This window comes from Molossus molossus, unplaced genomic scaffold (assembly GCF_014108415.1).
Source record: "Molossus molossus isolate mMolMol1 unplaced genomic scaffold, mMolMol1.p scaffold_m16_p_4, whole genome shotgun sequence".
In the NCBI taxonomy this organism is placed as follows: Eukaryota; Metazoa; Chordata; class Mammalia; order Chiroptera; family Molossidae; genus Molossus; species Molossus molossus.
In genome coordinates, this window is record NW_023425377.1 from 114,155,894 (window position 1) to 114,444,251 (window position 288,358).

Consider the following 288,358-nt stretch of genomic DNA (forward strand, 5'->3'; position numbering starts at 1 on the left):
TTGATGTGTCTCTCTCACATTGATGTCTCTCTCTCTTCCTCCCGCTCTATCTGAAGATAAATGCAAAAATGTCCTTGGGTGAGGGTAAAAAAATTAAAAACAAAAAAGAATTTGTGTGTGTGTGTGTGTGTGCGCGTGTATTCAAAACACATTAGCTTCAATATAAGATTACAAACAGATGATACAGTACATAGAGAACCCTAAGGATTCCACCAAAAAACTACCAGACTTGGTAAACAAATTCAGTAAAGTATCAGGATACAAAATATTCATAAATTAGTTGCATTCTTTTTTTTATCCTCACCCAAGGACATTTTTTCATTTTTTGTTCAGAAAGAGTGTGGGGGGGACGACGACAGACAGACAGACATCGACATGAAAGGGACACATCGAGTGGTTGCCACCTGCACACAACCCAACCAGGGCCGGGGACAAACTGTAATCAAGGTATGTGCCCTTAGCGGAAACCGAACCCAGGTCTCTCTGGACCGCAGGCTGATGCTCTAACCGCTGAGCCAAACCAGCCAGGGCTCAGTTGCATTCTTATACACAAATAATGAACTATCAGAAGGAAACTAAGAAAACAATTCAATCTACAACTGTATCCAAAGAAAGTAAAATACCTAGGAATAAATTTAACCAAGGATGTGAAAGACCTGTCCTCGGAAATAGTAAGACACTGAAGAAAAAAACTGAAGATACAAATAAGTGAAAGCATATAACCGTGTTGATGAATTGGAAGAATCAACATCATTAAAATGTCCATACTGCCTGGCCAGTGTGGCTCAGTGTTGACTCAAGCACCAAGAGGTAGTCAGTTCAATTCCTCGTCAGGGCACATGCCCAGTTGTGGGCCCGATCCCCAGTGGGGGGGCATGCAGGAGGCGGCCAATTGATTTTCTCTCTTATCGATGTTTCTATCCCCCTCTCCCTTCCTCTCTCTCTCAAATCAATAAGGAAAAAAAATATTTTTTTAATGTCCATACTGCCCAAGGCAATCTACAGATTCAACACAATTTCTATCAAGATACCAATGGCATATTTCACAGAACTAGAACAAATATTTCAAAAATCACAAAAGAACCTGAATAGCCACAGAAATATTAGAAAAAAGAACAAAGTTGGAGCAGTCACACTTCCTGATATCAAACGATATCACAAGGCCATAGTAATCAAAACAGTATGGTACTATTCATTAAAACAGACATATAGATCAATAGAACAGAACAGAAAGCCCAGAAATAAACCCACACCCTTACAGTCAATTAATATTTGACAAAGGAGGCAAGAACATACAATGGGGTAAAGATAGTCTATTCAATAAGTAATGGTGGGAAAATTGGACAAGTATGTGCAAAACAATGAAAGCCCTCAATGGATAGCTCAGTTGGTCAGAGCATCGTCGTCCCCATACACCAAGGTTGTGGGTTCAATCTCTGGTTAGGGCACATACAAGAAGAAATCAATAAATGCATAAAAAAGTGGAACAACAAATCCATGTGCCTCTCTCTCTCTCTCAAAATCAGTAAGTATAATTAAAAAATAGTAAAACTAGACCACCTTCTTATATTATACACAAGAATGAACTCAATATGAATTATTAAAGACTTAATTGTTAGACTCAAAACCATAAAAATCCTACAAGAAAACATATGTAGTAAAATCTCATAACAGTATTTTTTTCTGATATATCTCCTCAATCAAGGGAAACCAAAGAAAAAATAAATAATGGGACTACATCAAACTAAAGTTTTTGCACAGCAAAGGAAACCATCAACAAAATAAAAAGACAACCCACAGAGTGGGAAAACATATTCACCAATGCTACATCTGATTAAGAGTTTATATCCAAAAATTATAAAGAACTCAAACTCAACACCAAAAAAACAAACAATCCAAATAAAAAATGAGCAAAGAACCTGAATAGATACTTCTCCAAAGAGGACATACAGATGGCCAATAAACATATGAAAAGATGCTCAACATCATTAATCATCAGAGAAATGCAAATTAAAACCACAATGAGATATCACCTTACACCTGTCAGAATGGTTAACATCAATAAGTCGACAGACAAGGAGTGTTGGAGAGGATGTGGAGAAAAAGGAACCTTTGCGCATTGTTGGTGGGAAGGCAGATGGATGTAGCCACTATAGAAAACAGTATGAAGTTACCTCAAAAAATTAAAAATGAAACTGCCTTATGACCCAGTGATTCTACTTCTGGAAACATATCCGAAAAAAAGCCCAAAAAACTAATTTAAAAGAATATATGCACCCCTATGTTCAATGGCAGTTTTATTTATAATAGCCAAGATTTGGAAGCGGCCCAAGTGTCCATCAGTACATGAATGGATAAAACAGCTGGGGTGCATTTACACAATGGACTACTACTTGGTCATAAAAAAAGAAGGAAGTCTTACCTTTTGCAACTGCATGGATGGACCTGGAGAGTATTATGTTAAATTAAATAAGCCAGTCAGAGAAAGGCAAGTACCATATGATTTCACTTATATGTGGTATCTAAATAGAAACAGACTCATAGATACAGAGAACAGACTGAAAACTATCATAAGAGGGGTGTTTCAGGGTTGGGTGAAAAAGGTGAAGGGATTAAGTAAAACAAAAACAAACAAAACCTCATAAACAACAGTATGGGGGTGGTGGTGGGTAGAAGAGGGTAATGGGGGATAAATGACCTGAGATAGTGAACATACAATATAATATACAGATGATGTATTACAGAACTATACACCTGAAACCTATATTTTATTAACCAATGTCACCCCAATAAATTCAATTAAAAAATAAGATTACAATTTCCCCAGTAGGTTTTAGTAGAAATTTCCAATTATGTCAACTGAAAATGTGTTCTTGTTTTATTAACCAAAAATCTCAGTGGAATAGAGCATATCAAGTAACAAAAACATTAACCTCTCATTCATTTATTTCTACAGTACAATTTTTAATTTACTTTTAAATAGCCAAAAAATATTGCTTTTATTAAATAAAACTTTTAAAGTGTTTTGATTCCAGATTAAATAGTGAACAATATAATTCATAGTGTACCTAAAAGGGAAAATCCATATGCAACAAGTTAAATTAGTCTTTTTTAAGTTACAACTTAAATATGGGTTCACACAGTATGCATCACAAAATAATGCAAATATACCAGGGAAATTCCCCAAAGTCAAGAATACAACCACAGCATAAAATTCCTCCCCTCCACACCCTAATGTTTATACTAAGAACCATCATTCTTTTAAACCTCTTCATTTGCTCTTCTTGCCATCAGCATTCTTCTCAAACTAATTTTCACTAGGAATCTGAAGTTTTTCTCTTTTCAATATGGTTATTATTGCCTATAAATAAGGAGCAAAGTTGTATGTATTTAGATGTAAAGAATGATGTTTGGCTAGGCTCATTTATGGTTAAATAGCTTGCTCTGAAACCCCAGCTTCCAGCATGCCTTTCTGTATTCCAAGAATTCAACTTGGTTTTTTAATTTTCTGAAAATGACTCCCAAAGAATGCTAACCTAAAAAAAATTCCCCTTCTAACATATTGTACTCATAATAGCAGAGGTCCTCACCCCTGACATTGTGTCAGGATCAGTAGCAGAGCTTCATGAAACTACAGATGACTGAGCCTTGCTATCTGATTCAGCAAGCTCCTAACTCCACCATTTAATCCAGATGCCATTTTTTTCCAATTCTAAAACAAAACAAAAAATCAAATTTCCTATTATGCTCTTGTGATGGGGAGAAAAGCCATGTAAACAAACTAATACTATGATTCATTCATAAAAGAAACATCCAAGTTCTTACCAGGTAATACAGGTTCTACCTGATATCCTACAATTACCTCATTTAGCAATGTACTACAAAGCCAAGGACTAGTTTAACTCCCTTATACAAAAATCTCTATGCAGGCACATAACCCAAAGCTCTTTCTTTATTGCACTGTAGTCATTGGTTTAACACTCATTTCATGCAACAAATATTTCTTAAATATCTATTATGGTACATTATTCTACCAAAGAGGGTACAGCAATGAACAGAACAAAGTCCTTATCTTCATAAAACCTATGTTTTAATTGTGCAAGACGTGATAAATAACTTGTCACATGGTGATATGTGATATGGAGAAAAAAGAAAGAAAACAAGAAAGTTGATTGAGGAAGACTTCTCCTGGTCAAGGAAGACCTCTATATAACATTTAGATGACATCTGAGCAGAATTCTAAAATAAATAAGAGAAGAAATGAGCCATACAGGTATCTGGAGAGAAAATTCTGAACAAATGGTTCTTTGCGTATTATCCCTTTTATGGCCTAGTTTTTTTTATGTCCAAAAATACTTTTATGAATGAAGAAGGCATATTTGAATCAATGCTCTGAAAGAACCGCATTATCAGAAGCAGAATTCTTAAAAGAAATAAGAATGTGCCCTGCCGGTGTGGCTCACTGGTTGAGCAATGACCCATGCACCAAAAGTTCTGGTTTGATTCCTGGCCATGGCACATGCCCAGTTTGGGACATGCAAGGCGGCCAATAGATGTTCTCTCTCATCAACGTTTCCATCTCTCTCTCCCTCTTCCTCTCTAAAATCAATAAAGAAAAAATATTAAAAAAAAGAATGCACACTAAGCAAAGAGATCCCTTCAGTTGAGGCCAGTTGGCCAGTAGCTCTCCAGCCCTCCAATCGTACAGGGCAACATGCCTGCCCCTGTGGAAACCATCTTTTAACTGTCCAAAATGATAACCTTTCACATGTGGCTATCTGAATTTAAATTAAAATGAAAAATTCGGTTCCTCAATCCCTCTAGCTGTATTTCAAATGTACAATAGCCACATGTGGCTAATGGCTATCATACTGGACAGAGCAAATATAGAACATTTTTCCATCACCACAGAAAGTTGTATTCTGTAGTACAAATTATAAGTTTTCAGCCCTGGCCGGTTTGGCTCAGCGGTTAGAGCTTCGGTCTGCGGTCCAGAGAGACCTGGGTGCAGTTCCCGCTAAGGGCATGTACCTCGGTTGCAGTTTGTCCCTGGCCCTGGTTGGTTGTGCGGGTGGCGACCACTTGATGTGTCCCTTTCACATCGATGTTTCTCTCTCTCTCTGTTCCTCTCTCTCTCTCCCACTCTACCTGAACAAAAAATGGAAAAATGTCCTCAGGTGAGGATGATAAAAATATATATATATAAGTTTTCAGTAAATCAAAGATATTATCACCATGCTATGGTAACTAACTTCTCTTGCCACTTTTCTAAGAAAGGAAAAGTCTGTCCTTTAGACTTTTGACTAACAATATAAATCATTCAGGCGAAAGTCCAAAAATAGATTAATGATGTATAATATTTTAAGTACTCCTAACTTAGATGTTTATCTTACAGCTCACATTAACATCGAAAGAGAGAAGAGAGAAGAAAGCAGCAACAGTCACTGACCTAGCAACACTTGACTGCAAGGCAAGACAGTATGTCCAACTTTTCCAAGTGGGCTAAAATCTACAAAGGTGTGGATTTTGTTCTGCCCTGACAACCTCATTTCTCCTACCCTTCCTTCACCTATATCCTAAGAAAGTGGTGCAAAAATCTGGTAATGCCTCTCAAACCATTTAGCTAAACAAATAGCATCAAGAGAAGGCAAAGCCATAATTTTTTAATGACTTAGTTTTTCAAATTGTCAAAATAGTGTGTAATTCCAACAACAAAACCCACTTCTGGCAAACACAAATATCACTTCTTTAAACTAAACAAACTCCTAATGTGTAATATATATCACATTAAATTCATCCCCTGGCCTTTCGCTAGACAAACTATAAACAAAACACATTTTGCAGAAATTTTGACCAATTTATGACAATATTTTATAGTGGGAAAAAAGATGGGTCAAATATGCAACAAAATTAAATTTCAGATATCAAGTAGACTCAAACAAGCCAGGCAAATCCACTACAGAAATTGAAATATTTTGCAAACTGATGTGTAAACCAGATTCCGTTTGAAAAATTAAGGCAAAAACATACTTCATTATTTTGAAATTTAACTGTCAAATTTTTTAAAATACAAACTAATTTCATTTCCTACACAGTTTACTACAAATAAGTATGGTACAACTAACATAGTAGTAGCTCAAAAACTGAATGTTGCTTAAATGATTTAAGTTACCAACCTAGCAGTACTTGATTACAAGGCTTTAGAGTATGCCCAACTCCTTTATCCAAGGGGGGTGGGGGGGCAGCGTATAGTGAAAAAAGCTAACTACAATAACAATGGCGGAAGCAAAAGCAATTTTGAAAACACAAATACTAACTATACTTTTGGTTAGTAATATTTTCTTCATTCTCAATGTAGGAGAATAAGGACATCATATCCCCTTTTCTTTCATTTAGTGATTTTCACTTTTCTTCTGCATGCACCTTATCCCAATAAATCCTTTAGCACTTTGACTTTGACAATGAACTTAAATGTTCTGTCCCAGCATCACCACCAAAAAAACGGTTTATGATGTTTAATCAAAAACTGTTATTCTATTAAATAGTTAAATTGTGCTATATACATTTCATAGAATTGTACTCAGCAATCACAAAGAACAAACTATTGCGCCCTGGCCGGTTTGGCTCAGCGGTTAGAGTGTTGGCCTGCGGTCCTGAGAGACCCGGGTTCGGTTCCCGCTAAGGGCGCGTACCTCGGTTGCAGTTTGTCCACGGCCCTGGTTGGTTGTGCGGGTGGCAGTCACTCGATGTGTCCCTTTCACATCGATGTTTCTCTCTCTCTCTCTCTGTTCCTCTCCCTCCCTCCCACTCTACCTGAACAAAAAATGGAAAAATGTCCTCGGGTGAGGATAAACTATTGCTACACCTAACAACTTGGATGAATCTCAAGGAATTATGTTGCATAAAAAAGGCCAATCCTAAAAAGTTATGTACTTTTTAGCAAACATTCTTGAAATGACAAAATTACAGAAATAGAGAACAAATTACAATGGTTGCCAAAGTTTGAGTAGAGAGGATAGGAGAGAGGTGGGTGTGGTTCTTATGGAACTGTTCTGTATATTGACTGTTGTAATTATATAATCTACACATGATAACATTGCATTGAGCTAAATACACAAATTATTACAAGTAAAATGGAAAAATATAAATAAGATTGGTAGATTATATCAATGTTATATACTGAACTACAGTTTTACAGGGCAGTAGCACTGGGGAAACTGGGTAATGGGGACGAGGTATCTTGACGTATTATTTGTTAAAACTACATGTGACCCTATAGTTATCTCCAAAAGAAAAGTTTGGCCCAGGTGGTGTGGCTCAGTGGATTGATCATCTTCCCATGGACTGAGAGATCCCGGTTGGGTCTCAGTCAGGGCACAGCCGGGTCTTCAGCTCCACCCCAGTGGGGGACATGCAGGAGGCAGTCCATAGATAGTTCTCTCTCACACTAATATTTCTCTCTCTAAACAAAAAATCAATAAAATATATTTTTTTTAAAGTTTGACTTTTTAAAAAAGTGCTACCCTAACCAGTTGGGAGAAACTGAATATGAACTGGATATTAAGCAGTATTAGGGAATGACTGATAATGATATTATGGTTTTATAAAACAGTGGCCATATTCTTAGGAGATGCTTGCTGAAGCATTTAGCAATAAAGTATTATCTGCAACTTACTTTTAACTCTTTTATATGTATGAGCAGAGGGAAAGCAAATCTAGCAAAATGTTAAATGTTAAATCTAGGTAAAGGGATGCCTATCTGGTGTGGCTCAGTGGTTGAGCATCAACCCATGCAACCAAGAAGTTGCAGGTTCAATACCCAGATTGTGGGCCCGATCCCCAGTGGGGGGCATGCAGGAGGCAGCCAAGTGATGTTCTCTCTCATCAATGTTTCTCTCTAAAATTAATAAAGAAAAGTTATTTAAAAAACAAAAACAAAAAATATGCCCTGGCCAGTTTGGTTCAGCGGTTAGCGCATGGGCCTGCGGTGCAGAGAGACCCAGGTTCAGTTCCCACTAAGGGCAGGTGACTCAGTTGCAGTTTGTCCCTGGCCCCGGTCTTGTGCGTGGCATGTGTCTCTCTCACATCGATGTTTCTCTCTCTCTCTCTCTCCCTCCCGCTCTGTCTGAAGATGAATGCAAAGAATGTCCTCTGGTGAGGATAAAAAGAACAAAAACAAAAACAAAAAATAAATCTAGGTAAAGGATTTATGAGTGCTCCTTGTACTCCTCTCTCAACTTTTCAGCTTGAATTTTTTCAAAATAAAGAACTAGGGGAGATTAAAGATAAATTGCTCATCTAAAACTGTATTATAATCAAACTTACACATCAATTAGTCTTTTGAAAGGTTTAAAAATAAACTGTTCTGGCAAACTATACTATAGTCCCACCGACACTCCATTTAGTCTTAAAACAAAAAAAAATGGCAGTGAGAGTTTCAAGGAAACTAAAAATTATATGGTATTGGATGTAACTTTCTGATGTTTTTCAACATGAATCGACTAAACCTGTAGATCATGAATATTTTTGCAAAATCAAAGTTAGTTCAACATGGATTATTCTTTATTTCTAAAAAACTGGATCCCTAGAGTTATTCTACTTTTCAATCAAGTGAAATAAATGTGAATTGCAAGAGAAAAAGCTAACACTTTGATACACCCCAAACTTTAAAGTCTAGTCTGGCAAATACAGTTAATACTTTCAAAAAGAATCCTTTGCTTGAAAGTGGCAACCTACACACTAAATGCCAAACAACAACAAAAAAAAGTGCTACAATGTGTTAATTATAGCTCCAAGGCGACAACACACATTTTACAATGTAAACAGTCCCTCGATGCACTTATGGTACTAAATTAAAAAAAGCAAACAGCACACATTGTAAATGTAGGAAATAAGTAAATTTGAGCTAGTGTCAAAGGATTCATCTCAAAAGTTCTTATATTCTCTTTTCTCTGCTGCTAAATTTTTCCATCGGTGTTAATGCACTTTAGTGTATAACAAAGTCCTTGTCTAGAACGCCTCAACTAAAAGAAAAACTCTTAACTTCTCACTTCCTACCGGACTGCCCCCACGCGACGCGCCCCACCTCCCGAGGAGAGTGATGGGGTGGGGCTGTTTCCCGCCCAGAAACTAAGAAATAAACGTCCCTTCCCTACTCTAGAAAGGAGGAAAAGAGAGACCGAGAAGCTGAAAACTCAAGTATGCAACTGACTGCAAGAAGGTAGTCGTTAAGAAAGTGTCCTTGTCTCTTCTGAACTCCATCCTTCCTTCCCACCTCTCAGGTCATTCGGTGACTCCGGGCCGGGCGGAGACAGGTGAATCCCAACAGGAAAGGAAGAGGGAGGGACAGACGATGGAGGGAGAGCCGCGCTCGGGCAATGAATGAGCTTGCCGCATCCGCACCACCTGTTCCTTCCAAGGGTACCACCCCGATCCGCCGGCAAGGTTCCCGCACAACCCGGGCCGAGGCTCCAGCCCTATTGCCCCCTTCCCTCTTAAAGGCCGGGCCTCTCCTCCCTTCGCTCGGTGGGCAATATGAAAACCGGCAAACCAGAAGCTGGGAGAACAGGGCCTAGTCCGGGACCACGGCCTCCGAAGCGACGGTACGGGAGGAGGAAGCCTCAGGTCCCGGGCGCACGGGCCGAAGTGGGAACCACAGAGATGGGACGAGAGAGTTCTTTCGGCCTGACCAGAAGTACGAAGGCGGGGTCCCCGGCGAGGGTGGCTCGGTGCCCGTCGGGCCGAGGTTACGGGTGACAGGCCCGTGTACCGGCTGAATCTTTCCCACTGCTTGCCCGGAGCTCCACACTTACCAAGATCCGCTTGAACAGCGCGTTCTCCTTGGGCGGGAGGCTCACGGCCGGCATCGTTCCGGCTCCTCCCGCTGCTCCCGCCACCGCCCGGCTCGGTCAGTGTGTTTGTCCGACCGCCGCCGCCGTTCCCTGGCTGCTTCAGCCTTGATTGCCCCGATCCACCGCCGCGACCAGGCCTCGGTGTCACCGCGTCGCCCAACCCCGACACCCCCGTCCCCCTCGTTGTCTTTTTTCCCTTCTCACTTAACGCTGCCGCCGCCTCCCCCCACCCACCACGGGTCTCCGTCGGCGGTTCACGTGGTAACTGAACAGACCGACAGAGGCAGCCAAAATGGCGGACGCGAAGGGCTTTCCCACCCGGGTCACACCTCCTAGTACGCAAGCGCGATGACCTCCTTTCCCCACCTCCTCTGTCCTGGAGCTTGCTGGGAAACTTGGAGGAGGGCAGGCAGGCCTGAGCAGAGAGGGTCGCAGCAGGCCCCGCCCACCCTCTGGATGTTGAGGGTTTTCGAGGCGCTGAGGGGGCGAGGACCGTGGTCCTCTCCGGTTGCGACAGCCTCTGCATTAAAAATAGTCTTTCTACTGCTGGACGGGCCTTTCATTCATTGGATCGACTCTCCCAGACTGATCATAGCTTGAACCTTAAGTGCTGAAAGGCAGGTGTTCAAGATCGTGGACGAGGTGCCGAATTAAGTAGCAGAGGCGGAGAGAAAAGGAAGGCTTCACGCCAGCGTGGCTTGTAAACAGACACGGAGACAAGGGGGCTTAATGAAGTCTAAAAACTGAAAGAGCTTGAGTAATTAAATGGGCTTGGCCGGGGTACCGGTGATTTAGTTTACTCCTTCATACGAACCTAGAAAGGTAGTCAGCCAGATCCCAAGTGTCATTTTGCACTGCCAATGAAGAACCCGAACTTTAAAGTGAGTGTTTTTATGTCATGGGTGAGGCCATACAATGCAGGGTTGACGACTATCTGAGTCACTTTGAGGTAGGGGAATTAGGGACACTGACTCCCCTGGAGCTGCCCTCAAGCTAGTGGTTGACACTATGACTCATTGAACTCCCCATCACCAGAAATCCTCAAGTCTTAGAAGCCTGTGAGTATCTGGCAAGAATACTAGAATACTACTGCAGTAGACAAGGTCAGACTAGATACTTACTAGGGCCTCTTCCACATATATGTCATTTCATTAACAATCACATTAAGCCCTGGCCAGTTTGGCTCAGCGGTTAGAGCGTTGGCCTGCGGTCCAGAGAGACCCGGGTTCGGTTCCCGCTAAGGGCACGTACTTCGGTTGCAGTTTGTCCCCGGCCTTGGTTGGTCGTGCGGGTGGCAGCCACTCGATGTGTCCCTTCACGTCGATGTTTCTCTCTCTCTCTCCCTTCCTCTCTCTCCCTCCCACTCTATCTGTACAAAAAAATGGAAAAAATATCCTCGAGTGAGGATTAAAAAAAACAAAAAACAAAAAGCAATCACATTAAAACTAAGTTTTAAAAGTGGCATTCCATCAATAATCTATAGTTTTTCATATCATTTGAGCCATTTGTACCCATATTATGATTATCTCTCTCCAGATCCTGAATTCCATCCATAGCATTATTGCATCATGAATCTTTAAATAATATGTGCAGTAACTTTGCTCTTTTAAATTATTTACCCAGATATTTTACTGTTTTCAGCTTCCTCTTCCTTAACTTCTCGAAGGTGTGAGTTAAGTAAGATGTTTCCCAGTGGAAAAATCTGGGACTAATGCTTGGGTTTTCTGCTATCTTGAATGCCTTCTCCTTTTGCCTGGGTCATAAATAAGGTTTTAGTAGTCAAATCATGGGATCTCCTCAATTTCTGTGATCTCTCTTCAAAAGTTTCATTAAGAAAATTGTATCTAGCCCTGGCTGCCTTTGCTCAGTGGTTAGAGCGTTGGCCTGCGGTCCAGAGAGACCTGGGTTCCGTTCCCGCTAAGGGCATGTATCTGGGTTGCAGTTTGTCCCTGGCCCTGGTTGGGTCATATGGGTGGCAGCCACTCGATGTGTCCCCTTCACGTCAATGTTTCTCTCTCTCTCTCCCCCCTCCCACTCTATCTGAACAAAAAAATGGAAAAATGTCCTTGAGTGAGGATAAAAAAAAGAAAGAAAGAAAGAAAATTGTATCTACAGGAAACCGAGTTTGAGTTTTGGAATGTGGCCAGTTTTGTGTTGTTTTTGGTTATTGTTAATCCTGACAGGAGGATACTTTTCCATCAACTTTTTAGAGAGTGGAAGGGAGGCAGGGAGAGAGAGAAACGGATGTGAGAGACACACATCCAAATCGATTGGCTGCTTCCCACAGGACCTGGACCTGGATGGGGATCGAACTTGAACCCAGGTACCTGCCCTCAGGCAGCGCTCTAACCATTGGGCAACACTGGTCGGGGCTGGAATATGGCCAGTTTTCAATCTTTTTTAGAACCAAGAACAGCCCTGGCCGGTTTGGCTCAGCGGTTAGAGCGTCAGCCTGCGGTCTGAGAGACCCGGGTTCGGTTCCCGCTAAGGGCATGTACCTCGGTTGCAGTTTGTCCCCGGCCCTGGTTGGGTTGTGCGGGTGGCAGCCGCTCGCTGTGTCCCTTTCGCGTAGATGTTTCTCTCTCTCTCTCTCCCTCTCCCACTCTATCTGAACAAAAATATGGAAAAATGTCCTCGGGTGAGGATAAACACACACACACACACACACACACACACACACACACACAAAAACCAAGTACAAACTTAGAATTTATAAAAACAGTTGTAAATTTGTAATAACATTTGAACTTCATTGTCCCTTTTGAAAGGTCTTTCTTTTGACTATCTGAACTATAAAAAGATAGAAAAATTGCCTAACTTCAGGTTTAAGGTTTTCTTTAAGGTTAGAATTAGAGTTAGAGTTAGGTTTAGTGTTAGGGTTAGAATTACATTTAGGATTAAAGTTAGGTTTATGGTTACTGGTAGGTATTAGGTTTAGGGTGTGGTAGAGTTAGGTTTAGGGTTATGGTTAGGGTTTGGTGTAGGGTTAGAGTTAGATTACTTTTAGGGTTACGGTTAGATTTAGGTTTACAGTTATGTTTAGGTTTAGGGTTAGGTTTATATTTAGAGTTAGGGATGGCTTCATAGCCAAACGACCCTATAGCAATATTTTTTGCTATAGTTTTCTAAATTTCTTCTGTAAATAATATACTGTTTTCCCCTTAGGTGAAGAAAATTTCCTGTGCTTTGAAACAAACAGTAGTTTCCACCAGAAGCTAAGCATCTAAATAGATGAGAGAAATGTGCTTATACTTGATCACTCTCCCAAAATATACACCAGTAAAAGGATCCAGGGGCCAAAAAAACAAAACTGCCTTTTCCAGTAGCAGTACCGAAACTGGCAATTTGCTTACTGGCTCTGTGTGCTCTGACTAAATCAGGCTTCTGTTCCAACTTGTTGGATACAAGCAAAAGCTGTGTCAGGACAAGCTTACAAGGGATGGTGTAGAAAGGATATACAACTGACAGGTTGCTGAGTGGACAAGAAGAGAAGAAGTTGAGACCCAACAACTGAGTCAGCATATTAGCTGCGTGGTTTGCTTACTTGAGCCTGGGTCCAGGAGGCTCAAACTAGGTTACAAACTATAAAGTAACTCACAATTTAGCAGTCTATTTAGCTATCAATTACATGTGAAAATGAACCAGAAAGCATAATACAATTATTTCACTCTTTAGTTAATAATTTTGGGTTAAAATGTTTTTCAATTACACAGCTAAAGAAAATATAGAAGGAAAAGAGATTTGCTAACATTTATTTTGCTTTTAAAATGAATCTAAATGGCATACTGTATAAAGGATTAGAGTTAAATTATTAAAATTTATTATCTCTTTTACCTATACATGTTTTTACTAAGTCTTTACACATCAGATCAAATTGAGAATTGACTGCACAAAAATCTGGTTCAACTGTGAAAGACAAAACCTACTGAATGATGTCTTTCACAGGCAAAACCAAGTTGTTTACAAACTATGTGTCCCAAGGACCCTATAGGATAGGTTTTTAAAAATTGTTTTTATTCATTTTTTTTTTTAAAGAGAGAGAGAGGAAGGGAGAGAGAAAAACATCAATGTGAGAAACACTGATTGGCTGCCTCCTGCATGTCCCTTACTGGGGCTCCAGCGCACAACCCAGGCATGTGCCCTGACCGGGAATCTAACCAGGACCTCAGTCGATGGGACTGTGCTCAGTCCACTGAGCCACACTGGTGGAGCTCTATAGGACAAGTTGGTTTTATGTTGCAGATGTAAAACAGGCATAGAGAGGTTAAGTAATTTGCCTAAAATTCAAGCAGCTAAAGAGGTGTGAACAGGAATGGCACTTTGAACCCCGCCCTTCATCTCATGGCCCCAGGGGACTGTTAGGTGGGCTAAGGAGGATCTCTTAAAGAAAAAAAAAAAAAAAGGATCACCAAAATCTAAGATCAGAAGACCTTAATCTGAATCCCACCTCCCCCAGTTGTGTGATCTTGAGTGGATCAGGGCACTTATTTTCAAATTCAAGGATTCTCTTTTCCTCACTGGGTTGTCAGGCTTTCCTATGATAGCGCGAGTAAACAGGCTTTAGGAACTGTCAGAGGTCTTTCCAAATATAAGGTATAACATATCTTGGATGAATAGCTTATCTTCTTTGAGCTTCACAGTAAATTGAAGATAAAAATCACAGCATGTCATGCGGTCATGCGGTGAAGATGAAAAGAGACAATGCATATAAACTACATGATGCATTAATGCACAGTGCCTGGAACACAGAATTCAACCAACATGCCAGCTATTTTTCAACACACTTCACTTTCAGTGTTCTGGCTCCTGGCGTAGATTTTAGTAAATCTCTTGATAGGTGTCACGGGGGAGGGGCCTGAAATAAACTCTCAGAGGACAGAGAAGAGGATAAACTGCCTCTTCCTCCCTCCTCCCTGCCCCACCACACACACCTTGAACCATTTCCTGCCGAACCCCATTTTACAGACGGGAGACAGAGACCGGAGTTAGAGTACCTGCTGTAACCGACTCTCAGTCAATGCCTCGGGGCGGCCGGCCGCGGCGCCGGCGAGTCCCCGGCCTCCTCCGCCAGGGGACGCTCGGCCCGCGGCGCCTGCGAGAGATCCGGCCGGAGGGGGCGGAGCCGGCCCGGCAAGATGGCGCCGTCCGCGTGGGTGCGCTCCTTCTCCAGGCTGCTGGCCCCGGCCCGGCTCCCGAGCGGCTGTGAGTGTCCCTCCGCGTGCAGGCCCCCCCGCCTGCCCAGCCTGCCCAGCCTGCCCTTCCCCGGGAGGACCCAGCTCGCGGGGGCGAGGGGTGGCCGCCGCCCGGGCTCGTCCTGCAGTGACCTTCGCCGCCCTGTGTCCCGGAGCCCACGCCTGGCTCCACCCCTGACTCCCGGTTCCCCATCACCGCCGACCCTCTTCCAAGTACCTCCCGACCTCTCTGGGTCTGTGCGAATGGACCTTGGGTTCCCCCTCCCCCCTCTTTGCCAGAGGGAAGACCCTCCTGGGGGCCCTTCCTACCCGCCCACTCCCGAGTCTTTGAAGGCGTCTGGGGGGCAGGGGCGACCGGTCGGGCTCTGCCGGTGGCCCAGGGCGAGTTACTTGACCTCTCTGAACCTCTGTTTCCTTGGCCGTTTAAAGGGGAGGGGGTTGAAGGGAGAATTAAATGTGATAATGCACATGCTTTTTCCAACAAGGAGACAAGTTACAGATTTACAGACTCCCTGTCCCCTTTCAGCGGCCGCGCGGTCAAAGTTCTATGTTCGGGAGCCGCTACACGACAAGCCCGACTGGCTGAAAGTTGGGTTGACCTTGGGCACTTCCGTCTTCTTGTGGATCTGTGTAAGTCTTGACCCCCTTCTGTCGTGTGACCCCCCGCCCCGGACACAGTGGGGAGGAGAAACACGTGTGAGATGGAAGGCTGTGAGCAAATCTCTCACGCAGTAGGATAGTTATATAATCGCTGACAACATACTTCTCTGGAAATCCCAAGGACTCACAGTAAGATTTCAGTGGCATGAGAAAACAGGATGAAGCTGAAATTTCTGTCATTCGTTGCTACTTAGCATGGTTTTGTTATGAATGGCAGTTTTACTACATATTAGCCTTTATTTTATTTATTTTTATTTTTATCCTCACCCGAGGACATTTTTCGATTGATTTTTAGAGTGGAAGGGAGAGGGGGAGGGGGAGAGGGAGAGGGACAGGGGAGGGAGAAACATTGATGGGAGAGAGACACATGGATGGGTTGCCGCCCACACGACCCTGACCAGGGGTAGGATCCAGCCTGCAACCCAGGTACCTGCCCTGGACAGAGAATGGAACCAGGAGACCTTCGGTGGGAGGGCTGATGCTCTAACTGCTAGGTCAAATAGGCCGGGGCTATTTTAGTTTTTAATGAGGATGGAGGCTGGTTGGGGTTTTATGAAGGCACTTTTCTCCGATGCTATAGAGACAAACCATCAGTGAACAATCTATATAAATTAAATCCTGTTAGACTTCCAAAACATAAGAGTTTAATCATTGGTTTGTATAAATACATTGTTGGAAATTGTACTTAGTGGGTAGCACCTTTTGTTGGAAATTGTACTTAGTGGGGGGGGGGGGGTCCTTTACAATATGCCAAATGCTTTATATATAAAAACTTATTTAATATTCTCAACTACACAATGTGGTAGGTATTATTATTGTGGTAGGTACTGTTATTGGGGTAGGTCCTATTATCCATTGACCTTTAACAGATGAGGAAAACACTTGGAGAAATTAGTTTGCTGAACTAATTTCTAACTTCTAACTCTCTAACTTCAGAGCTAGTTACACTATAGAGCACTCTGAAATATTGGCTCCCTATAGATAACTTTTTAAAAAGTTGACTCAAAGTATCTGTGCTACATTAATATTTAAAATTTTTGTTTTGTACCTAATGGGTTTGGGACTTCTCCACTGCCCCCAGCTCCAACTCTGGATCTCTTATTTTGGATTTTCCGCATTAAAGTGGTTCAGCTTGCTCAACTGGTGTGGCTCAGTGGTTGAGCATCATCGACTCATGGATCAAGAGGTCACAGGTTCAATTCCCAGTCAGGGCACATGCCCAGGTTTCAGGCTCAATCCACAGTAGGGGGCTTGCAGGAGGCAGCCATTCAATGTTCTTCTCTCATCGATGTTTCTCCCTCTCCCTTCCCTATCTCTAAAAATAAATAAAAACATATTAAAAATAAATAAGTAAATACAGTGGTTCAGCTCTTTCAAATGGGAAGGAGCAAGAGATGTTGAAAGTCACAACCTAACAACAATAACTAATCCTTTTTAAAATAATGTTATAATGACCCTAGCCAGGTAGCTCAGATGGTTGGAGCGTCCTCCCTATATGCCAAGGTAGCAGGTGTGATTCCTAGTCAGGGCACATCCAAGAATCAACCAGTGAATGCATAGATAAGTGGAATAGCAAATCGATGTTTCTCTCTCTCTCATCAGTAAAAAAAAATAATGTTATAATGAAATTTTATACATTCTTAAAGTTTGCCTAAAAAGGAGCTTGATTGCTGCTGAGAGCTGTCATTGAAATTAAATCTTTGATTGCAGTGAATGTCACCCTATATCAACCATTATTCTACTTAGGTATTGTCAGACAGTGGTTCTAAGAAAGTAGCTGTCCTCCATGACATCTAATTCACATATAGTTGGGGGTGGGGTTGTTTATTCACTCACAGTATCAAATTTGTAAGGTTAAAATTATAATACATACCCACCAACCAGCCCAAACCCCATTTAATAACCAAGTCCTGCTTTGTTGTGTTGGTTTAGCTCCTCTGTGGTAAGGCATTTCATTAACTACCTACTGAATGAAGTAATTTAGTTGGCAAGAGTTGAATTTAAACTTTTAAGTGTTGCCTTCTCAAATTGAGTATGTCAGATTGTGATGAACAGGCACATACTTTACAATTTTTGGACTTTTGCATCTTTTACTTAGCCTTTTATTTCTAACTAGAATAGTTGTAATTCTTTTAATCTATCCTCATTCCTTTGCAAAATATAAATATTAGTTAGCTTCCTCCTCTTTAATTTGCCAGGATGATAACATTTCTAATTTTAACTCTTACCTCCTTCTAGCTCATCAGACAACATAATGAAGATGTTTTAGAGTATAAAAGAAGAAATGGGTTGGAATAAACTTTTTAAATACTAATACAGTAAGTATGCAGTTTTCTAGGATGAATAGATTATGCTAGTTAATTTGAACTTTTTAAATAATGTATTTGGTTGTTTTTTTAAAATTAGGTTTATGCTTTTTAGCACCTAAATTTCTGTCTTTGACAAATCTATGAATTTTTAATACCTTGACCAAGCATCAGTTAGCAAAATCATTTTTAACCATTATGCTCTGCCTGTGTTCAAAGAGTTATGTTTAAGAATGAAACCAAAATCATTTTATTTTATTAAATCTAATAGGGCTATACACAGTGCCTTCATAGCACTTATGATAAGTTGTCATTATTAGTATATATATTTTTTAATATCTGTTTGTCATATCCCACATTTGAATGTAAATTCCATGAGAACAGGAACCCTGTCTATTTTATGAATCATCATGTACGCAACAACTTGCTCAGTGCCTGATCCAACTAGGAGTTTTATATTTGTTGGATAGACAAATGTATAAGGGCAGGCAGTAGATTGTTAAGTTTTACGGCATGACCGTTTCATTATGATTGTTACTATAACTAACACCCAATTGTACAATTCCTGGTAAAACATAGCTGTGAACAAGGTAGCAAGCATACTCTATATGGTCTGTGATTCTGTGACTTAAAGAAAGAATGAGCCCTGGCCGGTTCGGCTCAGCGGTTGGAGTGTCGGCCTGTGGTACAGAGAGATCTGGGTTCGGTTCCCGCTAAGGGCACGTACCTCAGTTGCAGTTTGTCCCCGGCCCTGGTTGGTTGTGCGGGTGGCAGCCACTCGATGTGTCCCTTCACATCGATGTTTCTCTCTCTCTCTCTCTCTCTTCCTCTGTCTCCCTCCCGCTCTATCTGAACAAAAAATGGAAAAATGTCCTCGAGTGAGGATAAAAAATAAATAAATAAATAAATAAAAAGAAAGAAAGAATGAGTTTATATATATTATATATACAGATAGAGAGAGAGAGAGAGAGATTAGGTTGATTAAAGTAGACAACTTATTTCTGCTGAGTATAATAGTAACCACTAATGTATACTTTCTCTCCCATATTTAACTCTCAAACTCAGCTCTTTAGGATTTGATTATCCAAATTTTTTGCCTTTTAAAAAAAAATTAATATCACCTTGCCTATATCACTACTTCAGTTAACCAGTCAAGAGATAAAAATGAGCCCTGGCCGGTTTTGCTCAGTGGTTAGAGCGTTGGCCTGCGTTCCAGAGAGACCTGAGTTCGGTTCCCACTAAGGGCATGTACCTCGGTTCAGTCTGTCCCCAGCCCTGGTTGGGTTGTGCGGGTGGCAGCCACTCAATGTGTCCCTTTCACATTGATGTTTTTCTCTTTCTCTCTCTCTCTCCCTCCCCCTCCCTCCCTCCCTCTCACTCTATCTGAACAAAAAATGGAAAAAATGTCCTCAGGTGAGTATAAAAAAAAGAGAAAGAGATAAAAATGAAATAGATATTTACATCAAAACCAGGTGCTTTCGCTACTTTTATGTAGTTCAATTAAAATATTTTTTGCTAACACTTGAAATGAAAGGTTAGGGTTAGGGATTTGTTACCTAGACTTTCCTTGGTGCTCTAAGGTGAATTATTCAAGACAGTCTAATTTTAATATTTCTGCTGGTTAGTGCTATAATTTAATTTTTTTTCCTCTTCCTTGTAGGTATGCTCCAAATAGCGATTAAAGCATTTCCAATCTGTTGAGTTGGAAACGTAAGAGAAAAGTTATATGTGAATGTATGTTGTCAGCATTTGTGTTTTGCATCATTAAATGAAAAAATAAAAATAAATCTGTATTGTTCAGATTGTATATATTGTGCCTGTGTAGAAAATGTCAATTCTAAGGTATATTATTAGAAGTATTATCAAGGTACCATATGATAACAGGGTCAGTGGTAATTAAGGGCCCATTGGTAGGAAAACTTAAGGAGATAGATTAAAAAATCACTAAGAAAGGATTTACTCTTTATATTAACTTTTCATTTCTAATCAAAACACATGTTCATTAGTGCATCAGGGTGATGGAACTACTTTATTACTCAAAATACAAAAGAGCCCAAATACTCTTTTCTTCTAAAGGAGTCATTTTGGTTAACTCAGAAGTAAAGTTAAATTCTATTATCAGAGTTTCTTCTCACTCCATTTCTTTGAATTTGAGTGATTTTTCACTTGGATGACTGGTTATGGCAACACGAAGTTTGTTGTCCCTTTTCTGCTAATGATACTTTCATCCAGTGGTTAGCAAACTCCTGACTGTTTTTCCTCATCACAACTTTCTTGTGAATCAGTTAAAACGTATTTATATGCCACTTTGTTAACTTGTAATTTAAACACTTAGTATACCACACATTAAAAAAATTATGTGTCTTCATTCTGATGTTAAGTGGAAAGGTTTATTGCCTTATAATTGGCTTTATGTGTGTTTGGGGCCCTGGCCAGCACTTATTGTGGGAGATTCATGACAATGCCTTGGTAAGTCACTTCTGAATATAAATTTAAAGTTACTTTATTTTGGAATAATTATTTAATCCAAATTCAGTGAAAGACCAAATGAGCCCTGCTAATTTGCATTAACTATTAATTAGCATTAACTATTAACTGTTGTCAATTTGGAGTCCTAGTTAATAGAGTTGAAAGGACCTTAGGGGTCATCCAGACTAAGCTCATAATTTTACAAATGCAAAACTAGAGGTGAACATCAATTGGCTGCCTCCTACATGCCAACCACTGGTTTGCCCAATATCACTGTGGTAGGTAGAATAATGGACCCCCAAAGATGACCATGTCCTACTCCCTGGAATCTGTGTACAGGTTAGGTTACATGGCAAAGGGGAATTAAGGCTGTAGATGCAATTAAGTTTGCTAATCAGCTGGCATTGAGATGGGGAGATTATCCTGGATTAGCTGGTTGGGCCCCTTGTAATCACAAGGGTCCATCAGTAGAAGATGGGTGCATGATTGTGTGTGAAAGTGAAGTGATGTAAGACTCAGCTGGCCATTGCTACCTTTGAAGATGAAAGGGGGCCAAGAGCCAAAGATTGGAAAAGTCAAAGTCACACAACCTGTTGTCACCTTGATTTTATAACTTTTGTTTCTTTTTATAGATTTTAGGGGTGGGGTGGGGAAGAGCAATGGAAATATCGATGAAAGAGCACATTGATTGGCCCGGCCAGTGTGCCTCAGTGGTTGAGTGTTGACCCATGTACCAAGAGGTCATCGGTTCAATTCCCAGTCAGAGCACATGCCCAGGTTGTGAGCCAGATCCCTAGTGGGGAGCATGCAGGAGGCGGCCAATTGATGTTCTCTCTCATCGATGTTTCTATCTCTCTCTCCCTCTCCCTAAAATTAATAAAGAAAAAAATTTTTTTTAAATCAATAAAGGAAAAAAAAATAGAACATCAATTGGCTGCCTCCTACATGCCCTCCACTGGGGATTTGTCCCACAGCCTGGGCATGTGCCTTGACTGGGAATCAAACCGGTGGCCTCTTGGTGCATGGATTGATGCTCAACCACTGAGCCACACCGGCTGGCTGTTGTCACCTTGATTTTAGACCACTGAGACCTATGTCAGATTTCTCACCTACAAAACTGAAAGACAATAAATCTTTTCTGTGTTTTTTTTAATCCTCACCCAGATATTTTTCATCAGATAAGAGTGGGAGGGAGGGAGAGAGGGAAAATCATCGATGCAAGAAAGACTGGTTGCCTCCTGTACAACCCAACCAGGGCTGGGACGAATGAACCACAACTGAGGTATGTGCCCTCCCTTGACCGGCATCGAACCTGTGATGTATTTGTCTGTGAGCCAATGCTCTAACTACTGAACCAAACCGGCCAGGGTGAATCTTGTCTGTTTTAACATTGAGCTTGTGGTAGCAGCAGTAGGAAACTACTTTTGTCACATGGCAACAGAGACCAAAAAGTCCGGTATCAACTCCCAATTCAAGGCACTTTCCAATAAAACACTTAAAAATTCATTTTCCTAAAGGAAACAGAAAACTCTAAGACACTTGAAATTCTGGACACTGAATTTAATTGAAAATAAAATATAACTGCAATAGACCAATGTCTACTGTATGTCTGGCCTTGAGAATAGCAACCCTGTGTGGACTTTTTTCTTGATTGTGCCTGTATAACTCCAGGGGGAGCCATTGGTGAAGACCAGGGCTGTCCGAGACCGGTCCGCAGTGATGGAAATGTTCTGTCTGTGGTCCAGTGTAGCAGCCACTACTCCCGTGTGGCCACTGAGCATTTGGAATGTGATTAATGTGGCTGAATTTATCATATTTAATTATAGTTAAGTAGCCACAAGGGGCAGGTAGCACAGATGTAGATTGTGCTATGAGTAAATACTTTCTAGAGTTGTGCTACATAATATTGCTGGTAAAAAACAAAACAAAAAACTTTCTAAATTAAATATTGAAACTTAATTCAAACTATGTTAAGTTAGAAGAAGATTATGAGGATATAGAGTGACTCATAGACCCCAAGAGTAGAAATATACCTGGCCTCAGAAATAATTGGGGCCTGGGACTCAAATGTCATCAAGATTTTTGCTCTTGGCTCTGCTGTCTGTGTATCTGCTGTGAAGCCTCTGCATGCAGACCTCTTCCCCAATCCACATTGTAAAGAGATGGCCACAGTCCTAAGTTCCTGGGTTTACATTTCAGTTCAAGGGAGTAACTGGACTGAACAAAAATCATTCTGATTCTATTTATTTTTTCTTTATTTATATTTAAATTTTTAAATCCTCACCCAAGGATATTTTTCTGTTTATCTTCAGATAGAGTGCGAAGGAGAGAGAGAGAGAGAGAACATCGACGTGAGAGGGACACATTGACTGGTTGCCTCCCCCACAACCCTGACCAGAGCCCGGGACAAACCGCAACCGAGGAATGTGCCCTTGTCTGGAATCGAAACCAACTCATTGGTCCATGGGCCAACGTTCTACCGCTGAGTCAAACTGGCCTAGGCCTTTATTTATTTTTAGAGAGGAAGGTAAGATAGAGATAGAAACATTGATGAGAGAGAACATTGACCATATCTTGCATGCCCCCCACTGGGCACGTGCCCTGACCAGGAATTGAATTGGTGACCTCTTGGTGCATGGGTCTATGCTCAACCACTGAGCCACACCAGCTGGGTTCATTCTGATTCCAAATTCCCAAGAGGAACTGTGGTCAAATGATGGTTCCTTTAGAAATCTTGTGAGACTTCCCATGAAAAAGAGGATGCAAACAAAATGTAGTTGTATGTCAAATACAGTCAAGTTTTTTATTAGATCAAAATCAGGTAGTACTTTTTTCAGATTTAGTGTTTGTGAGATAGCAACTTCTTTTCTTAAGTTGCTATGGGAAAAAACAGGCTATATAAATTTCAACTATAAGTGGTTATGGGTTGAATTATGGCCCCCCAAAAGATATGTTGAAGTCCTAATCCCCAGCATCTCAGAATGTGATCTAATTTGGAAGTAAGGTCATTGCAGATGTAATTTGTTAAGGTGAGTTCATACTGGAGTAGGGTGGGTCCTTAATCCAGGATGACTGATATATTTATAAGAAGTGAAAAGACAGCCCTGGCCGGTTTGGCTCAGCGGTTAGAGCGTCCGCCTGCGGTCTGGAGAGGCCCGGGTTCGGTTCCCGCTAAGGGCATGTACCTCGGTTGCAGTTTGTCCCCGGCCCTGGTTGGTCGTGCGGGTGGCAGCCACTCGATGTGTCCCTTTCACATTGATGTTTCCCTCTCTCTCTCTCTTCCTCTCTCTCCCTCCCACTCTGTCTGTACAAAAAATGGAAAAATGTCCTCTGATGAGTATTAAAAAAATAAATAAATAAAAATGTTTTAAAAAAAAAAAAAAAAAAAAAAAAAAAAAAGAAGTGAAAAGACAGAGATGACACAGGGAGAAGACAACTATGTAATGATGGAGGCAGAGATTGAAATGATGCATCTATAACCCAAGGATTACCAGCAAACATCAGAAACTAGAAGAGGCAAGGAAGGATTCTCCCATACAGTTTCAGAGAGGGCATGGCTCTGCCAACACCTTGATTTCAGAGTCCTAGCCTCTAGCACTGTGAGAGAATAAATTTCTACTTTAAGCCATCCAAGTGTGTAGTAATTTGTTATGGTAGCCTTAGGAAAATAATACAGAAGTATTCAGAATATCATGTTTATTTTGCTACAGAAGAGAAAGTGAGTAGATGGGGGAGGAGGGAGAGTACTCAGTGACCTCCAAGAATAGTTTTAGAATTACCGTCTTGATTACCCTCTCCCCTTCATTTTATCTAAATATTTTAGGCTATCAGGACTTTCTTAGGCGCTTGCTAATTTGTCTTCCTAGATACTCTTCTAAATTGTTTCACTTTAGCCCTTTCCAGGTTGCTTGGTTGGAGCGTCATCCCATACACCAAAAGGTATCAGGTTTGATTCCTGGTCAGGGCACATCCCAGGTTGTGGGTTTGACACCTGGTCTGGATACGTACCAGAAACAACCAATTGATGTTTCTCTCTCTGCCTCTCTCCCTTCCTCTCTCTCTAAAAATCAATAAAAACATATTCTCGGGTGAGGATTAAAAATTATTTTAAAATAAATTGTTTCACTTTATATCCATATTGGTCTGTTGAAAGTGTACGGTCATAACCTAGGAATTTAGTGCTAAAGAAAAAAAGCTATTTCTAGGTTTTTTTGAAGTTTAGGAAATCACTCAGTCTTTGAAAATTGCTTTTAATTATATAGCACTTAAGCCTTGAGTAAGTATGATTCATATTGTCAGTAGAGGACCTCACAGTGTTTTTAAAACTAGTTTCTCTGTCAATAGTCACAATTAGGTAGAGGTCATCTTAGATAAGCCAAGTTATCTCTGACCCTAGATTCTTGTTTTTCCAAGACCAAAAAAAAATGTCAAGGATGTGCTCAAGGGCAGCATTGTAAACAGTGTGACTAACAGTTGGGGAACTTGCTCAAGCTGCAGAGTCTTCTACAGCAAAGACTTGATTGTAAAATTCTCTCGGGTTTGGGAGAAACAGCTTGCCACTGAGTGAGTCTGACAACCCAGAAGCGTCTCCTCTCTTGAGAAATGTTTCAAGATGTGGAGAGTTTGCCATCAAACAGGAAGGCCAAATATCTTCCAGGAGCAGTAGTGTAGGTAGCAAATTCCCTTTCATCCAAGAGGCATGAGCTTTTAACTAAGATGAAAAGAGATCTGGAGAAGTGTCACTATTTCAGGCTTTGCTTTTCCCCGCTGGGATGGCCACATCTAATCTAGAGGACTTGATAAACTCCCCGCTAGACGTGACCATCTGTCAGATAAGGTGGTGGAACACAGCGGTTGCTGTCATGTGTACACTGCAAGGCAGCAGGACGCAGAGAGGGAGCCTCGAGCTTCATCTTAGCTGGAGGTAGAATCTTACACTGCCCCCACCAACTAGCTGAGCGTTTCACACCCAACATGCTTTAGCGCTCACAACAACCCTGTGAATACAGTAATTATGCACATTTTACTCATACCAGTAAATCAGACCTGGTATTTGACTCCCAAACTCAGGCTCTTATCCACACTGTTATACTACCTTGATTTTTTTCATATGTAACAGTGATAATCAACATTCCCCCCCACCTCTTTAAGAGTGTTAAGAAGATGAAGTAGAAAAATAGGTGTGACAACACTTTGGGAAAAGTTTTTAAAGCCCTATATAACGTGTTATTTTTGCATTGTTTAAACCAGTTCGGTTGTAACCAAAAGCCTTAGATTACATTTACTATTGATATCTGGCCAGAGATTTCTTTGTGATCATTGACCCCACTGACAATGGGCTTGGTTCAGTGTCTCTTTAACCTCTGTGAGTGACAGCAGAATTCATATCTTGCTCATTAAAGAATGCCCTGGAGCAGTGCCTAACATTATTCTCAATAAATGTTTGTGAAATAAATTATAACCAATCCCCAGCATCTAGCACAGGCCCTAGCATATTGTAGGCATTTTGACAGATATTTATAGACAATCTGATGGAACCTAGGGCTAATCCAGAAGAACTCAGATTACACCCAGACCCCAAGTTTACACTAGTTCTAAAGGGGAGCCTAAAATAGTGTCCTGGGAGCCATCACCATTTACAAATGTTCATTCAGAAAGAATTATTTTTAGGAAAGCTTCCAACACATTAAATACCTATAATGCATGCAGTATAAATGCATTTACTACCTTTGACTATTCTCCCTGGCAACCAAATAAAAATTCAGCCCTAAAGAAGGAAAGAATGAGCTGTAGTGGTAGACATACTTGTTTTCTTTCTTTCTTTTTTTTTTGTTAATCCTCATCTGAGAATATTTTTCCACTGATTTTTTGAGATAGAGTGGAAGGGAGGGAGGGAAGGAGAGAGAGAAACATCGATGTGAGAGAGACACATCAATTGGTTGTCTCCCTGAACAACCCCTACCTGGGCCAGGGATTGAACCTGCAACCCAAGTATGTGCCCTTAACTGGGAATCAAACCCATGACCCTTCGTTCCTGGGGCCCAGGCTCTAATGCTGAGCCAAGCTGGCAAGGGCTGTTCTTTTGTTTTTAAATTTTAAATTGGGTCACACTGAACCGGGGTGGTTAAGAGTGCTCTGGACAGATTTGGTTTTATTGGTCAATCTGTCCAAGTTGCTAGCAGTTCATTAAACATTCTACACCACCAGTGAGATAGATAATCATGTATACCTGATGCTGGTCAAAGGTAGCAAGTGTACTAATCTTCATTTTGTTACTTTCAGGACTACCTAACTTCTTGGTAGAGGCCTGGGGTCTAGTCCCTTCCTCTGCTGCTTCAAGCCTACATTTGACTGTCTTTAACTGCTGATTACCTAATTGCTCTTGTTAAGTGTTTGATCCCTAGGAATAGCTAGCTACTGCGAATAAAAAAAAAAAAAAGTCGCTCTGACCATTGGTTTGTACTCTTCAAATGACTATGTTAAATGTTATTAGAACTGTGTTCAAAACTAGAGTCTCCAAAGAATGTTTAGTTATTAAGTAGCAAATGAGCAAATATGTTGTCTGTAACATGCCTTGGAGAGAATTTGGAACTAGAAAAATGATGTTCATGTCCTTTTTTTTTTTGTTAAATGACTATTAGTCCCTAAACATCCCTCCCCACCACCCTGTCATTTGCTAAAGGCAATAATTCAATAATTGCCACCTTCCTTAGAAAGTTGAAATGAGAATTAAAGGAAATAAAATTTGAAAGTGCTTTATAAACTGTCAAGTGTCAAACACACCCAAGGGGTTCTAGTAGGACATGGTCCCTACCAAACATTAATCATTTAGAAAATGTTATAAACATAAATGATTGGTTTTCATATTCAAACAAATTATTGAAATGGGGGGGATGAATTCAGCATTTTTATTTGATGTGCAAATGCTAGTCTCATATTTCATAGAAAAATATACAGTATTTGGAGTTTATATTTAAAGTCATTTTGGCCCCTGCTGGGTAGCTCAATTGCTTACAGGGTTCTCATAAGCCAAGGTTGCAGTTTCATCACAGGTCAGGGAACATACAAGAAGCATAAATAAGTGGAACAACAAATCTCTCTCTCTCAAATCAAATTAAAATAAAGTCAATGTAACAGTGAATTGCTTAGAGTCAGGCATTGCCTGGGAATTTTACGATTCTGAACATCAGCGCACTGAGGGGAGGCCGAGGCTACCCCTCTCCCCACCCCCTTTCCACTCCTAGGGAGAGTTAAGAGGGTATGTGAGATAAGGTGAGTTCATATTTCACCCGGAATGTAACCAAAGTGTATGTCTTATTCCGGATGCGAACCCCGAAACACTTCCAACGTTCACTGAGGAATTCCATTTAGCGCAATAGTGCCGGCAAGCAGGTGACAGCGACGTCTCTGGGTTCCCTATCCTTTTTCTGAGATGCCTCCATCAGCTTCTTGGACTTCGGAAAAAGCAAAAGAGCTTCGAGGAGGGTCGAGGGAGGATGGGGCAGACGACTCACCCCCCCCCTCCCCGCAGAGCCTCCGGGGCAGAGCTGGGTAGGGGTCCGCGCCCCTCCCCGGGGCGGGGCTGGCTTGGGCTCACCGCGCCCTGCAGCCAGGGTGCAGGCGGCAGAGGTTGCAGCGCAGGGCTCAGCGGGCGCGATGTATCTCCGAAGAGCGGTCTCCAAGACCCTGGCGCTGCCGCTGAGGGCGCCCCCCAGCCCCGCGCCACTCCGGAAGGACGGTGAGTGCCAGGCGCTGGCTCTGTCCAAGCAGAAGAGGACAGGAGCTTCGCGCCCGGATCCTGCGGGCGCCCCTGTACCTGTCTGCCCCCAGTGGGCCAAACCCGCCCCGGAGCAGCATAAGCCTGGGGTGGGGGTGGGGATGGGGGATGGAGCAAAATGAGGAAGGGTCGCGGGAAGATACGCCGAAGTTCTTGGGAGACTTTAAAAGTAGAGAAACTTTCCAGCGCGGCTTCTGATTCCGAACTCGTCTTCCTGAGTTCAAATCTTGGTGTTGGGCAAGTGCTTTAACCTAGTTTCTTCCTTTTTTAAAAATGGGGACTATTACGGTTGAGTTTTAATGGGTTGATGTGTAGTTGACGCACTTAGAAAAGTGGCCGGTTAACACACGCTTGGCTTACCACTTTTATTGCTGTAGGGGCCAGTGTGTTCCCCACGTTCAAGGGGAAGCAGAGGCATGGGGTGGAGGGGAAGGTCGGCACTGCCCAGAGAGCCCGGCAGGGTGCGGGACAGGGTGCCGGCCCAGTGGAAGTTCGTTAAGGCTCTTGAGTAAATAAACTCAAGACTTGGCCAGGTCGCGGCAGCCTCGACCCACGAGCCTGGGCCCTGGGCATCCGCCGGCGAGGAAGCGGCCTTCAAAGCACTTTCTTGGTGGCTGCAAATAGACCTGGAGCTGTCCAGCCGTTTGCCTCGATCGTCCGTGTATCTATCGCCTTTCGATGTGCGAATTCATGGGAAAAGAAAGCGTATTCAGAAATTTCCTACAGGGGAAGTTGTACTGCGAGCTGGAAGCTTATTAATTGACAGGTACGCAAGCACCTAGCACGGTGCCTGGGACACTGTAGGTACTTCGGTGAGAGCGTGGGAGTATCTGTCAATCGCACCCGGTTCGCACGCTCGCTTGCGGTTCTGCCCCAGCCGGCTCTTTCCGAGTCCTCATCGGCCTCCCCTCCCTTTTCCGTGTCCTAATTGGGGGGCTGCAGCTAGAGCACTTTGTGGAAAATCTCAGTTCTCCCTTCGCGTCTCCTCTCTTCCTAAGGCTTGTCAGGCAGCTTTAGCCCAGTTTGTGCATCTGAGCTCAAGAGAGAGAAAAGACTCGCGTAAAATTCTATGTTCACTTCGATTAGGCCTGTGCAGGTGGTGGTGGTGGGAGGGAAGGAAGGTCTGTCCAGCTAGCTTTATTTTCCTCTTAAAATGCTGATGGGAAGAAGCTGTCTTACAAGTAACAGAAATAAGGCTTCTTCGTTTTCCTTGATCTTTATACCAAATGAAACAGAGCAAATTTTTTTCACGGATGAAATAGAAGCTATTCATATTAAACTTTTGAAGGTAAAGGGCTCTTGTGATACGGGGGATGGGGAGAAAGATGAGACCGAAGACCTGGCCTTTTTTCGAATTACCTGTCTGCATCTGTCATCACGCACCTTTTTTTTTTTGTAGCTGCACATGCTTCAAGTAATTTCCTCTCCAACGCGGGGCAAAAGAAAATGGATTTAAAATTTCTAAATAGGTAGTTAGCAATACTGGTTGTAGCAGTGCTGGTCTTTTTCAAACGTTCACCTAATTACTTTTTGTAGCACTGATTTGCTTGTGTATTTGAAGAACTATTATTGAGTGGATATTTGACTTCAGTCATGGACATCAATTAACCTTTCATTGATTCTTTCCACTTTGACGAAAAATAAAATTGTTTCAGTTTTATTGAAGGATAAAATGTAATTGCCTCATCAAATTTTGGTTTTGGTTTTTCCTTTTAAAATGTAACTTTTTAATGAATAAATAAATAATTTTAGGTTTATAATAGAGCATTGGAAAAAAACACAGAAATGCAAAATAGAAGTCACCTGTAATCCTATTACTCGGTGAATACCATTATTTACACTTTAGTATATACAGTGGTCCAGACTTTTTTCCCCTCATGCATTTTTTCCTTATGCAGATTGCTTTTACAAATCTGGATAGTCCTACAGAGATTAATGTTTCACTTAATATATTGTACATATTTTCTCAAGTAAATATTCTTTTGGAAAAATTATATCTATTTGTTTCCCATTGTATGAATATGCTAAAATTTGTCTAATTTATCCATATTGAATATTTTTTCCCATTTCACTGCTCTTTTAAATAACTTTGCCATAATTGTATTTGTATTTAAGTCTTTACTTAACTCTCTAATAATTTTATTTATTCCTATTTTTAAAATCTTTTTGACATTTATGTCTGGTTGACAACTATAAAACTTACATATTCCCTATGTGATAACAGATGTATTTTTAAACTAACAAAAGCCCCACTACAAATCAATACTATAACCTCTTATCATAGCCTACTGGGGCACATTTACGGGGAAAATATTTTTTTCTATGAGATGGTCATTTATATTCAAACTAAGAACATATATGTGAATTTTTTTTTCTAATTTTACTGCTACAAAGATTCGTAATCAGTGCAAATTTCTTAAGACATGCCCTCTGCAAATCATAAGTTCTTACTAGTCCCCACACCCATACCCTTTATGTCAGGCCACATTAAACTCCTTTATCCTTTTCCTGTTACACAACTCAGGCCACATGTTGCGCCTTCTGCCTCCAGTGCAGTTTTCCCTTCCTTTAGTTATCTGACAAACTCCTACTTCCTTCAAAACTCAGATAAGGTCTTTTTAGTAGTGACAGCTGCCTTGAGCCAACTAGCTGAGCTTTTCCACTGCATTTTCAGGCTGTTGTTACAGCTTCTACTTCCATCTATGAGAGCATTTGTCATACTGCATTGAAAGTATCGTCTACAATTATGTGCCTGGACACCTGTTCCTTTTTTCTAGACTGAGCTACTTGAGGCTAGGAATCTTGTGTGTCTTGTTTACAGTTATAGCCTAATGTTTCTAAGAATGCCAAACACATAATAGGTGCTCAACTGTATTTGTCAAAGGATAAAAAATGTCTCTACATTTTTATCTGTAAAATAAATAATTTGAGCTATGAACTTTAAGCTCCTTCTAGCTTTGATTCTATTGTAAAAATTCAATGCCAGGGAATATGGTATATAGAAATTCTAGCACTACAGAGTAAATATATTTAAATATAAGAATACAGCACTTTTATCTATTTCTATTAGTTTGTACAGAATTGTAATTCTATTTAGATATGATCTTGTTGCAACATTTGTCCTAGAAAAGCTCCTCACTGTCCACTTTAAAGGCTTTATATGAGAAATACAGATCTACATTTGTATTATAGATTTATAGAAGTGTGTTAGATTCCGGTATATGTGTTTTTTAACATATACATTTTAAGTACAAATATATTTAATTCATTTTTAAAAAAATAATCCTTTCCATTAAATCTTGTGGTAGAGTGTACATAGTAAATGGATTTCTTCTGCTTATATGCATCTTGTTTGACAGTTAAAATTGTTTTGTGCTTTTGTCATTTCTCCTTACCCATGCCTGAACTCCTTCCAAGAAAAGTATGGTGCTAAGCATCAGAATGACAGGTTTCATAAGTACTTGTCAAATTAGACTGGGAAAATGTCAAGTGGAATCATTACCATACCTCATAATACTACATTCCCTTAAACTAAAGTCACTTGATGTTAATAGATTCTAGGTTCACTGAGTAGAAAATTTTTAAAAAACATAATTATTTAAAATAGTTTTGCTTAAATGGTGGAACTCACTGTGTTTTTTAAACTTGTTGTTCTAGCATCTCTTCGCTGGGTGTCGTCTAACAAGTTCCCTGGATCATCTGGATCAAATATGATCTACTATCTGGTTGTAGGTGTCACGGTCAGTGCTGGTGGATACTATGTAAGTGTTTAACCATAGTGTTTAGGAATTCACATCTTTTACAACGTGTGGTAAAACTCAAAGCAATGTTAAGGTCAGGACATGGGACTAAATAACAATATTATGAAGCTTTTTCAGGTATAAAATCAATATTTCTTAGTACTACTAACTATGGGTGACTTTCAATAAAAACAATGTTATTATAAATTCTAATAATAGTAGCTAACATTTGAGTGTCATGTGACAATCAGGGCTCATTTACTAATTACAACAATTCTATAAGATAGATACTATTATTAATATTTAATGGGAACTGTTTTGAAGGATTAACTTTTTAAAAAATTAATAGACCTTTCCCTGGCCAGTTTGGCTCAGCGGTTAGAGAATCAGCCCTCACACCAAAGGGTCACAGGTTCGATTCCTGCTCCACATTGATGTTTCTCTCTCCTCCCACCCCCTTCTACTCTATCTAAAAATCAATGGAAAAATATCCTTGGGTGATAATTTTAAAAAATTTAATAGACTTTATTTTTTAGAGCAGTTGTAGGTTTACAGAAAAATGAACAGAAAGTTCCCATGTACTTCCTCTCGTCCCTGTCCCCATTTTTCCCTACCAACAATCTTGCTTTAGTGTGGTATGTTTGTTTCTACTGATCAGTCAATGTCGATACATTACTACTAACTGAAGTCCATAGCTTACACTGGGTTTCACTCTTTGTGTTGTTCATTATATGGGTTTTGACAAATGGGTAATGACATGTCTCCACCATGACAGTATCATCCAGAGTATTTCTACTACCCTAAAAATCCCTTGTGCTCCTTAGTCATTCTTCCCTCCCCAATATTTTTACTGTCTCCATAGTTTTCTTATTAGTTTTATATCTTTATATGCTCTTATTATTTTTAAAAGTAATGTTTATAGTTTTTAAAAAATTCAAAATAGACATATATAAAATTAAAACAATGTTTTCCTCCCTAGTCCCCATATCCACCCCACTCCCAGATAATCACTGCAAAACAAAGCTTTTAGTAATATGATTTTAGAACTAAAACAATGAAACATTTGTGATTAAATAAGATAAGCCTATTGAATCATTCCCCATTCTGTCATAAACTTTCTAAATTGAGATCTACTCTTCATTATGAATAAAAGTAAATTCTTTAGAAACCACTAGAATACACAATCACTACGTTTTGGTTTGACTGCATAAAGGGATTTTTAGTCATACCTAGGAGCAGTTTGTAGGACTACATAGATGGCCAAATCTAAATACATATTCTAACCTTCAGGATTTTGAGAGCCTCAAGAAGCCAGGAAACTTCAAACATGTCACTTATCCTCCACTAACCTACCAGCTTTCACTCATACCCAGATTCCTTTGCTTCTACTATCATTCTACTGCTTAATGTTGACTTCACTACCCACAGCTACTACAGTTGGATAACGCCACTGGAAAAATAGATATTGGACTAGGCCTTATGATTATGTGGGAAGTGGAAGACTTACCTTCATCTGGGTATCACTATACCCCTAATTATGTTTACTAGTGAGAGACACGAACCTCTCCTGTCTGCTAAATCTTTCTTTGCAAAAGCTATCTTAAACTAGAAAGTTATAAACTGGCTACTCCTGGGAGCCCTTTCTAGCTTGGCTGTCTCACAATGGGAGTGAAGTTGGACAGGTGATGATTTCTGTGTCCCCTTCCACCTCTAAGATTATGTAGTTTTAATCTTAAATGTTGGAAACCTGAATTCCTAAGAATCTTAGGCTACTTTCAGAAAGACATACCAAAAGTGAGGTACTCGGAAACCTGTATGCTAGTCTTCCCCTCCCCTTCCTTGTCCTTACTACAATACGTTCTGTATTAGATTTGTCTGAACTGAATCCATAGATGCTCAGTAGCTAAGAGCAGTTTTTCATTTCCAAGTAAAATCTACTAGGGCCTCTTCGAATCTGAGGAAGGCTCACATCATTTCAACTATTTGAGGGTCTAGGTATTTTAAAAAACATAATGCCAGACTGCTTTATGAACGTTGTGGTATATTTTGTATGTTTTTATTGATTTTTTTTTTTTTTTTTGCATTTATTTTCAGATAGAGCAGGAGGAGAGAGGGAGTAAGAGAGAGAGAGAGAAACATCGATGCGAGAGAGACCCACCTAGTGGTTGCCACCCACACGATCCCAACCAGGGCCGGGGACAAACTGCAACCCAGGTACATGCCATTAGTGGGAACCAAACCTGGGACTCTCTGGTCAAACTGACCAGGGCTTTATTGATTTTTTAGAGAGAGAGAAAGGGAGAGAGAGATAGAAACATCAGTCGGCTCCCTCCTGCATGCCCCCCACTGGGGATGGAGCCCGCAACCCCGGGCAGGTGCCCTGACCGGGAATCGAACTTGGACCTCTCAGTCCATGGGGTGGTGTTCAATCCCATTGTGGTATATTAAATACTTAAGTTTAATAAAGAAATAATATAATTTGGAAATTACTTCCAAAGTCTAAATTTGAGGGCCTCTCTGCTAACAGGCCTTTCTTCTACTCTGTGCCTGACCGTTAGTTTTGGAAAAGCTAGGTTCTCTAGGCCACACGAGTGTGAATTATTCTAATATCACCATCTCGTCTACTCTGCTTAAAGTAGTTTTTTCTCACTCTGTGTTCTAGCCCATGAGCAGTAAGACAAATGCCCCTTGAACAATAAGACTGACTAGCTCCTGAGATGCAATTCAGGGATGTCCTTCTACACAGGTCCAGTCAGCACTGGTGCAGCTTACTGGCCCTATAAGCTGTCTTTGTCTTTTGTATACTGTGCATGTTTTCCGTTATCCTTGACCCTTGTCAAGGATAGAGCATTTGCGTCTTTCCTTCTTTATGGATTCTACTTAATGAAAAAGGTTTCCAAAAAGGAAATAAAAGAGTAGATGATATGCATTGATTTCTTTTCTTTGAATTGTATATACCTTTGAATTTGGTATGATGAATATAATACATGACAAAAAATGCTCAAGAAATAAACTTAAGCACACATTTGCTTTCAGACTTACAGGACAATAACATCAGAGCAAGTCAAACATACTGAACATAAAACAAATTTGAAAGAAAAGGCCACAACAGAGTTACAGTCACTTCAAGGTAAGGTGAATTTATTATTATTATTATTATTATTTTCCTTAAGGCTCTGATTTTCATTATCTTAGCCTTGCTTTTGGCTTCTTTACTAACTTAATCCAGAATGGCTCTGGGTAGGAGTTCATTCAAAAAGGAAAAGCCCAATGAAAACCTAGAGGATATTATTAAATGTTTTGAATAAGTGCATTTAATAAACCAGCAGTTTTGACTCTGTGTGGTAATATTACTTTTTCCCTACTCAGGCTCCCGTTCATGCAGGCATAATTTTAGTATCTGCCTCTTAGCAGCTTGACATTTTATTTTCCGCATTATTTTTTTTAATCATAAAACTAATTTTTGTTTCGGTTTTGGCTAAGACCATCCGGTGTCTTTGCCCAAAGTACACTTGGCATCAGTCCTGTCTGTTGAGTCCCTCAGTTGATCTGATGAATAAAATGGCAACCACAGGAACAAAAACTTTATATTTTCACCCAAGTAAATATTTGTTGCCTTAAACTGTTTGCTTAAATCATACTGTCTTCCATTTCAGCTATAATATTATTATCAATTACTATGATCACTGTTTGGTGACAGAGATAACCGCTGCTCATGGACCAGTTTTAACCTTTCAGTCATGACAACAATAAGAAACAGAATGTTGTTAGTAAATATTATTGAATGTAATCATAAGAAAGCTGATTGTAATAGTAACAAAATGCAGCATTTTCATAGCATTTCAGTGGATTTAAACCCCTTTTTACACACAGTGTTTTAATCAATCCTCACAATAGTTATGTGAAATGGATATCATTAATATCCCCAATTTAAGGATGACAAAACTGAGATTGGGAATAAATTAGTGACTCCTCAGAGTCAATGGCTGGTAAGTTGGGTACATTTCCATGATTTCTCATGATGGGTTGGCTGATTTATTTTCCTGTTCTTTGTATTTGAATAAATAATATATGTAAATTATTTGTTGTTGTTTTTGTTTGTTTTTATCTTCACCTGAGGACATTTTTGCATTTATTCTCAGATAGAGCAGGAGGGAGAGAGGGGGGAAGAGAGAGAGAGAGAAATATGATGTGAGAGAGACACATCAATGGTTGCCACCCACACAATCCCAACCGGCTGGGGACAAACTGCAACCAAGGTATGTGCCCCTTAGTGGGGAACCGAACCCGGACTCTGGTTCTTGGGCTGACACTCTAACCGATGAGCCAAACTGGCCAGGGCTGTAAATTATTTTTTTTAAGTTCAACATGTTCAAAGGGTTTGCAGAAAAGCAGATCCCCTATTTTCTTTCCCCAGAGGCAACCAATAATACCAATTTCTCTAAAACCCCTTGAAGAGAGTCTTTGCAAATATAGCCATCTAGGTATATAAGTTACCCTCCTTCTGTCCTAATACAAATAGTACCAAACTGTATACCTTGCTCTTTCCCTTACTTTTTCCCCTTAGTCTACCTTGAAGACCATTACATATCAGTACATATAGATCTGTCTCATTTATTTTTAGGTGACTGCACAGTGTTCCACTGTCTTCCTATGCTCTCTCGATTAATACTTTGCTGAATGGACTGCATTTTACAGGTGCAGAGGAGAACCTTGCAGGAGCAGAGAAAGCAAGTGCAGAAGCCCCTGAAGTGTCTTCGGCGGAGGCTCGGGTGGTCGATGCGGGAGAAATCTCCGAGGCTACCGCTGCAGTGGGGGCAGTGGCTCCGGCCTGTCCAGAGGCTGCGGGGGCCGCTCAGGGGGGGACCACCGCAGTGGGCGCCGAAACCCGCCCAGAGGTCCCAAATGCGGCCGCCGAGGAAAGCGCCCAAGTCAGTGCCCAAACGACCTCGGAGGTCACCAGTGCAGCTCCGGATGAAGCCGTTGCCATCAGGAATGAAGAAGGTACGACCGAGAACCAAGGCGTTGCCATCAGTGACGACGAAGGTACAACAGAGAAGGAAAGCGTTGCCCTCAGTGACGGCGAAGGTACAACAGAGAAGGAAAGCTTTGGTGAAGGTGCTGCGCTGGAAGGACACCCTCCTGTGGGGTCAGAATCCTCTGCTGGGGATGTTGTAGAGGGAGAAGCCCGTGTTGGTGCTGAGGCCACAGCTCAGGGCTAATTATACAGAGCGACACCAAAACGCTAGAGGGATTCTGGGAGCTGCTTTTGTAGTTTTAGTCAGTTTAGCTTTTTTTTTTTAAGCCTTCTTTTCTAGAAAATTTGAATGTGCCTCAAAGATTTTTGCCATCTACTGATAGGTTTCAGGAATGATTTAAGACTTTACGTGTCTGAAGTGTTCTAGTCTCTGGGGTCTAAATATGACATTGCAGTACAGAGTTTCATCTTTGGATTTAAGTTTTTTTGTCATAGGAATTGAGCTCTCTGCACAACCTGCCTTCATTTTAATTTTACTGTTCCTTCACCTTACTGTAATGTATGTAAATCTAGATTCTCAAGTTTTGATTTAAACTCGTTTAAATAAAATTGAAAATCTTTAGTGCCTCTATTTTTATTCACTCATATTTATGTATATAAATAATACAATGAACATACACGCATATAACATCACATGAACACTGCAATATTATCCAAGAAATCATGTAATCTAAGGACTCTGCATATAGCAACATGTGTCCTTTCTCCTGTCTATATAGCATGGGGGCTGTGCTCCTATTCTCCATTTCACTTTAGGTCAGTTTAATCATTGTTTATTAAGGACTTCCACTTTATGCCAGGAGTCATTCATTCATCTACAAATATTAACTGACCACCTGTAACCTACCAGTTTTAAGAGTTGAGAATTTTTAGAATGATAAAAGTCCTGCCTTTCCCAGTTTATATTCTAGAGTATGATCAAACAATAAACAGATCAAACAATAAACAAGATAAATAAGAAAACCTCATAGTGGATTAGATACTGATACGTGTTTAAAAAGAAAATAATGAAAGTGAAAGGGTTATACGTGTTGGTTAGGGATTGTCAATTTAGACGGGGCAGCCAGAGACAGCCTTACTTAGAAGCTGTCTTGTGAGTAAAACCTGAAGGATGTATAAGGGACTAAGTCATGAGGTCATGGGGGGGTGGGCAGAGGAGAATCATTCCAGATGTCGCAAGGTGGCCAGAGTGGCTAAAGTGGAGCGAAAAAGAGGGACAATAGTTGGAGATGCTTTCAGAGAGAAAGAGAACAGTTGTGCAGGGTGGGCTAGATCATGCAGGGTCTGGTAAGTTTGGGCTGTACTTGGAGTAAGTTGGGGAGTTGTACTAGATGCTGTGGGAGCTCTGTCTAGAGCCCCTTAAATGGGCCAGTACATTTACTCTCAGCTGCTGTGTTACACACACCTCTCGTTGCAGGCAGCTCACAACTGACTGCCATAGTGCTACGTACTACAGAGAGGGCCAAGTCTGTGGGGCAACTCATGCTCCAGAGCTCCCCCGGGGCTCCAGCAGAAGCTGGTTTCTAACTGACATTACATCCTTTTTATTTTTTTAGTATATATATTGATTTATTATTATTAATTAATTAATTTTTGTTACAGATGTTTCTCCTATTTCCACCATTGACACTCTTCTTCCGATCCCACCCCCCCAGCATTGTTGCCTATGTCCGTTGGTTATGTATATATGCATATAAATTCTTTAGTTTATCTCTTCCTTCCCCCTGCCCCTCTCTTCTGAGGTTTGTCAGTCTGTACCCTACTTCTATGTTTATTTTGTTCATCAGCTTATTTTGTTCATTACATTCCACAAATAAGTGAGATCATGTCATATTTGTCTTTCTCTGATTGGCTTATTTAACTTAGCATAATACTTTCCAGGATCCTCTATGTCGTCTCAAAGAATAAGAGATCTTTCTTTCTTATAGCTGCATAGTATTCCATTGTGTATATGTATCACAGCTTTTTTATCCACTCATCTATTGATGAACACTTGGGCTGTTTCCAAACCTTAGCAATTGTAAATAGTGCTGCTATAAACATAGGGGTACATATATTCTTTCTGATTGGTGTCTCAGGCTTCTTAGGATATACTCCTAGAAGGATCACTGGATCAAATGGCAGTTCAATGTTTAATTTTTTGAGGTAACACCATATTGTTTTCCATAGTGGCTGCACCAGTCTGCATTCCCACCAGCAGTGTACTAGAGTCCCTTTTCTCCACACCCTCGCCAGCACTTGTTTGATGATTTGTTGATGGCGGCCATTCTGACAGGTGTGAGGTGATACCTCATTGTTGTTTAAATTTGCATCTCTCTGATAAATAGTGATGTTGAGCATTTTTTCATATGTCTCTTGGTCATTTGTATGTCCTGTTTGGAGAGGTGTCTATTTAGGTCCTCTGCCCATTAAAAAAATTTTTTTTCTTTATTGATTTTAGAGAGAGAGGGTAAGAGATAGAAACATCAAGGAGAAAGAACATCGATTGGTCGCCTCCTATATGTCCCCCACTAGGGATCAGGCCCACAACCTGGGCATGTGCCCTGACCGGGAATTGAACCAGTGACCTCTTGGTACATGGGTCAATGCTCAACCACTGAGCCACCCCAGCTGGGCCTCTGCCCATTTTAAAATTGGATTCTTTGTCTTTCTTTTGTTGAGTTGTGTGAGTACTCTATATATTTTGGGAATTAACCCCTTATCCGATGTATTGTTGGCAATTATGCTGTCCCATATAGTAGTGGGTTCTCTTTCCATTTTGATGCTTTGTTTCTTTTGCTGTGTAGAAGTTTTTTAGTTTGATGTAGTCCCACTTACTAATTTTTTCCTTTGTTTCTCTTGCCTTAGGCATTGTATCAGTAAAAATTCTGCCCCGTGTGATGTCTGAAATTTTGTTGCCTACATTTTGTTCTAGGATTTTTATGGATTCATGAGTCACATTTAAGTCTTCTATCCATTTTGAGTTTATTCTTGTGTACAGTGTAAGTTGATGATCTAGTTTCATTTTTTTGCATGTAGTTGTCTAATTTTCCCAGCACCATTTATTAAAGAGGCTGTCTTTACTCCATTATATGATCTTGCCACCTTTATCAAATATTAATTGAGCATAATGACATTATATCCTTGCTTAGCTTTCTCCCTTGTTTTATCTGGCTTTCCTCCTATTCTCCTGAGAGCACCCCTTCAGTAAGTCTCTTGCAAATAACAGAAGCCAACTCAGAATGGATCAAAAAACAGAGAGATAATTATTACTATGTAACTAGCTATCCAGAGGTCAGGCAGACCCAGAGTTGGCTTATTCTGTGGCTCACTTGTCAAGAACCAGGCTGTTTCTATTATCCTGTTCTGCCTTCAAGAATGTTTGGTAGGCTTTCCTCATAATAACAGGATGAGTCACCACAATCCTAGGTATTTTATTGAGCCACAATGATGTCCAGTAGGAAGTCTTTCAAAGAGAAGAATTTCCTTATGTTAAAAAACATAACTTAAGCTCTGGCTGGTTCGGCTCAGCGGTTAGAGCATCAGCCTGTGGTCCAGAGAGACCCAGGTTCGGTTCCCACTAAGGGCATGTACCTCGGTTGCAGTTTGTCCTCGGCCCTGGTTGGGTGGTGTGGGTGGCAACCACTCGATGTGTCCCTTTCACGTCGATGTTTCTCTCTCTCTCCCCCTCCCACTCTATCTGAACAAAATATCGGAAAAAAAAAAATGTCCTCGGGTAAGGATTAAAAAACAAAACAAAACATAACTTAAATACATTATTTTTCTTTTTAATGTTTCATCGTGGAAAATTTCAGACAAAAGTAGAAAGAACAGCTTAAAGAATCTTCATGGGCCCTACATGCAGATTTACTAATGACCTCACCTCTTGACACCTGGAATTCGTAGTCCCACCCACTTATCTTCCACCACCGCCACTGCCTGTATGTAAAATAACAATAATAAAAACAACAACAACAATTTTCTAGTACTACTAATTTCTGGTCAGTAATCACATTTCCGCAACTGCTTCATAAGGGTTCCCCCTGCTTCAGTTTGTTTCTTAAGTCAGAATCTAATTGAAGTCCTCAAATTGCAATTGGTCAATATATTCTTAAGTCCCTTTTTCTATAGGTTTCTCCTCCATCTCCCTTTTACAATTTATTTATTTTTAATATACTGGGTCATTTGATTTGTAGGATTTTTCACAGTCTGGGTTTTGGTTATTACAACATGTATTTTTTGTTTCACTTTTGTTCCTGTCCCCTGTACTGCCTATAAGTTGGTACAGTATTAAGATCTAGAGGTTTAATCAGAGTTAGGTTTATTGTTTTGGCAGGAATACTTCATAGGTGGTTTTCTTACTTTCAACAGTATGTATGACTGTTTTTTTCTCTTTGTGATGTTAGAAGTTATTTATCCATTATTTCATCAGCAGTTGTAAAATGGTGATGTTGTAATTTTATCATTATTTATGTATTAATAGGACTAATTATTTAAAGAGGAACTTCTTTTACCGACTATTTGGTTACACTGAGGTACAGTTCATAGAGGAAAGATGGAATAAATACGTTCTTTTTATTTCCAGTTTTCAAAAAAGTAAGATGGCTCCCTAGTATTCATTCTTCATAAGTGGCCAATTATTTTTAGCATCATTAGTAACTCACCAATTTAAACATAATTTATGCGCTTTAATCAACTGTAGTTATTATCCTTATTAATGCTCAAATTTCCTACCTTTGCCCTGGCCAGTTTGGCTCAGCGGTTAGAGCGTTGGCCTGCAGTCCAGAGAAACCCAGGTTTGGTTCCCGCTAAGGGCACGTAACTTGGTTGCAGTTTGTCCCCGGCCCTGGTTAGTCGTGCAGGTGGCAGCGATTCGATGTGTCCCTTTCACGTCGATGTTTCTCTCTCTCTCTCTCTCTCTCTCTCTCTCTCTCTCTCTCTCTCTCTCCCCCCTCCCTCCCACTCTATCTGAAGAAAAAATGGAAAAATGTCCTCGGGTGAGGATAAAAAAAAAAAAAGAAACAAAAGTTTGCATCTCAAAGGCACCAACGTAATTACTCCCAAGTGATTTATCCCACAACACAAACTGTGGTCCCAAAATAACAAATGCTTCATGTGAGAGAGAAACATCCATCAGCTGCCTCCTGCACACCCCCTACTGGGGATCGAGCCTGCAACCTGAGCATGTGCCCTGGCCTGGAATCAAACTGAGAATTGAACCAGGACCTCTCAGTCCAGTCCAATCCACTCAATCCACTGAGGCACACTGGACAGGCAATTCTTGGAGTACTTTTCATCCTTGGTGTATATACAGTGATATACACCAAGTCACATGCAACAGTTCCTCTCTGTGCAGTTTTGTTGCCATAACTTAAATCACAGTTTCATATTGCTTTTGAGGGGTTGCCTTTTAAGACTATTTTAAATTTCTTAATAATGATGTAAAGTCCTTACTTGGTTCTAAAGTCAAACCTATGAAACAAGATACACCTTTTCTCTTTATTCCTTCCATCTGGTTCCTTCCACTTTGTGGATGTTCTTTATTCTTCCCTATTTTGGTATAAGGTATATACCTTATTACCCTTCCTTGTTAGATAAACAGTAGTATACTATACACACAGTTATCCACCTTTTTTAAAAAAACTATGCACCTGGAGATGACTGTTGTAGTACACAGAGCTAGTCCTCACTTTTCACAAGTTGCATAGAACTTCATGTGTGAGTGGCCTTGTTTACTCATCAGTCTCCTACTGCTGAACATTTAAGTTGTTTACAGTAGTTGCTATTACAGATATTGCTGCAATAAATAGCTTCATGCAGATGGGTTTTGTGGTTTTTGTTTTGATTTTGTTTCTTCATTTTTACCCGTGTATCATAGGGACAGATTCTGAAAGAGGGACTGCTAGGTCAAATACAGATGTAACTTTGCTCGCTATTGCAACCGTATTTCCAGAGGAGCCAATATTGGAACTCTCAGAATAGCAATATATGTGAGTACCTATTTCCTGTCAGAGTGTATTGTTAAGCACTTGGATTTTTGCTCACGTGATAGACAAAAAATGATATCTTAGTGTAGTTTTAATTTGCGTTTCCTTTATTAAGAGTGAGGCTGAATATCTTTTCATTTGGCTAAGGTCCGTGTACTTTTCTTTTTCTGCAACTACTTGTTCATATCGCTAGTGAATTTTTTAGTGTAGTCAGTACTTTCCTAGTCGCTTTCTTAGAAACTCTTTATGTTCTAGAGACAGTAAAATTTTGTCTATGATGTAAATTATAAATATTTTTCCAATTGTCATTCATCTTCTTATGATATTATATTGCAAGAGTTTTTTAAAGTTTTAGATCATGGAGTTTCTGTGTTGTTTCTGAATTTTGAGCCATTGTTAGTGTAATGAATTGGCAGGGGGGTGGGGGTGGTAGCCACAAATTCTTCTCCTGTATACACAGCTTTGTGAAGTGTGACTTTGTATCTCTTCCCATCAAGAGAGGAGACTGTTTTTCCATCCCCTTGAATTTGGCTTGCCTTGTACTCTGACAGAATGCTGTGAAAAGTCTTTGTGGGAGATTTCATACTCTTGGAATCCTGAGACCACCATGTGAAGAATTCTGGGCTTGCCTCCATGAGAACAAGAGACCAGATGGAGAGAGAGGCCCCACCTACAACTAGCATTAACCCCAGATATATGAGTGAGGCTGCCTAGGCCATCCAGCTCCCGCCTGATGCCAGACGACTGCAAATGTCTGAGTGAGCCCAGGCAAGATCCGATAAGAACCACCCAGCTGAACACAGACCAAACTGCTGATCCACATAATTGTGAGCAAATAAGACGGCTGTGTATTGAGCCGTGAAGATAGAGGAGTTTAAGCAGTGATATGTAGTTAAGACAGAAAATAAAACTTAACTTTGAATTCGGTGCAGACCTGCTTTCATGTTGTTGTATTTTACATTCCTCGACAGGGATGAAGAAAGAACTAGCTGTGCCCAGCAGATCTGGAATTTGTCTGAATTAACTTCTGGGCCAATTGTTGCCTTTTCTGAAAAGTTTTTTTAGAACTACTTAATGCCGCCCTGGCCGGTTTGGCTCAGTGGTTAGAGTGTTGGCCTGTGAACCAAAGGGTCTCAGGTTCGATTCCGGCCAAGGGCACATGCCTCAGCTGTGGTTTGCCCCTGGCCCTGGTCAGGTTCATGTGAGGAGCAGCCAATCCACGTGTCTCTCTCACATCGATGTCTCTCTCTCTCTCTCTCTCTCTCTTTTCCTTCCTCTCTCCCTCTCACTCTATCTAAAGATAAATGGAAAAATATCCTTGGGTGAGGATTTAAAAATATTAATAGAACTGCTAAATGCCAAATGTGACTGCATTCCTTCCAAAGGTGTTTTTTTTCCCCCTTTTAAAATTCAATACTTATTGAAAACCATCCTTTGAAGCAGCAGCTATCAAGTCCAAAAGCAACTTATATTTTATGGACCCTTTTTGACTTTAACAAGCAATGAATGTAATGCAAGTTTAACAACAGTATTCCATAGGCAGCACTTTTATTATCAGACCATGGACTGATTTCAATAAAATAAAAAATACATGGTAAAAAATCAAAGTAGAATAGAGTGTGGAGCCCAGAATGGAAAACCCACTGTAAAAGCTAAACACTGGCAGCAGACTCAGATAACCCTGTTATTCTCTTCAATGAAGACAGAGATATAAAAGAAGATGAAGTTTAGAAAAACATAACACATTCTAATGAGACAATGACATTTAAAATTAAATTATTACTTCAAATTTAAATTATTTTCATTGTTGAAAGAAATGTATGGCACAGTCATGAACAATGGATCTGAGATAACTATCGTGTCCATTTTTTTTTTTTTTTTTAATCTGAATTTTCTATTACAAAGACAGTGTATTTCAAGCCTGCTTTTGAAAGTTGCATCTGGATTCAGGAAAGATTAGTTTCTGAATGTGTTAGTAATTTCTGTGCCAAGTATTTGTCCTGTCAGATAGCATCCATCTGCTGACCAGAAGCAACACTGTCTATTATAATCAAGCACGTTACATAATGTTTTCCTAGTTAAATATGCCTCTAAAATTTTTTCTAGAAAAAAATATTTATTTTATTTATCTTTTTGGCTAAGTTTTTACTGATTAAGTTGGAGGAATTTGGAAAGTTAAATATTAGTATTTGAATTTTTCACATGGATATATAATTTTAAGTAATCATTACCCACATTCATGATTACACTAATATAAAAACTTAACTTTTATTTTCTGAGATTATTTCTTATGGACTTCTGGGATGGAGGAAAAAAATGAAGAGAAAATTAGTTTTTTTCCTTTCATCACATGACATGAAGATGAGAAGATGGTGGGCATTATTACTCCTCCTTTAAGAACAAGAATCTCATCCTGCAGGAGTGGCTCAGTCGGCTGAGTCCCATCCTGTGCATCCTAAGCAACTGGTGTGATTCACCGTGAAGGCAACCGATCAATGTTCTCTCTCTCTCTCTCTCTCTGAGCAAGTCCTCGGGTAAAGATTAAAAAAAAAAAAAAAAAAAAAGTGATTAGAGCGTCAGCCCGTGGACCAAAGAGACCCAGGTTTGGTTCCAGCCAAGGACACGTACCTCGGTTGCATTTGTTCCACGGCCCCGGTTGGGGTAGTACCAATGGCAACCAATCAATGGGTCTCTCTCACTTCGATGTTTTTTTTTTTTTCTCTCTCTCTCTCTCTCTGGCCTCACTCTGTCTGAAGATAAATGTAAAAATATTCTCGGATGAGGATTAAAAAAAAAAAGAACAAGAATCTCTCCTCACATATCAGAAATGCTTTCATTCAAAACTAGGGAAAGAATCCCCTTCGGAGAGAAAGATCCTACATAGACTGTGGTTATATCTATTATGCCTCAAGCAGAAATGAAACAGAATGACCAATTAGGCTGATTTTTTTTTTTTTTTTTTCCTCACCCGAGGACATTTTTCCATTTTTTGTTCAGGTAGAGTAGGAGGGGGAGAGAGGAACAGAGAGAGAGAAACATCGACATGAAGGGACACATCGAGTGGCTGCCACCCGCACGACTGACCAGAGCCGGGGACAAACTGCAACCGAGGTACATGCCCTTAGCGGGAACCGAACCCGGGTCTCTCGGGACCGCAGGCCGACGCTCTAACCGCTGAGCCAAACCGGCCAGGGCTAGGCTGATTTTTTAAATTAATCTTTAGATTAGATTCAATAATTGAACTTATCATGCAGTGATTTTATTCTATTGTTAAGAGATTTAGAATAACAGGTTTCACAAAGCCACAAACCAGTTATTTTAGTCACATAGAAGCTTCAATAAGGGAAACAGTACATTTTTAAAAATATCTCAAATAGCAGCAAAACATTCTGAAATCAAACTCTTTTGAATTTACTCCCATAACATCTCTCCCTCCTCCCAGTCCTTGGCCTCTCCAGACTGTCTCCATCTGTTACCTTGGTTCAGTTCCTCATATCCATAGCCGCTTAGCAGACTTCCAACTATTCAAGTCATGGTTATCCTTCTAAAATCGTGAGTTGATCCTGTTATCTCCTAGTGTAAAATTTGTCACCAGCCCACCAACATCCGATTGAGGACATTTAAATTTATTACTTTACAGTCAACATTCTTATTCTATAGTATGGCATTCAGGGCCCTCCACAAAACACACCTGTCTGATCTCTCCCCAATCTTATTTTCTGCCTTTACTCCTATTTTCCTGCAGCCTCCAGCCATCCTCCCTTCCCCATGATCCAGACAGCCTACATGATTTAACATTATTTGACCTTGTCGTCCTGTTCGTTTTATGCCTCAAGGACCTTGTACATTTTGTTCACTCTGCCTGGAAAGACACTCCCAACCCCTCAACTGGCTCAACTTCTAAGTACTCAGCTCAAACAACATCTGCTTTGCAACACCTTTCCTCACCTAACTGAACCGATCTATCACACCTTCCTTTGTGTCATTCTATACCTTTCTCTATTATTGCATTTATCATTCTGTCTTGCAATTATTTGCTTATATTTTCGACTTTCTGGATAGAATGGGAATAGCCTGAGAAGAAAAACCATATTAGGACCTTCAATAAATGTTTGCTGAATGAAATCATAAGGCTCGGGGAATTATAGCCTGTTTTATAGAGTTTACCTCTATGCAACTGCTGATGTGCAGCCCTTCTTTCTTTTTTTTAATCCTCATTGGAGGATATTTTTAAATTTATCCTCAGATAGATTGGGAGGGAGGGAGTGAAAGGGAGAGAGAGAAACATCGATGTGAGAGGGACACATCGGCTGGTTGCCTCCCACACGACCCCAACCAGGCAACTGAGGTGCGTGCCCTTGGCTGGAATCAAACCTGCGACTCATTGGTCCATGAGCCAATGCTCTTCCACTGAGCCAAACTGGCCAGGGCCTGATGTGCAGCCTTTCTGACTTACAGAAATATCAGTCCCACAGGATTCAACTAAATACATCCCAAGAAGTAAATCTTGAGAAGAGTTCAGATTAACTTCACTAAAATAATTATAACTTCTAAGGTGAACCCAGAGTTTTTTTCAGATTGTATGGAAATTCAGCTGAAGAAATTCCTAAATACAAATGTGTTTTATTTTCCATAAAGAAATCAGCCTATAGTTTTTCTTTCTCTTAGTACAAAGCCCACCAGTTATTCTGAATAGAATTTTCATCTGTCACTTGATTGCCTTACAATTAATATGGAAAGAGCTTCCAGCTCCATTTTGAGGTTGCCGAGGTGACAGGACAAAACCTCCCCCATGATGACTTTCTGTAGTTTTTTTTTAAAGAAAGCATACATTTATAGATATCTTGCTCAGGTCTCTATCTGGACGCTCTCCCTTCATATCTTCGTGAAGAGTCTAGAAAGGACAAGCACGGGTTTTGCTTCACCAGTGCTCTGGGAAGCCTTTTCAGCTTCAGCACAACACCACCACACTAATCAACTTCCATGAGAACTGTCGCTGCAGGCAGATTCCAGTGCAATCACACGTGCCACCTCGCATTACTGTAGCCTCACGGTTCCGAAGAGCTCGCTTCCCCAGTGTTTACATGATGTTTCATAACAGGGGCTGCTTTTCTCCTAAGCTGAATCTCTTCATGTTATTTTTCAAAACTCAAGTCAACATAATAAAACCGATATGAGAGCTTATATAAGTTCTTGTAAAGACATTTCTGGTCTGACAATAACTCCGAAAGATTTACCCATGAAAGCAGCGGTAATGAAGCAGGGTTCTGTCTTCACTCTGTTGGACCTATTGGCTATTTTGGTTATAGTAATATTTTTTGCTTCTCCCTGAAAGTCAATTTCCTGTTTCCTCATAACTCAGTATGAACTGAAAACAGAATTCTCATATTCTTGTCAGCGTATGCAGTTGGCCAACATCTGGACTGTGTGGAATAGCTTTGTGTGGTTGAGTTTTGAGTTGTCTAGTCAAGGCCCCATAGTTTGCAATCTAATATAAATATCTGGCTAAAAATATATACTTAAAAAATGAAGGAAGATGTGTGTGTGGGGGGAACTACCCTACTAGATATGAAGACATAAAGATCTAGAGATTAAGATAGTTGGTATAGGTGGATGTATAAACAAACAGCCAATGGAAAAGGGCCTTATGACTGATCAGAAATCACAGAAAACGATGAACTTAGTAAGTGCCACAGGGACTATTGGGTATCCACATGAAAAAATAAATAAAATGAGCCCCTTACCTCACAATATATACACACACACAAATTCCAAATAGATTAACAATTTAAAAGTGAGGATAAAACTTCTGAAGTTTTTGGAAGAAAAGACTTCTTTGACTTCAAGAAAGGGCAGGACCCCTCCACCACACAAGGACACAAAATGCCCATTAGCCTGGACCACAGCATACAGGCAGTGCCGGGACACGTGTGCACCCCCGGCCCACACAGCATACAGGCAGTGCCGGGACACGTGTGCACCCCCGGCCCACAGCATGCAGGCAGTGCCGGGACACGTGTGCACCCCCGGCCCACAGCATGCAGGCAGTGCCGGGACACGTGTGCACCCCCCGGCCCACAGCATACAGGCAGTGCCAGGACATGTGTGCACTCCAAGTCAGTGGTGATTAAGGAAATGCAGTTTTACATTTGTCATTTCCTTATAATATTTAACCTTTCTGGACTTCAAAAGGTATTTACAGGTATTTACAGTAATCTGCAATAAGTCACATCCACACTCTGTGAACTCATATAAGGAAATGTGAGAACAGGCAGAAAGAAGAGGCAATGATTATAGATGCATGCATAATTTATTAAATATAAGCTCTCCTAGCACCTTAAACCTTCCACTCAAAGTTAACCACCTATTACACTGACTTCAGTTGTAATTTTAGTTTTAAAGGAGCATGAATATTATATTTCCTTGCCATGGAAGAGAAATACAGTTATGCAAATTCATTCCAGTACAATGAGAATGAGTCCTACTTACTACCTCTCGAAATCTTAGGAATAAGAATCTCTCCTCACATCAGAAATGCTTTCATTCAGAACTAGGGAAAGAATCCCCTTTGGAGAGGAAGATTCTATGTACTGTGGTTATATCAATTATGTTCCAGAGAACGCTGTAGAAAACCCAGAAAATACAAATAAATAGGAAGGCATTTCTGGTTCCCTATTGCAGCCTCCACACTAAGAAAAGATAAAACCAGCTAGGCACTACCCCAGTCCCTGCAGACTTGGACACAGAGCTACAGATGACAGCCCAAGTGTCCTCCATGGCCAGAAAACACAGACAAGGAGCTCCTAGCTCCCTCCTTTGGCCTGCTGGGACATAGGAGGACAGAGAGTGTCCCGGGGTATTTCTAGATACAAATGATATATAACTCAGTAAGAGGAGTGTCTAATTATGTTGGCATAGATAGAGGGATAACAGTTGTTTTTTTCCTCTTTGGAATTTTAAGAGTTAGATATTACTTGCTTTTTTCCCCTTTGGCAAGTTTTTTTTTGTTTTGTTTTGTTTTTTTTTAATCCTCACCTGAGGATATTTTTGCAATGATTTAGTGTTTTAGATAGAGTTGGAGAGAGAGAGAGAGAAACCTTAATGTAAGAGAGACACATTGACTGCCTGCCTCCCATATGACCCTGATGAGGGCGGGGGATCGAACCAGCAACTGAGGTGTGTGTCCCTGACCGGGAATCAAACCCGAGACTCTCTGGTCCTCAGGCTGATGCTCTAACCACTGAGCAAAATTGGCCAGAGCAGCAAGTTTTAATTTTAAAAATTCCTTTTCTCTGAATGGTTTTTAAATATTTGATTTTCTTCCAGGCATTTTCTTGAAGTAATTTCCTGCTTTACTTTTAAAAAAAGTTAAATGAGGGATGTGGATAAAGAAAGATCTACTAGACTTTAAGACAAATAACCCTTATATAAGGCCAAAGCTAAAGTATCCCAAGAGAAGTATAGCCTTGCCATATTTCATAATTGGTTAATAAAGATAAGACTAAAAACATAAAAATCTGTCACTCGATTGCCTTGCAATTAGTATGGAAAAAACTCCCAGCTCCACTTTGAGGTTGCCGGGCTACAGGATGAAAACTCTCCTGCGATTCCTTTCTGGTGTCTGTTACAGGTTCTGTGATTGGCTGAGTGATCAAAGACCGGTGGTTCCGCTGGGCTGCATCTGTATTTCTCTGTCTAATGGTCATTTAAGAACAATTTTTCTCCTTAGCCATAGGTGTTGCAGATTTGAGACCAGATTCTCATAGTTTTGTGGTCAAGAGGGAATTGGGAATACTGAACTTGGAAGAGAAGGAAAGGGCCCAGGTTCTCCAGAATAGTACCTGGTTATAACTTCCCTTGCCATACAGTAAAAACCATTCCAGAAAACGGAAGGAAAGGTGATTATCCTCATTCTTCGGTTTTTCTGAGCATGAAAAGAGAACCAAAGTGATTTCTTAGTGTCCTCTCAGAGAGAAGAAACTAAAGAAAACTAAACTGTGTTTCTCAATTTTGTTTTTAAATGACCCCTGAAAAACTTTGCATCATCAAGTCTTGCTAATAGAATTCTTTAAATATCTTCTTTTATTTGGTCAAGTCAATTCACTACTTTTCACAACTCTGAATAACATTTAAAAAAATATTTTTCATTGATTTTTAGAGAGAGGGGAAGGGACAGGGAGAGAGAGAGAGATTGAAAGCTCAATGTGAGAGCAAAACATCAATCAGCTACCTCCTGCATGACCCCTATTGGGGATCGAGCCCCAAATCCAGGCATGTGCCCTGACAGGGAATCGAACTAGCAACTTCAGTGCACAGGACAACCACCAACCAACTGAGCCTCATTGGCCAGAACTGAACAACATTTATTAATAGACATTTATTGAATGGCCTCCTATGGTACTGACATTGTACTAGTGTGGACAGACTGAGAAGCTTACATTTTAGTGTGGAGAAAGAAAACAAAAAAATGCTATGAAATATGTTGGGACGAAGAAATGTGAAAGTAGCTATGGAACCTCTAGGAGGAGAGGGGAGTGAGTCATGGTCACAGAGGGCTTCCCGATGGAGATAATTTCTCACCTGAGTTTTGACGGATGGGTAGGGTTAGCCAGATGTAGAAGTGGGAACTTAGGTCAGTGGTCATTCCAGGTAAAGGGAGGAATCAGGCTGACCATTCAGAGCCTAGATGGTTGGGGTCTGCAGGTGAATTTGGTAGACTCTGCTACTGCTCTAAGTAGAGTGTGTGCCCCCATGTATGCCGGATGAGTCCCAGTGCTACCTGGAGCTCTAACATTTGGAATAGAACCCTAATGATCAGAGTAGGCACGTGTTTGGACAGGACCGTTGCCTTTCTCGTCCTTTCACACAATTCCTGTTGTCTGCATGCCTAAAACATTTCCATGCTTTCACATGAACGAATTAAAAAAAAAAAAAAGAAGTAGATGTTATATAATCAGAATGCCAATACCTAGAGGGAATTGTTTTTGCCATTAGTCAAGTATTTTATTGACTATTCTGTCTCAGCTCACCCATCTGGATTGCACTGCCTTACTTTTCAATCATGAAAAGGTTCCCTGGTTTAAAAAAACAAACATACATTTTTAAATGTTTTTATTGATATTTTAGAGAGAGAGGAAGAGAGAGAACATCGATGTGAGAAACATTAATGGGCTGCCTCCTGCATGCCCCCTACTGGGGATCGAACCTGCAGCCAAGGCATGTGCCCTGAGGGAATCGGTTCTCCTCAGTCAGGGGGAGTACATTCAATCCACTGAGCCACATCAGACCCACAGTCCCACAGTGCCCTCCATCCCCACCCCACCCCACCCCACCCCCCTTTTTTAAAACGCAATAAAACATTAAAACAATTATGACGTTGTTTGGTATTTTCTTGGTTCAGAAGACAGAAATATATAATAAGGTATTTTTCTAGACTTTTTGAATTTAAGCCTTCATTTTTCAGGAAGAATAATACATACATCTACAGCCTAACCATTAAATTCTAAATATGACCCATTTAAAAGACAAAAATTTTAAAATATTATTATTTTAGAGAATATTTCCTGACATCCTTCCTACCTCCCCACCCTGCAAAGAACAAACAAATTTTAAAAAGCCCCAAAACTCTACACACGTTTACAGCTGCATTTCTGGACCACACACCATGATCATTTATTTCTGTTCTGAAATTTGGCAGATCTCTGTCTAGAACCCCGTCTGTGTTGTATGCTGAAAGGTCGTGATGCCAGTCACAGCTCCCAGAGGCACAGGTGACCAGGGAGGCTCAGCTATACCACTCTGGTCACCAAGGGGATGACAGCACCCTTACTCTCCATTTTCCAGAGAACTTGAAATGGCCTCCTTTTACATGCAAATCATGCTTAACTCCATGATCGCTGGCTCCTAGACCTCCTCTGCCCTTCCCGGGGGGACGCCAGGGCCTTTGCCCCCCACCCAGGACCGCTGTTGTGCTGCTCAAACTGAGACAGCGCCACAGGCCAAGGCCTGGCTCCCACTCATGCCTTCATTCCTTCCTTCCCTTATTCCAGGAGTGGGTGTGGAGTGCCGGCTACACGTTAGGCACTGCAGACACCCAGACAGACAAAAATCCTAGTCTTCAAGAGCTGCTTCTTCTTCTGAAATAATTTTTAATATTTATATATATATATATATATATATATATATATATATATATATATATATATATATTTTCTTTACAAATACACCAATCATGTAATGCTTCCAGCATTGGACGCAGTCCTGGGTCTCAAATCTGCACACTCCTTTGCAACTGGTCCTGTGATGGCAGAACCTTCCGCCTTGCCTTCATTGTTCACTATGACCCCCGCATTATCTTCAAGGTCAAGAAACAAACCATCTTTTCTCCGGTAGGGCTTTCACGCCGAATCACCGCGGCACGTACCTTCTTGCGAACTCTGGTTTGCTTTTTCTGCCTATGGCCGTCATCGTGTCTCCGGCACCAGCCGCAGGAAGTCTGTTTAATGGCCGCTTGATCCCCATCACAGGGAATACAGATTTTTGGCTCCTGTTTTCATAAGCACAGTTGATCATGGCTCCCACCAGAAGACTCAGAAAAATCTGGAATTTCGCACTGGAGGTCCCACCACGGGCTCTCTTCAATACCTTGATGCCGGGAAAGGCTCACGTTCTAGGGTACATTTATTGCTGTAGCCTGATGCCCTGCTCTCTGTATTCAAGGCTTCGTATACAGGTCTCGGCTTGTGTGGCTGGGGCTGTGTTTCTTCCAGGTACTTTGCTCCAGTGTCACTTTTTGAAGGGGCCTTCTCAGCACAGCTCTTCCAGTTCACTGCACCAGAAGTTTTTTCAGGGCATCCGGTAGTACCTAGGTAGGGAGAAATTCCTGCCTCCACTATACACTGTGCCCTAAGTCAATATCTGCAAGGATGCAGGTCCTGCAGAAAGGTCTGGGGGACATCAGTGCAGCCTTTCCCCCTCTGTAGTAAATTTCCTCTGAAGGATTTTTCTCTCCCTTTGTCATTCATTTTTTAAAGATCCTTACCCGAGGACATTTTCCCATTTTTGTTTTGTGGGAGAGAGAGGAAGAGAGATAGAGATAGAGATAGAGATAGAGATAGAGATAGAGATAGAGATAGAGATAGAGATAGAGAGAGATAGAGAGAGAGAGAGAGAGAGAGAGAGAGAGAGAGAGAGAGAAACATCCACGTGAAAGGGACACATCAAGTGGCTGCCTCCCGCATGGGGACAAACTGCAACCGAGTTAGGCATCCTTACGGGAACCGAACCCCAGCCTCTCTGAACCGCGGGCTGCGCACTCTAACTACTGACCAAAACCTGCCAGGGCTCTCCGTCTGTCATTTTAACCATCTGATTACTACCAGGATTTCTACAGTCATCTTTGCTATCAGACACGAACTAGTAAATGGGAGCCTTTCAAAAAGGGATCTGTATCCCAGTTTCTAATACTACAAAGGTTTTTTTCTCCCATCCCTATAGAAATGTGTAGATGCACAATCCCCATCAAAATACCAATGACATATTTCACAGAACTAGAACAAATACTTCAAAAGTTCATATGGAACCAAAAAAGACCCCAAATAGCCACAGCAATCTTGAAAAAGAAGGACAGAGTAGGTGGGATCCCAGTACCAGATATCAGGTTATACTACAAAGCGACTGTAATCAAAACAGCCTGGTACTGGCACAAGAACAGGCATATAGACCAGTGGAACAGAATAGAGAACCTAGAAATGAACCCAAGACACTATGCTCAATTAATATTTGACAAAGGAGGCAAGAGCATACAATGGAGTAAAGACAGCCTCTTTAATAAATGGTGCTGGGAAAATTGGACAGCTACATGCAAAAAAAATGAAAGTAGACCATCAACTTACACCCTACACAAGAATAAACTCAAAATGGATAAAAGACTTAAATGTGACCTGTGAATCCATAAAAATTCCAGAAGAAAATGTAGGCAACAAAATTTCAGACATCATACGCAGCAGAATTTTCACTGATACATCACCTAAGGCAACAGAAACAAAGGAGAAAATGAACACATGGGACTACATCAAACTCAAAAGCTTCTGCACAGCAAAAGAAACAACCATCAAAGTGGAAAGGCAACCCACTGTATAGGAGAACATCATTGCCAATGATACATCAGATAAGGGGTTAATTTCCAAAATATATAGAGTGCTCATACAACTCAACAAAAGGAAGACAAAGAACCCAATTAAAAAATGGGCAGAGGAGCTGAATGGACACCTCTCCAAACAGGACATACAAATGGCCAAGAGACATATGAAGAAATGCTCAACATCACTAATCATCAGAGAGATGCAAAGTAAAACAACAATGAGGTATCACCTCACATCTGTCAGAATGGCCGCCATCAACAAATTATCAAACAAGTGTTGGCAAGGGTGTGGAGAAAAGAGGAATCTAGTACACAGCTGGTGGGAATGCAGACTGGTGCAGCCACTATGGAAAACAATATGGTGTTACCTCAAAGAATTAAAAATTGAACTTCCATTTGACCCAGTGATCCCACTTCTAGGAATATACCCTAAGAAGCCTGAAACACCAATCAGAAAGAATATATGTACCCCCATGCTCATAACAGCACTATTTACAATAGCTAAGATCTGGAAACAGCTCAAGTGTCCATCAGTAGATGAATGGATAAAAAAGCAGTGGTACATATACACAATGGAGTACTATGCAGCTGTAAGAAAGAAAGATCTCTTATCCTTTGAGACGACATGGAGGGACCTGGAAAGTACTATCCTAAGTGAAACAAGCCAAGCAGAAAAAGACAAATACCACATGATCTCACTTATTTGTGGAATATAATGAACATAACAGTCTGGAGAATAGGGTAGACCCAGAAACATGGAAGTAGGGTACAGACTGACAACCCTCAGAAGAGGGGATGGTGGGGGGAGGGAAGAGATAAACCACAGAACTTATATGCATGTATGCATAACCAATGGACATGGACAACAAAGCTGGGGGGAGGGGAGGTGTCAATGGGATAAAAAAGGAGAAACATCTGTAACAAAAAGAAAAAAAAAGAAGAAATGTGTAGATGCAAGTAAAAGTGAGGACAGAATACCTTTCAGCTTCACTAGATAGCACCCAGGCTGGAATGCCAATGAATGGTTACCTCTTTTTATGTAAATGTCTGAGCCCCAGGTCCCTGTTGAGCTAAAAAATATGCTGTTATACATGAAATTCATTGTGCTAAAGGTGAGTTTTTAAATTTGAACATTTCCTGGGTTTTAATTTTAAATGAAGCCCTTTCCAGTTTTTATTGTAAAAAGTAATATATATTCATTTTTAAAATTAGAAAATAAACATAGAAAGACAAAAATATAAGCAATATTCCACTATTCCAAGGTAATGATACCTATAATTCCATTGCATTTTATACAGTTTAACTTCCAATCTCTCAAAATCATTTTAATTATATTGCCCTCAGAAATTCATACAAAAAGAGAGTATAAAAACATTCCTGCCCTGGCCAGTTTGTCTCAGTGGTTGAGTGTCGACCTGCGGACCAGAGAGTCCTGGGCTTGGTTCCCGCTAGGGGCACGTACCACACACACACACACACAAAGTTCCCAGTTTTCTCCTACAATAGCATATGTGAGAGTTAATCACTGGTAATAGTGACTATCTTCCTAGACATTTTTTTTTTTGCATACAGAAACTTCTATTTTCAATCTTTTTTAATCCATAGGGGATATTTTGGTTTGATTTATAAAATGTTACATTTTATTTTTTTCAAAACTTGGAGGCATATTTTACGTATTGCATAATTCACTCATTTCAAGGGTACAACTCAATAATTTTTAGTTTAGTGTTTTGTTTTTACTATTTTTACATGGGCAACTAGCACCATATACGAATTTTTGAATTTTTTCATCATTCAGCAAGATCCCTCATGCACATTTACTGCCACGCCCATCCCCTGAGCCCTTACCCAGGGCAAGTACTATCTGCTTTCTGTGATTAGAGCTTTGCCTTTTCTAGATGTTTCATATAAATGGCATCATGCACTATGTGGTCTCTGTGTCTATTTTCATTTAGCTTAATTTATTTTTAGAAAGTACATAAAAATGTTTATGGATGCTTAGTGAGTTTTATTTGAAAAAAAAAATCCCTCACAAGTGAAAAATACAAAAGTTTTAAAGTACTGCTAATGTTAGGGAAAAAACTCACAGCAGTTATCAGCCACTGAGAATCTGGAAGATGTCTAAGTGTTTTGACATTCCGCTCTTCCCTCTAGCGGCCAGGACGGAAAAGGAAGTGTGCTTGTTAGTCTGAACGCACCCCAGATTCTTCACATGCTCCAAAATGAGAGGCATATTACATTTGGAAATTTCAGATGAGAGATGTTTCCTTTTTGTTTATTGGACGCTCTTTATAAAGCAAATTTCATGGGAGGTATACTTTATCATTTTCTGCAATTCTTCCCACCATCAAATCTACCAGCGTCCTCATGTGGAGGGATTTAGTATGGTGTTAAAAGTTCAAGGCGTGTGCCCAGCTGCCCAAGTTCAAGTCTGCCAGCTGCCCAAGCTCAAATCTCCACTCTGCCACTTGCTAGTTATGGGAGCTGAGGCAAGTTACCCACTCAGTGTCTGAGTTTCATCTTCTGTAAGTTGAGGAGGATGCTAAGACCTGTCTCATGGAGTTCTTAACGGGAATGAGAGAACTAAGGTGCATGGATCTCCTTAGAACAGTCCTGGTACATAGTAGGAGTTGAATGACTCTTACATATCCTCTGTTCCACGTGGTCTGCCTTCATTCCTAGTACAGTAAACACCCAAGCCAGCCCTTCCCTGATTCACTGTTTTCCCCTCCCTTCCTCCTAAGGATTTTGCTGTGGTAATTTTCTCATCTTTCTCTCATTATAATTTCCTCTACTCTACTCTACCAGATCATCCCACTCACTTCCACCTCCAGTATCGCCTCTCTAGCTCAAGACAGCACTGTGCGCTGGTCGCAACGGAGACCACGGTTACGGTCTTCTGACCAGTCACCCTGCTTCAACCCTTGCAGCATCCTGTCACTCGGCAACCCGAGTATTTAAAAATATTTGCATTTTAAAAACACAAACCAGAATTTATTTGTTTCTGCTCAAAAGTAATGTTTTATAGCTCTGGCCGGGCACGCCCCGCCTGCCAGATTAGACCTCCTTGGTTAGAGCATGGTCCTGATAAGCCAAGGTTGCAAGTTTGACCCCCAGTCAGGGCACATACAAGAATCAACCAATGACTGCATAGGTAAGTGGAACAGCAAATCGATGTTTCTCTCTCTCTCAAATTAATAAATAAAAAAAAGGAAAAAGAAACTTTAAAAATAGTGACGTTTTGTAGAAGTGGGAAAGCTGAATGCTGTACGTGATGGGTGCTGCAAGGTGTCCTCGTCAAAACAGCCTCTCCCCGCCAGCTCCTGAAGCCTGACAGTTCCTGCTTCTCCAGGCTCAGTGCTGTAACCATGGACTTCCCAGTTCTGGAGACTGTCCTGACCAAGACAGGTGATACATCTGGAGCCTACTTTCACCCACAGATGGTGTCTGGGATGAACTCTACTGTCATCAGTCCTGTAGTCCTGCCACTGCCACACTGCCTCAGTGAGCTCCGGGGCTCTAGTACTTACCTCTGAGCTGCACCCTTCCCAACCCCGCTGTGCTTGCCCAGGGTGTGTGGGTCTACACTTCTGCGCTGTCAGCTGTAGACACAGGACCCTCTGCCAGAAGTGGACTCTTTCCTGACGACTAACTTATTGAAGCTGGATACTCAAGTATGCTTAGGTTTTGTCATTTTTCTTTCCAAAGGGTCAGACTGGGCCTCCATCCCCTACAGCTTATGTGGGGTCCTGCTGGAGGCCACGTGGATCACTTAACACTGCTCTGAATGACATCTCTCCCATCCGAGGCTCCTGCTGACTTGCCCTGACCGCCAGAGTAGAACTCCAGGGATGTTGTGGGGGTTGGGAATGCTTATGCCCCACTCAGTGCTGACATATGTGAATGGCCAAGTTCCACACAGTAGATTTTATTTATTTCTTCAAAAATGCAAGGACTAGGTTCATTCTCTCTCTTAGCCCAGTCCAAAAGCATTTCTACGTGACCAGGAGAGCCTTCATCCACCATCCCTTGCCCAGCAGGGCTGCAACATAGCACAAGAATTGAAATGGAGGCCCACACACCATATGTCTGCATATGTAGAGATTGTAAATCCATCCTCCAACCTTGTGAAACATACCTTTGGAATAATAAAATTAAAATATGTGTAAAGTTTTATCTTTTTAATATGACTAAAATTAATAAAATATTACAGATAAATGAATTTAATTATTAGTGCATGTCTGAGTGGTCTATTGATGAGTATACATACAATAAAGACAATCATAATTAATAAATGTTAACATATTTCTTTCTTTGGTCTTCATTTCAAAGCACCAAATTGTGCTGTTATAATCAAGATTTTTTTTTTGGTACATGCCTCTAGCAGGAACTGAACCCGGGACTCTGGTCCACAGGCCGACGCTCCAACCACGGAGCCAAACCGGCCAGGGCATATAATCAATATTTTCACAATGATTAGCCTTGACACTCACTGTTGCATGCTATTTGGGGGATGGAGAAACCGCCTTTGCTCTGGCTCCCTGTCTAACACACCTCTCTCTGCTCCCTTCACTTTCTGGTCCTCATATGAAGAGGGAGGAATCTGAATGGAGAGTTTGGAAGAAGAAGCTGAACACGTTCAAGTTCTTCCTCCTTGTTTTCTTGTTGACTTTTGACTGCCCACAGGGCACACACCGCTGCTCCATTTTCCGTGTGGTTGTCCAACACTACCTATAGTCCGGTAGGTAAGTTTAATTCAGGGTGAAATACTAGGAAACCCACTTGGTTAACACACCTAATCCACATCTTCAACTGCCTTTAATAGCAATAAAGTGATATTTTTGCTTTCCTGCCGCCTTACTTTTTCATCTCTCTCTCTCAATTGGTTCCACGTTTGGGCAGGAAACAGAGGTATCATGATTGGCCCTCTACTTCTGACATACAGGGTGTACAGTCTGGATATTGTGCTTCTTTCACAGATTTGCAAAAATGTGGGCACAACTTTTAACTTATTCTCCATAACACAACTTCAGCCGTGGTCTTACCGGAGGCCCACAGAGAGAGTGCAGCACAGGAAATAACACAGCTCAGCTCCATCCTGGATTCCTGCCTGGCTCCTGCAATACAGTAATTGATCTGGGACAGCTCGCTCTCCCGCCAAGCCTGCTTCACCCCTCTGATCTCCATACCACTGCCTCAGGACCCAGACCCAATGAACCCCAGCCCCTGCTGAGTCCCAGGAGAGGAGGAAGACCTTCTCTCCGCTGAGTCACAGCCCACCTCTTTAAGTCCTCAGCTTCTTTTTCTGTCTCTGAACCAACTTTTTCCCAAGTTGGGTGAGAGTGGGAACATAGTTTCTCAAAAAAAATCTGTCAGAGAAAAAGTTACTCCCATATACAGGTGTGAATTCTGGTCCTAGGTTCTTCCAGTGCAGCTCAAGAGGACATTTTCCAAAACCTGGGTTACATAGTGTCGAATGCTATTATGGGTGGTAAACCCATCGATTACACCGTTCTCAGTGAGCTACATCCAGCCTAGGCTAGTTCTTTCCATAGCCGTTCCTTCTGCCTGAACATCAGTTCTACACTCTTCGCCCTCCGAGTCCTGCGTCTCCAAACACCTGCTCCCAAACAAGGTGCAGGACTCCCGGAAGTATGGGAGAGTCTGCTTGCCTGTGTCCTGAGGAAACTTAGTGGGACAGTTAGTGACTTATGGCTTAGCAGTTGTGACCTTTGTGGAGATGATGTCACAGTGGATCAGATAGGCCTAGCCTCATTAGCAGGGTCCGGAGGAAAGCAGACAGTGAGACAGACCAGGAGATTTACTGGTGATGAAAACCTCTGAAAGAGAAAGGGGCGGGTACAGGGCTGGGCAGAGATAGCATCAGACCATGATGCGGATCTGACACGCGGAAAAGGAAAAGGAGGAGGAAGCAGGATGGGGCCACCACAGATCTGATAAAGTCTCCGCCAACCCATTCAGAGCAGATTGCCTGCGAGGGGTCCCGCTTGGGGCAGAAATGACCAGACCAAGATCAGCCATGTAAGGCACTGGCTGGGGCTGCCCAGGAAGAACGGGGCCTAAGCCTCAAAGCCCAGGTGAATACTTTCTTGCAGCTGAACAGTGTGTTCCTTCAAAAAAGATCTAAGCATGCACCTCCTTGGCTTCCACAGCAGGGACCTTTGTATTTTTCAGCCAATTTTCTCCATCCTGTGATAGGACCGAGTGAACCCTCAAAAATGTTTTGCTCATCACTTTAGCAAGACCTAATTTTCTAACTATGCTTTTCCTCTTTTACTTCTTTCCATCACTACTGCCCCATTCCAAGCCATTATTTCTTGCTAGGACTATTGCAACAATCTCTCTGGTCTTTCCATACCCACTCTTCTACCTTCTACACTGTTCTTCCCGCTGCAGATCGAGTGACTGAAATGATCCAGTGACTGAAATGAAGTCAGCCATTTCAAGTAGAGGTCTGGGCCGCGGGCAAACTGCAACCGAGGTACATGCCCTTAGCGGGAACCGAACCGGGCCTCTCTGGTCCGTGGGATGATGCTCTAACCCCTGAGCCAAACCAGCCAGGGCCTTGCTTCTTTCTTTCCCAGGGCTCTTGTATATGCAAATCCTTCTCCCTGGAATGCTGCTTTTATTTATGTATTTTAAATTCTCACCCCGGGGATTTTTCCATTTATCTTCAGACAGAGTGGGAGGAAGGGAGAGAGGGACAGAGAAACACTGATGTGAAAGAGACACATTGATTGGTTGCCTCCCGCACGACCCCAACCAGGGCCCTGGACCGAGCCACAACTGAGGTACGTGCCCTTGACAGGAATCGAACCTGCGACTCTTTGGTCTGAGGGCCGAGGCTCTAACCACTGAGTAAAACTGGCCAGGGCTGGAATTCTTCTTGAATCCTTTCCTTGTCTGAGAAATACAGCATGATGCGATTTGGTGTCTGTTTACTTTTTCCCTGTTCAGCATACCCCACATTTGTTTTGTTTTTTTGTTTTTGTTTTTTTTGTTTTTTTTTATCCTCACCCGAGGACATTTTTCCATTTTTTGTTCAGGTAGAGTGGGAGGGAGAGAGAGGAACAGAGAGAGAGAGAGAAACATCGATGTGAAAGGAACACATCGAGTGGCCGCCACCCGCACAACCGACCAGGGCCGGGGACAAACTGCAACCGAGGTACGTGCCCTTAGCGGGAACCGAACCCAGGTCTCTCAGGACCGCAGGCCGACGCTCTAACCGCTGAGCCAAACCGGCCAGGGCTGTTTTTAAAAATTAAGCAAAATGTAGGTCACGGGGCAGAATTTTCATAAAAATTAAATATATAGAGAAAGTATAAATAGACATGTAAAATACTGAGGACACTATTACCACCCAAATCACATGTAGAAAAAGCTTAATACCATTATTGTTTTTGAAGAAATAATTTATTAATTATTTTAATTATGTTTCAGATTACTATAAGGAATAGGTCTGCAGCCAATTATTTCTGTGGAACCATGAAGAAATTAGGCCCTGGCTGGTTTTCTCAGCAGTTAGAGCGTCGGCCTGCAGTCCAGAGAGACCCGGGTTCGGTTCCCGCTAAGGGTGCGTACCTTGGTTGCAGTTTGTCCTCGGCCCTGGTTGGGTCGTGCGCGAGGCAGCCACTTGATGTGTCCCTTTCACGTTGATGTCTCTCTCTCTCCCTCCCACTCTATCTGAACAAAAAAAGAAAAGAAAAAGAAAGTAGGTAGTGTTCTGAGAAAAGAATGAAATTAGTAAATGTAGGGCTTCCATTTCTGGCAGTACAGCCAACCGGAAAACCCGAAAGACTTCTTCTAGCCATATAATATCTAGACATTTTGGATAAAACATAATTAATGTTCTTTTAAACACGTATTTTGGAACTATCTCTAAGGGAAAGAGGGAGAGAGAAGATATTAACAATTTATAAAGTTAGGTGAAGTTTATAGAGGTGCTCTCCGAGCTTTCCCCCCCCCCCCCACATTTCTGCATGCAAATTAAAATAATAAAGTAAAGCCCTGGCTAGTTTGGCTCAGCGGTTAGAGCGTCAGCCGGCAGACCAGAGTCTTGGGTTCAATTCCGTTCAAGGGCACGTACCTCGGTTGCGGTTCATCCCCGGCTCTGGTTGGGTCATGCAGAGGAGGCAACTAGTTGATGTGTCTCTCTCACATCGATGTTTCTGTGTGTGTGTGTGTGTGTGTGTGTGTGTGTGTGTATAAAATATATCTCCCTCCCTCCCACTTCTATTAATTTGAAGATAAATAGAAAAAAATATCCTTGGGTGAGGATTTAAATAATAAATGAATAAATAAAATAAAGCAATAACAAAAATAGTGACAATATAGGCCCCAAATTCTGAACACAATATCATATGAGACAGTAAAGAAGATGAGGAGGTGATCAAAATTAAAGCATTTCCAGATTCTTTTATTCTACAGGAGGGTAGAGATAACTGCTTTCTGCCTCAGGGTAACAAATGGTGATAAACCAACTCAAAAATCTCTTGAGAAATATAAATTCGAACTGTACCAAAGAGAAGGAGCGTCTTCTTAGCTAAGATCGCTGCCATGAATGAATCAAGCTCTGATTCTAGTGGGACCTTTCACATAGTCCCCCTGAAGCAGGAGCAGCTGCAGGAGGCGGTCTGCAGAGCCACCTCCCTTCCTGTACCCCCAGTTCCCACATATCCCTGTAACACATCTTATCATTGGAGGTGATCTGTGCGTATTCCTTTGATCTTCAACAAACTAGCTAGTTAACATTCATTTTCGCAACCTTAAAGTTTATATTTTGGTAAAAATTACAATTTCATGAGGAAGTCGGTTTATCTCAACCATGAGCATCACATCAGGAATTGCCACTTTTGGGACCATGAGATATAACCAACACACCTGGTTCCACTGGTGGCTACGTGATATCATTGCGGTCAAGGTCAAGGACACTTTGCAAACTCAAACCTCTGTAAAGTTATGGCTAATTTACTCTCACTTCTCACTGTGCAGAATGTTAGTTCTGGGCGTCTGGGACTAGGCTTTGCCCGTTTGAGTCTGGGTCATAGAGCACAGGAGCGAAGTCGAAGTTCATGTTGGGGAAGGAACCCTCAGTGGTCCTTCACAGGGTGGCCTTTATGGTATTCCCATTGTCCATTCTCTGAGCGTCTCTGTTTCAAATACTTCCGAACTGACATTTTTTTCCTTCCACCCAGTCATAATGAGATTAGAATAGAGAATGCTGTCCTCTGTCCCCCTCCATCCCTCCAGCAGGTAAAAGAGGTGATGGGACTGTCATCAGGGGCATAGTTTTGCCAGAACAACTTTTAAAAACTGTAGCATTCATGTTATAAAATATGTAACATATCCCGTCTAAAGAGAAAGCAACCAAACTTAGTTTTGTTGACTTATACAAGAGTGTCGATGTTCACTAAATCAGAAAGGTTGAGAATTTATTTATTTATTTATTTGAGAGTTTTTATGCGTTCACTTGAGCCAAACTGACAACACGTGCGGGGAAGCAAGATCTCCAATGCTTCCAGAAATGTTGGGAATTAAAAGGTATTAGGCATAGTTTAGAAAAGGAAAGTGGGACAAATCTAATTTTCATATATCCTTTTGAATTTCTTTGTTCCCCCCACATTTCTAAGAAACTTGCATTTACACAATTTTTGTCCTGTGTGCAAACGTACCAGGTTTGCTCCCGACAGTTTCAAGCTCTTTCAGGCTGCTTGAGAACAAATGCCTGGATGTGCACCGACAGTTTTGAACAGAAGAGGGCGCTAAGTCAGAGTGTCAAACACCACTCTCACCAGAGTGAAGAGGGATGGAGAGGGAGAGAGTGCGCAGGTGTTTCTTTCCGGGCAAATTATTCTCAGAAACTGAAATTGGCTTTGCCAATAATTTATTTAACACAAATTCAATGCTGGAATTATAATTTATAATTAATAATATTTCACAAACCAAAAGCATACAGGATAATGTCTCTTCATAAGCCAATAAAGAAATACATAATTCAGCCCAGCTGGTGTGGCTCAGTGGTAGAGCATTAACCCATGCACCAGGAGGTCACTGGTTCAATTCCTGGTCAGGGCACATGCCCAGGTTGTGGTTCAAATCCCCAGTGAGGGGCATGCAGGAGGTGGCCAATTGATGTTCTTTCTCATTGATGTTTCTATCTCTCTCTCCTTCTCCCTTCCTCTCTCTAAAAAATCAATAAAAAATATTTTTTTAAAAAGAAAAAGAAATACATACTCCAAACCATGAGAGATGAATTACACTGTTATTCCAAGCAAAGGAGAGTAGAATGAAAGAAATTCCAAATTTAGTTGAGGTGGACCTTTCTAAGAGTTGGTTCGGTGGAGTGAGCCCGATGCAAGGGCTAACAAGCAAACGGTCTAAGGAAGAGACAGCCTTATCACAAGAGACAGAGGATCCAGAGCTGAGAAGCCTCTATAAACAAACCCCTGTGAATTTTACTGATTCACTGCCTTACACTTCCATTCTGCTTCAATTCCTTACTGACTACATACTCCCAAACCTAAGCTCCTTTGTCTTATCACATCCCAAACAAATCAAAACATTTAAGGTTTCTTTATGTAAAGGATATATAAATGAACTGTTCCACTTCTCTCACGAAGAATTATCCTTTTAATTCTCTCGTGTAGATGTAACAAACTTTTCTCCTGTTATTCTGCCCTGTATCGATTTTGAGTAGCCACAAGAACTCAAGAAGGACATTCCCTTTCCCTGACAGCCTGAAGGTCACAATCAATGTCTCCTGCAGCCAGCTGGCTTCAGAGAGTAAATCCAAACTGCCAAGAGAAGCAGAGAAGAAAGATGGAGAGGGAACTTCTTGAAAATGAGTGGCTTTGTCACAATTGTCCTTGCCTGTCCCATGGTTTGGATATGTGAGCCAATAATTTATCATCATATTTGACTAAGCTGGCTCAAGTTAGTTTTTGTCATGTGCCATCAAGAGTCCTGATAATTCAGTGGATGAAGTCCAAAGTTCTTCTTTTCTTCTTTTTTTCTGGAGACAATGACAATTCTATAACCCTCAGCATTAATTTGCTCTCAGCATATGCTATTTATACCAGGGATACTACTAAAAATGATTTTTGCATTTCAGGGGGGCTACAGACCAATTTACTTTATAATTTTAAAAGGTATGGATTTTACTCTCTCATATCTTAAAACATTTCTCCAAAATGGCCATTTGCTACTTTTTTTTGTTTGTTTGTTTTTATTTTTATTTTTTTAAGAGAGAGAGGAAGGGAGTAGGAGAGATAGAAACATCGATGAGAGAGAGATCGAAGCATCGACATTGATCGGCTGCCTCCTGCACCCCCCTTTGGGGAGGTCGAGCACGCAACCCCAGCATGTGCCCTGGCTGGGAAAATTGATCCAGCAACCTCTTGGTGCAAAGGTAGACGCTCAGCCACTGAGCCACACCACACCAGCCTGGCTTTGTGCTTTTTTTTTTTTTTTTTTTTGGTATGTGCCCCTAGCGGGAACCGAACTTGAGACTCTCTGGTCCGCAGGCCGATGCTCCAACTGCTGAGCCACACCCGCCAGAGCTGTGCTACTTTATAAGTAAGAAAAAAGGCCAACCTTATTCTAAAAATAAGTATGGTGATTAGAAATAAATCTTCAGATTCGAAAGGATAAAATTCATATTTGTTTGAAGGCCTTTAAGATACTTTCCCACATTTTGCTCAAAATTGTTAACAGCAGGAAAGTTTCCTCCTTATGATTTATTTCTGCTTTGATAGTGAAAGTGGTCTGCCTGGTTCTGAAAGCAAAATGCTTTACTGTTTAAAAATGTTTATTTCTTATTTTCCCCCATTCATTTAAATATTCATAATCTTGACAATAAGCTACCTTCACCCTAATACTACTAGTAATGTAAACCAGATGGAACTGGGACCTCCCCACCCTTCAGAGATTTAAGAAAACTTGGTGCCAGCACCTATTTAATTTATGGACTATGCGAGTCCAGGTCCTGCTTTGAGATTTCTGAGAATTCCTCGAGGTTAGTTTCCTCGGGACACCCCGTGTTTCTGCCTCAGGCCGAGAGGGACATTGGATGCACACGATCTCTTCACAGCTTCCCACCGGAGTTCCACACCCGCCAAGCACTTTGTGAGGCTAAGATCTTTCCCAAGGACTTGTGGGATTGCTGGACGGATGCATCTCACGGGGCACAGCCAGCTTTCTATCATCTCAGTGGCTGCCCTGCTACCCTTGCCTCTCCAGGGCAATCAACACATTCCTCTCCTTATTCTGGGTGGGCCAGTTCTTCACACTAGGTCCCAGCTTCTAAGCAGGCTAATCACAGAATTTCCCAACAAAGGTGGGTTTCATTCCTAAGAGAAATGATCACACCAGTTGCTGGAAGAATTACATTTCTGGGTTTGTTCAACAAAGACAAAGGAGTATTTGCCACCTACCTGGGTTAACGGAGCTCCGTCTGGCTGACAACTCTGTCATCCCGCTGATCAGAAAAGTTGCTGGGTGGTGCTGAGAGTTTCCCGGTCTCTATCTCTCCATGTGGCCCATTCGGAAAATGTGAGCTGTGAAACAGGAAAGCCTTCCTAAATAAGCATACGCAGGGAAAAAGTGTCATCTCTGACGATGGAATCTTTTAACTGATAGACTGTAGTCATATTAACGTCCTAGGAATTGTGTCGACTATTTGTCACCAAATTTTTGAGCTTACTTGGTGTTATTCATTTAAAAGTTGGATACAAAATTGTTGCAGTCAGTTACAAATCTAGGATTACATATTTCTTGGTGTCCTGGCATTATTTCCAAGGTACCTTCAAACCACAGATCGTGAATTACTACTTTTAAAGACCAGTTTCTATAAAAATGTCCCTAGTAAAACTCAGGGAAGCCAACCAAAGTCAACATTAATCCTCAAATAATTAACAGTCCAACTCTGGTACGTGAATAACTCTTTATTCAGGAAGTTATTCGGTGTCACCTGGGGGAGTTCTTACAATGAAGAATTTTGCAGAAAAAGGTAAAGACAGCTTTAGAGGGTAGGAAAGTTATTGAGGTATTCATGAATGTACATTTCTTTTGATTGAACTTTATGAATTTATAAAAATTAAAATCAATGTAGTTCAATATTTTGGGGAGAAACATCTGAATTTATGGTTATTTTTTGAGTGAATCATATGTACCAGCACTATTTGAGTCACTGCAAGGATAGAGTTGTGTATCCCTGTCCCTGTCCCCAAGAAACTTGTAACAGGGTAGACACAACAGTGGAATAATAATAGCCAACCCTCATAGAGTACTTTATTTTATAGGCACTATTCTAAGAGCCTCTCATTTAATGCTTTACAGGCATATGAAGAAAGTGAGACAGAGAGACTACAGTTAATATTTACTGAATACTAATACATGCCAGAACACTATTTTAAGTGCTTTATATATATTAGATGATTTAATTTTCACTGAAAGCCTAGAAGGTATATAATATTATTTTACAGATTAAATACATTAATCCTTACAAGCTTATTAATTAGGCCCTATTAGCATTCCTTTTTGCAGATGTAAACTGAGGTGTAGAGAAAATAAGTGATTAAATAACTTGGCCAAGATTACACATTGAGTAAGTGATGGAGCCAGGGACCAAACATACCTAGTCTAATGCCAGCGTCTGTATTTTAACTACTCTTAAATTACTTTCCCTACTCTGCAATTCCATTATATGTGCATTTAATTTACATGAATTCAATCATATGCATTGAGAGAACTTAAATGGGTAAGGCAGGTCCTCTGCTCATTCTCCTCAGTTGGCACATGCTTTGGAGAGAATGCATTATGGGGTATGAACTGTCCTGCATGGTTCTGTGACTCTCAGAGTGTGGATATTTCATCCAGCGGAGAGTGACTGTAGCTTTGACGACTCTGTAGTGCTTATAATGTGGGCCAGTTCACTTTGTCTGGGGTGCCACGTGATGTCTTTAATGCTGGAGGACAGTGCAGCTGATCTGGGAAGATTTTTGTGTTGCTCTCTAAATTGGTGCCTTCTTGCCTGGCTGGTGTGGCTCAGTGGATTGAGCATCGTCCCATGGACTGAGAGGTTGCGGTTAGGTTTCAGTCAGGACACATGACCGGGTTGCAGGCTCCATCAGTCCCCAGTGTGGGGCGTGCAGGAGGCAGCCAATTGATGTTTCTCTTTCATATCGATGTTTCTATTTCTTCCTTCCCCTCTCTCTAAAAAAATCAATAAAAACATATTTAAATTAGTGCCTTAAGAAATTTCCAGAAATTTTTTGGAATCGAACTTTTTCTTTTCTTACTTGCTCACTGACTTTGGGGCCTAACCCGTGTAAGATGTAAGGCTGCTGTATACAATGATCATAACTGAGGGCAAAAGATAGTGTCATTCGCAAAGTAAGAACAAAAAGCTTTGATGAGTCAAAGGAGTGCAAAAATCACTTAGTGTGGCGGATGGGAGGTTCTTTGGGAAGTCAGGAGAAACTTCATGGAGGAGGCTATTTGACATAGTCTCTATAATTATTATTATTATTATTATTATTATTTTTAAATCCTCACCTGAGGATACTTTTTCCATTTTTCTTCAGATAGAGTGGGTGGGGGGAGAAAGAAACATCAATGTGAGAGAGATGACACATCAATTGGCTGCCTCCTGCATGACCCCGACCAGGGCCAGGGACAAACCTAACTGAGGTACGTGCCCTTGGCTGGAATCGAACCCGGGACTCGTTGGTCTGCGGAACCACGCTCTAACTGCTGAGCCAAAGCGGCCAGGGATGACATAAGCTCTAAAGGACAGTAGCCCTGACAGCCGGAGAGTGGCACTGTGAGCAGGGAGGGACGCAGGGTGGGAAAGCTCAGGGGGTGGTCGGCGAGGAGCCAGCTGTGGCTGGAGCCAGGACTCCCTGGAGAAAAGCGGTGGGAAGTAGGCCCGGCAGGAGGTGGCGGGCCACTGTACATGGGCCTTGTCGGGGCGGAAACGGTTTTCCTCGGCCCTCTTAGGGTGCCTGGCTAGGTCTGAAAGGTAAATTGACAAAGAAAGATTAACGGGAGAAAAGCATACAGATGTATTTAGTATAAATTGTGCATGACAATGGGAGCCCTAGTAAGGAAAAGAAGACCCAAAACACAGACCTGAGTATTTTGTGCTGGTTTGAGGAAGGGTGGACAGCCGTGGGGGAATACGATAGGCTGCGGAGCAGAAGGCTTGTCAGGACCCTTCCTGGTGTCCATTTGTCTTCGGATGAGATATTCCTTTCCTCCGGGTACAGAGAGAGCACCCCTCATACGAGGGTTTTACGGCCTGTGTCAGGGAAGATGGGGTGTGTGGGAGGAAGAGGCCAGAGTGACCTTCCTGTTTCTGCTGTTTTATCAAACTCCTTCAGTTTAAAATATTCAATATGCCAAGGCGCCATATACTGGGGTGATGTGCCCTGAATCCCATTACCTTCAAAGCCAAGTTGATGAGTTTCTACTCAGAGGTTCAGAGTAAAGACTTCAATTGAGCTCTGCTTTAGGAAGATTAATCTGGCAGGGAGGTATAAAAGCAGTTGAAAGCAGGGTCGTGTTAAGCATATCAGTTACAGGTCTAATGCAGTTATCTGGGGAACATATAATGGAGTCTTGTATGAGACACCTTGGTTTGCAAAAAATGGGAACCATCTTGATGTAGCCTAAGATGAAAGGGAGAGCATATTATAAAGGAACTGAGGTGATTCAGGTGGGCACTGGGCCCCAGGTTAATGAGATGTAACTTCAGGGCCTCTTACTTAGACTGACTGCTATCGAGAACCTGGGTTAGGCCCTAGCAATATACACTCACACTGTCAAGCGTTTTTGTAAGATTTGTAAAAGTCAGTCATTTTAATGACAGCTGACTGAGATCACTCACTGTATCTCTACTTACTCACTCCTGGAGCCTGTCCCAGCCACTACGGGCTATTTTTTCTCTTGGGACAGGGCTGGAAGCAAGGAAAGCTGACTCCACAGTACCTGAAGTCGGGTATGACTTCAGTCTTTTGTTTTCTTTTTAGGTTCATGTCTTAGAGAGACTAACCATTTCTAATCCTTAGATGGAACATTGAAACACTTGCCAACTTGGATCTCTCTTTAGGATCTACATATAACAAGCCTTTGCATTGTGGGCACAATGACAAGCTGAGGATTTCAAAATACATTTTTTGAAGATTCAGAAAGAAAACTTATATACAAACAAGACATAAAATATTCATTAAAAAAGGTGATAAAGCTTGAGTGCATTTTAGCTGTAATTTGAATAGATACTTTGGAACATTTCAAGAAAATAAGACTAGATTCCTGATTTGAATGGATATAGAGGGTACCTCCTTTTATCATTTAAAAGTTTATCTACTGCCTGTCTGGTATAGCTCAGTGGTTGAGCACTGACCCATGCACCAAGAGGTTGCTGGTTCGATTCCCATTTGGGGTACATGCCTTGGTTGTGGACTTGAACCCCAGCAGGGGGTGTGCAGGAGACAACTAATCAATGTAGATGTTTCTCTCTCTTCAATGTTTTGATCTCTCTCTCCCTCTCTCTGCCTCCTCTCTAAAAACCAATAAACAAAAAACATTAAAAAATAAAATAAAAGCTTATCTACTGAATTTATATATATGTATACTTAGATAATTAAAGAAACAAAAATGATAAAATGATGGTCATAACAAAAATTATAATTCAAGATCATAATTTCAGATCATGCCAAAAGCAAAAAGATAAATTTGAAAATGAGTAATCGCTGGATTATTTCATACCACAATTAACAAAGAAGAGTGAATTATATGAACACATTAGCAAAAGATGTGGCTGATTTGACATTAAATAGTGACATCATAGAGATGCCATGATACTCATAATGACTACTCACTGACCATTCAATAGCAAACTAATTGATGAATGTTTTCGATTCAAAGAATATTTAAGATTGGTCACTGCATAAGAACATCGGAGTGTGCTGACATGCTGCTTCTACATGAGAGACAAAATGAGGGAAGTTCCCTTAAATTGAAAACAATCCTAATAACTTATATGAAATTAACCAATAACAGGGTGTGAGGCTGATAGATACTATTCTAAATTATCCATAGTAAGAAAACTTTAATTTTCTAAGCTAGAAGAAAATTTTAATTATCTTTCTATTCTCTCCATAGAAAATAATATTGCAAAGTCGTCACATTAAGAAATAATGTGCCCTGGCCGGTTTGGCTCAGCAGTTAGAGCGTTGGCCTGAGGTCCAGAGAGACCCGGGTTGAATTCTCGCTAAGGGCACGTACCTTAATTGCAGTTTGTCCCCAGCCCTGGTTGGGTCGTGTGGGTGGTAACCACTCGATGTGTCCCTTTCACATCGATGCTTCTCTCTCTCTCTCTCCCTCCTACTCTACCTGAACAAGAAATGGAAAAATGTCCTTGGGTGAGGATAAAAATAAAAAAAAAGAAATAATGTGATAGTATGTGTCCAATAAATCTAGGAAAATTATTTTAGAGGTATGTCAGACAGTTGCTTAATAAAAAAGTATAGTACATTTTATTTTTCTGGGTTTTATAATATTTGAGGTAATGATCAGTTTTTAAACATCTATAATTTTTGTGATTTCCCATTCTAAATAAATATGCATATTCATATCTAATTCTGTATCAATAATCCTCACCTGAGGATATTTTTCCATTTATCTTCAGATAGAGTGGGAGGGAGAGAGAGAGAAACATCGATGTGCCCCTTCTCATATCCATTGGTTGCCTCCCGCATGACCCCAACCAGGACTGGGAACTGAACCACAACTAAGTACGTGCCCTTGACCGGAATCAAACCCGAGACTCTTTGGTCCTCAGGCTGATGCTCTAACCACGGAGAAAACCAGCCAGGGCAATAATTCTCTATTTTTTAAATAGAGGGTCCTTGCATTGTATAAGCGTCAGGTCCTGTGAACGTTTTGAATGGATTGGATCCAGAGGGCTACCAGGAACCCACACATTTCTCCTTTGCTCTCTATTTTCTGCTCCTCCCTGGGCGTGAGCCACAGCTGAGAGCTTTCCCTGCTCTGTTTACATATGGCAGCTATGGCTCCCTCACGACAGGCAGCACAGACAGGTTCCAGGCACATGAAGAGGCTATGGATGGCCTGTTGGTCCCAATTCCAAATTCCCGAGAGAACAACTGTGATAGGCCCAGTTTAGATGAGGTGCACCTTGCTGGTGCAATCAGTCAGTGAGAGCCAAAGAGAACAAAGTCACATGGCGTCAGCACGGTGCTGGGGCAGGACCAGTCAGTGCCTGGTGGCAGAGAACAGGGTTGGCTCCCACTGAGGTTGAACTGGAGGGGTGCTGAGTAGGAATGTAAGTATATGAGAACAGAAGGAAAAGCTAGAGAGCTCCACAGCTGATGAAGTTCGAGTTGGGAGGAAAAGAAGAATGTTCACTCAGTATGACTCAGTTCACCCTTTATGACTCAGTATGGGGGTGGGAGTGATAATCAAAGTGTGAGTCACAGGGAAAGACTAAAATCTCAGAGCTATAGCAGGTAAATCAGTTGCCCCTCCTAATCGGGAAATTCTCTTTCTTGGGCTAATCCTTGAAGGCTTTGATATATTTGAATAAGGGAGGTTATATTCCCTTATAATATTTCAAAGTTCATTTGTTATCTGTGAGGATATTTATTTATATTTATTTTTTAATTGTTTGTCTGAAGGAGACTGGCAGCATTCTGATTTAGTTATACTGCTAATTAACCTTCAACTATTTGTCTAACACATAAGAAATAACGCTGCTCACATATTCTGTAAGGATATATACATATGTATTTGTTAATCCTCACCCGAACATATTTTTTCCATTGATTTTTAGAGAGAGGGGGAGGGAAGTGGGGGGGGATCTATGTGACACACATTGATCAGTTGCACACGCCCTTGACCGGGAATCAACCAGCAACTCTTTGGTCCTTAGGCTGACACTCTAACCACTGAGGTACACTTGCCAGGGCCTGTAAGAATATTTTTAAAGAAACATTTTATTTCTTTATAGCTCATCAAGAAGACTTTTCAGCCCTGGCCGGTTTTGCTCAGTGGTTAGAGTGTCAGCCCGCAGACCAGAGAGACCCGGGCTCGGTTCCTGCTAGGGGCACGTACCTCGGTTGCAGTTTGCCCCTGGCCCTGGTTGGGGCCGTGTGGGTGGCAGCCACTCGATGTGTCCCTTTCACATCGATGTTTCTCTCTCTTTCTTCCTCCCTCTCTCCCTCCCGCTCTATCTGAAGATAAATGCAAAAATGTCCTCGGGTGAGGATAAAAAAAAAAAGATTTTTCATATGCTACCTTCTTAATACTATTATTTCAGACTGATGTTAACTTTATAAGTTCTAAAATTTAAAAAGAAAGTTTGTTACCTAGCATACTAAATGACCTTAGGCCCTGGTAAATATATGTATATTTACTGAAACTGCCTTGCCTTTTTTTGAAAATCAGATCTTTGAAATATTTTTGCCACAAGAACAGCTAGCACACCTGGAGTAGACAAAAGACTCTTGCTTTCTTATCTTACTTTCTCATTCCTTTTATCCCATTCACTTAAGTCATCCCCAAAACCTGCTACTGGAAAACAGGATCTCGGCTAAGATATTTCTGTGGGTAGAGAGTTCCGCAAAGTCAGTCACATACACTACACTCCTGTAGATTAGTCATTAATCTCCTTTCAAGATAGTTAGACCGTTTATAGAAAAACCTACTGTTGCCATTTGAAATTTTGCACTCTAAAAGACTTAGTGCTAGCCCCACCGGTGTGGCTTCGTGGACTGAGTGTTGTCCCAGGGACTGAGAGGTCCCTGTTGGGGTCTCGGTCGGGGCACACGCTCAGGTTTTGGGCTCGGTCCCCAGTGGGAGCATGCAGGAAGCAGCTGATCAGTGTTTCTCTCTTACATCGATGTTTCTATCTCTTTCTCCCTTCCTCTCTCTCTAAAAAAATCAATAAAAACATATTAAAAAAAAAATACTCAATGCTACCCAGTTGGGCTGATAACCAGAAGTGCATCTTTAACACAGACCTGTCCCGTGCTCTTCTCAACATGCTGCCATTGGAAAGTTTAGGGCTTCATGCCTTTGCTCTAGCATCTAGGTCCTGCCTCACTGCACAAGTATTACCTTAATGATGGAAGGGCTCTCTGGGCCACTAGCAAATAAAAATATTAAAGACTGCCCTGGCCGGTTTGGCTCAACGGTTAGAACATTGGCCCGTGGACCAATGAGTCCACGGTTCAATTCTGGTCAAGGGTGTGAACTTCACTTGCAGTTCGTCCCCCGCCCAGGGTAGGGTAGTGCGGGAGGCAACTAGTAGATGTGTTTCTCTCACATTGATGTTTCTCTTTCTCTCCCTCTCTCTCCTTCCCACTCTATCTGAACAAAAATGGAAAAAATATCCTTGGGTGAGGATTAAAAAAAAAAAAAATATATATATATATATATATATATATATATATATATTAAAGACTGAAAACTTCAATAGAATAACATAAAAATAGTTGTTATCCATCACACAAGTGTTGGAAAAATACCCAAATTGGCTTATAATAAACGTAAATCACCTTATAAAAATATATAGCACATTCAAAGGAAAAACTGAAAACCAAAATAATCTCGAACATAGGGTTATGGTTAGCTACAGATAAAACTGTCAAGTCTCTGCCTGAGTCCACAGTTTGCCTAACCAATTTTAGCTCTTTCCTATGATTTGCCTAAGCTCCCTGATTTCCCTACTCTGTTCCTGCTCACTAGGTACAGGCCTGTTTCTGTCATTCTGGACCTGGCTTCTTGCCCTCCAGCTCATTCAGTCCTTCCCTCTCCAGCAGGGGCCCTATCTAGTCAATTAAAGGGAGTTTGTTGTTGCTAAACTCCTTCCACTAGACTAAAGGGCATCAAATTTTCCAAAGACCTTCCTCTTCTCCAGTTCTTATCTCAGTGACCTCAAAAAGGGAGTTTGTAAAAATAAGAAAACCTGTGGATTCAAATTCCAACTCGGTTTAGTCATATTAACAAAAGCAAGTTACTTTTTAGGCCTCAGTGTCCTCAACTGTAGGATAATCAGGTTAGAGTAAATATATAATATTCCTGACAGCTCTAAGAGACTAAAGGCTAAAGATTGGGGACTCCAACCTTGCTTCTCCCATCTGTGGAAGCTTACTTCTCTTGTTTGCACTGGTCACAAAATGACCCAGTCTCCACTCAGTCACACTGGGTGGTAACAAAATTAATCCTTGTTAACATATTCATTTTATTTCTCCACCCATGTAACCAAATAAAAATGCACTTTGTAAGTGGGCTCTGAAATTCTCTACTAGCAGAATAGAAGCCACTTTCAGGCTTGTTGAGTTGTGACTAGACTCCTTCAGGGACCTCAAATCACATGTCAAAGGCATTGGCCCAATCATAAGGAGAGCACAGGACAGGGAGAAGCTGGCCTGGGCACGCTCTCAACCCTGGAGGCCACAATGAGGAGGAGGAGCAGGTGGAAGCTGAGCAGCCTGTGAAGAGCACAGAGTCTGGAGCCAGCAAAGATAATAATACCTTCCTAACTGGGTTGTTCTGAGAATTAAAAGATAAAAAAAAGTACACATTCAGTCAACACTGTTTAAGATGTTTAAATTTTAAAAGCATGTTGTGGGAACTTAGGCCTCTGACCACATGTAATATAAGTACAGATATTATCAATTACTATACCTATTCATGGACTCTTGAATATTAACTTTAACCATGAAACTATTTTTATGTCCCTCTCTCCTTCGCATTAGGGAAGTGGACAGTCTTTCATGTAGATTTACAGTATTTTAAAACTCTCAACTCCTCTTCCCATTTATTCCATCCTTTTCTGTCTGGTATTCACATTTTAATTATGGTCTTCCTGTGACTTTATTACTGTCCATATTGATTGACTTCTTATCTTGGCCTTAAATTTATCTCTCTTTGCTTAGCAGTCTGTCATCAGTAGATACGGTGCAGCAGACGGGAAGAACGGGATGCAGGAGCCACAGGCTGGAGTGGGGGGAATATGTTGATAACCAGCGGAGAAGGGAAGGTCTGGAAAGAGGGAGATAGGGAACATGGCCAGAAACACTCAGCCATCTGCTATGCTGCCTGCTCTGCGGGCAGAACAGGGATGCCAAACAGAGGTGAGTAGGGTTGCAAGGTGGCAGTAGTGTCCTATGGATTTGGGGGACTAGAACCTGAGGCTGGTGTCAAAGCTGATGCAGAAAGCAATACTTTTCATCCCTGATGTTTGGACAAGAACAGTTAAAACAAGGCTGTATCTTAAAAGTAGTAGTGGTTAAGAGCAGAGGCTCTGAAAAAGGATTCAACCTTCAACTCTGCTGTCTGTCTACTGTGTAACTTGGAACAAGTGGCTTGTCTCTTACCTTCAACATGAACTTCAATGTGAAGATGAAGATAATTATATGGAACCCATAAGATTAATGAACAGAGAGTATATAGTAGTATGCTGATACTGGCCAATATTAGTGTTTTTATGGCTGTTATTATTTACTATAACTGAAATAATGCCCCCCACTCTGATTAGCTTGCCAATAGGAAAAACCTCCAGAGAAGAAAGCAAATAAATAATGGGGAAAATAAGGCTTTGTTTTGTTTTCCTAATCTTTAAGGTGACCTGGGAAATAAATTTTAAAAATTCTGTTAACTCATTTTAACTTAGTAGCCTGCGAGAAACAGAGCTAAATGCCCTTGAAAACTAGTCAAATTACAAATATGGAAATTTATTTCAGATCTTTCCCCATGAAAGACATTTATCTTTGTGTTTTAATTAACTACTGTAGCACTCATCCTGAATTTTATTAAGAAATAAATTTTATTCAGAAACTTTAAAGATTAATATGATCTTAAATCACTAATAAAATGTCTTAAGGTATATTTTATTTGGAATTTTAATTTTATAATAAAGGAGGCAAAGTCTGCTTACACGAACTGGTTTTAACATTGAAAATATTACAAATTCTAATTAGAATAAAATGTAAACCATCTTAAATACTTTATAAAGCAATAATATGTTCTTTAATTTACCTGTGGATAGAATTACTAAAATGCTTCCAACTAAAGTACTAGTTTATTTTTTACTTTTAAAATATGTTTTTATTAATTTCTTAGAGAGAGTGGAAGAAAGAGAGAGCTAGAAACATCAGTGTGAGAGAGAAACAGGGATCGGCTGCCTCCTACATGCTCCCCACTGGGGAATGGAGCCCAAAACCAAAATGGGGCATGTGCTCTGACCAGGAATCGGACTGCGACCTCAGTCCATGGGAGGATGCTCAATCCACTAAGACACATTGGCCGGGCTACAGTACTATTTTATTTATTTACTTATTTATTTATTTAATCCTCACCCGAGGACATTTTTCCATTTTTTTGTTCTGATAAGAGTGGAAAGGAAAAAGAGGAAGAGAGAGAGAGAGAGAGAGAGAGAGAGAGAGAGAGAGAGAGAGAGAGAGAGAGAGAGACATCGACAGGAAATGTACACATCGAGTGGCTACTACACACACGACCCAACCAGGGCCGGGGACAAACTGCAACTGAGATAGGTGCCCTTAGCGGGAACTGAACCCAGGTCTTTCTGGACCGCAGGCTGACCTCTAATCGCTGAGCCAAACCAGCCAGGGCTACAGTACTATTTTAAAGACAAGGTTGCTTTAAAAATACATCAAGAACTAAAATTATGACATGACTTGAAGTTATTTATTTTCCTAGAAATATAACATGGTAAAGTTACACAAGCAACTCATGAGGATTCAATTTCCCTTCTATATTCAAAACTTAATATTTTCTGCTTATTTTACCTGGTTGCGTTTGATGGCACAAATGCCATTCTTAAGAATTGCTTCACTGGATTCTGAAAACTTAATGTGTCCTCCCAAATTATTTTGGTTTTGGTCATTCTTTAAGGCAAGTTCATCATAGCTTGCTTAATATACAATGTTAAGAGATTCTGATTCATGAAAGGCAATACGATACCTAAAACCAAAGTGAGTTTGGAGACTAGGTTCCTTTGCAGACCCAGAGTATGGGAGAGTTATGAACAATCATCTTTATAGAAGTCCAGAAAGGGGTGGTGGGAGGGATGAAGTGGCTTACAAATAAGGTCAGTTTATACCAGAATATGACTGGACAGTTGCCCAGAACCACAAATTACTTAAGGGGGCAAACGATGACATTTTTCTTGCTGTTCTTGCAAAATCGACACAGTTGTTGGTAACCTGGGGATTTGCTCATCTGTAATAAGGGAATCCAACGAATTTAGATTGTGTCAGTCACTCAAAATTCACTATGTCGGGTGCCAGTTCACTATGTTGGTGGCCAGTTTCCAACACGGTTCTCAATGATCTGCATCTCCTGGTATTTATGTCCTTGTGTAGTGTGGCCTCTCACTGATTTGGGACTGATTTGTATGATCACTAGAATATGGATAGTGATGGCTGTCTCCAGAGGCTAGGTCAGAAAAGGTAGCACAGCCTCCCCTTGTTCTCTTGGACTATTCACTTTGAGAACTTCCAAGAATTAGCCCAAAAAAGAGCATTTCCAGTTTGGGAGGGGCAAATGATTCCCTGGTTACCACTCAAAGAATTTAGTCTTCTGTGTTCCTCGTGTTGATTATCATTCCCATCCCTCAACTGGGCCCTGAGGGTCCTCTTCTCATTTAACATAACATATACAAAACATATGATATAAAAGCAGGAAAACCTCTTCCCTCCTTTAGCCTATCTTATTGAAGACAGGCTGGAATTTTTAAAAGGTTGTCTTAGATAAAGAAAACAAACGGGAAATAAGCAGAGAAAAGAAGTACAAAAGCATTCTGCCTAATACAGTTATATAATCTCATTTATATTTAATCCTTATAAATGTATGTAAATGTATATAAATGCACAGCAAAAAGTCTGGAAGCTTAAGTGCTCATCTATCATTTATGGTTACCTGTGGAAGAGTAGAGGTATGATATGGCTGGGTATGTGTGGAGGGTGAAGAGTAGAAACGGAAGTAGAGAAGGAGACTTGGTTTTTTAAAAACCCTATTTTGTATTATTTGAAAATTGCTAATGCGAGTATACTATTGAACTAGTGTATAAGTAAAAATAAACTGTACAAGCCCTGGCCAGTGTGCTCAGTGATTAGAGCATTGGCCCATGCACTGAAGAGTTGCAGGTTGGATTTCTGGTCAAGGGCACATACGTGGGTTGCAGGTTTGGTCCCCACCCCCCCCCAGTTAGGGTGTGTTCAGGAGGCAATCAACTGATGGGTCTCTCTCACATTAACCTCTCTTTCTCTCTCTTTCCCCCTCTTTCCTTTCCTTCTACTCTCTCTAAAAAAATCAATGAAAAAAATATCTTCGGGTGAGGATTAAAAACAACTGTACAATATGTGTGTGTGTGTGTGTGTGTGTGTATAAACAGAAGTAAAAGCAACCTAGTTGCAACATAGACATTTCCTATTCTATGAGCATGTTTTTAGGGCTGCTAGCCACGTCAGCCCTTTCCTCCTGAACCTGAGCTCTTTATAATGCAATGCTGCAAATTTTCTGGGTTTCTTACTTGGCCTTCTGCCTTAAGAGATGTGTCTTTCCAAGACCCACTATCAAAGAGCTGCCTTGAAGATACCAAGTTTGGTACCTTCAAAGCCAATACCCAGAGAGCAGATTCCTCTGTCTCCTATTGTGTCAGTCAACGACTGCAACACAAATTTGGGGTAGCAAACCACCTCAAAACACACTGCTTAAAAACAACAATCCCCTTTTTTTTTTCTTTTTTCTGTAGGTCACTGGCTCTAAGTTGGGGGATGGTTCCAAAACTGCTCCTCTCTCATTTTTCTTGGGCCAGCAGATTACCCAGGCATGTTCTTCACATTGTGAAAGGGAGGTGTGGGGAGAGGCAAGCAGAAACATGCAATACCTATTAAGGTCAGGCTCAGGACTGTCACACTGTCACTTCTATGCATATTCCTTTGGCCAAAAGCAAGTGGAATCACCTTTAAGTGCACATCAGTGCGGTAGAGAAACATTCTATCCCAAACGTGAGGAACTATAAAGCCACATTTCAAATGGCATGCATGCCTGGAAGAGTGAATTGTGAAGAATAATATTATCTACCAAGGTTATCCACGTTGGGACCTTTCAGCTTACTTACAATTGGCAGTAGGGGAGATATATTTTTTCCAATGGTAGCTGACAACAGGAATGATTTGACTCTGCAGATGGGATCTGCTCCTAACTCTAGGAATCAGACTTTGTCCTTGCATGCTCCTTAATATGTCATGTTTTTGTTTTGGAGATGCAGTACTATTGATTATTAATTCCTTCAAATATCAAAGTGAACAATGGTTCCCACAAGTGATAGGTTATTTTACAGGAAATAGGGGATTAGAAATACTGTATTGTGCTTGTAGTATGCTGTTTACTATGTATTGACGGTTTGCATGTTAAAAGGCTTTACAAAGTCTTTAGTTCAAAAGGGTGCCAAGACTTGTCATGTTTTAGAACTCAGGAATCCATAAAACTTCATTACGGTTAAGAGGATCCTTCTGACGAACCCTCCTTGCTATCCGGGTTTCCTCTTTGTTTAAAAGTAAAAGTCTCTTAATTAAGAAAAAGTCCTTGGAGTTGCTTTTTAAGATAGGAAAGGATGAATCACCCCCTTTCCTCCAATAAGTGAAGAGGAATTAATAGCTTTAAAAAAGAAAGAGAAGACCATTAAATTCTTATGTTCTTCAGGGACTTAAATCGGTAGGGCCTCCTGTGGTTCTGTGACATTTGAGCTCTATTCTAGGGTTATTTCCATGGTTCCCACGTTACTTTCAAGAACAGCTACCAGTTACATTCTTCAGGGTTTCTTCTTCACTCAAGACTGGTTGTGGAGCAGCAAAAAGAGTAAAGCTGGTGTCCAGAAACGAACCTGGTGAGGACCGTGCCAGGTCCCTTCGAGTGCGGCTGCAGGGGCCTGCGGGGAGCAGCATCAGTACCCACGCGCACGGGGCAGTCACTGCTCTTTGTTAAAGAAACAAATACTGTACCAGAAAAATGCGGTGGCGGGGAAGAGTGGTGGTGGTGGAGAATAGATTAGGCGTTTGTATGCATAACTGTGCGTAAGAAAGGTCATTAATGAGGCGCTTCAAAAGCAGGACAACGCAGGGCACCGTGTCTTTGGCTTTGTGCACTTGAAGGCGCGTGAGTGCCTTACTCAGAGGTTCCCCTTTGTGTGAAAGTGGGGAAACCAAAAGCGTGCAGCTCCTGCTGGCTTTTCATTTTCGAATTATAGGCGCTTGGACCAAAATCCTCCCGCACCAATACACTCCCGCATTCTCGCGCCAACAATACTCGTACTTGAGTTACTTCTCCGCCGCTGACCGAGCGAGGAGCGACAATGGCTCGGTGCGGGCGCCCGCAGCTCCGGGAGCCGCGCCAAGGGGCCGTCCGCCTCGCTCCGCAGCTGCGCGCTGAGCCCCGCCGCCCGACCGTCAGCAAACGCGGGCACCAACCGCCGCGCCGCCCGGCCGTTGGGCGGGTGGTAATTTCTGGGAACGGGGCGGGGTCCGCGGGTGTACGAGGCCGGGCAAGGAGGAGGAGCAGGCGGCGCCGAGGGGCGCGCGGCGGGCTGGGCGGTGCGCCACGAGCGTCAGCGGCCAGGGCGGGGCCGGGGCCGAGCGGGTGGCTGGCTGCTACCCGCCCGCGCCCCCACCTTTCACTCAGCCCGGCTGAGAAGTGGAGACGGGAGGGACGCGGGCTAGGAGTCTTCTAAGCCTGGCCCCCAGTAACTGTCAGACTGCCCAAGTGAGGGGCCGTTCTGGAGAAGGGCGGGAGTCCAGGGCCGGGGATGGGGTGCCAGCCGGGCCCGCGAGGGCGCTCAAAGAGTGGAGAGGGTGTGCGTGCGGACCCGGCCGGCGGGGAGGAGCGGCGGGCGCTGCAGGTGCACGCGCGGCCTCGTCGCTCCTGCACCAGTAGGGAAGCGGAATGGGGGAGCTCCGAGCTGGGCGCGGGACAAGTGGGGAGAGTCATTACCTGAGAAGGCGGGTTTGGGAGAAGTTGAGGGATCAGGGGTAGGCGAGATCCGAGAGAGCCTCGGAGGCTGGTTTGGGCGGGCTGCTGGGGGCCGAGGGCGGCGGGCCTCGCGGGGTATAAATAGCCAGCCCCGCTTTGACAGGCGCTGCGGTGACTGGCGGTGCCGCACCCCCCCTCGCCGCGTGGGGAGGGGAGGAGCGCTCGGAGCGGGCGGGGTGGGGGAGGCGGACTCGAGTGTCCTGGTGGCGGCGGCAGGAGGCCGAGGGGGAGGAGCCGAGCGGGGGGTGGAGAGAGGGGAGCGGGGCGGGGGCCACCATTGCTCCCAGCGCCGGGCTCTGTGTCGCCGCCGTCGCCTCGGCGGTTGGGGGTCGGTGGGGCGGCGCGGGCGGGGGGCGCTGCGCGGGGCGGCGCGCGCTGTTTTGTCTCTTCCTCTCCCAGTGGAGCGGTCGGGCTGCCGGGGAGGCCCGGCTCCCTCCGGACGCCCGGCCAACGGCGGCGGCGGCGAGTCCGCGGCCCTGCCGGGAGGGAAAGCGACGCCGTGGTCTTCCCGGGCGACGCGGAAAGCAGGTAAGAGCGCAGGCAGCCGAGGCTGTGGGAGGGAGCGCGGAGGGCGCGGCGATGAAGCCTCGCTGTCCCGAGTGCCGCCGCCTCCCTCCGCGTCCCCCGCCCCGCGCCTGTGTTGTTTGCTCCGGGGTTTGCGGAGGGGTTTTCCGGAGGCTGTGGCCGTGACACCCGCCGGGAGCGGGGGAAGGGGGCTGGTGCCCTCGGACAACGGTCGGGGAGCGGGACTCGGAGAAAGGGGAAGGCGCGCTGCGCGCCGGCCCGCGGGGAGTGCGGGGCGCGTGGTCGGGCTGGGGAAGAGGGTACGGACCCCGGCGGGGGGGGCGGGGGGGGATGGGCTGCGCGCAGCTGGGCTCCCAGTGTTTACATCTCCGCGCGAGTCACCTCTGCCGAGAAGCGGACTGAACTGACCCGCCTTCTCCCGCGGGGAGGCCAGGGCGGGGGTCCGGCTCCGGAGGAAGCGCGTCCTGGGAGGGTCCGGTAGGGCGGGAGGCTGCGGCCGGCGCCGGGGCAGGGCGGCCAGCTCGGGGCGGGACCTGGGAGCTCGAGCCACTAGGGGTGGCGTGGAGGGCTGGAGAGCAGTTCCCTTCCCCGCGGGCCTGACCGCCGCCTCTTACCTTTCCTTCCCTGGCTGCCAGCTTGCACGGCAGGTTGTACTCGGTCATTCTTTTATTCTCGCACTCCGCGCCGACCCCCTGCTGCCACTTCGCCTGCTCCCCGGGGGTAGAGCGGCTTAGCACGGTTAGGAATCTGTTTTTAAACAAAACAAAAAACGGGCTCTGTAACACGCGCGCCTAGTGACCGCCTTCTGGATCCTCTCTTAGCGAAGCTGGCCCTTGGGGACTGTGCTACGGTCTGTTTTGCGGGGCGCGGGAGGAGCACGGGAAGGATTCTGCTGGGGCTGCCCCAGCAGCTTTGCGTGCAGGGCGGCCGAGCTCCTCTCTTGCTGCTCTTGGGCATTTTTATTCCATGTCAGTCAAGGACGGAAAAAATGTTCTAAAACACCAAGAGTAATCCAGATTGCATAGTTTCTGATGTTTCTCATGGGCCGGCATCCTGGGCTCTCTTTTTCTAGATTCACTGCAGAATAGCCTTTAAGTTGTTAGTACTTTATTAAATGAATGAGGGGACGCTTCATTGTAAAACTGTAGAATTTTCCTCTCGTGTGTTCATGAACATTTACTTCAGCTGTGTGGTTTAAATTTTAATCCGGTGATGAGAGAACAGTAATCGTGTGTTTGGTAATCAGATTTACTTTCCTTTTTATCTGTGAGTCTCTATCGAGAGGTAAATTAAGCACTTTCTCTAGTGCCATAATCACGGAAGAGTGCCAGAATCGCAGGAGAATGTATGTACCCTTTACTAAGATAGGATTGGATGTTTTTGTTTCAGAGTTTTTTCCTTTCCTCAAAAGGTAGAATGACTTTATGTAAGAATGGAAGCTATTACATTTAAATGAATTTAGGAATAATTAAGATTTATATACAGTGCAACACAGTTTATACAGGGCCTTCATATGAGTGTTATTGAAGTATGTACTAGTAGACACATGAAATAGAAAATTTAAATATCTTGGGCATCTGATATTTGAATAGTTGATGTCAACCTGTTTTTAAGCTTAGTGACAACTAATTGACTAATCATTGCTTCTCATTTTAGACATATATACTTTAAAAAATCAGAGCTTCATTAGAAAGAATTTGTAACTTTTTGAGATTTTTCTATCCTAAGTTAATAGATTGGTAACTGGCTGTGGTAGGCCTACCAGTGTTGATGGACTTTATCCGCTCACAGATTGTACACCAAGTGTGTGTGTGTGTGTTTTGGTAACAACTTTATTGAGATATAATTCACATACCATCCATTTCACCAATTTAAGTGTACAGTTCAGTGTTGTTGTTTTTTTAAATCCTCACCTGAGGATATGATTTACTGATGTCAGAGAGAGGGAAAGGGAAAGAGAAGAAGAGCGAAACATCGATTGGTTGATTCTTGTTCTCACCCAGACCAGGGATCAAACCTGAAACCTACCTAGGTATGTGCCTTAATGGGGACTCGGACCTGAAACTTTTTGGTGTATGGGATGATGATGCTCCAACCTACTTAACCACCTGGCTAGGGAATTTCAGTGGTTTTTAATATATTCACAAAATAGTGCCAACTGTCACCATAATCAATTTTAGGACATTTTATTGCCACAGAAAGGAACCACATACCCTTTAGCAGTCACTTCCCCCCCCCCAACACCTCCAAGCCTAGGCACCGCTGGGCTACTTTCTGTCTATAGATTTGCTGATTCTGGGCATTTTATATACATGGATCATATAATATGTGATCTTTTGTGACTGATTTCTTTCACTTGGCATAATGTTTTCAAAGTGCATCCATGTTGTAGCATGTGTCATTATTTCATTTCTTTTTATTGCTGAGTAATAGTCCATTGTATGGATATACCACATTATTAATTAGTTGATGGACACTTGAATTTCCACTTTTTAGCTGTTATGAATCATGCTGCTGTGAATAGTTGTGTACAAATTTTTGCGTGGACATGTTTTCATTTATCTTAGATATGTGTATTTTTAAAAAATCAATTTTTTTAGTTATTTCATACCAAAAATTAATCTTCTAGTGCACAATTCAATGTTTTTAGTAAATATATAGAAGTATTAAACTATTACCACAAGCCAGTTACACAACATTTCTGTTGCCTCCAATATTTCCCTCTAGCCTGTTTGTAGTTAACCCTTATTTTAACCCCTAGCCAACCACTGATTTGTGCTTTGTTTCTATAGATTTTCCTTTTCTGAATATTTTATATAAATGGAATCATACCATATGTAGTCTTTTGCATCTTGCTTCTTTCACTTATAATATTTTTGGAGTTTATCCCTATTGTAGCATGTATCAGTATTTAGTTCTTTTGTTCTTTTTTATTGCTGAATATGTATGGATATACATTTTGTTTATCTGTTGACCAGTTGATGTGCGATGTGCATTGTAATTGTTTCCGTTTTTTTTTTTTTTTAAGATTGTTAGTTGATTTTTAGAGAGAGAGGAAGGGAAAGGGAGGGAGAGAGAAAAACAGTACACCCTCTACCAGGGATGGAGCCCACAACCCAGGCATTGGGTGCCTCTGAACTGGCAACTCCTCGGTGCACCATCCATTGCCCAACCAAATGAACCAGGTGGGCCAGGGCTGTTTCAGTTTTTGACCGTTGGAAATAATGCTGCTTGAACATTTGAGTAAAAGTCTTTATGTAGACATATGGTCTCATTCTCGGGGGTAGATACCTAGAAATAGAAATACCGGGTCATCTGTTCAAATTTTTAAGATACTGCTATCCTGTTTTCTAAAGTGGCTGTACATTTTACATTCATACATTTAACAACAATGTATGAGAGAGTTCTAGCTTCTTCACATTCTTGTCAACATTTGTTACTGTCTTTTTTTATTATTGCCATTGGTTAACTCATTGTGGTGGTTTTAACTTGCATTTTCTTAAAGACTCAAGGTGTTGAACATTTTCTCTTATTATTAGCCATTTATGTATATTATTTAATGAAAATAGATACTCAAAACTTTTGTGAGTTTTTTATTTGTCTTATTATTGAGTTGTAGCAGTTTTTTTTTTTTTATCTTCACCCGAGGACATTTTTTGATATTTTTTTCAGGTAGAGTGGGAGGGAGAGAGAGAGAAACATCGATGTCAAAGGGACACATTGAGTGGCTGCCACCTGCACGACCAATCAGGGCCGGGGACATACTGCAACCGAGGTAGGTGCCCTTAACGGGAACCGAACCCAGGTCTCTCTGGACCGCAGACCGACGCTCTAACTGCTGAGCCAAATCGGCTAGGGCTATTGGAATCTTTTTTTTATTTTTTATTATCCTCACCCGAGGACATTTTTTCATTTTTTGTTCAGATAGAGTGTGGGAGGGAGAAAGAGAGAGAGAAACATCGACGTGAAAGGGACACATCGAGGGGCTGCCACCCACACGACCCAACCAGGGCCGGGGACAAACTGCAACCGAGGTATGTGCCCTGAGCGGGAACCGAACCCGGGCCTCTCAGGACCGCAGGCCGACGCTCTAACCGCTGAGCCAAACTGGCCAGGGCTATTGGAATCTTTCGAAGCACAAAAGTTTTAATTTCTTTCGGCAAAAGTTTACAGTTCGAGAGAGTTTAATTTTTCAATTTTTTCCTTTATAGATTAATCTTTTGTTGTTATAGAATTCTCTGCCAATTTAAGGTCTTGAGGATTTTCTCCTTTGTTTTCTTCTAGATGTTTCATAGTTCTTGCTCTTATATTTAGATTTATGATCTATTTTGAGTTAATTTTTGTGTATGATGTGAACTCAGGTTCTAAATCCATCCATTGCATGTGGATTGTCTTAGTACCATTTGTTTAAAGAATAGTCATTTCTTCACTGATGTAAATGTAAAGATTTATTTCTACACTCTCAATTATTTTCCATGATCTATATATCTGTCCTTATGCCAGTACAGCCCTGTCTTGGTTAATGGGCTTTATGCTAACTTGTGAGATCAGCTAGGGTTAGCCCTCGAATTTTGTTCTTGCTTTTAAAAATGGTGGCTGTTCTGGGTCGTATATAACAGGGATTGGCTTGTCATTGTCTGCAAAAAAATCTTGGAATTTTGATGGGGAATGCATTGAATTTATAGATTAGTTAGGGAAGAATTGCCACCTTACAACATTGAGTTTTCTTATACTTAAAAGCTATTTTATTGTGGTAAGAACACTTAACATGAGATCTACCCCCTATTTAAGTGTCCAATACAGTATTGTTAAGTATAGGCACAATGTTTTATAGCAGATCTCTATGTTTGGCAGAGGGTTTCTTTTTATCCTAGTTCGTTCAGAGTTTTTATCATGTATGGGCATTGGACTTTGTCAAATACTTTATCTGCATTTGTCAGTGTGACTAACTGTCACAGTTTGCCCAGGACTCTCCTGTTTTTAGCACTGAAAGTCCTGCACCTTGGGAAAACCCTCAGTTCTGGACAAACCAGTATGGTTGGTCATACTAGTATCTGTGGTCATTATGTGGTTTCTGTCTTTTATTACATTAATATGGTGTATTATATTAATTGATTTTGAGATAAACCACCCTTATATTCTTGAGATAAATCTCTCTTGGTCGTGGTATATAATGTTATATTGGGTTTTAGTTTGCTAATGTTCAGTTGAACATTTTTGTTTCTATATTTATGAGAGCTACTGGTCTGTAGTTTTTTTTTTTCTTGTGATGTCTTTGGATTTTGTAACGGTAATCCTAGCCTCATAGAATGAATTGAGAATTGTTCCTTCTACTTTCTCTGTAAGAGTTTCTGAACGATTGGTATTATTATGTCCTTGAATATATTTGATAGAATTCACCAGTGAAAGCATCTGAGCCTGGTTTTTTCTCTTTGTGAAAATTTTTAACTACTGATTTCTTTACTTGTTATAGGTCTATCCATATTTTCTGCTAAATTTTGAGTTAGTTTTAGTAATTGTTTTTCTATGGATTTGTCTGTTTCATTTAAGCTATGTAATATTTGACATATAGTTCATAATAATTGTATATATGTTTTTAATTCTTCCAGTGTAGGTAGTGATGTCTTTAATTTATAATATTGGTAAGCATGCGTCTTTTCTCTTTTTTATTTGGTCATTCTAGCTAAAGTCAATTTTGTTGTTTTTCTCAAATAAACAAGTTTTGGTTTAATTGATTTTTTCGCCCAGTTTTTCTATTTCAGTGATTTCCATATTAATCTTTATAATATCTTTCCTTCTGCTTGCTTTGGGTTTAGTTTCTTTTTAGTATCTTAGGGTAGAAGCCTAGGTTATTGATTTGAGAGCATCTTTTCTTACCTAGTCATTTAAAGTTACAAATTTTTCTCCAAACACTTAGCTGAACCCCATACATTTTTATAGTTCTGCATTTTAACATTTTTGTTTAGTTCTAAATATTTTTTAATTTCCTTTGTGATTATTTATTTGACCCATGGGTTATTTAGAAATGTATTGTTTAATTTTTCAGTTATTTAGGGATTCTCCAGATTTCATTGTTGTTGATTTTTAATTTAATTTCCCTGTAGTAGGAAAACATGCTTTGTATGATTTTTCTTATTTTTAATTTATTGAGACATTTTCATGGCTTAGTATGTAATCTATTTTGAGGAGTATTCTATCTGTGCTAGAAAAGAATATATATTCTGCTATTGTTGGTCTGTATGTTCTGTAGGTATCAGGTCAAGTTGGTTGATAGTTTTGAAGCCTTCTGTGTCTGTGCTAATTTTCTGTCTAGCTGTTCTAACAATTATTGAGAGTGAGATATTAAAATATATTGACGTGTCTATTTTTCCTTTCAGTTCTGTAAACTTTTGCTTCGTGTTTTTGGGGTACTGGTAATAAGTATGGTAGACATATATAATTCTTAAAAAATTTTTTTCTTTATTGTTTAAGAGAGAGGAAGGGAGAGGGAGCGAGAGATGGAAACATCGATGAGAGAGAACATGGATTGGCCACCTCCTGCATGCCCCCCAGTGGGGATTGGGCCCACAACCTGGGCATGTGCCCTGACCGGAATTGAACTGGCGACCTCTTGGTGCATGGGTCAATGCTCAACCACTGAGCCACACCAGCCGGGCTAATTTTTTTTATCTTTTACTGATAAATTGACTTTTTCATCATTACGAAAGATCCCTATTCATCGATAGCAGTATTTTGTCTGGTATAAGTATAACCATTGTAGCTCTCTTATGCTTACTGTTTGCATTGCACATCTTTTTTATCCTTTTACTTTCAACCTATTTGTTTTTTTAATTTAAAATGTGTCTTATGGACCACATGTAGTTGCAATGCTTTCTTAAAAAGGTCTGACCATATATGCTTTTTGACTGGAGAATTTAATTTGTTCACATTTAATGTAATCATTGATAGTCAGATTTATGTCTACAATTTTGCTAGTTATTTTCCATATATCTCATTTCTTTTTTGTTTCTTTGTTCATCCTCTGTTATCTCTTCTACAGTTAATAGATATTTTCCAGGGTTTTGCATTCCTTTGTTAGTTTTTTAACTAGATTTTTTGAGTTATTTTCTTAGGTTGCTCTAGGAATTACAATATGTGTCTTAAAATGTTTTTTAAAAATATGTTTCAAAAATTGATTTTAGAGAGAGAGAAAGGGAGAGGGAGAGATCTGTCTATATCTTGCCTTTATTTTTCAGTAGTAGTTTTGCTGGATATAGAATTCTTTTCTTTCCTTTCTTTCTTTTTTTTTTCTTTATTGAGTTTAGAGAGAGGGAAAGGATGAGGGAGAAAGAAAGACGTCAGTGAGAAAGAACATGGATTGGCCACCTCCTGCACGCCCCGCACTGGGGATCGGGCCCACCACCTGGTCATGTGCTCTGCCCGGGAATCGAGCTGGCGACCTCTTGGTGCAGGGGTCGACGCTCAGCCACTGAGCCACACCATCCTGGATATAGAAATCTTTGTCACTGATTTTTGTCTTTCAGCACCTTGAATATGTCTCTCCTGCTTTCTGGTCTCTTTTTTCTGGTTATTTGTTTTTCTCTGTGCTTTCAAGATTTTCCCTTTGATTTTCAACAGTTTTACTATGATGTGTCTAGGTGTGGATCTCTTTGGGTTTATTATATTTTAGAATAATTAAGCTGAAATCTATATATTAATATTTTCCAACAGTTTGGGCCATAATTTCTTTAAATATTTTTTCTGGTCCCGGCCGGTTTGGCTCAGCAGTTAGAGCATCGGCTGCTGACCAGAGAGTCCCGGGTGCAGTTCCTGCTAAGGGCACATACCTCGTACCTCGCTGCAGTTTGTCCCGGCCCTGGTTGGGGTTGTGTGGGTTGCAACCACTCGATGTGTCTCTCATACATAAATGTTGCTATTTCTCTTTTCCTCCCTCTCTCCCTCCCGCTCTATCCCAAGATAAGTGCAAAAATGTCCTCGGGTGAGGATAAAAAAAATATTTTTTCTGCCCTGGCATTTTTGGCTCGGCGGTTGGAGCATTGGCCTGCGGACCAGAGAGTCCCGGGTTCGGTTCCTGCTAGGGGCACGTACCAAAAAAAAGAAAAAAAAAATTTGTTTTTCTGTCCTTTTTTCTCCTCTCCTTTTCTTCTGGGACTCTCATTGCATGTATTTTGGTATGTTTGATGGTATCACATATGTCTCTGAGGCTCTATTAGTTTTTTTACAGTTATTTATTCTTTTATATTCTTAAGAATTGGTCATTTCTATTGATATATCTTCAAGTTCACCAACTCTTTTCTGTCATCTCATATACACTATGGAAGCTGCCCAGCATGTTAGGCCATACCACCTGAACATGCCTGATCTCAAGTGTGCTATTGAGCTGTGCTAGTGAATTTTAAATTTTGGTTGTTATACTTTTTTTAACTCTAGAATTGTTGTAGCTTTCAAGTCCAGAATTTTCATTTTATTCTTTTTTGGATAATATTTGTATTTTTATTGCAATTGCCTGTTTTATGAGTTGAGTTGTTATGCTGTCCTTTAATTCTTTAAACATGGTTTCTTTATTTGGAAATAAGATTTAATTTTAGATAGAATATGATATCCAAACTATTCATTAGATCCTAAAGTGATGTTTGTTTTATTTCTAAATTCAATATTTTTCATCTTTATTTCATGATATACATGAAAGTACATTAATCTTTTTTTTTATCCTCAGCTGAGGACATGTTTCCATTTTTTGTTCAGATAGAGTGGGAGGGAGAAAGAGAGAGAGAGAGAGAAACATTGACGTGAAAGGGACACATTGAGTGGCTGCCACCCGCACAACCCAACCAGGGCCGGGGACAAACCGCAACTGAGGCACGCAACCCCAGCGGGAACCGAACCCGAGTCTCTCTGAACCTCAGGCCGATGCTCTGACCGCTAAGCCAAACTGGCCAGGGCAAAGTACACTACTCTTAAGTGTTAAATTTTATCTGATAGTTTTTATTTAAACATAATTAACAATTTACTTATAATTACTAATGCTTATTGATAATGTAGGATAGGTGTACAATTGGAAAGACATGCCATTAATTCTGAAACCTTAGGTCAGTCTCTGAAATGATCATGTAGTATAACATCTATTTGTTCATATTTCTTGTTGTTAACTAATTCTCTAATGATAGGTAGGGGAAAAAAGAACCAGAAGAAGCCTAAGAGAGCAATATAATGTTTTAGAATGGTTACATAATATCAAAATCTTCATAATCAGCCTGCACATTTAATAGTATAGTATTTCTTCATTTGAGGTCCTTGAAAGACTGCAGTAAACAAGGTAAAGTTAGTACCTGTTCTCATTAAGCTTACATTCTGATAGAGGAGACAGACATTAAACATATAAACAAACAAGACAGTTTTAGAGAGTGATAAATATAATGAAGAAATTAAATTGGGTAATGTGATATCAAATAGAGAATGGTGGGGCAGCTACATGGAAATGGAATAGAACTTTGGGGAGGGAGCCAGAAGGGAAATGTCTCTCTGAGGGGTGGTATTTGAGGTGAGATCTGCATGATGGACGAGGAGGATTCTGTCTGATGGTCTGGAAGAGGCTTGTATCCTAGAGAACAGGAGGGTCAGAAGAAGCTCGGTGTGCTGTAGGGATAGGGCCAGTGTGGCAGGAGCTCAGTAGGCCAGTGAAGGAGAGAGGAGGGATGAATGAGGTCAGAGAAGTTGGGTGGGCCAGCTCTGGGTTGATCTTTATATAGACCATATTAAAGAAATTTTTTCTAAGTGGTGGTGGGAATCCACTGGAAAAATATTGCATTGACCTTGACTCTTGACTAAAAGTTTATTTATAGCTCAGTAGTCAATTTTTTTTAACAGTTTCTGAGTGTGAGTAAATGTATATAGGGTTTTTTTTTTTCTGGATTGCGGGCCGATGCTCTAACCGCTGAGCAAACCGGCCAGGGCTGTATATAGGATTTTTTAATAAATGATTTTAGCCCTGGTCGGTTTGGCTCAGTGGTTAGAGCGTCGACCTGTGGTCCAGAGAGACCTGGGTTCAGTTCCCGCTAAGGGCACGTACCTCGGTTGCAGTTTGTCCCCGGCCCTGGTTGGTCGTGCGGGTGGCAGCCACTCGATGTGTCCCTTTCGCATCGATGTTTCTCTCTCTCTCTCTGTTCCTCTCTCTCCCTCCCACTCTACCTGAACAAAAAATGGTAAAATGTCCTCGGGTGAGGGTAAAAAATAAATAAATAAAATAAATGATTTTAGCTTTATAAAGAGTATCAGGGAAAATAACTTCTGGATATTTTTTTCTTTGAAATTTAAGAATACAATAAAATACCAATATGTATATATGTATAAAACTTTAAATTTGTAGTACAGTTATAACTGGCAAAGATTCTTGTGGTAATTTTAGCCAGTTTATATTAGTATTATAGAAATATACTTTCAACAATAAGTATGGCTTAAAATATACAGAAAACCTCAAGTAGTTGTATGATGACTGACTTTCTAAATAATTTGGCATGTAAACATTTTTTTCTTTCACTATTTTACTAGAAAAAACTCAATTATTTTTATTTGGCTAACTAATATTTACATAAAATTATAACTTTAAATTACTTCAGTTTACACAGTGTGGAATAGTCTTTCAAAGTTTTATGTGAATAAAATTTTGCCGATAAACTACCCTTTCAAAGTACCACTGTTGGTTATTAAAAACTAAAATCTATGGTTTTTATAACATGAATTTTTTTTTTTTTAATCCTCACCAGAGGACGTTTTTGCATTCATCTTCAGATTGAAAGGGAGAAAGAGAGACCGAGAAACATCAATGTGAGAGGAACACATCAAGTAGCCACCACCCACACGACCCCAACCAGGGCTGGGGACAAACTGCACCGGAGGTACGTGCCCTTAGTGGGAATCTCACCCGGGACTCTGGTCTGCGGGCCGGTGTTCCTAACCGTTGAGCCATACCGGACAGGGCTTTGTAACATGAATTGTAAGTGCGAATATTTCCTTTTACAATGTCCCACATGTTTTTAATATTTAAAATACACCTTTCTGGTCCAGCCGGTGTGACTCAGTGTTTGAGCATTGACTCATGCACCAAGAGGGCACGCTGATTTGATTCCCGGTCAGGGCACATGCCCAGGTTGTGGGCTTGATCCCCAGTAGGGGACGTGCAGGAGGCAGCTAATCGATGTTTCTCTCGCGTCAGTGTTTCTATCTTTCTCTTCCTCTCCCTTCCTCTCTCTCTAAAAATCAATAAAAATATATTTAAAAAAATAGCTTTCTATAGGGAAACTGAATATGATTCAGATATAAACCAGATAGAGCAAATCAACCCGGATACAAACAACTCTTGAACAACATGGGTTTGAAATGTGCAGGTCCACTTACATGCAGATTTTTTTTTCAATAAATACATACAGTGATGTAAATATATGATCTGTTATGATTTTTCAAATATTTTGTTTGCCTAGCTTACTTTATTATAAGAATACAGTATATAATACATATACATACAAAATACATGTTAATTAACTTTTTGCTACTGGTACAGCTTCCAGTCAACAGTAGGGAGTCAAAAGTTGTATGCAGATTTTTAATTATGTGGGGGTCCACACCCCTTAACCCCTTAATTGTTCAAGGATCATCTGTATACCATAATTTGGAATGACTCCAGTTCTTGCCCTGACCAGGTTTGGTCGACGCTCTACCCGCTGAGCCAAACTGGCCAGGGAGGTTTGTAATTCTTAACACTATCAACATCATGAAACTTTCAGGATTATTGACCATGATAGCAATTAATTTCCAATCTCTGTCACCCTGATCAATAAGAGCCAAAATTCCAAGGATCTTCACATGAATAACCTCTCCACAGAAAGATCCTTTGAACCTATTTCACAATCATCAATAGGATCATCATCTCCACGGCAGTCTGTACTATCTTTTCCATGGGATCTTCCCAAATCTGAGGGAGGGCACCGTAATTAAGGGTAATCCCGTAAACCCTTGTGAGGAAGGATGTTCATCACATGGTGTAGCTTACCATCCTTCATGTCTTGTTTAACGGGATTCATTAGCTCCTCCATCACAATCTCTGTTTTTAGCATTTGTCCACTGAGGTCCTTCGACAACCACATTAAACAAATTCTCATATTCATCATTTCATGCTCTCTTTGTAGGAGTGCCATTTTTCTCTATAGAGTCCACCTTCAGAAGAATATCGTGAAAGGGGGAAATGTAGTGACCAGCTTCATTCTTGAAGAGGAGGCCATAATTGGCGAGTGGGGCTGGCTGTGCTCCGTGTGGTGCAGGGTTGTGGTGTGTGTGGAGTGGCCCGGCTTTGTGCTCACTCCTCCGGCTGATTCTATGTTAGTATTTATTTATGATATGTATATGAGTAAATTTCTTGCCCCTTTATCAACTGGACATTTATTCTGATTATATTCAGTGTTGTGTCTATGGTTAAAAGATGCTTACTTTCCCCCCCCCCCAAATTAATTTAAAGTGGCTTAACAAAGGACACACACAGGCATCTTGTTTTATTGCACTCCACAGGTGTTGTGTTTTTTACAAATTGGTGGCAAGACCACCACGAGCAAAAAGATTAGGAATGTCTTTATTGTGTTACTCAATTTATTGCGGTGGTCTGGAATCAAACCTGCAATATCTCTGGGGTATGCCTGTATATATTAGAGATAATAAAATAGAAGAAGGAAACCAGGGACAAGAGTAAGTTGAGCCAGGGGTTACACTTGTCTATTTTGTGCCAAACGCTATTTTGAGAGGTGTATATGCAGTGGTGATTAAAATAGCTGTGGACCAGCTCTAATGAAGCCTATATTCTAGTTGTTTTGGTGGGATGGGTAGAAAGATTTGCAGTTAGTATATGCGGTAGTCTCCACTTTATCTGTGGTTTCGCTTTCCATGGTTTCAGCTACCCATGGTTTACTGTGGTTCAAAATGATTAAATGGAAAATTACATAAAGAAAACAGTTCATAAGTTTAAATTGTGTGCTGTTCTGACTAGTGTGATGAAATCTTGGGCCTTCCTGCTCCACCCAGCCTGGGATGTGAATCATCCCTCTGTCCAGCATATCCACACTGTATGAGCTCCTTGTCCCTTACTCACTGAGTAGCCCTCTTGGTTATCAGATCTGCTGTCAAGGTATCACAGTGCTTGTGTTCAAATAACCCTTGTTTTTCAGTAATATCACTGGTTTCAGGCATCTGTTGGGGGTTTCAGAATGTGTCCCCCTGTGGATAAGTAGGAAACTACTATAAATAAAAATCTCACCTTTTATTTTATTACAGAGGAATGACAAAAAGGTGATAAAATTGAGGCAGTTAAAAAAATATTGTTTATTGCTTGAAATATTTACTATCCATGATATGACTCATTTAAAATAAGTTAAAGCTGCCCTGGCTGGGTAGCTCAGTTGGTTAGAATGTCATCCCCATATACCAAGGTTGCGGGTTCAATCCCCAGTCAGGGCATATACAAGAATCAACTAATGAATGCGTAAATAAGTGGAGGAACAAATCGATGTTTCTCTCCCTCTCCCTCTTCCCCCTCTCAAAAAAAAAATTGTAACAAAAATAAATAAATTAATTAATTAAAAAAAAAATCCCTAACCAAAAGCTAATCTGTTTTGGTTTCTAAATTAGCATATATTAATTTGCTTTATTGGATTATAGATGTGGCCAAAGAACAAAACCAAAAACTTCTCTAATCTGGTAATTTGTATGGTGTATATAGGTTCCTACTCAGCCATAATCAATGAAAATGAAGACACTTAGAGGAGTGTTGTGGTAGGTTGGTTATAGGGCTAAGCTTTATAAATAATTTAAGAAAAAGGTCACTTTCATGTATTGGGGATATGGCAAGCAAATAATATAGTGATTGCAGAATATTAAATTCTGAACCTTTTGGGTTCTTATCTATACTCAAAGGCCAAAGTCCCAATATTTTCATGAGTAACCCTGTCAAATTTTGAGTAACTTTATAACTTTACATTGGGTACAGCTTAGACACATGAATAAAAAAGTAGGTTGTTTTTTTTTTATGAAACTCAATTCTGTGTTAAACATATCATCCTCTGTACTCTAAATTTCATGGTTATCTAAACTTAATTAGAACTAGAAAGTATCTTCATTTTATCTTATTATTATTTTTATTAATTCTCACCCGAGGATATTTTTCCATTGATTTCTTTTAGAGAGAGTGGAAGGAAGTAAGCGAGGGAGGGAGAGAGAGAGAAATGATTGAATGCTTTTTGTATGACCCGGGCTGGGGATTGAACCTGCAACCCAAGTGCGTGCCTTTGACTGGAATCAAATCTGAAACCCTGTGGTCTGAGGGCCAGTGCTCTAACCGCTGCCATACTGGCCAGGGCAAAAGTGTATTCATTTTAGAAAGGATTAGTGAATGTTTTCATCTTTCATTTTTGTTCTCTAATAGTGTGCTTAAATAAACTTTCAGAGCAAGTTCATTTTTAATGTTTTATTTCATAATCTGGATGAGTTGAGAATGTTCCAGTAAGTGTGCCTTCATGAATCTTTGCATACTATTTGGTCGTGGAGGTGTTGTTCTTATATGTCCTATCTAAGCATTTAAACTCAGTCATGATATCACTCTGTAATGAGAAAGCATTTTAAACTTCCCATATATTACACGCGGGAAGGGCGGTGTTCATGTCCTCTTCATTCCAGATCCTTATGCTTCTGAGATTTCAAGAAGTTAAATAACTTGCTCTTCAAAAAATACTTAACATAGCAGGTCTGAAACTGCTATCCTTAGAAAGGCCTGCTTGAAAGGTTGGCCCTTGGCTGGCATCTGGGAACTTGTATCTCAGGGTGTTCCCAGTAACTGATAAGGGTGATTCACTGTGCCTAGACTGTTTGCGCAAACAATATGGGGTATGTTGAACACCTGCTTTCCTTCTTGGGGTCTGGAGTTCTGGTACACACAAGGTAGAGGGTGCCCCTGTGACCTGCCTGCAATGAAACCTTGGGTGCTGAGTCTTCAGTGGGCGTGCCTGGGCAGAAACACTGCACACACATTGGTGCATTTTTGTTGCCTGGGAGGAGTCATCTCTGCCTGACCTCTCATGGGAAGGAGAGAGCACAGGAAACTTGCAGATGAATTCCTCCAGATTCCACCTGTATCTTTTTTTTTTTTGGTTAATCCTTACCAGAGGATATTTTCCCATTGATTTTTAGATAGAGAAAAGAGAAAAGGAGGAAAGGTGGGGGGAGGGGGGAGAAAGAGAAACATCGATTGAGAGAGAGAGACATTGATTAGTTGCCCCCCGCACCACCTTAACCGGCTCCGGGGATCAAACCTGCAACAGAATTGAACCCATGATCCTTTGGTCCTCGGACTGACACTCTAACTGCTGAGCCAAACTGGCCAGGGCAACCTGTGTCTTTTTCTTTTATGACCTGCTGTATATTCTTACTCTAGCCATGAATACAATGATATATTGAATTCTGTGAAACCTGTGACCTGCCTCTTCAAGACCGAAAGATTTTGTCCTGCTGAGGCTGAAGATTTGTATAACCTCTGTGCAAGAACTTTAGTTCTCTTTTCTTGATGTTTGGAGTCCTAGGAACAGTGGAGAAGATGTATTAGTCCTTCAAATAAAAATAAGCATGCCTTTGTTTATTCATCCATTTGTTGTATGTTCTACAGGCCTATTAGTGCCTATGTTCCAGCCCTGTGGAGGAAGCTGTAAACCTTGGGCTTAATTAGGTAAAGGGAGACAACCTTGTAAATAGTTTAATGGGAGTTTAGGTGCACTTTCCCCCCTAGCCAATTTTTTTTTTTTTTTTATTATCCTCACCGAGGACATTTTTTTGTTCAGATAGAGTGGGAGGGAGAGAGAGAGAGAAACATCGACGCGAAAGGGGCACATCGAGTGCCTGCCACCCACACGACCCAACCAGGACCAGGGACAAACTGCAACCGAGGTACATGTCCTTAGCGGGAACCGAACCCTGGTCTCCGGACCGCAGGCCGATGCTCTAACCGCTGAGCCAAACTGGCTAAGGCCAATTTTTTTGCTTATTAATCCTTACCTGAGAGAGAAACATTGATGTGAGAGAGAGGCATTAATTGGTTGCCTCCTGAATGCACCTCGACCCACTGGGCCTAGGGATCAAACCTGCAACCCAGATACATTCCCTTGACTGGGAATTGAACCTGATATCTTTTTGTGCATGGGCTGACACTGCAACCACTGAGCCACACTGCCCAGTCCCCCCGTCCCCCCGCTTTTCCAGAGGGCCTTTTTTTTTTGTTACAGATATTTCACCTTTTTTACCCCATTGGCACCCCCCTCCCCACCCCACCCCCGCCCCGTCCCCGGCTAGGTTGTCCATGTCCATTGGTCATGCATACATGCATATAAGTTGTGGTATATCTCTTCCCACCCCCCACCCCCTCTTCTGAGGGATGTCAGTCTGTGCCCTACTTCCATGTTTCTGGGTCTACCGTATTCCAGAGGGCCTTTTTATTCAGCACTATGAAATGTTTATATTTTGGTTCTATTCCAGGTAGTTCTTTTACTTGAAATGTGGGTAAATTTGCTAATACAGAATTGCAGGCCAACTTTTTTTTTTGCTTTTTGTTTTTTAATCCTCACACGAGGACATTTTTGCATTTATTTTCAGATAGAGTGGGAGAGAGAGGGTGGAAGAGAGGGAGAGAAACATCTCCATGTGAGAGAGACACATCAAGTGGTCACCACCCACACGACCCCAACCGGAGCAGGGGACAAACTGCAACCGAGGAAACCGAACCTGGGCCTCTCTGGTCTGCGGGCTGACACTCTAACCACTGAGCCAAACCGGCCAGGGCTCAACATTTCTTTTTAAAAAGGAATACAAAGAATTAAAATACTGACTTCCGGTCAAGATGGTGCGTAGGTAAACGCGGTACCACGTCCTCCCACAACCACATCAAAGTTACAACTAAACTACAGAACAACCATCATTCAGAACGACCTGAAATCGAGCTGAATGAAGTCCTACGACTACGGAATTAAAGCAGCAGCCACACCAAGACTGGTAGGAGGCGGAGGGGACGGGCTGGGCCCACACCCACGTGTGGGGATAAAAATCAGGAGGATACCTCGGCTCGGCAGGTCCTTCCTGAGGACTGAGGGGTCCCCGTCCCACACCAGGGGCCCCACTCAGGGTTCCAGTGCCAGGAAGAGAATCCCCATCACTTCTGGCTGGAAAACCAGCGGGAACTGAGGTTCAGGGAGGCTGAGGCAGCTGGAGCCCCAGGCAGCTCCTTAAAGGGCCCGCACACGGACTTATCAGACTCTCTCCCTCTAAGCTTGGAGGGGAGGCAGCTCGAGGGGTACCAGAGACACACAGGGAAGAACTGAGCTGTTAGGCACTGAAGCGAGGGCTAGAGAGGGGGCTTTCTCCGGGACAGACTTGCTGTCAGAGGACTTTGTTCCTTTGATGAGCCCTTCCCTGGGGCGGCAGACAGCTGCCATACCTGGGACTCCAGCAACCTGGCTCACACTGGTAGCCCCGCCCTGGTGACTCCCTGAGGCCCCACCCCTCCCAACTCTCAGGCCCACCCAAGCTGTTGCTAGTTGCTTAACCATAGGATTGGCCTGTCTTGGATCCTGCTTCAGCTTTTCCTAAATTCTTTCAAACAAGCAGCATCTGGTCTCAGCTAGCCCCATACCTCTCATTAAGTAATACACAGAAACAAACACAGGGAGGCAGCCAAAATGAGGAGACAAAGAAACAGGTCCCAAATGAAAGAACAGAACAAAACCCCAGGAAAAGAACTAAGCGAAATGGAGATAAGCAACCTCATAGATGCAGAGTTCAAAACACTGCTTATAAGGATGCTCAATGAACTTAGTGAGAACCTCAGCGAACTTAGTGAGGGCCTCAAGGGCATAAAACAGGACCGGTCAGAAATGAAGGATGCACAGTCAGAAATGAAGGAGGCATTAACTGAAATAAAGAATAATTTACACAGATTCAATAGTAGAGTAGGTAAAGCCAAGAAGCAAACCATCGATTTGGAATCTAAGGAAGCAAAAAACACCCAATCAGAACAGCAAAAAGAAAAAAGAACCCAAAAACATGAGGATAGTGTAAGGAGCCTCTGGGACAACTTCAAGTGTGCCAACATTCGCATCTTGGGGGTGCCAGAAGGAGAAGAGAGAGAATAAGAAATTGAAAACCTATTTGAAATATGCCCTGGCTGGTTTGGCTCAGCGGTTAGAGCGTTGGCCTGCGGTCCCGAGAGACCCGGGTTCGGTTCCCGCTAAGGGCATGTACCTTGGTTGCAGTTTATCCCCGGCCCTGGTTGGTCGTGCGGGTGGCAGCCACTCGATGTGTCCCTTTCACATCGATGTTTCTCTCTCTTTTCCTCTCTCCCCCTCCCACTCTACCTGAACAAAAAATAGAAAAATGTCCTCAGGTGAGGATAAAAAAGAAAAAAAAAAAAAAAAAGAAGAAAACCTATTTGAAACAATAATGGCAGAAAACTTCCCTAACTTGGTGGAGAAAACATACATACAAGTCCAGGAAGCACAGAGAGTCTCAAACAAGATGAACCCCAAGAGGCCCACACCAAGCCACATCATCATCAAAATGCAAAAGGTTCAAGACAAAGAGAGAATCTTAAAAGCAGCAAGAGAAAAGCAGTTAGTTACCTACAAGGGACTTCCCATAGGACTGTCAGCTGATTTCTCCAAAGAAACTTTTCAGGCCAGAAGGGAGTGGCAAGAAATATTCAGAGTAATGAAAAGCAAGAACCTACAACCAAGATTGCTCTATCCTGCAAAGCTGTCATTTACAATTGATGGCCATATAGAGTTTCCCAGACAAGGAAAAGCTAAGGGACTTCATCACCACCAAACCATTATTATATGAAATGTTGAAGGGTCTTCTTAAAGAAAAAGATAAAAAATATGACCAAACAAAATGGCAATGAATACATATCTATTGACAATTGAATCTACAAACAAAATGACCAGGCAAAACAGAAATATTCTCATAGATACAGAGAACATTTTCTTGGTTGCCAGATGGGAGGAGGGTTGGGGGAATGGGTGAAAAAGGTGAAGGGATTAAGAAGTACAAATTGGTTGCTAGACTGACAAACGTCAAAGGGAAAGGGGTTGGGGGGATGGGAAGAAATTAACCAAAGAACTTATATGCATATATGCATAACCAATGGACACAGACAACAGTGTGGGAAAAGGCAGGAGGGAGGCGGGAGTGGGGAGAAGGGGGTCCATGGGGGAAAAATGAGGAAAATCTGTAACACATTCAACAATAAAGATTTAAAAAAAAAAAATTAAAATACTAATGCATGCTACACATAGATTGACTATTGAAAATGTATTAAGTGAAAGAAGCCAGTCACAAAAGTCCACATTTTATTCTATTTATATGTAATAGCCAGAACAAGCGAATCTCTAGACATAGAAAGTAGATTAGTGGTTGCCAGGGACTAGGGATTGGGGAAGGATGAACATGGGATTGGGGGGCGGGGTGCTGAAAATGTTCTAAAATTAGATTATGGTGATATGCAACTTTGTGAATATACTAAAAACTTTAAGTGTTAATAATTATATGTTAATTATATCTCAGTGAAGCTGTTTGAAAATGGTAAACACACATGCAGTGTTGTTAGACATCGCCAAATTCCCCTCTCCAAGTGTATCAATTTGTCTTTCCAGCAGCAATGTGTAAGCTTGCACAATAATGTCATACATTTTCATAGATGAAATACATGGCAAACAATTTTTTTAATTTGCATTTTTCTATGAGTGAATTTGAACTTCTTTTCATATGTTTAAGGATCCTGTTTATATCTGTTTTAGTGAATTGTATATTTTCCTTGAAGTTTTTTTTGGTACTTTTTTCCTCTATTTTAAGCGTTTTTTATATATTTGTAATGTTAGCCCTTTTTGTTGTAGTATCTTATTTCTAATATAGATTGAGTTTTCCTTGTTTTCGTACTTGATGTAAATAAGATCATACACATAAACTTTTTGATGAGAATGTAGTCTGTATTCTAGGCAACTAAATTATAGTACAAGCAGAATTTACTTCTGGGCGCTACTTAGGTTTGCTGTCATTTCAGTTTTTCTTCAGTTCTGAGAATTCACTTAGTAGTCATTCAGAGTTGTTTCTCTTATTATTGCTATGCCAGTTTTTGCCTCTTCTTTCTTCTTAGGCCCAGATCTTATGGTGGTGGCTCCTTTCTGAAGTTTCTCCAGAATGCCCCAAAGCCTATTTGGGTGTTCCTTTTTTACGTCCCTACTATACTTCATAGTTTCCTTTATGGCACTGACATTGTAATTCTTCTGTGTGTTTCTCCTTACTAGACTCTAAGCCGTTTGAAGGCTGAGTCTTGACTTCATTTTTGTGTTTTTCGCTCAGTGCTGTTTGGTATATAGTAAGTGCTCAATAAATATTATTGGAAGAACTGGTGTAGTAAGAGATAGGAAAGAGGTGAAGTCATTGTAGGGAAGAAGTTGACCTGGAGGACAAGTGGAGTTTGAATAAAGGAAGAGGACATTTGTGGTGACAGAAGAGTACCAGCCAAGGGGAGAATGATGGTATTGATGGAGAAAGGAGTCACGGATCTCTGTTTTTTATGCAACCTGTGTGGGTGTTGGGGTAACTTACTGAGCTAAACACAATAGGAGAGGTAATACTTTCAGGACGGTAGCCAAGAAAAAAAATGAGTTTAGTTTTGGACATATTCTCCTTCCACACTTTCCTCCATTTCATTTAATGGTGTGGTGACATATCTTTGGATTCATTCTTCACTCTTTTTCTCTCATATCCCATATCCCATTTGCTAGCAAATCTTTACCTTCAAAATATGTCTAAAAGTTGACCACTTTTTATTCTCCAGACCCTACCACTTGTCCTAGCCACTATGATTTTTCACCCAATTATTATAGTAGCTTTCTAACTGATCTCCCTGCTTCTGCCCTTGCCCCCTGTCTGTTCTTAACCCAGCATCTGAATGATCCTTATTAATCAGGTCATCTTTCTGCATATAAAACCCTCCTCCTCCTGGAGTAAAAGCCCTTGCAGAAGGCCAATATGGCCTTTATCTCTCTGTCATCATTTTCTGTTCTTTCTTCCTTTTGCTCACTTCACTTCAGCCTTATTGGCCTCCTTGCTGATCCCTGAACTAGTCAGGTGTACTCCCTGTTGCAACTCTTGAAGTATCTCTTTCCTTTGAAGAAGGCTCTTGCCCAGTTATTGGCATAGCTTACTCCTACTTTTGAGTCTTTTAGTCATATGTCAGTTTTTCAGCGAATCTTTCTCTGACCATTTGATTTGAAATTGCAACCGTCTTCCCTGCCAGATATTCTCTCCCTTTGGCTCATTTGTCTCCGTAGCCTTTATCACCATCTACATGTATGCTAGACATATTTTGTTTATTTTTATCTCTCCCCACTGGAATTTAAGATCCATGAGGACAAGGACTTTTGTTTTCTTCATTGTTGTACCTCTAGCACTCAAAACTGTGCAAGCATGTAAGAGGTGCTCAGTTAACATTTGTTGACTTACTGGATTAATTAATGGTGTGCTTGGGATATCCTGGAATAGATGGGTATGACTTATTATACCCTATTTAATTTCATAGAGAAGTAGAGGCAAGAAGGTGTCTAGTAGACAAACTGGAGCCCATGAAATGGTCTAGACCGGAAGAGAGATTGGTGTGAAGCCACGGCAATGCATGAGACATCTTAGAGAGTGTGGCGTCAGAAGAGGACTAGGGATGGGACCCTGGAAATACCACGTAAGGGTTGGCCAGAGAGTAGCACTGTCTTTGGATTCAGCCAACTGGGAACCTTGTTCTGGGCCTTGTGCTCTAGGGTTCCTCATCTGGCCTTCCTCCTGATAAAATGAAGATTTGGGGGTGGGGGTCGGGCAAGGGAACCAGTCCATCTGGTACCCATTTCTAGATCAAGTTCTGAATATTTGAACTCTTGCCCGTGTGGCCCTTCACAGGCCTCTTTTATGATTCTCTCCTTTCTTGACCATACTACATGTATGGGCTTCTCTAGGCCTAAGGGATGGCCAGAGCATAGCAGTTTGCAGGCATATGGCCAGAGCTTGCGATGCCATATGTGTGTATATGAGGCTCCTTGTGGTATGGAGCGGAGCCAGCGTTGGGAAGAGAAAAAGGGACAGACTGGAGGCCAGGTTGAAGGGAAGGTATGGTTCTCCCATGCCTCCATGGAATTTGAGGGAGTCTGAGAAGTCCAAATCGGAACTTAGTCTTTTAGATTGTTATAAAGGTGTGTGTCAAAATAGGAAGATAGAATGCTAGCTTGATTTATAACTTTAAAATATTTATACATATGGTATATGGGCTTTCATTTGTAGTCTTGCTCCAGGCTCCTTGAAAATTAGGGCTGAGTCTATAAGAGGAAATTGAAAAGGAGGAGCTAGAGAGGGAGAAATAAATTCAGTATAGTTCCAAGGAGGGTATGAGCAACAGTGTCAATGCTTCAGAGCCGTTAAATCCTACGAGGACAGAATTGTGTCCATCTGACTGGACAACCAGAATTTAGTAAAAAGTCCAGTTGGTGGTGATAGATGACAAACTTCCATACAAGGAGGAGTACCTAAGAAATTGGTGGAGACAGTATAGAAGATTTTTCTTCTAGAACATTATCTAAGAAAGGAACTAGAACAGTAGCTGGAGGAGCATGCAGGGTCATGGGGGAGGACTTTTCCATGAGAGTGTCTTATAATGTTTAGATGTTGAGGGAGAGGACCAATGTTAAAAAAGAAGGTTAAGCCCTGGCTGGTTGCTCAGTGGTTATAGCTTCGGCCTGTGGACCAGAGAGACCCGATTCGGTTCCCGTAAGGGCGCGTACCTCAGTTGCAGTTTGTCCCCAGCCTTGGTTGGGGTTGTGTGGGTGGCATCCAGTCGATGTATCTCTCTCATATCGATGTTTCTCTCTCTCTCTTCTTCTCTCCCTCCTGCTCTATCTGAAAAAAAAAAAGGTTAAGGAGGAGAGGAAGTAATTGATGGAGCAAGGCCTAAATTCCAGTGCATAGGTCAGTGGATTAGCCTTTGAAAGGAGGAGGGCTTTTGAGGAGGCTTTGGGATGTTTGGATATGTATGGATGTACGTTGGAGGGTGAGAGAGCAGGAAAGTGATGCAATAGGCAGTACATCATCAACATTGCTTTATAGTCGTTTTTTGGGTTAGTTTTTAAAAACTTGATTTTATATTTCTGGTGATCAGGTATTATGCCCTGCAGCCACTTGAAAGCTAGGTATGTTGAATCTGGCCTTACTTAGTAACTGTTACTTGGTGGTGACTTCAATTTTAAGTTTGATAAAAACTTCTGATTCCTCAGTAGCCTAGAAATAATTTATTATTGTGTGCATTATATAATGTGTGTCATCAGGCTTTGGAGATGGTTGGTAATAAGTACATACTGTTTGAATTACACTTATTTTGGGCAAAAATATTTTTAATAGAATTATATTAATACTGTCTTTTTCCCCCCGCTATTAGTTCCAGAGAACTGCTGGTTTATATTTTAGCTCTTGCCAAGTTGTGAAAACAGTGAAGGATGCTTAGACCACTTAACATTCAAATTGTAAGTACAGTTTATTTCTGCTTTTATTATCTATATGTTTAGAAAACAAATGGAAAATAGTCATTACCTCATATGATAATGGTAAGCCTCAGTGTAACTGGATTTTTCTAAATTTTTATTAAGATACAAACACTTCCTCCATTTTCTGTTGATAAGATAAAAAAGGAGACTAATAGTACTGAATGGTCTTAGGTAGTGAGGTGGAATTTCTGTGTGGTTTTTTTTTTTTGTATTGTATTGTAGGAGTTTATGGAAATACTTTATTATTTTATTTCCATATCTCCATGGTGCCAGTAGTTTAACTTAATAGAGGATAGAATATTAATGGGATGATTTATTAGAAATGTATTTTCTCTTGTACTTAATTTTCCGCATTCTTTAATTTTTATATGAAAAAATCCTGTTAGAAATATATCTCTGTAATCTCTCTATGAAAAATTTAACATATGCAAAATCAAACAAAGTGTAACTTTTTAGGAATAATCTAACGCATAAATATAGATGATGTACATATTGAAATTCATCTCTACTGGGGGAAATTGAATTACGTTTTCTTGTAGAAATCATTTGCTATATTGCATATTGAACCAATAGCAAAAACATTATTGATGGAAGAATGATAAAAATATTAAAGGCATTCCAAGTGATTTCACTACTGTATTTTCAAGCTACCCTATTTGAAAGTATAAGCTAGTCATATTAATCTGTTTTATAGTTCTTGTAGAGTTTCAAAATGTGAACACAAAATGAGATTGTTGCCATAGCGAAAAACAGTTCTGATTATTTAAATAAACTAAATGAGCCAGAGAAGAAGAGTGAAATAGTTACAAACCAACAAATCTTTTAATTTGTTATATAGGCAAATAATTTAAAAGTTGTCTCAGTCCAACACATTGCATGTTTTTAATGCATAAAAGATTTAAAAAAATTTTTATGAAAATATTTCAGGAATAAAAGTACATCTTCATAAAGATAGAAAGTTATAACATTGTACCTCTTAGAATGTAGATATCATAATGTCATTCATGACTGTGCAATAACTTGGTAAGAACTTAATTTCATTATGTTTATGAATTTAATGCTAAGAAGTAGAATGCTCATTACTGCCCTCTTTTGACATAGAGCTGAATAAGCGTATCTCCTTTTGTTGGTTTGTACAAATGTTAAAAATTAGATTGCACAATAGGTTGTGCTTTATATCTTTCCTATATATTTTTAATAACTTTTCAAATTCTTCCTCTTTTTAGGCTCTCTGGTTAATCATCTTTAGAAGACTGGATTTCTGGATATCTACTCCACTCCTCTATTGACTTTTAAGACATAATGATGCAAACCTATAACACTGGCAATCATCCATGAACCTTTAATTGCACTGATTAATAGCATTTCAAGCTTCCTCAGGGAATAAACAATGACATCAGCAGTGGTTGACAGTGGAGGTTCTGTTTTGGAGCTTTCCAGCAGTGGAGTAGAAAATCAAGAGGTTAGGCATCCAATGTATTACATTATTGTATTGTGCATAGAATTCAATGCATGAACTAGTTTTGAAATTAATGGCAGCCCTGGCCGGTTTGGCTCAGCGGTTAGAGCATCGGCCTGCGGACCAGAGAGTCCTGGGTTCGGTTCTCGCTAAGGGCACGTACCTCGGTTACAGTTTGTCCCCGGCCCTGGTTGGGGTTGTGTGGGTGGCAGCCAGTCAATGTGTCTCTCTCACATCAATGTTTCTCTGTCTCTCTTCCCCCCTCTCTCCCTCTCGCTCTGTCTGAAGATAAATGCAAAAATGTCCTAAAGTGGGGATAAAAAAAAAGAATAGCAAACAGGTATTTGAGAATAGAAATGTTCAATGCATGAAATTGTACATGTATACGTCACGTGTCCTTATATAATTTAGGTAGTAGAAGGTTGAGGCAATGTACTGCCGGGCTTCCCTGAGTTGTTGGAACATGCATATTTTGGAATGAACTGGGAGGGAAAATTGAAAGAGATTTCAATTGAGAGAGATTTCAATTCCTGATAAGATTTATTGTTTGGATTACAAAGTGTATAGGTATATAATGTACCTAAATTAAATTAATCTGAAATTAGAATTTCGTATCTCCTTTAGTTGGCATCTTTGTTTTTTGATTACTTTGTTATATCTGATTCAGTGTGGGGACCCATCATATTTTAATCTAATAGATATATCATATATATATATATTAGGTTGAATATATATATAAACATATATATATAAACATATATATTTAAGACTTTAGATAATTTGTAAATCAGAAAAGAAATTCAGGTTTTGAAATTTTATATATGTAGAGTTTTTTACATTATTAGTATTTTGGGTTATTTTCTTGTTATTGCTAATGTTAAAGAATAAGAGATGTGAGTAGAAAAATAACAGTACCAGAAATGTATGAACTGCCAGGGTCTGCCTCTGTTCCTACTGTTTAGTAAAGAGTGAATATTGGGAACGAGCTAAATTAAAATATAATGATGCTGTCACACTATTGGGCAAATATTTGGTCAGACATGAGGTGGGAAAATGGAGAGTTTACTGTAGTTAGAAAATCTGTTTTCTCTTTATTCTGTAAAAGATAATGCTGTTACTGGTACTCAGTACAGCATAGTGGTTTAGTGACATGACTGAGAAACAAGCTCGGACATCAGGCTGTGTGTTCTGGACTCTGGATTCTTTTTCTTACTTGCTTAATTTTTCTGTCAGTCTTCCAAGATAGCTGTGGGTGACTTCAGTGGGGAGGAGATACAGCAAAGGTTACTGCTTGTTTCTCAGTGGACTTGGTAACTCAGAGGTTTCTGTCATATTGGAATCTAAAATTGGTTCCAAGTCCATTAAGAGAAGCCACAGCTACAGAATATACTCTATTCTTATAATCAGTGTCTACTTCTTCATTGAAGATTTACTTCCTGTATGATCACTTCCAGGTGTGAGTCACCAGAGATCAGGGACTTGGGAGACTTCCATTCACATCATCTAAACCACTATTGCTTCTTTAAGAGCTTTCTCTTTGTATTACAGTTTTTCTCTGTTGGTATTTAACCCTATGAAGAGAGCCGCCAAGAACAGGCAGGATATATTTACCTTGTGCTAATAAAGTGCTGTCAATGTGGGAAAAGACTACAAGAGTGTATTTCTGGAAGACTCATATTTGTCTTTCTTTACATGGAACCCTGGGTGTTCTTGACCTGGAGAACTGATTGTTATGGAAGAATCTGATAAATGAAGTTGTTTTACCAGGGCATTATTGACCACTGCTTTATGTGGCAGCCTTCTAGGGCGGTCGCAAGTGTTTCAGGTAGTGTGGCACCAGAGTAGGGTAAACTATTCTTGGGGAACTTTTTCTTCAACAAATATTAACTATCCACTTACCTTGTGTCAAGTACTCTTCTAGGTATTAGGGATAAAATATTTCAGAATGGCGGTGAAAAATAAATTGGGGCTGGAGAAGGATGGAGAGGTGGTAGGGGATATTTTAATTAGAGTGGTCAGGGAAGGCTTCACTGAAGAGGTGGTATTTTAGTTTAAACTTAAATAATGTAAGGGGGATTGGGCAGTGGAAACATCTGGGGAAAGAGAATTCCAGAAAGGAAGAAAAGCCATTAGTATCTGAAAAATCTTCAGTTTCACAGAGGGAGTTTTGGAGATGGTGATATTTGAAAGATGGATTTTTTATCTTGCAACTTTTCAGGAAGATAGCTATAATATATATCTATAATATCTATACTCTAAAATGTAGGGTAGGGTGAAAAGACGACCTGTCGGGATTTTATAAACATAACTCTAGAATCTGAAGAAAAAAATAAATGTGGAAAAAGTGGTGGGTACTGTGTTGTCCACCTGAAACTAATATAATATTGTACATCAACTATAACTGAGAAATAAATTTCAAAAAACAGTCATTACTTGGCTTAAAATAATGGTGGGCATTTGGAGAGTTCATAATAAATTTTCAGGCTTTATTTTTATAACTTTATGTCTTATTATAAAAGTAATAAATTTTATAAAATTAGGATAATTTCATTCTGACAAAGATACCAAAAAAAGTAAACTGCAATCATATTAGTGTAGATGTAAAACTCATAAAATACTAATAAATATGTGAAATGCAATTATATATTCAAAAATCCTGCCCAGCCAGTGTGCTCAGTGGATTGAGCATCGTCTTATGGACTGAGAGGTCCTGGTCAGGGCACATGCCCAGGTTGCGGGCTCGATCTCCAATAGGGGGTATGCAGGAAGCAGCTGATCAGTGTTTCTCACATCAATGTTTCTGTCTCTCAAAAAAAAAAAAAAATCAATAAAATATACTTTATAAAAAAGACTTTAATAAACAGAGAGATGTACTTTATCCTTAGATAGGATAAGAGATGGGAAAGGTCAGTGTTCTGGAGGACGACAGTTTCCTTCAATTAATCCATATATTTAATTCCATCTTTATCAAATGTTAGGGCAATTTGAGGGAAAAATGATTATATAAACTTTATGATTGCATGGACGAGTAAACATGAGAGAATAGAGCTCTTTTTAAAAAGGAAGTGTGTAGCAGCTGGGTCTCCCAGAAATAGAGGATTAATGCAGGGGTAAAAGGGATTTAAGTATATATTTTAAAACACAGTGAAGACAAGATCTAGTGGGCATCTGGTTCCAGAGAAGCAGAATTGGGCATTTGATCACTTTATATTGTGATGGAATGACTGAGACCAGATTGTACTCCTACCATAAGCAGCTAGGAAAATGAACAAAACATATGAAATCACCATTTTGAAACTCTGGTGCTATGGTCTGCATGTTTGCTTCCTTCCAAAATTCATATGTTGAATCCTAACCCCCATTGGTGATGGTGTTAGGAGGTAGGGCCTTTGGGAGGTGATTAGGTCAGGAGGGAGGAATCCTTACAGTGCTCTTATGCAAGGCCTCAGCGAGATCCCCGCTGTTTCCACTGTGTGGAGATAAAATAATAAATCTGTGACCCAGAAGAGGGCCCTCACCCAGTCATGCAGGCACCCTGAACTTGGACTTCTAGCCTCCACATCTGTGAACAATAAATTTCTGCTGCTTGTTAACTACCCAGTGTACGGTATTTTGTAGTAGCAGTCTGAACGAACTAAGACAATTGGACAACAGACAGCACAGGACTGTGCTTCTGAGAGAAGAGAAGGTCTGATTGTACCGCGTGTTGCTTGGTGCACTTTCTGAACCACAGTGTGGTGAGGAAGGATCCAAGCAGAGTGTGACAGTCTCACTGAATTGATGAAACAAAATTTGGAATTTGGAGAGGCCAACACAACTAATATGAGGGTCATAGTATCAGATGAAGAATACCAGAACTCTGCCCTGGTCTTTAGCTGAATGAGCTGCCCAGGTGTAGTATGAATTCCGTGAAGCCAGACAAAGAATGACCAGACTGTGTGTAAACTCAATGAACTACTGAAAAATCTACAGAGTTCACTCGGTGCTGGGAAATATTAGAGTTTCAGTCAGTCAGAGTAGAGAACCCAGCACATTCATAAGAGCCTCCAGAAGAGCCATGCCTATAGTGAGGCTAAACTAGCTCTAGAACGAAGGGTACTCCAAACTTGCCCTTAAAAAGGTTTATAAAACAGGCCTTGAAAGTTGATCCATAAATATCCGACGTAGTAAACATTATTAAAATAAGACAACAAGCCCAGCTGGTGTGGCTTAGTGGATTGAGCTTCGTTCCATGGACTGAGAGGTCCTGGTACAATTCTGGGTCTAATTCGCATTCAGGGCATATTCCCCAGTTCTGGGCTTGATATCCCCACTAGGGGGCATGCAGGAGGCAGACTATCGATGTATCTCCCTGACATCGATGTTTCTATCCCTTTCCCTCTTTCTAAAAAATTCAATAAAAACATATTTAAAAAATAAAATAAGACAACAAAATGTAGAACCCAACAGTGTAAAATTTACATATCCAACACCCAACTATGTTAAAAGAAACTGGAATAATAAACCTATAACTTGGAGGAAAAAAAACTGTGAAGAAATCAGAAACACAAGCTAGAGGTAATGAAATTAATGGAAAAGACTTCAAAAACAGCTGTTATAAATATGTTCAGAAAGTCAAAAGAAGTTTAGATACCCAAAAGAGGGACTGCTGGGTCATATGGTAACTCTATTCTTGATTTCTTGAGGAACTGTCATACTGTTTTAGATTGTGACCAAATACAAGGTGGGGCAAAAGCGCGTTTACAATTGTGAGTACCCAAAACAGAGTTTATTCTTGTATGATTATTTATTTATTATTCTCTATTCAAACAACTGTAAACCTACTTTTCCCCCACCTTTTATATGGTGATGGAAGATGATTTGATTTTGAGTGGTGGGCACACAATGAGATATACAGACCATGTATCATAGAAATATACACTTGAAACCTATATAATCTTATTAACCAGTGTCACTCCGATAAATTTAATAAAAAATAAAATAGCCCTGGCCGGTTTGGCTCAGCGGTTAGAGCGTTGGCCCGCGGACCAGAGAGTCCCAGGTTTGGTTCCCACTAAGGGCACGTACCTCGGTTGCAGTTTGTCCCTGCTCCAGTTAGGGTTGTGTGGGTGGCAACCACTTGATGTGTCTCTCTCACATTGATGTTTCTCTCTCTCTCTTCCTCTCTCCCTCCTGCTCTTTCTGAAGATAAATGCAAAAATGTCCTCAGGTCAGGATAAAAAATAAAAATAAATTAATAAATTAATTAAAAGAAATTAATGAGCCCTGGCCGGTTTTGCTCAGTGGTTAAAGCATCGATACACGGACCCAAGAGTTAGGGATTTGAGTCCAGTCAAGGGCATGTACCTCGGTTGCAGTTTGTTCCCGGCCCCAGTCGGGGTTATGTGGGAAGCAAACAATTGGTGTGTCTCTCTTACATGTCTTTCCCTCTCTCTCTCCCCCTCCCTCCCACTCTATCTGAAAATAAATGGAAAAATATCCTCGGGTGAGGATTAAAAAAAAAAATCAATGAAATAGAATGTGGACAAACAATAGAGAAATTAAACCAGAGGTTGTCCTTTGAAAAAATAAAATTGATCGATCTTTATACTGCGCAAGAAAAAAAACCCAGAAGGCAAAATTACTAATATCAGGAATGAGACACTATTGACACTAAATATGAAAACTTTATGCCAATAAGCTTAACAACTTAGGTGAAATGGACAAATTACTTGAAATTCATTACAAAATAGCCTTCTATCTTTTAAAAAAATGAAATTCCTAATCAGAATCTTTCTGCAAAGAACACTCCAGGGCTACCTGGCATTATTGATCGTTTTACCAAGCATTTGGGGAAGAAAGAATACTAATCCTATACAACTTTCAGAAAATAGAGGACAAAGGAACATTTCCTAACTCATTTTATGAAGCCAGCTTTACCCTGATGCCAAGACTAGACAAAAATACAGAAAAAGAAAATTACAAGCCAATATCTTTCATGAACATAGAAACAAACATTCTTTAAAATGCTAGCAATCTAATCCAGCATATAAAAGGGGTCATATGTCCCAAATGGGCTTTATCTCGGGAAGATAGATTTAATCAATTAGTATAATGCACCATCTTAAGTAAAGAAAAACCATGTGATTATATCAGTAACTACAGAAAACCCGTTTGTTAAAATTCAACACCTGTTTATTATACTAACTACTAGATTCTTTAAACTAGTAATAAAAGGCTGCCTTCTCAACCTGATAAGTGTATCTGTGAAAAAATCTCTGACCAACATCATACTTAATGGTGAAAGACTGAATGTTTTCCTTTTAAGGTTGATAGCAAAGCAGGGATGTCTGCTCTAATCACTTCTATTCAACACTGCACTGGCAACATTGCTACTGGCAAGGAAAATAAAAGACCTATGGATTGGAAAAGAAGAAATACAACTATTAGTATAATTTTTTAAACTGTATTTCTAAGTGGTGTGAGTATATACATAGACATTCCTAAGCCCTGGCCGGTTTGGCTCAGCGGTAGAGCCTCGGCCTGGGGACCAGTGAGTGGTGAGTGTGATTCCAGCCAAGGGCATGTACCTCGGTTGCAGTTCAGCCTCAGCCCTGGTTGGGGTCATGCAGGAGGCAGTCAGTCGATGTGTCCCTCTCATGTCAATGTTTCTCTCGCTTTTTCTTTTTCTCTCTCTCTCCCCCACTCTATCTGAAGATAAGTAGAAAAATATCCTCTGGTGAGGATTAAAAAAATTATTTTTTGTAAGATATCTATACAACTGTTAGAACCAAAAAAATTAGAACAGGTGAATATGTAAATAAATTGCACTCATATATACTAGCCGTTGTGGCTCAGTGGTTGAGCATCCACCCATGCACCAAGAGGTTGCCGGTTTGATTCCTGGTCAGGACACGTGCCCAGGTTGTGGGCCCAGTCCCCGGTGGGGGACATGCAGGAGGTGGCCAATGTTCTCTCTCATCGATGTTTCTGTCTCTCTCTCCCTTGCCCTTTCTCTCTAAAATCAATAAAGGAAAAAAAAAGTACTGTAGGGATAAGTTTAATGAAATAAGTAAAATATTTGTACATGGAGAACTACAAAATATCAAGAGAAATTAAGAACCTAAATACATGGAGAGACGTACTTATTTATGGATTGGAAGACTTATGGGTAAGAACAGAGTTGGAGACTTATATTTCTGATTTAAAGACTTACTATGAAGCTCCAGTAATTGATACAGTGTGGTATTAATATATCAACAGACATGTAGATCAATGGAACATAATATAGACCCACATAAGGCTGTTTGATTCCAAATCGATGGTTTGCTTCTTGGCTTTACCTACTCTACTACTGAATCTGTGTAAATTATTCTTTATTTCAGTTAATGCCTCCTTCATTTCTGACTGTGCATCCTTCATTTCTGACCGGTCCTGTTTTATGCCCTTGAGGCCCTCACTAAGTTCGCTGAGGTTCTCACTAAGTTCATTGAGCATCCTTATAAGCAGTGTTTTGAACTCTGCATCTATGAGGTTGCTTATCTCCATTTCGCTTAGTTCTTTTCCTGGGGTTTTGTTCTGTTCTTTCATTTGGGACCTGTTTCTTTGTCTCCTCATTTTGGCTGCCTCCCTGTGTTTGTTTCTGTGTATTACTAAACAAGAGGTATGGGGCTAGCTGAGACCAGATGCTGCTTGTTTGAAATAATTTAGGAAAAGCTGAAGCAGGATCCAAGACAGGCCAATCCTATGGTTAAGCAAGTGGCAACAGCTTGGGTGGGCCTGAAAGTTGGGCGGGGTGGGGCGGGGCTTCAGGGAGTCACCAGGGCGGGGCTACCAGTGTGAGCCAGGTTGCTGGAGTCCCAGATATGGGACTGTCTGCCGCCCCAGGGAAGGGCTCACCAAAGGAACAAAGGCCTCTGACAGCACGTTTGTCCCGGAGAAAGCCCCCTCTCTAGCCCTCGCTCCAGTGCCAAACAGCTCAGTTCTTCCCTGTGTGTCTCTGTTGCCCCTCGAGCTGCCTCCCCTCCAAGCTTAGAGGGAGAGAGTCTGATAAGTCCGTGCGCGGGCCCTTTAAGGAGCTGCCTGGGGCTCCAGCTGCCTCAGCCTCCCTGAGCCTCAGTTCCCGCTGGTTTTCCAGCCAGAAGTGATGGGGATTCTCTTCCTGGCACTGGAACCCTGAGCGGGGCACCTGGTGTGGGACGGGGACCCCTCAGTCCTCAGAAAGGACCTGTCCAGCCGAGGTGTCCTCCTGATTTTTATCCCTACACGTGGGTGTGGGCCCAGCCCGTCCCCTCCGCCTCCTACCAGTCTGGATGTGGCTGCTGCTTTAAGTCCGTAGTTGTACGACTTCATTCAGCTCGATGTCAGGTGGTTCTGAATGATGGTTGTGCTGTAGTTTAGTTGTAACTTTAATGTGGTTGTGGGAGGACCCGATTCTGCGTTTACCTCCTGCCATCTTGCTAGGGGACTTGTCTTAAAGCAGTGTTTGCATAGCAAGCACACTGAATTTATTGTAGTGACATTTATTTGGAGTGGCTTCTGGGGGTAACAGTTGAGGAGAGATTAGTCTCCCTGCGTCTGCCACACTTTATGTTTCATTTTTGATAAGGCTTTGAAGGTGGCCTTACTCTATCACAAAAGAAGAAACTTGAAACAGATTTATTGTTTTTAAAATACAACAGAATTTCATGTCTTTCAATGTATTTCCAATAGTGATAAAAGGATTACAGTGCCACTGCCTTCAGCCATTTTATGGTATTTATCCTAGGAAACTCCTGCTACCTGGAGAGCAATGACTTGCGTGCTTTATAAAAGCGCTTTCTTGGTGAACACTGCAGTGTTGTACTTGTCCTGCCTCTTTACACTAAGAGTCTCTCTCTTTGAATGGATGTTTTTTGAGGCCACTGTTAGTGCTTATAGTAGGGTTGCCAGATAAAATACAGGCTGTCCTGATAAATCTGAATTTCAGATAAACAAATAACTTTTTACTTTAAGGATGTTCCAGCCTGGCTGGTGTGGCTCAGTGGGTTGAGCATCCTCCCATAGACTGAGAGGTTTGGTTCAATTCTGGGTCAGGGCACATGCCAGGGTTGTGGGCTCGATCCCCAGTGGGGGGGACGTGTAGGAGGCAGCCGATCAATGTTTCTCTCTCTCTCTCTCTAAAAACAAAGTAATAAAAACATTTTTTTAAAAAGCATGCTCCAAATATTGCATGGAACTGCCTTATACTTACTCATTGTTTATCTGAAATTCAAGTTTAACTGGATATTTTGTGCTTTTATCTGCTGAGTCTGACAACCTTAGCTCCTGGGGAACGAGGTAGGTTGTGGCCAGGACCCACTGAATCTGGTGTGCATGCTCTAATGATTGCATATTTTGGTGACTTGAGCAAGATTATAGTGATCCTAAGTAAAATAATTAAGTGGATGTGTGAGCTTTTAGTATATTCTTGTAAAACGAATACTCTTGATTCTTTCCTCTTCCACCCTTCTTCCCCAGTAAAAATAGCTTAACTCCTGTACAAAGTACAAAGCACTAATTACCTGCATATCTGTAGCAGTGGCCTCTGGTCCCTGTCATTTGGCAGAGAAAAACCTCTTGAAGTTGCCTGGCATTGTAGGTTAGCAAATATTGAATCTACGAATACTTTTTGATATTAGAATGTATTGAGCTTGATCATTCTTTGAATCAAGCTACAAATATGTAAATGCCACTTCAGTTTATACAAAGTGCATGCAGTTGAGGGGGATATAAGTTGACTAAGAGATAAGCACTCTTGCTCACAGACATCTTATGAAGGAGTTGGATATGTAAACTGATAATTATAATGCAGGATAATGAACAGTGGTATGATTAGGCAGGACTTGTTCTGGAAGTACTTGGATGGAAAAACTGATTAGGGGATTATAAGAAGACTCCCTGGAACTTGGACCTTAGTGGATGAAAAGGGTTTGGTCAGATATGGAAGGTTATTTCAGGCCATAAAATAAGAAAAAAAAAGTCATGAGGGAGCTCTCACATTTGGGAATTAGGGGCAAAGCAAGAAATCGAAAAGCTAAGTGATGTAATGTAGGAAATAAGGCTGTAAAGGTGGTATATTTGTTCTTTGGGGCTGTCAGCCTGGTGGCTTAAACAGAAGATAATTATTGTCTCACATTTCTAGAGGCTAGAAGTTCAAAATCAAGGTTGGCAGAGTGGGTTCCTTCTGGGGGCTGTAAGGGAGAATCTCTTCCATGTGTCTCTCCTGGCATCCGGTAGCTTCCGGCACTCCTTGGCTTGTAGATGGTGTTCTCCCTGGGTCTTCACAGCATCTTCCCTTTGTGTGTGTCTCTCTGTGTCAAAATTTGCCCTTTTTATAAAGACCTGCTCATATTGGATTAGGGCTCATCCTAATGTTCTCATCTTAACTGGATCATCTTGCAAAGACCCTGTTTCCAAGTAAACTCAGATTCACAGGCACTGGTGGTTAGGGCTTCACCATCTTTTGGGGGACACAATTCAACCTTTAATAGGTGGATTGTGGGTTATATTTCAAAGAGTGTTAAACCATTGTTTAGTATGTTAAACTTTCCTTTTTGACAAATGGGGAATCATGAAAGCTTTTTGCACAAAGAATACAAACAATTTCGATTGTAATGTGAAAAAATGTCCTCCAAATTTTAGGGCAAGTATAGTATGTTTGAATACTATTGTCACAGTGTATTAATAGCTGTCACTGATTTTTGCATATTTAATTTTCAAGGGACTTTAAGTATGAATATTATTATAATTTCTTTTTTAAATATGAAGAAACAGGTTTAGAGAAAAACACAGGGCAGGGGAATAAGGAAGAGATGCAGATCATTTGATCCAGGTAGGCATGTTAAGCTTGAAGTATCAGCTGAATATTCCCGTAGTGATGTTAAGTTGGTAGTTTAAAATTTGGGCCTGGAGTTTAGGAAATGGGTCAGAGTAGAAAGCAAATATTTAGTAATCATCAGCATAGAGGTGCTATTCAAAACTGTAAGAATGGGTAGGTTTGCCTGGGATAGTAGTGTGGAGTAAAAAGAAAGGAGATGTTGAGGACAAAACCTTAGCAAGTTGGCTACAGTTGAGTCACTGGAGACGGAAGAAGAGTCAGAGGAGATGCTTAAAAGTAGAACGGTTTCTAGAAAGAGAAAAAAAGATGGAATAATTTTAAATGAGGTGATGGTCAGTGTATAGTCTGCAGAATGGCAGAGGAGGATAAAAACAAATAGAATTTGGTTCTTACTGACATTTTGAGAGAATAGTTTCAGTGAGTTGGTGGAATCCACATTACAGGGTATGTGTAGATAAACAGGGATAAGGAGCAAAGATCTGGAGTTCAGGTGAAAGAAGAGAATTTTTAAAAAAATCCTCATCCAAGGATATGTTTATTAATTTTAGAGAGAAAGAGAGGTGAAGAGATGGAGGTAGGGAAGGAGGGAGGGCAGAGAGAGAGAGGGACACATTGATCAGTTTTCTCCCAACCAGGGATCTAACCCACAACCTAGGTATGTGTCCTGACTGGGAATCCAACCCACGACCTTTTGGTTGTATGGGACAACGCTCCAATCAACTGAGCCACCCGGCCAGGCTGACTTTTTAAAAATAAAACAGATGTTTGCTTTTTATGGTTAAATGGAAGAAGCACTGAACTATTAAAACAAAATCAGGAGAGAGAAGAGTGGGTCCAGAAGTCTGATTGTGGGGAAGATTATTGGCCTGCTGCAGAATTGTAGTTCTCAAGTGTTTCATGCTTTAGAAAATTTGACTTGGTAGGGTGAGGATGGGTGGTTCACAGTATAAAATAATCTCAGATTAATGTTACTGTTAAATGTACTATTAGATTTCAGAGGAATGAAAGAAGTTAAAAGTCCCTTTGATTATATATAAATAAAATATTCAGTGCTTGGGTTACTACTACTTCAGCTGCTACTGTGATGCTGCTTCTGAGTTTCTGATGAGTGGAGACCTCATTAGTCTACCTGTCTCATGCTTCTCGTGAACAGCTAATTGGTAGCTGGGTGTTACTGCCTATAGGCTGTGGTTATAAAGCTGAGCAAGAGGCATGGTGATTCAACTGTTGTTATATTCAATTTGTGGGGAAGAATATTTTTTAATGGTAAAAAGTTGGATTCATATTTTTTTTGACTTATACAGAGTAGGAAATTCATTGTTAATATTCAGCATGTACTTTTTTAAATTTGCTGTATCTTTGCTTTGTAATTTATTTAAATATTTTTTGTGAAATGTTTGATACAAAATGAAGAGTGTATAAAATATATATGTTTCAGTCTAAGAATAACAACAACAACAAAAAACATATTACCTATCACTCAGGTTAAAAAACAGAAATTACTTAATGCAGAGCCGATGTGGCTCTGTGATTGGGTGTCGGCCCGTGCACTGAGAGGTCCCAGTTTCATTCCAGTCTGGGCACATGCCTGGGTTGCGGACTCAGTCCTCAGTAGGGGGCGTGCAGGAGGCCGCGATCCATGCTTCTCTCTCACATTGATTTTCTCTCTCTCTCTCTCTCTGAAAAAATCAGTGAGGAAACATACTAAAAAAATAGAAATTACCAATATTTTATAATACAAAGTGTTTCCCTTTCTCTTATCGCTACCCTGTCTGTCCCCAGAGGTGCTGTTATCCTGACTTATGTTCTGTTTCTTTTCTTCATTGTGTTATTGTCTGTGTATGTATTCTTAATTGACATACTGTTTACTTTGAATAGCGTACTAAGCTAACTGAGTTAGGAAAGGACAGCATTTCCATAGTTAGACAAAGGCTTCCAGGAAAAGGACTGACTAGTTTAGCATCAGGTTCACTGACTTTCAAGAGCTTTTTCTACTCAGGCAGTCAGCGGTGTCATGAGTTAGCTGTTGGAAACATCGGGCCATCTTGGTCCAGAAATCTGGAAGGGCTACAGTGTGGACCCTGTATTACATGTTTGCTCAGCAGGTATATGGTCACATGGAAAGAGTGTTGTTCTTTATTTTTTGTTTCTATACCCTTTATGGTCTTCTTTCAGCACTTAGGAGTGTATCAAAGCGGAGCACATCTGGAAGGTGAAATGAATATTCTCAGCTGACCCAGGTAGCAAGGCAAGCTGGATATGAATGAACACCTGGAACAGGCTTAGCTCTGGGCATTCTGTGCTGAGGAACAGTGTCAGCGTTGGCCTCGGAGATGGCCGAGACCATCTCCGTGCTGTGTCAGGAGTCACATTGCTGCAGCTGGACTGGTTGCCCTTGAAGCCCAGTGCACAGCTGCCTGTGGAATCTCTCTTCCCAGGCCTCCCTGAGGAGCACTGTCATCTCGCCCCCAGGTTGGAGCTCCTGTGTTCTGTATCCCAAGTCATCTTTTCTTTTTTTAATTAAGAGTTTACTCTTTTTTGATGGAAAACACTTTCCATTTGCTACTTGAGAAAGGATGCAGGGAAAGTAAACGTTTCGAACTCTTTCATGTCGGAGAAGAAACCTTTATTCTGGTTTTATGAGATGGTTTGGGGTGAAAAATTCTAGGTTGGAAATAATTTTCCTTGTCACTTTGAAGAAGTGGCTTCATTGACATCTTTCCAGTGTGATGGTTGAGAAGACTGAACTGAGCCCTGCGTCTTTGTGTGGGACGTGTGTTCCCTTTCTGGTAGCTTGTAGAATCTTCTTTTTGCCCCCAGTATTATATTTCACAACGGTGTGCCTTAGTGTAGGTCTCCCTTAATTTTTTTATACTAAACACTTGGTAGGTCCTTTCAAATGGGGAGCTTGAGTCCTTTAAGCTCTAGAAAAATTTCTAGAATGCTTTGATTTCTTTCCAACCTCCCTCTCCCTCTCCATTTTCTTTTTTCTGGAACTCCTGTTATTCAGATTTGGACCTCCTGGACTGTCCACTGATATAGTTCTTTTCACTCCTATTTTCCATTGCTCTACCTTTTTTCTCTGCTTCTTGGAAGACCGCAGAGAATTTTATCTTCCAAGTCTGTGTCTTTTCATTTTGACCATCATGTTTTTAATTTCTAAGAACTCTTTATTTTTAAATGTTATTTATTTACTATATTCTGTTCTTATTTTATAGATATAATATCTTATGTCTGTGAGGAATATGAATATATGTATGTGCATGTGTGTATATATTCTGTGTCTTAGGTAACTAACAGTATTTGACTGCTCATGATTGAAAGTTGAGGACTAAAAAGCTGATTGGAGACTGTTTTTGGTACAGTACTGATACTAGCAAATGTGCCTAACATACCTCAAAGATGCTCTTGTTTCTCCCTCTCTAATCTTCTGCTGAGGTGGAGAGGCTGGTTGTCCAGCATCATGGAGGAGGGAGTGGATCTAGGAATCAGAGTGCTTTTCAAACAGCTTTAATGGGATTTTCCTTGTTTGAACCTCCTCCTCTTTGTTTGAACCTCCTCCCGTTTCTCTATTACCTGCTGCTGCTCCATTTCCAGAAGTAGTTGGATTGCCTTCTGTGGATTCTCCAGTGTGCTGTGCTGTTTCTCAGGTGGCTCTGCAGCCAGGCTGTGATTGGCTTTTCCTGGGTCCGCTAAACCACTTAATAATATTACCCATCCACTTGCAGCCTTCCAAGGTTTCGTCCCTCTTCTCTTCTCCTTTGTAGCCTTTGTCTCTTCTTTTTGTGGGTGTGTCTAAAAGCCTTTTCCAGCTTTCATGAGAGAGTGAAATGATATGCATGTTTTTAATTTGCCTTCTAAATCCTAAAGCCCTGATTATTTAAAATGTTTAGTCTACGTCTCACCTGTTGAGACTTGAACAGATTATTAAAGTTAGCCCTTTTCATCTCTTGTTTTGGATTTTACATTCATATGTATAAGACATGAAACTCATTGTGTGGACTCCTTGAGACTCTTATGAACTCAAGGGTTTATAAGTGAATCCAGCCAGCATTTGTGAATAAAAAGGTTGATTGTTTTTTAAATTTGCTCTTGTAGGAAAGTGGGAAGGTTTCTGAATGTCCAGCAGTGATTGTGGAGCCAGTTCCAAGTGCCAGATTAGAGCAGGGCTATGCAGCCCAGGTTCTGGTTTATGATGATGAGACTTATATGATGCAAGATGTGGCAGAAGAACAAGAAGTTGAGACCGAGAATGTGGAAACAGGTAGACATCTCATCAAATGTTTACTGTTTATAACTTTCTCATTTTATAAATGCCAAAGTTACAATTGCCAGATGAATAATATACCAAAACCCCTCCTTTTAATGCTATTTAGTAAAGATTGGAAATCAGTGAAACACTTGTTGATTAAGGGAATTTATGTGGATATAAGAAGTTCTCCATTATGATTTTTGAGGTATAACAGAATCTTGTATCACAGAACCGAAGGACAAAATTACAGGCCCACAATAATAAAATTATTTTTATCAGTTTTTTCTGGGAGTGTGAAAATTGACTAGTTGTTATTTTCTTACAGAGGTCAGTAGGCTAGTATATGAGGGTAACTTTGTTGTGTTTTTGTTTTGTTAATTCTCCCCTGAGGATATTTTTTCCATTGGCTTTTAGAGAGAGTGGAAGGGAGCAGGGGAGGGCGGGGGAGAGGGAGAGAGACGGAAAGAAAGAAACATTAGGTACATCCATCGGGGACCAGGGATTGATCCTACAACCCAGTTATGTGCCCTTGATTGGAAATTGAACCTGTGACCCTTCAGTACACAGGCTGATACTCCAACCACGGAACCACACTGGCCAGGGAAAGGGTAATCTTTTTTTAATTTAAAAAGAAATATAGTATTCTCATTCTAGAACAGATTTAGAGATTCTTTGAATCAGTATCAGTGGAACAGTATGATTCCTGTTTTCTTAGGTCAGAAACATCTTTGCAGTATGTCTGTCAGATTCTTCTTCCCTTTTTGTCTTCTTAGAAATTGTGGCATTTTAGTCTGTCTGTGGTGAGATAACTATATGTTAAATTGTGGGTTAGTATGTATAATTCTTGGAGAAACCTTTTAATTTTTTCCAATACTCTTATTTCCATAAAGAAAATAAGAGTATTTTACCAGAAGGATTGTCATGACTATTTTATAATAATAAGCATTATTATAGCTACTAATGGTGAAAAAGAATCCGTATGCCTGGTGTACAGTACTAATAAAATTCTTAAGCATTTAGATAAATTCCTATAAATGTAGCAAAGTCTCATGATTTAAAATTGTGAGTAGTTGCCACCTTCCTGCTCGCACAGGCCCAGTGGCTCACCCAGGACTGTTAGCTGCTTCTGGCTCACAGCTCTTCCTCCAGCCGTACTCGTCGGGCTGCGGCCTGGAAGCTCCCTCGCTCTTCCGAGCAGTGGTGACAACAATGCCGGTAAACCCCATGTGGGTGGTGACCGGTTCGTTTTCAGAACAGGTTGCCAAGCACTTCAGAGGGGTTGATGACCGTGTTCTGTGTTGGTGCCAGACTTACAGTAGATAATGCCAGTGGCAGGAAGATGCATGTGTTTTTCTGAGAGTTTGGAGGGTTCCTCAGTCAGAAGCCAGAAGTCTAGTGGCAGGCGTGAATTTTCTTTTCGAGAAAAACAGTAAGGAACAACAGCTAAAAGTATTATGTGTGACAATATTTTGAAGTAGTTGTTGTAACTGATTTTATTATAGGAGCATAACTAAACAGAAAACAAAGAGCACAAGAACAAACAGTAGGATAGTTCAAATTGAATGAAAAAAAGTATAACTTGCCCTGGCTGATTTGGCTCAGTGCTTAGAGCATCATCGGCCCTTGGACTGAAGGGTCTTGGGTTCAATTCCCCGTTAAAGGCATGTACCTGGGTTGAAGGTTTGATCTCCGGCCCAGTTGGGGTAGTGCAGGAGGCAACCAGTCGATGTGTCTGTCTGTCTGTCTCTCCTTCCCTCCTCATCCCTCCCTTCTAGTCTATTTAAAAATCACTGGATGTCCTGGCAGGTTTGGCTCAGCGGTTAGAGCATTGGCCTGCGGTCCAGAGAGACCCGGGTTTGGTTCCCGCTAAGGGCACGTACCTCGGTTGCAGTTTGTCCCTGACCCTGGTTGGTCGTGCAGGTGGCAGCCACTTGATGTGTCCCTTTCACATTGATGTTTCTTTCTCTCTCTCTTCCTCTCTCTCCCTTTCACTCTATCTGAACAAAAAATGGAAAAATGTCCTCGGGTGAGGATAAAAAAAAATCAATGGAAAAATATCCTCGGAGGAGGATTAACAACAACAACAAAAAAAGTAGAACTTAGGTGAAATTTCTAGAAAATGTTCAAAAGGATAAGGAAGATTATGATTTTGGTAGCAAATTAGAAACTGTAAAAAGTGAAAACTACAATGCCAAGTTCGCATCAGTAGAAAATTATTTTATCACAAAATGATTTATCAACATTAAAATACCAGAGTAGGTCGGCTAAATCTTATTGGTTGTACAATTGGTGGTCAGTGCTTCATTAATTTAAATTACTCAGGTAAAAACAGTTCCAAGTAGGAAGCAAATATAATCCACTTAAAGAACTTAATTTTCTTAATCTTCTTGAACACTGAGGTGATGGTGTCATTTGCAGGGCAGAGATATGAGTGATTGTAATATTGAAAGAGAGGGTATACAAAGTCTGAATAAAATAACAGCTACTTTTGTGATATTTTACAGGTTTTTGAACGTTTGATAACATTTTTTAGATTTATTTTTCTTTAATACTAAAAGGAAATGTTAGTAAATGACACATTATTCTAAAATAGTCTAAATGTACTAAGAAGTTCATTTTAATTTTGTTGTTAATCCTCACCCAAGGATATTTTCCACTGATTTTTTTTTTTTTTTTTTGATAGAATGGAAGAGAGGGAGGGAGAGAGTGAGAGAGAAACACTGATGTGAGAGAAACACCTCAGTTGGTTGTCTCCTACACAACTCCACTGGAGCTGGGGATCAAACCTACAACCCAGGTGTGTGCCCTTGACCAGGAATCGAACCCACAACCCTTCAGTCTCAGGGCCAGTGCTCTAATTGCTGAGCCAAACTGACCAGGGCATAATTTTTTTTATTGATTTTAGAGAGAGGAAGGGAGAGGGAGAGAGATAGAAACATCGATGAGAGAGAACATTGATTGGCCACCTCCTGCTTGTCCCCCACTGGGAATTTGGCCCACAACCTGGGCATGTGCCCTGACTGGGAATCGAACCAGGAACCTCTTGGTGCAGGGGTTGTCGCTCACCCACCGAGCTACATCAGCTAGGCTGTTTATATCGATTTTTTTTTTAGAGAGAGATAGAAACATTGATGTGAGAGAGATACATCAACCGGCTGCCTCCTCCACACTCTCTACTGGGGATTGAGCTCAAAACCCATGCATGTGCCCTGACCAGGAATCAGATCAGGACCTCTCAGTCCATGGGACGATGCTCAATCCGCTGAGCCACACAGGCTGGGCATAGCTCATGGATTTTTAATGTAACTTTATAAGGATCGTTAATATATATAGATTACAATAGTTAAATAGTTTTGTTTTATTTAAAGAGTCAAATGCCTTTTTAAATGTGTTAAAATCTGAATAAATTTTCATTCTTCTGGCATTTAGAACGTATACAAATGAATGAAGGTTGTTATGACTTATCCTAATAAAAACATTTACTTTTAGGTAGTGGAGTAGGATCAGGCTTCTTGTGGTATAAGTTTTCACTTAAATTCCAGACATGTCTAAATTTTAGAGAAGCCGAGTGGGAAGAAAAGTAGAAGAATATTTATAAGATGGTTACAGCAGCTTTTATTTGGAGAATTGGGGGAAATGAGATTCACATAGAATAAGGTTTCCTTTTGTACATCTAGGAAACACTTCCTGGAATGCTCCTACATTATAATTTAGGGTATATTCGTCTAAAAATGTTCATAATTCGCCCTGTCCGGTTTGGCTCAGTGGGTGGAGCATCGGTCTGTGGACCAGAGAGTCCCGGGTTCGGTTCCTGCTAGGGGCACGTACCAAAAAAAGAAAAAAAAAAGTTCATAATTCTACTTATTGATCTGTCAGTTCTCTGCATGTTCACATTGAAGTTTTTCTTTCTTTATTCCTATGTACCCATATGTGTATATCAATACCAGAGACAGTGTCCATGATGTTTTCTAGGCAGGAGTATAAAATCATATAATGATGTATATTTAGCCATCTTCATTATTTTGTTAATAAAATGATTTCTAATTTTGTTAGGTGTAATTATAGGCTATTTTGCTTCTCCCTTTTAATGTAGACTAAAAGTCTTCATTTCCCTCACATAGCTTACATGTAATAGTAATCCTCTCTTAAAATGTATAGGAAAAAACAAATATGTTTTGAAACTTTAAAAATAAGCATATTCCTCTAAACCTATAAACTGCTTTTTGATGATATTTCAGGATTAGTAATTGTGAAGAGCCTTTGAGGAACAGTAATGCAATCTGGATGAAGGGCGGTCTTGACCGGCAGGTTGGAAATACCTGTCGGGCATGGGTCCCACCAGTTCTGGAGGCTCCTGCTTGGACGGGGTTGGCTGGGGGTGGAGAGGAGTCTCTTGAGTGCTCTACTAAGACTGAAAGTGCAGTTTTTATGTTCACTCAAAAAACATATATGACTGTAAACTTTAAAAGTTTGTTACAGATTACTATTTAAAAAGTAACAAGTTTGCCCTGGCCAGTTTGGCTCAGCGGTTGGAGTGTCGGCCTGCGGTACAGAGAGACCGGGGTTCGGTTCCCGCTAAGGGCATGTACCTCGGTTGCAGTTAGTCCCCGGCCCTGGTTGGTCATGCGGGTGGCAGCCACTCGATGTGTCCCTTCACATCGATGTTTCTCTCTCTCTTCCTCTCTCTCCCTCCCACTCTGTCTGAACAAAAAATGGAAAAATGTCCTCGGGTGAGGATAAAAAAAAAAAAAAAAGAAAAGTAACAAGTTTATGCCAAAGCAATTAATAATAGAAAAAATTTTTGTTGTTAATCCTCACCTGAAGATATTTTTCCACTGATTTTTAGATAGAGTGGAAGGGAGGAAGGGGGGTGGAGAGAGAGAGAGAGAAACATCCTGTAAGAGAGACACATTGATTGGTTGCCTCCTGCATGACCCCAACTGGGGCTGGGGATCTAAACTGCAACCCAGGTACATGCCCTTGACCAGGAATCGAACCTGCAACCCTTCGGTCCACAGGTCAGTGCCCTAACTGCTGAGCCAAACCAGCCAGGGCAATAATAGATAGTTAAAATTTTTTTTTATTTATTGATTTGAGAGAGAAAGAGATAGATTTGTTGTTTTACTTATTTATGCATTCATTTGTTGATCCCCCTTTTTTTTTTTTTTTATCTTCACCCGAGGACATTTCTCCATTTTTTGTTCAGATAGAGTGGGAAGGAGAGAGAGAGAGAGAAACAACAACGTAAAACATCGAGTGGTCACCAGTGGCCCTCACAACCCAATCAGGGCTAGGGACAAACCGCAACTGAGGTACGTGCCCCTAGCAGGAACCCAACCAGGGTCTCTCTGGACTGCAGGCTGACGCTCCAACTGCTGAGCCAAAACGGCCAGGGTCGTTTGTTGAATCTTGTATGTGTCCTGACCAGGGATTGAACCTGTCACCTTGGCGACATCGGGCCGAAGCTTCAACCAACTGAACTCTCTGGTCAGGGCAATCATAGATAAGTTTTGATAGAAATCTTTTAAGACTTGTCTGAGAAGATTGAGCTGTTTAGAATCTGCCCCTTCATCTTGCATCTTAACTTACTGTATTCTCCGAACTTTTCACTTAAATTTATGAGAATGTATTAATAAGTACTTTGCATTTTTTATGTGCAGGGCCACTGTTTTTAACACGTTTCAGAGGAAAGTTCAATTTACAGAATTAGGGAATGTTTTAGAGAAAGTGAAAAAGGAGGACAGTTGGTAGGATTTGGATGGACAGGCACTTCAGACTAAATTTCAAGGCATGTTTAGATGATACTGGGTAAACAAGACATTGACAAGAGGTTCCTTTAAGAGTTGTGATTAGCCCAGCTGGTGTGGCTCAGTGGATGGAGCGTTATTCCATGGACTGAGAGGTCCCGGTTCGATTCCTGGTCAGGGAACATGCTGGGGTTGTGGGCTCAATCCCCAGTGGGGAGTGTGCAGGAAGCAGCTGATTGATGTTTCTCTCTCACACGGATGTTTCTATCTCTCTTTCTCTAAAAAAAAAAATCAATAAAAACATACTTTAAAAAAGTTGTGATTAGATTGTGATTTGAACCCAAGATTAGTTATTAAGTATATAAAATACAGAAATATTTGAGAAGTTTTGAGTGGAAAGTGCTATGTATTCATATTTCAGTAGAGAATGAATTGTAGGGGACAGGATGAGGCAGGAAGGCTAGCTGCTGCGGTATAAGTCCAGGGGTAACTTGGGAAGTATTAAAGCAAGGTGAGCAGTAATAGGAACAGAAGGGGCTTATATAGGCTCTACTACTAGGTAAGGTCTAACAAGATGTGATAGAATAAGGGTAGAGGCATAGTTAAGAGATGACTCAGTTTTTTGACACTAAGTGATAGTACAGTATCATGTAGAGTTTTGAGGAAGGCAAGACTGTTTCGGGAAGCAGGTGAGCTTGGTAATAGGAGTGTTGATTTTGAGTTGAAGTAGAGCATCTAAGGGGACATATTCAGGTATTTAAATATGGGACCCTGACAAATGTATAGTTAGGATTCCAACACAAAAGAGATGGCATACTCAAATTAGGATAATCTAAGAAACATTTTAATACATGGCTAGTTATAAGTAGGTAGGCAAGCGTAGGGTCACCATAGAGACAGGGTGGTATTCCAGACCTAGCAATGACAGAGCTGTTTCTGTCCTTTGGTTCTCGGGCCAAAGGGAGAGGGGGGTTACCAGAGCCCTGGAGAGAGGGTCACCGTGGGAGAATCTGGGACTGTCGGTCAAAGGACACAGCTGGCTTGAGGGCGATGCCACACAGAGCAAGCCAGGGAATAAATACTCTGAGTTCATTTCCCTTCATCCCTCTAATCAGTCCCCTTTCAAGTCACTCCATTGACCAAACCCAGTGTGAGCCCAGGTGAGCTCTGTTGATGAAGTCAGCCTCCCAGGACAGACAGCAGAGTGAAGAAAGGTGGAGACTAGATCTGGAGGGCAAATGGAAGCTATATAGTACACCTGAAGCTTAGTAAAGAAAGGTCAAGGAGTGACTGATTTGGGCCTGCGGTCCGGAGAGACCCAGGTTTGGTTCCCGCTCAGGGCACGTACTTCGGTTGCAGTTTGTCCCCAGCCCTGGTTGGTCGTGCGGGTGGCAGCCACTCGATGTGTCCCTTCACGTTTCTCTCTCTCTCTCCCTTCCTCTCCCTTTCTCCCACTCTATCTGTACAAAAAATGGAAAAATATCCTCGGGTGAGGATTAAAAAAAAAAAGAAAAATACTTTATACCTTCAGTCTGTACCTTTTGCTTGTTGTTCCTTCCTTAACGTACTTGTCTTTGACGACTATGTTTATCATTCCCTGAAGATCTTTATTTATCAGACTTCAAAGGCCACTCCTCTGCTAAATTCATTGACCCACAGAATCATCCAGAAATTGCTCCTTCTTAATCTGGTCTCCTTATCTACTGAAACACTGTATTCGTGCTGTTTTTCTTACTCCCCCTGGTATGGACTGTGCTGTTTGTGCTTCTGAACTTTGGGTCAAATGGTTTTCTATCAAGAATGTATTCAGGTAGTATCCGTTCTTTAAGGCCCAACTACAGGAAACTTCCCACAGTGATGTGGCCTACATTAAACACTCCCTTTCCTGATCTTCTGTTACAGCACCCAGATTTAAGCACCTGATCATTCACTTTCTTATACTGTTCTTGTGCATACTCCTTTTGTGTTCAAGGTGAGCATATAAACCCCTTGAAGACAAATCGCATTTTTTAATTTTGTCAAATATCATATATAATATAGTGTATTGTATTATACATAACTGTTAGGAAGTACAGACTGAAACAAATTGAGTTTTGACTTCTATTGCAGTATAATCAAGAACCATCTCACCCTGGCCGGTTTGGCTCAGCAGTTGGAGTGTCGGCCTGCGGACCAGAGAGTCCTGGGTTCAGTTCCCACCAGGGGCACGTACCAAAAAAAAAAAAGAACCGTCTCTGTAAAATGTTACATGTTTTTTTGTTTATATGCTTAATAATGAATACCTTTGGGTTATTTAAAATATAAAAACATGTCACCCAAAAACATAAATATGGTCATCTAAAATATATCAAAGCCATAATGATGTCATACTTAGATTAGTATCATGTTAAAATCACCTTAGGTTTTAATCATTCTTGCTTATACCTAAATTTGTTCTTTTCTTCTTACAATGAAAGCAATACATGCTCATTGGAAAAATTGAGAAGCATTGGAAAGAATAAACAAACAGTGAAAATGACCAATAATCTTACCAGCGAGAGGATAGTAGCTACTGTATTTCTACACTTCTGCTGGCTTTTTTGTTGTTGTTCATTTTAAGCATAATTAACACTGTGTTACGTAGTGCAAGTAGAATTACTAGTCTTTACTAACATTGGCTGAAAGGGGTCTGGTAGCTTCCTTCTTCTCTCTTGTGATCATTGGGAACAGAACTTTGGGGTTTTTTGTTTTTGTTTTATTTTATCCTCACCTGAGGACGTTTTTGCATTTATCTTCCGATGTTGGGGGTGGGGGGGAATATCGATGTGAGAGAGACTCATGGACTGGTTGCGACCCACACGACCCCAACCGGGGCTGGGGACAAACTGCAGTTGAGGTATGTGCCCTTAGCGGAAACTGAACCTGGGACTCTCCGGTTTGCTGGCTGATGTTTTAACCACTGAGCCAAACGGGCCAGGGCAGAACTTTGGTTTTTAACCAGGTATTAAAACATAAAAAGTTGGACTTAGTAAGTAATTACCAAGAAAACTTAGAAAACTTTTTTTTTGATCAACAAAATTATGTTTAGATTAATTGAAAAGGCAGATGAATGATAAGAATTTTTATATAATTCAACATAAAAGCGGTGCTTTTAAAAAAAATAAATGAAAGTATAGGTTTTTAAAATTGAAGTTTAAAAAAATAAAACCAGATTTCTCTCTTGAAAAATAAGATGAGTCCAGTTTCTTCCTTGAACACTCTCAAGACTAAGTTGGCTTTATGATGAGCTGTGATAATTTTTATATTTGTTATATCATCAGAAATCCTCCCTGTGGCACAAAAGGACTCTTTTAATTAGAAAATATTGTTGCCACAGGGAGGTAGAAGATCGACATGAAAAACTGGGGATCTGAAAAGAAGCCCCTATCCTAGGATTACCTGAAGGGGAATCAGATTGAGCCAGAAGGAAGACAATGCTGGTAGGTTGGTTTTTAATTTATTAAGAATATTTATAATTTTACATTTAATTACGATGATTTCAACTGCCTATACCATATTTTTGTTTGAAGGGTGATAAGGATTCCTCCTGAAGGAGGGAGAACTAATACTATGTAACGTTTTTCCTCCTAAACAGTTTGCTCTCTGCTTCTCCCCTGCCATGTTCCTAACACTTGTTTCTTTCATAAAAAGCTCTAGGGCTCTTTCATACCTTCACTTCCTTGGAAGCTACTGCTGAACATCTTCAAGCCTTTTAAAATTTTCATTTCTGGTATTTCTGCTTCTAATTTAGAATTTTCCTAATTTTTTTTGAAAAGAAATGTTTTCTTCCAGCTATCTATTTTCTCAAGTTTAGGCTAGGCACTAGTTTTCTAAAAACATAAAAATGTGAATCTTAAGTTCATTTACTTTTGATTCTAAAATTGTTTGAATTATAACTGTACTGTGATTTAGATCAGAAAGCATTATTAGAGAAAATTTTTAATATTTTAATTATTGTATTCCAGTTAGTCTAAGATGCCATCAATTGTAAGAAACATTATTTTTAGACCACTAAAATAAAAATGCCGCCAATTATAAATTTTAGGAGACCATCAATTGTAAGATACATCCTGATTTCAGAGTTGTCAAAATGTGAAAAAAATGTACATTTTAGAATTAATTAAATATGGTATCATGCAATTACGAATCTTACGAAATTCCTATTTTCTGGAAATTGGACATTAAAATATAAGGTTTGCCCTGGCCGGTTTGGCTCAGCGGTTGGAGCGTCGGCCTGTGGTAGAGAAAGACCCGGGTTCGGTTCCCGCTAAGGGCACGTACCTCGGTTGCAGTTTGTTCCCAGCCCTGGTTGGTCGTGCGGGTGGCAGCCACTCGATGTGTCCCTTTCACATCGATGTTTCTCTCTCTCTTTCTTCCTCTCTCTCCCTCCCGCTCTATCCGAACAAAAAATGGAAAAATGTCCTCAGGTGAGGATTAAAAAAAAATATATATATATATGGTTTATGAAAAATGGAGGTGACTTGCCATTATGAAATTCCCTATAGTACTGATGAAGATCTCTAAATTCTTTTTTTAAATTAGATTTATTGGGGTGACATTGATTAATAACATTATATAAGTTTCAGGTATACGAATTTTTTTTTTTTTTTTATCCTCACCCGAGGACATTTTTTTTTTTTTTATCCTCACCTGAGGACATTTTTCCGTTTTATTTTGTTCAGGTAGAGTGGGAGGGAGAGAGAGGAACAGAGAGAGAGAGAGAAACATCGACGTGAAAGGAACACATCGAGTGGCTGCCACCCGCACAACCGACCAGGGCCGGGGACAAACTGCAACCGAGGTACATGTCCTTAGCGGGAACCGAACCCGGGTCTCTCAGGACCGCAGGCCGACGCTCTAACCGCTGAGCCAAACCGGCCAGGGCAGAAACATCCTTTTTTTTTTTTTTTTTTTTTGGTACGTGCCCTTAGCACGTACCGAACCCAGGACTCTCTGGTCCGCAGGCCGTCGCTCCAACTGCTGAGCCAAACCGGACATTTTTTGATATTTTGTTCAGATAGAGTGGGAGGGAGAGAGAGAGAAACATCGATGTGAAAGGGACACACCGAGTGGTCACCACCCACATGACCCAATCAGGGCCGGGGACAAACTGCAACCCAGGTACGTGCCCTTAGCGGGAACCGAACCTGGGTCTCTCCAGACCAAAGGCTGACGCTCTAACCGCTGAGCCAAACCGGCCAGGGCTCAGGTATACAATTTTATAATACATTGTCTATATATTCTGTTGTATGCTCACCACCCAAAGTCTGGTCTCCTTTTATCACCATATATTTGACCCTCTTTACTCTCTTCATCCTCCCTCGACCTTCCAAGGTCTCTAAATTCTTTACTGTCTTTTTGTTGTTGTTGGTGGTGGTGTTATGTGCCCCTAGTGGGAACCGAACCCGGGACTCTCTGGTCCGCAGGCCGATGCTCAACCGCTGAGCCAAACTGGCCAGGGCCTTTATTATCTTTTAAGAGAGAGTATTTAAGTTAAAAAAAAAAATGATTTAACTGTATTGTGTAAAGGTATATAAAATAACCATACCATCGAATTATGAAGAGTATAGAAGATGAAAAAGTATTTTAATATAACACATTTACTTAAATCAATAAATAGTTTTATTGTAATTGTCACTTTTTAATTGGATTTTGTGATCTAAAAATAAAATGAAGCTTTTGCTTTTTAAACTATAATTTTAAAACAGGATCCTTTAAAAGCTCTTTAAAATAGCCACTGATTTTTAGTGCACTTGAATACTACATGTTTTACAGACTATTAACTGTGTGAAGAAGAAAATAGTGGCTAAAAGCAAAGAACTACCTACCCTGTCAATAAAGCAGATAGAAAAAGGACTGATTTTTAAATGGTATTTGTATACTTTCCAAGAAAAATATATTTTGTATAAAGGGAACTATAAGTATGTCTAGGGCCCTGGCAGGTTTGGCTCAGCGGTTAGAGCGTCATCCTGCGGTCCAGAGAGACCGGGGTTTGGTTCCCACTAAGGGCATGTTGCAGTTTGTCCCTGGCCCTGGTTGGGTCGTGCGGGTGGCGACCACTCCATGTGTCCATTTCGCGTCGATGTTTCTCTCTCTCTCTCTCCCTCCCTCCCTCCCACTCTATCTGAACAAAATATTGAAAAATGTCCTAGGGTGAAGATAAAAAAAGTATGTCCAGTAAATAGATTATTAAAGGATGTTTGGTTTTGGAAACTAGTAGAATCAATTCCTTTGCATTCAGACTTAAAAAAAAAAAAAACACCACTAGGTTTCAATTTTACTATATAACAATGTGTCTAAGTAATACAATTTTATTAATCCAGACAGAGGAGAAGGCTAAATACAAATTATAATTTTAAATGGGTGGCACACAAAGTTACGGTATTGCCATGAAGGGATAGCTCAAGGTTCTTAGATGTACAAAGAGGAATGCTTCAAACCTGTCTCCAAGCAAATTCATGCATTCATTCATCCTCTGCCAGCTCTTGCCAGGAACTGCAGCTTGTCGGGCTCAGAGCTGATAACCTGGTGGTAAACAAGACCCTGTCTTTGCCTGGCTTTCAGCTTTGCAGAGAAGGCGAACAATGAAACAGGTCATTACAATAAAATGTGATGAGTGTTATGATAGGATTAATGAAAGTTTAGAAGAGTATACAGCAGGGGAATGCCTCCCTGAAGGAGTGGCATTTGAACAGATTGGAAGGGTTTGAAGTAATTAGCCAAGCTGAGGGTAACATGGTTGAAAGTCTAGGGGAAGGAGAACATGGCCTGTTTGAGTAGCAGAAAGGAAGTAAGTGTGGCTAGAATATAGATTATGAGAAGGAAAGGGGATTAAGGTGAGGCTAAAGAGGTAAAAAAAATGTCTTACTGTTGAGGGCTTGGTAAACTTGGTATGTTTATTGGGCCTTATCTGAAGGGCAGTGGGACGTCTTGTAAGAGTTTTTTCTTTTTCCTTTTATTTAGCCTCCATGTGTTTGAGTGTTGCCATTCTTTAAGAGTTTTAAAGTATGTTTTTTATACAAATTTACTTGTTTCCAAAATAGTTTTTTAAACAAAACATAAAATAAGACAAAAGTGTCACCTAGAATAAAGTCTGAACGCCTTATCTCCTCATTCACTTAACTATCCTTATTCACCTTCCACTAAATTGCTTGCCTCTACAGATTTGGGCTGTAAGTGTGCTCATTTTCTGTGCTAAGCTAAAAGATGTGGCGATGAGGCAGTTGCACACCTAGTCTTTCGTTTTGGAATTGAAAGCTGGGTCTTTGGTACAATGCTGTTTCGGGAGGAGGAGGAACCATTGTCCCTTATGCATCCTCTGTGGTCTTCTGTAAACTGGGACAAGGATCTGTAGGTTTTCTTAGACTCATCACTTAAAGGAGGTCATGAACATTTTAACACAGGTATTAACTATTAATTTGGTACTGGTTTTTAATCTTTCTGTGTCACAGGCCTTTATGGCTATTTGGTGAGGCCTGTGGACCTTCTCCCAGAACAGTGTTTTAAAATATATAAAATACCACCCGGCCAGTGTGGCTCAGGGGTTGAGCGCTGACCCATGCACCAAGAGGTCACATGCCCAGGTTGTGGGCTTGATCTCAAGTAGGGGACGTGTAGGAGGCAGCCAGTTGATATTTCCCTCTCATCGATGTTTCTGTCTCTTTCTCCCTCTCCCTTTCCCTCTCTCTCCAAATCAATAAAAAAAAAAAAAAAAAAAAAAAATATATATATATATATATATATATATATATATATATATATATATATAATACCCAGGGTTACCAAGGACCAACTGTATTGAAATACAGCTTTCAGACTGTTTCAATTGTGATCTATTAATGCATATGCTTCTTAAGTAATGACTTAGGAAAACTGGAATCCTTTTTTTCTATAGTACTTTTTTTCCATGCTACTTAATTCTCAGAAAATAAATTGAATAATAATTTAGAACGAAAAACTTATTTTGAAGAGGAAACCATTTGCTTTCTTGAATCAACTTGAACATTATTTTTTTCTTCTTTTTCTCTAAAGGCATTGGTTTACAGTTAACATATATTTGGAATTACAACATTAAGCTTTAGCCATTTGGTTTGGAAAAACAAGGTTGGCAGAATCACATTTGTTCTTAATTCCATTGCTACCATTACATGCCTATGTGGGAGGCCCTCAGAAGCGCCAGTTATCTACTTGAGACAAGAAGACATCAGTTAGTATGTGTAAGCTTCGTTTGCAGACCTGTGTTCTGGGAAGAGAGGCCTCCACACAAAAAGGAAGGATTTTTGGTGAACCTCATCCTTGGGAATAAAAGTAAAGGGCAGAAGCCAGTGCATTCAGTTCACCGTCGCACAAAGGAATCATATGACCCTATGTTTAATTTTGTTACCTTCTGTTTTCCAGTAGTAATTAGTAGCAAGTGCTTTAACACAATCCCTATACACTTGTTGAAGGCTGCACGAAATGGGGAGGGAGGCTAATGAGAGACAACTTAATTCTGCAGTTAGTCTTAGGGGAAACAGAATTCCAAAAGCTAGAATAGCAAAGAGAAGAAGGAAACAGGCTGACTTCTTATGCATACCAAAGGAAGGAAAAGAGGATAAGGAATCGCCCTGGCTCTACGATCATTTGTGTGGTTATCTGAGACTGCCTGTGGTGTGGCTGGCACTTTTGTGTGTGTGTGGGCTGGAACAAGAAATTAGATGTGGCCCTGGCTGGTGTGGCTCAGTTGGTTGGGTATCATCCCATGTCCAGAAAGTTTGATTACTGGTCATGGCACATGACCTGGTAGGGGGCATGTAGGAAGCAGCTGATCTATGTTTCTCTCTCACATCAATGTTTCTTTCTCCCCCTTCCTCTCTCTCTAAAAATCAATAAAAAATCTTAAGAAATTAGATATGGCTCTTACAGTAAAGGAGCTGGCTCTCTATTAGGGAAAATACATACAAAGAAACAACTCTTTATATAGCCCAAGTGTTAATAAAACCAGGGTTGTGAGAGTGAGGAGAAGACAGCTCTTAGCTGTTGTGACGGAAAGCTCATATTTTAGTTGAGCATGGGAGGATAAATAAAATTTCACTTGGGAAGTGTTAAGAGAAAAATTTAATCACACTTGTTAAAGCATGGCAAAGAAAATTTTATTCAAGGGGGGAGGCTATTGTGATAGGTATAGAGACCACTGCACTGGAATTTTGCAGTGAGGGGTAGAGAGTAGGTCCAACTCTGAATACAGTGGGCAAGGTGGGTCTGTGATGGAATATAAGAGGAAACATCAAAAGTAAGCAGGGTTCTCAATATAACTGACCTAACAAGATTCTTGCTGAAGCCAGAAAGGGGATCAGACATCACTTGGGGGATGGCGGAGGATGAGGAACCCATTTCGATACTGAGAGTGATCAGATACAGAAAATGAGCCTGGTTCTTGATAAAAGTGGATTTTACAAGGAAGTGTACAGATGGGCCTAGGAGAAGGTTCAGGAGCCTGACTAAAGTTTGGTAGGCATATAATCTTTGTCAATAGCAAAGTTTTTTTTTTCTGGTGGAGAAGTCATCATTTACATGTTCTCCTACCTTACCCTCCTAGACCATTACTAAAACATACCAGTTTTGCCTCCAAAATATATCTTTTTAAAATTTTTATTATTTTTATTTTTATTATTGTTTTTAATCCTCACCCGAGGACATTTTTGCATTTATCTTCAGATAGAGCTGGAGGGAGAGAGGGAGGGAGGGAGAGAGAGAAACATCGATGGGTTGCCTCCTGCACGTGCCCTGCTGGGCTCGAGAGTGCAGCCGGGGAATGTGCCCTGTCCAGAATCTACCTGGGACCTCTCAGTTCATGGGACCAGGCTCCACTGAGCCATACTGGCTGGGCCAAAAATATATCTTGAATTTATCAGTTTGCTACTAGCTTAGTCCAGTCTGTAGCTATTTTTTTTGTATGAGCCACTACATTGGCCTTTGGCCTTCTTGTTCTAACTCTTGACCCTTCTTCCCACTACCCCAAGCAATCCATTTTTCACATACTAGCCACAGTGACTTAAAATATCTATTAGTAAAATGAGGCACCATACTCCCTTCCCTAAAACTTTTCAGTGGGTTCTAATTACACTTAGGATAATATCTAGGATCTGTCAAGACATTGAATAATTTGACTCTTCTTATCTATCTAGAAACAATAACAACAACAAACCCCTAATGTTGAAAATGTCTTTACTGTATTGCCAAGACTAGTTCTTAGCGCTTTACATATTAACATATTTAATACTACCAATAACCCTAGGCTGAATAACTTTTCCAAGGATAGACATCTGTTTAAGTAGTGAAGCAAGGATTTAAACTCAGTAAGTAGAGCTCCAGAGCCCAAGCTCTTAAGTATTATGATGAATTATATCATCCCCATCCCCCACCCCCTGGACATGGTTATCTCTCACCTTTTCATTAATCCATACTTGCTCTTCACAAGGCGCTCACATATGCCTTTGTTTGTCTTTTTCTGAAACACACTGCTTTTTATTCTTCAGCTTCTAGCTCCTGGTCATCCTGTAGTCTGTTTGGGTGTCACTTGCTCGGAGAGAGAGGCTTCAGCTGGTGCGCTTCCGTCTCAGTTAGGACTGTTTTGCTATTTTTGTCATAGCCCTCCCATTCTTTTTTTTTGGTTGGCACCTACAACTTTTGATATATAATAAACTCCCACAATAAGGTAATAAATGATTCCCAAATATTCAAATTGTATAAAATATGGCATTATTGTGAGTTTAATGAAATGACCTGAGTCTGTCTTTTGTGAAGGGAGAAGTGTGTGTGTGGAATGAGGTCCAGGGTTCAGACTGAGGTATCCAAATGAGTTTATGGATGGCTGTGGTTTGGTGCCACCTGGTGGCATCTGTGTACTCCAGTGACTGCTATTGGAGGAGAGAGTGGAAGATGAGAGGCAATTACAGGTCACTATCTGAATTCATGTATTCATGAAGTTTTGCTCTGTTATATTTATATTTGTGTTTATCTGTTTACTGTTTCTACATAGTGTTTCATACAGTCAGAGACCATATCCATTGTGTGATTGGTATTGCTCAGAGCCAGATACCAAGTAGGTTTTTAGTCAAGTGTTTATTATTATTATTTTTTATCCTTACCCGAGGACATTTTTCAATGTTTTGTTCAGATAGAGTGGGAGGGAGGGAGAGAGAGAAACAGCGATCTGAAAGGGACACATCATGTGGTTGCCACCCACACAACCCAACCAGGGCCGGGGACAAACTGCAACCGAGTTAACGCGCCCTTAGCGGGAACTGAACCTGGGTCTCTCCAGACCGCTAGCCGACGCTCTAACCACTGACCCAGACCGGCCAGGGCTCAGTCAAGTGTTTGTTGAATGAGGGAGTGAATGAGAAGACATCATGAACCAGAACAGAATGCCAGGAATCTTGTATTTTTTTTTGGAAACTGACGAATAATGTCATTTAATTTGAGATTACATTTTGTAGAGATACATGGTTGAGAGACAAAAGGCTAAAAGGACAGTGCAACCAGGTCGTGGTGGCCGCTGAATAAAAGAGGAACTGTGTGAAACATGATCTGGAGATGATGAGCAGTGAAAAGAAGGACATTTATTTTAAGCAACTAGAGCATACTAAAATAATAGAAATAGAAGGTATAGCTTCCAAAATACTAAGTTGGTAGGGGGTTAGGTTGGGGAATACAGTAAACTTGACCAATCTAACAAAGGACAACTAAGGAGAAAAAAAACTGGAAGTATAAATCATAAATCAAGCCCTGGCGAGAATGGCTCAGGTGGTTGGAGCATCCTCCCATACACCAAAAGGGTGGCAGGTTTGGTTCCCAGTCAAGGAACATTCCCAGGTTGTGGGTTCCATCCTCGATCAGGGCGCGCACAGGAGGCAACCAGTCAATGTTTCACATATCTCTCCGTCTGTCCTCTCCTCTCTCTCTTCCTCCCTCCCTCTCTCCCTTCCTCCCTCTCCCTTCCTCTCTCTAAAAGTATATTACATTTTTAAAAATCATAAGATAGTAGAAATAAGCCCCAAACACCAGAAATTATATTAAAATCACCTGTTGTGATACTAATATGAGTCTGCTATTTTTAACAGTTACAAAAAATAAAATTAAAAACAAATAATAGAAAAATATATCCATCAGAAAAATACTAACCAAAGGAAGCTGGTGTAATAAAGTAAAATAGAATTTAGTGTGAAAATCTTTCATTTAGATATTGAGAGAGTCTTTAAATGGCTAAAAGAAGCAATCTAGAAAATAATCATCATAAACTTATATGCATCTAACAACATAGCTTTGAACTACTATTTAACGCAAAACCTTTCAGAATTATAGAGAGAAGTGGACATGTCTATAAAACATTGGGATTTGAACACATCTCTGTCAAATCCGAAAAATCAAGCAGATATAAAATTAAAAATGGCATCAAAGAACTGAACCATAGGATTCACAACTTTCATAAACTGGGGATACATAGGACATTGTACCTAACCTAATAAATTATAATCTTGTACATTTTTTTCTATTATATATAGGTTTTTTTTTTTTTAATCCTCACCTGAGGATATTTTTCTGTTTATCTTCCAATAGAGTGGGCGGGAGAGAGAGGGAGAGAGAGTAACATCGACATCAGAGGGATACATTGACTGAGTGCCTCCCGCATGACCCCGACCAGGGCCAGGAACAAACCGCAGCCGAGGTTTGTGCCCTTGGCTGGAATTGAACCCGCAACTCATTGGTCCGTGGGCCAATGCTCTACCACTCAGCCAAACCAGTCAGGGCTATATATAGGTCATTTAAAAAAAACAAAAACGTTTTTATTGACTTTTAGAGAAAGGAAGGGAGAGGGAGAGAGAGAAAAACAATTGGCTGCCTCCTGCAAGCTCCCTACTGGGGATTGGGCCTGCAACCCAGGTATGTGCCCTGACCCAGAACTGAACCAGGGACCTCTTCTTGCATGGGATGATACACAACTAACTGAGCCACACCAGCCAGGGCTGTAAGTCAGTTTTTAACTGTGTACTAGACTAGGTCATAGGGGAATTTCAACAGTGTCCAGAAAATCAGTATCATTCAAAAGATACTATTTTATTGTAATGCAATAATGTTATAAATCAACAATGAAAAGATCAAAATACATCATGAAATAGGAACTAAAAACTCACTAATTAATGAATGAATGAGGAAATGAAAATTATAAAATATTTATAGCTAGAAACAATGAAAGTATTACATATAAAGATCTGAGATGTGACTTAAAGCACAACTCATGGAAATTTGATAGCTCTAAATGTATTTATTGAAAAATAAATACTGATATAATGTGCATATATTCAATGATAGATGTTAAAGGACCAACAGAATGAGTTCAAATTAAGTAGAAGAAAGGGAATAAATGAATAAAAGTCTATATTAATGAAATAAAAAATACATTATTAATAAAACCATAAAGTTGCCCTCGCCGGTTTGGCTCGGTGGTTAGAGCGTCAGCCTGCGGTCCAGAGAGACACGGGTTCGGTTTCCGCTAAGGGCACATAGTTTGTCCCCGGATGTGGTTGGGTTGTGTGGGTGGCAGCCACTCTGTGTGTCCCGTTCACATTGATCTCTCTCTCTCTCTCTTTCTCTCTCTCTCTCTCTCTCTCTCTCTCTCCCTCCCTCCCTCCCTCTCTCCCTCCCTCCCTTCCTCTCTCCCACTGTATCTGAACAAAAAATGGAAAAATGACCTTGGGTGAGAATAAAAAAATTTTAAAAAACACCCCCAAACCATAAAGTTAATAAAAATGGATAAAACCTCTGTAAAGACAGATCAAGGAAAAATGAATTCTATGAAGTAAAAGACTATGACTGACAGAATGGGGATTTTAAAAATCATTAGAGAGCCCTGGCTGATGTGGTTCATTTGGTTGGGCATCATCCCATGGACAGAAAGGTTGCCAGTTTGATTTCCCAGTCAGGGCACAAGCCCAGATTTTGGGTTCAATCCTCAGAAGGGGGCATGCAGGAGGCAGCCAGTCAATGTTTTGCTCTCACATCAATGTTTCTCCCACTCCCTCTCTTCCTCTCTAAAAATCAACTTAAAAACTTTTTTTTAATCATTAGAGAATACTTTGAACAAACTATTACCAAGGATCTTGAAGAATTATTATGTGGACAATTAAAAAATATATAAATTACAATGAATTCAAGAAGAAATAGAAAACCTAAACAGATAATGTTTTTTTTTTTTTTAATCCTCACCCGAGGACACTTTTCCACTTTTTGTACAGATAGAGTGGGAGGGAGAGAGAGAGAGAGAAACATCGACGTGAAAGGGACACATCGAGTGGCTGCCACCCGCACAACCAACCAGGGCCGGGGACAAACTGCAACCGAGGTACATGCCCTTAGCGGGAACCGAACCTGGGTCTCTCCGGACCGCAGGCTGATGCTCTAACCGCTGAGCCAAACCGGCCAGGGCGATAAATAATGTTTACATTCTGTAATTTCATATATGCATCCTCTCATTCAAATAAAATCCAGATCCAGGTCTATTACTGAAATTTCAAAGGATACATAATTCCTATGATATACAAAGTATCCTATGATATGCAAACAGTAAAAAAGGAAAAGTTATCCAACTCATGATGCTAGTATAACCTTAACATTAAAACTAATTCAATATTTAAAAAAATGAATTTGTTGCCAAATTTATGTATGATCATAGCTACAAATATTCTAAATAGCAAATCATATCAGTCACTGATTTAAAAATACATAATGACTAAATGCAGGCAAGGAAGGCTAAATATTAGAAAATTTATTAATGTAGTTCACCATATGAATAGATTAAAGGAGAAACCCAATATAATGATCTCAGTAGATCCAAAAAAGATTTGTTAAAATTCATCATCTTCTGAGGATAAAGACTTAATCAGGATTGGGATTGAAAAGGGGTATATTTTAAAAATCTGGCCCTGGCTGGTGTGGCTCAGCCGGTTAAGCATCGTCCCATGCACCAAAAGATCACTGGTTCAATTCCCAGTGAGGGTACATGCCTAGGTTGCGGACACGGTCCCCAGTAGGGGGCTTGCAGGAGGCAGCCAACTGGTGTTTCTCTCTCACATCAATGTTTCTCTGTCTCTCTCAAGTTATGAAAGACCTTATTTAAAAATCTATAGCTAGTATCATAATGAAAGGGGAAACAATGCCAGTTTTTTTACTAAGTAGCATTATTACTGGGGTTCCTAGTAGATGCAAATAAGAAAAATGAAAGTCATAAAGATCAGAAAGGAAGAAACAACATTGTTATGTGCAAATGTTTTAATTAACACGTACAAATTGAGAGAATATATAGATTTTAAAACTGGAGTGTTCATCAGGGTTGCTGTATTATAAGAACAATAATCAGAAAATGAAACAAAAGAAAATCCCCATTCAAAATAGTAGAAAAAACTTAGTTATGTAGGAATAGATCTAACAATAATATGCAATACCTTTATGAAAACAAGAGTTTAGCTTTTATTGGGGGACATAAATAAATGAAGAGATACATAAATTCCTTAAGAGGAAATAGCCTAAACAGACCAAACTATTTTATTTCTTTAATAAATAAAATAAGGCCCGGACGGTGTGGCTCGGTGGTTGAGCATTGACCCATGCAGCAAGAGGTCTCCGGTTTGATTCCCAGTCAGGGCACATGCCCAGGTTGTGAGCCCAATCCCAGTGGGGGGCATGCAGGAGGCGGCCAGTTGATGTTCTCTCTCATCGATGTTTCTATCACTCTCTCCCTCTTTGTTCCTCTCTCTCTAAAAATCAATAAAGAGCCCCGGCCAGTTTGGCTCAGCGGTTAGAGTGTCAGCCTGCGGACCAGAGAGTCCCAGGTTCGGTTCCTGGTAACGGCTCGTAACTCAGTTGCGGTTTGTCCTGGCCCCAGTTGGGGTCATGTGGGTAGCAACCAGTCAACGTGTCCCTCTCACATTGATGTTTCTCTCTCTCTCTCCCTCCCTGTCTCCCTCCTGCTCTATCTGAAGATAAATGCAAAAATGTCCTCAGGTGAGGATAAAAAAAAATCAGCGGAAAAAATAAATAATAGTTAACCCATAAGCACACATAGAAAACTGAACATAATAAAGCTATTAATTCTTCCCCAGTTAATCTGTAAATTTATAACATTTTCAATTAAAATCCTGAGGACTCATTGATGGTAGAATTTGACAAACTCTTAGATAAAGATCCAAAAATTGTCTAGACAATTCTGGAAATGAACATTGGGGTACTTGCCCTCCTATCCATAAAATACAATTTTAAACTACAGGAAAAATTTAAATTTAAATTATTGTCCAGTAGATAAATCATTTAGTAGGACAGAATAAAGAGCCCAGGAACAGCCCTGGCCGGTTTGGCTCAGCGTTAGAGCATCGGCTTGTGGACCAGAGAGGCCTGGGTTTGGTTCCTGCTAAGGGCATGTACCTCGGTTGCAGTTTGTCCCCAGCCCTGGTTGGGGTTGTGTGGGTGGCAGCCACTCGATGTGTCTCTCGTGTCAATGTTTCTCTCTCTCTCTCTCTTCCCCTCTCCCTCCCACTCTATCTGAAAATAAATGCAAAAATGTCCTCAGGTGAGGATAAAAAATAAATAAAATTTACAAAAATAAATAAATAAAGAGCCCAGAAACAGAGTAAGCATATATTTATACTAGGTATATGATAGACATTGATTTAAATAATTGGGAAAGAGTGAACTGTTCAATAAATTGTATTAGGATAGTTGGCTTTTTAAATCCTCACCCAAGGATATTTTTCCATTGATTTTTCAGAGAGAGTGGGAGGAAGAGAGTGAGGGAGGGAGAGGGAGAGAGAGAAACATCAATGTGAGAGAGAAACATTGATTGGATGCCTCCTGTACGCCCCCTATTGGGGACTGAGCCAGAAACCCAGGCATGTGCTCTGACCAGGAATCGAACTGGTGACCTTTCAGTTCATGGGATGACACTCAACCAACCAAGCCACTCTGGCCTTGCAGGATAGTTGGCTTTTTATAAAGAGAAAAGTAAAATTAGATCCCTATTTCATACCCTCTTGTTTTAGTTATTTTTTAGTTGATTTATTTATTTCTTTTTATTCTTCTCTATTGATATCTCAATACACTAGAAAAAGTATATATCCTGTGATATATATTTAAAATTTATATACATGGTATTATGTATCTCACTTTGTTTCATACTTTAAAAAAATTACTATATATTTTATTTACTTTTAATTTCTAAAATTCTCATCTGAGGATATTTTTCCATTGATTTTTAGATAGAATGGGAGGGTGAAAGGGAAAGAGAGAGAGAGAAAAAAAAGACAGAAACATTGATGTGAGAGAGATATCGATTGCTTGCTTCCTGCACGACCCCTACCAGGACTGGGTATCGAACCTGCAACCAAGGTACATGCCCTTGACTGGGAATTCAACCCTTGACTTTTCAGTCTGAGGGCCGATGCTCTAACCACTGAGCAAAACCAGCCAGGGCTGTTTCATACTTTTTAAAAGTAATTACTGTCCTTCATATCTATGCACATTGCTTTGTATGTATCTGATGTTGCTTCTAAGTAATGTACAATGTTCCATGATAGACATCCATCACATTTTACCTTTCTACTTGCCCAGTAATGGATACCCATCACTCCTTTCTTGTATCGGCTATTGTTGCATAACAAACCACCCCACAATTTATTGGCTTGAAACAAGTACCAATTATTGTTTCTCCTGAGCCTATGGATTAGCTATATAGTTCTACTGAGATGGGCTGTGCTTACTCCCCCATTTGTGGTGATCTATCGATCAGCTGGGAACTTACTGGTCTAGGAGGACCTCAGCTGGGACAACTTAGTCCTCCTCTTTTCTTTCCCATCATCATTTTTCTTTTTCATGTCTTATAATATTGGACAGGGACATCATGTGAAAGAGTAGTGGTACTAATTGGCATCCATGTTTTGTTCCTGATCTTGAAGGAAGTCTATCTGAAGTTTGAACTTGAAGTTTAATGTTTGTTGTAGATTTTAATATATATATCAAGTTAAGGAATTCTCATCTCTTCTTTGGTTTTGTTTTTGTGTTAGTTATACATATAAGTATGGAGTCCTATCAGATGCTTTTTTGGCATTCTTTGATAAGTCATGATTTTTCTCCTTTATTAATATCATTTAACTGACAGAGTCTTAGACATTGAACTCTCCTTGTGTTTGAGAATACATGTTGCTCATTGTTTTGCTTTGGTTTGCTTTAAATTAAGGGCCTTTCATAAGTGATAAGAAACTACAATTTTCTTTTGTGCTGTCTTTATCTGGTTTTGGAATCAAGATTACACTGGTGTTGCCTTGGCCCATGTGGCTTAGTGGATAGAGCGTTGGTTATACACCAAAGGGCCTCAGGTTTGATTCCCGGTCAAGGGCACATACCTGAGTTGCAGGTTCTGTCCCTGGCCCTGGCTGGGGTACATGTGGGAGGTGAGTTTGGGAGGCAGCCAGTCCATGTCATTCACATCAGTGTTTCTCTCTCCCCACTTCCTCTCTTCCACTCTCGCTAAAAAAAAAATCAATGGAAAAAATTTCCTCTGTGAGGATTAACAAACAAAAAAACAACAAAAGATTACACTACTCTTTTAAATAATCCAGGTTTCTTTCATATATAATTAATTATCTTTTATTTTTTTTACAATGATTTCTATAACATAAGAATTAACTTTACAGTTTTCAAGAATTTGCCTAAAGGGACATTTCAGGGATTTTATTTTGTGGAGAGAGAGTTTTGGATTGCATTTTAATTTCTTTCCTACTTACTATTATTTTCTTTTTCTTTCTTTACTGATTTTTGGAGAGAGGAAGGGAGAAGGAGAGAGAGATGGAAACATTGATGAGAGAGAACATCGATTGGCTACCTCCTGCATGTCACCCCCTGGGAATTGGGCCCACAACCTGGGCATGTGCCCTGACCGGAAATCGAACTGGTAACCACTTGGTGCATGGGTTGACGCTCAACCACTGAACCACACCAGCCAAGCTCAGTTATTTTTTTTATACCGTTTCTTTATGCAATTCACCTAGATTTTAACTTGATTAGGTTTTAATTTTTATAATTCTGATTTGATATTTTTTATATCATATCTGTAGTTATTACTCCCTTTTGTTCAATATTACATTTACATCTTTTTTTCTTGATAACTCCTCCTGAGGTCCATCTATTTTATTCATCTTTTCAAAATCAACATTATGTGAATGTTCTGGTTTTTAAAATTATATTTTTCTTTTATTTTTTTGCTCTTCATTATTTCCTTATTGTTTTTTTATGTTTGTTCTGTTAATTTTTCCATCTTTATGAACTGAATGTGCTTTTGAGAGAAGGAGAGAAACATCAGTGAGACACACTGATTGGCTGCCTCCTGCATGCTCCCTACTGGGGATCAAGCCTGAAAACCAGGCATGGGCCATGACCTGGAATCAAACAGACCAGGGCTGCTTGTTTATTTTTTAAACTTTTTATTTCTTGACTTCTAGTTCTATATTAGGTATGTTAAAAATAATTGGATATATTGTGTTTTTGTTTTAATTCATTTCTAAGTATTTCTTAATTATTTTCTTATTTCCTTTATTAATATTATTTAATTTAATCCTCACCAAGGACATGTTGTTATTGATTTGAGAGAGAGAGACAAACATCGATATGAGAGAGAAACATCTCTTGGTCGCCTCTGTACATGCACCCACTGGGGATTGAACCCAGAACCTGGTCATGTGCCCTGACCAGAATCAAACCCACAACCTTTTGGTGCACGGGACAATGCTTCAACCAACTGCACCACCTGGCCAGGGCTGATTTTCTTTTTATTCCAAGGACTACTTAACATACACTGTAAGGGAAAATATGTATTAATTAGACTATATCAAAATGTTAAATTTTTGTAGGACAAAGAATACCACAGACTAACCAAATTAGAAGCCATACAGCAGGCTGATGGAAGATATTTGTAACACGTATCTGAACTATTATCTAGAATATGTTGACATTATCACAGAAAAATGACTAAGGATATGAATAAGCAATTCATAGAGGAAGTGTTAATAGTCAATAAGTATATGAAAAGAAAAGTCTATTCGCTGAACTTAATAAGTATATATGCAAATTAATACAACAGTGAAAAGATTTTTGTCACCCAACAGATGGCAAAAAATAAATTTGATAGTACTTTTTACTGACAAGAATGTGAGAAAAATGGGAGCTCTCACACATCACTGGTGGGATTTTAGACTTGCACATCTATTTAGGAGAGAATAACATAAAATTAAAAATTCATTTATTCAGTGAACTAAAACTTCTATTTATAGTTATATACTGTGGAGACACTCTAGCATACATGCTTAAGAAAACCTAGACCAGATTTTTTGCAACATTGTTTATAAAAGTGAAATATGGAAACAACTTTATTTTCCTGCCAGTAGATAATTTGATGAATAACATGGGGTAAATTCATGTACAGGAGTAACTTTGTAGCATCTACAAAGCATAGGTATGTGGCTCAGTGGATTGAATAGGGTCCCCTGGACTGTGAGGTCCTGGTTGGATTCCTGGTCAAGGCACATACCTGGGTTTCTGCTCCATACCCAGTGGGGGGCGTGCATGAGGCAGTTGGTTGATGTTTCTCACATCAATGTTTTTCTCTCTCTCTCCCTTCCTCTCTCTCTAAAAAATCAATAAAAACATATTTACAGTTAAAAATTAGAAAAAAAGCATAGCTATATTATACCAACATGTATAGAATATAAATCTTGACTGAAAAAGGTAAATTTTAGAGGCACATATACTATAATGTCTTTTATGTACCCAAAGCATGCAAAATAATGCTATATATCATTCTGGGATACACACACATGCACACACACACACAAATATACACACAAAAACATAAAAGTGTACAAAGTAGCCTGGAAGAGTGCAGCTGGTGTGGCTCAGTGGTTGAGCATTGACCCATGCACCAAGAGGTCACTTCCCAGGTTGCCGGCCAGTCCCCAGTGGGGGGCGTGCAGAAGGCGACTGATCGATGTTCTCTCTCATCGATGTTTCTGTCTCTCCCTCTCCCTTCCTCTCTCTCTAACATCAGTTTAAAACTATTTTTAAAAATAGACTGGAAGAATATATACAAAACTAATGCTAGTGGTTTCTTTTGGAGAGATGGAATGGTGAATAAGGCTGGAGGTAGTAGCCAAAGATATTATCTTTATCTGTAATATGTTATTTCTTAGAGGGGAACTCACCTTCTTCAAGCCATAAATAACAAAATAGTTCATCCTGTGTAGTGGGAATGTGACCATTTGTTACATTATTTTTTGTAATTTCATGTATGATTTAAGTCTCTCTCAAAAATTGTATGAGTTCCTAAACTAGAAACACAGATCACCCACTTCTAGCCTGGGATGATGGTGACAGAGGAAAGAAGGAGATTTGTAGATGAAAGACCTTTAGGTATCAGCGGGTTTTCCAAATAAAGAGGCTTACCAGCCCTGGCCAGGTGGCTCAATTGGTTGGAGTATCCTTCTGTACACCAGAAGGTTTCGGGTTTGATTCTGGTCAGGACACATTCTTTGGTTGTGGGCTTGAATCCCTGTACAGGTGAGTACAGGAGACAACTGATTGAGGTTTCTCTCTTGCATCTCTCTCTCTCTCCCTCCCTCACCCCCTCCATCTCTAAAATCAGTAAAAACATATCTGACTTTTTAGTCAGTACAGAAATAATACTGAAAACCCTGGTGGTGAACCAATGCTAGACACCATTCTTGATAGAACAGAGAATGAAGAGAGGAGGCAGCTAAGAATGGCACTTTGGGAGAACAGTCAGAATTAAGGGCTGCTTAAAAGTGGGTGAAGTCACCCTGGCGGGTTTGGCTCAGCAGTTAGAGCGTCAGCCTGCAGACCAGAAGAGTCCTGGGTTCGGTTCCGCTAAGGGCACATACCTCGGTTGCAGTTTGTCCCCGGCCTGAGTTGGGGTCGTGTGGGTGGCAGCCTCTCGATGTGTCTCTCTCACATCGATGTTTCTCTCTCTCTTCCCCCATCTCTCCCTCCCGGTCTATCTGAAGATAAATGTCCTCTGGTGAGGATAAAAAAAAAAAAAGTGGGTGAAATAAATGGGAATAAAAACAAAGCCAGACAGTTTACAAATCTGTTATCATGAAAATCAAATGAAGGGAAGGATGTCAGTAATACCATTTGCTTGGATAATCAGAGTCAGGTGAAGATTAAGAGGATGTCACTGGGTTTGGTAGTTAAAAGCTCAGTATTGACTTCCTTCAATGGGTAGGTTGCATAAGCTGTATTTCAAGGAGGGAGGGGAGAAGTTAATTCATCTGAATATTCATTTTGGAATCAATCAAAATAGAATTTGACTTACAGTTGTAATATGTTTTAGTTAAGAACTCCATAGTAAAAATTTTTTATAAACATGCTAAAAAAGAATCACATATTAGCCCTTATAAAGTTTCACAGGAATTGAAAAAAATTTTCCAGATACTAAACATTCTCTTATGATAATAAAGAATCCAAGTCCTTGAAACCAGTTGTCCTAAATGTTGTTTAAAATATAGATATCGCCCTGGCCAGTTTGGCTCAGCGGTTAGAGCGTCGGCCTGCAGTCCGGAGAGACCCGGGTTCGGTTCCCGCTAAGGGCATGTACTTCGGTTGCAGTTTGTCCCCGGCCCTGCTTGGTCGTGCGGGTGGCAGCCACTCGATGTGTCCCTTCACGTCGATGTTTCTCTCTCTCTCTCTCCCTTCCTCTCTCTCCCTCCCACTCTATCTGTACAAAAAATGGAAAAATATCCTCGGGTGAGGATAAAAAAATATATATATATATATAGATATCAGTCCTGGCTGGTGTGACTAAATGGTTAGAGCGTCGGCCCTAAGACCAGAGAGTCTCAGGTTCGATTCTGGTCAAGAACACATACCTCAGTTGTGGTTTGGTCCCCGGCCCTGGTTGGGATTGTGTGAGAGGCAACCAATCGATGTGTCTCTCTCACATCTGTTTCTCTCTCCCTCTCTCCTTCCCCCCTCCCACTCTATCTGAAGATAAATGGAAAAATACCCTTGAGTGAGGATTTAAAAAACAAAACAAAAAATAAAAATAAAAAAAATAGATATCATTAACTCATTGCAGGGTATCATGCACATATGGGTGCTTAATAAATGCTTTTTGGGAATAGTTGTTTGCCTGACATCCATTAGAAAAGACTAGCTGCAACAGTCAGTTGACAGTCTTCTAGGAGTGGCTGCCAAGACTTGGAAGCAGTGTTTTCTGCCCAGGATAACCATTAAGTAAAGAATCAGTAAGGTCAAGGAGAGTCTGACCCAGGGATACCTTAAGTAAAATGCAGGAAACGTGAACCTAAGTCAGATTATCAGTCTCAAAATTGGTGTACACTGGTTCTTCATTCGTGATAGGGTTTTCCTGGTCCATAAATGCATATGGCAAAATAACTTAGGATAAAATAACTTTGAAGAGTCATGGACCGCCCTGGCCAGTTTGGCTCAGCGGTTAGAGCGTCGGCCTGTGGTCCCGAGAGACCCGGGTTCGGTTCCCGCTAAGGGCATGTACCTCGGTTGCAGTTTGTCCCCGGCCCTGGTCGGTTGTGCGGGTGGCAGCCACTCGATGTGTCCCTTTCACATCGATGTTTCTCTCTCTCTCTCTGTTCCTCTCTCTCCCTCCCACTCTACCTGAACAAAAAGTGGAAAAATGTCCTCGGGTGAGGATAAAAAAAAAAAAAAAAAAAAAAAAGAGTCATGGACCTCTTAGAGAATCTTAATATAGCCATGGCCCTCAAACAACAAGTGCTGGAGGGTGTGGAGAAAAGGGGACTTTAGTGCACTGCTGGTGGGAATGCAGACTGGTGCAGCCACTATGGAAAATACTATGGTGTTACCTCAAAAAATTAAAAATTGAATTGCCATTTGATCCAGTGATCCCATTTCTAGGAATATACCCTGAGAAGCCTGAAACACCAATCGGAAAAAATATGTACCCCCATTTTTATAGCAGCACTATTTACAATAGCTAAGATCTGGAAACAGCCTAAGTGTCCATCAGTAGACAAATGGATAAAAAAGCAGTGGCACATATACACAATGGAGTACTACGCAGCTGTAAGAAAGAAAGATCTCTTATCCTTTGAGACGACATGGAGGGACCTGGAAAATATTATCCTAAGCAAAACAAGCCAAGCAGAGAAAGTCAAATACCACATGATCTCATTTATTTGTGGAATATAATGAACATAACAGTCTGAGGAATTGCATAGACCCAGAGACGTGGAAATAGGGCACAGACTGACAACCCTTAGCAGAGGGGGTGGTGGGGGGAGGGAAGAGATAAACCACAGAACTTATATGCAGGTACGCATACGCATAACTGACACGAACAACAAAGCCAGGTATGGTGTGGGGGGTTGGGGAGGAGGATATCAATGGGGAAAAAAAGGAGAAACATCTATAACAAAAATAAATTAATAAAAACATTTTTAAAAATGTATAGCCACAGCCCTTCACAGAAAAATGTACATTTTGCTAAAATTTTTTACCTTTTTCTACTTCTTATTTAAAAAAAAAAAAAAAAAAATCCATGCCCTAGCTGGTTTGGCTCAGCGGTTAGAGCGTCGGCCCGTGGACCAGAGAGTCCCGGGTTCGGTTCCCGCTCAAGGCATGTACCTCGGTTGCAGTTTGTCCCTGGCCCCAGTGTGGGACATGTGGGTGGCAGCCAGTCGATGTGTTTCTCTCATATCAATGTGTCTCACTCTCTCTCTCCACCCCTCTCTTCCTCCTACTCTATCTGAAGATAAATGTAAAAAAAATATCCTCAGGTGAGGATAAAAAAATCCATGTCTTATAAAGGTAAAGGCTTTTATACGTATAAATAATTTAACTTCCCTGGGTAGTAGTCCAAAATGTATAAATCCACTAAGCTATTTTGTATATCATACTGTCTCTAAGAATTTCACCCCTCGGGGGTGTTCTATGTGAGTTGAGAAGGCTTAATTTTTCCTTTTGTCACATTATTTATTTATTTTTATCCTCACTCGAGGACATTTTTTTGCTCAGATAGAGTGGGAGGGAGAGAGAGAAAGAGAGAGAGAGAGAGAAACATCGACCTGAAAGGGATACATCGAGTGGCTACCACCCACATGACCAACCAGGGCCGGGCTGAAGTACGTGCCCTTAGCGGAACCGAACCCAGGTCTCTAAATTTAGACCGCAGGCCAATGCTCTAATCGCTGAGCCAAACTGGCCAGGGCTTTTGTCACATTATTTAGTGCTACCAAGTGCAGTAGTAATAGGTGCCTACAGCAGAAACTTGTTCAAAGTAAGTGTTGGATAAATATTTGTTGAATAAATGAATGAATATGTGACTATGGGTTTAAACGTCTTTATTTTAATATTTTATAAAACCTGACCATTAAAACAGTAGTATAAAAATTGCAAATAGAGAATTAAAGAGTAGTATAAAATGTGAAAGAATTCATTTTTTTCTTTGTAGATCTATAAACTGCATTCTTATATCTATGGTCTATTTCCAGTGTTGGTGAACTAGGCTTTATTTAATGGTCCTAAATCACTTGATTCCAGCTTGTTGTTCTTGATAGACATATTTTTCTTGTAGCTTAGTTTTCTTGACCTCCCCCCCGCAAATATGCCCAACACACCACACCCCAGCTTTCAATTTCATTACTTCGGTTTTATCAGAAAAGCTTAGACTATTTGGCCTCTTCTTATTGCTCTCCCACCATTCACTGCTCAGAATTTTTTTCCATTAAAAAAAATTTCTCAGAAAAACTCTTAACCATTGCTTTAGATTTTGACATAAAAAGCAAAACAACCATTTTGCAATTTACAATTCATGAATATAATAGTAAAATTGATTTGATTTTTCATCTGTTTTATAACTTCAAAGTTTTATAGATGAAGACTGTTATATAGAATTTCTGTCCTTGAAATCACAGATACTGTGTTACTCTGGTCAAATTATTTAACTTCTGCCTGGCCGGTGTTGCTCAGCGGTTGAGCAGTGACCCATGCACCAAGAGGTCGCCGGTTCGATTCCCTGTCAGGGCACATGCTCAGGTTGTGGGCCTCATCCTCAGTGGGAGGCATGCAGGAGGCGGCCAATTGATGTTTCTCTCTCATCGATGTTTCTCTCTCTCCTTCTCCCATCCTCTATCTCTTTAATATCAATAAAGAAAAACATTTTTTTAAAGTTATTTAACTTTTTGGGGCCTCAGTTTCCTGATGTGTAAAATGAGGGCATTGGACTCAATCAGTGATTCTCAAATAACTCTACCACTGGTAGTTAAAGAGCTGTTATTGATAAAATAAGAAATTGGCAGCCTTCTCCCAAATTATAGAAAGATAACATTAATGGATAGAATATCTCCTACCTATAATTTTTTAAAACTTTAAAGCCTGTTGTTTTGTCCTTTTGTACTAGAATCTGATAGAGCACACAATTCTTTTTTGTTTTGTTTTGTTTAAGTGTAGTGTATTATTTCATTCGTGGTAGTCAGGAAAAGAGAATCGTGGTGTTAAGGTTCCTTATCTTTTAAAAACTGCTAGGTGATGTTGTCACTAGGCCCCTTTCCGACCATAACATTTTTGATTCTGTGTACTAGGATCAAGGGAAAACACAAATGAAATCACCAGGGCAGCCCTGGCCAGTGTGGCTAAGCGGTTAGAGTGTTGGCCTGCGGTCCAGAAAGACCGGGTTCAGTTCCCACTAGGGGTGCATACCTCGGTTGCAGTTTGTCCCTGGTCCTGGTTGGTCGTGCGGGTGGCAGCCACTCGATGTGTCCCTTTCACGTCGATATTTCTCTCTCTCTCTCTCTCTCTTCCTCTCCCTCCCTCCCACTCTATCTGAACAAAAAATGGAAAAATGCCCTCGGGTGAGGAAAAAACAACAACGCCAGGGCAAGCTAAAAATAAAAAACAGTGAAAAGCTATATGGTATTAGAAACAATTGTGTATTTATATATTTCCCAAGATTTTTTTCCACCATGGTTATGACAGGACCATAAAATCATTAAAATCACCGAGGGTATCTGATTATTTTTGGTTTTATTAGACTTTAATGATAATGATTATATTGTAAAGACTTGCTTTCAAAATGGAGAGGTTAGAGGATGAAAGAGTTGGTGCCCAGGCTTTAAAGAATTAAGAAATGGAAAGAACTGTTTAGGACTCTAGTTGAAAGTTAGAGGTCATTTGCAATCTTTTACCCTGTTCTTTCTTTATCTAACCTGTAAGTCTCACAAGTTGGGAGTTTAAACTACTCCTTCATTCTGTATCAATTCTCTTTTCTGATTAACAAATCACCCCAAATTTAGCAGCTTAAAACAACAAACATTTATTATATTGTCCAGTTTTTGAGGTTAAGGTTTGAGGAGTGGCTTACCCCCATGGTTCTAGCTCAGGTTCTTTCAAGAAGATGCAGTAATCTGAGGCTTGATTAGGGATGGAGGTTCTGTCTCCTAGATAGCTCTGTCACATGACTGTTGGCAGGATGCCTTTGTTCCTTGACTAATAAGCTTCTCCACAGAGTTACTTGAGTGTACTCATGACATGGCAGTGGGCTTCCTTGGAGAGAGTGACTCAAAAGGAAGAGATCGAGCAGAGAGCTTCTGAAATCATAGCCCATCACTTCAGATTTCTTCTGTTTGTTAGATGTGAGCCATTAGGTCCAGCCCACATTCACAGGGAGAGGGGCAATTAGGCTCCACCTCCTGAAGGGAGGCATATAAAAGAATTTTCAGACAAGAAAATCCATAGATACAAAATGCATCATAACAGGTGAACAGGCCTTGTTACTTTGGTAGTTGGGGAGTGTTTGAGGATAAGGCTCTGGAGTCAGAGGTGCTTGGGTTCAAATCCTGGTCCTACTTCCCATTAACTCTGACTTCGGTCAAGGAACCTTAGATTCCTCATCTATAAAATGAGCACAGCATAGGAAGGTAGAGAGGAGTGAGAAAAGTGAAGGTAAAGTACTTAGCATACTGGCTTTTATTTCAATAAGAGTTAGCTATTTTTTACCTTAGTTTTTTTCTGCTAGGACACAGCAATAACTTTGATATAGGGGATGTCCTCTGTAATGTTATAAGCAGAATATGAATTTGCTCTCTAGTGTCTACCATGTTAACCTACCTATTCTTACTCAATTTTTTATTCTGCTTATTAAGACCTGCTTGATCTTTGAAGACTTGAGAAATGCAGATTGTGTGTGTGTGATATGCATATGCACACATATACATGTTATGTATACATATATTCACATATACTACATAGTTGGAGTCATACTATATGGAAAAAATATATATTTAAATCTTGCCACATTTATATTCTTAATATTTTGCCATGTTGTTAAATTCTTTAACTACCTGAGGATATGTTTATTGATTTTAGAGAGAGGGAAAGACAGAGAGAGAGAGAGATACATGGATGTGAGAGAGAAACATTAATCGGTTGCCTCCTGTATGTACCCTGACCAGGAACTGAACTCACACCTTTTGGTGCAGGGGAAAACGCTCCAACCAACTGAGCCACACTGGCCAAACACGTTTTTAATAGAACAATCCATTGAATGTCTTAATTGTTTCCTTAGGCTAGACCCTGGAAATGAAATTCCTGGGTCATAATATATGAACCTCTTTCACACTCTTTCACTCTTGACATATAATGCCATATTGCTTTCCTGAAAGTTTGTATCAATTTCTATTTCCAGCAGCATCATATCTTTACTTGCTATTCCCAGTATAGTATTATTGGTTTATAAAAAGTATTGGTGGCTTTTGAAAGCCTAGTTAAAATAGCAAGGCAGAGTTCCATTTACAATAATAGCATGGCAGACTTGCATTTACAGTCCAGGAAATTGTGTTTTTACAAGAGCATTAAATATAAAGGAATCGATTTTTTCTGCATTAACTTTTGTCATTAACAAACACATATGCATATATAATATATGCATATAATAACTGAAGCATTATGTAGGAATGGATACAGCTTCTATTTTATAAAATATAAAGCTGACATGGATACATATAATTAGGATGTATAGCAAGTAAACACACACACACACACTATTCACTTCTTAAGATAGAAATCAAGAAGCAAATAGTAAAAGTTAGGTATCAGGAGAGCGCTCCTTCTTGAGCCAAGCTTACCTGTAACATCCAGAAAAAAGAAAAACACAGAATACCTTTGGCTTACATTACTCTTCTCTTTTAAATATAATACATGAAAAACTACATTTATTATACATGATTGATAGGAGTGGAAATTAAGATTTGTTAAAATTTCAATGATCTTCCTAAAGCCAGCAATTCCCTTTGCTTTCCTTATTATCCCAGACCTGGGAACTAAGATGCTGCCTATCAATGGATGATCCTTATTTTATTTTATATCCTCACCCGAGGACTTTTTTTTTTTTTTTTTCATTTATCTTCAGATAGAATGGGAGGGAGAGAGGGAGAAATAGAAACATCGATGTGAGAGAGACACAGAGTGGTCACCACCCACACCACCCAACTGGGGCGGGGACAAACTGCAACCGAGGTACATGCCCCTAGCGGAACCAACCTGGGACTCTCCAGTGCAAGGGCCGAAGCTCTAACCATTGAGCAACCGGCCAGGGCGGAATGATCCTTATTTTAAACTGACTACAAATAAAAAATGAAAGCTAACAGTCATATAGTTCCTTTTGTCCAATGGGGGGCAAGTTTACGTAATGCAAGAAAGAGATCCTTATTTGGTTTAAGGAGAGTTCGTTGTACTCTGGAAGTGGCCTGTAGGTTATTTTTGTGGGGAGGGTGGGGATCGGGAGGTAGGGCCAGGGGAAAGGGCCAAAAGAATAAATGAGTATTTAGAAGAAATGGAAAAAAAAATCGTCAAGGCGATGTAAATTTATTTTGAAGTTGCACTGACAAAGTTGGGCAAATATTTGTAGAATGTTATTACATTAATACTACCACTGGAAAAAACTTTTTTCCTCTAGATTATCAGTGCAGTTCATTCAATTCAAATGATCAAAATTATGCCTTATTTTCATTTGTAACTGCCAAATCTTTTTTGTGTTTATTCAGAAACACTGAGCACTTACTGTTTCGGGAGGCACTGCTGTACCTAAATTTTGTGTAGGAGTAACTTAAGGGCAAATTTTGTTTCAAACTTTTTTTTTTTTTATATTGTGAAATTCTGAAACCAGGGAAGCATATATTTTGTTTGTTAATGAAGCCTCATCTGGGTAATTTTATTGGTTTGATTTGCTGTTAACAAATATATAGTTACCAAATGGCAATTTATCTCCCTTTTCTATTATATTTTAATATGAACCTTGTTTGTAGTAAGTTTTCTATTAAAAAGATTTTAAAAAGTAGATGATGCTATAAGTGAATATGTTTAATTCACAAATGGACAAAATAGAAATGAAAGGGTACTTGAATTTCGTGACTAGCACATTGGGGATTGATCATCAAATCCCCCAGAGGTTGGCGTGTTCTGTTGTTTACTAATAAATGCTGTTTAATGTGCCTTTAACGGAGGAAAAAGGACGCAGCCGGTCTCTGAAAGTAGTTGGAAGCGCCTTACTTTCCGAGTACAGACAGCTTTTAGAATATTTTGACTTTTTTGATGGGTATTCCTGTTTTAAAGTGCAGCCTTTTCATGTGAACGGGTTACATGTTGCATAAGCTTCGAAAAGCCAAAACAACTTAAATCGCCACCGTTATTTACAGCTGCGGGACTAGGTATTAGATTTTTTCCAGGGAGAAAATTGGACTAATGGCTCTTTTCCAGAGTGGGGATAATCGCAGACTTTTCTTCCGCAGCGCGTGAAATGTGCCTCTTCCTGCCCACGGGCCCTGCCCTTGCCGCGGCTCCCGGGGCGCTTCCCAGCCTCAGGTGTCCGTGTCGCCGCGGGCCGGCGGGCCGCGCTCCGGCGGCGTCCGGGACTTCCTGTCTGGGCGCGGGGCGGAAGGATCGCGTTGCCAGCCGAGGCGGCCGCCGCCGCCGCCCCTGCCGTTAGGTGGTGGGGTTTCTCAGCCCGGCGGCGGGAGGCGGGCCGGCCTCGGCTTCCTGTCGGAGGACGCGCAAGGATCTGGGCGTCGGAGTGTGTGCGAGTGCGTGAGTGTGTGTGTCGGTCGCACGGCGTGTCTCCGGCCGTGGGTTCCGCCTCCTCCCCTGCCGCCGCTGCTCACGGTGTAAGTCAATGTGAAGCAGCAGCTCCAGCCCCGGGATAAACATGGCGACGTCTCTGCATGAGGGACCCACGAACCAGCTGGATCTGCTCATCCGGGCTGGTAAGGACAGGGGAACTTTTCTCCTGTGCATCGGTGCAGCAGGAGAGGGGTGCACCGAAGGCGGTGACTCCCCGGCGGCGGTCAGTGCCGGGGGTCCGGTGTCCACCCCAGTCACTGGGGCGGCCGGGGGAAAGGGGGGTAGTGAATGAAGTAATGGAGGCGACGAATCAGGAAGTGATCACCTTGGAGAGTAACCTGCCTCGAATCCGGCGCTGTCCCTTCGGGGTGGGTTCGGCGGGCAGCGGCGGCAGCTGCCGGGCGGAGCGCTGGCAGCGGGAGCCCGGGAGCCGAGCCGCAGTTAAGTTGGGGACTCGGGGGCGGATGAGTTGTGCGCTTCACCCCAGTTGCCGAGGAACCAGGAAGTGAGTGAGGCTGTTGTCTGTCGGCTGCGCCTGCCACGCTGTCTGGCCGGAGAGGCCGCTACTGCCCGCGGTCGGGGGCGGCGGGCTCCCCGGTGAGCGCTCGTCACCCCCGCCCCGTTCTTCTCAGACTCGTTCCACCGACCCCCGACTTCCGCATGGACGAGGCAGCCCCGGGCCATGTCCGGTAGACCGCTACCCGCCAAAAAAATGCCCTGACCCTCCCTCACATCCCCACCTTGTGCAGTCTCAGGAGTAACGGTTCTGGAAGGGTCACTGAATGTGGAGTGGCCCGGGATGCCGTTCCTCTCGGCGGCCTGCCTCCCTTCCCACATTTAGTGGGTGGCCGTGAAGAAGTAGGTTTATGCCCCTTCCCTCGTGGGTTGTTATTTTAGGGGGGAGAATGGGAAGGACACGGAATATCTTGTGTACCCCTGGCCTGGAGCGTTGGGGCGTCAGAGAGGAAGGTTTATTTTTGTAAACAGTGGGTGAATGTGAAGGAGTGGGGCGACGGGAGGGAGTCTTGGCCCTAGGGAAGTCTCAGCACGGAATTGCCCCCTTTCCCCCTCCCCCCAAACCTCCCACCATAGCGGAAGCGCCTGGGAGAGGACAGAACGGCTGGGATTGACAGGCCTCTGGTTCCAATCTGCTCGCTGAGATGTTCCAAATGAGAACGTTGATTTCTGGGGGCGGGACTCCGGGCTCGCGCTGGGCCAATGAAGATTGGGCGGGAGTGAAGCTGACAATGTACGCATGGAATTGGAGGGAAGAGGAGTGTAAACACGGAAGTGGCCGTGGGGGTGGGGGATGTGCAGCGCCACTGCTGCAGCGGAAGGGCACGGACTTAAGTTACATAGAAGCAGCAGCTTTACTTAATAGAGCAGCGAGGGCCCGCAATCGATGCAGCAGTACTTGCATCGTATTTACTTACTGGAATAATAAACGCACATGTTCCTTCCCCCGGTTCTATTTCAATATCGCCATCGATGGGAATTGAAAGATGGGAAATACTCACCAAAGAGTAATGCTGTAGAAGATGTTGCGCTCTGTTTTCCATCCATTGTTTTTAGGTAGAGACCGTGAAATGAGTTTGGTGAAACATCCTGTGCGATTGGGGGGAATCATGAACACGTGTATCTCTAAATTTAACAGAAGAACTTTAAAGAAAGTCTGGAATACTGTAACAATATGTATTGTATAACACGTAATGAGTGACCAGCATTTATTCTATACGATGTAATACTAAACGTTTCAAAGGTCCCCCCCAAAATTGTTTACCCTGTAGTGATTAAAACACATTTGACAGTTATTTTCTGATCAGAGCAAGAAGTTAGGTGAGTAAGAGGCAGAGTACAAGAACTTGGTTCCTCTGTGTATGCTCAGTCCACTAATAACATAATATGATTTAAGGGATGGAATTTTGGGCTTTACATGATTGATTGCGTCAGTACTATTTCTGTGAGTGATAAACATGTACATTTCAAGAAATGTTTCCAGTGGTTTTGAATATACCGAGAGAATCTTAGAATAACCCCTGCAATTTGAGTTTTGAAAAATATTGTAAAGGTAAAGGGCACAATTTTGCCGTTGGAAAGTATTTTTTTCATGACCTGTAGATATTTTACTTGGAGTAGGTACATATTGAAGGTCTACAAATTGAAAATATAAACATTTTATATCCCCCTCCCCTTTTTAAAGTTAAACGCTGACATCCAGCCCTACTGCATTTCTTTAGTATGTACAAAGCTTATAATTGAAGTATAATTGTTTTCAAATTATTTCCTCAATCATGTTCATGTAATCCGAAGCTCCTTTACAAGTCCTATTTTAGAAGGAAACTTGAGATAGGTTTGCTGATTTACCCAAGGTTTATTCAGTGAGTTAAAGTTGGGGAGGAAAGGTGGCCCAGAAAATGAAGAACCAGGGATCTAAATTTCTGTTGCTGCCAGTTTCCAAAGATGGTGGGAGAGTAGTTTGTAATGTTTGTATTTGTAAAATAGATAGGATGATACCTTTTTAATTCCCTTTAGGGAAGTCATCAGGTGCTACATATAATTCTTCCTCAAAGATTTTACAGTCTATAATTGAGGAGACGGATGAAAACCTATATAATATATAAATATATACAGTGATTGCTATAATGGGTTGATGGTTAGTGTAGAATGACTGATACTAAGAAAAAGTTATGGAGATAAGCTTTTAAGTTGAATATTGTTCACATAACTTTTTTCTAAGCAAGTATAAAGCACTTACTATTACAACTATTGTTATATGTCAAGGTACTAGAGGATATATTTTGCTTTTATTTTCCTCCATTAGAGACTTAACTATCAACTTTAGTTATCAGCTTCAACTTTAGTTAAAAACATTTATGCTGTCAGAGGAGTTTGAGTAAAGAATGAAATATATACGCTTAATTATTAAAAATCTCTTCAATATACAAAATATTTTTGTGATGAAGTCTTGATAATACTTCATAAAACTTTCACTGGCAACATGATAAATGAGAAAGAGTCTTAACTCTGAAGTCAAGAGATGAGGACCTACATCTGTCACTAAACTACATCTCTGTACTAGTGACTTAACCTCTTCAAGTCTTCATCAGGATTGACTAGGTGATCTCTAATAATCTTTAAAGTTCTAAAATTATAAGTGACTCAGTAATGTTTAATGGAAAATGAAGGCTTCTCTTTTTCTTGGATTTTTTTACATTATACCATGTGAATGAATATGTCTCAAGTTATGTAATTGGGTGTTTACTTTCTTTAAGTCAGTCTTTGTGCTAAATTGGAAGTTGAATATGACTGTGATATAGTTTAATTTAGGCTCATTTCTGGGGTATACATGTATATATAACAGGAAAAATTCATGTCTAGAGAAAAAAACAAATGTCACTTTCTTAATATTTATGTGCAAGTATTATGTATGTATGATCTGGATTTTCTAGAAGATTTTCAATTTAAAATATTCTGCCATTTTATTCTAAAATAGGCTTTCTTTGACTTTTTTCTTCTTTTTGAGAATTGAGAAATAGAGTCATTAGAAGCTTTGTTCTACTTTAAGGCAGTTATTAAATGGAAGAGGGGAATTTTTTCTGGAAATTTAGCCTAAGTATTTTCACTGACAAAACAAATGTGTCTGGTTTGTCAAAGTTCACTGTGAAATTTGAACTTGAAAATCTTATTTCTAATTTTATATATTGGAATATCTAGTATCAATCTTGAAAAGATCAATTTGGGAAAGTTGAGTAGGATGTGGAAAGATGAAGCATATGTTGAAATAAAACAGAATGGCATTAACTTTTTAAAAATTTATTTGAAAATATGTTTAAGCAATTACTATTCAGAATTCATTGTAGTAGTAGTGCTAAATATTGTAAAAACTAAGTTACAGAGTAATATCAGTGTAGGTCAATCAAAATAATTCAACATAAACAATTTCCTTCAGAAACAAATTTGGTTGATGGAGAAGAGCAGACTGTTCTTGATAATTATTTAAACTTGTATTATCTATCTATAGATTAAATGTTCAAAAGGGTGCAAAGAAATATTTATGTAAATCTTTTTAAAAAATATTATGTGTGAGGACAAAATACTGTTGTGCTTATGGAAATGGAATCATAATTTTTTATCTATACATTGATGTTTATGTTGAAAAGTTAAAACTTAAAGAAACATGAGGATAGAATTTGGGTGTTTATTAATTGCATCTGATGAAAATTTACAGCTGCAGTTCCAAAACACTAAAATTTCTGCTCTGGGGATTCTGAGAGTTTGTGTAGTCAACATTGCTTTCATAGTAATACTAGGACATTATTTACCTCTCACTTTCACGGGTGTTCAGAGAAGTTTTCTGGAGGCTACATGACTTGATATTACAACAGGTTGAATGAAGAAGCAAGTCCAACAGTCCAACTGTTTTCCACCATGTATTTAATAAAAGATTTATGAAAGTGTAAAACAAAGCCACTCACTAAACGTTTTTGTTTTAGAAAGGTTATTTTGCATAAAAACATTACTTACATTTGCAGTAATATTTATTAAATGAGTTAATAAATACTTTAAAGTTTTCATAGATTGAACTTCAAATTATATAAATATACGTGGGACTATTTATATAAACAAAATCTCTGCAGTCCTCAATAATTGGGGTGTAAAAGGGTCCTTTTACCAAAAAGTTTGAGAACAACTGACATAGTTTTATTTAGTTAATACTTTTCAGTATTGTGGTCACTAGCCACATGAGGCTATTGAGTACATGAAATGTGGGTGAGAAACTTAATTTTTAATTTATAAAAATTTTAATTAAGTGTAAAAACTGAAGTAGTGGAAAACTTTATGTCAATTGCATGTTGAAATAATATCTTGGATATTCTGAGTTAAATGAAAGATATTACTTTCACCTGCTTTTTAAAATGTGGTTGCTGGAAATTTAAAAATTATATGTAGCTCATGCTATATTTTTATCAGAAAGCTCTACTTTATTTCATTTATTTTTTTAAAGTCTGAAGCATTAACCTATTTTTAAGAAAATATATTTTTTATTGGTCTTTTTTAGAGAGAGAGGAAGGGAGAGAGAGAAACATCAATAGGCTGCCTTCTGCATGCCCCCTACTGGGAATCAAGCCTGCAACCGGGGCATATGCCCTGACCAGGAACCAAACCAGTACCGCTCAGTCCACTGAGCCACACCAGTAGGGCCAGACAGCTCTACTTTAGAAAGTAATTTTATTCTCTTCCCCTTTTAAGCCTTATAACACAGCTATTGATTAGAAAGTCAGAGGGGAACAGGCAAAGATGGAGTGTCCCGGACCTTTACTTTTTCCCTATTTTTATAGCATTTATTTGTATTCTTCACTCATCTGTTATGTTATAGCCTTGGGGCATTAGAGGATAACGTGTAGCAAGTCAGGTGTAGTTCTTGAATGATGACCTTGTAATGTTAGTTTGTGGTCTTGCTTGTAGGGGGGAATACCATTATCACCTAATGAAGTGTTTTGAATTTTTTTCCATTGCTCTCAAATTAAATTGCTATTAATTTTTATTTTTGACTGTAAGAACATTGTTATGAACTAAATTCATTGCCAGCATTCTCTTTTGCAAAGCTGAGAGGTATGTCTCTTGTCAGACTTAATTACCAAGTTTGGTATTTAGTAACAGCTGTTGAATGAGTCTGGAATAGTCTACCATAAAAACACTAGTTGATTAGAAAGCTAGAAATGGAAAAAGAAGATTTACCAATAGTAAAAGAAGGCATAATCAAATTTAATGGCACTACACTATGATTAAAATTAAAATAGTTTTGAAATTTATTTGATACATTTATTTCTTTAAGAAGTATTAACCAGCAACACCAACTATAAGTGTTAACTAGAAAATATCTGTTAGATTACTTATGGCGTCATTGTTTCTATTTTTGAAATGAGTTGCTTATTATTTCCTCCCATATTTTTCATACACAGGTCTACAAAGACACTACTAAGTCAGGTTTTAAGTAAGAAAAGAGGGATTTTCAGTCCTTGCTTATAGTTTGCTTACTTTGATTGCCCGACACTGTTAAATTCATGTTTATTCTTAAGAGTTGTGCAAAATTTTTAGTTTAAATTGTGTTTGAATTATTGATCAGAAAACTAGTATGAAAAAGTTTTTAAAATTATGGAAACTTGAAGAGGAGAAATATTTATTAAATCTCTGTTATAAAAAATGACTTGTTGACATATGTCAATGAAAGAAAAGTAAAAAAAGATAAAATGACAAAAATAAAATCAGTCAGCATCAAAAAATGAAAGAAATTGGTACTCTTAAACTGTTAGTTTACAGAGCAACTTTAAATTAATTTTGCACTTTCACTTACTTTTGAAATATTTTACTTCCATACATGTTTTGTCATTATCTGAACTATTAGTATAAGCTTCACAAAGCCAGCGATCTAGTCATACTTTGATCTCAGTTTTATAGCATAGAATCTGGCACGTCATGGTAAATGCTTAACAACTTTTGTTGACTGTACATAAGAGTTTTAGATCTTCTGATTGATACTTCATAGAAAATATGCATTTTCTATATTCTCATCCTAAATTTAAAGTATAAATAAGTAAATTTCCTTCTTAAGTTTGTATGTATTTTATTTGTTTTAGTCTGGAAATATAAAATCTCTGGGAAAATATAATAAGTAATAATATGTTGAGGTCAGAAATATAAGCAAGAAAATAATTTCCACTGACATAACTAATGTGAAATTATGTTTTTGAAAATGTACCTCAAACTATGTAAGAATCAGGGCAGCATAATATGTAACTGCTAGGCAAATTTCAATTTGCTTATAACTTAAAAAATGATAAACTTCTTTTTTTGTTAAGCCTCACCCGAGGATGTTTTTCCATTGATTTTTCTTTTCTTTTCTTTTATTTTTTGTTAGAGTGAAAGGAAGGAAGAGAGAGAGAGAAAGAGAAATATAAATGTGAGAGAATCACATCGATTGGTTGCCTCCTGCACGACCCCGACTGGGGCGGGGAATTGGACCTGCCACCCAGGTTTGTGCCCTTGATCAGGAATCGAACCCGAGACCTTCAGTCCGCAGGCCAACACTAACCAATGAGCCAAACTGGCCAGGGCATGATAAAATTCAATTGCTGTATTATTATCAAATGCTTGAAGCTGTGATTTTAATAGTTTTTAGGGTATGTCTTAATACAATTACATAAGGAATTTACCCAGGATGGTTTATTAATAGCACCTAAGACAACAGCTAAACTGCAACACAAGCAGACCTTAAAGAGAATGAAGTTCCTAGAACAAAATTTAAAAACCTGAGAATTTGCTTATCAGGGTTCTTTAGTGCATGAGAGTATTATAGGGAGTTACTTTGAAAAAAAAAATACTTGAGAATTGTAATATATTTTATACTTACTAATACTAAGTTTCTTAAAGTTGAGCTGGAAGGACTGATTGAATCCTTTGCTTCAGTGAAGCTGCAGATAAGAGTAAGCAGGGTCACCTAAAGATAGATTTACTTAGAGGTTTGGCTGCCTCTCTGGAACCGGTCAGCTTTGAGCAGATTTCCATAAATGGAAAGAGCAACTGGAGAGACCCAGTACCTTGGTTGAGAGTGTGGATGATGTGCAACAGGTGGTAAAACAGTCACTGGATTTTTTTTTTTTTTTATAAATGATCTCCAAATGACTGGTGTTTAAGGTGGAGCCTTTAGCCTTGGGGGAGTTTTGAGACTAAGTGAAAATTTTTTTCAATTAAAAGTTTCCTGGAAACTGTTTTAAAAGATTCATATTTTTAGTGTGTAGAACTTGTGTGTTTGTAATATGGTTTTATGGAATTTGTATAAATATTTCCTTTTAGTTCCTTTTGGGGATTAGACACTATCACATATTCATGTTTCAGAACCTTTTACCAAGTAAAACACTCAGTATTTTAAGTCAGGATGTGGAATTACTGTTTTGTTAAGATAATATGTTTGTGCTTGAATTTCCTATTTCTCTGTAATGTTGGTGGGTTTACTTAACTTCAATACATAAAAGACATGCATGCCTACTAGATACAAAGTCGTTTAGGAACTGTAACACATATAAAGACAAATTAATATAGCCCTTCTGATCTCGAAGTGTTTATAATCTTATAGGAGTGATTTTTAATTACCATTTATTGAATTCTTATCTATATGTATATTTCTTGTTTTTTTTTTTAATCCTCACCTGAGGATATTTTTCTATTTATCTTCAGATAGAGTGGGAGGGAGAGAAAGGGAGAAAGAGAGAAACAGCAACCTGAGAGGGACACATAGACTGGTTGCCTCTCGTACCACCCTGACCAGGGCTGGGGACGAACTGCCACCGAGGTATGTGCCCTTGACCGGAATCAAACCCGCGACTCTTTGGTCCGTGGGCCAACACTCTACCACTGAGCCAAACCGGCCAGGGTTCTATGTGTATGTTTTTTATGGGAGTCACCTCACTTTATTTACAACTATATGAGGTAAGGGAGTACTTCTGTTTTAGGAAAGAGGATTTTATAAGAAATTAAATTGCTGGCCTAGGGTAACAGAAATTATAAGCGGCAGAGACTAGAACCCAAGCTCTTAGACCTGGAAGTCCAAACCACTGCTGTACACTTGACTGCTTCACAGATAATTCAACCAGCTAAGCATAAAATAAATGCAAGGAAAAAAAACCCATAAAAAGTCTTTAAAAGAAAGTTCTTGGGTAACACCCAGCAAAGTCTAGTGAGGTCCTGAAGGAGAGAGCAGGGTTATTGTGAAGAAGATTCCCACGTGAAGAAGATTCCCACATGCTTTGGTGCTGCAGCTAATGCACTCACCCTGGAGGGTCTGTAGGAATTGAACTCATTCATTAAATTAGAAATATGTGTTTCTGACTGATTCTGATACTCAACATTACTTCTGATTTTAGTAACAGTATATCAAAATATGTAATTGACTTTTTAGGACTGTTAATCCACAACCATCCTTTTTTCTGCCTAGGTTAGTTTTGGCCTAAAACTGACACAGGTTTAAAATTTTAAGGGTTTTTCTTTGTTTTACTTTGGATAAAATTCAGAAATTTCTCAGTAATTCTAGTCACCATTACAAAGTGAGAATATAGATTGTTTTGATGTTTAAAGTATTTCTATAAATAATTTATGTAAGTTAATGTATATCAATGACTTAGAGTTATGCACGAGTTAATTTATATTTATGTCTTCTACAGCAATGTGTTTTCATTTAGTAATGCATTCAGTGCATTTTTAATTGAGTAGAACTTATTTCCCCCCCAGTGGAAGCATCAGTTCATAGCAGTAATGCACACTGTACAGATAAGACAATTGAAGCTGCTGAAGCCCTGCTTCATATGGAATCTCCTACCTGCTTGAGGGATTCAAGAAGTCCTGGTATGTGAACTGCCCTTTTTTATATTAAAACTGTCACATCACTTTATATATCTAGAATGAAATTTGTTTTTAAATACAAGGGGATTGTTGGTGTACTCAAGATCTGTTTTACATGAATACCTGTGACAGCAGTAATTGATGTTTATTTGTCAAAGTTTCCAGGTCTTAAATACTTAATTTTCATAATAAATGAATGCCCACTATAGACAGAAGTTTATTAAGTTACTATTTATACTATCATGTATTATTTCCTTAACTCTGGATAAATTTATAAACCTTTGTACAGTAGTCCTTAAGTGAATAGCAGGTGGGGATGGTTACCTCCTATGACCACTTTTAATTCTTTATTCAGTGATAAATGGCTGGGACTCCAGGGAATCGTTCATTGTGGAGAGAGAAGGAAGCTTCCTCTCACTCCCTTCATGCTGCGAGTTTTCCTTGGGTCCTTTTTTTCTTTTTCCTTCCTTTAAGGCTGCCTTTGAGAGTTATGTTGTCCAAATTTTCATTTGTCCTCATTTTAATGTTCAGATGTTAATTTGACTGATGCAGTAAATTGGATCTTCTATAGGGTTTTATAATAAATACTAAGAGCATCCAGACTTTTAAAGTAGAATAGGAATCCTATGTAATCACAAACATGAGAAGAAAATTAGGACATACTGCTTAGTGTGTTAATCCATGGGAGTAGTAGATATTAACTATCTCTTAATTGAAATGGAAATGACATCTTGATTATTTACACACAGTGGAAGAAAGCGAGAACAACATAATTGTGGGTAATAGAGGACCAAATAGCAATCCATATGTAATATTTTAGTGACTCAAAATTCAGGACTGTTCCATTAAATAAAGTTTTAAATATTGAAAGATGATGTTCATTGAGCTGTAATGAGTAGATTTTCCGTTTTTGTTGTTGTTAATCCTCATCTGAGGATATTTTTACACTGATTTTTAATCGAATAGAAGGGAGGGAGAGGAAGGGATAGAGAAAGAAAATGATCAGTGTGAGGGAGACATGGTGATTGGTTGCTTCCTGCATGATCCCCACTTAGGGCCTAAGATCAAACCTGCAACCCAGGTATGTGCCCTTGACCAGGAGTTGAACTTGACGCTTTAATCACTGAGCTGAACTGACCAGGGCCTTTTCTTCATATTTTAAAATAAATTGTATGTCCTTGTCACTGAAATCATATTTATTAAATGTTTTAATTTTTTTTTTTTTTAAATTCTCACCGGAGGACATTTTTCCATTCTTTGTTCAGGTAGAGTGGGAGGGAGAGAGAGGAAGAGAGAGAGAAACATCGATGTGAAAGGGACACATCGAGTGGCTGCCACCCGCACAACCAACCAGGGCCGGGGACAAACTGCAACCGAGGTGCGCGCCCTTAGCGGGAACCTAACCCGGGTCTCTCGGACCGCAGGCCAATGCTCTAACCGCTGAGCCAAACCGGCCAGGGCAAATGTTTTAAATTTTATACTGTGTGCATGAATTACCTAGTTAGAGAATAATGGGTACATGGAAGGAAAGTAATTACTAAAGAACTCATTATTATTTATTTTCAAGTATTTTCCCAATAATACAGTCTTCTACAATGAGCTTGAAATTACAGGGTGGAGAAAAAGTTGGTTTATAGTTGTGAGTAAGCAAAACAGAGTTTATTTATTATTGTATTATTTTCTATATGAACAACTATAAACTGACTTTTACCCAACCTTGTATATAAAAGTGTAAAGAGCCCTGGCCGGCTTGGCTCAGCAGTTAGAGCGTTGGCCTGCGGACCAAAGAGTTGAGGGTTCGATTCCAGTCAAGGGCACATATCTCGGTTGCGGTTCATCCCTGGCCCTGGTCAGGGTCATGCAGGAGGCAACCAGTCGATGTGTCTCTCTCACATCAATGTTTCTCTCTCTCTCTCCCTTCCACTCTGTCTGAACAAAAATGGAAAAATGAAAAAAAAAATATCCTCGGGTGAGGATTAAAAATAATAATAAAATAAAATAAAAGTGTGAAAAATGGAAGCTGACTACTTATTCCCCCCCTTACCCAGACGATTAACATTTTCTTCAAGTTTATTTTTCTTGCATTTTATTTTCTTACATACTTTTGTTCATATTGCATTTTCAGCACGTAAACTTTAAGTTCTTAGCCCTGCTGTGATGAATTATTAATAAACTTCGCCTCTACTAAAAATAGATTATTGAATTGTCTACATTAAGAAGCATTAATGGGGGTGGGAAATTTTAATTTTTCAACTTTTTTTTGTAGTGGAAGTGTTTGTCCCTCCTTGTGTATCAACTCCAGAATTTATCCACGCTGCTATGAGGCCAGATGTCATTACAGAAACTGTAGTCGAGGTGTCAACTGAAGAATCTGAACCAATGGATACCTCTCCTATTCCTACATCACCAGATAGCCATGAACCAATGAAAAAGAAAAAAGGTAGAGTACATTTATATTTATTAATTTCTGGAAAAGTAGGTGAAATTTTTTCTGATATAGGATGTAGGAAATATATACTTTAGATTTATTATTGATGTTATCTTAGCTATATATTTTCAAAGAATCAACAGATTGAGATTTTAATTTTTGTTTTTTTTGTTGTTGTTTTTTATCCTCACCCGAGGACATTTTTCGATATTTTGTTCAGATAGAGTGGGAGGGGGAGAGAGAGAGAGAGAGAGAAACATCGACGTGAAAGCGACACATCGAGTGGTTGCCACCCACACGACCCAACCAGGGCTGGGGACAAACTGCAACCAAGGTACGTGCCCTTAGCGGAAACCGAACCCGGGTCTCTCCGGACCGCAGGTCAACGCTCTAACCGCTGAGCCAAACTGGCCAGGGCTTAATTTTTTTTTAATCCTCGCCTGAGGATATTTTTCCATTTATTGTCAGATAGAGTGGGAGAGAGCGAGACAGAGAAACATCCATGTGAGAGACATTGGTTGCTGCCTGCAACCAATGTCTCTACCTGGGGCTGGGGATGAACTGCAACCAAGGCTCGTGCCCTTGGCCAGAATTGAACTCGGGACTCTGGTCCGCGGGCCGAGGCTCTACCGCTGAGCCAAGCTATCCAGGGTGAGATTTTAATTTTGTATTTTAACATGTTTGTATTGTTTTAAAGGAGTTAATATTTAAGTCCTAAAAGTAGTTGCTTGAAAATGAGATTATAACAGGTGTTAGACACAGAAGGAAGATGAGAGATTCACTGTACATTTTTCTAGTTTTTGGTCCTTTTAAGTACTTGGTTACCTTTTTAAAGAAATTTAGTCTTTCTCTTTCATCATCTTGTCTTTTTACTCTTTGGTGGGCAGGAAAATAAAAGCCCAGTTTTCTTTTTCATGCCTTTTTTTTTTTTTTTTTTTTTATCCTCACCCGAGGATATTTTTCCATTTTTTGTACAGATAGAGTGGGAGGGAGAGAGAGGAAGGGAGAGAGAGAGAGAAACATCGACGTGAAGGGACACATCGAGTGGCTGCCACCCGCACGACCAACCAGGGCCGGGGACAAACTGCAACCGAAGTACGTGCCCTTAGCGGGAACCGAACCCGGGTCTCTCCGGACCGCAGGCCGACGCTCTAACCGCTGAGCCAAACTGGCCAGGGCCATGCCTTTTTTTAAATACCAATATTGCCACTGGGGACTTAAAAGTGAAATAAATTCACCAATAGCTAAAGAGTATTTCCACTTAGTTGTCTCCTGTTGAGACTTCTACTCACCTGATTCCGATAGGTGGGGCACAAGGCTCCAACACATCTCCAGCATCCCAAGGAGATGGGCAGCAAATAGGTTCTTTTTCTGTATGAATCAAAGGTAAAACTTGAAATGAAATCCTATATAAATGGGTACTCATCTAATTCCTTTTTCTTCACATTGTAGAATGGGGGGGGGGGGATCAAAGGCAAAAATAAAGGAAAACTTTTACTATAAATAGTGGTGTTTTGCCCTGGTTGGTTTGGCTTAGCATTAGAATGTTGGCCCTTGGACCAGTGTCACGGGTTCGATTCCGGTCAAGGGCACATACCTCAGTTGCGGTTCATCCTTGGCCCTGGTTGGGGTCGTGTGGGAGGCAGCCAGTCGTTGTGTCGCTCACATCGATGTTTCTGTCTCTCTCCCTCCCACTCCATCTGAAGATAAATAGAAAAATACCCTCAGGTGAGGATTTAAAAAAAAATAGTGGTGTTTTTCTTATTAGACAGAAGTGTTTCAAATTGATATTCATGGGTCTGTGCTTACTGCTGTGAGGGATACAATGAGGAATAAGAAAGAAGGTCTTCCCTATATAATACAAATAGATTATGTGTATCTTGAGAGAGGAATGAATGAGAAAATTTAGAAGGAAGAATCACTTCCTGCTGTAAATATTTAAGAGAAAAAGACGTCCATATTAATAGCCCTGTGAGGACTGCCCACTGTAGCCTTTTGCTGATTGTATCCAATGTGAGCTATGACAAAATACTTAAGAAATTTTTAGGTTTAAAAGAAGATGGAAAAAGCCATGAAAAGCTGCCATCATTTAGGGAACCAAGACCTCTAGATAAACAGGTTGTTATATAGAATTAACCGGTGTGGTTTGATATAAACTAGGAAATAATTTGCCAATGTAAACCAATTCTATATATTTAAAAATAGTTGGCCTTAATTTAACAATTACATATAACATCATTATTTATTTATTAGTGGTTAAGTACATTTGGGACATACAGTTAGGTAGGTTCTTTTTTAATAGCACAGCCTTTTGTATTTCCAGATGTTTGAATATACTAATGTGTGTTGTGAATCTCTAAGAGCATGCAGTGTTCTAAACGTTTATTTGACTGTAGAACCCTTTTCCTACTGATGAATAACCTGTTTCTCAAGTAATATGATTTTAAGAAATGCTACTTTATAAGAAAATAAAGTAAGCCTTTTTGGGCTAACCTTTCCATTAAGGAAGGGGGCTTTTGTGCTTGAATTTAGGAGACAGTAAAGATGTTACTCTCATTACTGATTGATTTGTACATATAAATATTCTTTAAATTGAGAAATTAAGCTCTATTTTAATGAGACCAGTGAATTTTGACAAAGCATGTTTCTCATTGATTAGAATTATCATAATGAAATCCTAGATCATAATAGCTGTGCATTTTAAAATATAAATTAAGGTACTCTAATTTAGTCCCCCCCCCAATTTTTATTAATTTATTTTTGTTACAGATGTCCCCCCCCGCCCAGACACCCTCTTTTCCATCCCATTCCCCCACCCCCTAGCATTGTTGTCTGTGTCCATTGGTTATGCATACATGGGTATAAGTTCTTTGGTTCATTTCATCCACCCCTCCAACCCCCCTACTCTGAGGTTTGTCGGTCTGAGGCATACTCCTTTTTATGTCTCTGGGTCTATTTAGTTCTTTATTTGGCTGGAAATAGTCCTTGCTAGTGAGCAGTAGAGTGACATAAATCCTGGGTGTATGACAATCACCAAATCCGTAATAGTATACAGGCTTACCTTTGAGATATTGCCAGTGAGTCACATGAATTTTTGGTTTCCAGTTCATATAAAAGTTATGTCTACACTATTAAGTGTGCAGTAAATAACAGTATATCTAGCCCTGGCCAGTTTGGCTCAGTGGTTAGAGCGTTGGCCTGCGGTCCGGAGAGACCCGGGTTCGGTTCCTGCTAAGGGCATGTACCTCGGTTGCAGTTTGTCCCCGGCCCTGGTTGGTCGTGCGGGTGGCAGCCACTCGATGTGTCCCTTTCACATCGATGTTTCTCTCTCTCTCTCTCTCTTCCTCTCTCTCCCTCCCACTCTATCTGTACAAAATATGGAAAAATGTCCTCGGGTGAGGATGAAAAAAAAAAAAAAATAACAGTATATCTAAAAAGTATATGTATCTTAATTAGAGAACACTTCATTGCTATGAAATGCTATCCATCATCTGAGCCTTCAGTGAGTTAGAATCTTCTTGGTGGCGGAGGGTCTTGCCATGAGGTTAATGACTGCTGACTATCAGGGTGGGTGGTCACTGAAGGATGGGGTGGCTGTGGCAATTTCTTAAAATAAGACAACAATGCTGCAGTGATTGGCTCTTTCATTTGAACACTTAGAAGCCATTGTAGGATTATTAATTGGCCTAATTTCAGTATTTTGTGTCTCAAGGAATAGAAGCCTGAGGAAAGTGAGAGACATGGGAAACAGCTTAGAGCAGTCAGAACACATACAGCATTTATGTGGATGTGATTCATCGCACTCCAAAACAACAGCAGTGATATCAAAGATCACGGATCACAGATCAGTATAACAAATATAATAATAACGAAAAAGCTTGAAATATTGTGAGAATTACCAAAATGTGACAGAGGGACATGAAGTGAACAATTACTGTTGGAAAATTGGTGCCAATAGACTTGCTCGACTGTAAACCTTTTATTTGTTAAAACAAAACAAAACAAAACAAAACAGCAGTACCCGCAAAGCACAATAAAGCCGAGCACAATAAGAAAATATGTGCATGTATTTAATCTGAAAATACAGTAGTCTCTTTATTTGTGGTTTTGCTTTCCATGGTCTTAGTTAACCACAGTTAACCTAGGTCTGAAAACATTAAATGGAAATTTTCAGAAATAAATGATTCATAAGTTTTGAGTTGCATGCAGTTCTGAGTAGTGTGATGAAATCTTGATCCTTCCCACTCTGTCCACCCTGGGATGTGAATCCTCCCTTGGTCTAGTGTCTCTATGCTGTATATGCTCACTGCCCTTTAAATCACTTAGTGGCTGTCTCATTTACCAGATTGATTCGTATGACAGTGCTTGTCACCCTTATTTTATGTTATAACGGCCCCAAAGTATAAGAGTAGTGATGCTGGCAATTTGGATATCCCAAAGAGAAGCTGAAAAGTGCTTCCAAGTGGAAAGGCATGTATGTACATATAGGAAAAAACAGTATACACAGGGTTCAGTACTTTCTACAGTTTCAAGCATCCACCTGGGATCTTGCATAGTATTCCCCACAGGTAAGAGGGGACCACTGGATAATATACTTGAATATTCCCAATCTCTTTGTTGAGGCTTCTGTTCACCTGCCAGCATTCATTCATCAGTGCTGAGGATTGAACACAATGCATTTCAGGCTTACACCTTCTTTAGGGTACAGAAGTATAGCTCTTTTCTGTTCATTGTGGATGCTAGTCTGAAAAAGGCTTCTGGCAGAAGTGAGGAGAAACAGAAGTAAGGACACAGACATTTACTAGACATGTGAAATAGTCATTTGGAAGATTTTCTTACCCTTAAAGTGCACCTGCATATTTGAGAGAAATTTAAATATTTATGCTTAAATTCTGCTGTGATTGGCTCAGAGAAGTAGAGAGTGTTTTAAGATATTTTTACCTTTTCTCATTTGAGCTCAGAGGACTTTACAGATGATCAGATCCTTTGCAGCAGCTAAGTAAAGCTTTTTCTAACAATTCTGTATAACAGAAAACAAAAAGAGTTTGTAGTAGAATCTGTTTCCATTGCCACATTATTGGAACAGGTTAGCAAATGGAGGCTCTGACCATGTAAATAATAGGTGAGTAGTACCTGCCTTGCCATATACATTGAGAGTAGTACCAACTAACTGCTCTGATCTAAAATTGTAGAAGTGCTTTTAGTGCTTTTCTTAGATGAGACTTTCTGTATATACTGAATATATTAATCTACAGATTGGTCTTCAATTTCATGAATAATGTGTTGTTACCAAGGAATCTGCTAATCATGCTTATTATTATTTTTTTTAATGTATGGTTTCAATATCTTATTTTCGCAGTTGGCCGTAAACCAAAGACCCAGCAATCACCAATTTCCAATGGGTCTCCTGAGTTGGGTATAAAGAAGAAACCCCGAGAAGGAAAAGGTAATTTGGGGAGGTTATTTTGGAGGGAAGATGATTTTTTTTTTTCAAACATTTTTACATTGGTGAGAAAATTATTTCTTGTACATGCCCATGTGGGAGTACTTTTTATTTTTTAATCCTCATCTGAGGATATTTTTTCTTTTTATCATCAGATAGAGTGGTAGGGAGGGGGAGAGAGGGAGAGAGGGAGACACATCAACTGGTTGCCTCCTGCATGATCTGACCAGGGCTGGGTCTGAACTGCAACTGAGATATGTGCCCTTGACCGGAATCAAACCTGCGACTCATTGTTCTGCGGGCTGATGCTCTAGCCGGTGGAGCACTGTCTTTAATAGTACTTATTAACGGATATATCAGCATCACCTCGGAGCTTTTCAAACTATGCCCAGTCCCTACCACACTGAGATTCTGTAGCCATAGATATACTAGGGGAGTGCAAAAGGTGGGCGTCTGTATTTGGAAAAGGTCCTAAATGCAGTCTGGTGTATACCCTTCTTAAGAGCCATTGTTCTAGAGGATGTGCACGTATGACAGCATCATCCTCGCGGAGAGCCACTTAGAATGGAAAGAAGCTTACAGCCAAAACTTATTTTTATTTTTGATACACTATTTCTTAACTAATAGAAGCAGTGCAATAAATAATTTAAGGTAAGCCACATTTAATTTCCCAGTCAACAAATTTGAATTGTGTCAATTAGGAATCAAAACAAAAATTGTTGCTTTAGAATTTGTATATTCTCATTAGAAACAAAATAGCAACAAGCCTCCTACATTCTGTGCTCTCCTAATTTGTTGAGTAAGTTGATGTCAAGTAATATTTGAATAATGATTTCAACTACAGACATACCACCCTGAATGTGCCTGATCTCGTCTGAATAATGATTTCAGGTGTGTTCTGGTAATCTGATAACTAAAAGTTAATCACTTCCATTAATAAATGTTTTTAGACCAATATTCTGTAGTTGGGTCATTTTGGATTAATATATTCAGATTTATTCTATCCTCAACAGGTGGTCTGACATATCTAATTTTAAATAATTAAAGCAAAAATTAAGTCTCTAGTAAGCTTACCAAGAAATTTAGACCAAAAAGGCCCACTTATAGTGAACTTTTAATCTATTTAGGAACTTATAATTCATCTTGGGACAGATTGAGGATACTTTTTTTTTTTTTTTTATCCTCACCCGAGGATATTTTCCATTTTTTGTACAGATAGAGTGGGAGGGAGAGAGAGGAAGGAGAGAGAGAGAAACATCGACGTGAAGGGACACATCGAGTGGCTGCCACCCGCACGACCAACCAGGGCCGGGGACAAACTGCAACCGAAGTACGTGCCCTTAGCGGGAACCGAACCCGGGTCTCTCCGGACCGCAGGCCGACGCTCTAACCGCTGAGCCAAACTGGCCAGGGCAGATTGAGGATACTTTTACTTCCTCGTTTGTCTTTGGTCATTTTACATTTCTGACATCCTAGGTTTTATCTTTCTATTTATATCGAAAACTTAAAAACTTACATAATAGTACTAAATATTAGAAAACTGAATTATACAGTTATTACGATTTTTTAAATTTTCATCATCAGTGGCATCTCTTGTATTCAAAGACCTTATGCATTGGAGCAGAACTTTGTGAACACCTGTTTTTATCAATAAAACTACCTTTAAAATTTCGGCCTTTAGTAAAATTGAAGCAGCATGTTATAGTGTGAAGATTAAAATTATTAAAGTCATACCTGGATTAAAAATTCAGCCAGTGTTTTCTCTTCTGCAGAATTGGCACCTGTTGAGGATGGAATAAATATGAACATATTAATCCAAAATGATCCAACTATTGAATATTGGTCTGAAAACATTTATTCATGGAAGTGATAAATTTTTAGTTACCTGATTACCAGAACACACCTGAATTATTATCATAATTCTGCATAGGCTTAATGAACTTCCTGGTCTGTTAGAGAAGGCTTCCCTTTCTGAATTCTGTTGTCCTTAAAGCCAGAAATAGGATTTTAAAATTTTATTTGGGAGTGGGAACTTGGGTGGAACATTTCAAGATAACATGAGGAATGTAAATATGTCTAATTCAACAGATCCACAAGAATTCAAATCCCTACTACATACAGGACATTGTCTGTGTGGTATAACAATTTCTTCCAGCCCTGGCTGGTTTGGCCTAGCGGTTACGCGTCAGCCTGCGGACCAGTGAGTCGTAGGTTCAATTCCAGCCAAGGGCACGTTCCTTGATTGCAGTTTGTTCCTGGCCCCGGTTGGGGTTGTGCAGGTGGCAACCAGTCGATGTGTCTCTCTCATATCGATGTTTCTCTAACCGCTGAGCCAAACCGGCCAGGGCTTATATCGATGTTTCTCTCTCTCTCTTCCCCTTCCTTCTGCTCTGTCTGAAGATAAATAGAAAAATATCCTCAAGTGAGGATTAAAAAAAAAATTACTTCCATGATAAGCTCTCTGCTTGCTCACTTGTACTTTGTCTGCTTATAGGACCTGATAATCACTTGGTAATAGATAAGCTAACAATGCCCCAGCTATATATCTTGATGTATAGTAGTAGAAAGTGATATAGTTCTAAGTCACGCTTTTTAAAAAAATTGATTTCAGAGAGAGGAAGGCGGAGGGAGAGAGAGAAACATTGATGAGAAAGAAACATGCATCAGTTGCCTCCTGCACATGCCTTCACTGGGGATCAAACCCACCACCTGGGCATGTACCCTGACCAGTAATCGGAACCCAACACTCTTTGGTGCACAGGATGATGCTCCAACGAACTGAGCCACACTAGCCAGGGCAAGATTAGCAATTTTTTAAGATCTGTTTTTAGAGGCAGTAACTTTCATTGATAACTATGATGAAAGGTTTTAAAGAGTCATGTGCACTTTACACTTTATAACATATGTACCTCAGAATTTATGCTTATGGGTGAAGCAAAGAAAGTATTACAAAAAGTCTGTCCCTGGTCGGTTTGGCTCAGCAGTTAGAACATAGGTCCGCGGACCAGAGAGACCTGGGTTTGGTTCCCGCTAAGGGCACATACCTCGATTGCAGTTTGTCCCTGGCCCCAGTTGGGGTCTGGGTGGCAACCACTCGATGTGTCTCTCTCACATCGAGTTTCTCTCTCTCCCCCTTTCTTTCTCCCTCCTGCTCTATCTGAAGATAAATGCAAAAATGTCCTCGGGTGAGGATTAAAAAAAAAGTTTGTAAGACCAATGCCTAAAAGTTTTGCCTGTTTCATCACATACTGGTTACCTTTTCAATAAATTCATAAATGCCTTTTGATGAATTTTGATCATAGAATTTGAGCTTATATAATAAACATATAGGTTCAAATAAATTTATTCAGAGTTTAAATCTGTAAATTCATAAATATTATTCTGTTTTAGGTTCACTTTGTGCTATGCATTAATGCCTTTGCCTTTATTGAACTCAAAATCTAGGATAGGGTGATATATGATAGTACAAAATTTAGGATATATATTATATGGGTGTCATAACTGAAAACATACATAGCATGTAATTTTAAAAATCCAGCAAACAGCCCTGGCTGGTTTGGCTCAGAGGTTAGAGTTGTCGGCCTGCGGTCCAGAGAGATCCGGGTTCGGTTCCTGCTAAGGGCATGTACCTTGGTTGCAATTTGTCCCTGGCCCTAGTTGGGTTGTGCAGGAGGCAGCCATTCGTGTCCCTTTCACGTCGATGTTTCTCTCCCTACCACTCTATCCAAACAAAAATGGAAAAATGTCCTCGGGTGAGGATTAAAAAAAAAAAAAAAAAATCCAGCAAACAAGTCTATTTATGAATTTTGTTATAATGCTTTCATTACTTACTAGACAACGTAATTTGATACTACAAAGATTGCCAATATTGTCTAGTACTTAATGACAGACTCAGTACATTTGTGTTTTCACAAATAGTAAGTGAATTGATTTTTATCCAGCATAACTAAATATTTGCTTTTGGTTATGTGTTTAATTATGTTAGTGAAATTTTAATCAATGTCTATCGTTGTTTTCAAAGGAAACACAACCTATTTGTGGGAGTTTCTTTTAGATCTACTTCAAGATAAAAATACCTGTCCCCGGTATATTAAGTGGACTCAGAGAGAAAAGGGCATATTCAAGCTCGTGGATTCAAAGGCTGTCTCTAAGCTTTGGGGAAAGCATAAGAACAAGCCAGACATGAATTATGAAACTATGGGACGAGCTTTGAGGTAAGAACACAAAGGAAAGCGTTTTCAGATTTGCATCTCTCTCTGTAGTGCCTATTAGCTGTTTTAAAAAAGCTTTGAAAAGCCCTTATTTACTATAACTTTGGATTCTGGGGGATATTCTAGAGAAGCTTCTTAGATTTGAAGGTAGATGGGGAGAGAGGAATTTGGTCTGGATGTCTAAAATTTTGACATGATTGGAAAATCCATTTTTGCAGAAAATGTGCTTTTGCACTTAGGACTGTTCCTTAATACCAGGTTGAGTTTAGACCTTTAAGGAAATTAAACTCAAATGAAACAGTTTCCAGATTGTTAATTTGCTTCAGTTCTTGTGAATTTATTATAATAGATTTATCTTGACATGAAAATTTCTCTTTTGTCAGTTTGAGAAACCCAGAAAACTTGTACATGGCTTCTTCTAATTAAGGGTGTTTGTAAAGGAACACTTAATTTATGTGACAGTATTCACATATCCCACAGATTCATTGCTACCAAGTACACCTTAGTTAATTTTTTCACATTACATCAGATTGTTTTTTATAACCTGTGTAAATCAGACTTGAATTTTTACCAGTGTTCCTAAAATAGTATTTAGGTTAAATTACTTTCAAGAATGAACTTTTAGCTACTTTATATATCTCAAGGTTATAGGACCTGTAGCACCAGGTTCCAACTTTATTCCTACTTTAGGTCCCAGCCATTTGAACAATCCAGGCAGGAAGAGCTCCTTGTTATCTTACAGAAATAAGTGAATGTTTCTGTTAGTATCCATTATGCATGGTGATATTTTTGTTTGTTTGTTTGTTTGTTTGTTTTGAGGAATGTAATATACTTGATTCATTTAGTACTTTTCCCCTTACAGATATTATTACCAAAGGGGTATTCTTGCAAAGGTTGAAGGACAGAGGCTTGTATATCAGTTCAAGGATATGCCCAAAAACATAGTGGTCATAGATGATGACAAAAGTGAAACCTGTAATGAAGATTTAGCAGCAGCTACTGATGAAAAATCATTAGAACGAGTGTCACTGTCTGCAGAAAGTCTCCTGAAGGCAACCTCTGTTCGTGGTGGGAAAAACTCATCTCCTCTAAACTGCTCCAGAGCAGAGAAGGGTGTAGCTAGAGTTGTGAATATCACTTCCCCTGGTCATGATGTTTCATCCAGGTCTCCTACTACTACCACATCTGTGTCAGCAACAGCAGCTCCAAGGTAAGTGGGGGAAACCTCTCAGTTGTATTTCTTTTTAGAAAACTCCTTGGCATAATATGTTCTTTTTTTTAATATAAGCATTCTAAGAACCCACTGTTGGTCAGAACTTTGAAAAGTACTTGATATTTTATTTTTTGTTGTTAATCCTCACCTAAGGATATTTTTTCCATTGATTTTTAGAGAGAGAGAAGGAGGAAGGGGGGGAGATAGAGAGAGAGAAAAACTTCATGTGAGAGAGACACATCTATTGGTTGCCTCCCGCTTGCTCCCCAATTGGGGCCTGGGATCCACCCTGCAACCCAGGTACGTGCCCTTGACTGGCAGTCGAACCCACGACCTTTCATCGCACAAGCTGAGGCTCTAACCACTGAACCACACTGGCCAGGGTGGTTATTAATTAAAAAAAAATTTTTTTTCTTTATTGATTTTTAGAGAGAGGAAGGGAGGGGAGAGAGAGAGAGAGAGAAACATGGATGAGAGAGAACATCGATTGGCCACCTCCTGCATGCCCCCCACTGAAGATTTGGCCCACAACCTGGGCATGTGCCCTGACTGGCGACCTCTTGGTACATGGGTCAACACTCAACCACTGAGCCACACTGATATTTAAACATACTTTGTTGTTGTTAAAGTTGGTGATGTCTCATTTAACCTGGATTGGTTTTTGTGGTTTTATAGATAGAACTTAATGTGGGCTTTAGTTTTCTAAATATATTTATTTTATGGTAGTTCATATTCTAAATTTCAGGGATTGTCAGTATATATAGAAAATTTGGGAGCACTAGTTTGTACATACTGTATTTGCATTCATCTTTTTCTCTAGAAATCTATTTTCTAATTTAGCATTAAATACAATCAACTTTATTTTTTATTTACTAGGACAGTTCGTGTGGCAATGCAAGTTCCTGTTGTAATGACATCGTTGGGTCAGAAAATTTCAACTGTGGCAGTTCAGTCAGTTAATGCAGGTGCACCTTTAATAACCAGCACTAGTCCAACAACAGCAACCTCTCCAAAGGTAGTTATTCAGACAATCCCTACTGTGATGCCAGCCTCTGCTGAAAATGGAGACAAAATCACCATGCAGCCTGCCAAAATTATCACCATCCCAGCTACACAGCTCGCACAGTGTCAACTGCAGACGAAGTCAAATTTGACTGGATCAGGAAGCATTAACATTGTTGGAACCCCCCTGGCTGTGAGAGCACTTACTCCTGTTTCCATAGCCCATGGTGCACCTGTAATGAGACTATCAGTGCCTACCCAGCAGGCATCTGGCCAGACTCCTCCCCGAGTTATCAGTGCGGTCATAAAAGGGCCAGAGGTTAAATCAGAGGCAGTGGCAATAAAGCAGGAACATGATGTGAAAACTTTGCAGCTGGTACAAGAAGAAAAACCGGCAGATGGAAATAAGACAGTGACCCACGTAGTGGTTGTCAGTGCGCCTTCAGCTATTGCCCTTCCTGTAACTATGAAAACTGAAGGACTAGTGACATGTGAGAAATAAAATAGCAGCTCTGCCGTGGACTTGAGACTGTTAGTGACAGTACTAACATAAATATTTGCAAGGGATGTCATCAAGAAAAGTCAAAGGAGACTTTAAAACATTTTTAATGCACATAGGAAAACAATCAAACTTACTGGAAATAAGTTACCTATCCCATGTTTCAGTGGGAAACGAACTACATATTGAGATGCTGACAGAAAACTGCCTCTTACAGTAGGAAACAACTGAACCCATCAATAAGAAAAAGGATTGAAAGGGACCAAGCAACTCACTACAATATCAAGTTACACTAAGACTTGGAACACTACCATTCTGTAAGAGGTTATAGTTTTCAGTGGGGAGGGGTTGGGATGGGTGATCTCATTGTTACATATAGCAATTTTTGATGCATTTTATATGCATACCAGCAATTACTGTGTTCACACAGAACTCACTTAACTGGTGCTATGTGAAGACTGCTAATATAGGTATTTTAGAATGTGAATTGAAGAATGGATCCAAAAGCTTCAGAAGAGGATAGCAAAAAAAGATCTAGTGCGATTTTTTTTTATATCATATAGCTTAAGCTGATTTAAAACAAAGGCCTTAGACTAATTTTTGGTTTTCTTTATTGAAATAAGCTAATGGCTTGTTTGTGTAAAGCTTTTTTTATTAAAAGAAAAATTTTAAAAATCTTGTACCTAGCACAGTATTGTTATAGAATTTACATGTAACATTTTATATGGTAGTTTAAGTCTGTCAGTTTCTTAATTGTGGACAAATTAACAGTTGGCTCTGGCCTTTTGCTGTAACATGCCTGTGTCATTCACTTAGCCCTGTCATCTGTGCAGACATATCAGTTTCAGTTCTCCTGTCACTTGGAAGTTAAGACTCAGCATGAATTTTTGTCAGGTAACTCTTAATACCTGGAGTTTTCTTTCTTCCTTCCTTTCTTTTTTTTTTTTTTTAGTTGAAGTTTAAGAGGGAAAGTACCAGTGTTCAGATTTGAACTATAATAGTTTGTATATTCAACATTTGAAGTATATTCTATTTTGTTGTACTCTTGTTTCAAAGTGTATTCAAGTAGGTTTTCTGAAATATAGAAATTTATCTTGCATTTTGGTCTCTGGTGATATTTATAACAATATTCAAAAGCTAGTATAGAGACATTGTTTTAGTTAAGAATAGAAGTCCTGTTTCTCCTTCCCAACTACTGCGTAAGAAATTCTACTTGTTTTGTTCTTTTTGTATTAATTTTTGGCAAATACCTGCATGTTGCCACTTTTTTTCTAATTACTATCATGAACTATAATGTTCTACTTACCATAATGAATTTACTATTTTAATGTCGGCCACACTTAAAGAATTTATATTTTAAATCAAGACCATTTGTTTTCAATCATACTCTTTGAGGGTTAGGAAGAACAAGTTATACTCTAGCCCTTTTACAAAGGATTACGCGAGTTTCCGAATTTCACACCAACTAGGGCGTGTGACTCCATATCTTAATGCTTTCTACTACAAAGAAAAGTTGTCTATTTTTACATCTTTTAGAAACTTAAATAAACTGATACTTAATATTTTGTGGCCTTTAATTGTGCATTTCATCTGATACTACGTAAGTTGACAAAAGATTTTTATAGCAGCTCCCTTTGTAATCTTTTTTATCTTTTCCAAAAACATACTCAATGGTACTTTTTAATAAAAGCTCAAAGAAAACTCACCTGATTATTATCCCATTTGAGAGTTAATCTCAAATTCTACCTCTTTAAATATTTCCTACACTGTGCTTTGGCAATTAATTGTATTCTTTTTGCATTGCAGTTTCATTTGTTGAGTCATGTCTTCCATAATCCTGTTGTAAGGCAAAGAGGATAGATTCTGGCATACCTGCACCCCTCCCCAAGTGCTGAGCATATTGGATACGGACATTTATTGATTTTGGTAACATTTGCTAAGAATATGTCATGTGGTATGGAGGATAGCTAAAGAAACTTAAATCTGTAGTTAGTAATTCCTTCCCCCTATACTCTATTAATTGGTTCTAATTAGGTGCAGCCAGGCCTGTCAAGCTTCCTCTACCGCTCTTAACATTTTTGTTTATCAGAATACACCTATGGTCTAAATTTGGAAACATGTTGACAGTGTACACTGTTTGGAGTTTCTGGTGATTTTCATTACCAGTTGTATGGCTTTTAATTTCAACCCTTTTGAACTATAAACCATTCTATTTGCCTTTTGTGTCCAGTGTATTGGAGAATCACATAACTGCTTGATTTGTCTACAGTTCTCAGCCTCACCAGGCTTGAGTCATGCTCAGCAGTCTGTTCGCTTATGCCTCAGGTCACCTACTAGCAGAACCCAGCCTTCACCACCCTGCTTACTAAATGACCAGTATACCTCTTTACAGAGAACACGTAGGTCATGAGCTGCAGACTCCCCCCACTTCCTGGAAGCCCAGCTCTAAGACTCTCCTTACTCCAGCATGCAGCCTTTCCCCATCTCTGGAGGGAGGCAAGTGTACGTTCTTCCTGCACTCAGCATCTCCTTCCCTTTCACACCTTGGTTTCCTTGTTCCAACATTTAATACCCATCATTCCATCTTTAACAGAATTCTGGCTTAGAAACAGTTCTTGTTGAAGTCTCCAATAACCCAGTGGTCAAATCAAACAGATGGTTTTTCTTTTTCTTCCTCCACGTGATCTTGTGCCTGAGCCTTCTTAAATTGTCCTGATTTTCCATATCACCCCTCTTGCTGTTTTCCTCCTTCCAGACCAACTCTTAGTTGACTTTGCTTTCCTTTAGCTTTCCCATTTAATGTTAGTACTTCCCAAGATTCTGTCTATGGGGCTCTTTTCTTCAGAGTAGTTGTAAGAATTAAGTGAGTTAGTACGTTAAAGGATTTAGAACCAGGGCCTGGAACGTAGCACTCTATTAAATGTTCACTGTTATGTTTTCATCCCAACATTAGTATTAGGTAATCTCACCCATGCATAGTTTTCACTACCAAATATATTGTTCTAGCCTATTATTTTAAGCCTTAGATGGGTTTATCTAATTGCCAACTGGCTGTTCTCTCCTGAATGTCCAATTGAACTCTCTTCTAAAATCTGTTCTTAGCTCAATAAATGTTGTTGCCAGTAATACATTACTCCTTACTCTCCATGACAACCTCACTCTTATTTGTTGTGCTTTTCCAGGTAATCTCCCATAACAGACTCCCCCATTACTAACATTTTGTCTTCAGCTGAAGATAGTATTTATGGTGGTGGCCCCAGCCATTTTGGTGTTACTCGAATGTTTTCCTGGGTCTCTCCCATGTATGCAGGAGGTATATGTGCTATTAAACTTTTTTCTCCTGTTCATTTTGTTAACAGGGATGTCTCAACCAAGAGCCTAAAAGGACATTATTTCCCCCCTACAGAGCAATAGGCTATACCATTTGGCCTAGGTGTGTAGTAGGTTATACCACTCCAGTTTTTGTAAGTACTCTCTATGATGTTCACGTGATGATGAAATCCGCTGATGCATTTCACAGACTGTGTCCCTATCAAGGGGCAGGTGATTGTATTGGTGGACATTTGAAATGCACATACTACTTTGGCTTTCATTCTCATTCAGATTTGCTTACTCAAGGCTGTTGTGATGGATCATTTCTCTTCAGGTTGGTCTACTTTGGGGGGTAGGTAAACAGTATTTAATGCCTGTACTTACAAGTATTCTAATTAGTGTTCTCAGCAACATGATTACTATTAGTCATACTCAGATACGAACCAAATGGTACAGATATTATTTCTGCTTGTCATTCCTTCCAGGTAGTCCCAAGATTTTAGCTATACAATGTACTAAAAATGTCATTTGTTTCGAAAGTGGCTCCCATGCAGAATACGTGGGTGAACCATTTTGGGAGCTGCAGCCTTGGCACTGAGATGCCATATAAACATGAGCACAGCCAAGATGCCTTCAGTGTGCAGTCACAGATCAGCCTTTGTCCGCTTTAAAAATGAAGATCTGTGTGTAAGTGAATAGTGTGGGCCACCATGTTAACCGTATTAAAAGATCAAATCTATCCCAGATTTTTTTTTTGAACTAAAAATACAAGATTATTTTGGTTTTGTTAATCCTCATCTGAGGATATTTTAGATAGAATGGAAGGGGAGGGACAGAGAAACATTGACATGAGGGAGACACATAGATTGGCCGCCTCCTGCATGACCCCAACGAGGGCTGGGGATTGAACCCGCAACCCAGGTACATGCCTTCGACTAGGAATGGAACCCGAGAGCCTTCCGTCCAAGGGCTGATGCTCTAACCGCTGAGCAAAACCGGCCACAGCAAAAACGCAAGGTATTAAAATACTAGTTTTAAAAGAGCATTTATTAATCTTAAATATATACAACTCATGGGTTAAAATATTTATCAATTTATTACCAACAGGTTATTTTTTTGGATTTTGTTTGGAATGGGCTTCACCTGTTATCTTTACCACATCCCTCCCCCCGCCCAATGAAAGAATTCCAAGTTATCTTTCCTTTTACATTCCTTCTAGATGCTTTGAACCAGTTACCTGGCTATCTCAATGACAACCTTTGAAAAAATCCCACTGACCTTCTTAGCCGCTGCCACATGACAGCTCCTAAATAACCTATTGTAGAAAGCACATTCCAATACAAATAATACATTAGTGGCCTCAAATGTATACCAATAGCATTCTAATGGGAAACTCTAAATGCATAATAGTGATTAAATAATGAAGACCAGAATCTCTTCAAGAAATACAATAATGGGGAACATGGAGGCACAACAAGAATTTTTATGAAGAACTTATCAAGAAGAGAAGCTATTTCCACTTAAATACAAAAAACAAAAGCCTGAGGCCTCCAGGCTAAATAGTTGCTTTGTACACTACTATTTTGTTAGGCTCCAAATAAAAACATCTTAAAGCCTTATAACTTATGTTTTGCATGGCTTTAAATGTTTATAATGCTATAATTTATTAATCGTGCATGAAGATATAAAAAATAAATACTGCCATGCAAATATTGCTGCCATTTAAAACCACAAATAAATAACTTGAAATACTGTCTAGAGAAATTGCTTCTGCATACTTGTCATTATGGAAGACTCACAGTATTGTTACATAACATCACCAACTGAAAGCTTCAAAACAAGCCTAATTGAATGCCCTTAATTGATCTAGATATAATGTTAGGGGCAAGGAAACAATACCAGCCAAAACTGGAGTGTAAACGCCTTTTTTGCTGTAGGTTTTAATGGAAATGGTTTTTGAACTCGTGGGATTCCTTCCCAAGGGCATGCTGGAAACATGGAAAGTGAAATGAGAGAAACTGGGAGTCCTTCCTTCCTCAGGCCACTTAATTCGGATACTTCCTGAAATATTGCTGGTTAAGACGTGATTAAAAAGACCCAGATAAGTATTCATGAAAGTCCATCAGGTTCCTCATTAAAGCTGAAGTCACACACTAGAGACAGGTGGTCTGAAGGGTAATTGAAGGATGGTAGCCGGTTGGGTCCAATCTGTTCTTCAGTGAGCAAATCGAGAGCTGACTGCACACTTAGAGCATGTTTAGAATACCAGATGTAGTCCAGGGTGTGCCGGCTCTCCCCTGAGGTCCGGATCTTCCAGGTAGTGTATGGAGGTTCTGACTGCCCATCAGCACTCAGCAGCTTGTAGGCGCTATTCAGGTTGAGGCTGGAGGAAGCAAAGTGTCTGTAGACCTCCTCTGTTGGCTCTGCATTGAAGTCTCCACAAATAATAAGGGGAATCTTGGCTCCCTGGGTGATGTTCTGCAGGTTCCGGAGAAGGTCACAGCCTTGAGCTGATCGAAACTGCTCCCAGCCAGTGCGTGCTTTTAAGTGGGTGACAGCGATGCAGAACTGTCGACTGGACTCCTTGCACTCCAGGGTCTGTGCAATGGCCACCTGGTTGGTTTTCAGTGCCATGGCCGTCAGCCTAATGTTGGCACTGTGGACTAGCTTGAATCGGTTCTGGAGAAAAAACAAGGCACAGCCGTCTGGTCCATTGTTATGTTCTACATCTAGACAAGGTGACCAGGGCTTGGGGAAAAACGTGCCTTGATAGCCCAGTCTGCTGAGGAGTGGTTGGAAGGTGTCAAAATAGTGGTCCACCTCTTGGAGGCACAATATATCGGGCTGGTAGGCTAGGATTTCTTCTAGGATGAGACACTTCCTTTCTTCCCATTTGAGTGCTTCAACAGGGCATTGTGCAAAGTTGTCTTTGCCTTCTCCAAGAGCTGAAATAAAGAAGTCAGTCGGTTGTCAGCTACTGCAGAACCACGACTTCTAAGTACCTGGGAGTGATCTCAAACCCTCCCAGTGCTTCCTGCCTCGGGTGCTTTGGGTGAGTTTTCACCTAAACTGCATTAACCCACCAAACTAAAAAACCCCTTACCATCCAGATGAAGCAATCAACTGATTCCCTTTCATATTAAAACGATTTCATGGACATAGTGTTTATGTATTTTAAGTTTTAGCTTTAAACAGTTTTCTCTGCAGTTTCAGGGATCTAAACTATGTCAGGTGAGATAATATATTTAACTCTATGTACTAATTTCAACACTGACTATAATAAGCCATATGAATTGATAATAGACACCACTCGGAATGAGTGGGGCCCACTTTAAATGGGCAGCTTTCCCTACTTATGGATGGACATCTGGAAAAAAGAAATGAACCAAAGACTGGAAAATCAGCAAGTATGTCCTTTTCTAGGAGAGAAAAGGGCAAAAAAGCAGCCTTTATTCCTTTTTTCTTAAAGTTTCAACTGCTACAGGAGAGATAATAGTAAGGAATGTTAACTGACACACCTGCTGCTTAATTCAGCAGATCCTGAAAAGGATTACTTTCTGCGGTAACAATTTAATATAATGAGCAGAGAGCTGAAGCAACAGCTCTACCTTAAAGTTACATAGATGCATATGGACGAGAATCTGGCCATGAGAGTACCCAGGGTCAGCAGCGCCCACGCAGCTCCCATCCCCTGCAGAGAGTTGTATATGTGACCCACTCAGGAGAATCAGTCTCCCTCGCAAATGCTATCTTAGTGCTGTGGACTGAAATGTGGAGACAACAGGAATCTCGGGGTCCTTTAGATTCTGATGTGCTGGGAAGTAGACAGATTTTCATTGTACTTGGATGGTCTACAAACATGGAAGGTAAGAAATAAATCTTGAGTTGCTGGGTTTACTAGTGAAAACCAGAAGACTGGCTTTCCTAACTTGCCCTTCTGGCAGCTTATGCTGCCCTCATCATCCCATCTTACACCTCCACCTGCCCACACCTCTTCCCTTCACGTAAGACATTCTGATGTGCAGTGTGCAGAGGTAAAGGCTGTCACGACACAACTGTCCAGGAACAAAAGCATCAGGCATACCTTGGGCAAGGATGTTCCATTGCATGACCCTAATAGGTGGGTGGCTACTGGGGTGATCTGTCCTCAGAGCCACAAAATCCCTCTGGTACCGGGGAGGTCGCCTGTGCAGGACTGCCCTGCATTCCTCAAGGAGCTCTTTAGGATCAATGGGCTCCAGATGTTCCGGGTCAGGTGACTCCAAATACTCTGCGTGCTGGGCGGCAGCGCTGCTGTTCAGTGTCTTGGTGAGAGCGCTGTAGAGCCTGCTCGTACCGTTTCCCATGGAACACGCTACAGGAAAGGAAAGCAAAGCACGGTTACACATTCAGCTCCTCTTCCTGCCTTCCATTTTCACCCAGCTCAACCAGAAGGTCAAGCTTTTACTGTCCACAGAAGTGAAGGCCTTAATGTAGGACAATGCTGCCATTAGCACAGAGGAGGATTAAAGGAGTCTCCAGGTTCTACCTTTCTCCTAGAACAGGCAATTGAAAATACTATGATTAAAATTTGTCTCTGAGAACTAAGATAATTCTTTTTAGGGAAAAGTACCTTCATCTTCATGGCTTCTTCTAACCTATGTGTCTTTATAATTTACAAACCCAGTCTTAGAAAAGCATGGCCAAAAGCCAAATCCCCATTCCTTTTTCTCTATATTTAAGTAAGACCTTGAAGACCAGTTTTGTAAAGAGCAGACGACTGAAGCCCATGTTCATCCTGGAGAAGAGGTTAGGCTCCAGCAGGGGGCTGCTCTAGCATGTCATCTATCAAGACCCTTTGTTAGGAAGAGAAGCGGCTGATTCAACACCCACGTCCCGCTTCTCGGCTGGGAAGTGCAGAGCAGGGCTCGGCTTTCTGTAGAGCTCTGGACCCCACTGAGCAATACAGTCGACAGTCTACTATCAGTTGTCGGATTTCGTAAATCAGAAAAGGGATTGGGGGGGAGAGGGGACAAGACAGTTGCCCCCATTTCCTGGGGCCCTGGCGGGAGAAGGCGAGACATGCAGGAGGCCCACTGTCTTGCACCTTCTCTAGTGCTCCACTTTTTATCCTCATCATAAATGACTGAAGAGAAACAGAGCACAACCTTCAACTCCTTAGCACGAGGGAAGTTGTACCTGTCACTTCACTGGCAAGCAGGTGATCGCTCTTAGAAGTCAACCATATTTCTCTTCATTACGGTGTATATTGGGGGCACGTTTTACTTGGAACTACCTCCAAAATTCTCTGCATGATGAATCTGGTATGGAGGAGTCTGGCCATATCCGTATCTTTACCTTCTTTTGAAAGACACAATTTTCTGCATAAAAATTCACTATTTGGCAGGCTGGTGGACTATATCTGAAACTAGCCGTCAATCAAATTCACCATGGCAGGTCACAAAAGCAAATTCAAAGATTTACCATCAAATTATTTTAAACATCAAGGTCAATAAAGCATGCAAGTATGCTCTCTTACTACTTTTCATCAACTCAAAGTAGTCCCCCCGCCCCCCCAGTTAGAAAACTACATTAAGGCAAAGAAACACATCCTAGTTTTCCCAGCATACATTTAAGTGTACATGCATCAGCAAGCAAGACTTCTTCCACATGCACATGCACAAATGCACGCGCACACCTGTTTCCAAACTGATTTGAATATATTCTTTTTAATCAATCTGCTTGCCTGTCTGAGTACATGAGTCCAAAGGAAGTTGTTTTCTTCTTGGCTGGCAGTACAACTTTGAAAATCTTTCTTCTTTCTACTCTTTTATTTTTTTTTAAGCAGTTAAAAGTCCTACTGGTTTCTCAGGTGTGGTCTCCAGATCAACAGCAGCAGCATCACCTCAACTGTAGGCCAGAGTGTCGCAGGGACCACGGCAAACTCGCAGGGGCACAATGGAGTAATAGTCGACACCTGCCAGGCTCTAGGAACTACTAGCTCAATGCAGCTCAGTGTCAGCAGGATTGCTCTGCATCATTTTGATGACATAGTTTTGGGGTGGTTACTGTGATAAAAAGCAAGTGGGTAAAAATGACTGAAAAAGAGGGTAAGTGTCCAATCAATAGGAGTCCAAGGTTTGAGGAACTGTGAAGCCAGAAAAACTACCCTGAACCACTCTTCCTCCTACAATCTTAGACCCTTCAGGTGAAGAGAACATGGAACAGAACATCTGTCCAGACAGTGAAACATGCCAGAAAGACATGCCCAGAAAGTAAGTCAAACTATCCAATTGCAAAGTGAGTTGAAGGTCATTAAGAAAATGGTAACTCAGAAATGCGGAACTAAAGCACGAGAGAGTGGCAAATAGGTGCTTATTTTAAGCAAAGAAGATCCAACACAAGAATAACAGGAGTTCTTGCAGTGGGAAAAAATAAGGCATGGAAATGAAACAAACTATAATTTTTTAAAAAGTTTAAGAGTGCAAAGTTTCAATCATGCAGGATGAACTAAGTTGTGTAGTACTAATATATAACACGGTGACTAGTCAATAAGACTATTTACTCGAAATCTTGAAGAGTAAAAAGTGATCTTACCACACGCACACACAACTATGTGAGATGACATATATTAAAAAAATGTATCGAGGGCATTTTCAATCAATGCATAAATCTTTTTCTTATCTTTGTTACTCTAAAAAAATAAGAAAAAGAACTTGAACAACAAAGCAAAACTACATATTGAATTAACATACCACATACCTGAGAATATCAACCCAGAATGACCAACACCAACTGCACTGTAAAGAAAGAGAGAAAAGTCCCTTGGGCATCTAGGCAAAAACAGCAAGTAACTTATAAGGAAAATAATATATGGCTCATCCCTATGTGGCCCAAGAATTTTATATCCAGCCAAACAAACAATGACTAGAAGCCCTTCTTGAGGAAACAGCAGGGGTTGGCAAACTCCAGCCAGAGTCGGCTGTGCAGTCCTCGAACTGAGGGTGGTTTTAAAGGTTATTCCACGCACACTACACTGCTGCAGCTCCCCGGAGACGCCACCAGCAAACACTACAATTTCTACGCTCCCGGAGCTTGCGTCGGAGTAGGGGAGGCACAGGGACGAGACGGTAAAAGCGCTGTGGAGAAGAGGTACGCGGAGGGGCCAAGGGAGGCCGCCTGGCGTGGTTGGGGGACTCAGGAAGGGTCAGGAGCCGGTGTGAGTACCCCGCAACAGCAGTGCAGAGCCTGAGTGAGGAGCACGCTTGGCACGGGCACGGGAGTGACTCAAAAGGGCCGGAAGGGGAGGTGGTGAGGGCGGCGCGGGCTAAGCGGAGCCCGGAGGCCGCGGAGGATTCTGGGAGGACCGAGAACGTGATGTTCGTGGAAGATCGCACCGGCCGACGCACTAAGTACACGTCCTGTCAGGAGGCGAGGCGGACACGCGAACCGCTCGAGGCGGCGGGCCGCAGTGGGTTTCTGAATCCCCTAACCCGCGGCCAGCGAGTTCGGCGGAGGGCTGGGACGGGGTCTGAGGGGAGACCTCACGCGGCCTCCTCGGGGGCTGGCCGGGCACCCGGAAGGGCGAGGTCGCCGGCACCCGGCGGGAAGGTCTGGCGGCTTCGGGGGAGACAGCAGTGCGGCAAGTCGGAGTGACTGACGTTCTGGGAGCCGGTGGACAGGCCCTGAGTGAGGGCGCAGGCTGAGCCTGGGGAGGGGGGCGCAAGTCGCCACGATGGCCCGAGGGGGAGAGCAGGGCGAGCCTGGCCCCCCGCAAACGCGTCTCCGCCACCGGGCGGTCATCTCCTGCGTCAGGTGCCACTGGACAGTGCGAGGGGAACGAAGACCGAGAACGGCCGTGGATCTGGTAACGTGGAAACTCCGGTGACTTCAAAAGCGGTTTCTGGGTTTTCGTGGGGCTGCGGGGGTGAGGACACGGGGAAGGAGCCGAGGGCCGCCCCGGGGCAGAACCGGAGTAGGGCGGCCGGGGCAGGAGCGCTCTGGGAAGCTGCTAGGCCGGGGCTGCCGCTGCTGGGCCACGCGGAGGGAAGCCCACGGAGGCCTGGCAGGATGGCACGGGAACACCGACAAACCCTCTCCCCAACAGGCAACCATAGCCTAGACAGGACTGTCAGCCCAGCTGTTTCCGTGCCCCGGATGTGGGCCACGGCACACGGCCCAACAGCCGGGAAGCTTTCGTTCGAGGCCAGGAGTCCAGGTAAGGACAGCGCGGCCCTGCGACTCTGCCTTCCTCCCGCTCGCTCGACCAGGGCAGCAAAGACGCGCAATTATGAACCTAAAGTCGTCCCACGGAGAAAAGCCCAGGCTGCGGCGGCTTCACTGGTCTGCCTATCAAGCAACTGAGTAAGAATGGCAGCCCTGCCCTGGCCGGTTTGGCTCAGCGGTTAGAGCGTCGGTCTGCGGTCCGGAGAGACCCGGGTTCGGTTCCCGCTAAGGCCACGTACTTCGGTTGCAGTTTGTCCCCGGCCCTGGTTGGTCGGGTTGGTCGTGTGGGTGGCAGCCACTCGATGTGTCCCTTTTACGTCAATGTTTCTCTCTCCCACTCTATCTGTACAAAAAATGGAAAAATATCCTCGGGTGAGGATAAAAAAAAAAAAAAAAGAAAAAAGAATGGCAGCCCTAGCCAGTTTGGCCCAGCATCTGGAGCGTTGGCTGTCGGACCAGAGGGTCTCAGGTTCAATTCCCAGTCAAGGACATGTACCTGGGTCGTGGGTTTGACCCCCAGCTCCAGTCCTGGTCATGCCGGAGGCAACCAATCGACGTTTCTCTCTCACATAGATGTTTCTCTCTTCCACTCCCCACTCTCCCTCCCTTTCCATCTGAAAAATCAATGGAAAAATATCAAGTGAAGATTTAAAAAAATAACTTATCTGATATCAACCAGGGGATGCAGGAGTCTCAAGAGGGAATGCAAACTTTCATCAATGAATTAATTACCAGGCCAGGGAATTAATAACAAAGTGAACACTATTATAGTCAATGGGAGCTAAAAAGGAGGGGCATCTGTAATACTTTCAACAATAAAGATAAATTTAAAAAAAAAAGACTTCACATACTATGTTTACACTTTTAACAGAGTCCCAAGACTTCCGCCCACTTAAGAACTTCAATGTTGTAAGGCCATTTACTTAAATTTGAAAACAAAAGAAAGCTGAAGATTTAGGAGGACCTCTCCCCCTTCTCCCATCCTAAGAATGATGCCAGTGACAATACAGCTAATGACTACTGAATGCTTAGTATCTGCACCACTCACAAATCCTGCTGGTTTTGCATGTATTTTCAACTAACCATCATCACAATCCTAGGAGGTAGCTATTCTTACTATGCCCTTGTTAGGATGAGGAAATAGCTTAGTAACAAGTCTCATTGTCTCTCACCTGTTCTTAAAAATAACATTCACTGTTTTCTTATTTCAAGCCACTCTAGTTTTTATGCCTTAATAAGGGTTGCTATTTAGGGATTCAAAAAGATTGTCAAAGGTTCAGAATAGCTCAACACTGGAAGCCAATTTCCTGAAGTGAGACAGCACAAATAACTCATCAGCTGGTAATTAACATTCTGGAAAGTACAAAATCTTGATAAAAACCTCTGCTGGTATCTGGCATTCCTACTGGCTTCTAGGCCCAATTTATGTGTTTGAATATGGGTATTTTCTGTTAGACCCCATATTGTATTTGGTGTCTGCCCCCCAATTTTTTTTCTTGAGCCACTTCAGGAGAAAAAGTACCAGCCATCATTCTCTGTGATACACCTTACCTAATTTATATAGGCAACAGGCAGATCAAACTAGCTTTTTTTTTTTTCCTTTATTGATTTTAGAGGGGGAGGGAGAGGGAGAGATGGAAACATTGATAAGAGAGACCAGCAACACTGATCTGCCGCTTCCTGCACGCCCCCTTCCCCCACTAGGGATCGGGCCCACAATCTGGGTTTGTGTCCTGACCAGGAATCAAACCAGCAACCTCTTGGTGCGTGGGTCGACACTCAACCACTGAGCCACAGCAGCCAGGCAATTTCTTATGCCTAGCTGATCATTCAGCAACACCACTCCCACCCCTTGCCACTGCCCAATTCTATAAGCATATTTCCTGGACATTAAGCACTGGATGCCTTTGCTCTGTGCACTATTATCGCATTGCTATTTTACTTTATAGGACTCAATAACTCTTCTTGCTTTTATAACAGCTTTAAAGATTTGCCAGAGTATTCAGGTTACTCAGAATACACGTTACTCTTCATACTGCCAACCACTACAGCTGGAGCAAAAGCAGACCACAACTGGAGCTCCCAGACTGGCCGAGTTTGGAATCGATCCGAGTTGGATGATTAGAATGCCAGGAGAAAGAACCCTATCGGCTGGGACCCACACAGCCCGGGTCTCCACGCCGGGTGTCCTGACAGCACCCATAAATCAGCGGAGGGCCGTCTCTCCACACAAGGCTTCTCTAGTCACCAGCAATTGCTGACTTGGACCTGCCCAAACCACCGTCAGGGACTATTTTCTCACCGTGCAGTTGGAGATTAGCCTCTTGAAACGGGCGCTTGGAAAAACCGCGAATTGAAACCCCCAAACTCAACAGAAGCCAAGGTTGTCTAGGCACATACCTGCACGCTGCGGAGTCGACCAACCTCGGGCCCAAGGAAACCTTGACCGGTAAAGTACACAGAAGTAAACGGCAGACGTCACAGGAAAGCGCCCCCGAAAGAGCAGTCCTGTGCTGCCACCTGATGGCCACGTGCGGAACCACCGCGGCAAGTGAGGCTAGCGAATCCAGCTGCTCATTTATGACAGGCGCTTCAGAGTGAGTTCCTGAATAAATGGCCATCTTCAAGCCCAGTGAGTGAAAATATTCATAAGATAACCACGGACATAAAACAGCCTGATCTTTAGTCAAAACTCACTGCAGAAATCAATAAAGATCCCCCCCCCCCCCCCCCCAGCTATAAGGATCAAGCCCTCGTCTCCCCGCGTACACCTGGCCTGCTTCTCTTAAGTTGGTTTTGACATTTGAACTACAATTCCTGTCCTTGACTCATTAGACTGTAAGTCCATAAGGACAGGGACTGTGTCTACCTTGTTTACCCAGCCCAGGGCTTTATTCTATGACCAAGTGTGAAGCTGTAGTATGTTAATTCCCGGAACCTAGAGACTGGATTCTAAGTGCCAATTTAGGAAGATACTCTTTTCTGGTAAAGGTCAGATATTTTACTTGGTAGCCAGTCTTCAGATGTCTGTTGCTGAGCATGGTCACAGGAGGCTTGCCTGGATCTTAGCAATGGAACATTTAGCAGGTGAAAGTCCGACAGCTAAAGCTTCAGCTTCTCAGTAAGGTCAGGTTCCAGTTCTAGAGCAAAGCATTCAACACATGACTCAGGTCAGGCTGTCTGGTTTCAATTCTGGCTCCTCCCTTTTACTAACAGCATTCCCTGTGCCTTAGTTTCTTCATCCGGGCATCAGTGCAGCCTACTTCACTGGGTTGCTGTGAGGATTCAGTTAAACTAGTTATACCCAGCACATCCTCGGTGGTCAGCTGAATGTTAGCTATTCTATTCCACTCAGTGAAGCTCACTTTTTGGTTTCAGGAGAAGGCTGTTACTATCTGACAGCTTAGCATGTGCCATACTGCTTCCAGGTATTTTCATTCCTCTTCCCAACACCCTGACAAAATCAGTCCTGCATTCGCCGTTCCATAGGCATGGCTACTGAGGTCCAGAGATTGTCCAGTTTCCTCCGTGTTGCATAACTAGTGAAGGGCCCGGCGCTGGAGAAGGCTACCTGCACCTTGGACCGCTGACCAACGTCTCTGCCGGTCCCGAGTCAGGACAACCGCGGTGGAGCCTGGCCAGGGGCACACTCAGGAATAAACAGGTCGAATTCCACCCCTCCTGCTGACGTCACTGCCATCACAGCACACCCACCGGCACAGCACACAGTGTACAAAGCAGTATAATGCCCCGTGTGGCACTGCTGGACATATCAAGTGAAGGTCACGACTCTCAACCTACTGTGTCTAAAAATACAAGCACCTAGCCACAGCGACAATCCCAACGACCTTTCTTTGCTAGGCAGCAGCCACAGACTAGAGGGACAAAGTGGTTTCCAGACGAGGCTGAGCTGTACCCTTAACCATGCCAGATTCATCTAGAAAATACCACTAAGGAAGAAGAAATGCCTCCACCACAAAAGCCTAGGTTAGAACGTTTAGCTGGTGCTCGGTCATTCTTGGTTGTTCGCTGGCTGCCCAATCATCAGCACAAGCTGGGCTTTTCTCCCATAAGCTCTGCAGTGACATGGGAAAAGGCGGAAACCAAAGGAAGCTGGTGGAACACAAGCTCTCCACTCGGTCCTTAGGTCTGTGTTAGGACGTGATGCCCACCCCTAACATTCCGGGGAGACTCAAGGAAACGGTCCATTTTTACAGGTGTGAATGGAAATAGGAAAAAGGAATATTTGGCTAATAGTACAGCGTTCTTCCCTCTAGATCAGGGGTCTACAAACTACAGCCCATGAGCCACATGTGGCCAGTGCCCGCCCGTGGTTTCTGCTGCCTGTGGGCTTTCACACTTTAAAGAGTTGAAAAACAATCTTAAGAGCAGTGCTATCTCATGATGTGAAAGCTCTACGAAGTTCACATCTCCGTGTCCGTGAATAGAGCGGATGTGCACCTGCGGCGGCTTCCCCACTGCAGTAGCGGAGCTGAGTGGTGGCAGGAGCGAGCCCAGACAGCCACGACCTACAGTCCCGAAGTACCTCCTAGCTCCCGAAGGTAAATGAAATGGGGTTCTTCCGAAGGAAGCTTCAAGAAACTCCAAGCTGAGTCAACAGAGACAAGGGGTGGGAGAAGCTGAGGGGCAATTGTTAGGACAATTCATTCAAGAAAGACATCTGAATCAGCTGGACAGAGCGGGCAGGGGTGGCTGGCTGCTGGAGAGCCAGAGAGTGCTTCCTTCCAGACGGGGCGGCCACGGAAGGACCCCGGGGATGGGAAGCAGACAAGGAGCTAACTCTGGCTATCAAGGATATTTCTGAAAGGGGAGTGAAGAGTTATACAAAACAGGCACACAGATCTCTAGCTATTTAAATTAATACAGGAGAATATTATGGACACAAAACAAGAACTGGCTTCTATGGAAAAAGGAGCAGAGAACCAGAAAAATGTCTGAAATAGAAATGTTCAGAAAATCTCACATAACAAAGAAGAGAGAAAGACAGTTCAAAATAAAACAAAACAAGAGGAGAAACAAAGGACAGATCCATATGGCCAGCAATCTGTCTGACGGAGTTTAAGAACACAAGGACAGGACACAATAAATATAGTGGATAAAATAATCCAAGGAATAACCGAAATTTTTCTTGTGCTAAAGAATGGCATGTCTTTAGATTGAATGGGCTTACCGATGCTGAGACATTGATCCTGATGGAACTTTTGAACACCAAGAATAAGAAAATTGCTATAAGCTTCTAGAGCAGAGGTGGGGAACCTTTTTTCTGCCAAGGGCCATACAAAATTATCAACTTAAAAATTAGCCTGCTATATTTGGTCTGGCTAATTCAGTGAGGCGTGTGATGTTAACTGGTATTGATTTCTAGGGCCTTATAAGGCCTGTGGGCCAGACTGTTCCCCACCCCTGTTCTAGAGGTAATCAACTCATACTCACAAAGACATTTTAAAGTTAGGAGGGAAAAGGTTTTTAGTAATGGACATTGTGTTGCTTTTGTAATTTATTTTATTTTATTTATTTAGGTCCTGGCCAGGCAACTCAGTTGGTTAGAGTGTCATCCTGATACACCAAGGTTGTGGGTTCAATCCCTGGTCAAGGAACATACAAGAATCAACCAATAAATGCATAAATAAGTAGAACAACAAATCAATGTTTCTCACTCTCTCCCCCTTCCTCTCTCTCTAAAGTCAATAAATAAAAATTCGCCCTGGCCGGTTTCGCTCAGTGGTTAGAGCATCAGCCCATGGACCAGAGAGTCCTGGGTTCGGTTACCGTAAGGGCATGTACCTCAGTTGCAGTTTGTCCCCGGCCCCAGTTGGGGTTGTGTGGGTGGCAACCACTTGATATGTCTCTCTCACATTGATATTTCTCTCTCTCTCTCTCTTCCTACCTCTCTCCCTCCCGCTCTATCTGAATAAATGCAAAAAACAAAGACAAAAAAACAAATCTGTCCTCGGGTGAGGATAGAAAAAATAAATAAATAAAATCAGTAAATCAAAATTTTAAATAATTAAGAACCATGATAGAAATTAATTCTAAACTACATTTCAGCCAAATCTATAAACGCTGACCTAGAATTTGAAAGATGGCCACTTCCTTCAGCAATTCCCCCATGATGGCTAACAGCCATGAAAGCAAAACATTAAAAATAGATAGAAAACTAGTATATCCGAGTTAGAGGGAAGGCAGGAAAAGGGAAGGAAGAGGTGGGAGGGGATGCGGCCAGCCTCAGGCAGGTACTTCCCAGACCTACCGTTTTGGTGGCCTGCAATTTCTAAGCACTCCCTCTCATGGGCTTCTCGTGAAAATACGAAACTTTATCAGTAAGAAACTTCTAGCAAGTAGCGCAAGTGTCCTCCCTGACTGTCCACCTGGGCTGTCTAAGTGGCTGTCCACCGGGCTATACGTCAGAAGCTCAGGCCCACTCGCAGATGTGAAAACTCAGAAGAGCTGAGTGGGGCCCGCCCAGTTTTTGATAGTGGAAGAAGAAAGGACTCACAGTCAAATCCAGGGGTAATGAGTTTCTTTAGCTCTTTCCCCTGGGCTCTCCCGTCCACACCCCTGTCAATCGATGCATTCAGGTGCCAGGGGTGTTTCCGTGTGGTCTCGCTTTGAGACAGCCAGCTAAGATTTCAACTGAGCTCTTCTTATTCCTGCCTGTAGGAGGCTTATTTCCCCGATGCTAATGGTGTTAACCCTTCCCCAGAATCCTCTCCCAGAGTCCTCATCCCGTCCAGGAACAAGTACCTTTGGAAAGGAGCAGCGGGGCTTACATCACTGCTCCCACATCCGCCACCTTCTTCCACAAAGGGTGAGTTCTCCTCCTCCTCTCATCTATTGAAAGCAAAGTCCCGCCCTCCAATCCAGCCCTACTGATTTCTTTCTTCTCAATTCCTGCTGCACTTAGTCATGAGACACCATGTACTGTTTGGCCATTTAAGTGCACTGTGTTCAATACTTGTGGATCAACTGATTATCAACACATCTTACTTTCTTCTAGGTAAAGCCCGGTGGATTTGTGAATGTTCATACGCGTGTGTGTTGAATGTGATTCTGGAACTAATGGTTATTAACTCAAAAGCCCCAACAGTTTGCTGTATTTGAACTCTCACCACTGAAGGCTACAGGAGAAGGTGCCTTGGTTCTCCAACGGGAAGGCAGTTTATTTCTGCAGAAGCTTGATAATTACAAGCTTCCCCTCCTAAGCAGTTTATTACTCACAGTTAAGGAACATACTAAACAAACCTGTCTGCTCCAATGAGCTGGTATTTACTTTTGAAATTGTACTAAGAAAAAGCAACCTATTTCCGTGGTGGAAAACTGATTCAGCCGGTGCTCCATCATCTGAGGAGGAGGGACCAGGAGGACAGCACTTATAAACCCACAGATGACTCCAGACTGCATTTCATGTGGGACAGGAACTGTGGCAACTGCTGCTGCTTTATGAGACCTGCTGTCCTTTTGTAAGAAAAGGTAGCAAACACTGAGATCATCTCCAAGATCTCTTTTAAATTCTAACAGCCTAACATTTGATGAGTCCAAAGGGACTGGACTCACCTTTCCAGTGGCCTGAGTGCCAAGGGGCACACAAGTCAGGAAGGGACTGATTATGGAATGGGGCCAAGTGTTGGAACTTCTTCCTCATGCCTCCTACCCCCAAGCCCCTCTGGAGGGAAAAAGAGCTTTTAGTGCCTCAAAGTCTTCTTTTCCCATGTCTAAACTTTGGGACATGTAAGAATTACATGGAGTTTTTTTTAAACCTCACCGGAGGATATTTTTCCATTTATCTTCAGATAGAGTGGGAGGGAGAGAGACAAGAGAGAAATATCAATGTGAGAGAGACACATCAACTGGCTGCCTCCCGCATGACCCCAACTAGAGCCGGGGACCGAACCACAACTGAGTTATGTGCCGGTGACCGGAATCAAACCCGAGACTCCTTGGTCACGGGCAGACGCTCCAACCACTGAGCCAACTGGCCAGGGCAACATGGAGTTTTATTATGGTTGTTTCACCCCCCTCCTCCCTAGCTCCTGGCTTTTCCCAAACAAAATGTTTCCATCTCTTTCAATCCTAACCATGCTTCAAGGACCAGCTCAAACGCAACACACATTTTTTTGGGGGGGGAGAGTGTGAACGCAGTCACCCACTACCACAAATGATGCAGTACAGTTTCTCACATGTGGGGAAATCAAAGGGGTCAGCACACCCAGAGTGCAATGGGTGAGCCTCACCCTGGGAAAAACACTTTTCTGATCATGGTGTCTCCCCTGCCAGGTTAGGCTGCAACATGCAACACCCTTCTTGAGCCTTAAATGATGGCCTTGCTGAAAGGGACTTTCTTATCTGCACACCTTTGGGACATTTGTAAACTTGTATCTTAGAACAAAACCTGTTTAATCTCATTAGTCATTTCTTCTTTTTTTTCTCCCTCACCCGAGGACATTTTTTTTGCATTTATCTTCAGATAGAGCAGGAAGGATAGAAAGAGGAAGAGAGAGAAATATCGATATGAGAGAGACATATCAAGTGGTTGCCACCCACACAACCCCAACTGGGGCCGGGGACAAACTGCAACCAAGGTATGTGCCCTTAATGGGAACTGAACCTGGGATCTCTGGACCGCAGGCTGATGCTCTAACTGCTGACCCAAACGGACCAGGGCATAGTCATTTCTTTTCACAAATCTCACCTTACTCCCAGTAAGGGCAGTGAAACCCCTAGAGACAGACTAAGGCTCATATTCTTTGATCTCGTATCATAAAGCACCTTTAGACCCTGGCCGGTTTGGGTCAGCATCAGCCTGCAGACTGAAGAGTCGTGGATTTGATTCCTGGTCAAGGGCACCTACCTGGGATGCAGGTTCAATCCCCGGCCCTGGTTGGGGTCCTGCAGGAGGCAACCAGTCAATGTCTCTCTCTCAGAAGTTTCTCTCACTCCTCCTACTCTAACATCAATGGAAAAGTATCCTCAGGTGAGGATTAACTGAAAAAAAGTTCTTAAATGCTTTTCTGTGCCAAAAGCCTAACATTCCAAATGTTCTACCTGACCTGACCATATCCCCCCCCCCCACCCCCCCGCAGTTGCAGCTAAACGCACAGTTATGTGTATCCAGATTATACAAGTTATCTGTTTCCAAGGTGGACCTACTGACTAACTCTCCCCTGAGGGCTGAGGAAATTTAAGATATGATCTCACATACGAGACAGGTTTTCTTTTCCTCCTCCCACCCCAAACCTAACAATTTACCTCTTGAAAATTTCTAGCAAGGAAAAATACTAACTTATATGGTGGTACCCATTTTAACAGTTATTTCACGGTGTGCCAAATTCCCACAGAACTGGGAAAAATCTGGATGACTGTCAAGTTTATCCTTTCTAAAGAACAATCTAGAGTTTAGTTTCAGTCACCAGTTTAACATCTTAATTTTTAAAAGTATGCCTCAGCCTGTTAATTACACTGCTCATATTATTTTACATATTAGTATACTCGTAGTTAGCTTTGTAATAAATTTGTGTCTCTAGTAATTTTAGTTCTTCAAGAGTGACAAATAAACATATGCCTCAGCATAAAAATGCCAATCATCTGAATCGAGTTGCAAGTCTTGGCTTCAATCACATTTTGTATTATCACTTTCATCAATTAAAGAAAACCACATTGAACAGATTCTTTCGGTTTGTCCTCCTTCAATTATTCCAAAACCTTTGGAGCCAAATGTAGATTAATGTAGGATGGTCACATAAATGTCTCAAACAGCAACAGCCTAACTCGGGCACAATCAAAATACCCTTTCTAGTGTGATGAAGTAATTGCCAGTTTGAAAGAAATACTTATTTTAAAAGTATGATTAACTTGTATGTAATTTGTGTTCTCAGGCAGAAACCGAGGTGGCAAAAAAGGGAAAAGTCCCAGGTATGTGATGTATACAACTGGCTCTTGGAGAAAGAAGGCATCACCTTTACAACATCTTAACCCAGGTATATAGGACACAGAAGTACATAAGTAGTAGGAGTGGAAGGCTTCAAAAAAATCCAAAAAAAAAAGGTAAAAATGAGTCATTGTGCGTCACAATACCGTTAACATACTTAAAAAGAAATCAACAAAAAAAAACAGAACATCAAGGCCATGCAAGCCACATGGTCAAGTAAGTGTAACTTTCAATGATTTTTTTTTTTTTTTGCATAAAAACTTCCATAATTCGAGCAATAAGAAGTAAAACCAACACAAATCATTTTCGGCCTCAGAAGGGGGAAAACTAAATTAAATATAGGTCCAGGTGCGAAATGTCGGAGGCACCGCACCTAAGGCTCAACCACAAGGAGCCTGGACAAGGCTCGGGAAGCAGCCCCAGGCAAGGAGAGGCCAGGGAGGGGCGGGCGGAGGGGACCTTCCCGGCGGCCCCCGGCCCCCGCCGCCCATTCATTCGGCGCACGAGGACGGCCGCACGAGCCGCCCACCTCCCGGAGCCGCCGCGCACTTACCTGTTCGCGGAAGCGGCGTCGCCACGCCCGAAGCGGCCGCCGGGAGCTGGGGGAACGCGGGGTGCCGGGCGGCCGCCGGCGGGGACGACAGGCAGCGCGGGCCGGGGCCGGGGGCCCGGCGGCGCAGGCGGGGCGCGTCCCTCTGCTGCAGGGCGGAGCGGAGCAACCGCGGGCTCAGATACATGCCGGGCGCCCCTGCCACGACCGCCGCGGCCCCTCGCGCGCCCGGGGAGCGAAGCACGGCCGAGGCCGAGGCCGAGGCGGGCGGGCGGCGCAGACTCTCGGGGTCGTCCGAGCGGAGGCTGCGGGTTGCTGGTCGCCCAGCTCGGAGCCTGGGAAGAGTCGGAGGAGAGCTGGAGGGCGGCAGCTGCGCGGCGCGGCGGAGGCACCGTCAGCTGCACCCTGCGAGAGCTGCAGGGTAACCGGTGAGCCGGCGCTGACTCAGCGGGCGCTACCAAGTGGAACCCGGAGGAGGGGGGTCCGTGGGGCGGGCCCGGCGCGGCCAGGCTGGGGTTCCAAGAACCGGGGTCATTTTATTTGGAAAGGAAAGAGATCTGAAGCTGATAGTGGAGGGGAGGCTGTGGGAGGTCTAAGGTAACAGGTATCTGATGGAGAGGTTTTAAAGGAATGAGCCTCCCTTCCGCTGCCTGTAATGGAAGCGCCCACAGGCTGGTAGTCCCCAGACAGTTCCAGGGCTGGGGCCCTGGGGCCACGTGTGTGTCTAGTGGGAGACAGCATCTCTGTGTGCAGTACGTACACTCATTCCGCCCAGAGGGCTTCCGCCCCGGCCCTGTGGGCCGAGGTGGCCAGTTCGATTCGCAGTCAGGGCACATGCCCAGGTTGTGGGCTCAGATCCCCAGTGGGGGGCATGCAGGAGGCAGCCAATCTTTCTCTCTCCTCGATGTTTCTCTCTCCCTCTCCTTTCCTCTCTTTCTAAAATCAATTAAGAGCCCTGGCCAGTTTGGCTCAGTGGTTAGAGCGTCGGCCTGTGGTCCAGAGAGACCCGGGTTTGGTTCCCGCTAAGGGGGCACGTACCTTGGTTGTGATTTGTCCCCAGCCCTGGTTGGTTGTGTGGGTGGCAGCCACTCGATGTGTCCCTTTCATGTGGATGTTTCTCTCTCGCTCCCTCCCACTCTACCTGAACAAAAAAATGGAAAAATGTCCTCCGGTGAGGGTTAAAATCAATAAAGAAAAAAAAATGGCCCTGGCCGGTTTGGCTCGGCGGTTGGAGCATCAGCCTGCGGTCCCGAGAGACCCGGGTTCGGTTCCCGCTAAGGGCACGTACCTCGGTTGCAGTTTGTCCCCGGCCCTGGTCGGTCGTGCGGGTGGCAGCCACTCGATGTGTCCCTTTCACATCGATGTTTCTCTCTCTCTCTCTCTCTTCTTCTCTCTCCCTCCCACTCTACCTGAACAAAAAATGTCCTCGGGTGAGGATAAAAAAAATAAATAAATAAAAACTCAAGAAAAAAAATGTTTTTTTTAAAAGGAATATGTTAAGTTAAAGGAAACTGAACATGATAAAGCACCAACTATGTGTGTGGGCGACGCCGACTACGACAGTGTCTCTTTCCCCAGGGTGTGTTACTCAGGCAAAGGGGGCAGAAGGTCTTCAGAGAAATTACACCATAAGGCTCTACAAGCTAAAGATCGGTGCTACAAAATGCCACGAGTTTGGTGATAGGGGTTATCAGGGGCCTGGAGTTTCTAGAAGGTTTATGAGAAGAATTGGTATTTGAGCTGGGCCAGAACATGGAGGTGTGGAATTACATGTGTGGAATTTGGGAGGGGAGTGGTGATTTATACATGACAGAACTAAGCACAAAACCCTGGGTGTATTAAGAGAAACAATTCCTTTTTAGTTATGTAGGATGGAAGCTAAGGAATAAGAAGACAAATGCTTGAATTGGTTACATTGTGGAAGGCAGAGATAATAATAGATTTAATTTGGTAGGAAATGATGAACTGCTGTGTTTTGGGAGCTGGCCAAGGATGTGATTAGGGCCCTGCTTTAATTGGAGGTCATGTATCTCTGGCACATGAAAAGAAAGAGTAGACCAGCTGAGATGACAGATATTCTAGACCTGCCTCTATTACTGAAAGAGAATGGATGGAAGAAACAACTCAGATTAGGCAGGAAATGATGCCTAACCAGGGATGGAAGTGGGGTGAGGGGGGTACCGAAGACTGGATACCTCTGAAGTACTTGTGAGCTACAAACATTTTCTTGTTGGTTATCCCATGATTTTGCTGATTCTCCTATTTTTTCATACCTGGGTTGTATGGAAAGTAACCTTGAGAAGGCAAGCCAGGTGCAGCCCCTTAGGCAGTGCGGAGACCCCGCCCCCGGCTCTCATAATTCCCATACATCCTGCAACTGCCTAAACTACAGTGGAACTAGAAGGCCCCAAATGCCCGGAGGCTTATCATGTATATAAAAGGGGGCTAGAACCTGGCTCGGGGCTCAGCCTTTGGAGGTGATTCCACTGGGACAGCAACTAGTGTGCATTAAACAGTCCTTTTCTAATCCTCCGACTGTGTGGCCAGATTTCTGCCACAACAACCTCACGGGTGAGCTGATAATAAATTTCTAACTGGGCAGATTATGGTGGGTAGTCACACCCCAGACACACTTTTTAAAAAATTTTTTTATTAATTTATTTTTGTTACAAATTGTGCTGGCATGTTTACAACCCCATAATTGATTGGGAAATTATTGTGCTGACTTGTTTATAGCTCCATAATTGATGATTAGAAAAGTCACTGTGTGCCCTCTAGCTGAACCTGTTTTTTAAAAATGTAATCAACAGGATAGAGATCAAAACAACCTCAGTAAATTGGAAGATTCCCTGAACCAAGAAATTGTTGGGAGCTGGCCACGTGTCTGACAGAGTGCACAGAGCCTGGAGGTCTTGAGTCAGAGACTCGACCTCCCCCACAGTCTCAAGGAACTGGGCTTGCATTGTGTTTGTGCAGCTCGGGGCTAAGTGTGACCCAATGTACCTTGAAATGCCTGAGTGTGCCTGGGTGTTCCTGGGTGTGCCTGTTATCCGTAAAGCAAACGAATTCTATACAGCATTGCTGTGGCCCTGGGCATTATATCAAGCAGATCCTATTTGCTGTAAGATATAAAAGGCATGTAATAAAGCATATCGGGGCTGATTCTGAAGTCTCTGTCACAGGGGTGTTCGGAATCAGACGCCGGCCGGCTAATAAATGGCTCTCATTTGGACTTCAATTCTCTAGTGGTCTTTCTTTGACTCTGTCACGCCACAACATTTGGAGGCCCAGGGATGGTCTCCGAGAACTCGGGATCAGCCTCCGGCCGGCTTTGCTCTCTATTTGGCTTTAATTTGGCTCTGGTGGTCTCTCGGTTCTCTAGCACCACAAGATGTCTCCTTTTCCCCCTATGGCCCCCCCCCCCCATCCCACACATACAGTATTGTTTTCTATGTCCATTGGTTTATCTCTTCCCTCCCCTTCCTCCTACCCCCGTCCTCTGAGGTTTGTCAGTCCGATCCCTACTTCTATGTCTCTGGGACACACAACTTTTTAGTAAAAAAATTTACCTTTGCCTTAAGTAAACTCTGTTCATTGTTTCTATGCATCTAGGTTAACACATCTTTGAAAAACCTAAACCGCAACCACCCTTAAGAGAGCACAGCATCTCGTTAACCCTCCTGTAATCCTAGTTCCGCTTTGCTTTTCCCCACCTCCATGATTTCAAATGCATTAAAGAAACTGCAAAACTGTTCGTATCCAGAGAATTTGAAATCCTGTCCCCCAGCATATGTTAGTTTGGTTCAAATATACTCCAATAAAATTCTCTACAGGTTCAGACATTCTTACGTCAATATATCTACTGCCCAGAAGGCGTGGATTAGTCAACTGGCCCAAGATCACAGTTTCTGAGAGGCAAGCTCCTTGGCAAGTCATTAAACTCTCTTAGTTTCAGTTCCTGATCTGTAAAACAGATAGAATCATACTTTAGTCATTAGAAATAAAAGGTAATAAAATTAGGTCGTAAAAGTGTTTTGCAAGTACAGGCATACCTCAGTTTATTGTGCTTCGTTGTATTGGGCCTCACAGATGTCGTGTGTGTGTGTGTGTGTGTGTGTGTGTGTTTAACAAATTGAAAGCAATACCCCCCATCAGCATAAACATCAGGACTCACTTTTGCAGTAGTCTAAAGCTGCAATACCTCTGAGGTATGCCTTGAAAAACAACCAGGTGATGGGTATATGGCTGTTCACTTGCAATTCTTTTTCTTGTCCATATGTTTGGAAATATTCATAATAAAGTGTTAGGGGAAAAGTGCTTTGAAAAATTTAAGTACTGCCCTGGCCGGTTTGGCTCAGCGGTTAGAGCATCGACCTGTGGTCCAGAGAGACCCGGGTTCGGTTCCCGCTAAGGGCATGTACCTCGGTTGCAGTTTGTCCCCGGCCCTGGTTGGTCATGTGGGTGGCAGCCGCTCGATGTGTCCCTTTCACGTCGATGTTTCTCTCTCTCCCTCTCTTCCTCTCTCTCCCTCCCACTCTATCTGAACAGAAAATAGAAAAATGTCCTCTGGTGAGGATAAAAAAAAAAAAAGAAAAAGAAAAATTTAAGTACTGTTCAAATATAAACTGTCATTATTAAAAAGCATTCAGAGAGCATGCTATCCTGAAAGTAATATTGTTTCTGTTAAATAGTAAACACTTAGTTTAAGCCATTAGAAAAATATGAATTAAAACTTAATCACGTCAATAATTTATTCAGTAGGCATTTGTTTAGTACAGATAACATACCAGGCTGTACATGAGAGCGTACAAAAATGACTTTAACAAAGTCTGTTCACAGTTTAGGAGGTGAAGCATCGCATAAACACTAATACTTATAATACCTGATAATAAGTCAAGATTCATGATATGAACATGTATTGTGGAAACACCAGGAAATGCCTACTTGCCTGGGGAAGTCAGGAGAGGCTTTTTGAACAAGGTGACTCCAAGCAGAAAGGGATGATGCAGGGTGTCCTCTGGGAGAGACCCCCAAGGCAAGGAAGGGAGGGATGTTCCGGGAACCTAAGAGCCACCACACCCGATTAAACTTGAGTGCAGGGTGCCCAGAAGGGAGGGGCAGGTGAGGTGGAAGCTGTGTCCAACGAGGAACACCTGGAGGGTTTTCAGAGGAGTTTGGACGTTATCCTGAGGCTGCTGGGGAACCTTTGAAAGACTAAGCAGATAGGTTGCACTGTCAGAGTTGCATTTCTGAAAGATTATTCTGCCAGCTGCAAGGATGATGAGTTGGGATGGTGTGAAAGAACCGCGCAGGTAGGCGGAGCCCATATGGGATTTGAAACCCTGCAGGAGAGGCAGGGCGTGCCTGCGTGCTTATGTAAAAAGAAACCCACCCAGGGGCTTCTGGTGCACGTTCCCTTTGTCCCTCAGGGCTGCCTCCCAGCCGAATGAATTGGGTCAGTGAGGCTGGAAGAGATGGGTTGAAGAACTATGAAGGAGACAGAAACCTCGCAGTTGAGAAACAGGTGAAGTCTAAGTGGGGAAGGAGAGGACAGTCTAGGGATGACTCGGTCGCTGGTAGGTGATAGTACCAAAGAAGGAAAACCGTTGGAGACGCCTCCCTCAAAGGAGGACTCGGGGTTAAGATTGGAGCCTATCATTGCTCTGTGGTCCTGGAACACCCAGGTGGAGTCACTTCGTAGGCAAATGAAACTATGCCCTGGAGTTCGTAGCAGGGTCAGGGCCAAGCTCTTTGGAGAGTTCGGTGGTTCCAGCCATGGATAATGAGATTCCTGTGAACCAAGTACTTTAAAGGTTGGCTGAAGGGAAAGAAACTAGAGCCCTGGTCAGAGAAGAACAAGGAGATTGGTGTCTTAGAAGTAAAGGAACACGTTTCTAGAAGGATGTAAAGTGACGAATGCTCCCAGGTCAGGGTGGGGACTGAATCCTTTGGAGCTGACAATTAGACGGTGGCTTTTGGGTGAAAAAGATGAAGGGATTTAGAAGTACAAATTGGTAGTTACAGAATAGTCGTGGGGTGTGTGTAAAGTACAGCACAAGGAATATAGTCAATAATTACGTAATATTATTAATATCGTAATAACTTTAGATGGTGTCAGATGAGTACTAGATTTATCAGGGTGATCACTTCATAAGTTATATAACGTCCAATCACAGGGTTGTACACCTGAAAGAAACACAATATGGTGCGCCAACTGTAGTTTTAGAAAAGAGAAGTTGGCTTTTATCTCAGAGTGGACAGTTGGAGATGGGCTGGTGGTGGTGGAAACCAGACTGCAGTGGTCAGTGGGGCTGGAAGGCAGGAGGACGATGAGAGCAATGAGGCCAAGAACCTGCTGAGTTGTCTTTTCTCTTAAGATTGGCGCAACCTCAAAATGTAAGTTGAGCCCTGGCTAGTTTGGCTTAGCAGATAGAGGGTCAGCCTTTGGACAGAAGGGTCATGGGTTCCATTCCTGGTCAAGGTCATGTACCTGGGCTGCAGGTTCAATCCCTGGCCCTGGCCGGGGTCATGTGGGAGGCAACCAGTCTATGTGTCTCTCTCACATCGATGTTTCTCTCTCTCCCCCTCCCTCCCCTCCCTTCCACTCTGGGGGGGGGGGGTGAGAGTTGAGAAGAGGGAGCCAATAGGCATAGAAGTTGTAGTTTCTCCTTGGAGACTTCCTGCTCAGCACTGCTGTTTGCCCAGCAATTTCACCAGTTCCTGGGTTTATGAGCCAACTCCAGCTCTCAGAAGCCCAAGCTGTATGAAAGCAGCACACGCATGCTGGAGGGGAAGGAAACCCCTCTCTTTCTCTTCTTCTAAGGCTGCCAATCCTGCTGGATTAGGGCCTACCCTTTGCTCAAAAACAAAATTCCACTGAGTACCTCTAAAGAGCTAATTGGCTTGGTGAGCCCAGCAGCATGCTATCCAGCAACTAGGGCTGCACTCCGGAGTGGTTGTGCAAAAACAGAAGGTCTTTATAGGGAGAAGGGTGGAGCAAGGGAGCTATTAGAAAGGAAAGGATTATTTTGGGCCCAGAGGTCTTTTCTTTGAGGGAAAAGAAGGGGAGGGTTTTTTCAGGCAGATTGCCTCCTCTTTCTATGGGAGGTGGAGAGGGCCCGTGTGACAGGTTGATTACTGCTGCTGGACCAGCAAATTCCGGACTGGTTGGTTCAAGATTACATTTCTGGCCCTGGCCAGTTTGGCTCAGCGGTTAGAGCGTCGGCCTGCGGTCCGGAGAGACCCGGGTTCGGTTCCCGCTAAGGGCACGTACCTCGGTTGCAGTTTGTCCCTGGCCCTGGTTGGTCGTGTGGGTGGCAGCCACTCGATGTGTCCCTTCACATCGATGTTTCTCTCTCTCTCTCTCCCTTCCTCTCTCTCCCTCCTACTCTATCTGTACAAAAAATGGAAAAATATCCTCGGGTGAGGATTAAAAAAAAAGATTACATTTCTGGGGGAGGTTGGAACTGCAGTTAGGTCAGGTGTGAAATCTAGGGGCGGTGGGCTTTTAGCCCAAGTGATGCCATTTGGGGCCTGTGGTTTCCTTCCTAACCCTTATGACCTCTGTTGACTTAAGAAACCTCCAAACCTGTAGAGAATTGTTGTGAGTTTGATTGAGCCAAACTGACAACATAGGCTGGAGAGCAAAGTCTCAAATGAAGAACAGTTTTGCAGTTTCTTTTATGCATTTGAAATGAAGGAGGAGACTTAAGGAAGGTTACAGGAAGGTGGGAGAAAGTAAAACGGGTTGGATTACAGGTAGTTAAGATGGTGTGCTCTCTTGAGCTTATTTCAAAGGTGTGTTTACTTCGAGGCACAGAAACAATGGACAGGGCTTCCGGAAGGCAGAGATAAACCTTGTGCTATAAAGTTTTATGTCTGGAAGTGACTTCTCACCATTATCTGCTCAGTTAGGAATTTATGATCAGATCATCCTGCGAGGATACTTCCCATAGAACCCCTTTTTTCATTCACACTTCATTTAACCTTAATTACCTTCTGAAAGACCCTAATCTCCAAATGTAGCCATATTAGAGGTTAGGGCTTCAATATAATGAAGCCCTGGCCAGTTTGGCTCAGCGGTTAGAGTGTAGGCCCGTGGACCAGAGAGTCCCGGGTTCGGTTCCCACTAAGGGCACGTACCTCGGTTGCAGTTTGTCCCCGGCCCTGGTTGGGGTCGTGTGGGTGGCAACCCCTCGATGTTTCTCTCTCTCTCTTCTTCCTTCTCTCTCTCCCACTCTATCTGAAGATAAATGCAAAAATGTCTCAGGTGAGGATAAAAAAAAAAAAATTAAGTAATGAAGACTCTATTCATCACTATATTTTACATTTTTTAATAACTGTAGTGATACTGTTTTTAGAATTTTTATTTATTTAAAATGCATTTTTATTGATTTTTTTAGAGAGAGAGAGAGAGAAACATTGATGTGAGAAAGAACCGTCGATTGCCTGCCTCCTGCTCACTTCCTACTGGTCTTGAATCGAGTCTTGAACTTGGGACCTGACTGGGAGTCAAACAGGGACCTCTCAGTCCATGGGAGGATGCTTAATCCACTGAGCCACACTGGCATCTTTAGCATTTTTAAAAAGGCAAAAAAAATTTCAACTGCTTTAACTAGATTTTTATAGTTAATAATGAAACTCATTCACAGATCTATGTTAGACTGCTTTGGAGGTTTTTCATTCATTCTATCTTTTTCCAGGTGTCCCTTCAGAGGACCATCAGCTATCCCGAGCCAGGAGAACATGTGGCTCAGGTCTCCTGTGGTGACTGCAAAGGTAGGATGGATCCACAGCCCCTGAGGCTTCACTGTGACCCATCAACCCTGTGCAGCTGGGGCCTTGGGTCCCAGGGAGCACCCCCAGTGCGCAACTGAGCAAGCCGGGGACAGTGAGTCAGGTGAAAATTGGGGCCCCGGAACTCCCCAGCAGCCTACCAGACTCGTAGAACTGCACCTGGGGCCCTTCCTCCTTCCCCCTTTGCCTCCTCCTGTGTCGGACCTGCTCTGCAGAACGGCTCTCAGCCTCCTCCAGGCTCCTTCTCCTGTTCCCCTCACAGGCCTTCCCCTAACAAATCTTTCGCACAAATCAAATGTCAGCTCCTAAATATCACCAACAAGATAAAACTGAGTTTATTGCCTGGGAGAATTACCGACTCAAGAGAGCTTCGTTGGTCTGTCAAGAGGGGAGGCAAGGCCTGATGTGATTCAGATTCTGAAGCTGGGTTTAAGGCAAGGCGGTCAATGAGGGGAGTAGTTAGGCACTGTGCTGTAAAGTCATTTCAGGTTGCTACAAACAAGGCAGGGAGATGAGACCAGGAGTCCAATGCCTGTCTGCGGGAACATCGCTGATGCTTTCTCTTAACGAGTTGATGGTCTCAAACAAGGCCCTGTAATGAACAATTAAGTCATTTGCCTGGGTAAGAGCATCCTGGAATAGTACATTGAAGCCAATAAAGGCAATGGAACAATAAATCATGTCTGTTAACTGTGGGGGTAGGTGGTTTCAGTTATTACAGTTATTTACTTCTTGGTGGACAAAGACTTACACAGGTACACATAAAAACAAATTTAAAAACCTTTCCTGCCCTGGCCAGTGTTGTTCAGTGGTTAGAGTGTTGGCCTGTGCACCAAAGGTCATGTACCTGGGTTGCAGGGTCGATCTCAGCTGGTCAGGTCAGGAGCGTGTGGGAGGCAGCTGATTGGTGTGTTCTCTCTCATATCAATGTCTTTCTCTCTCCCTCCCTTCCTCCCTTTCCTCTCTCCCTCCCTCCCCCTCCCCCTCCCTCCCTCTCCCTCTCCCTTTGAACCTTCCTTTCTCTCTAAAAAAATCAATAAGAACATATTAAAAAATAAATGGAATATGCAGTAGGTGCTCTTCAGCATAATCTCTGAGATTCCTCCACGTCGTGTGCTTCATTAGTTCTGTCCGTGTTAGTGCTGGGTGGTTTGAAGGACAACATTCTGCTGAGTAAATGTGAAGCTCTGTCTGTCTCTCTCTCTGGCTTTATTAAGCGACTCATGATCTGGGCAGCCTCCTGTCCAAACTAGAAGGGGTTAGATCAGTTGTACAGGACGGAAGGTTTCTATCAGCAGAGAGAGGGTAGGACGACAGTGTGGTGATTGGGGAGGGGAGTGGAAGAGGGCATAGAGGGGGTAAAGGGTGATGGAAAACATGAAATGAAATTAAAATAAAAAATTTTTTTAAGTGGGTTATTTTAGGCAAGGACACCTTTTCTTAGGGGAAGGCAGGGGTCTTAACAGGCAGATCACCTCGCTAGTGCTGACCAGGAAATTCCAGACTGGTTGGTTTAAAATTCCACTCCTGGGAAAGGCTGAAACTTAGGGTAGTAGTTAGTTGTAGCTTAGCAAAAATGACTCCATTTTAGCCTGTTGTTTCTGTTTTTAACAGTAGTTTTCTATATCTGCTACCATTTGTTTACTCATCTGTCGTTGGACATTTGGATTGTGTCCAGGTTTGGCTTTTAAGGATAAAGTGCTATAGACATTCACGTGCTCATCTGTGTGCGGACATATGTTTTCATTTCCCTTGGATGACTGCCTAGGAGTGGAATTGCTGGACTGTATGGTAAATGTACATTTATAAAAACTACCAAATGGTTTTTCTTCTTTTTTTTTATTTTTTATCCTCATTCGAGGACACTTTTGCATTTCAGATAGAGCAGGAGGGAGAGAGGGGGGGAAGAGAGAGAGAGAAACATCAATGTGAGAGAGACATATCGACTGGCTGCCACCCACACGACCCCAACTGGGCTGGGGACAAACTGCAAACGAGGTACGTGCCCTTAGTGGGAACCGAACCCGGGTCTTTCTGGTCCATGGGCTGACACTTTAACTGCTGAGCCAAACTGACTAGGGCTCTTATTTTTTTTTTTTTTTCAATCCTCACCTGAAGATAGATATTTTTTCTATTTATCTTCAGATAGAGTGGCGGAGAGGGGGTGGGGGGAGAGAAAAAGACCTATGTGAGAAGGACACATTGACTGGTTGCCTCCCACACAACCCCGACCAGGGCCAGGACGTACTGCAGTCAAGGTACATGCCCTTGATGGGAATCGAGCCTGCGACTCATTGGTCCACGGGCCGCCGCTCTAACTGCTGAGCCAAACTGGCCAGGGTGATTTTTCTAGTGGCTGTTACACAGGAAGACAGGGAGCCTCACTCTGGGATGATACACTAGAGGTTGTTTTTTAAAACACCCATTATTGTCTCTTTTTACTATAAGTAATAACAGTAATACGGTCTCACTTGGAGGTTCAAATAAGAGAATAACAGCTTCGCTTCCAGCTCCTCCTTTCCCCCAGGTAACTAGTACGACACTTTCTTTGGGCGGAGACTGACTCACGACCCTGGGAGAAGTCACAGGGCCTGACCCCCCCCAGGGCAGGAGGACGCAGGGGAGGTGCCTGGGCGGGAGGAGCTGGGAGGCCTCTTCCTCCATTGCCCTTGGGCTTGCAACCAGCCGAGGAGCGCTTTTCCACTTCCCCTGAATAGTTATGTTTCAAGGAGGGCTGGTTATTTAGAAACAACTATTATCTTCCCTTAGAATATACAGTGTTTGAGAAACGTAGGCAGATTCTTTATTCTGGCGCTCAGTTTTCTAGACTCCATTCAAACCATAGCCCTCTGGGTACAACTCAGAAGTTTATTTTCCTTAACATCTCTGCATTTCACATAGGGTCTGGGTGGATATTTAGCAAACATCTGGTCTTTTCTACAACATCCGGAAGATGTGAGTAGAAGCCACCAAGTGTTCTGTTTTCAAATGGTAAATTCATCCCAATCTTAATTCTGGGAGTGCGACAGAGATGCCTTAACTGTAATTCTTAGCACACAGAGTATTTGCCTTTTCCTTTAAGAGTGAATTTTAGCCCTGGCCAGTTTGGCTCCGTGGTTAGAGTGTCGGCAGCTGACCGAAGGGTCTCAGGTTTGATTCCCGGTCAAGGGCACATACCTGGGTTGCAGGTTGGATCTCGGCCCCAGTCAGGGTCCTATGGGAGGCAACCAATTCGTATATCTCCCTTACATTGATCTTTCTCTCTCTCTCCCTCCCACTCCATCTGAAGATCAATGGAAAAATATCCTTGGGTGAGGATTAACACACACACACACACACACACACACACACACACGAGTGAACTTTAGACTACAGACTTGTTTTCCCAGAAGGTGGTGCGTTGGGTAGCTCAGTTTCATGGCTCCTAACTCTTATTTGCTATGGAAGTATAAGGATCTCTAAGCACTTATTTGTTCTTTCTACAAACACTTATATCGAACACACACCATATGCCAGGCATAGTACTAGGTGCTGGGCATACACCCATGGATGAGGCAGACAAGAGTGCCCTTATGGAGTGTGCATTTTAGTTGAGGGAGGAGACACAGGTAATAAGCCAGCATAATAAACAGGATAAACAGTGTGTTCAGTGCTATAAAGGAAATAGATAGCATAGAGGGTGAGCAATATTTGAACTGAAACTGATCACAGCTGTCATTTAAAGAGTTTGGATTTTATTCTAAGAGTAATGGGAATCTATCGGAGACTAAACAACAAAAAAATAAAACATCATCTGATTTATGTCCTTAAATTGCAAAATAAAATCTATCTCCCCAGTGACTTCCTAGCTGAAGACGTGGGTTCCATGCAAAATGCAGGCGCCTTCAGCCCCCTCTCCATCCCCACGGAGTCTTTTCGGCCCGGGTCCCAGCGCTGCAAGAGGGCCCTTTGGATGTGTGAAGACAGCAAAGGTGCCACAGGAGAACTTGGCTCTCAGGGCCCCGAAGGTGGGGTGAGGTCTTTTCTTAGCTTTTTCCCCAGACGTTGACTATGGGTCCCTCGGCTAATGGGAAGTCCTGGATGGGTGGGTGATGATTCAGTGACCCGGCCACAGGACCTGTGTCACCAAGTCACACAGTCTCCAACAGGAACTGAGGAAATAGTAATTCATGGTAATGCAAATGACAGTGAATCATGAACTATGAGCAAAATATTAATTCATGGTAATACAAATGACAGTGAATCATGAACTATGAGCAAAATACCAGATAAAAATATACAAAAAAGGAAAAAGAATCAGCAAGTAGCAGGGAGAGGATCCCTAAGCGTCTTGAACTAGAAAAGAAACATAAAGAGAACTTGAACAGCCCAGTCATCCCAGAAGACTTGATTATTTTATTTTCTCAAACTCAGTTTGATATATATAAATGAACTTAAATATAAAATGACTTTCTTCTCTGAGGTATATTGGCAGCAGTAGAAGTAAAGACTTTAGGATCAGGATAATTTATTCATGTTTCTCTAATGTACCCTTGACCTCCTGTCCAATTTATTCGTGACATAACTTTCTATTTTATAAATCTCAAAACAAACAAGGATAGATTTAATCTATTAAGAAACCCATGTTTCTTAGAGTATTGAAAATAAATGTGGAATATTAGCCATGATTTCTTTACTTGTTTTTTTTTTTTTTGATTTAAGGATAATAGATTGAGACCAAATCCTTTCATTATAAACTAATGAAGTAAAATTTTTATATAGGTGTGTATGTGTATATATACATACATATATCTAAATTTTTAAATTTTTTTATCCTCACCTTAGGACATTTTTCCATTTTTTGTTCAGATAGAGTGGGAGGGATAGAGAGGAAGAGATAGAGAGAGAAACATCGACATGAAAGGGACACATCGAGTGGCTGCCACCCACACGATCCAACCAGGGCCGGGGACAAACTGCAACTGAGGTATGTGCCCTTAGCAGGAACCGAACCTGGGTCTCTCTGGACCGCAGACTGATGCTCTAACCACTGAGCCAAACTGGCCAGGGCTTACATACATATATCTATATCTGTATCTGTATCTATCATCCCCAACTCCATTATTTTAAAATTCTGGTAAAATATATAACAAAGTTTATTTTATTTTGGCCATTTTTAAGTGTACCATTGTAGTGGCATTAAGTATATTCATATGGTTGTGCCACCATGATTATTATATATCCCCAGCTGGGTTTTTATTTTATTTTCTATTTATTTATTTATTTATTTAATCCTCACCCGAGGACTACTTTATTTTCTAAATGAAGGGAATAAGAATAATTTTCAGTAAAATCAGAATGCATGAAACTATTCAGTCTGCCCTGGTATTTGGGACAGGTATTAAAGATGGATTTTATTTTCTAGCTACTAAAATTAACCCACCTGAGTGTCTAATACAATTATTTATTTAAAATCTTCCTCTTCTAGGCATTTCTTAAAAAAAAATACAAATGGCAAAACCAAACCAAACCAAAAACCTGAACCAATCCACTTCACCAGCACTAAGAAAAAAAGAGGTAATATATTAGAAAAACAAAAACAACAACAACAAATAGAAAAACAAATAACTACAACAAAAATTGTAAAACAATTACTACCAAAAAATTCTGATTATTTTTCACATATCATATTGGCAAGGAGGGGGAAAACTAATAATATCCAATGTTTGGAAGGTGACAGTGGAATAATGTATTTTTGTAGACTGTCTTAGGAAATAATTCTAAGAAGTTAATTACACATGTGTTAAGATATATGCACAAGGACGTTCATCTTAGTGTTGTTTATACAAGTGAAATACTAGAAATTTAATTTTTTGTCAATCAGCATTAAGTTGGTTAAATAATTTATGATACATTTGCACAATGGAATGCCTTGTGGTCATTATAACTGACAGTGCAGATTTACTTTGACATAGAAAGATTTATATCACATATTGTTGAATGAAAGAGGTGGTTATAGATGGGCACACATAGTACAATTTCATTTGTATAAAATGTATATTTATTTATTTATTTTTAGATATGTTTTTATTGATTTTTTAGGGAGGAAGGGAGAGAGAAACATCTATTGGCTGCCTCCTTCATGCCCTCTACTGGGGATCGAGCTTACAACCCGAGCATGGGCCATGACCGGGAATTGAACTGGGACCTCTCAGTTCACGGGATGACGCTCAATCCACTGAGCCATACCGGCAAGGCTAAAATATTTATTTAAATGTGTGTGTGTGTGTGTGTATAGATAATGGATAGACAGATAGTTAAATAGATGTCTGAAGGATCTTCACTGGAATGTTAACAGTCTTTGGTTAGATTTACTTTCTTTTTTGGGTGCTATTCTCTATTAGCTTTTGTTTTTCACTATGTTTTAATTTTTACTTCACGAAGACTACAGACCAATATCCTTCATGAATGTAGATACAAAATTCTTTAGCAAATTATTAGCAAATAGAATTCAGCTGTATATACAAAGATGTCCATACCATGACCAGGTGGGGTTTATTCCAGAGAATACTTTCAATTTTTGGAAGTCAATCAAGTGTAATCTACCATGTTGACAGGCTAAAGAAGCTAAATCACATGATCATATTAAGTGATGCAAAAAACTTAACACCCATTCATGATAACAATTCTCAGAAAAATAAGAATAGAAGAGAACTTGATAAAGAGTATCTATAGCCCTGACTGGTTTGGCTCAGCAGTTGGAGTGTGGGCTGTGGACCAGAGTATCTTGGGTTTGGTTCCCACTAGGGGCACGTACCAAAAATAAAAATAAAAATAAAAAATAAAAAGAAAAAAAGTATCTACAAAGAACCTACAGTATTTTACTTGGTGGTGAAAACTACATGAGTGCTCTATTCCTGTATTGGTTTGCTAGGACTGCCATAATAAAGTACCACAAACTTGGTAGCTTAAACAACAAAAACTTACTTTCTCACAATTCTAGAGCCTAGATTAAGGTGTTAGCTGGGTCCTCTCCTTGCAAATGTCTGTCTTCCCTGGAGTCCTCCCTCTGTGAGTTTGTGTCCTTATCTCCCCTCATAAGGACATCAGTCAGATTGGATTAGGGCCTATCCTAAAGACCTCATTTACTTATCTTTAAAGTCCCTATCTCCAAATATAGTCACATTCTGAGTACTCCCGGTTAGGACTTGAACATGAATTCTGGGGAAGAGGTGGGGACGCAATTTTAGCCCAGAGCAGTCCCTAAGATTGGTAATAAGACAAAGATATCCATATTATCTCTCATACTCAGGACAGTAAGACAAGACAAAGAAATAAAAGGCATACAGATGCAAAGGAGAAATAAAATTGTCCTTATTTGCAGATAGCATGATTTTCTTGGGAGAAAATCCCAGAGTATCTCCAGAAAAATAAATAGAAACCTCCTAGAACTAAGTGAGTTCAACAAGGTCACAGGATCTAAGATAAGCATAAAAAAATTAATTGAATTTCTGTATGCCAGCAATGAACATATAGACACTGAAATTAAAATTACAATACCATTTATAGTTGTGTGTATGTGTGTTTAAAGAGATACTTAGGTGTAAATCAGCAAATTCATTCCCGGGCATTTATCCCAGAGAAATGTAGACTTGTGTACAGAAATCTGTATGTGAAAATAGCGGCTTTATTAGTAATAGCCAACACCTGGAAGCAACCCAGATGTCCTCCAACAGGTAAATGGTTAAACAAACAGAGATACATCCACACAGTGGAATGCTACTTAGCAATAGAAGGAGAGAACTATTGGTACTCATCCAGTAGTTGAGTATGAACAACTTGGATGCATCTCTAGAGAATTAACTCCCCAAAGATTATATACTATATGATTTCATTTATCATTCTGTACTGACAAACTTAAAAGCAGAAGAGATTCGTGGTTGCTAGGGGTTAAGGAAGGAGGGCGGTGGATGAGGCCACCACAAACAATCCTTGTGGTGATGGAGCTGTTGTGTGTCTTGACTGCATCACTGTTGACATCCTGGTGGTGACTTTGTGGTGTAGTTTTTCAAAATGTTACTACTGGGGAAGTTGGGTAAAGGCCAAACAGGATCTCTCTGTATTATTTCTTAACAACTGCATGCAAATTTACACTTATCTCAAAATAGTTCACTAAAAAAAAAAAGACCAAATCTGCTTGCTCTGTCCTCGGGTTCCCTTTCTTGGCATTTCCCCTGACCTGTGAGAGAGGCCTTCTCATTCTGTTCTGTGCCCCAGGGACTGTGTGAGCGCCCCAGCAAGCGCGTTTGATGACTCTTCTAACTATGTCAGAGGGGCCTCTGTTGGTCTGCCTGTGTGGGAAGCAGCACACGCATTTCCTTCTCGGCGTTCCGTGATTTTAAGCGGTTCAAGTTGACAACAATGATATTAGTGAATTACAACAATGACATTAGTGAATTCCCGTGGGAGAATCCATGGGGAGAAAATGAGAGGTGAGAGCTGTCTGATATTTTCCCTGGAGCCTGGGAGGAAGGGAGTGGAGAAGAAGTCAGCACACGGCTCCTGGCGGGTCTGCGCTGCGTTGCCACCTTACTGTGTGGTCTTCATCCTCGCCTCCCTGGAGGGACCTTTGAATTTAGGTGGGTGTCCCGAACAGAACTAGCTTTCAGTTCACTCTCAGTTCTTTGTAGTCCTTGCTTTCTTTTGGTTTTTCTTTTTCCATTAGTCTTTGAATTTTTAAAAATTAAGTAATGTATACACATACATATATATATACACATACATATATATGCATGCCGGTTTTAATAAGCAAAAGGGACTCCTGTCTATTGAGTGCCCATTTGTTGTGTGGAGCATTTTACCTTTGTTATTCAATTCTCTCGGGAAGGTAGGCACTATTTCCCCCATTTTCTTCCCCCCACCCCCCATTCTAGATGAGAGAATTAAAGCTCAGACAGGTTCTGTGACTTCTCCAAGGGCCCGACAGCCAGTAAGTGTCAGAGGGAGCCTAACAACACATGTAGACACCTGGCTCCGATGCCTTATCTGTCTGTCTGTGTTTGTCTCCTTCCCTCCCTTTATCCACCTCTCCATCCCAGACTGTTTACATTATATATGCTGAACTTTTACTTTCACAGGAATGGCATGTTAATTCTGATTTCAGATATTAAATGCATTTTCTAGGGTGGCGAAATATGAGTTTTAAAGCATGTTTCTAGCTCAGGTAAATGTTAACAAACTGCTCTAGACTCTTACGTGGCCTCTTTGATGAGAAAGAGTATCCAGCGGCTGAATGACAATTTTTTTTTTATCCTCACCCGAGGACACTTTTTCATTCTTTGTTCAGATAGAGCAGGAGGGAGAGAGAGAGAGAAACATCAATGTGAAAGGAACACATCGAGTGGGTGCCACCCGCACGACCAACCAGGGCCGGGGACAAACTGCAACCGAGGTACATGCCCTTAGCAGGAACCGAACCCAGTCTCTCCGGACTGCAGGCCGACGCTCTAACCGCTGAGCCAAACCGGCCAGGGCTGAATGACAATTTCTTGATTGCTTTGCTTGTGTCCTTTACACTGACATGCTATAGTTCATAGAGTTCTAGCACTGGACTACACCCGAGTCCACCTCTCTAGTTTACAGACCAGGCAGCCGAGTTCCAGCGTGATTGGTGAACTGGCTCAACATTGCACAGTGCAAGTCAGGATTAGCACCCAGACTGACCGTCTCCAGCCCAGTGCTCTGTCCACACTTACAACCTCTTCACAGGGAAGAAAGCCTCGCCCAGTGTTTCAGATCACACACGGAAACTATCTGGCTCCACCTCCAGGATATGAGACACGAACTAAGCTAGTAACTCCTCAAGACCCATTTCCTCTTTTGCGAACAGAAGTAACAGTGGTACCAAGCTCCCGAGACTGGTGGGGATTCAATCAAACAGTGCTTGTAAGTGCCCAGCACAGAGCCTAGTACACAGTCAACGCTTGATAAACTTAGCTACGAGGTCAGTGAGGGGTCTGAGAGGATGTCTTAGGGAGCTGTCAGGTCTTCGTGGAGGTGGTTTCTTTCTCGGCACCGGAGCCAGATGTCCACCTGTGTTGTTAGGCTCCCTCTGACACCTTTGGAGAAGTCACAGAACCTGTCTGAGCTTTAATTCCCTCATCTAGAAAATAGGGGAAATCATTCCTGCTTTGCACAGAGAACTAAGTAACAAAGGTAAAATGCTTAGCATAACATACTGGCACTCCACACACAGGAGTTCTTTTCCTCTTTTACTTATTGAAACAGCTGTAGCTTCTGGTTTGAACTGTTCTCTTTGGTTGCCAGGTGGCTGCAGGTTCAGTGACCATGAATGTGGCCATCATTTAATCTGGAACAGAGTGGCTCTGAAACTTATTTGTCTAAGCTAGACTCAGACCACTGTGCGTTAGAACAAATGTGAGGTTCATCTCATAAGTAATGTGTTGTTCATTGTTGGAAGACTTCAGCAGAACCAGCTGCAGCCTCCAGGAAAGCATCAGGCTGGAGAGGGCTGGGCAGGGCGTTGGGCTCCTAAAACCTGGGGCAGGAATGCAGGGTGCTGTGTCCTAGCTGTGGGCTCGGAGGCAGGGTTGCCAGTCACGGTTCTCATTCAGGGATGAGAGAGAAAAACACAGCCCTTGGAAGGCTGCTGTGAGGATCAGGTGATATATAACACAGGAAAGTAATAATAGCTGATATTTAGTGAGGATTTATTACATGCCACACATTGTTCTAATTAATTCATGTAATTGTCCTATGACGTAGGTACAATCACCACCATTGTTGGGATTAAAAACACAGGCACCAAGAATTTATATTACCTGCCCAAGGTTACACATCTAGCTAAGGGGTGGAATCTGGATTTAAACCTAGGCATTGTGGCTCCAAAGCCCAAGCCATTAGCTGCCAAGCTTTGCTGCCACATTGCATTGTAGGTAATAAATATTAGTTTCTCATCGTTTGACCTTTAATGGGTTTTTCCACTGGAAGACACTTTTCAAGTAGGAGAAACTAGTGTGTCTCACATCAGAAGGAACAAATCCAGGAAATAGCTAATTAATAGTGAGCATAGCCCTGGCCGGGTTGCTCAGTTGGTTAGAGTGCTATCCCCATATGCCAAGGTTGTGGGTTCGATCTCCGGTCAGGGCACATACAACACTCAACCAATGAATGCATAGATAAGTGGAACAGCAAATTGATGTTTCTCTCTCTCTCCTTCTTTCTCTCCCAATCAATACAAAATAGTGAAGGGTAAAAAGAAAAAACAGCATAATTTTTTGGATTTAATGTTACAACAATAAACTCTAGGAGCACAGTAGAATTTGAATTAGTAATTCATGAAATATGTATTTTCAAATATTTATGGAAAAATTTAAAAGCAAAGCCAATGGGAGAAGCAACAATTGTAAAAATCAGAACAGATCAGCAGGTCGTAGGAAAGGGAATGAACATCGATGGAGTGCCTGTCACAGGCCAAGCACTGTGCTGCTGGTTTACCAACCTGGGGGTGTGTAATTTCATAAGCATTCCCGAGGGGGTGGGGTGTGCTGCGGTGTGGACGTGGAGCCTCCAGGTCACGGAGGCTGAGAACTTGCCTGAGCCCACACACCTGGCAGGTGTCAGGGCCGAGGTTCAAGCAGCTATGTCTGAGTCCTCAGCAGATGGCTGCTACCCATCCCTGGCTCTGTTCCAGAAGTCACATTCCTTGCGACTCTGCCCAGCGTTGTAAGTCGTGGACGGTCAGCTGTAATTTTCAGTGCCCGTGCACGGGCTGTTCCGGGAAAGCCTTGCCTTGCGGACGGTCCAGCCGGTGCGTGCATGAGTGCCGGAGGGTCTCATGGCCCCTGAGCCACACAGGCACTGATGACGCAGCGGCCTGCTCTGAATTTGGCCGGGGTTCTAGACTGAGACTTAGTTGTTTTCCCTGTAAATGTACACAGGCCTGGGCTGTCCGGGAGGCCCGTTCCGTAGGACCCCACCAGGGGCTATTGTCATGAGCCCCAGGGAGGCTCTGGCAAAGAATTCGTCCCAAGGCTAAAGGGCATCAAGGCGCACAAGCTTGATCTAAGCGTTTGCTTCCAGACGCAGGGAGAGAGCTTTGCCTTTTTTATCCTCACCCGAGGACATTTTTGCATTTATCTTCAGATAGAGTGGGAGGGAAAGAGGGGGCAAGAGAGAGAGAGAGAGAAACAGCAATGTGAGAGAGACACATCGAGTGGTTGTCACCCACATGACCCTAGCCAGGGCCAGGGACAAACTGCAACCGAGGTATATGCCCTTAGTGGGAACAGAACCCTGGTCTCTCTGGTCCGCGGGCCGATGCTCTAACTGCTGAGCCAAAATGGCCAGGGCTAATTTTTTTTTTTTTTCCTGATTGATTTGAGAGAGAGAGAAAGGGAGAAGGAGAGAGATAGAAACATTGATGAGAGAGAACGTCAGTTGGCTGCCTCCTGCATGCCCCCACTGGGGATCAGGCCCTCAACCTGGGCATGTGCCCTGACCGGGAATTGAACCTGCGACCTCTAGGTGCATGGGTCGACGCTCGACCACTGAGCCACACCAGCTGGGTGAGCTTTGCACTTTTTGCTGACCCTGAAGGACACCAGTCTTGAGCCCTAGGGAGCAGGGTTGGGAGTAAAAGGTAAAAGACTGAAATCTCTGTGACTGGGACTCACTGATCAGGTGACAACACCACAGTGGGCTGGAGAGACCCCGAGGCCTCGGCAGCACATTGCCGCAGGGAGCCAGCACCCAACAGGGACAAGGTGTGAGATGTTTTAGGTAGGTGGACAGGACTGAAGTGAGAGCATGTGGTAGACACACCCCAGACTCCTAGAACCCCGGAGGAGAGAGTCTTGAATTTGAAGGACCCACACCAGCAAGTGAGGTACATTCAGGGAAATAGTTTTGATATTATTACACGGATGCTATCTGTACTCCCAGGTTGGTGTGATGAAGAAAAGATGGGTTAGGACGTGCCTTTATTTTTATTTATTTATTTATTTATTTATTTATTCAATTTTATTTTTTTATCCTCACCCGAGGACATTTTCCACTTTCTGTTCAGATAGAGTGGGAAGGAGAGAGAGAGAGAGAAACATCTATGTGAAAGGGACACATCAAGTGGCTGCCACCTGCATGACAACCAGGGCCAGGGACACACTGCAACCGAGGTACGTGCTCTTAGTGGGAACTGAACCCGGGTCTCTCTGGACCGCAGGCTGATGCTCTAACCGCTGAGCAAAACCGGCCAGGGCACGATGTGCCTTTAGTATGTGTCTTATCCCTAGAGACATTTGTGACCCCTTAATCTAATGGAGAAGACAGCTCACAGGTGTTAATTGAACAGTCCCACGAATATGTCAGCCACTTCCGACTGTGATAAGAAGTATGGGGTGCCCCGCTGGTGTGTAATGGGAAATCTGATCTGGCCTGGGGGTGAGCTAATAATAAGGAAGGGTTTCCCTGAAGAAGTGAGTTTCACTGGGTGTGTGTGTGTGCGCCTGCCAGATGTGAACAGGTTAAATTAAGGAAGAACTTTATATGCACATTAATTTAAAGCACAAGACTCAGGAGATGTTCATTCTCTGATTTACAATGTGGAGTTGCGTTTATGAACATGGAAGTCAGCGCTCCAAGGTGTGTCTGGCAGTTTGTCGGCTTTGCCTTTCAAGGCAGGGGACTGGAGGGCATCCAACAGCCTTCGCACTTCTTAGAACCCAGTCCCGAACAAGTTGCAGGATTTTAAGCAGATGTTATAGCTTCCGTTTTTCTACATGTAGAAGAGGGCAGAGAAAGGTGTGGAGTCTCCCGGGTGATCTCCACATTTCCTTCTGGTGCTTTAAAAAAGTCTAATAGCAAGTGCTTACAGCTCTCTCTCTCTTTTTTTTTTGGTACGTGCCCTTAGTGGGAACCGAACCCCGGTCTCTCTGGTCCTCAGGCCGATGCTCCAACCGCTGAGCCAAACCGGCCAGGGCTCTTTATGAATTTATCTAGTAGGTCTTCCGGTTTTCACCAGAAGACCCTCAAAAAAAAAAAAAAAAAAAAAAGTCTAATAGCAGCTTTTATTTTATTTGTTTGTTTATTTATTTATTTTTGGTACATGCCCCTAGTGGGAACTGAACCCGGGACACTCTGGTCTGAAGGCCAATGCTCCAACCGCTGAGGCAACCCTGCCAGGGCTATTTATTTATTTATTTCCTCACTCGAGGATACTTTTTCATTTATCTTAAGATAGAGTGGGAAGGAGGGAGGGAGAGAGAGAGAAACACCGATGTGACAGAGACACAGCGATTGGTTGCCTCCCTCAGGACTCTGACCCAGGCCCGGGACGAACTGCAATTGAGGTACATGCCCTTGACTGGAATCGAACCCGAGACTCTTTGGTCCGGGGGGCCGACACTCTAACCACTGAGCCAAACCGGCCAGGGCTAATAGCAGCTTTTAAAGAGCACCCTGAGCCCTGGCCGGTTTGGCTCAGCGGTTGGAGCGTCGGCCTGCGGTACGGAGAGACCCGGGTTCGGTTTCCGCTAAGGGCACGTACCTCGGTTGCAGTTTGTCCCCGGCCCTGGTTGGTCGTGCGGGTGGCAGCCACTCGATGTGTCCCTTTCACATCGATGTTTCTCTCTTTCTCTCTGTTCCTCTCTCTCCCTCCCACTCTACCTGAACAAAAAATGGAAAAATGTCCTCGGGTGAGGATTAAAAAAAAAAAAAATAAAATAAAGAGCACCCTGATATTTCAGTTTTAGAGAAAGGGCTTTTCCTTTTTATTTCATAATTCCTCAGATATGTCCAACCTTTCCCATTGATTCTCAGAGTAGACCTTAGGAGAATAGTTTCTTTTGCTATCATGTGAGGTCACATTATTTTATTGAGCACATGTTGTCTTTCTTTTTTATTTTTAATCCTCACCTGAGGACATTTTTCCTTTTTTTTTTTTGTTCAGATAGAGTGGGAAGGGGAGAGAGAGAGAGAGAGAGAGAGAAAGAGAAACATCGACATGAAAGGGACTGATCGAGTGGCTGCCACCCACAGGACCCAACCAGGGCTGGGGACAAACTGCAACCGAGGTACATGCCCTTAGCGGGAACCAAACCCGGGTCTCTCTGGACCACAGGCCGACGCTCTAACTGCTGAGCCAAACTGGCCAGGGCTGTCATTCTTTTTTAAAAAAATATGTTTTTATTGACTTTTTTAGAGAGAGAGAATCATCGCCGATGTGAGAGAGAAACATCGATGGGCTGCCTCCTGCATGCCCCCTACTGGGGTTTGAGCCTGCAACCCTGGTATGTGCCCTGAGCAGGAATCGAACCGGGACCTCTCAGTCTGTGAGACAACACTCAATCCACTGAGCCACACCGGCTGGGTTCATGTTGTCATTCTTTTTTTTTAATTCTCACCCAAGGACTTTTTTTTTTTTTTTCATTTATCTTCAGATAGAGCAGGAGGGAGAGGGGGAGGAAGAGAGAGAGAAACATTGATGTGAGAAAGACCCATTGAGTGGTTGCCACTCACACGACCCCAACCAAGGCCAGGGCCAAACTACAATCGAGGTACGAGCCCTTAGCGGGAACCAAACCCAGGTCTCTGTGGTCTGCCAGCTGACGCTCTAACCACTGCGCCAAACTGGCCAGGGCTCATGTTGTCATTTTTTATTGAACACTTGGTCCAGGTGCTGAGCATGCAGAAAAGAATAGGATGTGTCATTGCTCCACCAAGTACCCCAGTCACTGTCAACGTAAAGGACAACCATGTCACCACGTAATTTCAACATGTAGTGATAAATGCATTGCAGAGATGTGGAGAAGGCGTTACAGGAGAATAGAGGAAGGCCACCTAATGAATGTGTGAGAGTAACTGAGTGGGTTACACTTGGAGATGGAACAGATAGGTGTGTGAAACCCAGTGGACGGTTAATAAATGGATACGGCTGCACGAATGACTTGTATTGCTGTTACTCCAACTTCAAATGGTTAGATGGCTGATTCTGAGACGTCCTCCCCTGTTGTTCTTTCATGTCATAAAAGAAAAAAAATGTAATAATGGCCGTGAGCGTTGTGATTACAAAGGGTAGCCGGGCTCCGAGCACATTCACCTGGGTAATGTTTACCTGTGCTTTTTCCTAACTTTTCATTAGGTGATTGTTTCTACCATTGATCTTTCTTCCCAGACACTGGAAAGACTGCTCCTGGCCATTTTCATATTGTTGTGTGAAATCTTAGAAAAGAATAAATTCAGTGTGTAGAACACAGACACAGGTAGGAGCAGAAAACCTGGGGTAGAGAAATTCAATAAGAGTTTCCTCCCCAGGACGGGAGCACCAGAGGCCTGCGTGAGTCTGTGAAATGATACCGTGGTTGCTGAGCTGCAAAGATAGCGAGGCTGAAGGAGGGCAGCTTTCCCCTTTCTCTTTAATTTGCTCTGAACACTTGCCATCGTAAAACATGCAATTGGAAGCCCTAAGTGCAAATCATCAACTTCAGAAGAAAAATGTTACTTTTATGCTGTCCATTAAAACATTTACCTCCTCCATATGCTCCAGCACTTACCAGAGAAAGAGGAAGTTGCCCAATGAAAATTGAGAGCACATTTCTGAGAAATTGTTTTCCATAAATCTTGCAAATTACTGCACTCAAATATTCTAGGTTGTAGCCAGACCGACCTCTGGGGAGAGATTATCAGGGAAATAACCATGAAGAGCAATAAGATCTTGCACAGATCTGACTAGCTACGGGAGGATGTGACCTTTTTGTGTAGGAGGCATTCACGTGGCCCTGAATTGCCAGGAGCACTGTAATTAATGGGGCCCAGGGGAATAGGTTCATCTCTGTGAGCTGCTAATTAGTCCTCTCAGAGACACAGATGCCCAGCCACATCCAGGGTGTCATGTTCGAGGGCTACTTTCTGAACCAAATTTGATGAATGTGCGGAGGGTGTGGCTGACTAAATCCCAGCACCACCTTGCTCAGTCCTGTTTTCTTCTCCCTAAGTGGTCCCACTTGAGGAAAATGATGGTGGTGGAGTAATACAGTTTCTGCTGTTCCTTTTCGGGGGTGGGTGCAGGAGAGATGCATTATTTTGGTAGCACTGTCCTTAGTATCAGATATTTTGAATGGTTTTGGACTTCTAGATTGTTTTGCTTCCTTTCTACTTGATGTTTTGGGGAGTAGTGTGATGTGGAGATGCTACTGATGCAGGTGTCCTGGGGTCGAGGAACCCGAGCACCTGTGACCCATTGTGGGTTCTTGGCTTCGCTCAGAAAAGAATTCAGACGTGAGCCAGCATAGAGTTTAAAGTAAAAGTGAGTTTATTAGTGAAGCAGAGACACAGAGGATGGGCTACTCCACAGACAGAGCAGCCCCTTTTATCGGGATTTGCTTCCTTTATTGAGGTTTATTTAATAGGGGGGAGAGATAAGACATTTAGTGAGGGGGAGGGATATTCAGGGTCTTTCTGGAGAAAGGGATGGAGAATTCTGGGAACAGCCCCATTGGCCATGTCTGTGTCCTTCTATGGACTTTCCATTTCCTGTGGCAGCCTGGGCTGTGTTTTTTTTGCGTGCAAATGCGTTATAATGAGTGTATAATGAGGCTGGGGCTTACTGGAAGGTGAAATTAGTAGGCCTGTTGGATTGAGCTGGTCTTGGCCAGTGTTAAGCCATAAATTGGTGGTGGTGGTGAGGTGGTCTTGACAGTTCCTGTAGCTTTTATCGAATGCAGCTGTTTCAGCACCTACCCTACCTCAGGAGCACCCATAGTCAGGGGAGGTAGAACCCTACCTGCAGGCTAGCCATGCTAGGTTGCACAGGTTGAGCCCTGTGCAAAGATGCCAGCTGGAGAGGTGAGCAGGGCCCACTGCCAACCTACCCAGCATGTTAGAACCCAGCCATGCTGCTTCCAGAGTCTGAATTTGTAAGCACACTCCATACTGACTTCATCAACTGAGAGTGGGTGTCCTGGGCTTTTATGTTCCGGAAACTGGCTTTATCACTTACCAGCCAGTAGTCACTGAAGCCTTGGGAGAATATGTAGTTGAAGCAAACCTTTAAGAACCAAAAGTTAAGATGTTTCTCTCTCTCTCTCTCCCCCCCACTCGATCTGAACAAAAAATGGAAAAATGTCCTTGAGTGAGGATTAAAAAAAAAAAAAAAGCAAGAACCAAAAGTTAAGTTGGATACCAGGGTATTGTCTGTGATTGGTAGTTGCTGGAGAAAGAATCATGCATCCTAGTACACCATACCATGTTTTACTTCTCCAGTTCAATATCAAGGTCCATAAGTAAATAGATGGGACTATTTGTTCCCAGCATTACAGTTAACTTTTGGTTAAAAACTTACAGGGCTCAAGTACTAGTTGGCAAATTATGAAGCTTCAGTGCTATTAGCAATGGTATTTGGCATTGAAGAGATGTTGGCTTGTTTTCCAGGGAGACCACGAAGGTCTGGTTCACCTGGGTAAAGGTTGTGTGGTAACTGATGTTTAACATCGGTGGCTGCAGTCCTGCTGAATCAGCCTTCTCAGACCAACACGGTGTCCTTGGCAGCGGTGCACTGGGAACACTGTGGGCTTTAGAGCAGAGTCCCAGCCTCAGCCCATTCCAGGGGAGGGGACTCCAATGTATTACTTAGCTGTGAGCCTTGGCTCCCTCATCTGTAAAATGCCTTCTTCCATAGTGTCAGAGTTAAATAAAATATGCAAAGCATCTCGCATGGGGCCTGGAACAGCATCACAGGTTCTCCGTAAATGTTAGTCTTCCCTTCCCCTCTCTTAAAAACCTTGAACGATTTCTGTATTAGTTTCCTTGGACTGCCATAGCAAAGCTCTGAAAATTGGGTGGCTTAAAACAACAAACATTTCTTCTTACAGTTCTGGAAGCCGGAAGTCCAAACTCAAGGTGTTGGCAGGGCCATTTCCTTCTGAAGCCTCTCGGGGAGCTCCTTCCCGGCCCCGGCCACCTTCTGCTAACCTCAGATGTTCCTTGGCTCCAAGCAGCGCGACTTCATCTCATCGCTGTCTTCCTCCTGTGTCTGCCTTCACATGATGTTCCCTTTGTGTGTCTCTGTCCAAATCTCTCTCTCCTTATAAGGACACCAGTCCTATTGGATTAGGGCCCATCCTAATGGTCTCTTCTTAACTTGATGACATCTGGAAAGACCACATTTCCAAATAAGGTCACATTCACAGGTATCAGGGGTTAGGGTGTCAACGTATCTTTTTTGGAAGGCACAATTCCCATCATCTGTAGGAAAATGATGATCAGTAATTGCCTAGTGTCTTTAGATTATCTAGAAGGATTTTATAATCTCTGCCCAGGGAGACAGGACTTTATATTTTTTTGGTAAAGGGGGAAACTCCCATTAAAATCAGATTATGGTTTTGTTGCAGGAGTTGAGGATGTCAATTTAAATTAGGTGCAAAATTCTCTTGTTTTGCTAAAAATCATGAGAAGATACTTTTTTTCCCCCCATTTAAGACGTCACCAGAATTACTTCTCCATGTTGTACCATAGTTTTCATAATTTTCACAATTGATATATGATCTAGTTGATCTATGCAATTTATTTCTGGTTGTTGGATGTTTACAAGCCACTAATGAAGAACGTCTAGATTGAATCAAGAGTTCAGCTGATGTCGTTTAACTGCACAATACCTCCTGACCAGGCTTCCCAGATCGGTGCTGTGTGCGTGGCCGCTGAGCATTGGAAATGAAGTAAGTTGTAGAGGTAGACAGACCAGGAGTCACAGCTCAGTCTCAGGTCTTTCCAACTGTGTGAACTTGGCATATTTTTAAAAAGTGGTAGAACAGTGTTTAAAATAAGCATAGTCCTGGCCTGTTTGGCTCAGCAGTTAGAGCCTTGGCCCACAAACCAATGAGTGTAGGGTTTGATTCTGGTCAAGGGCATGTACCTGGGTTGCAGTTCATTCCCGGCCCTGGTCGGGGTCGTGCAGGAGGCAACCAGTCGACGTGTCTCTCTCACATTGATGTTTCTCTCTCTCTCCCTCCCTCCCTCTTCCTCCCACTCTATCTGAAGATAAACGGAAAAACATCCTCAGGTGAGGATAAAAAAAAAAAAAGCATGTATTTATGTTCATCTGAAAAATTGCATTGTCAGAAAGGATCTGGAAGGATCCACACAAAAACTGGAAAGTGCCCTGGCCAATTTGGCTCAGCAGAAGTGTCGGCCTGCGGTCCAGAGAGACCCGGGTTCGGTTCCCACTAAGGGCATGTACCTCGGTTGCAGTGTGTCCCTGGCCCTGGTTCGTTTGTGCGGGTGGCAGCCACTCGATGTGTCCCTTTCATGTCGATGTTCTCTCTCTCTCCCCCTCCCTCCCACTCTATCTGAACAAAAAATGGAAAAATGTCCTCAGGTGAGGATAAAAACAAAAAAAAAACAACTGGAAAGCCCTGAGAAGTGGGAATGAAAAGCAATTAGGACTGAGGAGGAAATGTACCTTTTACTACATGTATATTTATATTAATTTTTTTTCAAAAAGATGTAATTTTCCTAGTATTTAAAGAGCCAAGTCAACCAATTCAAAAAAAGCACCTGTTTTAAAAGCAGGTAAACATTTGACTCTGATATTTTGAAAAGATCTATACCAATTCCTCTCTATTATTTACCAGTTGGAAAAGATAATTATGAAGAAAAGACAGTTTGAGAAGAGCAATAGAAAGAGAAATCTTTATTCTTCTTACTGTTGTCTTTGATTAAATTTTCTTTGTGACCCACTAAACAGTTCATTCAGATATCTGAGTCTCTTTGTCTTCCTTCTTAATAAAATTTTTTTGAAATAAAGAAAAGCAAATACATCTTTTTATTAGAACTATCAAAGAAGTATTTGGAATTTTTGCTTTTGTTATGTTTTTTAAAAATTATTTTTATTTTTTAAAAATTGATTTTAGAGAGAGAACGGGAAGGAGAGAGAGGGAGGGAGAGGGACATTGATTTGTTGTTCCACTTATTTATGCTTCATTGGTTGATTCTTGTGTGTGTTTTGGTATATGGGACAATGCTCCAACCAACTGAGCCAGGGCACTGATGTTGGTTGTTTTTTTTTTTTTTTTTAATCCTCACCCGAGGACATTTATTCCCATTTTTTGTTCAGATAGAGTGGAAGGCAGAGAGAGAGAGAGAAACATCAATGTGAAAGGGACACATCGAGTGGTTGCCACCTGCACGACCCAACCAGGGCCGGGGACAAACTGCAACCTAAGTACATGCCCTTAGAGGGAACCGAACCCGGGTCTCTCTGGACCACAGGCCAATGCTCTAACCACTGAGAAAACTGTCCAGGGCCACTGATGTTTTTTGATAGGCTTAATTTTTTAAAAAGTTATTATTATTTTTTAATCCTCGCCCAGGGATATTTTTCCATTTTTGTGCAGATAGAGTAGGAGGGAGAGAGAGGAAGAAAGGGAGAGACAGAAACATCGATGTGGGAGGGACACATTGACCGGTTGCCTCCTGCATGACCCCAACTAGGGCTGGGGATGAACCGCAACCGAGGTATGTGCCCTTGACCAGAATTGAACTCACAACTCATTGGTCCGCAGGCCGACACTCTAACCACTGAGCAAAACTGGCCAGGGCAACAGGCTTAATTTTTCAGCTGAAATTTGATTTTGCATTGTAAGCAAATGTTATTCTTATCTTTTTATACAAACTTATCCATAGTATAAAAAGTTCTGGAAAGTATATATTCAGTAAACATTTCAAAATGATTGCAAGTCTCCTTGATATAATAATAATGATTTTTCAGTTATTTTTTCTACAGTTCTGTTAAACAAACTATTTTCTCAAAGGGTGCACAGCTCAGCATCACATGTCATGTGTTACCTTCAACATCTGCTTTTGAAAAGTAGTGTCCAGTGGTTTCAAAAATGGGGATTCTTCCATTCTGCTCCTCCCCCTGTTCTAACAAATAATACAATACTAGGAAGTTAGTGATGTGCCTAGGAAATAAAATTACTTTAACAAATGTGATTTCCTTATTTCATATTCTTCAATATTATTCTAATTTATCATTCAGTTTCCAATGGACTTATAGAAAAGGTCTTTGTAAGCGATCATTCCATTTTGATTTATATTTATTGAAAGGTTACCAAAAGTTTTCACAAATAAGTAAGATATATTTTCAGTAAATATAAGAAGTTACATAATCAATTAATGACAGGTTACAACAGTTCAGTTAATGTTATTTGAAAACCTGACCAAAAAAAAAAGAAAACCCAAACAAAACCCCGGTGTGATTCTAATGAACTGAAAACAAGGACTAAGTTCAGGCTGAGAGGTCATTGAAGATATTTTGAAACAATTTGTACGTCACTAGTAAAGATGGTTTAAAGGACCCTATGTACATATGTGGTTACACACTGATTTGTGTTCTGCTTCTTAGTTCTCATTATTCTTTTAACACCATCAGCATCCATTTCATTTAAAAAGAATGTGTTAGACACCTAACTATACATTATAATGTGCGCCGATGATACCCCCAGGAATCCATACATATAAATACACAGCATGGCTGCTGTTCAAACGTTTGACATTGTGTCTTTTGTTCATTAGGTGGCGTCTCTCTGAGTTCACAGGTGAAAAAGATGAGACCCTGATGACTCCTGTTGCTTCACTGGATTGAGAGCTGACTGGGTCTTAGGCGTTTTGAATCTAAGACGCACAGAGTCTGGCACATGGAAGTTGCAGAATAAATACTTGTGTTACAAGATGACCTTGAATTGAATGCAAATGAGAGGGTCAAGGAGACAAAAGATTCAGGAAAGTGGCCCTGGCCAGTTTGGCTCAGCGGTTAGAGCGTCTGCCTGCGGTCCAGAGAGACCCGGGTTTGGTTCCCGCTAAGGGCATGTACCTCGGTTGCAGTTTGTCCCCGGCCGAGGTCGGTCGTGCGGGAGGCAGCCACTCGATGTGTTCCTTTCACGTCGATGTTTCTCTCTCTATATATATTCCTCTCTCTCCCTCCCACTCTACCTGAACAAAAAATGGAAAAATGTCCTCGGGTGAGGATAAAAAAAAAAAAAAGACTCAGGAAAGTGAACTGAATGCTGATGCCAGGTGCTATATTACCAACTTGAGTACTTTTATTTTTTAGAGAGAAACAAAGTAAAAACATATTCTCTTGTGTAACTAACAAGTAATATAATTAGATTTCATTTTCTAATCTTTTAAAATAATGTGGGCTAAAAATATATATATTTTTTAAATCAGAAATTTGAAATGTCTTGAAAAATTAAGAAATATAACTCCCAGGAAAATAATGATATTTCAACATTAGGAAAGCCAATAATGCAAAATTGGTTCACATATAAATAAATTAAAGGAGAGCAATCAAATGATTATCTCATCAGATGCTTTCTTTCTTGCTTTCTTTCTTGCTTTTAGAGAGAGAGGAAGGGAGAGAGAGGGAGAGCCAGAAACATCTATGAGAGACATCATCGACTGGCCGCCTCCAGCACACCTCCCACTGGGGATCGGGCTCACAACCTGGGCAGGTGCCCTGACTGGGAATCAAACTGGTGACCTCTTGGTGCATGGGTCGATGCTCAACCACTGAGCCACACCGACCGGGCTGCATTCCTTTTTTTTTATTCTCACCTGAGGACATTTTTCCATTTTTTGTTCAGACAGAGTCGGAGGGAGAGAGAGGAAGAGAGAGAGAGAGAAACATCGACATAAAAGGGACACATCAGGTGGCTGCCACCCGCACGACCAACCAGGGCCGGGGACAAACTGCAACCGAGTTATGCGCCCTTATCGGGAACTGAACCTGGGTCTCTCTGGACCTCAGGCCGACACTCTAACCGCTGAGCCAAAACGGCCAGGGCTGCATTCCTATTTTATAAGAAATTTTTAGTGTGTTCTCCCTCCTGGAGCACACCTGTGCCTTTCCCTTCTCCCCTTTCTTCCCCCACGGGTAAGCATCTCCTAATCTCCAAGGGACCCCAGGAGACTTGCAACCAGGCGAGCAATGAGCTGTGGCAGCTCATCCCGGGCTAACCCCCTGAACCTGTTTCCAATGCCCCCTGTTCTCTGACTTCTCAGTGAGCCGAAGTAGCCCTCCTAGGCTCTCTCCTGTTGCTTCTTCTGTCCTAAGTCCTTGTTTCACTGTACCCAGCTTTAATAAATTCTCAAAAAAAAAAAAAAAATAATAAGCTTTAATAAAGGCAGAGACCACTGCAAATATAATAATGAGACATTAGAAGATTCCCATTAAAGAGGGGGACAGGGAAGGAGTTACACCATCACACTGCTTTGGATTTTTGTTTTATGCCACATTCAGAAGCATATTTCAAATGAGTTAAAATCCAAATATACAATAATTTCATAAAAGTACTCTCTTCCTCCTTTCCCCTCTCCTTCCCTCCCTCTTTTCCCTTGCTTTCTCTCTTTTCAATATTTTTTTTTTATCTTGGGCAGGCCAGGAAAGAAGGAGGGCAGAGAAATTGAAGTGATGCAATGAGCTTCACAGGTGCAAGGTCAGAGGCTGGTCTCCGTGTACTGCATATACTTGCATTTCTAAAACCCTTTGGTGCACTGTGATAACCTCAGTCAACCTCCTGGCAGCCCATCAGGAGGTAAAGGGAAGGATCTGGAACTAGGGACAGGGAAAGTGCCTGGTTCAGCAAGAGCCCTGGGTGGTGGTGGTGGTGGAGCTGAGCAAATGCTAAACTTCAGCCTGGAGCTGGCACAGTGCAGCAGGGGAGTGGGGACAATTATGTCTGGAACCGGGAGCACTGCAGAAACCTCACGCTTAAGGAATTCCCCAGAAAGGTTCTTTCCTGGGAATATTTCAAAAGAGACATTTTGAATGGTTCCTCCAGAAGATGTTTTGGTTCATCAGAATTAGAAACAAGAGAAGGAGGATCTTTGTCTCTTCCAACTGAATGGAACCCTTTCCTCATTATTAGCAAGCCAGAGCATGTGACACTTTTGTTCTCCAAGAGCGAAACCCTTCCTTTCCTCAGGCAAGTTCGCTGTTCCCTAGGTCAAGTTACACGGAACCTCTTATGTTTCTTTGTAGGTTACAAGCTCCCAATAACAGGGTGAGACAGGCCATCATCTGTGTCCTCGGAATGTTTTGCTCTCTAGCACTGTGACATTAATCTCTTTACTAACTCAAGCTTTATAACACCTCTGTCTCAGCAGGTCTGTTCCCCGGGGAACCTTATTTCCTATACATATAGGATTGGGGAGTACGCTTATTACTTTTAGCAGAATCCATTTATAACCCCACAGGGCTGGCAGGGGTGTTGAAATATTGTTGGAGTGGTAGTGAGGTATAAATCCTGCTCCCTCCATTGTCTTCAGTCCAGGTCAGTCATTTGCTATTGCTTCACTACACATTGAAGGCTTTTGGTATTGATCACAAGTCAATTGGCAGGTTTTGGCCAACCCAGCATTTGCAGTACTGAATGTGACTTTGATTACATTGGCTCCTTGGGGAGGAGGTGCACCGGAATCTGAAGATACATGTTGTTTATTTAAAACTCTTATCTCACCTGTGGCTGCTATTTTTTTTTTTTTATTTGTTTGTTTTATTTCAGATATTATCACTTTGACCTTAAGGGTTCCAAAGTGTTGTTTTTCTTTTCGTACATTTTGATTGTCAGGTGTTCTTAAACCCTAAACACCTTCCTCCCCTGCCAAACCTCTTGATATTAAAAAAAAAAAGTTTTTTCTTTTAAAAAAATGTTTATTGATTGTTTGAGAGAGAGAGGAAGGGAGAGAGAGATGGAAACATGAATGTAAGAGAGAAACATCAACTGGCTGCCTCCTGCACACCTCCTACTGGGGATCGAGCCTGCAACCCAAGGCATGTGCCTTGACGGGGGATCGAACCAGGACCTCTCAGTCCATGGGACAATGCTCAGTCCACTGAGCCACACCAGCCAGGCTTGGTATTTCAAAATTTAACACACGTTTCTAAAGCACTTGGGTCCCCCATTTGCTCCAACTGGTACCAGTTTTGAGAGCCTGAGATTCCTTCGTAAGGAATCCTTGTTTTAGTTATGCTACAGAACAAAACTCCCGAGTAAATGTGAAGATCTCATTGCCTTTATTCATGAATCGGGCAGCACCTGCTAACAACTGGAAGGGCTCCCCTGAGGGCAAAAGGGGAGGCTTTTTATCAGCAGAAAGAAGATGGGACTAAAATGTTGAGAGAGTGGATTATTTCAGGCAAGGACATCTTTCCTTAGGGAAAGTCAAGTGGTCTTATCAAGCAGGTTACCTCACCAGGGCTGACCAGGAAATTCCAGACTGACTAGTTTAAAATTTTGCTGGGAGAGTCTGAAACTGCAATTAGGTTGGTAATTAACTTTTGGTTTGGTGACCTGATTTAGCAAATGGGACTCCATATACATAACAGCATTATATGTAATAGCCCCCTAATGGAAATAACCCAAATGTCCACCAACTAATGAATGGATAAGCAAAATGTGGTATGTCCATGCAGTGGAATATTATTTGGCAATACAAAGGAATGAAGTACTACACATGGATGAATCTTGAAAACATTAAAGCCCTGGCCGGTTTGGCTCAGCGGTTAGAGCCAGAGAGACCCGGGTTCGGTTCCCGCTAAGGGCACGTACTTCGGTTGCAGTTTGTCCCCGGCCCTGGTTGGTCGTGCGGGTGGCAGCCACTCGATGTGTCTCTTCACGTCGATGTTTCTCTCTCTCTCTCTCTCTTCCTCTCTCTCCCTCCCACTCTATCTGTACAAAAAATGGAAAAATATCCTCGGGTGAGGATAAAAAAGAAAAAAAAAAGAAAACATTAAGTAAAAAAAGCCAGACATAAAAGTTCACTATTGTACCATTCCATTTACGTGAAATGTCCCAAATAGGCAAATTCATACAGACAGAAAGTAGATTTGTAGTTGCTTAGGGCCGGAGGGTTAGGGGAAAATGGAGTAGGACAGCCAGTGGGTATGAAGTTCCTTCTATGAAAATGTTCTAAAATTAAATTGTGATATTTGTGCAGCCATGTAAATATATTCCAAATCAATTCATTCTATACTTTAAATGGGTAAATTGTAAGATACGTGAATTACATCTCAACAAAGTTGTTTGATTTTTATAGAAAGGAGCAGCACATTTATTTTATTTTTTAAAATTTTTATTTATTTTTAAAAAACACACCTTTGTATTTAATTCAGGAATAGTGCATTAAAAGGAACCAGTGGGCCCTGGCAGGTCTGGCTCAGCGGTTAGAGCATCGGCCCGCAGACCGGAGAGTCCCGAGTTCGGTTTTTGCTAAGGGCACGTACCTTGGTTGCAGTTTGTCCCCGGCCCTGGTTGGGGTCGTGTGGGTGGCAGCCAGTTGATGTGCCTCTCTCACATCGATGTTTCTCTCTCTTTCTCCCTCTCTCCTTCCTGCTCTATCCAAAGATGAATGCAAAAATATGCTTGGGTGAGGATTAAAAAAAAAAAAGAAAAAAGAACCAGCAGAACAGTGAAAACCTGACATTGGCAAGGACACGGGGATCTGTGTGGCAACCAGGAAGCCACTCCTTTACTCCGTTCCCTTCCTGGTAGCGTTTCCTGCCGAGCCAGACGTGGTGTGCAGGAACCAATACTCACAACTGTCACTGAGGCCCAACCGCCAAACGGTTCCTGGTCTCCAACCCACCTTTCCAGCCTGGTGTCCCATATGAAGCTTATAGATTTCAGGGGCCCCTTTTACAGGAAAAAATTACAAATAGAAAATATGGTAGGAAAGCAAATATTTACTAAAATGAGAACCAAAAGGAATTGTTGTAAATGAGGTGTCCTGAAAGGTAAGCACCTTATCTACAGGGAGAATCTGCTTCTGCTTTTATCAAGAAACTTCTGTGTGCCTTGAACCCGTGACGCCATCTCTGCGCTGGGGAAGGTTTAACTGGGTGTCCTAGGACAGCAGGGGGTTGTAGGACCAGCCATCTCTCGTGTGCTCATTAGTGGGTAGATATGGATTAGATTTAAGTCGATACAGTAATCAGCTTCATCTTTATTTTTCTGAGACAAGGAATTGAGCCTCTGTTCAGTGTGGACCCATTTTATCTCTGTGTCTCAGTACCCTGTAAATGACTAGTAAATATAGCTGGTTGTTCTTTGAGTGGGAAGTTAAAGCTTTGATACATGTGCCTTTGGGTGTTTTTCTCGCAAGGTTGGTGTGTTTCAGTTGGTTCATTGTCAGTCTTTTGGCTCTAGGGTAGGGACAACAAGCACAAAGTAAACCATGAAGAATTATCTTTCAGATTTTCGGTTATTGTCTTTTCCAGATAAAAAGCAGTGCAGGTGGGTGTGGGGTAATGAAGAGGCCCCCTCTGGAAGCCAGAGACTTGTCCCTTGCTCCTGTGGGACTGCAGACTGCCCGACACCTCTCCGGAGCCCCCACGGTGATGTCAGCCAGATCAAGACCTTGGGAGTCAGCTGTTTCTAAATCTGGCGGATTCATTTTCAGTTGCACAGAATTCCCTGGTAAATGACGACGTCAACAGTGTAGAAGGGGCTCTGGCCCATTGGCTCAGCAGTCAGGGTCGAGCAGGAGGCAGCCAATCTCTCTCTCTCTCTCTCTCTCTCTCTGCCCCCTCTCTCCCACCCTCCCTTCCTTCCGCCCTCCCTTCCTGTCTCTCTAAAAGTCAATGAAAAAACGTCCTCGGGTGAGGATTACGAAAATGCAGAAGGGGAATTTCGCGGGGGAGGTTCCTGGGAATAAAGCATGCCTTTTCCTTACAAAGTCTGATCTGAGGCCTCTGACTCATATTTCACTGTAATAGCAGAACAGAACTTGATGGCTGTTCTTAAAAAAGTCATTTATGAGCTACATTTATTTTTAGGTTCTGCTTAAACCACAAGACATAAGTAATGAGAAATTATTATTTTAAAAGAGTAAGAAAAGGTCATGATATAAATTTTTTCTTTTTAAATCCTCACCCAAGGATACTTTTCCATCTGTCTTCAGATAGACTGGTAGAGAGGGAGAAAGAGAGAGAGAGAAAGAGAGAAACATCGATGTGAGAGAGACACACTGATTGGTTGCCTCCCGAACTGTAACCAAGATACATACCCTTGACCGGAATTGAACCCAAGACTCTTTGGTCAACAGGCTGATGCTCTCACTGCTGAGCCAAACCAGCCAGGGCTCATGATGTAATTTTTTTTTTTTTTCATCCTCACCTGAGGCCATTTTTCCATTTTTTGTTCAGATAGAATGGGAGGGAGAGAGAGAGAGGGAAACATCGACGTGAAAGGGACAAATCGAGTGCCTGCCACCCACACGACCCAACCTGTTCTGGGTACAAACTGCAACTGAGGCACGTGCCCTTAGCGGGAACCGAACCCGGGTCTCTCTGGACCGCAGGCCGATGCTCTAACCGCTGAGCCAAACCGGCCAGGGCTCATGATGTGATTTTTATATTTAACGCACAAAACATGGCGTGAAATGAAGTAGAGTGGGTTCAAGGTCAGATTTCCTGAATTAACTTCCCGGCTCAACAACTATGGGCTGTAGATGAATAAATCCCACTAGAAAAGAAATTACTTTTTTTTATCTAATGATAACAGCAATGGTCCTGGCCAGTTTGGCTCAGCGGTTAGAGCATTGGCCCGTGGATCAGAGAGGCCCGGGTTTGGTTCCTGCTAAGGGCACGTACCTCGGTTGCAGTTTGTCCTCAGCCCCAGTTGGGGTCGTGTGGATGGCAACCACTCGATGTGTCTCTCTCACATCGATGTTTCTCTTTCTCTCTTCCTCCCTCTCTATCTGAACAAAAATGGAAAAATGTCTTTGGGTGAGTATTAAAAAAAAAAAGATAACAGCAATGCATATACATTGGAGGAACATTTTTATCTACAGAAAAGAATGAAAAAAACAATCCTGTAATTCGACTTCTCAGAAATCATCTCTGTAAACTTTTAAATTAATTAATTAATTTTTGTTACAGATGTTTCTCCTCACCCCCCCCCACTGATTCCCCTCGCCCCCTCCCTCCCAGCCCTCTCCCCAGCTTTGTTGTCCATGTTCATTATTCATGCGTATATGTTCTGTGGTTTATCTTTCCCCCCACCCCCTCTTCTGGGGATATCAGTCTGTACCCCACTTCCACGTCTCTGGGACTACTCCATTCCTCAGACTGTTATGTTCAAATCTCTGTAAACTTTTAGGTTAATATTTAAGTGTATTTTCCTTTAAATGTTTGATATAGATACTTTTTATATAAAAATATACAAATTGAAAATTTAGAGATTATGTTAGTAGACTCTTTGCATTCAAGAATTTGACATTCATAGTTGTGTGTGTATATATATTTATATATATAAATATATTTATATATATTTATATATATATTTATGTGTATATATATATATTTCTTTATTGCTTTTAGAGAGATAGGAAGAGAGAGTTAGAAGCATCGATGTGAGAGAACATCAATCGGCTGCCTCCTGCATGCCCCCCACTGGGGATTTGCCCCACAACCTGGGCATGTACCCTGACCAGGAATCAAACTTGCAATCTCTTGGTGCATGGATCGATGCTCAACTACTGGGCCAAACCAGCCGGGCCAGAGTTGTGTATATTTTTAACAATCTGACATGTAGAAACATAGGTTTACAGACAAGCAGGTTGGTAGCAATGAGTCAATTGGCTGGTGAGTCACATAGCAGCTGCTAAGTGTCTGTATCTCATTTTGGCTTTTTGTTCTCTACAGGGGAAGATCAACTAATTGTCAATTTGTGGTCAATTCTGCTTAGTACCTCCCAACACACATTCTCCCCTTCTTCATAGATTAGACATTCTGTCACACAGTTAGAGAAAATATTCCTAATTTCCTTTGTAAATAAGTGATTTAGTTTTGGCCCATGAGATGTAAACAGAAGTATACACAACTACTGGGAAGTATTGTTTTCCATTTCTCCTGGGTGGAACATGATCGCCATGGCTGGAGTCCAGCAGCCACCTTGGACCTTGAAGTTATATAAGTGCCATAATGTAGAGGAGGCTGCCTGGGAGCTGGAAAGATGCTGGTTCCTGACAATTTTGTGGAGCCACCGTATCAGTATTAGACTGCCTACCCCTCAGATTTATTTTATTTTTTTATTTTTTAATCCTCACCTGAGAACATTTTTGCATTTATCTCAGAGTGGGAGGGAGAGAAGGAAGAGAGAGAGAAAAATATTGATGTGAGAGAGGCACATCAAGTAGTTGCCACCCACACTACCCCAACCGGGGCCGGGGATAAACTGCAACTGAGGTACATGCCCTTAGCGGGAACCGAACCCAGGACTCTCTGGTCCACGGGCCAGCGCTCTAACCGCTGAGCCAAACCGGCCAGGGCCAGATTTATTTTATATAAAAGATAAATACATTTTTATCTTGTTTAATCAGTAGAATTATTTTTTTGTTCTTATATTCAGTTAAACTTGATCCTAATGGACACAGGCTTGTTCATTGTTCTCATTCACCCGATGTGGAGGGTTGTTGACTCACCTGTGGGGAACTAGGAAAAAGTGATCTCATTGTGGAGAATAGAGCCAGAAAATCATCCTGGTCTTGGTTTAAAGTCTATTCCTACCATGTCCTGTTTCCTGGGACCCAGGTCCTATGGACCCAACAGCAATCACAGCTCTTAAAAGCTAAGTCTTTCTCTGTGTGTCTAGGATGGACTAGGCTTGCGGGGAGACACGAAGTCCCTGCAGCCTTGGGAAGCCAGTACTGGCCAGGGCGGAGTGCGGTCAAGACAGAGGCATCACAGGGAGGTTTTCCTAAGGTAGCTGTCTTCCTTTATGTCCAGGGACACCTGGCACTCCCTGAGCTTCTTTCAGAGAGTCCATGAGGTCAAAATTATTTCTATAATAACACTCACATGTTGTTTACTTTTTCCCAAAACTTTGAGAACTGTCGTTCTAGGTTTCCCTTACAGAGGGCTCACAGAGAGTTGTGTACACTCCTGTTTACGTCTCATTGGCCCAAGCTCAATCAACCACAGTGCCCCCACAGCAGTTAGGAGCAGCAGCTGGAGACAGCTGGCACATCTCTGGGCTCTGTGGTCTCCAGGGTCCCCAGGTCAGAGGACAGCGTGCCAAGTCCAGGGAGGTAGGTATTACGAGCTGAAATGTGTCCTTGCCAAGTGTATGTTGAGTTCTAACTCCCCAGTTCCTCAAAGTGTGACCTTATTCAGGAGATAAGTGAAATAAAAAAATTTTCTTTTAGGTTTTGGTTTGGCAGTAATTTTTTTTTACAAACTGAGGGATAATTGACATATACCATTATATTAGTTTCAGGTATATAACTTAATGATTCATGATCACAACAGGTCTGGTCAACATCTGTCACCGTACATAGTTACATATTTTCCTGTGATGAGAACTTTTTTTAAAAACATGTTTTTATTGGTTTTTTGGAGAGAGAGAGAGAGAGAGAGAGAGAGAGAGAAACATCGATGTGAGAGAGAAACATTGATCAGTTGCTTCCTGCATGCCCCCTACTGGGAATCCAGCCTGCAACCCCGGCATGTGCCCTGGGTGGGAATCGAACCGGGACCTCTCAGCCCATGGGACGACGCTCAATCCCCTGAGCCACCCTGCTGGGCCTGTGATGGGAGATCTACTCGCAGCAATTTTCTAATCAACAATATAGTATTATTAACTATCGTGCTCATGCAGGGACTATATATTTGAAATATTCCTCATTTGAAATATTTAAGTTGTCCAATCCCCATAGTGTGAAAAAAGTTACAAAAGGTAAAATGGACAGAAATCTTGGAGTTATTTTATGTGAGAGCCCATAGGACCCTAAGAGGACATCTCCTCCACCTCCCTGAGTTTGCAGATAATGTATCGCAGCGGGATGTGGCTGCCCGGGCTGGGGAGCCCACCAGGGTATTGCTTCCTAACAAGGAGGCAGGTCAGAAGCCCCTGGTGTCAAGTGCCTCACACCAATCTGCATGTTCGTTCTGTGCCCCTTGGTGAGATTTGGGGGGTGTGGGGCAGGAGAGAAAGCAAGAACCCTGGCTTACTTCCTTCTCTCCGTCCCTTCTGTCCCGTTTCCTCCCCACACAGTTCCTCCAGACTGGAGAAGCAAACATTTCCTTTTCAGTGGGACAGTAGCCTCACGGGGTCAGGGTCACCAATCCTCCTAGTTTGCCTGCACCGAGAGCAGCCAGTCTGCTAAAACGGGATGCATCTGGGCAATCTGGGAGGAGGGGGGTCACCCTAGACCTTGGCTTGCTTAAGCCTAGTGGGTTTATTCCACCTACTTGAGAGACGCTCTGTGATGTGAGCTGAGCCGGACTTGGGTTTGTGTTGGGCCAGAGACACGAGGAAATCCCTTTAGCTGGGAAGGAGTTCTCAAGGAGGGAGTTCCCGTTTACCTAGGAGGCATCTGGGAAAGGCATCTGGGAGCCTTTCTTGTTTCCACCCCAGCTTCAGTGCACGGCTGGCGTTTGGTGAGGTGCAGACATCAGCATGACAGTCCCCACAGGGAATACTCGTTCCACTTAAAATGCCAGTGGCGGCGACTCATTGAGCCGGAACAGGATTGTCTCAGCTTGGATTTCAAGCCCAGTCTTGCTAAAGAGGCCTCATCCCTCTTGTCTCTGGCTCTGGGGCTCCAGGTCCCGTGCTGTCTCCAGGGAGGGTAGCGTTTAAAGGAGGGAAGTCACCTGCAGAGGTAAACTGTTTGCAAAATCTTACCTCCTTACAAGACAAAGGCCTGCATCGGAAAGAATCTCCTAGCGATGGGCTCCCAGGTCTTAGCCATCTCCCCCGAGGGGAGGACCTGGAGGTTGTGTCCAGAAACTTCCACGTAACTCTCCAGGTTACTGTACAACTGTGTCCAGGCCTCATTAGAGAACAATCCATTTGTCATCTTTATAAAATTCCAACTTAGGGAAAAGAATCAGGTTGTGTAACATAGAGCTGCTTGGGTAGGGCAAGTTCAGCATCAAGATTCTAAACTCCCTCATCAGAGTGGAAACAACAGATACAAATTCCCTGATGGACGGCTGTCTTCAGGACGTGTTTCTCCCCCTGCCAGGGGGCTACATGCTGCCAAAGAAAATCCCCTGAACACAGCCAGCTCAAAGGGGTTTTACACAGCACCTCTTTCTTTGCTTGTAACAAAATCATTATAATACTTAGCTGATCATCTTTTTGGGATATATTTATCCATGAACTCTCTAATGTTTACTCAATACTTGTTGGGACCAGCTTCTAGCCTGTCTTCCTTTACTACAGTCAGGAGAGCTAAAAATACTCCCCAGACTTGCTGGTAGCTAGCATAGCCAAATGTTTGGTGTGCCTGGGGCAGTCGGCTTATGTCTGTTGTCATGGCATCATTATTTTTTTAAATTTATTTTTATTTTTTTATCCTCACCCGAGGACATTTTTGCATTTATGTTCAGATAGAACGGGAGGGAGAGAGAGGGGAAGAGAGAAAGAAAACATCAGCGTGAGAGAGACACATCGAGTGGCCTCCACCCACGCAACCCCAACCAGGGCCGGGGACAAACTGTAACCGAGGCATGTGCCCTTAGCGGGAACCGAACCCGGGACTCTCTGGTCCACAGGCATCGATGCTCCAAATGCTGAGCCAAACCGGCCAGGGCTCATGGCATCATTATTAGAAGTGCCCCTTTGCGATCATGGTCATCACTGGGACTTGAGGTTGGTGGTGGGGAGTGGCTGTTCTGGCAGGTCCCGGAATGGGCATTCATTCCAGAGCAGCTGTGGCAGTTTCTGATGTGTTACAGGTGCTGAGTGACAGTGGTGGTGGCAGCGCTGTTTCTGCCGGAACGGCCCCGCAGTGTGGTTGCACATTTTCCCAGGGTGCTTTGTTTCTGGCTGTGCAGCGTCTAAACCTGTTTCCCTGGTCTTACCGGGAAGTCTCTAAGCTTCCTAGTATATTTTATCTTATTTCATTAATTCTACAGTGCACATTAACCCCACATTTTTTTCTGTTTTGAAACTGGGATGCTTCTTACCATCAAGGACGTATTGTGGTTTAATCAGTAGTGTTTTGTCTTTCTTAGTGGTTTATAAAATAGTGGTGTGCCTTATGGTAGCCGTTTAGCTTCAGTGAGAACAGAAATAAACACCTTGCACTTGTCTTAGTCCGCTTGCGCTGCCATAACAAATAGCACGCACAGGCTGGGTGGTGTGAATGCTGCATGTGTATTTTCTCACAGCCTGGAGGCTGGAGATCCAAGACGAAGGTTCCGGCTGGTTTGGGTTCTTGTGGGAGCTCTCGTTCTGGCTTGCAGACAGCTGCCTTCTCACTGTGTCCTCACGTGGCTTTTCTTTGATGAGTGCACCCAGGGGGAGAGAAATACAGAGAGAAAGGGACAAAGATGGAGAGAGGTTGATTAAGCCTGAATACTCTCTGATATCTCTTTTTTTTTACAAGGGCGCTAATCCTGTTGGATCAGGGCCATACCCTCACGACCTCATCTAACCTTAGTTACTTCCTTAGAGGTCCCATCTCCAAACACAGACACACAGACATACTGGGGGTTAGGGCTTCAACATATGAATTTTGAGGTGACACAAACATTTAATCTGTAACACTGCTTAAATCAAGTAAAGTAGATTATAATGTTTGCATCCAAGGACCCTGAACCACTAGAGAATGCAAACAAAAATGAAATTTAAGATAAGATGGCTAGAATGAAAGTAACAGAGTCCTAGGTCACTTTTTTCTTTTTAAAAATTCTACCCAGTTAAAAAAAAAAAAAAAAAAAGGTTGTGTAAATCAGGGCTTTCCAGAAGAAAATATGGGATATTTTGCAATGTCTGACAGTTTCTTAAAAAGCTGCCCTGCCGGTTTGGCTCAGTGGTAGAGCATCGGCCTGCAGTCCAGGGAGGCCCGGGTTTGGTTCCCGCTAAGGGCGTGTACCTCGGTTGCAGTTTGTCCCTGGACCTGGTTGGGTCGTGCGGGTGGCAACCACTCGATGTGTCCCTTTCACGTCAATGTTTCTCTCTCTCTTTCTCCCTCCCCACTCTATCTGAACAAAAAATGGAAAAATGTCCTCGGGTGAGGGTTAAAAAAAACCAAGCAAACCTGCATTACTTGTTCACTTCCAGAGTGGCCTAAGTTTTTCTCTATCACTTACCTTCTATTCCTTTGCTATATATCAGCATTTCTCCCAATTCGCTTTTTTTTTTTTTTTTAAATCCTCACCCAAGGATATTTTTCCATATCTTCAGATAGAATAGGAAGGATGGGGGAGAGAGGGAGAGAGAGAAACATCTATGTGAGAGAGACACATCTGTTGGTTGCCTCCCGCATAACTCCAGCCAAGGCTGGGAACCAAACTGTAACTGAGGTATGTGCCCTTGACTGGAATTGAACCCATGACTCTCTGGTCTGTGGGCCGATGCTCTAACCACTGAGAATTTTTTTCCTATTATAAGATTCCATTTATAGGAAATGTCCAGAAGGGGTCAAGGAGCAGAGACGGAAAGCAGATCAGGGGTAGCCAGGGGCAGGAGGAGTGGGGGGTGAGGACTCTTGGTGCAGGTTTCCCTTTGGGGAGATGGAACATTCCGCAGCAATAGTGGTGATGCTTACACAGCATCGTGAGTGTACGTCCTGCTCAGGAATGCCCAGGGCTAACTCCTCTCCTTTCAAATAACAAAAGAAACTTACAAGACACAGTCATACAGTTGTTAATGTAGCATTGTGTGTTTTTTTAAAATAGTTTTTTCATCATATGGTTCAGTCATTCTGCAGTGACTACCATCACCACCATTATCATCATCAATATTATCACCGAAAGTATTGAAGTACATTTGTAATGCCTATGGTAAATGTCTGTCATCAAGTCTTACTGTTCTCATTTCTTTTTATCTTCCCCTGAGGACACTTTTGCGTTTATCTTCAGACAGAGTGGGAAGGAGAGAGGGGGGAAGAGAGAGAGAGAAACATTGACATGAGAGACACACATCGGAGTGGTTGCCACCCACACAACCCCAACCGAGGCCGGGGACAAACTGCAACTGAGGTATGTGCCCCCAGCGGGAACTGAACCCGGGACTCTCCGGTCCACCAGATGACGCTCTAACCGCTTAGCCAAACCGGCCAGGGCTACTGTTTCTCATTTCTGACATGTCTCTTGAATTTGATTCTTCTTCTCCCCCCTGGCACTATCCTGGCTGGGATCTCACAGTCTCCTACCTGGGTAATTGCAACATTTCCCCTGCATTTAGCCTTGTCCTTGCCTCTCAATCTACTCTCCTTACAGTGAGCTGAGGTCTCTCAGCATCCTAGGAGCCGTGGGACTTGGGAGCTGTGGCTGAGCAGAGCAGGGACATAAGTGCTTCAGGTAGGAGGTATTAGACATTTTCTTTTTCCAGGTATTCATTTATATAATCATCGCTTTGCTTAAGGGCTGGAAAAATTCTTTCCCACAGACAAAAACCCTGAACCCCGTCCAGTCTTCTCAGGAGGTTCTGACATAAGCCAGATTGAAGGAGGGGTAATGGTGACTGCATATATGTAAATATACATGTACACACACACACACACACACACACACACAATGATTAGAAGTCATGACAGGAAGTGTGGCACAATGAGCCAATGAAGGTCTAAACATTTGTTGGGGGTGATGGTTCTACCTGCAAGCTTTATCTGGCTACATGTATGAGTCTTGGGGGAAAGAGCTGAATGTATTATTTAGGGTAAAACTAATCATTGTAATAAAGGCATTCATCATAATCAAGTGGCTTAAAGAGATGGAAGTTTAGTTCTTTGTTAGCCACAGTTCAAGGCGAGCTCTGCTCCATGAAGTCATTCAGGTCCTCAGGCACCCAGTTTTCTCTACTGTCTTCTCAATCCTGGGCTCCGGTTACATGGTTGAACACGAAGCACAGTTATTCAGTAGTCTAGTTTGAGGGCAGATGAAAGTGCATGGGGGACACATGTGCAGATATTCCAGGGCCTGGGCCTGGAGCGGCATATATCACTTGTGCCCCTGTTCCATTGGTGAGAAGTCACATGGTCCCATCTACCTGCAAGGAGGACTGGGAAATGCAATCTCTAGCTAGGTGGCTACATGCCCCACTATAACTGTACTATTATATGGCAGATGGAGAAAAGGGACTTTGGGGAACAACTCTTTGATATGCTGAGGAAATATGAAAATATAGGATTATAATGCTTTGAGTCCAGATGATTTGCATGGGACAACCTTTAATTGAGCTTTCTCTGCCTATAAATGGGACCTCCTTGTTCTAGCATCCAGGACAGAGGTGGAAGTGATTATAGAAGGCAGTGGAGTCCTCCTTTGAAGGATATGTGTGGGGTCCTGCACCCCTAGTCATGGTGACAGTAAGTAGCCACCAGGATTGATTGAAAAACTTATGTAAATGACCCTGGAGGATTTTTGGAAATATACAGGAAGAAGAACTCTGGGAAAAGACTTCTTGTTACTCAAGCGGTTCATATTTAGAGTATTAAGACCTGGGGTAATTATTCAAATGTAGCCTCTTAGGCTGATGGAGCCTGGGCATTTCAGGTATTCATAGACTTGATTACATTATTATTATTATTATTATTTATCCTCACCCGAGGACATTTTTCCATTTTTTGTTCAGATAGCGTGGGAAGGGGGGAGAGAGAGAGAGAGAGAGAGAAACATCGACGTGAAAGGGACACATTGAGTGGCTGCCACCCACACAACCCAACCAGGGCCGGGGACAAACTGCAACTGAGGTACGTGCCCTTAGCGGGAACCGAACCCGGGTCTCTCTGGACTGCAGGCTGACGCTCTAACCGCTGAGCAAAACCAGCCAGGGCTATTTATTATTATTTTGACGCTTAAAATAAAGCATCACTTTTATTGACAAGTTTGGGACACAATGGACAACTTCACAGAGCAACAGCAATAAGTTTATTTTTAGTATTAGTAATAACAATTTTTTACATAAGTAAAACCTTACTGTCTCCCTTTGCTGCCAACATATAGAGCAAACACTTTTACATGATATCAAGGCTCCTCACGGGCCAGCTTGAACCAACACTTCACATCTAATCCTTCCTCACCATCCTCCATGCTCTGGCTACATTGTATTAATTACTCTCCTCCAGAGGTGACAGGTATTTTCATGCCTCTGTGCCTTTGCTCTTACTATTTCATATGCCTGGAATGCCCTTCCTATCCTGGATTAATCTTTTTTGTCCTTCAAGTCTCAGAGCAAGTAATAATAGCTATGACAGCTAATAATTAAACACATGTTATATGTCTGTCCTAAGCACTTTACATGGTTTATCTCTTTTAATTTTCACAACAGATATAAGATAGGTGCTATCGTCGTTCTCACTGTACCTTTGAAAAAACAAGCACATAAAGAGTCACCAAGGAAGTGAGTGTCAGAACCAGAACCTGGGCCCTAGAGGTTGACTCCAGAGTTGAGCTCTCGACCAGTGTGTTACAGGAGGCTTCCCCACCCCTGACCCCACCCCTGCAGCGGGACCCAAATTGGGTCAAGGCCAGTTGTTGTCTATCTTTGTAGTCTGCTTAGTGCTCTCTCTAACATTTAGTAGATGTTAGTAAATGTGTGGTGGTTGGTTTTCTGTGTTAACTTAGCTGGGCTCCAGGACCAGTTATTCCATCAAACACTGACGGTTGCTGTGAAGGCAGTTTGTAGATGTCGCTAACATCCACGATCAGTTGACTTGAGGTAGAGGAGGTTAGCGTTGGTATTTGGATGGGCCTATCCAAGCAAATGAAAGTCTTAGGAGAAAGCTGAAGTTTCCATGAGGTCTGTAGCGGGTTTCCAGCCTGCTGCCCTGCTCTGTGGGGTCCAGACTTGCTTAGACATTCTCCACAATTGCGTCAGGTACGTCGTTGCAGCAAACCTCCCCCGTCTCTGTTTCTCTGGTAGAACCCTGGCTGATACAGTTTGATGCACTTAATGATATAGGCTGGTTTATAAGGTGTTAACGTCCTTGCTGTTTCTTGATTGTAAATTGAATCTTGACATCTTGACTTCCTCCAGGATACATTTAATGATGTTTTAGAATTTCCAACATTCTACTCTTTTTAAAACATTTTTTTCTTTTTTTTTTTAGAGAGAGAGGAAGGGAGAGGGAGAGAGAGAGAGAAACATCAGTGAGAGAGAAACATTGATCAGTGCCTTCTGCTTGCCCCCTACTGGGGATCAAGCTCATAACCCAGGCATGTGCCCTGACCAGGAATAGAACCAGTGACCTCTCAGTGCATGGGTTGGACACTCAACCACTGAGCCACACCCACTGGGCTAGAATTCCCAACATTTTTAAAATGGTCACACTTGAACAAGCTCCAGGTTTTCTGCTGGACCACATATTCTACAAGAATCAAAGGGTTCAGCATCCTCCTCCAAACCTCAAACTCATTGTCATTTCAACAGAGATGGATTTACTGTGAGGCAAGCGAGGCGTGAAGCTTTAGGGCCACTCTCTCATAGGGACCCCTCAAGCTCTAGGGGATCCCTAGCAGTGTGTTCACTCGGACATCTATTTTCCACGGAGTTTGTAATCGTAAGATATTGTAAGAAGGGTATTTAGAAAGAGATTTTGCAACATTGTAATACTTTTGAGAAATGATAAACTTGAGCTGGACCTACTGAAGGGCATGTTCTTTAGCCTTCTTTAACATTTTTATTTAAAAAAAGAAAATTATGAAAAAAAAAGGAATGTGAAACAAAAGTGCTTAAGAGGAATGACAAAATCAATAGAAATGTTTGTTATCAAGAAGCAAATTGTAATAAAAACTTTTGAGTCCTGACCAAAGTGTTAGTCTATTGAGAGCAAGAACTAAGTTTTAAACAGAAATAGTGAGTAAGGTCTTAGATTGTTTGATAAGACAACTGATGAAGAGGCTCAATCACATAAACACATTAGGAAAAGATTTGCATTTCTTGCTTATTTGATACTCATATATATTTTAAAATATTTTTTCTTTATTGATTTTATAGAGAGAGGAAGGAGAGGGGGGAGAGAGAGAAACATTGATGAGGGAGAAAATAAATTGGCCGCCTCCTGCCTGCCCCCTACTGGGGACTGGGCCCACAACCTGGGGATGTGCCCTGAACAGGAATCAAACCAGCAGCCTCTTGGTGCTTGGGTTGTGAGCCACACTGACCAGGCCGATACTCGTATTGATGAAGACAATATAAATTTCATAATAAGTCATTATGTGTATATTGATGACAGAGTATTGAATGAAATGTCAATTAGTCACTTAGTATTTAAGATTAGCTACTGCTCAAGAAAACATGAAATGTCCTGAGATTTTACATATCATTTATAAAAGACACTTGTTACAGGTATTTTCAAATTTGACAACAATGGTAAACATTTGACATGGTTTCAATAATGAGTTGCAAAGCTAAAAGAAGCCTTTGTAAACAGTCAATAGTAACACATTTGATCAGTCATAATGGAGGAAGGACTGAGTTACTTTTATTCTTTCTACAGCAAGTGATTTCATAAAATCTCATGACATGAAGAGATGATGTGCAGGCAAAAAAGAAATATAACAAAAATATATTATAGAAGTGTGTCAGGTAGTTAATTAGAATAATCAAGCTATTCTAATTTTGGTGGTTATGATGTTTGACAGGTTAAACATTTTAGAATTTGTTGAGGTTTCCTCTTTAGTTCTAAATATTTCAAATAGTTTTTATTAGAGAGGACCCCAAATTGTAGCATCATCAGGTTTTCAGCTCTCACGACTGCTTTCTCTCCCATCTGTTGCCTTTTCCCCTCCACGGACTTGGGGTTAGATTTTTCAGGGATCCAGAGAGTAGGACGACAGAGAGAGAGAGCCACTAGGTTGAACCTCACACCAGACTTAATTCAAATTTGTATCTTGGACAAATGATCACCTATCACAAGTCTTTGGAGCGGCTACCTCAAATGTTAAATCAGATCATTCAAAGCATTTAGCATAGAGGCTTTGGTCTCAGGGAGATTTCCTGATCTCCTTTGAAAAGGTGGTCCAATGCTAACTTTAGGCTTTAGGATCTCCCAAAATGTCTTATTTGGTGACTGGATGCCAGCTTTCACATGTCCTAGTCCACCGCCTCAAACAAGGGAGGGCCTGTGTCCTTTGAAACTGAAAAATTACAAGTCAGGTAGATTAGACAGGGCCCAGCCATTTTTCACTTGGTCAATAATTCTTGAAACTTGCATGGATTCAACCTTGCATTTCCATCTAGCAATTATTATTGTATTAGCATGGAATTGAAAAGTCATGGTTGTAAATCTAGGTTTCAGGCCCTTATCCACGTTTTTTTATTTCGAATTCTCCTATTGCACACTAGGTGTCACCCTCTACCCAGTGAATTTATTTCAGAGCTGAGCGTTGTGGTGTGTTCATTAGGAAACAGAGCCATTTGGCCAAGGGTTTGTAAGTGGCTGCGAAACATATTTTCACTTACTTTCAGATAGGACATTCCCCCCATACTTTGCAAGAGGCATTTATTATCTCTGCAGTAAAAAGAAACCCTTCAAAACTCATCAAAGGAAGACAAAGGACAATGGCGTCTTTTCTCTTTCTAGCCCTGGCACTGGGTTGAGACAGTGCAGAGCTGGACTGAAATACCAGTTGTCCCAGAAATACCTTCCCCAGCACAGGCAGAGCGGCAGCGGGCCCCTGGCATCGGAACCTGTTCCCAGAGGTGCAGAGACTGGCCACCCGTGTCCTCTTGACCACATCTCAGAAAGAACCCTTTGAGGGTGAAGGAAACATCATTGACCTCATTTAATTTTCTTGATGTAACTGGCGTTGTCAATCATGAAACGTATGTGCGAACCTTTTCATTGGATTGCAGAGGTGACAGAAACCCAAAGAATTAACAACGTGTGAAGGCAGTTTTTAAGTTCAAGTTGTTTAGGCTGAAACAACAAGCAGTGTGTCATGGGTGACAGCCATGTCCCCTTCTATTCCAGGAGGTTGGCTGAAGAGTGTTCCCTCAGAACCAGAGAATGAGGGCAGTTAGTGTGGTATGACTTGGTTTCTCATGATTTTTACCACAGATGCCCTCCCACCCCCGCCCCTGCAAATTGCAAAGCTTCTTCACAGTTTTGAAACTTGAGAGGGAAGTGGGGCGCCCCCTGTGGTCACTGGTGGTGTTGCTCTACAGGCCTTGGGAAACCTTGAGTTTATGATTGGCCGAGTTGTAGAACCACATTTCTTTGGCGGAAATCTGAACTCTTCAGATAACAGTTTATTTTTTAATTTTTAAAATTTTATTTTTGTTACAGATGTTCCTCCCTTTTTTACCCCATTGACACCCTCCTCCCCATCCCCCCCACCCCGTCCCCGGCTTTGTTGTCCATGTCCATTGGTTATGTGTACATGCATATAAGTTCTGTGGTTTCTCTCTCTCCTCCCCCCACCACCCGCTCTTCTGAGGGATGTCAGTCTGTACCCTACTTCCATGTTTCTGGGTCTACCCTATTCCTCAGACTGTTATGTTCATTATATTCCACAAATAAGTGAGATCATGTGATATTTGTCTTTTTCTGCTTGGCTTGTTTCACTTAGGATAATACTTTCCAGGTCTCTCCATGTCGTCTCAAAGGATAAGAGATCTTTCTTTCTTACAGCTGCATAGTACTCCGTTGTGTACATGTACCACAGCTTTTTTATCCACTCATCTACTGATGGACACTTGGGCTGTTTCCAGATCTTAGCTATTGTAAATAGTGCTGCTACAAACATGGGGGTACATATATTCTTTCTGATTGGTGTTTCAGGATTCTTAGGGTATATTCCTAGAAGTGGGATAACTGGGTCAAATGGAAGTTCAATTTTTAATTTTTTGAGGTAACACCATATTGTTTTCCATAGTGGCTGCACCAGTCTGCATTCCCACCAGCAGTGTACTAGAGTCCCCTTTTCTCCACACCCTCGCCAACACTTGTTGTTTGATGATTTGTTGATGGCGGCCATTCTGGCAGGTGTGAGTTGATACCTCATTGTTGTTTTAATTTGCATCTCTCTGATGATTAGTGATGTTGAGCATTTCTTCATATGTCTCTTGGCCATTTGTATGTCCTGTTTGGAGAGGTGAATATTCAGCTCCTCTGCCCATTTTTTTTTTTTTTTTATCCTCACCCGAGGACACTTTTTCATTCTTTGTTCAGATAGAGCAGGAGGGAGAGAGAGAGAGAGAGAGAGAGAGGAACATCGATGTGAAAGGGACACATCGAGTGGCTGCCACCCGCACGACCAACCAGGGCTGGGGACAAACTGCAACCGAGGTACGTGCCCTTAGCGGGAACCGAACCCGGGTCTCTCCGGACCGCAGGCCGACGCTCTAACCGCTGAGCCAAACCGGCCAGGGCTCCTCTGCCCATTTTTTAACTGGGTTCTTTGCTTCCTTTTGTTGAGTTGTATGAGCACTCTATACATTTTGGAAATTAACCCCTTATCTGATGTGTCTTTGGCAATGATGTTCTCCCATACAGTGGGTTGCCTTTCCATTTTGACGGTTGTTTCTTTTGCTGTGCAGAAGCTTTTGAGTTTGATGTAGTCCCATGTGTTAATTTTCTCCTTTGTTTCTATTGCCTTAGGTGATGTATCAGTGAAAGTTCTGCTGTGTATGATGTCCAAAATTTTGTTGCCTACATTTCTTCTAGAATTTTTATGGATTCATGGGTCACATTTAAGTCTTTTATCCATTTTGAGTTTATTCTTGTGTATGGTGTAAGTTGATGGTCTAGTTTCTTTCTTTTTTTTTTTTTTGCATGTAGCTGTCCAATTTTCCCAGCACCATTTATTAAAGAGGCTGCCTCTACTCCACTGTATGCTCTTGCCTCCTTTGTCAAATATTAATTGAGCATAATGTCTTGGGTCCATTTCTGGGTTCCCTGTTCTGTTCCACTGGTCTATATGCCTGTTCTTGTGCCAGTACCAGGCTGTTTTGATTACAGTAGCTTTGTAGTATAACCTGATATCTGGTATTGTGATCCTACCTACTTTGTCCTTCTTTTTCAAGATTGCCGTGGCTATTCAGGGACTTTTTTGGTTCCATATGAACTTTTGAAGTATTTGTTCTAGTTCTGTGAAATATGTCATTGGTATTTTGATGGGGATTGCATTGAATGTATAGATTCCTTTGGGTAATATGGACATTTTAATGATGTTAATTCTTCCAACCCATGAACAAGGTATGTGCTTCTCCTTTTTTATATCTTCCTCTATTTCTTTATTCAATGTCCTGTAGTTTTCTACAAATAGGTCCTTTACTTCTTTGGTTAAGTTTATTTATAGGTATCTTAATTTTTTTGCTGTGATGGTAAATGGGATTGCTTTTTCAGTTTCTCTTGCTGTGAGTTCATCATTGGTGTATAAGAATGTCATTGATTTCTTGACATTAATTTTGTATCCTGCTACTTTGCCAAATTCATCTATTAAGTCTAGTAGATTTTTGATGGAGTCTTTAGGGTTTTCTACGTATAGTATCATGTTATCTGCGAATAATGAGTTTCACTTCCTCCTTTCCAATTTGGATCCCTTTTATTTTTTCTTCGTGTCTGATTGCTGTGGCTAAGACTTCCAGTAATGTGTTAAATAAGAGTGGCCAAAGTGGATATCCCTGTCTTGTTCCTGTTCTTAAAGGAAATGCTTTTAGTTTCCTGGTTAGAGTTGCTAGCCCAGGAATGGTACATTTACCATTTACCATCTGGCTTTTTGCCTGGAGGCTACCAGTAGTGGTTACTTGAAGAGCCTTGAGTTCTCAGTTGAATGAAAAACTTCCTCAGGTGCTCAGTGTAAGGGGATTTCCCAAGGGTGGGGCAGATGCTGGTTGTTAGTGAGCCTCAATTTGCATTTCAATGGCCCACCTGGGTGGGGTTGAATCTCTGAGGGAGGGGCTGCTGCCTCTCCCCAGAGCCCTGGGAGGGAGCAATATGGCCACCGTCCTGCGGGCTGCAACTCAGCAAAAGCTCTGAGCACCCTCCAAATCCTGAGTGTTTCCACACAGTTCCAGTACAGTCCACCCTCCCTCTGCTGGAGCCCAAAGTGAGTGGCTGTGGCTGTTTTAGTGTTTGTCCCAGCTCTGGGCTGTGGAGCCTCTTGGGAGTTTAACCCGAGGGGGCTGCACTAAGGCTGCTGCTGTCTGTGGGCTCCCAGCCCCCTTCTCACGCCTCCACAATCCTACGAGAATCGAGTCAGTGTCCCTGGTTATATGATCCTTGCAAGCTGCTTTTCTGTTGCTTTTTCCCAACGATTTGTCTTCATTTTAGTTGTAATTTCAGTTTTGTCCTGGGAGACGGTCTGTGTAGCTTCCATTCACTCTGCCGCGATTTTTCAAGTTCAGATAATAGTTTAAAGCAACTCTCATCCCCAGCCTTTCTAAAACAACCCTATCCCCAAAGTGACAAAAATTAAAGTGACAAGCATAGGCCTGAGATCTCAGGTGTGAACTGACTTGCTCTCTGGGAATCTGTGGGGCAACTGTGTTCGGAACCAGAAAGCATCTAACAAAGATCTGCCGCATGTTTGAGTGGTATGCTGTTGTTTTGCCAGAACCTTGAGGTCTGCTTTTCACGTACATGTCTGAGCGCGTGCACACTTTCACACGGAATTGTGAAGTTTTATAAAAAAATCATGCCTCTTAAATTTTAGATTTTTATGTGCTTTGACTTTATTAGAATACTCAAATCGCAGTATTTGGTGAGACTAGGTCACTGGTGGCTGTCCCCAAACCATTAGTTCTACACCATAAATTGACCTCATTTGGCTGATATTAAAATGACCTCAATTTTCCTGTGCACGTGTATGTGTGCAATGACATTTTATTTTATTTATTTTTTATTTATTTATTTTTATCCTCACCTGAGGACATTTTTCCATTTTTTGTTCAGATAGAGCGGGAGGGAGAGAGAGGAAGAGAGAGAGAGAGAAACATCGACGTGAAGGGACACATCGAGTGGCTGCCACCCGCACGACCAACCAGGGCCGGGGACAAACGCAACCGAGGTACGTGCCCCTAGTGGGAACCGAACCCGGGTCTCTCTGTACCGCAGGCCGACGCTCCAACCGCTGAGCCAAACTGGCCAGGGCTGCAATGACATTTTAAAAAACTTTTTTTTTTTTTTTTTTTTTTTTTTTTAGAGAGAGAGGAAGGGAGAGGGAGAGACAGAAACTTCCATAAGAGAGAACATTGATTGGCCACCTCCTGATGCTCCCCACTGGGGACCAAGCCTACAACCTGGGCATGTGCCCTGACCGGGAATCAAACCGGCAACCTCTTTGTGCATGGGTCAATGCTCAACCACTGAGCCACACTAGCCGGGCCTACAATGACATATTTTTTTATTTCACAAACATTTATTGAGTGTCTACTACTTACTGAGGGCCAGTGGTGAATCAAACATAATCCCTGCTCCAAAGGAGCTTGCTTCCTGATGCATTTAAGATACAAATTTCCTGCCCGGCCGGTGTGGCTTAGTGGTTGAGTGTTGACCCATACACCCAGAGGTCACCAGTTCGATTCCTGGTCAGGACACGTGCCCAGGTCGTGCACCCAGTCTCCAGTGGGGGGCATGCAGGTGGCGGCCAGTTGGTATTCTCTTTCATCAATGTTTCTTTTAAAGAACTTTCTTTTTTAAACTTATCTTTATTGTTGAATGTATTACAGATGTTCCTCATTTTTTCCCCATTGACCCCCTCCTCCCCATTCCCACCCCCTTCCTGCTTTTCCCCACACTGTTGTCTGTGTCCATTGGTTATGCATATATACATATAAGTTCTTTGGTTTATTTCTTCCCACCCCTCAGCCCCTTCCCTTTGAGTTTTGTCTGTTTAACAACCAATTTGTACTTCTTAATCCGTTCACCTTTTTCATCCATTCCCCCAACCCCCCTCCCATCTCACAACCAACAAAATTTCTGTGTATCTATGAGAATGTTTCTGTTCATTTTGTTTGTAGATTCAATTGTCTATAGCTATGTATTCATTGCCATTTTGTTCATGGTTTTTATCTTTGTCTTCAAGAAGATGCTTCAATATTTCATATAATAATGGTTTGGTGGTGATGAACTCCTTTTTAGCTTTTCCTTTTCTGGGAAACTCTTTATATGGCCATCGATTCTAAATGACAGCTTTGCAGGATAGAGTAATCTTGGTTGTAGGTTCTTGCTTTTCATCACTCTGAATATTTCTTGTCACTCCCTTCTGGCCTGCAAAGTTTCTTTTGAGAAATCAGCTGACAGTCTTATGGGAACTCCCTTGTAGGTAACTAGCTGCCTTTCTCTTGCTGCTTTTAAGATTCTCCCTTTGTCTTGAACCTTTTGCATTTTGATGATGACACGTCTTGGTGTGGGCCTCTTGGGGTTCATCTTGTTTGGGACTCTCTGTGCTTCATGGACTTGTATGTCTGTTTCCTTCACCAAGTTAGGGAAGTTTTTTTGCCATTATTGTTTCAAATAGGTTATTGATTTCTTGTTCTCGCTCTTCTCCTTCCAGCACCCCTAAGATGCGAATGTTGGCACGCTTGAAGTTGTCCCAGAGGCTCCTTACACTATTTTCATTTTTTTGGATTCTTTTTTCTTTTTGCTGTTTTTTGGGTGTTTTTTTTTTTTCCTTAGATCCCAAATCGATGGTTTGCTTCTTGGCTTTACCTACTCTACTACTGAATCTGTGTAAATTATCCTTTATTTCAGTTAGTGCCTCTTTCATTTCTGACTGCTTTTTTATGCTCTTGAGGCCCTCACTAAGTTCACTGAGGTTCTCACTAAGTTCATTGAGCATCCTTATAAGCAGTGTTTTGAACTCAGCATCTGTTAGGTTGCTTATGTCCATTTCACTTATGTCCATTCCAGTTCTTTTCCTGGAGTTTTATTCTGTTCTTTCATTTGGGACCTGTTTCTTTGTCTCCTCATTTTGGCTGCCTCCCTGTGTTTGTTTCTGTGTATTACTTAACTGAGACCAGATGCTGCTTGTTTGAAAGAATTTAGGAAAACCTGAAGCAGGATCCAAGATGGGCCAATCCTATGGTAAAGCAACTGGCAACAACTTGGGTGGGCCTGAAAGTTGGGTGGGGTGGGGCCTCAGGGAGTCACCAGGGCGGGGCTACCAGTGTGAGCCAGGTTGCTGGAGTCCCAGGTATGGCAGCTGTCTGCCGCCCCCGGGAAGGGCTCACCAAAGGAACAAAGGCCTCTTACAGCACGTCTGTCCCGGAGAAAGCCCCCTCTCCAGCCCTGGCTCCAGTGCCAAACAGCTCAGTTCTTCCCTGTGTGTCTCTGGTGCCCCTCAAGCGCCTCCCCTCCAAGCTTAGAGGGAGAGAGTCCCATAAGTCCGTGCGCAGGCCCTTTAAGAAGAGCTGCCTGGGGCTCCAGCCGCCTCAGCCTCCCTGAGCCTCAGTTCCTGCTGGTTTTCCAGCCAGAAGTGATGGGGATTCTCTTCCTGGCACTGGGACCATGAGCGGGGCGCCTGGTGTGGGACGGGGACCCCTCAGTCCTCAGGAAGGACCTTCCCAGCCGAGGTGTCCTCCTGATTTTTATCCCCACACGTGGGTGTGGGCCCAGCCCGTCCCCTCCGCCCTGAAACCAGTCTCGTGTGGCTGCTGCTTTAATTCCGTAGTTGTAGGACTTAATTCAGCTTGATGTCAGGTGGTTCTGAATGACGGTTGTGCTGTAGTTTAGTTATAACTGTGATGTGGTTGTGGGAGGACGTGGTACCGCGTTTACCTCCCGCCATCCTGACCGGAAGTCGGGACAGCTCTTGGTGTTCTCGTTCAGATCTCAGTGACGCTGGGTTTGAATTACACGTAAAACTTCTCTTTCCCAAATTACTACTTTCCATGTAAACCTAATTAATTCATCAACAAATATTTAGAGAGCAGTTACTATTTCTTAATATTATTTCTCATTCCAAAAGTAGTACATATACATTGTAGGAATTGGGGAAAAAACAGATAGGCATACAAAAGAATATATACCCCACTGATAATTCTACCATCCAGAGATTTCAACATTCATGTTTTGGTGATTTATTAATGTTCAGTTGATATATTTCCAATCTTGGCCTCTATCTATATATCTATCTATTTTAATCTATATCTATACCTCTATCTATCTATCTATCTATCTATCTATCTATCTATCCGTTATCCATCCACCCAGCTTAATCTATACGTCTATCATTTAATTTAATCAATGTACCCATGTCTATCATCTATCTCTCTCTAAATTGTGATCATGTTGTATGTATTATTTTGTAAACTTGCTCTCTCTCATTTTTTCTTGTAATTAAATATTCTTCTACCCCATGATTTTTTTTTTATCCTCATCTGATGACATTTTTCCATTTTTGTTCAGATAGAGTGGGAGGGAGAGAGAGAGGAACAGAGAGAGAGAAAGAGAGAGAGTGAGAGAAGCATCAATGTGAAAGGGACACATCGAGTGGCTGCCTCTTGCATGACCCCAACCAGGGCCGGGGACGAATTGCAACCGAGGTATATGCCCTTGACTGGAATTGAACCCACGACTCACTGGTCTGTGGGCCGACGCTCTAACCGTTGAGCCAAACCAGCCAGGTTTACAACATGGTTTTTAATGGTATAAATGTGTTTTGTTATTCAGACAGTTTTTAAAACCAATCCCCCAGTTGTTGTCAAGTCTTATAGCTTTCATTTCATATACATTTATGATGAGTTCTTCAGGATAAAAACTGCAAGTAGAATTTTTAAGGTCAAGGGCATGTATACATTTTAAGGCTCCTCCAGGTTGTAAATTACCTTTTTTATCTCTTAAAAGTCTATTTACATTTATTCCTACAGCTGTATACGTACATTTCTGAATCTTTGCACTATTGCCTTAGAAATCTCTTTTTATAGTAACTGCCAACGCTTTCCCCTGGTTTTCTTAGTGAGAAACAAATAAGTTTATTTAACCTCAGCCTTAGATGGCTGCTTAGCACATTACAAAAGATATTTTATACTAGATTAAAGTAAGAGAAAATAAACAACAAAAAGTAATAGTACCGCATCTCTGACTGTGGGCATTTATTACAAAAGGAACAGTTTAGTTTTAATTACTAGTGATAAACACTTCATAGGCTACTAATAAACGTCCTGCAGTATATCCTGAAAAAATGTAATAAACTCTTTGTCTGGCGAGAATTCACTGTAGCGCTTGACTCTAAATCTCTGTGGAAGGAAGGATAAAACTGCCCTTTTTCCTGGTGAGAATTATTGGAAAGACTGAACGGGAAGTGAGACTTAGCAATTCTGGGCGGAATTGGCGCCTGTACATTAAAGCAGCACTAATGTTGGGTCAGGTCAGTGCCTGTAAAATTTTTTTTAAACATTAAGTGTAATGCTTAAGAGATAAATGAAAAAGTTAAGAATGTGTTTAGAAAAAAAAAATACCATGTTAATACCTGATTACATTTGAAAATGTATTGCTGCATAGATAGATTAGGGACGAAACTGGGCCTTGTCATACTGTTGTTCGTAAAGTTGGCAAAATTGGGGCAAAACTGTGCAGGTCAGAAAGTATTCAGGTTCTAGGTTTTAATCTTTATTTGTGTTAACTTTAGGGATACGATTGGGAACCAGGAAAAATTTCTTTTTATTCGTTTTGTGGCATTTTCTTACTCTTCTCTTTCTCCTAGTACATATTAAAAGAATTCAATATGCCCTGGCCAGTTTGGCTCAGCGGTTAGAGCATCGGCCTGCGGTCCGGAGAGACCCGGGTTTGGTTCCCGCTAAGGGCATGTACCTCGGTTGCAGTTTGTCCCCGGCCCTGGTTGGTTGTGCGGGTGGCGACCACTTGATGTGTCCCTTTCACATCGATGTTTCTCTCTCTCTCTGTTCCTCTCTCTCCCTCCCACTCTATCTGAACAAAGAATGGAAAAATGTCCTCGGGTGAGGATGATAAAAAAAAAAAAAAAAAAATTCAATATGGAAATAGCTTTTAGTTTTGTCCTGATTTACAAAAAGGATAAACACTCATTGTAAAACAATATATGTACAACACAGAGAAGCATAAAGAAGAAAGGAAAATAAAATTATTAAAAGAACCACTCCCCAGCCCTGGCCAGTCTGACTCAGCAGTTAGAGCATTAGCCTTTGGACCAAAGGTGGTGGGTTCCATTCCTGGTCAAGGGCAGGTACCTGGGTTGAAGGTTGGATCCCCGGCCCTGGTCAGGGTCGTATGGGAGGCAGCCAGTTGATGTGCCTCTCTCACATCGATGCTTCTCTCTCTCTCTTTCGCTTTCTCTCTTCTACTCTACCTAAAAATCAATGAAAAAATATCCTCAGGTGAGTACAAACAAACAAATAAAAGAACTACTACCCAAAGGTAACTATTGTTAATATTTGGTGACCATCCTTCCAGACGCTGACTTTTTTCAACAGGTACAAAATTTTTATACAAATGTGATGGTACTTTGTACACTGTTCAGTTACCTGCTTTTCTTTTTACAGAAATATATGTTGTGACTGTATTTTGAGGGCAATATGTGTAGATCTATAGAATCATTTCAGATGGCTGCTTCATATTCTATTGTGATGATATGCAGTAAAGGCTTTTAATTTATTATCTTAACATTTGAATTTTCTAAAATTACAAGAAAGAGCTATGCTTCTGAAATGCCTTTATTCCTGAATGTTGCTAAAGTGCATAAAGTGAAAAGTGAGTCTCATTTAGTTCCTCTCTTCTATAATCCACCTCCCAGATGCAACCTTAAAAGATGGTCTCTTCTAGAACATTTTATAAGAATATATAAACTATTATAAACATTGTTTCCAAGTGGAATCATTTTATGTTCTACACTTTGCTTTAAAATTTCCCTCCAATATGTTGTGTACATTTTCCAGGTCAGTACATATACAGTTATCTGATTCTTTAAAAAAAATTTTTTTTATCCTCACCCGAGGACATTTTTGCATTTATCTTCAGATAGAGTGGGAGGGAGAGAGGGAGAGAAACATCCATGTGAGAGAGATACATCGAGTGGTTGCCACCCACACGGCCCCAACTTTGGCCGGGGACAAACTGCAACCGAGGTACATGCCCTTAGCGGGAACTGAACCCGGGACTCTCTGGTCAGCGGACCAATGCTCTAACCGCTGAGCCAAACTGGCCAGGGGTATCTGATTCTTTTTTAACATCTACATATGTAGTATGGGTTTACTGTAATTGTTTAAGCGTATACCCTGTGGATGGATATTTAGGTTACTTTAATTTTTAGATACTCTGTAGGGGTGGAGACTGCTATCTCTTTAATAGATTCTTCGCAATGTTATTGCTGAGTCAAAGGCATTCTTGATTCATATTTGATCTGTGTAGTCAAACTGTCCTCCAGTTATGTTCCACTTCAGGCCTGCACTAGCTGTGGGTATTTTCATTTTTCTCTTTTCTAACCTTCTGGGTGGAAACTTATATACCATTATTGCTTGTTTATTATTTGTGAATTTAAAGATATTTTACTATGTTTATGGTTGGTCACGTGAAGTTCTTTTGTAATGTGCTTATTTGTGTTCTAACCCCTTTAAAAAATGTTTTATTGATTTTTTTTTAGAGAGAGAGGAAGGGAGAGATAGAAACATCCATGTGAGAGAGAAACATCAATCAACTGCCTCCTGCACGCCCCCTACTGGGGATCAAAGACCACAGCCCAGGCATGTACCCTGGCCAGGAATGGAACCTGTACCTCTCCGTCCATGGGACAATGCTCAATCCACTGAGCCACACCGGCTGGGCTTTTCTTTTTTTTATTAGGATATTTATTTTCCTGTTTCATAAGAGCTTTTTAATTCTTGAGCAAACTTGTTATTTTTCTGTCACATATATTGTAAATATTTTTCAATCCGTCTGTCCACTGCCTTTACGTTTTTGGCTGCTCTTAGGAAAACATGCATAAGTTTTAAAAATACGATGTAATTAGGAACTCAGATCAGCTTTTCCAGTCCATGTAAGAATCTGCCTGGATACAACACATTCTATCAACACTCTCCCTTCTGCTCACTGAATAAGGAAAGGTAGGAAGAGTGATGGGTTGACCCATCTATCCCTTTCCTTCCAAGTCATCATTTTCCGGCGGGGCTGGCTAATACAGGGTTGTCACATGAGTAGGAAATGATATGATAGGTTTCCTCGGTGAGGACATCGTTGGCTTCTTTCTGGCCAAGCTGGTTTGAAGGGAAAGTGTAGCCTCTTTGGGGGCGGGGTTGGGCTGCCGGGGCCCTGCGTACTCAGTCTCGAAGGTACCACTGAGTCACGCTGAACTCCCGTCCACCAAGGGGACACTGGAAACCTGAGTGGGCATTGCAAGTGTCTGCAGACGGGCGGGGAGGAGCCGTGCAGCCCACGTGCACGCATGCGCCCTCTGCTGGCTCCCCACCGGTGCCCCAGACTCAGGTTCTAAACACAGGTTCAAGCATCAGATGGTCAGGATTTGAAGATGGCAACCAGGAGCATGAAATCGAGTGGGAGGCCCTTTTGAGCTGGGGCTCTGTGCAACTGGTTGTAGCCATGGAGCGGGCCCTTTGGGGACCCACACTAATTCCTGCCGGTGGCTGGGTCTGCGCCACGGTGTAGGGATCCCCGCAGCTGGGGAGAAGAAAGGGACTTGGACTCCGGCAGAGACACTAATAATGAACCCATGGCACGATCTCTTAGCTCAAAAAAACATTGCCCCCTCAGCAACCCAACTCTTCCCCGCACACACCTGCCTCTGGCTGGGACATTTAACTTAATGCATTTTTGCTCATTTCACCCACGTCTGACGGGAGTGTGAAGGGTGCAGGCCGCACCCAAGAGCCCCAGCCGGCTCCCATAGGAATGGTCCTAGCCTGACCCATGAGCCCATCTCCACTTGCACACAGAGATGCCCTGAAAAACAAAAGAAACACTCGAAGTTTGGGAAGCACCTTACAGATAACCTTTCTTCCCGAAACGTCCTCGCTGCTGGCAGGGCTGTCTTTATTCCATCCTAGCTGCAGCTGCATTCCAACGGCTGGCCAGGGACCCTCCATACGAGTTTATAAAATGCTTGAAATGTCCAGAAAAAAAGACACCAGGCAAGCAGAAGGCACTGTTATCACTTGCTTGAAAGTCTGTGTTTCGCCACCAAACATTCTCCCCCGGTGACACATAGATCAGCATGGCTTATTATCAGCAAGGCCTCGTGTGGCTTCTCATATTCCCGTCGCTTGCCTGCAGAGGGTCCTAGTCCTACCGACGTTCCGAATCAGAATGAAACTATCCATAAAAGTGCTAAGAAGCAAACACTGAAGCAGGGGAGATTTGAGTATTCTTTTCCCCTACCAGCAAATGAAGAATCTAATACCCTAATCCATCAACTCTCCCAGACAGAAGCCACAAATCTTTTTTGTTTTGTTCAGCATATCGGCACAGTGACAAGTTCATATGACACTCTGTCTCGAATCTCTTTTGTAACCTCACCAAGTCTTAGCAAGTTCACAAAAAGGGCCGAGGCAAATAACGCCGGAATGCAGGTGATTGCTTATTTATGGACTCACCTTGTTACATCCCAGTCCATACCCAAGGACTTTCCAGAAGAGCTTCATAAAAAGTAATAGTAACTGACATTCATCACAGACTGAGCTTCTCTTTCCATTTCCTGCTTCTTTAATGGATCCCTACAGAGGGGAAGGAGGAAAACTCAGGCCATTGTCAGACAATTGTATTACTTTGCTCTCTCCAAGCTCATCAAAAATTCTTTGGCTGCTGCTTGAGGGAAATGTATTTTTGAAAAGATGGCATGGGTATCGTTTGTAGATCTCATTACCAACCTTTGGCTGCCATTTTCCTTGGCTTCCTATCATCCCAAACTTCACAGTTCTCCTGAGAGTGCCTAAGGGATCGGGAGGAGGACAGGGCACACAGGAACACCTTCTTGCACTCCGCATCACTGCTCAGGAAATTTCCAAGCACGTACCCGTGGAAGCGCCCCCCATCTCTCTGATAAAAATAACGAAGGGTGCCTGGGTTTATGATGGTAGACTGTAAATTCTCATCAGGGTGGACGGATACATTTATAAGCACGTTTCTCTGTATGAAGGAACATTTCCAGTTCCTTGCTGTCAGGGGACTTGTTCAGTCTCCTTCTTCCTCTCTCCCTCCATTCTTTTTGTTTTGCTTTGAAAATGGATTATCTGATCATTCTGTTTGCTTCAGTGTGACAACAGGGTGGACTTTGAAGTGCTTGGAATGTCTGAATTGCAAACTCTCTTCCTTGGCTTTGGACATGTTTAGTATCCAGATTTATTCATTTGCAGTATGGTTACCCATCCAGCTACGGATGGAAAGGAGATGGAGTGGGCTGGGTGAGGGGAAGCTGCAAGGCTTCCCCGAGTGTTCCAGGAAGCCGGGTTCCCCTCCCTCTTCCCTCTCCTCCCCTCAGACTGGGTGAGGGGCTCTGTGCTGCTTCCCAGTACCTGGCACACAGCTCCATCAGTACAGTTGCCACTGTGTGTGTGTGTGTATAACTGGCTTTATCACCTGGCATTACCAGAGCAATTATTAATCATTGTTAAACAAAGTTTAATGAAAAGACTAAAAATAAATATTTCAAGTGTAGTGATTTTCGAAAAATATAATAATTGATTCAGAGTTATAATAATTTCCAATTTTTTTTTTTTATCCTCACCCGAGGACATTTTTCCATATTTTGTTTAGATAGAGTGGGAGGGAGGAAGGGGAGGGAGAGAGAGAGAGAGAGAGAGAGAGAGAAAGAAACATCGACATGAAAGGGACACATTGAATGGTTGCCACCTGTACGACCCAACAAGGTCTGGGGACAAACTGCAACCGAGGTACATGCCCTTAGCAGGAACTGAACCCGGGTCTCTCTGGACCTCAGGTTGACGCTCTAACTGCTGAGCTAAACCGGCCAGGGCAATAATTTCCAATTTTGTAATAAAGCTTCCTTACATACTGCACTTTTCATTCTGTTAGGTAGAACACATAGAAATTAACATTGGTGGGAGATCCCCCAGTGGTTAGCAATGTGATAAAAACCAGTGAGCACACAGATCTGAGAGCCTGCCCTGGTCGTGTAGAGAGAAGACACTTGCTCACTGCAGACATTTGGAAGCAAATGGGCGTAATCTGAGTGAATCACTGGTTCCAGAGACTAATTATTGATTTCTCTTGTCTGCACCCTTTAAAAATGCTCTGTCAGGCTCTGTTGTTATTTTTTCAATGTCCTGGATTGTGGGTGATAAGGTCAGAGTTGGTCCTGACTTTGTCATTGGAACAGCCTATCGTTCAGGCTTTAGGGCTTGATGATCGAGATGAATTTCAGATCTTGAACAAGTTTTAAATTCAGACTCATCAATTTGGGGCTCATTTGAAGTTCTGTTTGTACTTTCTCGCTGTGGCATGAGTGGCATGTCTCTTCAGGTACCTCTAGGTGTTTCTGGGGTTCCTCCCATAGGTGTCTCCTCGAACTCAGTGGGTTCCAGCTTCTGAGAAGGGGCTGCTCACCTCTGGGCGCTGTGCACCCGGCTGTCTGCCTCTCCTAGATGGCCCCATGTGGCTCTGAGTGGCTACTGCCCGAAGGAGCAGTCTGTCTTGATCAGCCCTCATCCCGTTGTCTTCCTGGCAGAAAGGATCCAGTGAGCCCCTGTTCTCTGCCAGAGTTTTGGACTAGGAAATAGGGACACAGCGGAGAAAAATGACTCGGAATTTTCGACTCTCAAAATTCTCAAATTTTCATAGCTCTTGCTGAGGAGGATCTGAAAGTTGTCTTCAGGATGACATTTCCCCCAGCATGATTTCTTATGTGCACGCACAGGGGGAAAACAGGAAAGTTAAAACAGACAACTAAAAAAAAAAAAAAAAAAAATCCATGAACATTTTGAGCCTTCTTTACCATCTGCAAAATTATGGCAATATTCAAAATGCATAGATTTATAAATTTAAACTTCCAGTGCACTGTGTTTCTCTGAGGGAGATGGTGTTTTATTGCTTTGTATGCAAAGAAAACTAATTGTTCCTTCCTACTTTAAACACCCTCCCCAAAGTGGATTTCACGTGTGCCACATAGTCATATACCACACCAACTAATGACAAAGAGACAAATAGACTGAATTTTATTAAATAGACAATTAATTTAGGTGTCTTCTCAGAGAGCGAGGACTCTTTTTAATATTTGAGTAGCTATCCCTGGCCGGTTTGGCTCAGTGGTTAGAGTGTCAGCCCGCGGACCAGAGAGTCCCAGGTTCGGTTCCCACTAAGGGCACGTACCTCGGTTGCAGTTTGTCTCTGGCTCCGGTTGGGGTCGTGTGGGTGGCAGCCAGTCGATGTGTCTCTCTCACATCAATGTTTTTCTCTCTCTCTTCCTCCCTCTCTCCTTCCCACTCTATCTGAAGATAAATGCAAAAATGTCCTCAGGTGAGGATAAAAAAATATATATATATTTGAGTAGCTAGAGCCTACATGGTATCTGGACCATACAAAAGATCCGATAAGTGTTTGCTGGATAAATAAATGAAGGCAGGCAGGACTTAGGAAGCTTAAAAATGGGATGATCTTTTCCTTGGCTATGGTGTTTGGGGTGGGAAGAAGGGAATGAAAGTAGAAAGCTGAGGGTCCCCTACACGTACTGCTTATTTACTGCACCCCTAAGTATGCTAATACTTTACGTACATGACATATATGAACTCCCATATTGAACTTCACAAAGAAAGAAGCATTGGTTTCATTTGACAAACAGGGAACTGAAGCTTAGTGAGTTTATGAGACGTAAGTCTCAGAGCAGACAATCTGGCTACACCACCATCCGAACTCAGGTCAGAGGTCAGATTCACTTCCAGTTTAGTGCTCTTAACCATTCAAATGGACTGTATTTCCCAGAATAACTGTCCCAATGCTTTGGTCTGTGCAGACCGACTGCTAGGGTCTCTCTCCATCCCCTCTCCCACTACCCTGGCCCCCCCACCCCTCAGGATGCTGAGCCTGCCAGTATTAGTGTTGAGAGGGAAGATAGCAAGGTGTGGGGCTTCCTTGGAAGTCATATTTATTTGGAGAAAGGAAAGGTATAATTTGATGAAATTTCTAATTTTAGTTACTGTTAGAGTTTTTGTTTTGTTTTGTTTGTAGGGAGGCAACATGTGGTAGTAGGTCTCTTTGCATTCAAACATAAATTTCTAATGACTTGTTTGAAAATAAAACTATTGTCTTATTTCTGGAGGACCGGGGTACGGTGTGTGTGTGTGTGTGTGAAAGCTGTCTTATGCCTCTGTAGCATCGGTATCAATCAGTCAAATGTTGGGTTTTAGAATAAAATCTCCTGTTAATTTTTGGCAGTTTCTGCTTCTTGGACTTGAGCCCCATTCATTCATTCATTCATTCATTCATTCGTTCTGGCCTGTATTCCCGAGGTTCTGGGTGGTGGAAATGCTTGTCCTTTCAACGCAGGGGCCACGGTGGGTGCAGACTGGCGCTTCCCTTCAAGTCTGGAGCCAGAGAACTCTCCTCTCGGGAAGGGCCCTCCCGCCAGGCCCGTGGCCCCCCGGACTTGGCACCGCCTCGGGGCAAGGGCAGTCATTAGCATACGTGGAGCAGGTCCGGCTTATGGCCTTCTGAATGAGGCGGGACGCTTCCCCCTCGCCTGTTTGGGGTTGGAGGGACACGCTAGGATGGATGACGCCTGCTCCTCGACATGAGGCAGGTGGCTGTTGAAAGCGTTAGGAACCTGTTCTCCCTGTTTCACTGGACGCGCGGGTCACGGCCCGCCTGACGGGACAGTACACAAATAACTCTCCTCCTTAAGCAGCCACGAGGCAGCAGCAGGCCTTTTGTTCGCGTAGTCTGCCCACTGAGAATTGATCACGTCATCACGGAACAACTGTAGCTTGACCCTGGCCTGACAAAGAGATCGAAACGTCTCGTGCGGGGAGAAGCGAGGGCCTGGGAGCATCGCGGGCTCAGAAGGAGCCGCGCGTCGGCTAAGGGCTCCGCTCGAGTGTGCTTAATAACCGAAAAGTAAATAATGGAAGGGCAGTCAATAAACAATTGTGGTTTCATAAATTATTCATTCTAACAGTACTTGCCGTGTTGGCCCAGAGAAGGGAGAACGCCTGGATGTGTTCTGACAATCAGCTCTGCCTGGGCTGGGGCTGCCCGAGCGCGGAGTTGTTCGCGCGCTGGGCAGCAGGGGGCGCGCGTGTCACGCCCAAGAGGCCGCGCGGCTGCGAAGCGGACAGACAGACGGACACACGTCGGGAAGCGGCGGAGAGCGAGGTGGAAACCAAGTGCACGGGCACAGCAATGAAAAAAAGGTGTTCTTCACAGGTAGAGCGGATCCAACCTTGTGCCGAAACGGCAGAAGGACATAAATAGAAAACAGGCGCTCCCCATTCCTTGGTGAAAATCACTTGTTTGAGAACTAGACGACCGCGTTGGCAAGGGCGAGGAGGTGTTTGTGCCACCCAACAGGTTTATTTCCGTCTTCAAAACCGAACTCGGGTTTTCAGGAAACACTCTCAGGAACGCGGTGGTTGGTTCTCTGGGGTCTCATGGCCAAGGAACAATAAACAATGCCACAGGGGCTCTGGACCATCCTGAACCAAAGCCCACCTGGCTGCAAAGTGCACCGGGCACGGAGATGCCCCCTAACACCAGTCAGACTGCCCATGGCCTGTGCTGCAGCCTGATTTGATCCCTGAAACGGAGTCACGTGGGACAACAGTCCTGTGGGAGGTTGAGAAGGGGCCCTGGGCTCCCTGGGATGTTTACCGTGTACCTGAGGCTCCCAGAGGCACAATGGGGCCTCCCAGTAATTCAGATGCTAAAGTGAATGGTATTTATTTATAACAACACGTGAGGCTGCCCGCAGGGAAATGTCCTCTTGTTTGCAATCAATCCCAGCTCCAGGCTGCTGTTGCCGAACAATCAGGCTTCGCTTTAAGTGACAAATTGGTTTCGTCGTCTTCTTCTGACTGTCATTTTTCTTCGGTGGGGATCCATCATCTCCATTACTAGGCCTGGGAGCCCCGTACTGCACACAGACACACACCGACGCACACCGCGTGAACGTGCCCAGGAAAACAGCCTCTGTCCCCCGCACGTCTGCGAACACCCCGCTGCCTCCGCTGCCCCGTGGGCGCTGAGACGCGACAGGAGTGGAGTGGAAGGGGGCTGTGCTGTGGCAAGGCAGACGGCGAGGCGGCTGTGAAGGTGGGTCACCAGCGACTGGCAGTGTTACTCTTCGACTGATTTCAGCTGGGAGCCTGATGGGACAGTGGATGTCTCAATCCACAAGACTAAGCACCTAGGCTACTTAAACGGAGACCTTTCTTTGTTTACATTTTCGATGAAGTCTTCTCTCAGCTTGTGACAGACAGACTCTTAAGGTGTCCCCCCATAATCTCGGCCTCCTGGTGTTCACACCCTAATGACTCTCTTCCCTGGGGTGTGGGCAGGACCTGTGAGTTGCTTCTAACCAATAGGATATGGCAAAGGTGACAAGATGGGTGAGATTACATGTACGTGATTACATGATCCTGTTAGGTAGGATTGCAGCTCCCGTTTTGCTGGAGTCTCTTTCTCCTTGGCTGGCTTTGAAAAAGCAAGAAGCCATGTAGGAGAATCCCACAAGGCAGGGAAATACAGATGGCCCATTGAAGCTGAGGGCTGCCTCCTGCTGATCAGCAAAAAACTAAAGTCTTAGTCCTGCAACCACAAGGAACTGCATTTTGCCAGCCACTCGAGTGAGAGGGAAAGTAGTCTGGTGAGTCTCAGATGAGACCCAGACCCAGTCAACACCTTGATTGTCGTCTGCGCGACCCTAGACTGGAGGGAGACCCAGCAGAGCTGTGCTCAGACTCCTGGCCCATAGACATTATGAGATGCCAAATGTGTGTGTGTGTGTGTGTGTGTGTGTGTGTGTTAAAAATAAAGCTACTAAGTTTGTGGCAGTATTGTCAGGAATAGATGATACTTAGAACTATACTTCCTTTTTTATTTTTTATTTTTTGGTCTATCTCTGTCCCATCATCCTGTCAAAAGCTGAAATACTTCCAAAGTGTGTTGAATGAATGTTCTTGCTTAATCAGTATCAGCTTAGGTCTTCAAAGCAAATTTGCCGGACCATCTGGAGCAGAACTTGCTTTTTTGTTTTTTAGAATACATTCAAAAATTAGGTTGAAACTGGACTTAGGTGGTGAAATTGCTACCAGTTTTAGGGCTGGGCCTAATTATACATCCGATTATGATTATTTGGTTAGATAAAGAAAGAGGTTCCCACAGAGCAGGCAAAGGCTGAGTACTTGTGGCCCCTTTGTGAGTATCTACTTCGTGTTAAGCAATTGACATATTTTGAACTTAGGAGTCTTAACTGATGCCCGAGGGAGGTGCAGTTATCCATTATTAATTGGAGAGAGAATGGCCATGATGAGAACCTGGAAAAAATGGAGGAGAGAGCCCTGGCCGGTGGCTCAATGAGCTGGAGTGTCGTCCATGCACCAAAAGATTTTGGGTTCGCTTCCCGGTCAGGGCACATACCTAGGCTTGGGTTCAGTCCCCACTGACGTTTCTCTTACATCGATGTTTCTCTCTCTCTCTCCATTCCCCTTCTTCTCTCTAAAAAAATCAATGAAAACTTTTTTTTAAATGGAGGACGGAAGAGACAGGAATGGTAGGTGGTTTCAGTCGGTTGAGACAGTGTGACGGACAGATGACAGCAGTTAGCTGGCAGCAGGTGGCGGGAACGGAGTCATAGTCACACCTTGAAGGCAGATCCCACAGCCCGGGGTGAAGCTCTGCCCGGTGTTCCTGCCGTGCTCAGTCAGTCTTCCCCGCTGGGGTGTTCTCACCGCCCCCCACCCCGTTATCCCTGTGTCCTGCAGGTCAGCCAAACACCAACACCCTCATGAAATTGTCCATGTAAGGTCCAAATTTTAAAACAGAAATTTCCTCAAATGCTCTTAAATAATAAAACTTTATTTTAGACTGCAAAAACAGGTACTAACAACATAGGTCTTTCATAAAAGCAGCATATGTCCTGGCTGGGTTTCTCAGTGGTTAGGGCGTCGGCCTGCAGTCCAGAGAGACCCGGATTCGGTTCCCGCTAAGGGCATGTACCTTGGTTGCAGTTTGTCCCCGGCCCTGGTTGGGTCATGCAGGAGGCAGCCACTCGATGTGTCCCTTTCACGTCGATGTTTCTCTCTCTCTCTCTCTCTCTCTCTCTCTCTCTTCCTGTCTCTCCCTCCCACTCTATCCGAACAAAAAATGGAAAAATGTCCTTGGGTGAGGATAAAAAAATAAATAAAAAAATAAAAGCGGCATAATGTGAACTTTTAGAAAGCGGGAAGATACTTGTAGAACACCCCCTTAAATATATGAAAAGATCGTGAGCCTTACTCATCAGAAGAGAAAATTAAAGCTACATAGAGATAGCACCTTGCACTTATCAGATTGGACGAACTCAAAGCTTTGACAGGACCCGCTCTCGTCGAGGCTGGTGGGGAAGTGGGGTTCTCATGCATTGCTGGTGCCCACTGTTGTATCTCCTACAGAAGGCAACTTGCCAGTACTCTCTAGATTGCAAACACATACATCTTTTCATCCAACCAACCTCTTTTGGGAATTTACAGACATACTGGCACATGTATACGACGGTGTATGTGCAAAGTTATTCACTGTAGCATTTTTCTTCCTGCTGAAAGATCGGAAGCAATTCCACTGTCCATCAACATTGGCGGAGGTTGTCAGTGGCGTCGCATCAATACTGTATGTAGTGTAAACAGAGGGAAAGTCTCTACAGATAGTATGGAAAGACTGACAAGTCTTTGGTTAAATGAAATGGTTCAAAGAAAACCAAAACCCAAGGTGCAGAATGGTGTGCATTACCCCTGGTGAATGGCAAGGAGGAAAGAATGGTCTGTTCGTATGTGCTTAGATGTGTACAAAAGCACTCTGAAGGAGAGCTTAGAAAACCTGACAAAGGAGTTGCCTTTTTAGAGAGCTGATTGGGGCTGGAGCGGGAGCAAAGATGTTTCACTCTGTCCCTTTGAAGACTGATTTTGAAGCCTGTAACTGGTTTACCTAGTCAAAAAAATCGAGAAAGATTCCGAGCATTTCTATGCTTTTCCGTCTTGCTTGTCTGTGAAGCGTGGACACATTTATCATTTTATAGATCATGTGTACTGCCTCTTGCGTTAGGCAGGAGGGGACAGTTTACGGTAAAGAACGTGCCTGGATGCCCGGCTGGTGTGGCTCAGTGGTTGAGCATTGACCCATGCACCAAGAGGTCGCTGGTTTGATTCCCAGTCAGGGCACACGCCCAGGTTGTGGGCCTGATCCCCAGTGGGGGGCATGCAGGAGGGGGCCAATTGATGTTCTCTCTCATTGATATTTCTAGCTCTCTCTCCCTCTCTCTCTCAAATCAATAAAAGAAAAATATATATATATAAAAAAAGAACATGCCTAGAATTGGGGGGGTCAGTCAAGCCTGGATTCCATTTTGGCTCCATCATCTACTAGCTGTGTGATCCAGGGCAAGCTGCTTCACCTCTCTGAGCTCTGCTCCTGCACGGGGACAGCGAGGGTGCCCCCGCTTTGTACGTGTGAAGGATAGATCAGATGTCAGCGTCGTGTGCAGCACAGGGCAAGGCAGTGGCCAGGCACTCCTTCCGCGATGGCTCGGACTTAGCCATGAGCTCCCAGACGCCGGGGCCTTTGTGTTTCTGCTCCTTTTGTTATTTCCTCCAACCAACCCGGTCTTGGGAGTGCTTTGTGCAAACCCAAGGGTTGTTCGTGAACAGGACATGATGTGGACGGTGGCGCACTTGTTTCTTGAACGATTGCAGGGAGACACGTATTCTTGTTTTCAGTTCATAATTAAAAAGAATCAGTCCTCACCTCCTTCTGAACACAAGGGCAGAAAGTGCTGCCTCTTGTCCCCTTGGAGGCTTGACCTACCTCGGTTTCCAGCATCAGTCAGGAACAGCAGGACATTGGCCTGGGCCCCCCGCGTGACTCAGGGGGAACAGGTTGGAGGCTCAGCAGGTGAACCTCAGGCACGGTTCACCATTCTACAGACATGTCTTTTCACACGGATGCTGGAGCCTGGGGACAGGCATGAGTTCAACAGAGGATGGTGAGCACCTACCATGTGCCAACCGAATCTGGAGAAACAAAGGCACATGCCATCCGGTATTTTTTTGTCTTTTTTTTTAATCCTCACCCGAGGACATTTTTGCATTTATCTTCAGATAGAGCAGGAGGGAGAGAGCGAGGAAGAGAGAGAAACATCGACGTGAGAGAGACACATCGAGTGGTTGCCATCCACACGAACCCAACCGGGGCTGGGGACAAACTACAACCGAGGTGCACGCCTTTAGTGGGAACCGAACCCGGGACTCTCTGGTCCGCGGGCTGACGCTCTAACCGCTGAGCCAAACCGACCAGGGCTGTTTTTTTAATCCTCACCTGAGGATATGTTTTTATTGATTTTAGAGAAAGGGAGGTGGGAGAGAGAGAGAGAGAGTGAGAGAGAAACATTGGTTGCCTTCCGTATGCACCCCGACTGAGGATTGAACCCGAAAGCTATGTGCCCTGACCTGGTGTACAGGACAGTGTTCTCACCAACTGAGCCGCCCGCCAGGGCTGATCTAGTTTTCGATTCTAGGTAAAACCAATCCTGAGGACGATCATCCTTTGTTTACCATGAAAAATAGGTAGCTATCCCCCAACTCCTTCCGGCTCCCATCCCCTTTAACTTCGACGTTTTAAATGTAGCCCAGACCACTATTTCCGTCTCACCTAAATGAGAAACATTTAAGACCACTAACGTGAAGGTCAAATGCACAGATGTCAGCAGGGATGGACTTTAGGTTACACAAAGATGCATTTGGCCCTGGCCAGTTTGGCTCAGCGGATGAGCGGCAGCCTGCGGACCAGAGAGTCCCGGGTTCGGTTCCCACTAGGGGCATGTACCAAAAAAAAAAAAAGAAAAAAAGATGCATTTCGCTGATTCCACACACAAGAGAAGGAACATTATAGCTGCCACAACGGAGAACAGGGAGGATGCAGGCAGCTGATTTATTTGCATGCACATTGTATACTTGTGCTCAGGGAACAGGCTTTGTCCCCAGGCTGGGGAGATGAGTTTGTGGCTAGGATCCGCCGCTCATGACCTCACCCCTAATCCGTCATTCACGGCCTCTTGCAAAGATGAAACCTACCGGGCCCTCTGATGTTCCCCGTTGTCAGGTTGTGATGGTGGTGATGCCAGTGGGTGGATGGCACACAGATAATTAAGAATCTTTAAAGTAGAGGGGCTTGTTTAATGCGGAAGATACTGCCGAGTACTTCGATGTTATGTACCAAGAGACTGCTGGCCTCCCTCGCTGCCGGGGATAACGCCGCCTCCTCTCCTGAGACAGTCACGTCCAGGAGATGGAAAGCGAAGTGAGGCGACTCAGACCTGTGACACGCTGCGCGATGAACTCGAGCCTGGGACCGGCCTCGCCTCCTTCCTGTCGTCTTAGTAGCAAATAGTGGCTGTGTGTCCAGCAAATTGTGGATCCAAACAATTTATTGTCCCCTCTGTGTCCTCCTTAGGGGTCTCCAGGGCAAGGGATGCAGGTGTTAGTTCTCCTGAAACCACTGACACACAGGTGCTCCGATTCGGAGACCCCTCTGCCGTCCTCGCTGGGTGGCGGTGGTGGGTGGCAGTGTGGGTGGCCGACAGCAGCACCTCACTCCCGAACCTCACTCTGCCTGCTCATTTTTAACAGCATTTGGGCTGCACTGTAGGCTCTTCCAACCCTGGGAAGTGGAGCAGAGAGGCCCAGAGCTGTAGGCTAGGACCATGGCCATGCTTGGGCAGCTACTGTGCTTGAAGGAACTGTCAGTTTCCAGGTAGAACCAATCCTGAGGACCAGGCATCCCTTGAAAAGCATCCTTTCTTACCTGCGCCGCTGCCCACAAAGGGCAGAGCCTGCCGTGAGGTCCCCGTCTCAGTACTGGGGCTGTTCGAGTCACTCCCGCAGTGTTTATCCGTGTACCTTGTCAGCTAGAACAAAACAGCGCTGCTATGGAAACTGCAGACACCCGGCCGTCCTGGCCCTGCACTTGGCAGCCGGGCCTGGAGAGAGATAATGGCTTTCGTTGTTATCTACTGGACGCTGATGCTCAGCCCGTTGTACCCTCAGGCCCTAACCAGGGACATGCTGACTGCAAACTGCCCCAGCCTCTCGCTCCTCACGCTCAGGTGACCCAGACTCTCAAAATAGCCTGCTGACCTCTAACTCGGCAAGCCCAACTGGTCGGCAAATCTTACAGCTTGTTTTCCTTTCTTTCTTCCAATACTTCTACATACATCCTCCTGGCGATGTTTGCGCCTCGGAGGCTGATGGGTCGGCAGCCGCGGTGATGCGCATCCCGGTGGGAGCAGCCTGTGACACTCGGAACAGGCGACTGGACACGTTCCTTCCCCAGAGAATACAAATCACAGCCCACCGAACACACAGTTAATGTGAAATGGCAAAGATTATTAAAACTTCTCTGTTGGCTGCAACATTTAATAAGAGGTCAGTTGACTATATCGGACATTCGTCCTGATGATGCTGGGGAAATGGGTCTCAGAGGCTGAATAATTGGGTGCGGGAGCCTTGTACCCTGGTGGCCAGGTTAAGTCAAACGCAGCCCGGCAGGGGGTCGGCGTGGACAGACACGGCTGTGTTTAGATTGTGCTGATGTCTTGGTCTATTTTTCCATTGTTTGTGCTCTGCCAAGAGCTTTCTGCTTTGAAGTGCAGCCTTTGTCGTGCTTGGAGCTTACATGTGCCGCAGGAGAAGCTATTCCATCTCGATGTCTGAGGGTCTCGGGGACCGGCTTTCTTAGCCTCTTAAAGCAATGGGATTCCCTCCCCCACCCCAGTCCCAGGCAACATCCATTTTCTCTGGTTTCAAACTGCTCAGTTCTGGAAGAGATAATGGCAGAAATATCTTCTGACCCATTTGCTTGCAAATGCTTTTCTTTGGTAAGAAATATTTGATATTCTTGAAGCTCTTGCCCCATGAAGTGAGGTGATTTTCAAATTCTATTTGATCCTTCTAAAAGCTAGCGAGCCTTGTTCTCAGGAAAATTATAGCGCAGGCACACGCGCAAAATAGTTAGAATTTTTGACGGTTATTTCACACGGTAGGTTGTTGCTCACAGAAATATTTGGAGGGTCCTTGTGAAGCCATAATCGAATGGTCCTCCCCCATCTTTTCCAGGAGAGGATCAGACAGGGCAGTTCCTGGCTAAACATTTCATGGAGGTCTTGCATATGGTCATTTAAAAATTTTTTACTTTTAATCCTCACCTGAGGATGTGTTTATTGATTTTTAGAGAGTAGGAGGGAGCGAGAGAAAGAGAGACATCGATAGGTTGCCACCCATATGTGCCCCAATCAGAGAGTAAACCTGCAACCTAGTTATGTGCCCCAACTGGGAGTTGAACCCGAGACCTTTTGGTGTGCAGGATAATGCTCCAACCAACTGAGCCACACCGGCCAGGGCCAGCATATGGTCACTTTATTTAGAAAAAAAGATATTTTATTTATTATTATTATTTTTTTTAGGGAGAGAGAGACAGAAACATCAATGTGAGAGAGAAATCTTGATGGGCTGCCTCCTGCACGCCCCCCACTGGGGATCGAGCCTGAGACTGGACATGTGCCCCGACCGGACGATGCTCAATCCGCGGAGCCTCACGGGCAGGGCAGCGTAGGGTCATTTTAAAGCAGGAGGCCAGCCTTGGTGAAGTAAGGGAGCTGTAGCCAACAGCCCCCTGCAGAACGTGGGGTGTTCACCCTGCTGACCACCTGGCTGTCCGCGTCGCTGACCGGTGGCTGTGCTCGCTGCCACTGTCCAGCATCACGAGAGAGTGTTGTGCTGATTATCACTAGCTGGCGAAAAGATCAAAATTCAAAATTCCAAGTGCGGTTTCTCCTGAATGCATATCGCTCTCACACATTACAAAAGAGGAGAATCACAAGGCGAGCCACCTTGAGTCAGGGACTGTCGGTGTTTATAAGACTATCAGTGGGTGGGATTCCAGCTGGCCATGGGGGCACACTTTGAATTGGGGGTGGGGGAACACGGTGGTGAAGGGGAGGCATTGCTCGGCTTGGGGATGTGAGATTTCACCTCACTGTGAGAGAGGCAGCCTTGCAGCCGAAGGGAGGGGCGCCCCTGCGCGCCTGGGTGGGAGGGGGGCCCTGTGCGCCTGGGTGGGGAGGGGGGGCCCTGCGTGCCTGGGTGGGGAGGGGGGGCCCTGTGCGCCTGGGTGTGGAGGGGGCCCTGAGTGCCTGGGTGGGGAGGGGGGCCCTGCGCGCCTGGGTGGGGAGGGGGGGCCCTGCGCGTCTGGGTGGGGAGGGGGGCCCTGCGCGCCTGGGTGGGGAGGGGGGCCCAGTGTCCCTGGGTGGGGAGGGGGGGCCCTACGCGCCTGGGTGGGGAGGGGCGCCCCTGCGTGCCTGGGTGGGGAGGGGGGCCCAGTGTCCCTGGGTGGGGAGGGGCGCACATCAGATGTGTGATGTACATGGCACGGGTGGCTAGAGCAGGCAACTATGTTCTGCTTGGTGTGCAAGGGGTTTGTTGTTAAATAGAAGTCGTTGCCAAATTTAAAAAACTGGAGATTTTAGATAGAAATCCAGATTTCTATCTTTGAAGCGACTAAAGGACTGGCGGCAGTGGCCCGTGGTCTGCAGGGTGACAGCTGGGAGGCTGATGGAAACTGCTTCCTTCCTTTATTTATTTTTAATCCTCACCTGAGGGTATTTTTTTCATGTGGGAGGGAGGGACGGTGGGGGAGAGAGAGAGAGAGAGAGACAGACAGACAGACATGGGTGTAAGAGAGACACATCGACTGGTTGTCTCCCACATGACCCGGGCCAGTGCCAGGGATGAACTGCAACCGAGGTCCATGCCCTTGACTGGAATTGAACCCGAGACTCATTGGTCCGCGGGCTGACGCTCTAACCGCTGAGCCAAACCGGCCAGGGTGAAGCTGCTTCCTTTAGACCAGCCGTGCCCTACCGGTTCTGCCTTAGTCTTCGTCCAAGCCAGTGTCATTCATTGGCATGACCCGTGTGACCACTGGGGACGTGTGAGCCTGTGACCCCTGGTCTGAGACTATCTTGCTGGACTCTTCTGTGGAGCTTGAAGCATCAAGGTCATCACCGACCGGTCTGCTAAAGGCTCACTGCTTTCTTTGGGGCGTGATCGAAGCGAGTAACTCAGACTGGGTAGAATGAGAGTAGGAGGTCTGAGGGTAGCGTTTCTTGCAGGGTAGGTGCAGAGTAGGAGGTCTGAGGGTAGCGTTTCTTGCAGGGTAGGTGCGGAGTCTTAGTCTGAGTGTGCTTCCGTGGGTTGCAGGCTCAGCCCTGCTGGCGCATCAGTCCCGGGCCCTCTGTGGCTTCCCACCGTAAGGGTTCACTCTGCTCCCCGCACACGCTGTCTCAGGGAGGGCGCGCACCCTCTGTCTTGTCGCCAGAAACACAGCAGGACAGGGGAGTGGAGACTCTTGTTCAGGGACTTTGTGACTAGGCCTGGGACATCTCTTGCAAGCATATCTCATTGTCTAGAACCCAATCAAATGCCCTGACGTGAACTGCAAGGTAACTGCAGGAAGAGAAAAATGAAGCAAGTTGGTGAGCACGTAGCATCGTGTCTGCAGCAGAGGTTAAAAGCAAGGCGTGTTTTTGAGCGAGCTGAGGACTGGAGAGCAGGGTTAGGGGTAGGGTGTGCCTCTCTTTGAGGGTGAGGTCCCTATCTGGGCCCTTCTCCCCTAGAGGGCGGGAACCACCTTCAGCAGAGTGCTGGGGTCTTCCAGTGTGCGATTCCCTCTACTTCCCCAGCCTTCTAGGGGAATCTGCCCCACGTCCCTGTGTGGCCTTAGGTGAGGGATGCAGAGAAGAAAGAGAGAGTACCATGAAAGGAAGTGCTGCCTGCCTGCGTCCCTCTCTGCTGGCTCCCTTAGAGCAGCAGCGGCATCCACTGTGGTCCATGTCCAGGAGTCCCAGCCAGTGACCAGCCACAAAGAGCGGTGACCTGCCCACAGTGGGGAGCGACTCCCAGTGGAGAGCTCAGGAAAGACGTAGCACGAGCCTCCTTTTGTTCATTTCTACCAGAGAAAGCCGACCTTCCAAAGTGAGGGGTGCCAGTTGCTTGGGTTGTGCTTTACCCTAAAAATAGCTCATAGCCCAGGTCTTATCAGTAGCCTTTAACGTTGACCAGCACTGTGGATCCAGCACCCAGACAGCCAGGCACCAGCTGGCTGAACACTTTGCAACCTCATCTCATTCCTGTTGCCCGACAACCTGATGAGTTGGGGGGAATTCTCCCCATTGTACAGGTGAGGAAATGGAGGCCAAGAGAGGTCATTGAACTCAAGGTCACAGAGCTAGTGAGTGGCAGAGACAAGAATCAAACCCAAGTCTGTGATTTTGAAGCTAGTTCCGTTCTTTGCTCATTAGCAATGGGTCAACTTCGTCACATTCATTTACAAAGGACACCAGCTGTTTTCTTTAGCAGTTAACACCCCCTCAGGGGGCCCTCAGTAAAAGGTCCTCTGTGCAAGACTTGTCGAAATCTCAAATTATATTCCAGGATTTAGGGCAGGTTTGGGATGACTCCAGGGTTGCAGTTAGGATCGAAAGTCCTGCTTTGCGAAGTGTCTGAGAGTCTGGGAGAGCTCAGACAGGACTGGATTCCAGGGATCTTCAGGAGTTGACATCAGTCCTTGATGGTACAGATGGTGTCCTGGACATTCTGGCCTGAAATAGACAAAGGAAGGGAAGGAGGGAGGAAAGAAAGAAAGAGAAAGATGCATTATATATTATATGCACATATAAATGACCTAGACAATAGGAGTCAGTTAATATTTAAGTTTATATGCCTATATATCTGGCTCTGGATACACACACACACACACACACACACACACACACGTACACTCATATTTAATTCATACTTTTTTTTTTTTTTTTTATCCTCACCCGAGGACATTTTGTTGTTGTTGATATTTTGTTCAGATAGAGTGGGAGGGGGAGAGAGAGAGAGAGAGAGAGAGAGAGAGAGAAACATTGACGTAAAAGGGACACATCGAGTAGCTGCCACCCGCACAACCCAACCAGGGCCGGGAACAAACTGCAACTGAGGTACATGCCCTTAGCGGGAACCGAACCCGGGTCTCTCGAGACCACAGGTTGACGCTCTAACCGCTGAGCCAAACCGGCCAGGGCTAATTCATACTTTTTACAAGTATGATATTCAACTCTGTTTTGGTTGCAGGCTTTCGAGTGCTCTTCCTTGAATGTGTTAGTGCTGGGGCGGGTGTTGGAATGAGTAGTCGGGTTCGGGTTGAGATCAAGGGTGACCGTCCGTTAGACCTGACCCAGCAGAGGAGCATACTGAGAAATTAGGAGAGGGCCTCAGCTCAGAGGCCGGGAACAACCAGGTGACATCACAG

The 288,358-nt window shown here is 42.1% G+C and overlaps 4 protein-coding genes, 1 long non-coding RNA gene, 3 other non-coding genes and 1 pseudogene across 24 annotated transcripts; 4 read left to right on the forward strand and 5 right to left on the reverse strand.

Annotated features, from left to right (window-relative positions):
• The first annotated feature begins 14,953 nt into the window (after nt 1-14,953).
• NDUFC1 (NADH:ubiquinone oxidoreductase subunit C1) lies at nt 14,954-19,796 on the forward strand. The gene is made up of 4 exons (XM_036241451.1): nt 14,954-15,053; nt 15,570-15,673; nt 17,942-18,021; nt 19,670-19,796. The coding sequence occupies exons 1-3, from the start codon at nt 14,987-14,989 to the stop codon at nt 17,999-18,001; spliced, it is 231 nt and encodes a 76-aa protein (XP_036097344.1). The 5' UTR covers nt 14,954-14,986; the 3' UTR covers nt 18,002-18,021; nt 19,670-19,796.
• Nucleotides 19,797-28,080: 8,284 nt separating this feature from the next.
• LOC118615844 (mitochondria localized glutamic acid rich protein) lies at nt 28,081-37,291 on the forward strand. Of its 2 annotated transcripts, none has more exons than XM_036241085.1 (4): nt 28,081-28,216; nt 31,913-32,016; nt 35,032-35,125; nt 36,694-37,291. In XM_036241085.1, the coding sequence occupies exons 1-4, from the start codon at nt 28,135-28,137 to the stop codon at nt 37,215-37,217; spliced, it is 804 nt and encodes a 267-aa protein (XP_036096978.1). In that variant the 5' UTR covers nt 28,081-28,134; the 3' UTR covers nt 37,218-37,291. The 2 variants fall into 2 exon arrangements, with proteins under 2 accessions (XP_036096978.1, XP_036096979.1); XM_036241086.1 differs by lacking the exon at nt 28,081-28,216 and adding an exon at nt 28,874-29,021.
• Nucleotides 37,292-53,228: 15,937 nt separating this feature from the next.
• LOC118643990 lies at nt 53,229-54,395 on the reverse strand (annotated as a pseudogene).
• Nucleotides 54,396-67,213: 12,818 nt separating this feature from the next.
• LOC118616026 lies at nt 67,214-70,688 on the reverse strand. Its single transcript, XR_004956519.1, has 4 exons — nt 70,605-70,688; nt 70,292-70,460; nt 67,594-67,716; nt 67,214-67,509 (listed from the first exon to the last, which is right to left on the reverse strand). It is a non-coding gene; the product is annotated as an uncharacterized LOC118616026 (long non-coding RNA).
• A 3,160-nt stretch (nt 70,689-73,848) lies between these two features.
• On the reverse strand, nt 73,849-73,972 carry LOC118616689. The gene has a single exon (XR_004956667.1). It is a non-coding gene; the product is annotated as a small nucleolar RNA SNORA19 (small nucleolar RNA).
• Nucleotides 73,973-94,609: 20,637 nt separating this feature from the next.
• ELF2 (E74 like ETS transcription factor 2) lies at nt 94,610-188,809 on the forward strand. Of its 13 annotated transcripts, XM_036241141.1 has the most exons (14): nt 94,610-94,659; nt 95,947-96,135; nt 107,313-107,397; nt 108,645-108,880; nt 121,890-122,186; nt 123,813-123,978; nt 131,616-131,685; nt 133,069-133,171; nt 170,220-170,333; nt 172,597-172,770; nt 178,118-178,204; nt 182,223-182,415; nt 183,275-183,622; nt 184,502-185,449. In XM_036241141.1, the coding sequence occupies exons 9-14, from the start codon at nt 170,294-170,296 to the stop codon at nt 185,127-185,129; spliced, it is 1,470 nt and encodes a 489-aa protein (XP_036097034.1). In that variant the 5' UTR covers nt 94,610-94,659; nt 95,947-96,135; nt 107,313-107,397; nt 108,645-108,880; nt 121,890-122,186; nt 123,813-123,978; nt 131,616-131,685; nt 133,069-133,171; nt 170,220-170,293; the 3' UTR covers nt 185,130-185,449. The 13 variants fall into 13 exon arrangements, with proteins under 13 accessions (XP_036097034.1, XP_036097028.1, XP_036097033.1 ...); XM_036241135.1 differs by lacking the exons at nt 121,890-122,186; nt 131,616-131,685; nt 133,069-133,171 and adding exons at nt 185,943-186,020; nt 188,486-188,809 and having other exon boundaries at nt 184,502-184,640; XM_036241140.1 differs by lacking the exon at nt 131,616-131,685 and having other exon boundaries at nt 133,013-133,171.
• Nucleotides 188,810-189,898: 1,089 nt separating this feature from the next.
• NOCT (nocturnin) lies at nt 189,899-207,326 on the reverse strand. 4 transcript variants are annotated; one of them, XM_036241145.1, is made up of 4 exons: nt 207,143-207,187; nt 195,180-195,217; nt 192,523-192,792; nt 189,899-191,383 (listed from the first exon to the last, which is right to left on the reverse strand). In XM_036241145.1, exons 3-4 carry the CDS (start codon nt 192,782-192,784, stop codon nt 190,548-190,550), a joined length of 1,098 nt encoding a protein of 365 aa, XP_036097038.1. In that variant the 5' UTR covers nt 192,785-192,792; nt 195,180-195,217; nt 207,143-207,187; the 3' UTR covers nt 189,899-190,547. The 4 variants fall into 4 exon arrangements, with proteins under 4 accessions (XP_036097038.1, XP_036097039.1, XP_036097037.1 ...); XM_036241146.1 differs by lacking the exon at nt 195,180-195,217 and having other exon boundaries at nt 207,143-207,326; XM_036241144.1 differs by lacking the exons at nt 195,180-195,217; nt 207,143-207,187 and adding an exon at nt 199,044-199,110.
• Nucleotides 204,783-204,946, reverse strand: LOC118616716. The gene has a single exon (XR_004956690.1). It is a non-coding gene; the product is annotated as a U1 spliceosomal RNA (small nuclear RNA).
• Nucleotides 207,327-229,898: 22,572 nt separating the features above from the next.
• Nucleotides 229,899-229,961, forward strand: LOC118616652. The gene has a single exon (XR_004956637.1). It is a non-coding gene; the product is annotated as a U7 small nuclear RNA (small nuclear RNA).
• The last annotated feature ends 58,397 nt before the right edge of the window (nt 229,962-288,358 follow it).

What these genes read in the sequence shown, in the direction of transcription:
- NDUFC1 (XM_036241451.1), top strand. Translation starts at nt 14,987, where the DNA reads ATGGCGCCGTCCGCGTGGGTGCGCTCCTTCTCCAGGCTGCTGGCCCCG. An exon ending in GGCCCGGCTCCCGAGCGGCT is followed by an intron (nt 15,054 to 15,569) that starts GTGAGTGTCCCT and finishes GTCCCCTTTCAG; the next exon opens with CGGCCGCGCGGTCAAAGTTC. An exon ending in CCGTCTTCTTGTGGATCTGT is followed by an intron (nt 15,674 to 17,941) that starts GTAAGTCTTGAC and finishes ACCTCCTTCTAG; the next exon opens with CTCATCAGACAACATAATGA.
- NOCT (XM_036241146.1), bottom strand. Translation starts at nt 207,326, where the DNA reads ATGTATCTGAGCCCGCGGTTGCTCCGCTCCGCCCTGCAGCAGAGGGAC. An exon ending in GACGCCGCTTCCGCGAACAG is followed by an intron (nt 192,793 to 207,142) that starts GTAAGTGCGCGG and finishes CCTTTCCTGTAG; the next exon opens with CGTGTTCCATGGGAAACGGT. An exon ending in ATGGAACATCCTTGCCCAAG is followed by an intron (nt 191,384 to 192,522) that starts GTATGCCTGATG and finishes TCTTTATTTCAG; the next exon opens with CTCTTGGAGAAGGCAAAGAC.
- LOC118615844 (XM_036241085.1), top strand. Translation starts at nt 28,135, where the DNA reads ATGTATCTCCGAAGAGCGGTCTCCAAGACCCTGGCGCTGCCGCTGAGG. An exon ending in CGCGCCACTCCGGAAGGACG is followed by an intron (nt 28,217 to 31,912) that starts GTGAGTGCCAGG and finishes TTGTTGTTCTAG; the next exon opens with CATCTCTTCGCTGGGTGTCG. An exon ending in AGAGTTACAGTCACTTCAAG is followed by an intron (nt 35,126 to 36,693) that starts GTAAGGTGAATT and finishes TGCATTTTACAG; the next exon opens with GTGCAGAGGAGAACCTTGCA.
- ELF2 (XM_036241132.1), top strand. Translation starts at nt 108,809, where the DNA reads ATGACATCAGCAGTGGTTGACAGTGGAGGTTCTGTTTTGGAGCTTTCC. An exon ending in GAAACCCCGAGAAGGAAAAG is followed by an intron (nt 178,205 to 182,222) that starts GTAATTTGGGGA and finishes TTGTTTTCAAAG; the next exon opens with GAAACACAACCTATTTGTGG. An exon ending in ACTATGGGACGAGCTTTGAG is followed by an intron (nt 182,416 to 183,274) that starts GTAAGAACACAA and finishes TTCCCCTTACAG; the next exon opens with ATATTATTACCAAAGGGGTA.